The sequence below is a fragment of the Paramormyrops kingsleyae genome, chromosome 12, assembly GCF_048594095.1.
Source record: "Paramormyrops kingsleyae isolate MSU_618 chromosome 12, PKINGS_0.4, whole genome shotgun sequence".
NCBI classification, from domain to species: Eukaryota; Metazoa; Chordata; class Actinopteri; order Osteoglossiformes; family Mormyridae; genus Paramormyrops; species Paramormyrops kingsleyae.
The window spans coordinates 22,702,501-22,946,293 of NC_132808.1; the positions used below are offsets into that span (position 1 = coordinate 22,702,501).

At 44.9% G+C, this 243,793-nt stretch overlaps 4 protein-coding genes, 2 long non-coding RNA genes and 1 pseudogene across 10 annotated transcripts; 3 read left to right on the forward strand and 4 right to left on the reverse strand.

Annotated features, from left to right (window-relative positions):
• Positions 1-73,126: 73,126 nt before the first annotated feature.
• LOC140577668 (uncharacterized) lies at positions 73,127-74,375 on the forward strand. Of its 2 annotated transcripts, none has more exons than XR_011981818.1 (2): positions 73,127-73,329; positions 73,951-74,375. It is a non-coding gene; the product is annotated as an uncharacterized lncRNA (long non-coding RNA). The 2 variants fall into 2 exon arrangements; XR_011981817.1 differs by having other exon boundaries at positions 73,127-73,323.
• A 43,629-nt stretch (positions 74,376-118,004) lies between these two features.
• Positions 118,005-122,156, reverse strand: spry1 (sprouty homolog 1, antagonist of FGF signaling (Drosophila)). Of its 2 annotated transcripts, none has more exons than XM_023795801.2 (2): positions 121,600-122,156; positions 118,005-119,876 (listed from the first exon to the last, which is right to left on the reverse strand). In XM_023795801.2, the coding sequence occupies exon 2, from the start codon at positions 119,819-119,821 to the stop codon at positions 118,856-118,858; it is 966 nt and encodes a 321-aa protein (XP_023651569.1). In that variant the 5' UTR covers positions 119,822-119,876; positions 121,600-122,156; the 3' UTR covers positions 118,005-118,855. The 2 variants fall into 2 exon arrangements, with proteins under 2 accessions (XP_023651569.1, XP_023651570.1); XM_023795802.2 differs by lacking the exon at positions 121,600-122,156 and adding an exon at positions 120,905-121,588.
• A 1,077-nt stretch (positions 122,157-123,233) lies between these two features.
• On the reverse strand, positions 123,234-207,293 carry afg2a (AFG2 AAA ATPase homolog A). The gene is made up of 16 exons (XM_023795939.2): positions 207,005-207,293; positions 206,615-206,739; positions 206,225-206,382; positions 204,674-204,732; positions 203,953-204,531; positions 203,678-203,807; positions 203,218-203,274; positions 202,287-202,410; positions 198,300-198,555; positions 189,348-189,502; positions 187,558-187,767; positions 186,073-186,126; positions 185,817-185,896; positions 183,714-183,840; positions 139,442-139,606; positions 123,234-123,724 (listed from the first exon to the last, which is right to left on the reverse strand). The coding sequence occupies exons 1-16, from the start codon at positions 207,177-207,179 to the stop codon at positions 123,548-123,550; spliced, it is 2,631 nt and encodes an 876-aa protein (XP_023651707.2). The 5' UTR covers positions 207,180-207,293; the 3' UTR covers positions 123,234-123,547.
• On the reverse strand, positions 123,734-129,040 carry LOC140577669 (uncharacterized). The gene is made up of 3 exons (XR_011981820.1): positions 128,587-129,040; positions 127,532-127,600; positions 123,734-127,435 (listed from the first exon to the last, which is right to left on the reverse strand). It is a non-coding gene; the product is annotated as an uncharacterized lncRNA (long non-coding RNA).
• Positions 207,294-207,358: 65 nt separating the features above from the next.
• On the forward strand, positions 207,359-217,981 carry nudt6 (nudix (nucleoside diphosphate linked moiety X)-type motif 6). 3 transcript variants are annotated; one of them, XM_023795942.2, is made up of 5 exons: positions 207,359-207,785; positions 208,186-208,389; positions 212,602-212,657; positions 215,726-215,780; positions 217,284-217,981. In XM_023795942.2, exons 1-5 carry the CDS (start codon positions 207,545-207,547, stop codon positions 217,667-217,669), a joined length of 942 nt encoding a protein of 313 aa, XP_023651710.1. In that variant the 5' UTR covers positions 207,359-207,544; the 3' UTR covers positions 217,670-217,981. The 3 variants fall into 3 exon arrangements, 2 of the variants coding, with proteins under 2 accessions (XP_023651710.1, XP_023651708.1); XM_023795940.2 differs by having other exon boundaries at positions 207,363-207,809; XR_011981819.1 differs by lacking the exons at positions 207,359-207,785; positions 208,186-208,389; positions 217,284-217,981 and adding an exon at positions 208,401-208,961 and having other exon boundaries at positions 215,726-217,007.
• On the reverse strand, positions 215,253-227,929 carry fgf2 (fibroblast growth factor 2). The gene is made up of 3 exons (XM_023795944.2): positions 227,324-227,929; positions 223,264-223,367; positions 215,253-218,562 (listed from the first exon to the last, which is right to left on the reverse strand). Exons 1-3 carry the CDS (start codon positions 227,499-227,501, stop codon positions 218,377-218,379), a joined length of 468 nt encoding a protein of 155 aa, XP_023651712.1. The 5' UTR covers positions 227,502-227,929; the 3' UTR covers positions 215,253-218,376.
• Positions 227,930-233,553: 5,624 nt separating this feature from the next.
• Positions 233,554-243,171, forward strand: LOC111835518 (uncharacterized; annotated as a pseudogene).
• The last annotated feature ends 622 nt before the right edge of the window (positions 243,172-243,793 follow it).

Genomic DNA, 243,793 nt, shown 5'->3' on the forward strand with positions numbered 1-243,793 from the left:
TCAAGACCGCCTGTGGCCCTGTCCAGGGCAAACGGCTGTAAGATAAATCCATGGATGATGAAATGCAAAAATTTTGCATATAATGCAAATGCAAAAGACATACAAGAAAGAAACTTGGTTACAGCAGAAACTGTAGTTCAAATAGCCGTTTTGTTTGTTTAGTCTAAAAAGGATCAAATATGTTTGTGTAGTGTGTGTGAACATTTACATACACCCCAACTTTCCTGGATCACTTTAACGGGCGTGACTTTGCCGTAACCTACAAAGAGCGGCCGGCCCTGTGATGCGACACGGGTGCTGAGAGACACCTCAGACGTTTAAACGAGGGGGCTTTGATCAGCCCGCAAGGAGCGTGCTCATAAAATCCCGACTCTGCCCCACATCGACTCTGACACCACGGAGGGGGCAGGTGGCCCCCACAATACCAGATGTTCCTCAGACTCCTACTGAGAACAGAAGGGGGGGGTGGTGGGCTTAGACTGGTGGGGTAGCTACTTTTAAAATTTGACCCACTGTAAAAAAAAAACGACAAATTTTGCATAATAACGACACTCTTTCATCATTCTTCATTCAACTCTAAGAAAGACAGAAGCGGCCCGTTGACTCTTATCTGCAATTAAGGATACGAGGATTTTATATGTCACATACAAGGTATGCAGTAGTGTTGTGCGGGTCGGCTTTTTTTAAGACCCGCCCCAAACCGACCCGTCAGGACATCCAAACCACCCCGCCCAAACCATAAAAATACGCGTGGATAATGACCCAAAACCCAACCCGACCCAAGGAAACCTGTATTGCCATGGAACCTACCAATGAAGTGTCATTTGTGACACTGTAACCAATAGATGACATAGATTTCTGCTAGATTCGCATTGAAGATGATGACACGATATTATGCAAGATTAACTGTGTACCAAACAACAACAAAGAAACCGAAAGATCGATTTTTACGTCGTTATTTATTGAACGGTTGCGGAAAATTGCACGAAAGACATCTCTCTCGCACACACACAAACACACACAAGCGCGCATGTATGCAAAACACACTAGTTGTCAAAACTGTAACATCTGATGTAACATCAGATCTGAGAACTCTATCAGATTATCTACGGATAGCTTTATTTCCTTTTATTTCCTTTATTTTATAAATTTATTTATAAGTTCCAGAACTGTCAAATTTATTTATTGATTGTGATTGCGAGAGGAACTAGGAGATCCTCGTGGTAATTCAAATCCTGTTTATAACACGTTTTGATCAATAATGAAATGCGTTTTGTATCTTTTTGACCCGTCCGCCCGCACCCACAATATTTAAAAAAATGTCTGCCCTAAAACCGCCCGCACCCACGGGTCACGGGTCGACCCGCGCATCACTAGTATGCAGTCAGACTATAACCTACAGTGGAATGCAAGGTGGTCAACTCTGCCTTAATAAACATAGCAGTATCAATATATTTCCATCCATATTCTGTAACCGCTTGTCCTATTCAGGGTTTGAGGAGGTGCGGAGTCTATGGGTGCAAGGCAGGGAACAACCCAAGTTGAGGTGCCAACCTATCGCAGGGCACACTCACACTCCACGCACATGGAGTCATGGCAAAGACTCAAACCATGGTCCTAGAGGTGTGATCCAACAGTGCTTACCACTGCATCACCGTGCCACCAATTTATGACATCAAAAAAAGAATCAAAAAGGAAAAAGTAACACTATATAATAAACAAGGAACAGAAAGACATGACTGTTATAAACAGATAAAATCAGATACTGAAAAAGAAAAGAAACATTAGGAAAAAAGCAGAGATGTGCAGCACAGCTCCAAACAGTGCGTGGTGCATGTGTTAGTGCGAGTGTTAAATTATAACGGCTGCTGAGATAATTGTGGCAAGTTATCAACCTTAAATGTCAGCTTTAAGTGTCGCAGCATCTGCACAAATCATGTTAACGTTCCCGCTCATATCATCACCAATTGCTCTTAATTCAATATCTGAGCATGCATGCGTATGTTGTTCATATGTTGTTTTATATGCTTATATGTAATATTCCATCCATCCATGTATATTCTGTAACCGCTTGTCCTATTCAGGGTCGCGTGGGTTCTGGTGCCTACCCCGGAGGCTACGGGCACAAGGCAGGAAACAACCCAGGATGGGGCACCAACCCATCGCAGGGCATATATGTAATATTATTAATTATTAATAATTATAGCAATTTTACATGCTGATGTTTACCTTAAAATTTACAGTATGACCACAGCAAACCATAAGGATCGCAGGGTTTAGAGCTTCACTGGCTTGTTTCTGCCCATAAAGTTTTCAGACAGCTGAAAACAACCTTTCCTGGAAAGTCGTTCTCTATATTAAACCACAGCGGCCTTTACCTGCACTTTAGGTTTAATCCATTTACCTTCAGAGCCTGATGGAGATCCCATCAATCTTCTTCATGATTAAAGGGAGCACTGACCTTGATCGTAACCCTGCTAGATGCCGAGGAGCCGGGATTCCACTCGCTCCCCCGCCGCCCCACCTGTTTTCGACTGGCTCAGCATATAAAATGGGAGCTCCTTACTCCATTTATGGCCAATGAATGGCTAGAAGCGGAAGGATAAAATACATCCAAAGACATGTGTGCAGGGTCACCCCTTAAAGATTAACAATCAAATCGAACCTACATAGTCGAATGACGTGGAGGAAAACTATTGTGTTTTCTTGCCATCTGGGGGCTCACCAGGTCAAAGTGAAATAATGCTTTATTTGCCATTTGCACAACTAGATTGGAATACTTCTTATCATATATCCCTTCTAACTCTCCTTTGACACACTCACACACACATATATACAGTTGTGTCATGCGCTGCCCATCCTCCTGTTTCCTTCTCCTGTTTTATGTTAGTCTTACCTCTTGTTCCTGCCCTACTGTGATTCACTCCAGCTGCCTCTCATTCACTCCCTCGTTAGTCATGTTTATAAGTGCTTCCCAGTCCTGTGCTCCTCAGTCCTGACATTGATGTTGCAGTGATCGTTAGCGCTGTTGCTTGTTCCTGTTTTGAGAATCTCCCATGATCCTATCATTTTCCTGCTTGTTTCTGTTTAATAAACCCGTTTTGTTTTGTTCCTGAGTCCTTAGTCCCGCACCACTGCAACAAGTTGAGAGTGAAGTTTGGTGTCCGACAGCAGGGTTGCATTTTGGGGGTTAAGGGCCTTGCTCAAGTGCCCAACAGAGATGTGATTATTCCACAAAGAAACAATGTTATACTTCAGGATTAAAAGTAGACATCTGTCTGGGAGCCCCTTCTGCTTGAAAAAGTCTTCTAAAAATACTAACTAGTAAGACAGAAACACATTGCCATTAAATATTAGCCTAAGGATGTATGGAGGACATAAAAAATTAAAAAGAAATGAGTTCGCTGAAAAACTCAGGCCTGTGGAAACGCTTGGTGCGAACATGTCATTAACGGCCTAATGATGTGTACACACTAATCATCCCGTTATTGAAATCCGAAATACCAGCACGTCACGGACATTACGCAACAGAAGTTGACACGAAAGTGGAAAAAGATACGTGGATCTGGTCGTCTTCGGTTTAGGCTTGAATTCCACAGGGCATTTTAATATTTCTTGTCTGAGGGCTTTGGCAAGAGGCCCTACGGAGGAACAGCGTCTGCCTTAATCCCGCTCACAAAGTGTGGCATCTTTGGCAGCCGAACCCTTTAATTACGAAGGTACAGCTCCACATGCTGACACGGTTTTAACAGCGTGCCGCTTCTCGCTGGAAACCAGACCACTTCTTTCCGCGAAACTCCTTATTGGGGTAGGGGGTGGGGGCACATTTTGCGGCTTGGAGTCCCGCTATGGTTAATATGGAGATGTGAACCGCAAGATGGTTCATATGTGCTCTCTGGCATTAGGGAAAAAAACAAGTTCCAAGGTTCTACTCACCTGAGATGGTTTGCACAAAAAGCATGTCACTCAGTAAAATATCTGTCTCACGACACTGCTTTACAAAGCTACAAGAATTTAATGTTACTGACAGAGTTTGAAAACTGGGCATTGGCCCTTGGAAAACTGCTATCACTCTCCATTTTGAGCAACACACTTGTAGGTTTTTGTTTTATGAATTATGTTAATGCTGTTATGCACATTTGATTCTTGACAGTACTTCCAGTAAGTTTATGGCTATAATAAAGTGATTAAACAGATTTTGTGTGCATTGTTGGGGAAGAAAAGATCTATAAGTTCCAGAACTGTCAAGAAGAAACACCAATGAGTCAGTCTGGCTGATCTTGAAGTGAAGAAGGAAAACTTTCAACTGAATCATTGAAGAAACAGAGGAACGTCAAAAGTAGAATTACATATACATTGTTAGCGTTGCTAAGAGACAGCAGTGGAACACTGGAACCTCTATACAATACGGCTATGTTAAAACATAGGCATATGCCTGTGGAAATTGGGAATCATCATGATAGAATCATTGCTTTGAAGACTGACACAGAGAATGAAAAAGGCTAGGGAACTTCGATAGATTTAACTCCATAATAAAGTCTGACATAGCATTAATGAAACTAATAATAAACTGGGTACAGCAGGAATGTCTTTTTCAGGCCATATTATTACTGCAAAATGCTTGATTTATGTCACACATCATGTAATTATAAACATAGCCTGCGCTCTTTTTTCACAAATAGGATTTCTGCTTAGGACGAAATTAGCATGAGACTTGCCAGCTTAAACGACTCTTATGAAGAGGTGAAAATTTATAACCCACGAATGAGGCTCTTCAGGATCTCCAGGCTCAAGGCCACCAACTCCGGCTGCATCGAAAGGTGTTTGCTTTGCCGAGATAAACTCACCGTGGGCCAGAGATGTGGATTTTTTTTCCCCTGCCATATGGGTTTTGTAATTACCTCAGCTTGTGCTGTGGTGTAGATGGAAAATAGCATTTTAGGGGTATCTGAAGCACTGCTTCATGAAATTAATTTATGGCTCTATACAAAGATGAGGTTGCCAGACTACTTGACAGGCTGTGTGAGATAGCCCTGTTTCGCTTAAAGAATAAGAAAGGAAAATATTTTATTTACGGTTCTGTAATGGACTACCAAGTTAATTCCCAGAGTGGCAGGTTTATTATCATTATTTATCCAGGTGTGGGCACCATGTGACTTTATTACCCAATGAGATTATGCACTGTGATAACAATAGCCATCCAAGAACAATTCCACTACATTGTTGCACCTTGGCGTGACAATGAAACCTATTCAGGCCCGGTCTGAAAAAAAACAGAGCCAAGCCGACTCAGTGAATCGGTTCTTTCCTGGAGAACAGTGCACTTACACAATGGAAAAAGGTCTTTCCTAGCCAAAGATTCTTACCTAGGCAATGGATGAAGCAGAATGAATTTAATTAATCAAATATTGTTACACGATCACTTTCCTATAAAAACCTTTTAGTAGCTTTTGGACAGTTTCCTTCACCAATTCCCTACCTAAACTTTTACCTCAGCAGAATTAGCTGCCCAAGCACTGCCGGCATATTGTGGTTTCATTTTCTACCGAGTGGCCCTTTTTTCAGACCACCGCGTCCATGTAGATCCTTAGTCCTGAAGAAACAAAACAAATGTGATGTTATGAAAAAACACGGCTCTCCCACAGTGCCCACGAGAGACCTGAATAAGCAGAGAAGTCTACATGACACCGTCCCGGCAGCCAGCCTTGGGTAAGGATGGCCTCAGGTGACCTCTTCCCAGAATGCATCAGAATGTTGTCGCACGTGCGCCCGTGACTGCTGCACAAATCACATGACCTGGAAACATTTTACCTGTGAACGTAGAGCTTAACAAAGGGGTTTTGTCGTTACACAAACTGTTAGCACGGGACGTAACTGCTCCAAACTTAGAAATGGATTATCAAATCCGCAAATGATACTGGCTCGTTGTGGTTGAACGCGTCACTGACGCGGCGCGTGGTCTTTGAATGCAGCCTTCAAATGGGTGTGTTCTCTCTAAACCCAAACTCCCCACCCCAATCGAGGCAACGTCCTTCAACGCCACAGCCCGTCAGGTCCTGTCTCTTCAGCTGCCTGCTTTTTGCTGACGGTGGCAGAAACAGGGGACTGGGAGACGTCTGGACTCTCCATTTCCATTACCCCGTGGCTATGATCCAGTCCGGAAGGCGGCGTTATGAGAAATGCTGCCATTGTATGCATTTCTTACTTCAGTCATGTTTCTAAAAAAAAAAATGCTTTTAGAATCTCAAATCATTTGCTTTTTCCCCTAATTACAACTAAAATTTATATTTTTGATGTATCAAAACATAGTCAAGTTTTTAGCAGAAAATAACATTATACAAAATCTGTGTCACGTCTTAGTTATGAAGGTATGATGGAACAATATGAAACAGTGTGCAATAAACCAATGAATTATTACCCGTTCAATAACTAGAGAGAAAAGAATGTAATACAAAATAGTTGTCTGGAAAGGCTGACTTTCAATGACTGAAAGTGGATTAAGGAATGCAAAATAAGTAACTTAAAATAATTTTAAAACCTAAAATAATGTAGGATGTTTACCCAGTGATCCAAGGCGTATTAAGGAGGGTTTCTGTGACCCTTCCTATGTAATCATTGTAATTATATCTCCACCAGTGTGGGATGATCTAAATTGGCGTGACAAACTGATCTGGGACCAGATGACGCCCGCCAGTAGATTCTATGAGCTACTTATGTAGCTACGGATGAGGCCTTTTACCTGCCCATGGTGGGACTGGCAGGAAAAGGTAAACCATTAAAGGCGATGAACCCGAACCGACCTGAAACGCTGATGTGCGGTGACAGCGGTGATGGGAACCACGTGCTGTTCCAACCGCTTCAGTCCCCGTGGAGCAGAAGAGCGTTTGTTTGGGGCGACAATGACACCCGGCGCGGCCTATGCTGTAAAAAGAGGCAGGACAGGTTATGAAGACACGGGGCAGGCCGAGGCAGGGTGGCACCTGGCCCGTAGGTGGGGGGAGGGGGGGGGCACAGCCCAAAGCCACCTCCTTCACCTGTCATTAGCTGAAAGACCTCACATCCTTTAAGCCCCACCCTCTACAATTAAACCCTCCCCTTTAAGGACTAGCTAGCTGCAGCCTCTTAGCCACATGCTGTTCAAAGTCCTATAATTGATTATTTGAATAGTCTGTGGTCCCTCAAAACTCCATATCCCAAACTCCTGGGTGGTGGTTCTACTTCAGGAAAAGTTAATTCGGCTGCTGGCCCGCTGAGGCATGCTTCACGGAAATAGCTCCGACTTCAGTGCCGAGCATTAAATCTCTGATCGCTGGCGTGGACGCGCCTTCCATTAGCTTGGGAACAAGGCACGCCTCTCGGGCCAATTGGCGAATGATGGATCCGCCTGTCTGCTGTCAATCTGTCACTGCTCCTGTGGAGCGAGGTAGACGAAAAGGGTGGTTGTTGTGTCTAAAGTCTGAAATCTCATTAACGTGATGAAACTGCTGGCGAAGGCTGAGCGTAACTCAAGCGTCGTCGATTCAGGACATTCCCCAGCCTCGCGAAGGGCATTCTCATGCTGATTGGCCAGCAAAGTGTCCCTCCCCTGTCAGCCACTGATTCTAAACATACTATTGGCTAATGATGAGGTTGGCCCCTCTGTATGAATTACGGCCCCTCTTAGACCCCCTACCTTAAAAAAAATTTGCCCCTGGCCACCTTCTTTCTGTTTGAGGTGGCAATTTCAGGTCCAGAAAGTAAAAATCCAGACCAGGATTTTGTTTCAACCAAGCAGTGACATATTCTGTGACAATGACTCTTTTTATAGAACTGGCTGGTTGGAACAAAATCTTGGTCTAGATTTTTACTTTCTGGACCTGAAATTTCCACCTCCGTTTTCCAGGGTGGGCTCCAGGCGCATGGTCACCAGTTACGATACGGATGATACATATGATTGATGGAGCGCTCTTTGTGATCACTGCTCAGTCTATGACAGGTGGCGGCAGTGGTGGGAATGCTCTGGGGTTTCCCTATGGTCCCTAATCTTAGGGCTGCAAACGGGATGACACACATATCCAAGCCCCACATGAAGCCTCTTATCTAAAATACAAAATAAGCTGATCGGCTTTTGGAAAAGACTTCACATCAGTAGCCAGTTCCAGCCGCATTATGTTCAGCAGCTCGTGAAAAATCACACTTACTGTTATGCCTGCTAATCTCAAACGAAGTTCCTCTTTGTTTCTTGTTTCACAGCTTTCAGCTAGAACACGATGTCCAACAAATGTGGCTCAGCCAGATAGCGTTAGTTTATAGCTATATAAGTAAGGGCACCGGATGGCAGCCTTAGAGAACTGTTCTGAGAAGACATCTTTACCTTTGTATATGTACTATGCTGTAGGGAAAGCAGAGGAAGATTCAAGGGACCCAGAAGTTTACAGGGGCCACAGTAGGGGCCTGCATACCCTGGCAGATTCAGGGGGGCCAGCACTTTATAGGGGCCATAATTTATATAATGTAAGGGGGGTGGAGGCCCCAAGGTGATATTTTGTCAGGGGCCCCAGAATGTGTAGATACTCCCTTGTATTTAACCACTAAAAAGAGAGAATACAAGTCAAAATCAAATCACTTTTATTGTCACATCACGTGTCACTAGTAGACAGGTACAATACACGTGAGTGAAATGCTTGTGCGAGGAGCAGCTGTAGCATGACACAAATTAACATGCAACAGAAATATAAGTACAAATATAAAAACAAAACATTTCACAAATCTATGTATGTACAAAACTGTATGCAGTTGTGCAGTAAGAATGTAGCTTTGATTTAAATGCTCATCTTGTAGGAGAAATTAAGAAAAAAATTAAATGAAGGAATAGGGGTAATAATATCAACGTAGTTCTGACTCAGGCAGAATGATCCCATGCAAGCCAAAGAAGATGCGCTGAGTCATTGCACGTCCTAATGGGACTGATTGTGTCCCATGGTCTTCGATGACTGTCCCCAAAGTGCTGGGCCGCAATGTGTCGACAGCGTGAGAACTGTTCAGAGTGCTCTACAGGCTTGAGTTACTGACCACCATCTTGGTGTGATCGCATGCCTTCCAGCCTGGCAAGACATAATGATTCTTACAATGATTATTGACATCCCTATCACTAACCTACAGGATAAGGCAGTAAGAAAGGTAAAATTGAAAAGAGATAATAAAATGAATCTACATCTACATTAAGGTAACCCTTACGAAGGCTATCAGGAGGTCGTGCATGACAGCTGACCTTCAGATCTCCAGAGCATGTCTGACATGTTTGAAGGTCCTAATTCCAGAAAAAGTACGGCTGCAGAAGAGGGGAGGATCCTTCTCTGCTTTCACCTCATGCTTTGTCTAATTTCATGACTCCCAAGAAAATGCCTTGAGTTTTTTTGTGAAGTTTATCATTGTCCCGGACCGCAGAGATGATCTTTAGCTTAGAGGATCTGTTGCTTACTGGTGAACCCTCAAACATGCCTGAAAATGCATGTCGCCTCCCTCATGCTCACCATTTTTCATACTTCATACCAGGAACATTTCCAGACAAAGCACTGGCCAATTTGATATTCTCTCTGGCTGCGCCTCTCAGTGTTGGAGAGGAGAGTTTGCGAGCCCACAAAGCTTCACTCAAGCTGATTTTTCCCCCAGCAGCAGTAATGAGATACAGGAGTAGAATGAAATAATGCCTGGCTTTGGCAAGCAAAGGGCAGAGTCAGGACACATACTCTGCCAAACACAGTCCGCGCTCCCCTCTATTAGTTCGCCTGGGCCTATGTTGCCACCTTCTGGACAACACTGTCACTGCAGCTTAAATCATCTTCTTGACAAATACATCATCATACAGTCTGTCTACCAGAAGTGAGCTGACAAGCATGAACAGATGGGCTGCTTATTATTCACTACATGGTTATTGTTTCTGTTGGGACACTTTACGGCGCTTATTAATATCAAGTCTTTGCTTGCGATTCTGCGGCTCTCTTTTTTGCAGACAGCTGCATCCAAGCACACAACACAGAAGCCAAAGCTAGCATTTGGTGAAGTACAAAATAGGTTTAATCTCGATACGCTGTTAAATATACAATGACTGGTAGGCATGGACACCATTTAGCGGCGTCGCAGTTAGGGTTCCACCAGCTAGAATTATATTTATCGTTTCATAATAAAATGCAGTAAATAATTTGAAAAAAACCAAATAAATGCTTAAGGCCAAACTGATGGTCAAAATCAATACTGGCTTGCTGGGTTTATGGGGGTCCTGCTTTTTTTATGAATCTTTGATTGAGGGGGGGGGGGGTTAGTTAATCACCTGGCACCCAGGCTGATCTTCTCAGCCCCCCTTTCCTTTGGAGGGGAAGGGACCAAAATGTAAAGGTTTCTGTCTGGATGGCTCACAGCCTACAGTTCCTAGGAGTATCGACGGTGCACAGAGAGCGGAGAGGCTAATTCTGACCATGCACACAAATTACCGCGAGCTTCTTCCTTACCCCATTTGAACAACTGGATATTATTTGTGGGTGTAATTATAGTGGAGTGGCCCTCGAAGACACAAGAACGATTCAAACCCGCCCCTCAAATGATTCTCATGTGGTATAAATTTGTGCCAGATTAGATGGCAGCAGAGATCATCTGTGCGCAAACCTAATATCGATTTTACGGAAATGGTGGTTCCGCAGAACCGTTAGGCGTAGCTTGGGAGGAGGACGTGATTTAGCATCGCTGGTGTGGCGGCGCCGGGGCCCCAAGTAGCACAATTTCCTGGCGACCATCTCTGACCTCTGCCTCCTCCATTTAAACCCCCCCTACTCCGCTATATGGTACGACCCAGGGCTGCCAGCTGCATGCATATCTCTATTGATGGTTGACACTGAATGGTTAGGAAAGTTATATATATTTGTACATTTTCACCACAGTACTGTACTTATTTTCACGCTCACCCACTAATTTATTACCATCGTCATACTTTTACCAGAGCTGTCAACTCTCACGCTTCTTGTGTGACACTCACGCGTTTAGACTATCACAGTCAGGCAAGAAATCTTACAGCAAATCTATATTATTCCATTATACACCTAAAATTAGCTACATCAAAAGCGTTGAGGTAATTTGCAATCTCTGGAGACTATTTACAAGGTAATAAAACTGTTACATGCATGTAAATGCGTGTGCAGACTAGTCTCAAATTACAAATCTCACTCCGGCCAGCTAAGCAAAGTTTCCAACCCTGTGTTTATGTACTGTAATTATTTGGTAACACTTTACATTAACTGCACCTTCATAATGCCTTTATAATACATTCATAGAAAATTCAGTGCACCTTCATAATGCTTTAATAGAACATTCATATGCAGCATGTAAGTATACCTTAACATCTTAAAGAATCACATTCATAATACTTTCAATGAACAACACGACAGCTGTAACATGCATTAATAACAAACATTATAATCACATAATCTTATAATGATTGTCATTAATTTATATTAAAGTTGTTAAAGTACGCTATGTTAGGATGCATTTACATGCTGCTTATGAATGTTCTGTGAATGCATTATGAAGGTGCACCGAGTGTTCTATGAATGCATTATGAAGGTACAGTTGATGTAAAGTCTTACCAATTGTTGTAAGTGGCATCGTGTATTGTCTATTTTCGTCTTTGTGTATCTGTGTACTGGGCAGTATGTAACTACAAACAGTTTTTCGACAATTAAAAGTATTCCAGTTCTGATTCTGATTAGCCGCCTGCTGCTAATGCCAAGCGTGTTGCATGCAAACACTGTCCAGTTCCAAGCACAGAGCTAGTAAGGCTAGCATTAAGATCAATGGGCCCACATACTGTAACAGCATGTTACTAAGAGATCTCTATTGTATAGTTCAGATGTAGCTGTGCTGGATTTCTCTATGTCTCTGCCCACTACACTCCAGTATGCTCTGTAGGATTCCTGTGGTATTATCTCCATCTGCCCCACTGCACTACATAGAACTTTCCATGGCGTCCACTGCACAAACCCCCTATCTTTCTGAGGGGACTTGGCACAGTACACAACTCCCCCTGTTGTCCCACACAAAGGCCATGAGCCTCTATTAGGAAAGAGTCCTTGAGTTTCCTTGCAGGCCCTCTAAGGAAATCAACCTCACTTAATCACCGAAAGCACAGCTAGATCTCATTACTTTCTCCAAAATGCATGCGAGGAAGGAGTTTTGTTGCACATTGTTTGTGGCTAAGGTGATTTTTGGATGCAAATCCTTCCACAGAATGGAAAGTACTGGACACTATGATGTGAAAGACTACTGGACTAGGGATTGCATTACTATAAAATGGAATGACGTCAAGTATCATATTCCTGTTTTATAAAACAATTTAATACATATCCAGTTTTAACTAGAGAAGTCTAAGCTTTGTGAAATAATTTCCACAATCAAATGAAAAAAAAACCTTAATGATTTATAGATTTAATGCTTTAACTGTTATGGTTGAGTACAGATTTTTCAAATATATTACATTATTTCCTTGCTTAACCAAAGCAGTTTCCTTGGACTGAAACACAGGCTCATGGAACAAGAAACATTTATCATTTTATAATGTCACAGATTCGAATCGTTGATAAATTTCAGGGCTGGCAATGTGCCACTGTCCCCTGGACGTTCTCAGAATGAATTAGATTGGAAAGTTTGTGGAGTGTTGTATTTAAACATTGTTTTAACAAAACCGTTGAGAGAAAAGAGTTTGATGACCGCTGTACAATTACTTTAACAAAATGACAAATTGTGCTGCCAGACAGCAATAATAGATGCCTACAAGTAACCGCACAAGCGCAATGCATTCCAAAAGATGAATTATAGGCCAGTATTTTTAAAAATGAGTAAATGACCAGGCTAAAGATGCTTATGGTTACTTGGTGTTCTTCTGGAACCATATATGGCAGGACAGAAAGACTCACAGATTTAGATTTCAATAATAGATTTAGGGCAGTGGTTCCCAATCCGGTCCTTTGGGGACCCACAGTCGCTCCATGTTTTTGCTCCCTCCCAAATCCCTGCCAGACAGTCCACATTTTTGCTCCCTCCCAAATCCTTACCGGAGTGTACCGAGACCTGGGAAGGAGCAAAACTGTGGACTGTCTGTGGGTCCCCCAGGACCAGATTGGAAAACAATGATTTAGCAGGGGGGTGAGCGATGTCAAGGCTTTCAGCAGGTCCACAGCAAATGGAAGAAGTGAACACCTGCAAATCAGCAGGTCCGCGGCGAATGGAAGAAGTGAACACCTGCAAATACCTGCAAGTCCAGCTACATGTTGTGACTGAGACATTAGTCCTTTAGTAGCCATTTTTAAGTACAGGAAATGATAATTATATGCTATAATAATATGCTGGATGCATATTTATTTATATATTTTATTGTACTAGTTTGGGTACTTTCAGTTGCTTAGGTAAGAAAATGATAACAAAAGTGCAAGGTACCTGCTAGAATATTCTAGTCTGGTTTCTACTTAATTACAACGCCCAATCCTTTTAAGGACATGCTGTTTTTTCTGAAACATTTTACTGGGGAAGTCCCATATAATATTTACATACATGTTGCCAGTTGTTTTGTTGTTATTTTAAAGTACACCGAGTCTGTCCTGCTTCGTGCCTGATATTGAATTTTATTCAGGCTAGTTTGCCGGCCCACTAACTTTAGGCCCCCAAACCTGCACTGGCAACTAAAAAAAGGCTGAGGAGGTGCTGCACCGCTTCCATGCAACAGCAGCGGGTGGAATAATCATCATATAATAGGAGACACTATTGTTCCTAATAAGCACGATTGCTCGGGCCCATATGGCCAGTTTTTCATACACGGACCCCTTGCGCTCATTCTCCCCATGTTGCTCACAGTGGATTACCTGAAGCAGCAGTTACTACAGTTACATAAATGTCTGTTCCCCACCTTCCCAGAAGCCCAGAGTGGTAACCCGACCCAGGGCCCGTAAATCAGCCCTTTTAGGCCTTCGGTTACATCGCCTTGCAGAGGCGATGAACACCCATCGTAAATCTCTGTTTTCCACGGGTCCTAATGAATTTACAGTTGGTCTGTAACAGCAGAACATGCAAAATTACCGAGTCTCCTTCAACCACCAATGGGCAGGATAATTGTCCTCTCAGGTGGACTATTAATTTGAGACATTAGCCCCGTCTATCAAAGGTTAGATAGGAGAGTGCAATAGGAGACTGAAACGTCCCCCCACCCCCCGCAGGGAGTTGTACTCTCCTATTGCACCCAGCTGGGGGATCAGGAGACAGAATGGCTTCACAATTGCCCCTCATGGGTCACAGAAATGACAGGAATGTAAGCCAGAGGCAAGGATGTGGTTGGTTTTCTTTTTGGTCTGAAAGAAAGACCCATGCGACCGTGAGGCATTCCTGGGACTAAAGTTTCTGCATGTACCTGACAATGCATTTTCATTCCTGGAGGTAAGGAGCTGGAGCCGGGCTTTGCAGTGGGAGGGGCTCCGAGCCACAAGAGGTATAGCTGGGGGGGGGGGGGGACCCTCACCAGGAACGTGAAGCCAGGTAGTTACTAGAGAGACGGCAGTGACACGTCACGCATTCCCCGGGAATGATGGAAAATGCAGAGCAGTTTGCTTACACGAGGAATGCCGTTCCGTTGTGCTACAGTATGGAGAAGAAACATTAAAAAAAAAAAAAAAATAGATTTTGCTGTTTGACAGCTTTGGTGGATTAGTACCAAGAAAATGTGCTACGCCATCTGCTGGAGAAACGATTGAACAGACTCAGATGGTCAGTATGAGAAAAAGGCAATTTTGAAATTGTGCAAGAATTTTTTTTTTTAAATTGCTTAAGATACTAGTTGAAGAGGTCACTTTCATACAGTAGTTAAAACCGAAATCGTTTGAACACATGCAAAAATGTTACATTTTTGGTGAATATGATACTGTCTCTTTTGAGGTAAACATCTGTAGAATGAATACAGGCCTTTAGGGAGAGGTTGCTTAGTGCGAGTGCAGTAGTACCACTGAACAAAGTATTGACCCTGAGTTGCTCCCATAAAATTCAGCTGCACTAAATGGTAAAAAAAAATAGTTTGTTTTGGCAAAAGCATATCCAAAATGTCACAACTCAATATCATAACTCTTCAGTTTAGGTGGACTGCCTATATTCTACCAAGTTAATGACATAAAAATGAACAGAGGGGAAAATTCCCAGTGAGATTTCTCAAAGATGGATACACAACAGAGGAAATACAGAGGGAAATTGGTATTTTATAGGGCAAGACCATCAACAGCAGGAAATGCTAAAATGAAGAATCAGACAGACACAGTACAGTGGCTTAGGTTAAGTATCAGATGGTTACCAAATATTTGTAAACCCTAGTAGAAATTCTGACTCTATACCTTTGAACAAGTTACCGAACTAATTATCAAGCTTTAGAAACAGATGGTTCAGTCAATGGACTCAGTTCCACTGTGACTGTGAGTTTAACATGCCCAGGACATGATACCTTTTCACACTGACCACTAGATGGCGCGGGGTTTTTTTTTTTAGTATTTTTATTTTTTTACACGTATTTCCATTTTCCAAATAGATATTAAAATCTTTTTTGTGTGTGAAATAGTAATTTAGTAACATATAAAGACACTTAAACATGAATCTGTGTGAACATGGTTGTTTGTGTCCTTATGTCCGTTTGTTGAGCTGGTGAATATATATTCTTGCATGTTCGAAATGATTAGATTATTCATCTTTAAAATTTGTTTAGCTAATACATGATTTATGCTAACATTGTATTTTATTAGACGTACACTATAGTAATAATACATTCATTATACATTAGGCATATAATTTGGATCAGTTCAATATTATATTATATACATTTATGTAATAAAAGTATTAAACACCATTAAAAATAAACTGTTTTCGTTGCAACACTGTAGTTTACAAAAGTGTCACTCAGATAATTTCAAAGTGAAATGATAATTAGAAATAATAGCCATTAGGGGGCAGCACAGCATTAGAATTGTGATGATCTTCACAAATTCTTCACTTGGGAATAGAGATACTTAAAACACGTTTATATTAGTTGTAATAATTCTGTTAGCGTTTTTCGGGAAATATTCCCAAATTCATCTATTATTATGAAACAAGTTTTTAAAAAAACAAAAAAACAAACAAATGTTTAACACAATATGAGGGATATTTCAAATTTATGCACACATTCTTGCACAAAGAAAGAACAACGTCGCAGGTTGTTGGAGGCCAGGATCTTGTTGAAGCCAAGCCCTAGGATGTTGAAGAAAGAGGTGTATGAGTGTGGAAAACAGCTGCATGGCTGGCTGGAGGTAAAACAACTATATAAATCTCCCCCTTTTGCTCGTTCCGCAGCTTTGAAGTCTTCTTCATTGTTGTCATGTGCACTGCAGATGCCATGTGATTTACTGTTGACAGTTGACGTAGAATAAGGGCATTTTATGCTGCCCGCAAATCTTGCACCTTACCGCTGCGTTCGTTTTAACTCATGCATCAAAGAAACGTGGCTTTAAAGAAGTGGCGCCCTATTTCCTGTTTCTCAGCTTTGTAATCGCTTTATCATTGGTGCAGAGCTCTCTCAGGTAATAAATCAGGCACGCAAAGTAACCCAAAGCTCTAAAGTGTGACTCCAATATTTTCTTGCTATTACAGCAAACGTCCAAAACAATGATGGCATACTTATAGTACTGTCCGAGCTTTCAGCTCAATCTCAACCACCTGTCTGCTTTGCACGGCTAGCAGCTAGCTAAACGCAAGCAGGTTTCTAAAATGAATTTGTTACAGCACTGAAACAATGTTACATTACAGCGTCCGAAGAATGCTGAGATCCTTTTTTACACTGCGACGACATATTGACTTAAAAGACTTTTTTAAATGTGGAAAAACTATTTGACCATTTAAAAAACGGATAACTGAAAATAAATACATTGAACTTCGTGGATCTTAGAATTTTTTCTGTTCACAGGTATGAAGCCATACTCTCCTCAACAGGGATTTCATTGCCCCCTAGTGGTAATAGTTGCCTACAACATCCTTATGTTTCGTATAAAGAAATCCTTTTTCACGTGCATCACATAAACGTTTTTTTCCATTATGCATTCGTGAGGTAGAGAATTTTATTACTTTAACTAACCAGTTAGGTGTGTGTGTGTGTGTGTGTGTGTGTGTGTGTGTATATACATACATACATACTGGGACTGTTCACAAAGTGGAGTCAAACTTTTACGAGGCCATAGTCCATGCCTGCTTCTGTCATTTGCCGCCTTTCGGAGGTGCATGTGGGCCCCAGCTGTGACACACACGTAACATCTGGCCCGGATGGACATGAGCATGGAGTATAGAATGTTGTGGCCAGTTGAAAACAGGAAACGTGCTGTTGTCACGGCAACAGCCATGGGCTACTGTCACACACTTACGCCGCGTTCCATTTACCTCGGAGCTCGGAAGACGGAGCTGGGAATGACGTCACGCCTGAGTTAACTGCATTCCAGTACAAGTCGGAAAGCCATTTACAAATACCAGTTCTAGTTAGGTTCGTTGTTAGCCAGACCAGCTGATAAGAGCGATACTGTACTATACCTCAAGCTGACAAACCGCTGAACCCACACAAGATTTCATGATCATAACAAATTAGTACATGCGTTCATTATTACAACCCATTGTATTTAATGCAAATTGTTAACATAATAGACTTTATGCCAGTGTATTTGTAAGTAAGAGTTGTCTGTAAGACAGATGTTCTTGACCCAGGGACTAGCTGGGAGGGAGCAAAAATGTGGGACTATCGGCTGGTCCCTGTGGACCGAGTTCAGAAACACTGCTCTGAATCTCAGACTTAAATTTTGAGTGAACTTATCTCATTTTAAATGAGGAATATTACAGCTCACTGCTGACTACGCGTTACTCAGACTGTTAGGAGTCATATGGTCCAGCAGATACAGACATTTCCATCACCGTAAACAAGCATAAAAGTTCTGTCGCAAATAGCCTCTTCTAGTTATAGGTCTGGGAGCTTTATGCACCTCCTACCTCCTGTTTTGATATACTATGTTGGGGGACAGCGTCTCCTTCTCCACGACCAGGAAATGACACCTAAGAATATACGGGATATTTAAAGAGGATACAGCTTTCGTCACGTCACACATTGGACAAAGCAAGAGGCTGATTCAGTTAGACGTTCAGGACTAAGCGACATCTTCAGGACTCAAATGCATTTAGAGCGAAAACAGAGCACGTATTCAAGAGCACACTCCTCGGAGAACATTCCGGCATACAGCGTGTTGCCCGTATCGCTGTGCATTCAGGTCCTCTTAGAAAGGTCATCATTTAGTGGAATGCCGTTTTCTCTCCCCGTTGGAGCCCCAGAGGAACGCAGCGATACCAAACAGACTCTGTTTGAGCCACGTGAAAGGCCGCCCTTTCAGGGCCGGTGATTGATAGTGACAGACCTAATCCACTCAGATCCCAGCCGTCACGGCCATGAATGGCGCATGGCCACTTGGGGCTTCCACACTTTGTCTGGCCTGATTGTGTTTACTCGTCTGTGTGCACAACAGACAGGAAGTGCTTTGGACATGGGGCACAGGAAGTGCGGTGAAAAGGCAGAGCTGGGGGCCGTTCACAAAGTCAGACTGGGCAGATTCTTCTGGAAGAGACGCGGATGGCGTTAGCGTGGCCGGCGACCACGGGCCGGCAAGCCGCCATGCCAGAACCCACATCCACTTTGGGCGCTTTAAAAAGGGCAGTTATGTAACCTCCCCATCTTTTTGTTCAACTTCTGTTTGTAAGAGTTTCCTTATATGAAATGGTTATATAGCAAAAGAACTCGCAGATAAGTTGAGAATAGCAGGAATAAGACACAAGGGAGATTGATGAGATTTTTGTTTATATATTTTCCATTCCTCTTTCAAAGGTCGACACAAAGTATCAGCTAAATTGACTTTCCAGTTGTCATATTTGACCTTTACATTTAGTTGTCAGTGTAAGGAAATCATTTTAACATTATGGGTCAGTATAACAGAGACACCGAATAATACGTTAATACAAATGACCAAATATAGCCAGTCCCCGACAAGAGAACATCTGACTTACAGACTACTCTTACTTAGAAATGGGCTGCCATAAAGTCTATTATATTAAAAATTTACGTTAAATTCAATGGTCTGTAACAATGAACACACACACTGCCTTGTGACGCTCGTGAAAACGTTGCATGGCTTCAGCAGTTTGCCGGTTTGAGGTACAGTACAGTACCTCAGGTAGTTACTTTTACTATTACTGTTCTCCTTTTATGTACTGTATCATTATTGTTACGAATAACCTACAAATTCAACTTGAAGACAAACTTAGAGAATTAATCTTGTTCGTAACCTAGTAACTGTCTGTAAGCAGCAGAGACGCCATTTACTTTCAGACGTTTCAGTCCTTGGAATGCTGTCGTATAAATTGCAAGCCGTGTGCAGGGGGATTTTGGGCCATTCCTCAGGAAAGGCCTCCTGTTCCTCGAAGGATAAAGGAAGTAGAGGATCGATGATGTTGACACCTGGTATTTAGGAATAGAAAGTATTTGACTCCATCTCGGTGTTTGCGAAACCCCACCCCAGCCCAGCAGGACCCTTTCTTGGGAAACACGTCTAGGCACATTTACAGAACTGAAAGTACCAGAAGTTGCTGTCTACCATAGTAAATGGTACGGTATGATCTGATGATGTTGTTTAGCTTCCAGGTATTGGCTACATAGTAAATTTGTTTTGATGCACATATACCCGTTACGGGACATGCGGCTCTGCTGACCTTCTACCCAAACCCACATGTTAAGTCTTTAAAATACATTTCGGGGTGGGGGGGCGGGGTGACATGGGGGCCTTTTTCCACTCCCACGCCTCCCGCCGATGTATCACAAAGCGCATCGTGAATCAACGTCTGTCCCTCCATCTGCGGCCAGTCTGTGAGGGTGTCAGCGTCTGGTTTCGGGTCGACACCCCGAGGGGGTGTCGGGAGGGGAGGGTGAGCTTAACTGAGGACAGCGCCAGGTCCTGCCTCCGGGGGGAGCTGGAGGAGGAGATGAAACAGGGTTCAACAGGCGACTTCAACACTCGAGGGCTGGGAAGCCACTGAAGATGGGGAAAAAACCATCTCCTCTGTCTTGTTAAGCACATCCTTCTTTGGTGTGGTCTTCGAGAATGCCAAGAAACACAGATGTCTCTGACTAACTTGGAGGTTGCATCTGGATGGTGGTGTCACCTCAAACAGCCCCATGTTAAGGCTTGCTTTTGGAAATCGCCTTCGTTTATCTATACGTGACTATCGTAAATGTTTACTGACGAGTGAAACGAATGTCGAAGGTTTCTCTCGATAACATCTCATTTAGATCTGCAGTCATGGCTCTAATCACACACTCCTCAGCTATTTCCAGTGCCTGAGAATCACCGTTTTCAGCGTGTGGTAGTTTCACCCTGTGAAATTCACCAGAGCCAGTTGTCACCTTTCCTCCCACTTAAATGTAAGCGTCCTACAGTATAAATGACTTCTCAGAAAATCATTTTCAAAAAGTCAATGTAGTCCATGTTTATAAATGTGAACTAAATACATATGAGTTTTAGTTAGTTAATTTTTTTGCATTTTTATTAACAGATACAAGTAATGTATGTATAGGTGAATGTTTTTTACTTGATGGAATTTTGGGTTTTCCACTAGCCAGTGCCGTCTTGTGTATTTAGGGTACTGTATATCACTGTATATCACAGACAGTAGCGCAGGTCACCTGTAACACTGGGAAACTAAGACTTTAAGGATATTTAAGGTTCCTTACTTGCCATGCAGGGGAAACATTTTAATGTACAATGTATACTTTACACTTTCTGACTGAAATACTTCATCCTCAATGAGCAGTGAGTAGGACATACTGAAAGCGAGAAGTATGCACTATTTAAGAAATAGCTTGTGTAAATAGACTGTGTCTAGGCGGAACAAAACTCCAGGTACAATTCAGTCCAGCACCTAATCTCTATCATTTTGTCTTCTGTATGATTAGTGTATTCAAACATAATTCATTTCTACTTCCTAAAACACTTGGCTTCTTACCATTCTCAAAACAACGTTTGCCTGCCACAGGAACATGATTGATAATTACTAAATAAGATTAATGTATCCTTGTTAAAGACTAGCTTAGTGTATGTAGTCAGCGTTACTCACGGCCCTGTTTAAACTGGAAGAAATACCTCAGTTATGGTCAACTAGTAGACAACTGGACAAATCCGTACAAGGTTCAAGAGTGTTCATTAGTGACAGGAGTAATGACAGAACATAGGAACAAACCACAGAAATGAAGTTTCTATCCAGTATATTGTCTGCATAGAGGGGCAATCAAAAAAAGTATCTTGTTTTTCCCCAACCACAATTTTTTGGGAAACCACAATCCAATTTGTTCAAAGCCTGTTTGGAGTTGCACTGGGGTTTTCCTCACTTATTGCAATGTTTGCACATAATTGCAATGTGAGTCAGTTCTGTGTAGGTACATCTGGCAAGGCCCTTCATGGTTGAAGTCACTCAGGACTAACCCTTAGGTATCTGGACCTTTTGGAAGTCATTATATCCACCAAGGCTGCCTTCATTTCGGCCCAGTTTCAATCCGTGTCTGTTGTGTAGAATTAAAACTGTCTGAAGTTCTTTTCCCTGGTTTCTCTAAGGCTCATTGAAGGCTTTGCAGTGTTGACTTGCTGGTGCAGATAAACCTCCGTACATGGTAACAGGAATCTGTAATGAGCGATCAGCAAATAGTGATGGAAAAATCTGGAAAAGGCATTGTGGAGGCAGGGGAGTTTGTTTGTGGAAAGCCAGACACGTTAGAAAATTGTCCAATTCCTTGACGTTCCACCTCAGCCCAAAAGGTGTCATATTATTAATGGAGCAGTAATGTAATTGTACCCAACATAATTTATTGCAGCACTTCTGAGTGCTAACGCTAAATCGTACTTTTCTGAGGTGAAATTTTTGGTTTGGAGCCAGACTTCGCAGTCAAGCAACATGTCAGAAATGTGGCAAAGGTCCCCCCTAGAGTCCTCTTAGGCCCTCCCAAACCGGGCCAAGCCGCCCATCCTAATGAGCAATACAGCCACACGTGAAATAAAGTGAGATTTGGCCAATTTCCTCCAGCAAGCTGGTAGCAAAAAGAAAATTGTTCCTAATCAGTCTAACAGCTTCCCTCTTTACTCGGAAAACATTTTAAATTAGCCCAGAAAAAAACCTTAACTGAATGGCGCTAACTCGAGTTTGGAGAATAATGGCTAAACTATGATTAGCAACCTCGAGGACTTTACCAGAGTAGAACAATATTATACACATGCTTAACTAGTCAACTTGACTGTCAAGTGTAGCCCAAGAAAAAAATCATCCTTATGACAGACTTTGATTTGTTTCTCCTGAATAGCATTCACGAGTGTCACTGGCAAGTGTGGTCAATTTGAGCGTTAAGGAGTTTGCCCAGCTGTGTGAATGCTGCTGTATTTTACACCTGTACACATTCATTAAGAGCCTAACAGGATATGACATCGCGGCTCCACAAGTTTTACGGTGAGAATATTCTTGTGGGGTTGGACGCGATCCAGACCCGGACCAGCAAGTCGCCCCTTGACGAACAGGGGCTGAGTGCCCACGTGCTAAGTGTCTCTCTCTCTCTCTCGCTTGTCCTTAGCCAAGCTTGCTGTTTGTTTGCTTTTGATTCGGGCACCGGGGGGAATGTGGGATTGTGGAATAGCAGCTGTTCCGATGAGGCCCGGAAGAGGGGGGGGGGGGGGGGTGGTCTCCATGCGGTGTGTCAGCGGTTCCTGACCTCGGTTCCCTGTGGAAGCCTCACGTGCATGTTCCTGCAGAACACGGGGGGGGGGGGGGGGGGGGTTGGAGAGAGCGGGACGGGGGTGGGATGAACAGACAATCAGAAACACCTGCCCCGTGAAGGCGATATGGAAGTGGAGCACGGTGGAGCGGGTGCGATAGCATCGCGGCGTCAGGCGGAACTGCTGCAGAGCTGGGAGCGTGCGGCGCCGACGGCAGCGATCACACGAAATCCGCCACGTCGCCATGGGAACGGGGATCACAAGGCGCCACCCAGGAGTCTGGCCAATTCTGACCCCTTATCCCAGCATAAGAACGGGTGTAGGATATGGAGGGGGGTAGATATTTGGCAGTCGCATTCTTTTCAGCACAAGAGGCACCCATGCGTCTCCAAACACAAAACCTGCTTCGCCTTCAGAAGTTCGTGCTTAGCAGGGATCACCCAGTGAGCAACCAAAGCCAAACAGCATGTGCTCCTCAACATGGAAAATTGAAAGAAGTGATGTAATGCAAAAGTATTAAAAGCAGAGGTTACCTGAATCTCTTTTCGGTACTGTGGTCTAACGTCAGTCACTTGATGAGGTGGACGGTACTTACATCATCCACACAGATACAGCACAGGCATTTGTTAGTCACACATTACGGCGGGTAAGTTGGGCGATGTGTTAATCTGTCGGGTGTTTCAGGTCTATTGTAAAATTAAAAAAAAAAACATTCAGGAAACACCGGGACCTTGAGAAAACAGAGTGCGAATCCCTGAGCTAAAATCGGTCAACACTGACAGGTGTTAAGAAAAGTCGCACCGATCTTTCAGTGTTGATCTCCAGAAAGAATGTTTTTCCATCTATAATATCATTCTATGCAAGTAAAGAGCAGATACTTCCTGTTTGATTACACTGGCAACTCTTTCTTCAATGATAACCCTCCTGATTCTTGTGGGTTTAAAAGAAAAGAAAAAAAAATCAGTTTAACGGGTAAACTACAAATATCTGTGTTTCATTGATGAGACATACTGTAGCTTATAGATGCAGCAATGGAGTTTGTTATCGAAGATTTAACTCTTTCTTATTTTGGTAAGTATCATTGGGTTTCAGTCTGCAGCCATGAACACCTTCTGCAATGTGGAAATTACAATGTGCAAATAACTTTAACAGTGTTGTCAGTCTTCAGTCGTAATATGGAGCTGGTTTTGGGAACTTCAGAGCACTGAAAGTGTACAGCGTAGTTTCAGAAGGCTGCAACTAAGATATGGGCCATTTGAACACAATTTAATTAAGCATCATTTCTTAGAACTAACCACAATTATCAAGTCAGACAAGAAGAAAGCACCGCGGAAAGCTCACGGCTCATTTGCGACGGCGTTTTCTGCCAGAATGTGGGACCACTTTGCATAACACTGGCTGAGCTGAGCGACAGTGGGATGTCATTATGAACCCGATATTTTCTGATTTGTTTTCACATCTGGTGGTCTGCGTTTCATTAGTTCAGCCGCATAAAACGCGGTCGCTCTGTCACGCGCATGTTACACAACCCGGAGAGGGTCTCGATAACACCTCCCCCACCCTAAAATCCCTCTTTTGCTAATTAATACCTCCGCCCTCTGCCCTCCTGTCTGTGGCCGTTGCCGACCTGACGCTCCACCTAGCGTGGCTTCTCCTCCTGTTCATGAAAAAAAAGAAATTCAGGGGTTTTCAAATCCATTTCCCATTCAGGAAAAATAGATCAAACCAAATCAAATCTAATGATTTAAACGGCAGCATCAGGATTGCCGGAATCCCCTGACGAATGGCATACAGCTCTTCTTAAGCACCAAAACTGGAAACGCTGGAGATGATTAGCTCAGTATGCGTATGGGCCGGTGGCGCTGAAAGCTTGTAGTGGGTGCGAGAGACGGCAAACGGGTCCTTCCTGACAGTGTCGATAATGAGAGGTCGTATGCACGGCGACAGACCTGCTCCACCGGCATCTTCAGTCGCACGCCACACTGCAATCAGTTAAGGAGAGTCACTGTAGTCCCCACAATCCCAACCCACCCCAGATCCTTCCCGTCCATCCAGATGGAGATGGCCATTCTGCACCGAGTAAGCATGCTGCTTATTCCCTGCCTGTTTTTCATTAGGCCCAACGTGATCAGAAAACGCAGTAAACAAAGTGCAGTGCACATCACTGCATCCTTACCGAGTCCTTGGCAGATAATCGGTTAGAGCAATATAACTGTGTCTTTCCCCTTTTCTTGTTAATGGAATACATTCATGCTATAAAACATATTTCCATATGCTAGGCACATTTCGATTTGTAAGAAAGTGCAAAACTGAATTTCTCCAATATAATACCCATCGGGAAAATAAAAAATCCTGAAACCATATTTTTTAAAGCAAAAACTGGGAAACTGAGCAAAAGACGAAGCTGAATGGACCCACCTCCCTGAGGGTGATTCTATGCGGGAGATGAAGCATGTTCTATTGGACCTTCCCCATACACGCTACGGCTAAAGCAGGGCCCACATCTCTCAGATGGTCCCCTTGAGTATGAAGGTAAAACAGTAGCAAAACTCGAGAGCTTCTTGACAGGCATTACATCATCTGAGTATGAATCCCCAATGTGCAGCGACATCAGCAGCAGGTAAACCACAGTTAGGGAGTGTCTGTAAATTCACGGCAGAATGCTTTTGCTCCATTTACTGCCTTATCTTACGGGGCATTTCATTTCTGAATTCATATGCTCCCGTGACACATTATCGGTGACCCGTGTCGACTGTCTACAACAGGGCTCTTCTAATCTGGACCTCGATTCAAAATCCAGGTCTTGTTTTCAGTTCTCGCAGGTTTAATAATTACTGATTCTGATTGGTCAGAGGCTTCACACCTGACTGACAGGTAAAGGAAGGCTGGAAGATCAGCAGTGCTCGGACCTTGCGGACCGTGACTTAAATAGCCCTAGTCTATGAGCACCAGAAGTGAATAGTTCAGGTCCCAACCAGTATAACAATACCAACCAGTATTGTCTCAACTACAGTATTCTGTGACTGTGACTCTTTATACTTGACTGTTTGGCTGAAGCAAAATCTTGGTCTGGATTTTTTACTTTCTGGACCTGAATTATCCACCTCTGATGAGCAGGAACATGATCCCTGCTTATCTATGAAGCTCTGGGCCTTATCACAGGTCACAGCCATGTGACGGCTGAGCCCCGGACCCAGACGGCGACCTAGGCCTCTTGAATGGGGGCCGCGGACTCGCCACGGCCAGAACCAAGCCACAGAGGGATAAGCCGCTCCGCTGCATCTACACCCAGATAAAGGGCCCCCGGGGGCCCGCTGCTAGGAGACAATCGGGTAGACCCCGCAAGAATCCGGCAAGTTCAAAGTGGGAAGCGAAGCTGAACCTTAAACAAGGGCTTAGAGGGGGTGCCCCAGGATGCCTTTCATGACCATTATCCGCACGGATTTCGGCTGGGCCCGGAACATCGGCCCTGTCTCCTGCTTACTTCAGAGGGAGCTGGAAAAGTGGGAGGAGGAAGATCTGCGGAGTCTTTAATTAGGAAAAAATGTAGGGCCTTTTTATCACAGAAGGAGATACTTTATATAAAGCTCTGACAAAAGGCGGCGAGGGAAAAGTCACTTCTAATGCCCCTTTGATCACTGAGCCGCCTTTGTGTCTATTTACTCATTCCCCGACTTTTAAGTAAACGCTTTAAGTTGGGCATAATTAGTAGGGACAATTCACTCAGGATAAAACCAGACAGATTCCCGTCTAAGACTGTTTTTGCAGAATTTTTCATTCAGCTAAATATAAGTCAATTCCGTTTATGAATTTCCAAACATACCGACAGTGAGAGTTGTTATGGTGTTTTGCATACAGGATTCTAGTTAAACTGAATGTTTTACGTTTTTAATGACAGTGCGCATTATTGGTGTTGAAATCTCCTGTTTCTGCTTTTTGTACGCAGAGCAGTCTGTTTATTTCGGCTTGAATGGCTGCTGGAAGGCTAGTTGGTCCAGACACATGAGGAAAGTCAGGCTCCGGTTCTGCCGACACCAGTTTCCTTTTTTATTTGGCCCGATGTGTCACTCGCGGCCCGGGAGGCTGCCGATGAGCCGACAGCAGTTTGAGGACGGCAGGGAGCCAGGCTGGTAATGTGTGTGTGTGTGTGGGGGGGGGGGGGTGGCTACCACAAGGCAATCAGCTTGATTGGCTCCAATTCTTACCTATGACAGTGGAGAGTAGATCATTGGACAGTTCGATTGGCTCCTTTTCACCTGTGAGACTGGGGAGCAGATTACCGGACAGTTCGATTGGCTCATTCTTACCTATGAGAATGGAGAGCAGATCATTGGACAGTTCGATTGGCACCTTCTTACCTATGAGAGTGGAGAAGATGATATTGTACAGTTTTATTGGCTTCTTCTTACCAATGAGAGTGGAGAGCAGGTCATTAGACAGTTCGATTGGCTCCTTATTACCAATGAGAGTGGAGAACAGGATATTGTACTATTTGACTGGGTCTTTCTTACCTATATGAGTGGAGAGCAGGTCATTGGACAGAGTAAAGGGGACTGGATGGTATCAGGCGCAGAGCTTCAGAGGCAGCCAAGCCTGCCGCTTCCCAACCTATTCCATTCCTTCCAGCCTGCGGCCCACAAAACCAACGCGCTGCTTAATTAAAGTGCCTGAACCTACAGCCGACTTGGGAAGAAAAGTAGCCTAGCTGCCACCCTTCAACACGTGGACGTCGGTCTTGTGTTTTTTCAACGGAGAAAGGGGCAGACATTCCGGCCTATATCCACAGGAGTACGACCAGGGAGAGCAGGACAGAGCCAAGCGGGCGGCTGGGGGCGGGCGGCTGGGGGCGGGCGGCTGGGGGCAACCGGCATCTCCTTATGTTACTGGGGCCTTTTGAACGCAAGCCGTAAAAAGGTGAGCCATGTTCTATGGAGAGGAAACTCCGCTGCAGACTCTATTTATTTACTCTAGCATGTGGTCACGGCCAGGAATAACACCAAGAGTCCGTATATTTTATTGAATAATGAAACACTTAGATTCGGTTTCCTTTTCTTGCCTGATGCCAAAGACCTCAGTCAAAAATGAGTGTGAGTGAGTGATACTCACCGGGTCGTTAACGCGACACATTGGGCCTGTGACGACCAAATAAAGCCCAAATAGAATCAATTAAACATTTTTGTAAAAAAAAAAAACGCAATAAGAATACTAAATGTTTTTTTTTCTTAGCCTTACAGACCAAAAAAACATTACTTAAGTTACACCTCACTGTCCAGAGCGGCTACTGTATCTTTATTTTCAATTAATATGAAAACAGAGGTGAGATCTTATTTATTTACGTAAAAGCATGGTGGCAGATTTGGTTATACGCTCGTCTTTATAATAAACAGCAGTTTCCCGTCTTTTTTATTAACTTGCCTACGGACACATTCCATTCCCTTCGTAATTTCCTGGTGGCTGCTTTTCTGACACCTTAAAATATTAGGCCTTTTTACATTTTTACGTATTGGGTTTTAACGGGAATCAGTATATGGCCACACTGCGCCTTTAATGCCGTTGCTGAGCGGACCTTCGACTTCCCTGAAGCTGTATCATTACTGGTCGCACAAAAGAAAGAAAATACCTTCCATTTGTGGAAAACGTACAAGAAACCTCAGAAGGCCCCTTAGGTGCCCCAGATTATACTTTGGTCAGAGCCGTCTACATGAAAGAAATGCTTAGCTAGCTGGTACCATGTGTTTTAGGCTGCCATGAATGACAGACTCTCACTTGCAATTTTTATTCATATTTATATCCATGCAGTGTCCATGCAGGCCGCTCATGGCATCTCCTTCAACAACAGTCCTAATCGGAATCTTGAATACAGTATGAATCAATTGAACACTATATAATACTGAATATCAGTGTTTCCCAACCCGGTGCTTGAGGACCTCCAGCCGGTCCACGTTTTTGCTCCCTCCCAGGTCCCAGCAGGAGCAAAAATGTGGACTGTCTGGTGGTCCCTGAGGACCGGGTTGGGGAATGCTGCTATATACTATATACAGTACACTGTAGCCATTGGCAAGCGGAGCTTACAGCCGCAGTTCGGTGGCCCCATAAGTCAATTCCCATTCGCTTAATTTTCATAAGGTGCCCTTGTCACCATACCTGCCCCAGAGCATTCCACATATACATACACAAACACACACCACAAACCCAGAGGAAGGGAACAGAGTAATAAAACCCCCTAAGCTGGGACTAGCAGGGGGTCTGAGGTCAACCAGGTACCCCCACTCCCACAGGCAAGAGAGGCATACAATGAAAACACCGATGGAGATTTTATTGCACACTGGCAAGTAAGCGGCATTGGACACTCGACAGCCTGCAGGTCTTTGGGCCGGTGTGTTCTTACATATATACAAAATACCACCTGTGAGCTACAATCAACCGCACCACATGAGAATTACAGGATGAATAGCGTTTGTCAAACAGCACCTGGAGGCCTCGCGACCATCGACGACCTTCTTTTTGTGCCCCGTCAAAGCCATCACGCCTGCTGTTGACAGGCAGGAACGCGGACAGCCGGCCTATCTGATCAGGAGTGCAGATGTCCCCGTGGAAAAGCAGTGAGAAGAAAGTGCCATGACTGGTTAGGTTTATTATGGAGAAGCCTGCAGTCAAGCAAGTCAAAATGCGCTGGCAAGATGTCAAGCCCTAGCTGATGAGTAAGTGGTAGATCTGTCCAGAAGTCAGTTGGGAAGTGTTTCCCAACCCAGTCCTCGGGGACCCCCAGACAGTACACATTTTTGGTCCCGAGCAAAAACATGAACTGTCGGAGAGTCCGAAGGACCAGGCTGAGACGCACTGGTCTAGGGAGTACAGTGAGAAGCCAAGGGAATCCCTCTGAGTGTGAACCCAAGGTCTCAGGGAAACCCCACTTCATAATACAAGAACCACAGAATCCGACACAGGATGCCTACGTGACAGCTGGCCTTTTCTGGAGAGTGGGACCATGTGTCAGATCCAGGGTGATGGATTCCGAGGTATTTTGTCATGTGATGGGTGCGGCAATGTGCTGAACCAGTACCAAGGCATGCTCCCTGACCTGACCTGACCTGACCTGATAGTGTATCTGCAATCTACCAACACTGCCAACACCTAGGGTGAACTTCAGTTAGATGGCAGCATGATACAAAGGGTCACTGTGCCAGGACCACTTCCCTGCCAGCCAACCAGCCAAACAAAAGCTATCGCCGGTTATGCAACACCGGTGCCCAGTACTACTAATGTTTGCTCAACACTGAAGAGATATCATTGTTGTTCGTTCGCAGCAGTGTTTAGCTCTACATCAAAGGTGCACATTTACAGTGGTTATGTAACGCGGAAGAGTGTTACATATCTGTGAGCCCTCACTCTCTTTGTGATGGAACCATGTAGCAAGTACAGCTTCTTACATTGCAATTATTTCTTACTGTCATTGCACAAATATGCCCTGCAAGTAGCAAAGACATCTTGGATCATCCTGGCTGATGCTTCACTTTGTACGAACCTGGTTGATGGCTGAACTGGTTTCTGCCAGTGATTGTAAGGCGCCAAAGATGTCTCTGATATAGAAGTAGTAATCAGACGTTCTGGTATTCACAGAACATTGTCTGCGGAGGTTTGAAATGGTTGGCAAATTCCTTTCTCTGGAAGTCATATACAAGGCGTGCTTAATGCTGAATCGCTGACTGCATCTGCTAAGATGATCCGTGAGGGATCTATCGGGCCTTACTAAAAGCTGCTGTCAGATACACATACGCAAACAGAGGCGGGGGCAGCGGTGACACTGACAGGTGAATGAAGGAATGCACTCCCCGTGACTTGCTGAAGACATTTATGTCATATCTTGAGACGCTTGGGGCAGCTTCATTCAAAACGTCAGCAGAATGATCATTTCTGGGATCCAGCTATTACGGGGTTATTTTTATAGAGATTACTTAATGTTCATTTGGGCCACCGTCAGAAACAGATGATCCCGGATTTCATATGACAACGAGGGGGGATATCTCTTTATCTATAGTTCTGGAATGACCGTTCTTTCATCTCTACCTTTCTGCATCTACTACGTAAGTGCAGCGACATTCACCCACTGAATTCGGTGTTCAGTGTTCAATCCTGCCTACATGTTTCTCCCAACATACACGAAAAGTTGGCACCTACACGGACAGCTTGGATGGACCCCATTAACGCTGCCATGAATCGGATCGAGTATCCAGCATCCTGGAGCCTTTGCTCTCACCACTCCGAACTAGTTTCCCCCTCCAACCACTGGGTCTGCACTGTTTACAGAACAGAACCCAGGCCATTGCTTTCACTGAGACTCCTAAAGAGGTTCTACTAACCCCAGTTATCAAAACCACTGCGGATGGAATCAAAAGAACCTTCTTGACCTCATATAACAGGCCACTATTTTCAGAGTATGACCTCATAAGAACCCTATAGTCTGTGGATTTTGCATCATCGACTGTTAAACTAGAGCTCCCATGGAGATTGGGCGTCCCTTTTTTGTTGATCGTCATCCAGTGCTTTTTCTCTCCGTTTTAGGTCTTGCCTTTTGAGGGACAGACATAGCCTCTGTTCAGTGTCATTCCATTCAGATTCTGGGGCGGCCCCAAGCCAACGGCCCTGTCGCTGCCTTGCCGTGCTACTGGCACATGTCGTTACCCTAGAAACCACCAGGGAGCAACCTTCTCCCCATCTTCCCATGCCTCTTGGCGCGATGCTCGTTACTGGAGCACGGGGTGGATTAGCGGATCCCAGTGGCCCTGCCGGCTGGCATTTTCTCATACCATTTATATTTCATGGTGTAAATGCCCAGCTTATTCGCTACATATTTCCCACCATTTATGAAAAATTCAGGCTTTCAGATATATCTCCATTTTCTTGTGTCTGCCTAAGATTGTGGAACACTTTTTTTTTCCATAGCTCAAAACTTTCGGCTCTCATTCCACGTACCCAACGCAATACTCATCTAAAGTGAGCGTGGGGGAGGGCGGGGGGGGTTGGAGAATCCCGGACAGCTGCGGAGCCAGAACCTATATATCCTGAGTCCCTGCTTCCTCCCCAGCCCAGGTTCAAGGGCCCATCATGCTGCTTCAGGTAACGTATGTCATCGCGGGAAGCGCGGCCAACGTTCCTGGCACTCGCCGGCACTTTGAGGATCCGTGACGGATCCGAATGGGAAACTCTTACTGGCACGGCAGGCAGAACATATAAAAACCTGCCAGCTGTCGTAGCTGCAAACGGCGATTCTGTTTCACTTCCTTCTTTTTGGGCCAATCGGAGTCACCCTGAATTGCATCCAAAAACAGCGTGTTTAGCCTTGCAAAAGGAACGATGGCCATGTTATTTATTTTCTAGCTGGAGGTTGTACTTAGAAAGGTGTTGATAATGCTCTACTCAGACATAGCACAGCTTCAGACTGCCCGGTTTCACTGTACACTCTCAAAGGCATCTACCGTGCCTGTCCAAGTCAAATTCATACAGACTTTTCTGAAAATACCTTTGCCATTTTATCACATGTTACATTTATGAAATACCATTATCCACACCTTTACTGCTAAAAAATAAAGATACTGTTATTCCTCAACTAAAAAGTGCAAAATATGGTCTTGAACACAAAACAAGTATTGAATATCACCATGACGATAGCTAAAATCTCATTTGTGATACTGAATTGTGTACTATTCTTGGAACAGAGTATTAAGTATCACATGCCAGTGGTCAACTGACCTTGTCGTCTTTGCTGAAAATGTCAAATTTGTCGTGTGTGAGTGACACCAGTGAAATGTGACCCAGTTAGTGCAAGTGGGACCTCATGGTGACGGCATTTAGCAACCAGTGGGTAATCACCCCTCAGAAACCTCCCTCCCCATCATGGATGCGGCTTGACGAACTTTACCCCCAGGGGGCTATTATTAATCACCGGTGATGCTAACAGTGGTATCTTCATAAGACATATATATCGATAATATACAGACAATGAGTCTCTAAAGACACATTTTTAACATTCTGCTAAGTCATGTCATTCACTGTTCTCTTATTCTACCAGTGACATATATAAAAAGGGCAACTATTGCATGACATGTGCATCTCCCCCCAGAAGGAGGGTAAACTATGTATGGTGAAATCCTGAAATTTATTCAACTAATGTTTTGTCAACTACAGAGGCAGCCTAGATACCACATTTCTTACACATAGGAGCACCTAGATAGGAGATTATTTCATCTGCTTTTCTCACATATATACAGGAAACTGCAATTCACAGTGGGGCAACATATCTCATTCACTTCACTGGAAGGGCAGCCATTAAAGATATCGTTCTCTCCATCACGAGGGCATGCATCATGTTTGTTCACTTGGAAGGGCACTATAAAGAGCACTTCATCATGGTTACTCACTTGGAAGGGCCCCCTGGAGGGCACTTCATGAGTCGTTTCCACCAGAAATGGCATTCACAGAGCTTCTCAAGTTTACCTCACTGTAAGGACATCTTATATGGCACTACATGACATTTCTTCCACTGGAGGAGCATCCATTAGGACAATTTCCCAAATTCTCATGTACAATTGGACACCCTATATGATCACGTTTTATCCCCTGTACGGGCATCTACTTGGGCACTTCATCATGTTTACCCATCATTTAGCTGTCACAGTCTTGCATCCCATTTTCTCTTCATGAAAGGGCACCCTTTGGCGTGGGTGATATAGAGGGCACTTCATATTGGCACCCTTATCCATTGGAAGGGTACCTGTAGGGACCATTTAGACCATTTTAAGGGCACGGTATATGGGACACAATGGTGGCCCCTTGCTCCCCCCTGAGTCCACCAGTGGCTAACTGGAACCTGCAAACAGTTTGACTCTGGATAAGCCATTCTCCCTTAAATTCAAGCTTCATGGCTCTGCCACAGCTGAGCATGTGTGACAAGATAAATAGAGCCGGGGGGGAGGGGGGGGGGTTCTTTGGGCCGATGACCTCTGCACCTGAGGTCAAGGCTCTCAGCGAAAGGTCACTGTCGGGCCCCTCTTTAAAGGACATGGTTTGTCTCGGTTGGTCAAGCCAAGATCCCAGCTGCGTGGAAAGGGTTACAATGTTAAATAAGTGGCCATATGTGAGCGCGAGTGTGTGTGTGTGTGGTAACAGGGAGGGGAGAGGAGTCCATGAATGTTTCTTTATTATTACACATTTCAGTAGTGTACATTCTCCAGTTGTATTGACCCCGTGGATTGGGTTCCTGTCTAAACAAAGTACAGTTCCACAGCGGAAAGAAAACCAACAAGTCTCTCGGCTTGTTTTTCTATCATTAATATATAAGCTTGCATAGGTCATGGCAATATTTACTCAAGAACGGAAGGAAGTAATGAAGTTCTGGCCCTGAGCTTCCCCTGAAAGCTGATAAGATTTTTAACCCATAATTAGAAGGCAACAAACCCATGTGCTTCAGGGCTTTTGGCTGATTCAGCGAAGAATGTCCTACTTGAAAGGTTTTATAATGTTTGAGTATTCACAATCTTCACTAGTAACGTCTGAATGAAGACAAGCAACTGAAACACATTTATCCTGATTTTATTTTTTTAGCTGAATAATGAGTCAATTGTACAACTAGTAAACAAAACTGTTTTACCTGAAATACAATGAGATTGCAGTGTTCAGTTCTAATAGCAATCCTGCAGATACATGACATTTATTCAAATAGACCCTACACCTAACCATGACCCCCTACACCCTACACCTAACCATGAGTGTGACCTCAAGCGTTTGACAAGACCGTTTCTCCAAAGTCGCACTTGCAAATCGCTCCTCAAGACAGCAAACCATTAACCACTGGCCCAGCATGCAAAGGTTCAAAAGAAGGTTCGTATAGCCCGAGTGGAGATACAAGCTGCAAAACCATGAATGGATATTTACATCTGACATTTTAATTATTTAGCACAGATTTTATTGGTCACAATGGCCCTCACCAGGAAAAGCAGCTTGAAAATTAATGGCTGGATATTTTATTGTTTGCTGCTTTAATTTTCCAGGACGGAAGTCTTTTACAATAAAGATAACAGCTTTGAGTTGGCGTCTTGAAGGATCTAGGGCCTGAAACCTCAACAACAATCTGTGGGTTTCTACTGGAAACGTTTTAGATGTGTAACAATTTTGGTTTGTTAAAAAGGACCATACAGTACTGTGTAAAAGTCTTAGTCAGTCTTAGTCAGCCAAAGGGAATGTTTAAAGCTGTTTATCTTGGTAGTAAATGTATATTTGCTCGAAACAAAAAATGCACTTTAACATTAGAACATATGCAAATTCACAGTAACGCAATAGAAACTAACGGGAATTTCTTCTGTTCTCCAAAAAGTCGCTGATGTATTGTTGGGGTAGTTAGATAAACACAGCTTCAGTTCCCAAACCTCTCTTCAGGGGCAGCTCCGGTAAATAGCATGTGCTGACAGCATGTTGCTGCACCCACGAGGAACCACCTCAGGGATGAGAACCCGAGTGCAGCCATGCGGCAGCTGATACCTCAGCACCACACTGGTCCAAATACACACTAGTCCAAGGGCACCTCAGCCATTCCAAATATTTGCTGAATTTCACCACCAGCTCACGTAATTAATTGAATACGTTCGAAAAGGTCAATGGCATATTAAGGCCATACGAGGTGTGCTAGTGGCTGAGATGAAAACCACACGGGTGTATTGGACGGTCGCTGCAAATACTGGGGTGGCTTTAGGAGAGGATTTGAAGTGGCTCAGCTGACACAGATGTAATATCATAGTTTTACACCGACGTGAAGATCATTCAAATGTCATGTCCTTTGACTGCCTAACACTTTTGCACAGTACTGTGTCTTTCCAGAACGTCTGAATGAAGACAAGCAACTGAAACGGCAAGCAGAGTTAAGCAGTTTCTTTCGGTCTATTGCATCAAAACAAGTTGGGGGCTGGGAGTGGGACGGGGGGGGGGTGAAACGCCAGTTTAACTCTGACAAGTGGAGTCCTGCCAAGCTCTACCAACAGCCCTTCGCTTTGCATATCCCACGTCAATCAAAACAGGGAAACAAACGCCCGCCCCGCCCCCCCCCCCCACTCCCGAGTTCCTTCAGACTCTCAACTGGAGTCGCTCTTCACCCGGGTGCGGAGGGGAGGGCTGCAGGGGCCTGTACGTTAAATGTGACACAATGGCAATCTGGCAGCCACTTGTGACGTCCCCATGTGCCCTGTCAGCAGTGATAGGTTGTCTGAATGAAGAGAAACAGAGGCACAACAGAGCATGCTAATAGAGTTATTGTCGAGGGATTTCGGCCTGGACGAAGACTCACAGAAGGAGCCTTTTGAAAATGCAAATACCGCATTCCCCATTAGCCGCTTCAGGCATCGTATGTTTTTCTTATACATTCAAGCCAGGTGATTTTCCTCAACACATGAAAAAGTCAAAAACCTAATCTGTAAGCAAATGTTCAAAAAGGCTCAGCCTTTCAGCATTTTCACATCCTGTACACAGCCATTCACAAAATTATTATTTTTTTGCCTAACAAAAAGCATGAAATACTTTATCTGTTTGCCTTTGGGGTAATCAGTATTTTTCATTGATTTGTTTGCGCTGGGCAGAGTTTTTTTCACATCTGTTTCATGGAGAGCTATTACCTAGGAAAAAAAATACCAGTTAAAATCCATAAACCTTGTGAACTGGTCTCAGTTAACATGAACTGGACTGTGGTATTAACCAGCACTGGCGGCTCCAGGGTCAGGTTAGTGAGGCTTAAGCCTCCAGTGTTTTTAGCGAATCCCTGAATCTTTATTAGCCATGTTTGGTTCATTATATGAAAAAAGTATAATATGATTGTGTTCAAATTCAAATTCAGAGCCTCAATGGACATAGATCTGATAGACAGACCCAAGTGCATTTACCGAGAGTAAAAAAAACAGCAAACGTATCATGTGAAATACTTTGATGCAAGTGACATAAATCAATGAGCCCGTCTCTGGGCCAAAGCCGCGGGGGTCTTCAGATCTTAACGACGCCTCTGTTAACCAGTATGGATACATTACAGGTACTAACACACAAATCAGGAGACCAATTCAACTGTCCCAGACCCTTCCCATACCAATTAATTAATTGTTCACCAAAGCTTTCACAAAGGATCTCAATCCTCATCTCTGGAACCTTAGACCTACGGAAAATTTAATACGCTGAGAATCAGGTATCAAAAGAGAAATAAAGCAATTGGACAGACGCAGTAAGGAGATCGCCAATGAAAGATGGAGCTTGTGATGCAATTACTTGTGTCAAGACCAGTTTTATCAGTGGGGCACTGCAACACACAAATTTTATAAATAGTAATAGTAATAACTTGAGTTTGGTTTCCTAAAACAGTTTCAAATCTAAAGGATAAAATGGAGGACAATTCCATGTATTTCTTAAAAATAATAATTGATGCTATACAGGAAAGCTGTAATCAGGAAGTATATATTGTGGAATCTACAGCTTAAACCAATATACACATACTGTGCAAAAGTCTTTCATACTTGGCTAATCGCGTACTAGCGGACGTGTCCGCTCGAACGTATATGACTCTTTTGACGTCATTGTGCGCCTCCGCGGACGAACGTCTGCTGCGCTCCGAAATTGTGTTCGCAGTTCTGTATGCGCGTCTCTGGACACACTGCGTATGATCGATTCGTCCACTTTAAATACCAACATGGATGCTTTTGACGAGCGTTGGGGTACTTTGCAAACCCCACAGACAAGGTAATAAAATCACAAGGTACTAAAACTGTTACATACATGTAAATGCGTGTGTATGTGTGTGCAGACTCGAATCGAATTGAAAACCTCACACCAGCCAGCTGACCAAAGTTGGCAGCGCTGTGAGCTGCCTCTGAGTAAAACACAGAGAAACTGACACAAACCTCAGTGCTGTGGTACATGTGCAGGGAATATCATAATAATAATCTATATAATTCTTCTAAATAAAAAAATTAAATACAATATGTTGTGCGCATGTGCAAAGTACGCGGCTTGACCGGAGAACTATGAACGCAAGTGTTGCCCTTGTGTGGAGAAGTATGAACCAATCTTTAGGCAGTCAAAGAAAATGAGTAAATTATGTGAGCTGGTGGTGAAATTTAACAAATATGGAATGGCTGAGGTGACCCTGAGGAGCTGAAGCTGTGTTTATCTAGACATCCAGCAATAATACATCAGTAACTTTTTGGAGAACAGAAGAGATTCCTGTTAGTTTCCATTGCGTTACTGTTAATTTGCATATGTCCAAATGTTAAGGTGTGTTTTTCATTTCGAGCAAATATCCATTTATTATCCAGATAAATAGCTTTAAACATTTCCTTTAATTGCATAAGACTTTTCCACAGTACTGTATATTATCAAATGGTCTCAGCTGGTATGAAGTAAATCTAGCTGACAGGGAGTCCACTACCAACAAAATAGAGGGCTATCAAAGACCTATAAAGCTATTTACCCAAATCAATAAACCAGTTCAGCAATACTCCATTTGAAAATTCCAGTACTGGAATACTACTGGAAAATTCTGCTTGAACTACTGCTTAAAGTAACAGTGACGTGGTCAACTGTGCCAGTGGGATACAGCATCATTGATGTTCGAACAGCAGAAAGAAACGGAAACCCAGGCCTTAAGCGCAGCGGCTTCATCATCACTGCAGCCCTGCAGAACGTCAGCCTGTCCAGAACATCCCGAGCGAAAGGCCTCGTGCCATCTGTTGACACAGTCCACGCACACTGCCGCCTGACTCCCAGATCCTGTTCAGGAAGCACTTAAATCCCGTGAACAGTGGTTCCTGGGAGTTTGTTTATGCAGGCCGTTGCGAGCTCGCGGGCCATCTCTCCTCACCACGGCCAGCACGGTGCAGTCATGCACCCATCAGATAATGTGGAACATCTGGGAGGATTAGGGGTGTCAGGCCAATCAGGGCCTCGCTGACAGATCATAACGAAATGCCATTCCACAGCTGCGGCAGGAACTTGCTTCCCAGAAGATTTTTCTAATGAGCTGGCCCATTCTAACGCACTCGCCATGGAGGAAGCACACGGAAACTAAATATGACCACCTGCTCTAAATGTCTCTGGATATAAATCTTGGGTGTTGGGCTCCGCTGATCCATGCAGGCTGGAAAGAAAACATTCGCACTTTCTGGATGGTTGACAGATGATGTTGAGGATGGGCACCGGCCGATGGGACTGGGGTGGAAAAACCACGGTAACACCTTGAATTTGGTGCATTAACTGATGATCAACTGGGCTGCCGCTTTGGCCCTCGTTGGCGCTGATGTGATGTTGACCAGCTGTTCCACAGGCACAAAGGCTTTTAGACTTTAACTGCCAGGATTAGAAGCACTCCTTGGACGCGCTTCCTGTTCTGACACTTCGAGTTAAGTGGAACGGTGGTCTAAACTTCCCATCCTTGGCCATTGGTTCATCCACGCCAGCTCAGAGTAATAAGCCACAGCAGTGCACTGAAAAGGTGGACACATCAACCAGATTGTGTTCAGGACAGCACATTTCCACTGTTATAACTGTTAATTTGACAAAAAAACTATTTCGACTAGTCACTTTTTTCTGGTTAATTGCAGCCATGCTGTACAGCATCCAGGAACCCTACCAAATAATTGAAGATCTTCAGTTGAGGGCACACCCTGAAAGCCACCCGAAAGACGTGATAATGACCGCTATCGTCGATCCATCTTCCTTGAATGCCTATCCAGTGTAGGGTTGCAGTGAGGCTTCAGACTATCCCCAGAAACCAAGGACACAAAGTAAGGAAAGGCCTAGACAGGATTCATGACTGTTACCCTTCAGATCAAAGTTCATTTTATTTATCCATCTGCAGCCTGATGAATGTAAGCTGACTAGACTCACAGTACTATGCAAAAGTCTTATGCAGGCAAAAAAATAACATTTGAATGATCTTCATGTCGGTGAAAAACTATGATATTACATCGGTCAAATTGTGTCCGCTTAACCCAAAGCCACCCCATTATCTGCACCAACCAACCAAAATACCTACAGTATGTGTTTTTCGTCTCAGTCACTAGCACACCTCGTATGACTAATAATAATAATAATAATAATAATAATAAAACTTAACAAATTTAACAAACCTGTGGAATGGCTGGGGTGCCCCTGAGGAGAGGTTTGGGAACTGAAGCTGCGTTGATCAAGCCATCCAACAATATGTTAGTAACTTTTTGGAGAACAGAAGAGATTCCTGCTAGCTTTTGTTGCATTACTGTTAATTTGCAAATGCTCTAATGTTAAAGTGTGTTTATTGTTTTGAGCAAATATACATTTACTAGATTAGATAAATAGCTTTAAACACTTCTTTTGACTGCCTAAGACTTTTCCACAGTCCTGTATGCATAAATCATGCTTGGTTTCAAACAAAAGTATAGAGAGGAGTAAATTGGTTAGCAGGACTAGCTTAGATGAGCGTACCAGTACAGGATGAATGCAGATTGCTCTGAGGACATACTTGGTGGAACACTTCAAAGGAGAATCAGTCCACTTTGGCCCCTGCCTCCACATCCACAACCACCCAAAAAAAAAGAACAGCATCATTGTATCATGGACACTTAAAGGCTAGTCATGCGTGGTCACATGTCGAACAGACAGATGTGCCTGTCGCAGACAAGGAACCATGCTTGGACACGAAGACACGATAAATTTAGGTCCATCATAAAACAGATGTGCACATGTGCTTTTATTATTCAGGAGCATGAACACCAACCTTTGTTGTGTTAGGAGTATATTTATGGAAAAATAAACCATAAAGGAGTTACATTCTTAGGAAGTCTCATTGTGGAGTTCCTATAAACTATGATTGCGTAAATTACTGAAATATAGTTTGTTTTCATGGTTTGCTACCTGCCCTCTGTTTCATGTAGTTTCTTCCTGTTTTCGGTGACTATATTTAGTGCCATACTTTTCAATCAGCAAGCCTTCAAACACCTTGACTTTCATAGAACTGCACCACTTTTCACTAACATGTCTCCAGTGACCTCTAGCATACTGAAGGATTTATGTTCCCATTAAACCACAGGATGGGATAGAGTCCACTGACTCTACAAGTACCTCAGTCGTAGACCAGATAAAACCACATGCATAAAACTGCAACAGGTAGGTCTAGTACCATGTTATGGTCTAACGTACCATCTCTGATATATTGTGTGGGTACCCCCAGCTCCCCTGTGTGTCAGTGCATGTATATTCTCTATTATATTTATTAGCTAATATTCTCATTTTCCTCTCTTTCCCTCATGTGCCTTTTGTTTCCAGTCTCTGCACTTTATTTATATATATACTGCACCGTGGTCCGTTCGTGCCCCTGTATGCTGTGAATGAATTAATTGTTGTGTATATAGATGCTATGACAAAGACGACCCACTTGACCTGACTTGACTCGACTATTAGGGAATAGTTCAGTGATATTAACGTTCCTTTGTTCTAACGTTATTTTAAAGATTTACAATGGCCAGCTTGAACACTAAACACGTTCACAGTTGCTTCAGTAAATTCTCTGATATTCTGATACAGAAATTAATAATGACTTCCACACAGCATTATGTCTGTGTCAATATACACAAAGCAATAATTAAAATATAGCTATTATAATTCTAAATAATTATTTTCTTTAAGGAACAATAATGTGAATCCAGCAGAGAAAACAGCTGAATATACGTTTTACACTTACAGTCATTTATTTAGAAGATACTTTTGCCCAAATTGAAAGATAATTCCAGTGCTGTTTGGCTGACTCTCCAGTGAGTGACAGTGATAAGTACGAGGTAGCTGTGAGAAGGAGAGCACCAAGAACATTGCCGAGAACGTCACGTCAGAAGCCTGCAAGAAGTAAGTCCAAGTCCAAGCCCAGCAAGTCAACACCAGTAACAATTTCTCCCAGTCAAGATGGAACCATGACTAAAAAACGCTAATCAATCACTGCGCTGATTTCATAATTACTACTTGTCTAACCTACATAACCTGATATTTGTAAACATTACCAAAAGTGTCAGCTGTCACCATCGCCCGTCTGAGCGAGTATTACACAGACAGGTGAGTCGGCCATACAATGGCGCGCCACGTGGAGCAGAACTGTGACGGCACCGTCCGGTCTCTCCACCGTTCCCGGTTCTCGTATTTGGCAGCCATTTAGCGCACGCGTAACGAGGGAAGTCAGCCTGCCAGGAGGAATGTAACACCTTTACTGGACGAGGGGGTGGGGGCTGGGGGCTGGTGATGGCAGCAGCCTGTCATTCACTGCATTCATAAAGCATTACAAACATGGCTATAAATATTAATAAAAAAACATAACACATGATAGCTACCTATAATTCACTATAGATACTTTGACAATACAGTACAAAGCATCCATAATTCTTATACAGACCATTATGCATTATGAAGGTATCTATGGTGTATTATAGATAAGAGCTTCATTGGAGCTTATGAAGTATTTTAATCAACACTATAATGCTGTCAATAGAAGATGCTGTAATGCTTTATTAATTCTTATACCGACCATTATAATGCATTATGAAGGTATCTGTAATGCACCGTAGATACCTTCACATCCTTAATCCTCATACGGACCATTATAATGCATTATGAAGGTATCTGTAATGCACCGTAGATACCTTCACATCCTTAATCCTCATACGGACCATTATAATGCATTATGAAGGTATCTGTAATGCACCGTAGATACCTTCACATCCTTAATCCTCATACGGACCATTATAATGCATTATGAAGGTATCTGTAATGCACTGTAGATACCTTCACATCCTTAATCCTCATACGGACCATTATAATGCATTATGAAGGTATCTGTAATGCACTGTAGATACCTTCACATCCTTAATCCTCATACGGACCATTATAATGCATTATGAAGGTATCTGTAATGCACCGTAGATACCTTCACATCCTTAATCCTCATACGGACCATTATAATGCATTATGAAGGTATCTGTAATGCACCGTAGATACCTTCACATCCTTAATCCTCATACGGACCATTATAATGCATTATGAAGGTATCTGTAATGCACCGTAGATACCTTCACATCCTTAATCCTCATACGGACCATTATAATGCATTATGAAGGTATCTGTAATGCACTGTAGATACCTTCACATCCTTAATCCTCATACGGACCATTATAATGCATTATGAAGGTATCTGTAATGCACCGTAGATACCTTCACATCCTTAATCCTCATACTGTAGAAATTGGAAATAAAAACTCGGACAATTTCTCACAAACTGTGACGCACGTCACTCTCTTTTATTAACTCGCAGCAGTAGTCGCGCCTAAAGCAAAAAGAGAAAAGGCAGTATCTTACCCGAAACATCCCATCACGTGAAGATGAGCACCGATTCTAATGGGTCAATCAAAACCCGGGTTAAGGTACAGATAACCAATTACAGATTAGGTATCAAGCCTTCATGAACAACATAGACTTGATAGTATGGTGAATTATGCTCCATAACTATAATGTGAAGTCGCCACAATACGGACCATTATAATGCATTATGAAGGTACTGTATCTGTAATGCACCGTAGATACCTTCACATCCTTAATCCTCATACGGACCATTATAATGCATTATGAAGGTACTGTATCTGTAATGCACCGTAGATACCTTCACATCCTTAATCCTCATACGGACCATTATAAAAGACAACAGCTTCAGGGAGAGTGTTACCCAACATCGTGGTAACACTGATGCTTTTGCCATTATACAAAACTAAACAGGCTATTTTGATACTAAACCCCAGTCAATATAAGTTACATTTTTTCACTTTGTGAAAGTCCTGTACCGTTTGACAAGGTCCAGCTGCATCACGGCAGCTGGGGCAGGTGGTAAATATGTCCATTTTAAGCCCTTGCATTTAAAAAAATGTGTATCATTAGAGTACTGTGCTAGTTCAGAGAAGTGTGTGCGTGTGTGGGTCATGCACATATAACCAGATGTCCCCACAATGTGATTAAAAACATGTTATCTTGACATTGTGGGGACCATTTTTTCTGTCCACACAAGGGGAAACTGAGTTTTATGAAAATCTGCAAACTGCAATCAAATAACTAAAAAATGCCAAAAGTCTTGTATTTTGTTTTTTTGCTTGGTTACTTAGGGTTACAGTTAGGGCTGGATAGGGGGTTATGGTTGTCATTGTTGAGATTAGGGTTTTTCCAATAGAAATAAATGGACGGTCCCCACAAGGATATGAGTACAGGTCTGTGTGTGTGTGTGTGTGTGTGTGTGTGTGTTTTCCAGGCCGTGCTGGCAGGGATGTTATGGAATCATGAGAGGGATCTGAGGAATATCTGGTTCAGTATGAGAGCTATGCAGGAAGGCTCTGGGTATCAGGATCTGCCCAGTACTTCCCCCCTCCGGCCTGCCGCAGACGGGAGAGCCTCCTTCCTCGCTCGCACACATCCTGACGCTGACAGGCCACTTCCTGGCTTGGCATACCTTCAGCCACCCTACCGCCGCTCATCCCCTCGGCATGCCTTTCATTCCCTCTCCTCAGGGTCTGTTTCAAATGCAAATCCCTTTCAGATGAGGCGTACTGGTTACCTTAGCCAGGCAACTGCTGTTCAGAAGGCAACATCCGTTACTATGGTATGCCGAGAATTCAGTAAAATCCCTTTGTTAATAAGCACCAATGATGCTTAAAAATTAAATATATATATACACTCACCTAAAGGATTATTAGGAACACCATACTAATACGGTGTTTGACCCCCTTTCGCCTTCAGAACTGCCTTAATTCTACGTGGCATTGATTCAACAAGGTGCTGAAAGCATTCTTTAGAAATGTTGGCCCATATTGATAGGATAGCATCTTGCAGTTGATGGAGATTTGTGGGATGCACATTCAGGGCACGAAGCTCCCGTTCCACCACATCCCAAAGATGCTCTATTGGGTTGAGATCTGGTGACTGTGGGGGCCATTTTAGTACAGTGAACTAATTGTCATGTTCAAGAAACCAATTTGAAATGATTCGAGCTTTGTGACATGGTGCATTATCCTGCTGGAAGTAGCCATCAGAGGATGGGTACATGGTGGTCATAAAGGGATGGACATGGTCAGAAACAATGCTCAGGTAGGCCGTGGCATTTAAACGATGCCCAATTGGCACTAAGGGGCCTAAAGTGTGCCAAGAAAACATCCCCCACACCATTACACCACCACCACCAGCCTGCACAGTGGTAACAAGGCATGATGGATCCATGTTCTCATTCTGTTTACGCCAAATTCTGACTCTACCATTTGAATGTCTCAACAAGAAATCGAGACTCATCAGACCAGGCAACATTTTTCCAGTCTTCAACTGTCCATTTTTGGTGAGCTTGTGCAAATTGTAGCCTCTTTTTCCTATTCGTAGTGGAGATGAGTGGTACCCGGTGGGGTCTTCTGCTGTTGTAGCCCATCCGCCTCAAGGTTGTGCGTGTTGTGGCTTCACAAATGCTTTGCTGCATACCTCGGTTGTAACGAGTGGTTATTTCAGTCAAAGTTGCTCTTCTATCAGCTTGAATCAGTCGGCCCATTCTCCTCTGACCTCTAGCATCAACAAGGCATTTTCGCCCACAGGACTGCCGCATACTGGATGTTTTTCCCTTTGCACACCATTCTTTGTAAACCCTAGAAATGGTTGTGCGTGAAAATCCCAGTAACTGAGCAGATTGTGAAATACTCAGACCGGCCCGTCTGGCACCAACAACCATGCCACGCTCAAAATTGCTCAAATCACCTTTCTTTCCCATTCTGACATTCAGTTTGGAGTTCAGGAGATTGTCTTGACCAGGACCACACCCCTAAATGCATTGAAGCAACTGCCATGTGATTGGTTGATTAGATAATTGCATTAATGAGAAATTGAAGAAGTGTTCCTAATAATCCTTTAGGTGAGTGTATATATTAGATAAGATGATCAAACTTCTGTTTTTAACCTCACTAAGCCACACAACAACCAGCATTTCAGAAATTGTCCATGCATATTTAATTATTTTTTTATATACTATCTTTTCATCCATTCTCCAAACCTCATATCCAGTGAAAGATTAAAAAGTGCTTAATCCTACAAATTCTCTTGCTTCTGTCGTATCTGATACTAGTTGAAAACAGTAACATATTAACTATTATAAATCCATCCATCTTCCACTTATCCACGGGACATTAACTATTACAAAGTCTCCATATAAAAGATAAAAATTCATGACTCCATAGGATTTTATGGAAAAAAATGTAAAAACATGTGCTTGCAATTAATAGCATGTCCCTGCAAGCAATCGCCGTTGCAGATTTTTGCATCAATTATTCAATTCGCATTCGTGCTCAGGCTCTCTGCAGAATGTGCCGCGCTATCAGGTTCTGTAAATATCCCGGCCGTAGCCTTCGCAGGAGAGCGGCCTGTCCGTGACTGGCGCAATGTGTGCGTGATTACGAGCGCAGGCCCAGCTGCACGCAGATATGGGGGTCAGACAGGCGGTCACCGCCGGCAGGGCATATGGTCATTAAGTATGGGAGAACACTACAGTGGCTTATAACCCGCAAACCCTGGAGCGACATTAACTCTGTGCTAAAAAACAAATTGCATTAGAAATATGTGCACCATAAACTCCTCCAAACCTCATTGCATGTGAGGCGGAGCATGAAAGCACGACAAGGACCGGCCATAAAACGAAAAAGAAAAAAAAAAAAAAAGACCTCAGGCCCATTGGTGTCTGACGTGCGCTGCCGGATCGAAGCAGCCCTTCCCCAGTCTCGCGCCGAGGACGAAAGTCGCCGCAGCCCCCGTCAGTTCAAACGCAAGGTGCCTTTCATCTGTACAGTAACCCGTACATTTGAAGTGAAACACGAAACGGTTCGAAAACAAAGACTTTCAGACACGTCGACCTTCGCCTGACCTCGTTCCACGAAAGTTGCTGTATAATGGTAATTCAAAACGTTGACGATAAACCCCTACATAGCAATACAGGGCAAGAGAAACCTACATCGGAAACAGACCGGAAGGTTCCAGGAGCAGCCCGAATGCACATCTCTGTACTTTTTTTTACCCGTAAGACATACTGATTCTTCCTTTTTATCTGAGTAATTTTATCACGTGGGATGCCTGACGTAAATCTGTCAGATACCAATTACCCCCTCGAACTGTTGACTGTGTGACGGTGTGAGGGGTCAAGCTATTTTGATAAATGTGACAAAATCCTTAGACATTGCCGGGAATATACGGAATGTGCGGCTCAGGAAGAAAATTCCTGGAATTTCTTTTGTTTAAGGATCTGTTATTCCTTGGCAGGTCAAACATTCTTCAGTGGTCAGGCACATAAACCAGTCTTTCACTGTTTCAATCAGGCCAGGCAGAGATCTGAGTTTTGGTGATTTTCTTAGTGCCGGGGCGATTTCTGCTTATGATTAATCTCTGATACCAGAGCCCTGTACGTTTAATTGCCGGTGAAACCATAACAAATGCTTCTGTAAAAATATTCACATTCTTCTACACGTACAGGCATGTGCTAATGCAAGGAAAACTTAAAACACAGTATGATTCTTAATACTCCGATACTGGAACCCAATTCTATCGTATTATAAACTTTGGAATGCATGTTTTTGGATGACTGTATATGTCCTGTTGCAAGGTATTATACCGACATTATTATGAATTTAGCATGCATCCATTCATGCACCCATTATCCATAACCACAGACCCAATTAAGGGCCATAGTGAGCCTGAAGCAATTCCCCAGTGGTATAGAGCACAGGCTGGGCCCAGACTGACCATATAGGCATTTGGTCACGTGACCTGAAGCACCAAGTAGAGCAACCCCTCATAAGCCACGCCCCTCCCCCCTGGGTCCCATTCATTGATGTGCAATTTATTATGTCATATATATTATATAATTACATGTTGTCCTTTTAATACAGGAGTCAAAAAAGCTTATGTAGCGTTTCTCCTCCACTACATGCATTTCTGAAATTTGTGAGCCATCAGTCATTTCCTTTCTTTCTGATATGATGTCATGTGGGCTGTTGCCCAGGGGCACTTAATGCTTGCGGTTGCCCTGGGGACATCTATGATGGGATGCCAAAAATGATCATACATCATGTTCAAGGCCGCATTAGCTTATCTAAAGGCCCTAGTCTGATTCGGCTGGGAGGTCTTCTCCCAAGTGGGCCATTTCGGGCTATTTTATTTTGAGCCAAAATGAAACTAGAGAGAAAAAAATGCAATGCATTGTGAATTTGGGGTGCTGGCAGTAAAGCTTGGGGGGAGGGGGTAATGGGGGTTGGTGGATCGATCGGAGAGACAGATTTCATAAACTTTGCTTTTCTGTTCTTCCTGAGATGGGGCCCCAAATTTTCCCGGGGCCTGAACCTACAGTCTGCAGAAGCCCATGTGGCAATCCATGCCTGATTATGTCTGTGTCATAATTTTATGGCAGTCTTGGGAAAGGCATGTTGACAATGTGAATAGGAAATATAGTGAGTGATACCTATAGTGAGTGATGGTGGCATACCTCCATCCATCCATCCATCCATATACCATACCTGCTTGTCCTGTGTAGGGGGTTTAGAGCCTATCCTGGAAGCTATGGGTGCAAGTCAGGGAACAACCCAGGATGGGGCACCAACCCATCACAGGGCACACTCACACAAATACCATTCACAAACACATTCACACCCATGGACAGTTTTGCTGAGGCATACCTATTGATAATAAGCATAAAATGCTAAGGTGCCCTTTCACAGATATGCCTCAGGTGCCTGGGGTCCTCAACGTGAGGCATCCTGCTGTTCACACAGAGCTCTGGCTTGTCATGTGACACCTGCAGGCACACCACGGTACTGCGCACGCAGCGCACCAGGACAATGCGGCATTGTGGGAGTCTCTTTACGGTGATGGCCCTCTGTATGAAAGGATCGCCTGGAGCCTCTCGGGGCCACACACTGGGATCCAGATGTCGACCCCTTACCATGCCCCCCTCCCCCGAAAAGCACGGTGGTGACCCTGCGAGCGGGCCATCGACACAATGCATGAAAGGCCGGAGAGGAACCGTGCCCAGCGGTGTGCTGCCACAGGTGTGGCCCGACCCGAACGGGGGCCGGAGCGGCTGAGGGACGGCAGTACCACAATGGGCTCCTGTTTCAGCTCACCGAACGCGCACAGCCAAAAAGGCGACTGGCGGGCCCTGCTTGCTGGCCCGTTTGGAGGCAGGGTCCAAGGCGGGGGCGGGGGTGGAGGTTGTGGGAATAAGTCACTCTCAATTGGCAGGTCGGGCACTGCCAGTGGGTCCCCCTAAAAGAGTGGTGAAAGGATCGCCGCCTGGCGCAGTAAAGGAGCTGGAGGGCAACCACCCCGAAATATTACATTACTGTGGAGAAGCCATTATTCTTCATTAGGGACTGCATTCCTTCCGGGATGCGAACCTGCAACCTTCTGGTTTGTAAATTTAACTTAAACGATGCCCTGCAATTTAAATAAAGATTCAGCCCTGTCAGTGCCGTGTCGATGAAATACTGTAGGATATTTCGCCTGCTCGCCCGGCCACATTTGCTTTGCAACTTTCATGCCAGGAAGTGTAAGAACTCTCCCTCATCTGGATATGTCAATACAGATGTGTGCAGGGGTCGTGTGATTATAGGGTGCGGAGTCCTGACAGGACGCTATCTCTATTCTTATTTCCAGGCACTGCAGTCACCTCACTGTGCTAAAGCTACAGCTATGGATATCGCTCAAACTTAAACTGTTATCACAAAATAAAAAATAATAATAAAAAAGCTACAATTCTCCCTGTTTTATCTCTGTGTTTGTCCAAACGATGATGAATTTGACAACCATACGAAGCCTAATGAAAGTTTGAAAAATGTAATAAATTACGGTTTATTTTTGCAATGCTGCAGCTGCAGATGGACCAAGCCAAGGCTGCTAGTAATCCATTCCCAGAGTCTCCTAGTGCTCTGGCATGACATCATTTCGACGGGGACATGTACAAAGTGTGATGAGACAACGTTTCTCTATTGTCCTGGTGCAATATATAGTAACGTAGTAACATCACAAGGTGCAAACTGGCAGTGAGAAAAATATGAATAAACAGATAAATAGACAGTGCGGAGATAAAAGGTAATGTAAATGTTCATATGTTTGGGTATTAAGCAGAGTGAAATTGCTTAATACCAGACAGTTAGCAGCATTTACACCAACACACAGCGGCATGCGACACAACAAAGTGCAGGAACAGATTCAATACTATATCGTACAATAAATCTAAACAGGGCTAAGCATCTTAAATGACTTCAATCTGAGAAAACGAAATACTACGTAACCACTAAGATTGCATGATTTTTAGGTATTCTAATGATGGGCATTTAGGGAAGGTGTCATGGAAATGGACTGGCACAAATGTGACACTTTTTTACCATAATGTTAGGGAAAACCAGTAAAACAAGGTAATTATAGAGCTCAGCTAATTTAATTTCATCCTTCAATATACCCATCTTTCCTGAAGGGAAGCTTAAGATGACTGATCTGTTACCCAGGAAACAAATGATATGTGATCTGTTACCCGGGAAACAAATGATATGTGATCTGTCACCCAGGAAACAAATGATACATGAGCTGCACAAAGCCAGGTAAAATCCCGCATGTCTGATTACAACCAAACGCTGCTATGGTTGATTGACTTAAGCTTTCTGTACAGTACTGAGAGGTAAACGGTTACCAGCTCACGCGACATTTAGGCTAAAGTTGAGTGTCTGACCAGCAGTCAGTAGCAATGACGACTTTAACAGACATTAATGGATGGAATTGCGACAGCACCATCGTCATCGTCACCCACAGCAAAGCTAAGTGCTAACACTTCCATCCTGCTACACAGCTGGGTGCTTTTTCAAGTAAGTATGACTACAACTGTTTTTTTTCCCAACGTGCAGCTGTACCTCACTGCTTTAAGTAATATTACTCTGCCCTGTCCAGAGCTCCAAGGGCACTCAGATAGAATTACAAAATTATTTATGAAATACAGCACACGTTGCTATGCAACAGCTGTCAGTTTTCACTGCCCGTCTGTGGATCTTGCATGACCAGTTTCATGCTCACGGGTCAATTAGGTACAAACTTATATGCTAACTTGTTTTGTCATTGGCTAATGAATGCAGAGTGAATAAGTCCATTAAGACATTTGATTTAAAATAGCTGGGTATTGAAAGAGGAGGATTTCTCAGCTTGTCTGGCATCATCCTGTCTATATGGGCACCTGAGTGAAGAAAATCTCAGAATGAACTGCATGATTCAGTGAGTAATTGTCATCAGAACTGAATATTATACTTTCACAGGATCACTGAATGTAGCCACGTATCATCTCTGTAAATCGCTCATTCCAGGCCTCGTGGGCACTGCCGCGAAATTTGCTCACGACACGGAAAACTTAGTGATAATCAGAAGGGACCCTGCAGCTCTTGCACATGCGGTGATCGTCGAATTAAATTAGCAAACGTGGTGGAAAGACTTATTTCACAAATTATAATAAAACTGATGTATATGCATCTGCATTCGTAATATACTCCAGCGAGATTTATGCAAAGAAGTTACAACCGCATTAATCTTTTACGCCCAAAAGTATTTACCTAATACCCAGAAATGGTGCAAGCTGGGTGATTCACAACATCGGTCAGTTTGCCCCACAACATTCCTCTGTGTCATTGTCTCCCCTATGGCGCTTAATTAACCTTCAGGTGTGAGTGAACCCCCCCCCCTCCCCACACACACACACCCTTTGTTACTATGACTTTTTTTAAGATTTGGAAGGTTGGGTTAAAAACTTGGCAAGGAAATTATGGTGGTGTTAGGTTTCTCTCACACTTTTTTTTTTTTTTTGTCGCTGGGAGCAAGTGGGTGGTGTTGGTGTTAGAGGTGGAGAGTGTCGCTTAAAGGGAGGCCAGAGCTACGTGTCTTGCTGAGAATAAGGCGGTGGCGGCTAAATTCTGGCCAGGTTCTGCCTTTGTGCTGCTATCGCTATTGACTCGATTCAATTGAGGTTTTGTTTCGAACGCCTTTATTTGGCACAAGTTATTTTAAAGCAGCGGGCTGACGGGGAAAGAACACGCTTTAATTAAGTTGCTCGAAAAGCGTTCCTATTTTTAAAATGGTTTGTCAACTTCGCAGCCAAAAGATTTATCGGAAAAGTGAGCGATTAGCTACCGTTTAATTGAAACAATCTGATTTTTTTCATTTATTTATGAATTTCTAAAAATGGCCATGATGTTTTCCTGTTTTAGTGGAGGATTTTCACTCCAGGTCATATAAAACCTTTGACCTTGCGGGAAGGGGGTTAACAAGGACTGCAGCCGTTACTCTGCGGTTGCAGAATCAGCCCCTGAAAATGACCCTCCATTATCCCACTGCTCAATGTCAGGTCTCCAGATATTGAGACACAATTTCGAGGCTCTCCTTTCTGACAGATTTGTGACTGGAGATGATGTAGAAGACGTCTGCACTCTGAAACGCAAAAAAAAAAAAAAAAACAAGCGTGCAACTATGTTCATTTTCAATGATCTTTCAATGAAATTCATCGTTATTTTCATTATCGTATACAGAGGTTGCTATTCCAGCATACGATTAAGCATTTTACAAAGGCTGCAAAGTAAATTCTTCAGGGATGAATAGAAATGGCTAAATAAGAAAAAAAGACTACAACGTATTTTAAGTAATAAGGAATGTTTTTAGAGTAAACGCATTGTAAAAATATGTTCCCATTTTCTTGGTTAAGATGACATCAGTCGGAAACATCTACTCTTGAAAAAGTATGAAAATAAAACAATAAAAAAAAATATATGATGACAACACGTGTTGACATGGAATATCACAGTCTAAGTGACAGGTAAGGGGAAAGTCACTTTGACTACCTTACCCTGTGGAAGGAGCTCTTCTCTCGCGGTAATGGTAAGAGTGAGAACATACCACAGGAACAACTCCCTTCCACACATAAAACCCCGACTTATTGTCTCTGAGGAAGCTTTTTTTTTTTAAAGTTTTGCATTATATAAATCAGATTTACAGGCCTGTGATTGCCCTGTGAGCCTGTGATTGCCCTGTGTCTGTAGAAGCACATTCTGTTTACTATTGTTGCGCTTCCATTCGTTTGACATCTTTAATTTATTTCTGCGCTACATGCAGTTATTGGTCCTGTCACTGGCTTTAATGACCACCCCCTCCCCACTTTCAGTCGTACCCCCGCCCTTGCACACTTGTTTGATTTTTGCCTTTTCTCCCCCCCCCCCCCCCCCGCTTTCCACCCCACCCCGTTTCTCTCTTGAGCTCGCCTTTCATTTATTTGTAAGCTCTCCATAAACAAACCTCACAGCAAGAGGCTAGACCATAAAAAGGACTGTTTCTAAGATTTTTATATCCATTTACTGTTCGTGTTCGCTGCCTTTACGACCGCGCTGGCTCCAGTGTCACGTAATGCCGAGTCGGGAGCCGGGGCCCTGGAGTCCGGCCCGTCTCCTCGGAAGTTGTTTATCGTCTCGTAACCCCGGGGCCTTCCTTTCAACTGCCGTGCCGAATTGCGCTTAGAGGGGACCGGCTCCGAACATTAACGCGGGCTCCAACGGTAATGAGCAGCCTGCGCCGGACTATTTTCATTTTTATAAATTCGTGTAAAGCCGTGTTATGGAGAAAGAAACGAGTCAGGAAGTTTTCAGAAGTCAAGAGAGGGAGACAATTACAAGGCGAGCTGTTCATAAATGTGCCGGAGCGCTGGGGACGCTTTAAGGCCTACCATGTCTGGGGAAAAGGATACGCATATATTTCTTATCCCATTAGGCATAGCAGAGGCCTGAAATATAACGCCAAAGTAGACATTATATATCGGTCCGGGAAAGGTACACATATTTACATGCTTTATTGTCTGTGATGGGGTCTTTAGCAATGAGAATTGTATTGCTGGCATTGTGATCTTGACATGTTTTGGAGTACGTTTCACCCCCCAGGGGTTGCTACAGGAAGGCGGATGAAGGTTTAAGGTGGTTCAGCTGCTTGGAACCGCAATTTAAAAGCTTTGCGGGTCACTAGGATCAGGAACAGGACAGGGAAGAGGGAACATCCGTCTCGAACATCCCCTGCTGAGAAGATTTCCAGCAGAGGAGCAACTAACTGTAAATGACGGCTCAGAAATATACCGGATCTTTTTGCGTTAGTATTTACGTTCAGCTATCCCGTTGCGTGTGATGTGCGGAAAACCCTGTGTTATTGCCCAAATGTAAAGGTTTTCTGGTATGCAGAAATGAGCAAAGCTCCCTGAGTCTGCTTGAAGTCATTTCCAGGACTCAGTGGGCCGCCAGCTTGCCCAGAGTAAGAGGAACATTTGAACAGGAGAAAGAGCCAATTAAAGCACTGAAATAGGCAGACAGACACACAGATAGATAGACTTGCAGAAGCTGTTTTATTCTTAAAGGAAATTCCAGTACAAGCCTCATTTGTTTACAGTGAATATGGGATGAAGATGGTAAGTCTCAAATTTCACATCTATTTCTTACTATTTTTCAGATTTATTACAGTTTAAAGTGATAATAAGACATATAAAGTGATTGATAACTTGGATAAAAGGTAACTGACAGTCTTCCTCATGATACCCAGGTTACTATGAGATATTTGAGTAACCTTTGGGATACGACTGAATAAAATGCTGTCAGGAGGAGTTAATTAATGGGGCAAATTGTGGCTCAAGTCCTTTAATACCTTCATCAGTTCAGCTTCAACATCAAAAGCAGTGTCTGCCTCCATTCATTCCCTGTCACCTTAAAACAAGGAGGATTTGTGACCTGGAGGGGGGGGGGTGCATTTTAGCTGCCAGCGTGAGCACCTTTCACCTTTCCCATGGTTGTTATTTCAGTAATGCCCTCTTAACCCCAACCGCCCCCCCCCCCCAAATACATACATGCATGCATCCACACACTCACATCAACAGTAGGACACACAGTCCAGCACGGCTCACCGAAGATCCTTTGATAGCTTGGCCTGTTTGACCAGCAGCATTATAGCAAACTCTCCAAAGGAGCAAGTTTGGACCAGATGCTCACCTCAACAATGTCAGTGCTGTTTAACCTTAATGCATCTGTATGAGATCCCTGGCGCGACTACTATGAGGTCCTGGATGAGGGTTCCAGCTACGGAGGTCTTTGTGGTGTGAGAACACCAGAGGTATGGCGAGGCAGCGACACCCAAGTGTTATGCTGCGTTCCATTTGAACTGCGAAGTCGGAATTTCCAAGTCCCTAGTCGAAAATTTCAACTGGAGCACTCCCTGAAGTCAGAATTCCGACTCGGAAAATCAGAGGAACCTCGGCAACCCCTACTTCAGAATTCAAGATGGCTGCATCAACACAAGTTAAAGCTGCAATTTCATACTGTTTATTAGCATTTATGTGTTATTTGTGTCTCGTTAAATTGGTCATACGCACAGTGCTGTCCAGCCGCTCTCTGTGGACATGTTGCTACGGTGTTTATATGCGAGAAATACCACATAATGCATTATTATTGTATTGCTGACAATGGCTAACAATGAACTTAGCTAGAACTGGTATTGCTAAATGGCTTTCCGACTTGGTGTACTGGAACGTGGTTAACTCGGGTGTGATGTCATTCCCTGTCCCAATTTCCGACCTCCAAGGTAAATGGAATGCAGCATTATTTGTGCAAAAGTTTTAAGCGGTATCTTGCTGCGACACTTCCATCTCTCTCGGCCCCACATTTATGCTACTAGCTATGTGAAGTTTGTGAGAGGATTTGTGCGCGGATCCCGAATGCCGTTTGGAGTTTAAACGCAGTCAAAATGAATGAGAACAGTCAACTCACTGACATGCCCTCTGTGTAGCAATGGTGCTGTGATCTTTCGACTAGAACGACGCCTAAACACACAGACATATTTTTCCGAAACAGGTCACACGAGGGGCCCTTCTGCAGTACCCTTCAAAATTCCTTACCCAGAAATTCTCCTTTATAAATATTAATCTTAGACATTTCAATTTGCCTTAAAAAAAAAGTACCAGCTTTGCAAATAAATAATGGCAAGTTGCATATATTTTAAAGGCGCTGCTTTCATTTACCGAGAACCCTGCATGCAAATAGGTCGCCCTACACTGACAAAAACACACATGCTAATCACATTCGCTGCATGTTCTGCAGCTTCTCTAACAGCTTGGCAGATGCAGGGTTCCGTTACCCGCCAAATGAGTGGAATGGATTTTTAGAACAGCTCTTTTAAAGGCTTCAATCTCCAACACTGCAGCCCACCTTAAATCCATGAATGCTGGCTTCTGACCGCCTTCAACCTCAGTAATATTTAACTCTGAGGGGTAATACTGCTGAAAAAACACGATAAGGGGTTGTTCATTAAAAGCTTCAAATTGATTATTTCCTTCCTGCCGTTTACTCGTTACACCGGTTTTCAGGTTTACTTCCGAACCCCTGGTACTCAGTGACCTTATCTCGTATGTAACCTGATTGCGACACACCCTCCAGCCGCGCACACACACACACACACACACACACACACACACACACAAAAAACGCTCTCATTTTTCTTCTCTAAAAGCTTGTTGATTTTCTGAAATATAATGTAACTGACAGCCTGCTGGCCTAAGAGAATATTGATTTAATATAAAAGCAGTACAGAAGAAGTACTACTTTGCCATATTAAAAGTAATTAATTTCCCGCACTCTGTAACTTTTATCTACTGCAGAAAAAAGGCTCAAAATAATACAAGTGAGGAGAATTTGTATAAATCCTTAATGTAACTGTTTTCAAAGGAGTGTAGAGGTGTCCTGTTGTCTGTAGGGTGCAGACTCTCAGTGACCTTGGCCATGGAGGATGAATGGACTGATGCTTTCATAGATATCGACAGGTACTTTGATGCAGATCTCTCAACTGCAAGGCGCATATCCTCCGAAGATAACATTAACCACTCATGTGTCAGTAGTTATTCCATCTGTTAATTTATTATTATTATCATTATGATTGTTGTTATTATTATTCTGAACACATTATGAAGGTGCACTGAATGCTCTATAAATGCATTATAAAGGCATTTTGAAGGTACAGTTAATATAAAGCATTAATCAATGTTCTGTTTTTCAGGATATCCGATTTGTGTACTTTTTACTTGTTTGCACTCTGAGGACTGTCTTTGCACTTTGTCTGTTTGCCACTATCTGTATGCACACTGCATTCTCACTGCTGTATACGCACTGCATTCTCACTGCTGTATACGCACTGCATTCTCACTGCTGTATGCACCAGAATTTCTCCCAGAATCAGTAAAGAAGATCTTAATCTTATTAGCAGGATACTGAAGAATAACGGGGAATAAGATGGCATTTTAGAACTTGTCTTCCCTTAGGGATATAAGGCCTATCATTCATGATTCTTAATTAAGGAAATAACTTTATTGCAGTCACCCCATCACATTGTCAGGGGCAGAAGATCACCGAGAATTCATAAATAATACTGAGATCTGTTATTAAAAATGCTTATGTGATAGTACCAAAAAGTTAATTTGCTGTGAGAAATGTGGGGTTTCACACTCGCAAAGACAGCTAAAACATGAGGGAGGCTCGTTACTGATATAAAAATCCCCCTTTTTTATATAAATTAAAATTTATTTTAATATTAAAGATATAGTATGCACAAAAAATATTAAAAAGCAGAAATATTTATATGATCCAAACCCATCCATCCATCTTCTATAACCACTTGTCTTTCGACCGTGCAGATAAATCACAAAATTACGCCGGGGAGAATATGTAAACTCCACACCTAGAGAATGCCAAGGGAACACCTCAAACCCTGGTGAACCTGAAGGCACATGCGGCGTGTGGCATCTCCACACCATGCCTCATGCAGATGTTTGTGAGAAGCCCTGCTGATGTTCTTCCAGGGAGTTGCAAAACGTGGACTGCTGCAGGTCCCTGAGGACCAGATTGATCACTGGTCTATATGCTGAAGTGGATAGTTCAGGTCCAGAAAGTAAAAATCCAGACCAAGATTTTCTTTCAACCAATCAGTGGAGTACTCTGTGACTGTGACTCTTGATACAGAACCGGTTGGTTGAAATAAAACCATGGTCTGGATTTTTACTTTTTGGACCTGAACTTTCCTCCTCTGCATATATGGATGCACAATAGAGCTGGGGGTGGGGGGGAGGGGCACATTGGTCTGTCATTAAACCACTGTCACTGCCTTTAAGGTCTTTATGAAAGACAGGTCTCCCATCAGGGAAGACTATATAAGTAGATTTAATATCATCCTCATGCATAGGTGGTGTATCCATCAGTTTTCTCGGCACTCATGTCCAGGGAGTCTGACACAAGGCTGAGGTTCTCCCCAGATGGGACACCAGTCCACCTCAGGGCACAGACACACAGCTACATACTACAGGAGATAGTACAGTTAGATTAACTGCATGTCTTTGGACTGCAAGGGTAAGCCAGTGCAATGCAGGGAGGACATGCAGACTCCAAACACAGAGCAGAGGCAGGATTCGAACCCGCAACCCTGGGAGTATGAGGCCCCAGCACTGCAACATATGCAAAATATCGCCATCACGAAATTGAAAAGCTGAGCAAAAAAACTACAAAATGTTTTTACAGCAAGGGAAAAAGAATCTAAAATTGTAAGTGTATTATTATTGTAATCAGGTATGACACATCACTGCATGGTTTTAAATTAGAACAAGAGAATGTGGTTTCTTTTAATTTTGCCAAAGGAAGTAGGATATTAATGGTAAAAGATATCGGAAGTATAGTTTTCGCTGAGAAGGATTTCTTATACATAATTCACAATAAAAAAAAAAGTGAATGCAGGCTCATTTTGTGTAATAGTCTAATGTACTAATATATATATATATATATATATATATACTACCGAACAATTGGAATAGAATTATCTGCCATGGTAACCCAAACGGTGCCAGTGAACATGAGCTGTGAGGATTATGAAAAACTGGAGACTCAATGACACCCCGCCTAGATAAAGCTGATGTCACGGCTTCTCTATTAAAGGGACTGCCAGTGGGTCATGTTAAAATTCTGCTCTGGTCTCAATGAGCTGTGCAAAGCAGGCCCACTACAGAGGATCCCTCCCCGAAACCAGGCCGGGCCATGAGCTCCACTGCGCTGTCATTAGCTTTCTTTTTGTTTAATTCTGAGAATTCCCGAGAATGAATGAACACGGAGCGTGAAACGGGACCCGCCGTCATCGCGATCCGTCATATGCCCGGTGATCGTCCTCCCCTTGAACGCTACACGAACACGCAGCCTGCGTACCGATTTGCACGGGGAGCCCCTGCGTGAGTCTCTCACTGGCCCTTTAACGTAAACCACAGGACGGTAGCTCTGCAGCGAGCAGGACTTGGTAATGAGTAACCAATTGTTTGTGTGAGAGCACTCTTGGCAGTTAATGCACACATTTAGCAAATCATTGACAGACTTGTTACGCAAGCTGCCATTGGTAGCTAATGTCAGCTTGTCAGCTCCACTCTGCTGGAGTTTTTGCCTGAAAGGAGGCCTTAAGTGCTGCTCCGGAACTAATGGACAATTTAATAAAACTTCCCTGCAATTTTAACATAAGTCTCGTATTCCTGTGGCCATTTTTTTTAGCACATCAATTCCACTTGTAACACTAGATGGTTTTCTTGAAGGTTGGTGATATTAAAAACATCCATATCCTTATACAATGATATTTATATATTTTTTTAAAGTCTGCTATTAAAATGACGACGATGTCCCTTTCATCTGCGTTCTTTGTACAGGGTTACCCATATATGCGTGTGTGTGTGTGTGTGTGTGTCTGTATTCCTTACTTCATCTGAGCAACTCTCCAAATCATGAAATTTCATAATCTGGAACTTTTATATTTTACCTTTTTTTAAGTCATCAACTTAAAATGTTTTTTTTTTCCTGTATGGATGAATGGATGGATGGATCTACTGTGCTTAAAAGTGGAAAAACAAAAGTATGCACAGACAATACACACACACAGTCCTTAATAGTCCTATTGTCCTTAATTGGCTAAAATGATGCAACTGAATGATCCTGCAGGACATCTGTGGCGTGTTGGTTCAGTTAAAACACCCTGCTGTACAAAAAAATCCAATCAATATAAAGCCACTCATATATATATATATATAGCTTGGTAAGACACTCCAGCATCTAAGTGATTGATCAGTTACAGCCCTCTGGTAAACTTTTTGAACCAGTATGCTTTAAAATCAGTTGGTTTTAGCCAGGCTGTGTTGCTAAAGTTGTACACAAGTCCGTGATCTCTGAGTGTCTCAAGTGCTAATACATTCACAAGAGGTGACATCACTCAGGTGTATGGTTAGAGTTCAGATTTGACAAAAGGGTTTATTAGTATCTGGCAGGTTTTTATATTTCTGAGAGATTTACGCCAAAGGAAAAGGTAATTCTATACAGCAACGTGAACAAAGGAAAATAGCACAGCTTTCAAGCAGGCAGTGAACTTTTCATGTAGGTTTACGCTGTATCCTTCTTTTCTTGGGTAAAGTTACAGTTTAACAGAAAGATTAAAAGGATAGATGTACATGTATCTCATGAGACTGCCTGTCTATTTATCCACCACACATGGGGCCAGTGGCTGCTTTGCATAAACAAGCCTACCTGGCATTCAAGAGAGTGGCTGATCTCACCCCCCCTAGCGTGACACAACACTCGACAGGCACGAATGTATCCATAGGAACACACCCTCTGGACCGTAAACCTGTTTTGTTTATGGGTGAAAGAGGAAGATGATTACTGGCAACGATGTGTACCCAATCGATTATCGTGACATCAAACACGCCATTGGGAAAGTTCTGGAAGAATTCTGTGCATATGGTCACCAGCAGTAGCAGGAATTTTGTCTGCTTCAGCTTAGAAAATAATCATTTTGGTGTTCGTAACTTTTCGTATTTATTGGTAGTGTGGCGTGATATATACAGCTCGGGAAAATTTAAGAGACCACAGCAAAATTTTCAGTTTCACTCATTTCTCAATTTATGGGTAGATGTAGATGTAGATGTAGATGTAGATGTAGATGGATTTTTTGTTTGCCAACTGCAGCCTGGCTCTTCCCTGCTTCTCATTAATGAAGGGCTTCTTCCTTGCTTTATGGGTCTTCAGTCCTGCTTCTAGGAGCCTGATACACACTGTCCTCACAGTGCGCTTCACACCACTTAATGTTTCCCATTCCATTTAAAGGTCACTTGATGTCATCCCCCAATTCATGAACCATCTCTGGCATTAGAAAGTCGCTTCCGCCCTTTACCAGGCTGGTTTTTGGTCATTGCCAGTGTCTCCTGCGTCACCTTATTCTTCTGTACTGCTGAGTTAGATACTTTGAGCCTGGAAGCAGCCTGCCGCACAGTGTAGCCTTATGCCAGCAGAACCAGCATTAAACCAGGATTCAAAAGACCAGTGTTTTAAACTACAATACAGAATGGTCTCCTAATTTTTTCCAGAGCTATGCATATATATATACACACACACACACACACACACACACGTTAACGTAATATTATATTTTATATAGAGTACTTCCTTCTCTAGTTACATAATTATTTGATGAATTCCTAATTACAAGGTCCCTTTATTATTCAAATTATTCTCGTTTAGGAAATCAACATAAGTGACACTCAGAAGTGGCGCCCCCTAGCACCACCAAGCAGGAAAGCAAGGACACAGGTGTAATACAAGAAAGTGGAGACACGGAGAAAACATGGAGGGCACCGGGATTCCTCTATTGTGTCTCCTCGATGAAATATCAGGTGACCACAACTCATAGGTGACATACCGCTTTTGCCTGGATTTCTCAGATTTTCAAATAACTGCAAGAAATTATGTTTAAACATTTGCAGAAAGCTCAGTTGGACGTAAAAAAAAAAAAATGGGAATCAGGAATTGCTGCACTAGAACATATCAGCTACAATAAAATCAGTCTGGGAAAGATATCGTAATGTTTGGCAGCAGAGAAGTACATTTTCTTTTTTAATTACGTCTTGATAGATTAGTGCTGGATTTGTGCTTGTGTGCTATCATTATTTTTTTTTCATTTTAGTTCCACTTCTGTTGTGAACATGTGCGATATTACAAAATTACTAAACAAACTGATATAAAAGGAGACTAAGTGACAGGAGGGGAAACTCATATCAGTTTTGGACTTAAATCCAGTCTGACCCTGTTTGTTATCTGTTTAACCTTTCAGTGAGCTGATAGGTTCGGCCTTGTTTATCATTTTCAGGTCTATAAATCAAAATAATCCTGCTGAGGCTGCTTGGATTTCAAGGGGACGTAGGTCAAGACAGAGTGGAGCGTATTATCTCAAAGGACGGCAAACGGAGCACGTGCAGATGTACTGTGGTGCCATTCACACCCCCAGTCCCTAAGATTACAGGTCAGTTCCATTGTCCACAATATCCCACTTCAGGGTTACTACAGAAACAATTAGGATATATTTACCGAAACAGAATAATAAATGAGATACTATTGGACCATAATTAAATGAAACATCTGGATAAATGCTAATGACAATGAATTGAGGGTCCCCCATTGCATGTGCTGAGAGTAGCTTCTAGGAGTATTAATTGATATTTATTTGATACTTATTAATCCTGAAATTGTTCACACGATGAATCATCGGCCGGCATCTTGCTTATAAAGCAGTCATTTTGAAATACCTCTTTAATGTTACTGTGGCATCTTGAGCACATAAAGATTCGGATAATGGAGCCCATAACCCCCCCCCCCCCCTCCCCCCGCCCCGCAACCATAAGGTATACAACGAGGGTGCATATGAGGCCATTAAAAGTATTTGATGTGAACCACACCAAAAGCTGTCAGGCTGAGATGCCCTGACAGCTATAAAGATTTTCCCTTATAGTAACTTGAAAGGGCCACATTATTCAATATTTACAAATTGACTTTGTAGTGCACCCCACACAAGCTTTCGATTTAAATTTGGAATCCACAAAACAGTTTTCTGTTGCGTCTCATCTTGTGGGAACCAAGACAATCGTTAATCTCTCAGATTTGATTAAGAGTCTTTATACAGACAAATGAATTTCTCTTTTTTAATTATACTGAAATAGAATTTTAATGCTTTTGTAATAGCATATTCCGTATTCCTGATATTTAGTTGCATGAAGTAACATCACCAATGCAGGAAATGAGATTATCCGTTGGGCCCTCGGAAGGCACAGGGCTCGCAGAAGTTAAGCCCTTGTTTAATGTTACCATTTTCCATCATTCAGAAACAAAGTAAATAGCTGCTAATCAAGCGGCAGCTGTAACAGGAGCCAGAAACTTCCAGCATATTCCGTTCCCCGCCACATGTACAAACACGTTAGCCAAATAATACAAAAAACGCAGTATACATTGGCACACGGATAAATTATACACATACCACTGAACTCGGTTTTTAGATGGTAATTGCATTGTATAGGATTCCAAGTCGTGATTCAGCCGTTTAGATGTGGAGAGACGGGTCAAAGCAGAATTTCACTGAGGAATTATTCCGCTGAGTATTTTATGCCCTCTGCTGCCACCAAACATGATAATATTAAGATTCGCCATGCTCTTGGAGCCGGCGTATGGCACGGGGTTTGCAAAGCGGCTGAACCGTGTCATTTTGGTGTGAGCCACGAGCGATCGCGGCCGGGCGAGGAGCAGGGCTGCTGTTTCGCATCGCACCGCATCCTCTGCGTCACCCACATTATGGTCACGTCGTACAATGGCTTCCCTGGGCGAAGAACCGTGGCTTTGGCTGTCTCCCATCTCACGGCTGCACGGACTGAGCACGTGCGGCGGTTCCTGCAGCTAAAAAAAATAATTAAACGGTACCATCCTGCAGAGTCTTCAGATTATTTTGCTCTCAAAAGCAGCAACGACATCTATGCAATCAAGCCGGCAGGGCGTGGCCCTAGTGCACTTTCTAATTTGGCCTAAGATAAAAGCAAATAAAAAAATCCTACGTTTCCAACACAGTTATCTCATAGCTACTAAAATGAACGGATGTATGGTGGCTTACTCATGGTAGTTTTACTTACACAAAAATGTTCTGAGGGCAGGAAAAAAATTATTGGTTCAGAGAGACAACCAATCAGAGGGCCCAAGCAACTAGAGGACGCCAGACTAAGACATCTGATTGGTTGGTCCTACCTCCTCTAGTTGCTTAACCCCACCTCCTTTACAATCGGATTGGTTATCTCTCTGAACCAATCATTTTGTTGTTCTGCCCTCAGAACATTTTGTATAAGTAAATCTCCCACGGGTGCTACTTGCGTTATAATACCAAGTACATTTTGGTAAGAACAATAGTAACAGGCAGTCGAGTGCAAACTTAATAATATGGTTAGGGGCGACGTAAAACTGTCAGCTGTCACGTGAGATAGATAGCGTCGCTTGAGGCCTGAGTGGACTAAACCGATTTGCATGTGCGTGCTGCTGGCCCGGGCCAGGCGGGGGCTTTCGTGCTGCTTTGCGGGGGAGCATTCGTCTCCGTCTGGTTGTGTTTCCCTGGGCCCCGCCCTCGGGCCCCTCTGCTGGCTCCAGTCGGGCTCCGTGGCTGATTAATGGCAGTTGGAGGTGTCCTGCGATTTCCTCACCTAGTAATGAACTGCACCCCCAAAAAAACACAGCTTGCCCCCAGGCCCGAAATTCCCCTGGCTGGCTCCCCCCACCCTAACCCGGCCACCAAAAATGAGCCAGTTCCCCCTCCTAAAATCTGAGTGTCTGCTGGGGATGGGGGGGGTGGAGGAGGGGGCGGGAAGCTATGAGTAGAAGTTAGATGGACAGGGCACAGCTGGAATTCTATCAGGAGACGCCGGTCCGCACGCCCCCGTCATTGTAACGCAGTGTGAGGGCCCCCGCAGCACGGCTCGCTATCCAATTAGCGGCAAAGTAGACGGCCTGCCGGAAGCCCGCATGGCCACGGCCTGTTCGCAAATCTCACCCACTTACTCCTCTTCTGCATTTTTACCAACTTCACCCATCTCCCCTGATGGCCAGTAGCAGGCACAGGGACCACGCGGCACGTAGGAGCCGGGACAAAGGGCTCCATTGGGTTGGTGTGCGTATGGGGGGAGGGGGCTTGTGACCCTCTTAATTGCAGAGACGAGAGTGCCAGGACGCCTGTGCTGTCGCCCTTTTCGCTCATTACTCAGTAGTAACTAACTAACCCGGGTCCGGGTTCGAGCGAGCAGCAAGGAGCCCGAGGAGCGTTAATAAGCCAAAGGTGGTTCCATTTCAGCCCCGACGGCCTATTAACTCTACATGCATCCCATTCAGGTTATTACCTAAATACCGCAACAGACTACAATACAATATACGATATATACTTTCAAAATCATTTACTAGAGCTTGGCAAGGCTTGTATACTGGTTAATCAGAAAAGCATTAACTATGCACAGCTATCATTTTTTCAGATTCACTGGAGAATGTTTCTGCTTTAACAGGACTGATTAAAATCAGTCTTTCACAATACTGTCACTGTATTTACTATACTGGCATGTCGCCCTTTTATACAGGAGTCATCCAAAATAAATGACTGCCTCACAAAACTATAAACAGCAAGCAGGGTTTAACTTAAACACAAAACGCAAGGTATACATAACTCGCATGTTCATTATGAAGGTGATAGCAGCTCCCTGGAATTTACTCAGCACGCTAACTATCGCCTTATCCGGCCCCACACAAAGTCTGCATTGTTGTAATGTGCGGCGTTTATTTGCCAGAGATTTTGACGCAAGAAGCGGACGCTCACGGCCACCCTTATGCAGATTTCTCACTGTAGCTGATTTTTTTTTTTGGGGGGGGGGGGTGGCAAAGTAATCTCAGTTAAAAACAAAAAAAAGACACACTTGTCTCTGAATTAGCTAATCAGTTTGTTTATCAGTGTGGGTTTTTCCTTGTTAGTCGGTGCCCAGGACATCCCTAGTGGTGCACTTTTGAGATCCAACACCCCCCCCCCCCCCCCCGCCCTGACACACACACACGCACAACTTCCCAACAATCCCCCCCCCCCCACAATTCTATCCCTCCTGTGCCGAGATAGTTTGTTCCCAGACCATAGAGGCAGAACAAAGGGGGGGGGGGGGCTGCATGGGTGGGGGGCGGGGGGGGGGGTGCTTGGCCCAGACAAGAACATGGGCTTATCCCAGAAGTCCTGTATTTTTTAACTCGAAGGCCAACGATACAAGTGATCAAAGGCCGGAACCCCGAGAGGGGCTTAGGCGCAGTGGAGGAGCCAGTCGAATGCTTCCTGGTGATTTGTAAGCAGGAAAAGACTTTTGACATGAAAGACAGCTTAAACAGCAGAAGAATGATAATAAACCAACTGTAAAATGCTTCTTGTTGCCCTTGAATTGATGCAGATTGTTCCAAACAATTTTCCCTTTTTTGGTGGATGTCTGGGAGGTCCTGCTGGGCCATTTAAACAGTCACATGCTCACAGGACAAAGGCCTATATTAATAGAGCAGGGGGAAACTGTTTCTTTGTGCTGAAAATGGAGAAACCAGACAACTTCCACTTTCTTTTATTCCTTCGCATGTTAATTCCTGAGCTTGTTTTTTTTCTGCCCTCTGAACAAAGAGGTTTACAGAAGGTTACAATAAAGACCTGGATTGTGTAATAAGGATGTGGCCCTTTTTAATAGGCTGATGTTGGAAATAGGGACAACTCTTGTAACTTAAATTATACCAAAATAATTTGCTAAAGTGAGAAAATGTACACCTCAGTGGTTTGTTGTTTACAGTCCTGTCATTGTTGCTTCATAAACCACATAATATGGATTTGCCTGCATGCTCTCAATGCTAAAACATTTAGCTGCCCAGTTATGTCCGTTGCAGTAAAAGTATTTAGTATTTAAAGTTCAGCATTCAAACCTTATTATTCTCTTATTGTTCTGTCTTAATTACAATCATGCCTCTTCTTCACTTTGGTCATCTCTACTTCAGTAGCAAGAGCACTCTCTGTGACCTTTTTCTGTGAGCCGTAGCATATTTTCAACATAACAATGTTAAGAAATGGCAACGCGATATTCTAGAATAGCATGTCACAACCACCTGGAGGTCTTAATCCCCGCCTGTGCACGTCATGAGATCACTACTTGATCATGACCATTTTATAAAAACATGTAATTTTTTTCAAAACATCCATCTCATTCATTTTCCCATAACCACCCACGCAATGCAGGGTCGCGGTGAGTCTGGAGCCCGTCCCGGGAAGCAGGGGGCACGAGGCTGGGGGTGCCAAGTGCATCACAGCACACAAACAGAAAATCACACACACTACGGGCAATTTAGAGACACCAATCCACCTAACCACAAGTCTTTGGATTGTGGGCGTAAACTGGAGTACATGGAGGAAACCCAGAGACAGAAAAAAGCAAACACCACACACACACAGACACACACACACACATTCAGGTTTGTATTCATATCTTTGTGGGGACCATCCATAAATTTCTATGGGCATAACCCTAATCTCAACTGTGACACCCTTAACCCTTACCCAGCCCTAACCTTAACCACAAGTAACCAAACAAAATACAAGACTTTTGGCTATTTTAGTTTTTTCGAGTGCAGTTGGGGAACCAGAAAAATGTCCACAAATGGTAACAAGTTACAGGTTTTTATCACATTGTGGGGACATCTTGTCCCCACAATGTAATAATTCCGAACACACCCACACCCACACACAGAATTGGGGCGAGAATAGAACCCACAGTGCTACCCGCTGAGCCGCCATGCTCTTATTTAAATTCACAGCTCATGCTATTTGTCATATTTTTAATTGAAATGTCCAAGATTTACTGACTGTAAAAGACAACAGAGCAAGCTAGCATAGAGGAAGCTAGCATAGAGCAAGTTAGCATAGAGCAAGGTAGCATTTGGCAAGTTAGCACAGATCAAGCTAGCATACAGAAAGTACCATAGACCAAGTTAGCATAGCGTAAATTAGCACAGAGCAAATTAGCATGAAGAAAGTCAGCATACAACAATTTATGTTTTCATATTTTTTCTTTGTAAACTGCCTTAACTTCTTGGTAAACTGGCAGCTGTTAACGATCAGGGCTTCTTCCTCTGACCCTAGACATAAGCCCTTCATGCGCAGATATCGGCACACGTAAACGGATCTAATATCCACCCATACGTGTATGTAGTCCGTGGAAACCAAAAACAGCAACATTATGTAAATACCACTGGTGATAATATTGGTTCTGTGTGAGGAGACACCATCTTTGCCAAGTCTAAACAAATCTAACCCAGAGGGCTCCTGCACATCGCGCTGGGAAGCAGTGAGATGCGGAAACGCCAGCCTGAGGTCCGAGCAGGGCGTCACAAACAGGCCGGTGAATGGCACCGGGCACAGCAGGGCTGCCACATATCGTGGAATGGTAAACACTCGTCAAACTCCCAGGAGGGTGGCTGTTCCATCAACCGGGAGGTGTTGAGCTTCCTGACTTACAGCCGACTGTCTGAATGTACTTTTACAGTTCATTTATAAAATCTATTTTAAAACATGTTTCCTTATGTAAATCATAGTCCAAATGTTCCTCCAATTAACAACATGGAAACATCCTGCATTTGCATAAACAGAAAGTGTTTAAACAAGCCTGTCTTTAGATAACTCATTTTGGATGCAGCTGGTCAGTAGCTCAGTTGATGGTGTCCCATTTTTGTCCCTGGTTCAAAACATCACGGCTCCTCCAGGGACATGAACCAATCACCTTCCGTATCCTTAATCACTCTACCTGCTCCTGTGTATTCTGCCTATGAATCAGCGAACTATATGGGGAACCGAAGTGTTTGACCGCCCCCCCCATACGTAAAATTCTCAGCTTGAAGCACAAAACACATTTGGTTTGAGTTAGGTTTCAGTCTCCTGGGATAAAAATAAACCGGTAAGGTCTTGGTGACCAGTTTTGGGGAGTGCAGACGCGGCCAATGTGTTTATTTATCATATAATAAATCAGGAATACACCTTCAGGATGCTGTATGCTCAGCTTCAGACCACCTACACGTCCTGCTTTTATGACAGGAAAGTCTGGGCTTATTAAAGTTTATTGGAAGGAAAAGGCTGAAAATAAAGGTGGTTGTTACTGTCGTCAGCACGACGAGCGGGGCAGGAACAGACACACCTCGCGGCCGCCATGCGCTGTGATTACAAGGTAAAAATCACCCTGGGGGGCATCATGGAAACTCAGATCCCTAACCCTGTCATCTTTGGCATACGAGCGCTGCGGACCAGTTCAGAAGATTTGGTGTTTTATTATGGGCTGCAGCCCCATGACCGTCTCCGCATGTTGCTACGGTTAGAGTCGCTCTTGTCGCCTTCCTCTTCCTATGTACGTGTGACTGTTTAAATGGCTTTGGCCATACTGAGGATTATGGGAAAAAAAGAGGAACCGGCAGGGAATCGCAGCTCGAGGGAGATGAAGGACAGGAAGTCAGCGATTCAGTAACGCAGCTGCAATTGCACAGGTAATTCTGGCTCGGGAACTGGGACTCTTATTTACAGTGAAAAGATGCACGCTGGATGCTTTTATCTCTTGAAAAAAAAGCCGGCCTCTCCTCTTCACCTCTTTCACACAATCTCCAGAGCTTGGGCCAAGCAGGAGGGAACTCGGTCCCACCTACCTCTCCCCCCCCCGCCCAGCTTCCCCCAATTTCCTGTTGTTTGACTCCAGTCGGCTTTGCCTAGGGATCACGTTACCGTACTGTATTTAACAGGCGTGTAAGATCAACAAAGCGCCTGGCTCCAGAATCTTCTCACAGAGGGCATTCTGCTTGCTAATGGCATCCAGTTACCTGGCTGCAACAAAGCAACAGGATGCAGGTTCAATTTCCGCCCCATTATATCCCGACCGTGTCAACATGTTTACATGGCTGGAGAAGAACATGGCGACAATGCGGACCAGCAGAGCGACAGATAGCTCTGCGCCTTTCCAGGTCCTGTGATTCTTTCCCCCATTTTACAGAAGCCAGGTACAGTTTTAAAATGTTCTCTCTTTTTTTTTTGCACTCTGAGCCCTTTTTTACGCAGAACGGCTTCTGAGGGTTTTAAGTGTTTATCGGTTTGCTCAGCTCAATATCTTACTGAAGCCTTTCAGGTTCGGCGTCTTCCTCTAAAGAAGTGTTCCCCAATCCAGTCCTCGGGGACCCACAGCCGTTCCACATTTTTGTTCCTTCCAAGCTCCCTGCCAGACAGTCGGCATTTTTGCTCTTGGGTGGAGAGCTGGGTGGGAGCAAAGACATGGACTGTCTGTGAGTCTTTGAGGACCGGATTAGGAATCACTGCTCTAAAGGTATAACTACCCACTGGGACCCCTCCCATCCTTATTTTAAAGCCAGTGCCTTAACCATCCTTCTCATTATTCGAGAGCTGGCCCGCCCAGTGAGTCGTCACAGGCGCCTGTTATGACTGGCTCCCGTTCAGGCCGCCACATCTGGGGCCCGGGTTCCGGAACCTGCTGTCCTAGAACATCCCGCCCGATAGGGAGCACACAGTCCCCTGGGCACTCGGGGCGAGGCCCAGCAGGAAATGCCCAGCGGCAGACGGGTGGTGATTTCACCCGCTCACTCCATGCCACGTGGGGGGGGGGGCAGCGGAAGTTATGCGCTTTTTAGCTCAGGGAGAGACGTGCATGAGGAATTCAGGGACACATGGTGGGGAGGCAGAGGGCAGAGTCAGTCCATGACAGTACTCAGTTATCCGCTGACTTCCGGTATGCTGAGGCGTGACTGAGGCGTTCATCACCAGCCGGCAGTTACTCACAGGGTCACTTCCCAGCATCCCGTCACCGTGACGTGGAAAGTGCTGACTCCCGTTCCCACCGCCAGGCCTGCTCTCCACGCGGACCGCCGTCAGAACAGTGTCATAGTTTCAAACACACGTCATCCTGAAAAATCGTAACATACATGGGGGGGGAAAAAAGAGAGTCGTGACTGACCGGTGAACTATTTTGGCACAAAATATGTGTTTTTCTTCCTTTGAATGAGGCACAAGAACTACAGTATGAATACCCGCTAAACCACCGAAGACTCACACCATTTCATAATGTTTTCTTTCCACTTCCTGTCGCCTTGGCTCACAGTTCACCAGCAATCAAGGCAGAGGTGCTAATGTCCCTATTATAAGACTGCCTGTGATGTTAATGGGGATCCACACTTTCATACGTCAGACCGGCAAACCCAGACCTCAGGCAGGAGGTCACAGCTCTGAGGCACCAAGGCAATGAGGCACCAAGGCAATGAGGCACCAAGGCAATGAGACACCAAGGCAATGAGACACCAAGGCAATGAGGCACCAAGGCAATGAGACACCAAGCTGTGCCGCACAAATCTGGTCTTCTTAACTAATTTCTAGCATAACTATACTATTCCTTATTTATTACATATTATACTCTGACTTTGTCTTACTGCTTCTTTACTCTTATGTTGGAGTCAACAACCTTACATTTCACTGCAGGTTACAGATAATCCATGTCAGGGGCAATGACTGGGACAGGGTTTGTAATTTACCATTTCAACCATTTCAATTAAAAGGACCCCGATTTCACTTAAGCGCTGAGTTCTTGCTGTGTGCTGATTGGTCAGTCTCCTATAATCATGCACGTGTCACTAATGTGATACAGCTGGATGAGTCTTTCAGTCAAGAAAATGAACCAGTAAAAGCACAAGAAGAATTGAACCATTTAGCCGAGCACAGGAGCCTTTCAGTTATAAAGTAGTTTGTAAAACCCAAAGTAGTTCAAGGTTCTCTCCTGACATGGATTAGGTGGTCACCCTACTTGAATTCATGAATCCAATGCTGACACCTAATTTGAGGACAGCATCCAAGATGTATCCGGACTGGTAAAGCACCAAGTATAACGGGTTAGCATCATAAGTTGCAGGAATTATTTAATCAATCAATAAGCAGCACCTGCATCATCATCAACCCTCAGTGCATGAAGATTGAATTCTTTGATATGGGATCATGTAGACTGGAGGGTGTCATTCCAGCTACAGCAGGCCCTACAAACAAATATAGGCATGAAAAGTTTAAAAATGAGTTTAAAAACAACTGTGTCCTGCAAAGGCTACACTTATGATAATGAGTAAGCTAATGGTAGATTGGTAAATTGCCCACAATCCTCTAATTCCTGCTAATTAACATTTGCCATCTTTGGATATTTTAGAAAAAGTTAACACGCCGTGACTGTATGCTCCACAGCTCTTTGATGTGAGGCACTCCCAGGTAAACGAGATCTTCCAAACTTCCCATTAACACTGACCATGATTATTGGACTGCATGAATGCTGCACCGATGTCAGAGTGCTGGCTCACAAATATTCATGTCCGCTAAGCATTCAGCAGTACAACAGCAGGACAAAGTGGTCCTCTGTCTGTCACTGTTATGTCAGCTTTTACACCTGACTTAAGTTGCAGAATTGCACTTTTTTTAGTTTTAGTAAAGCAACACATGCTGTATTTTCACTGATGCAGATTTTCCAGTGGGATCTGAATCTGTACATGCCGTCTTATTGCAGAACGCATTGTCACAGCTGACTGAAGATATCGTTTTAAAGAGCGCATGCCTTATTTAATGTAGTAATAGGATTTTGGTCCAATAACATATTTCAATAAACCAACAGTATCATGAATAACCCTGAACAGAAAAAGAAAAGTTAAAAACCTGTTTTCTCACTCTGAAACCAAAAATATTTCATATTTACCAAAAGCACTATTTGATTCCTGTTTGTTTGATTTTGCCCATAATATTCTAGATTTATGCATTTCGACGACACATTCTCAATCACGGTTGGTACGGGTAAATATAATAAAACATCATTGCTTTTATTTTTTGTGTGTGTGTGTAAAATCCTATACAGCCCTTTAAAACCCTAAGCGTCCATCCGCCTGGGAGTAACGAGCGCTTGCATGCCAAGGCCTCGGTCCCAGAAGAGGAATGCACGCGGAGCCCGGCTCCTCTTACACACTTGTGCAATCGCACATTCGGAGCATCCTGTTTATGCGGCCCGCCGTGCCCTGATTGGCCGAGGCCGCTGGGCCTACCGCGGCCAGCAGCTGGGAATGACTCCATCGAAGCATGCCTTTCCTATGACAGAGGCTCACCGCGCATGTGTCCTCCCTGCGTGCACCCTGCACAAAGCGGCCCAGTGTGCCGGATGAAAAGCACACTGGGGCTCTGAGGATGGGGTGGGATGGCGGGGGGGCTGCCGGAAGACCACAAAAAGGGCCCCCGGTGACCCCCGGAGGCCATCTGAGATAATCAATCCACGACCCCCCAGTTCCGGACAGCTTTGGGCAAGGTCGGCGTGGAACGCTTCCCACTTCCACAATATCAGATGGTAACGGTAATTCCTCCCTGCGAATGCGTAAGGGCAAAGGAATGCCTCCAGGCCTCATCCAGGCTGTGCGGAATCTGTCGAAAATGTGTGACAGCTGTGAGAGTTGGCCGGGTCCGGCCGACTGCCGCGAATGTGTACGCGTGGGGGGGGGGGGGGGTTGCCGTTGGGGGCCATCGCGCCCCCCCCAAAAATGGCTCTAGTGGCTTCGCTCCTCTACTTAAAAAAAAAAAATCCACATCATGACAACGTAAAGTATATATTTAACCCATTGACTGCCTGTGCATATGATGCTATGATGTGTCTACAGACGGGTATTTACTGCCTATCACCCAACGATGTCCATGTTTTCTGTCCAATTCTCTGTATTTCCTGGGATCCTAAGACCCTAAGAACACTGGGACACTGATTGGATTGTATATCACGAAATCATTTTTATAGATATTTTTGTTTGAAATCTGTGTATGTGCTTCTGTATAAAACAAATAATTTGAAAAATGGAATATTCAGGGTGTTCACGGCATGTTGACGGCGGCCTGGTCCGGTTCACGGTAGTTTACATTGAGCAGAATGCTAAGCTGTTATATTGATTGTTTCGTGTAATTTGAATTTGTTTCATTTGTCATGCAGGCCAGATGTGGAATCTCTGAAGACTGCAGCGGGAAACGGAAAGGCCTATCTTCAAAAGGGACGATCTGGCGAGCGACGGTGCTTCTCGAGCGATCGCTCTGTTAAAAGCTCACACAGGATTCCTACCTTACATATCTACCTTGCAACCTTCTTAAAAAAAAAAAAGAGTGCTTAAGCCTACTGTTTAAAAACCAATAAAATCAATAATAATGCGTCACATGTCAAACCTTTTCAGTTTTCGCAGGTTGAAAACTAAGATTTTGCGACGTTGAAACAGGACACACACATTAAATAGACTTCAGCAACTCCAGCAAGTCTGCCCGTGAAAACTGATTGATGTGACATTACTATCGATTTTTTGGTTTTGCCTTCAGTCAGTCACTCAGCCTGTCTAATTGCCATTATGCAGGTCACCCCCCCCCCCCCCCAAAAAAAAACTGCGAAAATGGGCTTTGCAGAACCCTGTGTTTATATTATACAGTAAAAAGTGTTAAAGGCAAGTTTAATCCGGTTTACTATCTTACTTGCTCTCTTGTGTCACTCAGTTTTAGTTACAGTAAGATGATCTGCGCTAACAAGCTGTAAAATAGCTTTTATACTGGAAAGGTGAAGGTACTGGTGCAGTTGCCTAGCCTTTAACTTCCTGATAAACATGTCCAAGCATTTTAAATGTAACGTTTCAATATTAATTAACCTTAAAGTTACTTCACAAATTTCAATTAGCCTTAAGATAACATTTTGCTTAAAATATACACATGTCCCGTTTCTCAGTTTCAGAGATTGCACACTTGGCTGTGCAACATAAAATGTTACAAATATAGTATCATCTAATGAAGCACACTGAACTCATAAGAAGAGTATTTATTGGTGTGACGTTGTAAACTTTTAAACGCGACGATTCGGCTGCCACACGTTTAAACGACTGTTGTGGGCTTGAGTTAATCTAGACTCAAGTAAAAAGCAAGCCTTTTATCTCCCCGTCAGCATGTAGCAAACTGTTAAAGAATTAGCCGTGGGAGATATGAATTATGTGCTCTTATAAAGTGACTGCATAAATAGGTAGAACGGGGGGGGGGGGGGGGGGGGGCTATAATTTGTTGCGTGTGGAACAGAACATCAGTTATTTTGCTGTGATCCATTATTAGAGCAAAGCTGAACAGAAACCAAATTAAAGAAATACGTGCAGGATTATGATAATGTGTCTCATATTTGGAATATCATCTCGCATAATTAAAGACGTGTGAAAATGTTGCCATGGCCAAGTCATGTTTGCTGTACATCAAGCCAGGATTCTTACGAGACTTATTTGGACCGGAGTGTTACGAGTGGCGTGCAAATTGTATTTGAGCAAAACGAAACCCGTTTAACGGGAGGAGCAGCACAATGCGACTTTAAGCCTGTTTCCGATTAAGAGGGAGAATATTCAAATCAACAGTGAAAAAAAACCCTAGATATTAATCCTCAGCCTGCAACAGGCTTTCCTGGACCCGTTTTGAATATCTTTGGAAGAGGTCTTCCCTACGGTTACTGTTCTCACTGTGCCACCCAAACGGTTGCGTGTATCGGTTTGTGATGAACAGCTGCCTGCAGCCACAACCCTACAAAATGATGCCGTGGATGACAGACAGTGTATTTTCCAGGGCATCTCGGCTCTGACTTCAGAAGGCCTCCACCGCTTTATGCGAAAACGGCGGAGATAAAACAAACGGGTGTGGAAAGGCGAGGCGGAAAAAGACGATCCCACAACCAGTTTATCGGGCCTGTAAATCTCACACAGGAGGTGACCAGCAGATGCAATCAAACCAGCAGATGCAAAGGTAAACCAGGGCTAGAACCTGAATTACCCAAACCGATTGCGATGAAGAAACGCAAAGAAAACATTAGGCGGATTGTAGCACTAATCAGTAATAAGAATGAAAATATTTATTTCTAATGTATCTTGGGACCAAGGTGCAAGTCTCTGCCTGGGTTCCATATTTGTGGAGTTTGCATGTTCATTTCATTGTGGGGTTTCTTCCAGGTACTCCAGTTTCCCCCCACAGTCCAAAAACACATGCTGGGGCTAACTGGGTTACCAAATTGCCCGTAGGTGTGACGGGTTGTTCCCTACCCCGTGCCCGTAGCTTCTGGGATAGGCTCCAGACCCCCCCCCCCCCCCATCCCCCCGCAACCCTGAATAGGACAAGCAGCTTCAGGAAATGAATGGATGGCATCTTGTGTTTTGAGGGTGAGCAGATTATGATTTGAATAAACTGTCCCATAAAATCGCATCCATTTTAGTTTGGTGTCATGTGTCACTAGAATCTGCTTATATTAGTGTTCAAGAGAGAGCAAGGTGAGCATTTTCCAAGATCTTACTGTCATATGCATATACTGTGCACCAGGGGTTGTGTGTGGCTCAGGATACCAAACCTGTAATGAAAAGGTCGCATGTTCAAATCCCATACATAGTGTGATGCTACTGTTGGACCCTTAAACAAGACCCTAAAGCCCTAAATTTTTCCAGGGACTGTCTGACCCACAACTGTGAATCATCTTGGATAAAAGCATCTGTAAAATAACTTATATAAAATATTCTTCTCCCTCATAGGCTTGATGTATATTTCAGCCAAACAAACTCTTTCAAACATTCGCTTTTATAATCTTGCAGTTGTTAGCAAGGAACTGACTGAAAGCACACAAAGGATCTAAGCTTTTCAGAGCCTTGACTTTATCTTTGCTTGTGAATAACCCCATGAAGACTTCAACGGAGGGATTCAAAACGGCACGTAACCTCTCTCTCAAACAAGCCGGGTCGCTTCACCTTAAATCATGTGACCTGGAGGCCTCCCCGACCCTCACCCGTCCTGGCGTCCCCTTGACCCGTCCTGGCGTCCCCTTGGCCTGGCCGTTACAATTGGCACACGCTGGAAAACGAAGAAACATGCGGCCTCGGGCTTTTGTGGATTCCGCTGGGATTAGGAGTACCTTTCTCACATGTGTTTTTGAACGTGAGCCGGATGGTCGCTAATTGGATTAGCGCGGAGCGGCTGGTGCTCTTTAAGCCTGTGTCACACTGGTACCTTGGGCTCTCCTCCCCTTTCCCAGTCTGCCTGCTCGCCGCAGTTGTTCTCCAACCACGACTTACGAACAGTAACGGCGGATCTGACTGAGGGCATAACGCCGCCACGTGAGGGAGAGGGATGCTGCGTTCCATTTACCTCGGAGGTCGGAGGGCGGAGGGCGGAGCTAGGAGTGATGTCACACCCAAGTTAACCATGCTCCAGTACAAGAAGTCGGAAAGCCATTTAGCAATAGGTTTTCTGTTAGCCATTGTTAGCGATTCCAGTTGGTAACAATGCATTACATGGTATTTGGTGCATATAAACACAGTAGCAACATGTCCAAAGATAGCGACATAAGCGCTAATGAACAGTATATAACTACGGTTTTCACTACTGTTGATGAAAGGCGCAACCATCTTAAATTCTGACGTTGGGGTTGTAGAGGGTGACTTCCGACTTCAAGGGTCGTTCCAGTTGAAATTTCTGACTAGGGGCTCAGAAATTCTGACTTCCCAGTTCAAATGGAACACAGAATCTTGTTGTTCAATAACTATATGAAAGGCAGTACAGACCCATGAGAAGGTGAGAGTACCTGCGAAGGAACTGTGATTCTTTTTTGACATTTGACTTGTGTGGCAAAGCAGGATGCATTCTCATAATGGAGGATGTAGACAGGTAGCCAATAGACAGGCAGAACATGTAGCCAAGCTGTTATACCTTTGAAACTGAGATGCACAGCCTGTATGTCTGCCGTACATACAGCCTTTAAAATGAATCTTATTTTTCTTGTTCATCCTCTTTCAGTTTATTTTATCTTAAACGCTTCCTTTTCCTATACTTAAGCTCTGCGTATTGCGATATGTTATTGTAATTTATGTTTCCTGCTGTGACAAAGGAATTGTCCAGTTGGGATCAATAAATTACACCCATCCATCCATCCATCCATCCATCCATAACCTCCCTACATCCCTAAAAGCATACAGATTATGACATTAGTCACCTTGCAGCATCGTCTCTGCACTTATGCGGCAGTTGACCTTCCCAGGAACATCGCCGACCTCAGGGAAGTAATGCTCTGTGAGGAGACCGCAGAAGCGCGATGACACGCTGTCAGAGGGGATTGGGGACGATCACCTCGCCGTCCCTTAGCCTCCTTGGGGTAATCAGCCTGCAAAAGCAGCCTTTTAGCACTGTCGGCAGATTGTGTTTCCCTGGACTAAAAGGCACGGCCTCAACAGTGCAGTCTTTGTTGCCAAAGAATGGCATTCAATTCACAGCGGTGGAGGTAGCTCCAAAGCTCGGCCCGTGGGCTTTCTGCGAATTACAGCCAGCGATCATGGGCCTCTCACTGCTGTACTATCCTCTCTCGCGGCTTCCCTCCAGCAATGACTGACGGTCAGATCGGTAACAATAGAACAGAGATTTCAAGGTCAATACAAAGGCAAAAAGACTCTTTGGCCCAATAGCTGTGATCAGCCAAGAAATTACAAGTTAAGCAGTTAAAGTAAAAATGAAAGCATGTTAAGGCTCTCTTTGTTGTACTATATTTGTGATAACTATGACGAAGTTATGGCAAGCTGAGCAGTTAGATAATTAATTAGTAGCTGCAAACATCTGGCGATTTGCACGATTTAATGTAGATATTATTAGTCATTATTTAAACCTGTGCTATACAATCATTAGTCATCACTTCTGGTCAAAGCTGGTCGTAACTGTGGTGCTGCAGCTTTGAAGAAATTACACATATTATTCAGTTTAGGTGTAACAAAGCGCATTCGCTGATCAAAGTGTAAAGGCTCCGCTTTTAGCCCATTAACCATCGCCAGTCTTGCGGCAGCACTCTACAAAGGACTCTAAAGAAGTTACGAAATGAAAGTAACAATGGCAACATGTTAAAGTCATCTTGTAATCAAGTCCCAGTCACAGCCAATCAAGTTGGCTAATAAAACACTATTAATGAAAGTAGCTGCAGCCCTGTCAACAGAAGCATAGCTTGCTAAGCAGCGCTAAACATCTTGTCAGCATATTACATTCCACACGGAGCTGTAAAATCGATCTCCGAATATCAAAAATGATTCTTTTAACTAAAATGCCGACTGAACTAGTTCAAAGGGATGAGCACGAGGCTGAAAACTCAGCTTTCAAAGAGCACCTAAAATGAAAGCGTTTTAAATAGTCAGACTCAAACCACAACTTAAAACTCAGCATTATGCTGCCTGCACACCAGATACGGCACGGGTGCGAGTGCTGAGACTCTGCAGTCCATCCCTGGCGGATTAAAGATTGCTAAGCAGCGTAACTTGGCAACAAAGACACTCCTGATAACTCAAGTGTTTTACTTCGATTACCAGTATGTGTACATATAAGGAATGAGTGACACATAGTAGCTCATACAGCTAAAATGTAACAACATCGTTTATAGAGACTGGCCCAATAATTAACAAAGCAAATGTGTCAAATGCACTTTGAATGATCCTGCTCCAAAGTAGCTTATTCATATTGTTCAAGTAACTTTATATAGGCAGCAAATAATATTGCTAGAATCATAGACAATGCAGGATTAAAAATGCAGGACTTTAAAGACTTACTTCATAAAGCTATAAAGTTATATAGTGGATACTACCCATATATATTCACACACAGAAACAAACACACGTATATATATATACATATACATGCATATATATACAGTTTTAGTAACTTTAGCTGTGATTATGGCAACCGATTGCTGAAAGCTACATGTGAGGGTTGAGGGATCCAGCAGTTCGACGCCTCAGATCCAGCAGGTGAGCCTGATCAGGCCCACTGCCCTGAAAGCGCGGCTGCGTGCGGCCGCCCCGGCAGCGGGGTGGAGGGTGGTCCGGAGAGGGGCCTCCACTGCTCCGCCTTCACCTTGGCGTTCCGCACCGAATGCATTCCAGCGCCTCCACACCCAAGGTCATTGTAATGAAAATTCCAGTTCCCATGCCAGGGGGGCTCAGGTTGCGGCTAATCCCTCAGCGGAGAGTCACCCGATCCCGGGGGGGGGGCATGGGGCTATTGTTGTGCATCTGCCCAGGGTGGCCTAGGGAGACAGGTGGCGGACTCTGTGGAAGACTTGGAAAGGAGACGGACCCCCCCCCCCACCACCACCCCCAACAGTTCTCCTGGATGAGAATCTGCCCACTCTCCGAAAATCTCTCACCCCACCTTCGCGCGAGATTCCCAGGATAACTGGTGCTCCCCGTGAGCCCGTGTGTTTACGCTGTCATGCTACAGAAACAGCGGTATTACAGCGAGATTAGCACGACTTGCTGCCGGACTGGGAACCAGAGCGCTACGACCGGCTTCCCAGCTGCATGGCTCCCGTAAACAATCCCGGCACAGACAAAACACAAATCGGCAGCAAATTCTCACCTTGGATCCAGTTGACAACATTCACTGCGAAATGCTCTTGGGGTCTCGAGTGTGCAGTAGCCAAAATACCAAACATTAACAGCTTTCTCTATTCATAATAATTCACGCTAATATAATTCAGAGAAAATTTCATATACAAAACTTAATAAATAATTTTTAAAATACAATATATACGTGTAAAAGATAAAGCTACTCTCAGCTTAATAAGTAATAAATGGTTCTATAAATATATATTACTCCATCCATCCTTCTTTTGCGTACAGTGCCGTAAGGGTGATATATGTGATTGCACTGTATAAAGATATTGCTTGATCCCAGACAATTTTATTTAGTATCACTGACAACAGAGCTACTGGAAAATGCTTTAAGATTTACAAATATAACAAGTTCACTGGAAACAAATGATGAACAGCATCATACACAGAGGTGACTGCTTCATCCATCATCCATCCATCCATCATCCATCATCCATCCATCCATCCTCTGACCCCTTATCCTGGTCAGGGTCACGAGCGGGGGGTGTGGCTTGGGCGGGCACTGGATTTTAAGCTAGGCAGCACGGGGCACTAAGCTGCAGTACAGCATGGGGGCTATGCCAGTGCATCGCAGGAAAATAGCTGTTTCATGTTACAAAAAACGGAAGCCAGAGGAATCCAGTGCAGGTGTCAGGAGCTCGGGACCACAGCCCCTGAACGTCTGGGTGAAGATAAAAACGCCACTGAGCTGGGAATGCAGACCCCCCCCCTCTGCTCCCCCCTGTATCACCCACCCAAGGACAGGTTATTTACCTTGAAACACCAGCAGTCTCTCCTTGGACGTCTATGTAGAAGGATACAGAGAGTGTAACCAAGTTTTTACAGTCTCTAGTTATTATCTTTCAAGTGCAATATTTACCGTACTTAATCACCCACCTGTTTATCGTCTTTATATGTCCTGCTTGTTTATTTATTTTTCTACAGAGATGCTGTATGTGGCACTGTGCACTGTGCACTGTGCACTGTGCACGTATTTTTGTCTTGTTGTGTGGTTGTGTAACGAGCACTCTCACAAAAAGATTCCACTGGGACAATGAAAGTTTTTTGATTCTGATAAAATTTTTGTTGGTATTACACACTAATTCTGGAGGTAAAACAGGGTCAGCACCAAGGGTGGGGGGTGGGTATTTGTGGGCCACGCCCCCCCCCCCCACCCCAAACCCTACTCACCAAGGACACCGTCATTTATTTTATTCATCCTTAAGCAAACAAAAAACATCGTGAACATTTTACGACACGGCTTTGTTTGGTTTCAGATTTTCCTTGGTTCGCGTTCATGTGCGTGCCTACGACGATGTGCACCGGGCACGGCCAGTCTAGATAAACACACCGAAATTAAGAAAAATGGACATACAAAAATTACTTAATACTCCTGTACCCAAGCCAACCCATCCAGCTACCACTGGTACTAAGCCTGCAATTAGCCACCACGACACAGCTGATAGCCAAACTAAGGTTAGCATTTCTTTGGCTGAGCTAATGGTTAGCCCACCAGCTTGGGTAGTCACTTTCACCTTTAGCTGCTGACGTTCTGGGGACAGACAAACAAAACCAGTCACACAAAGATGCTCAAAAACAACAGTCAACAATTTATATCGTCTCAACACCCCCCCCCCCCAATAAAAAAAATGATTGAAGTTTCCATCCACAAACCTCACCAAGAAATATGCCCATTCGCTCATAACGAACGTGTTCACAGTGCCCCATTCCCACTTCCTGGTTGCGCACATGTGACCGCCGTGCAGTTCAGGGCCTCCGGCGCTGAGCCAAGCGCAGCCGGCCCTCGTTAGCATGCGGCCCCCATGCCGCCGCACATGCTCAGTGGGGCACGCGTTGCTCCGCAACTGTCCCCCCACCCTCCCCCCCCCATTTCTAGGGCTCTTCAGGGATAAAATGAGGAGGCGAGAGAGGGAGACACAGCGACACGAGCAGGGTGGATTAGACGAGCCAGCCATCTGCACAGCTGAAGGCTTCCAGGGGAGAAAAGGCCCCACTGTTCATGAATCAGTTACTCCCTATTCACGGGCAGCTCTATAAGAAAAAAAAGGAGTTTGGATTCAAAATGGCTCTCTGGGTAACCGTGCCAACCGGGCAAACTTTTTGTGAGGCCTTGAATTCGCCACCGCCCCCCTTTCCTCTTCTCCCCCCTCTGTTTGCAGTAAAAGGATGCTAGTTGTTATCAGCCTTGTGACCCTGCCAGCGTGTTTGTGGACGAGCGAGAGAAACCTGGAGAGGGAGACGGCGGGGGCTTGTCTGGGGAGCACTTACACCTCCCGGCTTTTTGTTGATTAATTTAAAGTGTTATCTAAACTCTCAACAACAAACATTCCTCCACTTGCTTCTGGCAGGCATCGCGGGACAGTTCCCGGAACCGACGCCCCGAAGAATGTTAAGAGCATGCTGTTCCCATTTCATTGGGGGGGGGGGGGGGGTTGTTCACATAAACATCCCACCTGTTTCACATTGGATTCATTCAATGTGCGTGTTCCTTTGCTCCTGGTTCCACTGCCCTCCACGTGCCTTTCAGAGCTTCTATGCAGGGAATATTGCGGGTATTATGGGGCATCCCTGTGTGTTACTCCAGTGTAGCCTATGTGTTGTTCTGGTGTATCTCTGTGTGTTACTACGGTGTATCCCTATGTGTTACTCTGTTGTATCCCTGTGTGTTACTCCGATATATCTATGTGTTATTCTGGTGTATCCCTGTGTGTTACTACGGTGTATCCCTATGTGTTACTCTGTTGTATCCCTGTGTGTTACTCCGATATATCTATGTGTTATTCTGGTGTATCCCTGTGTGTTACTACGGTGTATCCCTATGTGTTACTCTGTTGTATCCCTGTGTGTTACTCCGATATATCTATGTGTTATTCTGGTGTATCCCTGTGTGTTACTACGGTGTATCTCTGTGTGTTACTCTGGTGTATCCCTGTGTGTTACTCCGATATATCTATGTGTTATTCTGGTGTATCCCTGTGTGTTTCTCCGGTGTATCTCTGTGTGTTATTCTGGTGTACCTCTGTGTGTTATTCCAGTGTATCTCTGTGTGTTATTCTGGTGTATCTCTGTGTGTTATTCCAGTGTATCTCTGTGTGTTACTCCGGTGTATCTCTGTGTGTTACTCTGGTGTATCCCTGTGTGTTACTCCGATATATCTATATGTTATTCTGGTGTATCCCTGTGTGTTATTCTGGTGTATCTCTGTGTGTTATTCTGGTGTATCTCTGTGTGTTACTATGGTGTATCTCTGTGTGTTATTCTGGTGTATCTCTGTGTGTTACTATGGTGTATCTCTGTGTGTTATTCTGGTGTATCTCTATGTGTTTGTGTGTGCCCTCCTGTGCATACATGCACATAATTCACTGTGGTATAGGCTCTGATTATTTCTTTTTTGCTCCTGTAAAGCAAACTTCGGATTGCAAAATGCACTATATAAATGTAACTTCTTATTCTTCTTATTATTGCATATTATTATCATTATCATTATTATTATTATTATTATTATTATTATTATTATATGTATCTGTGTTTTTCCCTCCTAAAGTGTAGATAGTGAGCCCATGAGCTGCACTGTGGGACGAATTGGACGGTGCTTTTGTGGCTGCTTGTATGTGCTAAGCAACGTTAGCAACCCCTCCCGCCTTGGTTCACATCCAGCGGCTGAATGTTTCCTCACATCAGTAAACGACTGCCAAATAATTCACCAATTAAAATTGTGACACAAACAGCAACAACTTTATTTCTTTTTTTTTTTTAAATCCTTCATCTAAAAATTCATTATTACAATCATACATTATACACAATTATCATAATTATATTAAGACAATCACAGTACTAGTACTGACTTAAACGTTTGGTAAAATTCGCTATGTGTGGAAATGATTAAAAACGTAGTTTTTAATCATTGAAGCACACCCCCCCCCCCCACCCCCCGAGTGCTGCAGGCATGTAAATGTACTTACTGTACTTGTAATTTTGTTTGCCTTCCTGAAAGAGGAGGTCAGCTGACTGGCTCAGTCGCTGCCCCTTTGTCACACAACCTTATCTACCCGTGCAAACATTCGGCTGCATCCAGCCCGCCACCGAAACGGGCCGAGACGCGTCAATAACCAGAGCGTCGGCGCGCTTCCTTCCTGTCTGCCCCCCCACCCCCATCCATCCATTTTGTCACAGGGCACAGCCTGGGGTCACTGATCTTGATGCCGCAACAAATCGACTCAGCCTGCCGCGTGCAGGGAGGGGGGCGCCCACACACAGTAGGACCCTATATATACCGCCAGCCCCCCCCCCCCCAGCTGTCACTTCCATGGCATCCGCTACATCTGCATATTGCAGGGCGCAATTTAACCCGTCAGATGGACGCTCGGTTAAAATGTGAAATTTATCTCCATTTTTAATGTCGCATTAAGGCAACTCACCTGAGCGAACACGGTATTCATTCCACTCAGCCAGCTGATATTCTTTTAATTTATTCTATATAGGTTTAAATGTCTCTCATTAGTTTTCCTATTGCTTTCTTTAGCTTTTCCACTGCTTCAACTGCGCCACATAAAATCAACTCTAAAAAATGGAGGCTTTGTGAAATCTGGTCCAAGGACCATACAGAGCTCTTGGGCCATTTGGTTCTGCCAGTACTGTGTTCCCGCATGGTGCCTCTCCCATTGTTCCTTACGGTACGGATGCCCCCAGGCTGAACCCTGGAGCAGAGCGGGCCCCTTCCTCCCTCCACCTCCCCCCCCCCCCCCCAGGCTCGCCTGACAACGTCGTGCCGTCCTCGCAGCTGTCACACGATGGCAGGTGTCGGCGTGAAAGCTGGCCGTGGTGGGACAAACACCAGGGACACCCACTACCCCCACCCCCACAGCAATAGGGGCTGCGGACACCCCCGTTGTTCGCGTACCCGGCCGGGCCCAGCCTGACCGAAACCACTGCTGCAGGAAGGACATTACAGCCCCAGCAACTCGGGAGCCCGTCGGGGTCCTGGCCAAGTTCTGAGCTCAAGTCGACTGCCGTCCAACAGCGATTTCACGCTGGGACTGCTGGGATCGCCAAGAGAAGAGTCCTTCCCATGGGCACCAAGCAGCAAGAAAACTCTTAAATGCTATTCTTCTCTATTTTTATTAGCCACACTATACAATCACTCCTCATTTCCGACTACCTCAGTAAGCGACCATTCGCAAATATGACAGTAATAAAACGTTCATATGTCTGACTAAAACGTACGCCGGAGAGAGACAGATCTTTTAGGTTGAATGTACAAAACATTGGTAAAAATGCCCACTTCATGAAGAATAAAAGATATGAAATATGGCAGTATAGAAGGCCAAAGTAAAGTCGTAAATACAGTCCCAATCACACCTAGGCTACCGTGATTTTCACATAGTGACCATTTCACTTAAACTCGGTCGCTAAATGAGGAGTGGTCGCAATGTGATTTTGTTTCGGTAAATTCCTGCCTTTCTTACACGTTTCTGAGGAAACGTATAGTTATCAATCTTCAATTTCACCATCTTTTGTCAACTCATTATTTTTAGCAAGGGATACCCAGAGGTGGAGATTTCAGGTCCAGAGAGTACAAATCCAGACCAAGATTTTGTTTCAACCAACCAGTTGAGTATAGAGTCACAGTCAAAGAGTACTCAACTGGCTGGTTGAAACAAAATCTTGGTCTGAACTCTCCACCTCTGGGGATAACACAGCGCTAATGCACCCGAGCACCTACTGACTGACGTGTGTAAGCTAGATGCTTCTGAACACTTTAAGAGGTTGTCTGTGTCAAACCTACTGTCAGTGGTTTCAGTAATGATTCAAAGGCTTGTTTACCCCGTAAGCCTTGACTGAAGCCACCAATGTGGAGAATCCCTGTGGTGCTGACTGGTTAGCAACGTGGAGGTAACGTGTGGAAGTAGCCCTTACGAACCACGAGAGGATGCACACACATCCCAGAACGGAGTACGGAGCTCATCCGCTGACACATAAACCGACTCCCACAATTCCTTGCGGGAAAGTTCAGAGCATAACTCCACTGGAAGCCCAGGGCGCCTGTCACGGATTTCTCATTTCTCACAACGGATTACTTTTAATGCCCTCAGGTCCGAACGGGTTACATCCAAATCCCATTTGCTTTGCAGAACATCTGAATCGGAGTCTAAACCGATGAAGAGTTTAACTGAAAGTGAGAGATTAACTACTGGTGGCATTACAGACGGTACTGTTTCCAAATTAAAGGCAGGGTCCTGAGCTGCTAAGCCTAATTGGATCCATACACGACCACAGGTTTCTCGCAGCCCGGTCCCATCTGCAGACCAGAGGCGGACAGTTCAGGTCCAGAAAGTAAAAATCCAAACCAGGATTTTGTTTCAACCAACCAGTTGAGTATAAAGAGTCACAGTCACAGAGTACACTACTGGTTGGTTGAAACAAAATCCTGGTTTGGATTTTTACTATCTGGACCTGAAATATCTGCCTATGCTGCAGACAAAGTGGACCATGTGGACACGCAATCAGGGCAAAACCAGGTGAGAAGGAGTCACTGTTCCCGGTCTCTCCTGGCTAATATTAAAGCCAGTTTGAATGTGGTAAATATTAGCTTTCCTCCTCTGATGTTGACAGTGTGTGATTTTCCACACGGAGCGGACAAAGGTCCGCAATGCGGCACGCCCACCAGACGCTTACCGCCAGGCCGACCGGAGGCGACTCCACATCTGCAGAACCTCATGTCGCTCAGGGGGGCGGAGGGGGGGGGGGGGTCGGTCACAGGATATGGACGCATCCTGCCAATGCGCTCCAACAGCCCATGAGCAATCAGGAGGGCTATTTGAGCAGATAGCTGTATGTTTAAGGAGAATACACAGCTCAAATAATACAAACAGGTTTAACCACCCGTACTGTAAACACAATATACATTAATCTAAGCTGCTTATTATCATACCAGCAACTGTGCAGTCTCACACAACATAATTCTTTTGTTGGAACACACAAAGAAATTTATAGATAATATGTTGCTTGTAAAAAGACTGTCATGTACGAATGTCACTGCAGTGTTGTATGATGGATGATACAATCGAATATGATGTACAAAAATGCTATCCACAACTAAAATTACTCCTTGTTTATTTTCTTAGGCTACTCTTGAGATTCATTACTAAAAAAAAGTGTTAAGTCTTCCCTTTCTAAGACAAGCAATGTGTCTTTCGGGGCGATGTCAAAGGCACGTGCCACCAGTCAGAAAAATATGGAAAATCCACTCTTCAAAATATCGGTGCACCAGGTGACTTTTGACTTTGGTGCAGACCGCATGGCATTGATGACACAATCGGGCGCCTTGGAAACGGCCTGACATAATGTCTGTCGGTCTCCCGGCTCCAGCAAAGCCAGCAAGACTACTTGGCACGACTTGGCCACGTTATCGAGATAAAGACTTGGGCACTAGCTTGAATTTACTGTTGGAGGGACAAATGACATCCTGTTCCATTTTTCCTAAAGATGGCTGTCTGCATGTAATCACATCCGCTAAAACAGAACATTTGGTAAACAGCCCATGCACCTCTGGCCCTGATGCCCGTTTGGATCATGTCACCTTAGCGTTCTGTGTTTATACATCATTCCACATCCTCGTCTGTTAGGAGAAAGTCTGAAATGACAGCGTGAACATTCTCGTGAAGCCATGTCAACAAAAATGGCACTTTGCGAAGCAGACTGTCTGGGAGAAACAAAAACGTTTTGTGTGCTGGTACTGTATTCCATACATCCAAGGCTGCCAATATTCTCCTCTCTCACACACACACACACACACACTTTGACTTGCGCGCGTAGCGTTACAGATTAACTACAATAGCTCAAATAAAGTTTAAAACATATGCAGCCAAGGTTATGTGGGTGACACCTACGCACCCCCCCCCCCCACAGGGTCTAGTGCTGATTCTAAGGAAAGAGCAGATTGACCAGTGGTCAGCCTAGGTACAAGGCACATAATATTCAGTAATTGTAACTCCCCCCCCCCAGTTCCTTATACGCTCTAGGTTGCTGCATCTTCAAGAGAGGACCACAGACAGCATGAATGGTGAAAAGGTGCCAGTTTTCACTAGGCGGTGAGGGACCTTCCCCTGTGCTGCCTCACACCCAACCCACGACAACCTGGTCCTGTGGTACCGTGGTCTCGCTCGGCTGACTGATAATAACAGACAGAAAGCTTTGTATCCTGCTCCCTCCAACGAAATGAGTCACTTCCTGACCAGGACCGGTAGCTGGATAGCTGCCATGAGATACCCTACTATTTATTACCCCTGTCCGCCCAGAGGGAGCCTGGGAAGTATTTTAAAGGAGCCCACACTTCCTGCCTGGCTTAGCATCCGACGGGACGCGGCTCCGCGAGATTCCAAGGTTGAGGTTTGCACTTCCTCGGCCTTGCTGGCATTTCTGTCTTGACAGGTGGGGGGGGGGGTGGGAGGAGGCTTTGGGGGTTGCGGATTTACAGCCATCTACGCCAATCGAGACGGAAAACTGTCGTGCTTCAAAAAACACACACACACTCTACCCGCAGTGAGTCTGGTAAAACTGAGACGGCTCACGCCACACCACACCACACCACGCCATGCCGCTCTGCGCGTTTCCCTGCCTTATGAATGATTATGTAACAAAGCTACTGTAAACATCGGTTAACGATTCCGGCGCTGCTTTAGTGAATCAGCTCCCTAGAGTCTCTAGTGAATCAGAGTCTCCCTTCTCTAATGTACTGCAACGTACCATAGTAAAAACAAAGAGCCTTCAAATAGCCTTTCACGGGCATTCCATTCATCCTGAACCAAACTATTAAACTACTAATATTTCTCCAAATGCCGCAGGATCCCGAATTTGTGAGCTAACACACATTACTTATCGCATCCTATTATCTTACAGGAACATCCAAAGGCATTTGTTAACTGTTCTTGGCATCGTCTGGGTACAGCCTTGACTCGTTTGCCATATTATGGGTTTTAATCCCAATAAACTTTTCAGTCTGCCTGCAGCTGCATGATTCTGCACCTTTATTTTGATTAGAAGCGCTGGCAGTGTTTTTACCCAGCAGACCTAATGACTGCAATCATCTTTGGAGCAATCCTGCCAGTCTGGTACACGCTAAAACCCTCTCACTGAGGTAAAATCCAGTCAACCGCGACAAGGATGAGGGGGCAAAAGGACGAAGACAGAGATAGGGTTGACATAGACTACAATCCAGAACTATATATCAGGGGCTTTGTGTGTGTGTGTGTGTGTGTGTGTGTGTCTATAAAATCAAATTTTATTTTACACATGTGATTAGGTAGTTATACTTATGGCTTGTGTGGTTTATTTATTTATCTATTGATTTACTTGTCTGTGTGGGTGTATGTGTGGAGTTGTGTGCTAGTTATGTGGATGCTGACTCTTCTTCCTGCGAAACTAAATTCAACTACAGGTACGAATAAAGTAACCTGGTGTAGCTGGGGCTTCTGAGGGACACAGTAAGTTAAGATACCGTAGACTTCTCAAAGTATCTGAATTGTCTTCTGCTAGTTGCTTCCGGGAACTTCGAGTGGTGGAACAAATCAACTTCGTTTAGCCAAAGGAGGGGCCTGGTTTCCACTGACATTCATTTTACAGTCGCCAACATCATGTAGCTTTGGATCCCGTTTAGTTTCTGGTTGCCGGGGTGGAGGGTCATGCTGCTCCTCCTATTGGTTACTAGCCCTCCTAGATGTTTGTTGATTGGCAGATTGAAAAGAGGACGGAGGAAATGAGGACAAGAGTGGTTACCTGTCAAGTAAACAGATGTATTGAACCTGTTTTGCAGTTTTGATTGTTCAGGCAGCCTAGCTATGCATATGCTAACAGGCCTGTCAGGCTCTTACAGATCTGCTCTGGGTTAAGGACGGACCTTCTCTGGGGGGAGTCTGGCTTTAATTTTCCAGGGGTCATCTGAAGGACAGAATCTGACCTCTGACCGGCATCGATGCCCCGTGACAACCTAGGATCCCTGTTGACGGAAGCAACAGAGGGAAAATTAGCATTTTGTATGCATTTAAACTGAAAGGCGAGGCAATTTAATGAATATGAATATCACAGGAGTCAGAAAACAGGAAGCAGTGATCACATCACTAATCACCAGTGAGAGCTATGACACTGCCAGTGGGTGTCTGACATTTCAGAGAGGAAATAATGTAATCTCTGAAACAGTTCAGTACCAGGGCAAAAATGCTAAAATTAGTCAGTGTGCTGAAGTGTCTGGTTTCATTCCGAATAGGAATGAAATCTCCATTTTTAAGGAATTAAATTAAACTCAATGGGGGTGTTTTTTTTCCAGATTCTGTCCAAGACAATATTTTCAGGACCAGGATCCTGACTGACCTTCAGGTGTCATACTACTCATGAAGTTACCAAATGAAAATGCTGGTTATAATCTGACTGTGAAAGACTCCTTGAGGACTCCAACTCACTATATCGACTCACTTGACTTTGACTTTCAGCATTTTTCACACTCTGCTTATCTGACAGAACCAGATTAATAACATTCCACCGATATCATACACCCCCTTTCTAGGTTTGATCAGGCGCTGTGTACCCCCGACGAACCCGGGTCAAACGGTTTGATTATGAGCAGTATGGCAAATAAAAAAAATAATAATAATCCATCCATTTTCCAAACACTTATCCAGTTTCTTTAATAAATTAAACTTAAAAAGCGATTGTCTGAAGTTACTGTAAGCCCAGGAGCCCGGATCACTTTAAGTTGCACGGAGCCCCATAACAGGAGACCTCTTTCAATCCGGAGCATTCCAATCCCTCCAGTTCAGACACGTCTGCCTAATAGTAGGGTTTGTGCTTTTATTTTGTGGGACTGCTGCACAGAAACTCCTGCTTCTTTTTATTTTCCCTTCTTTGCAGTGAATAGCTCTTGTTTTCCTCAGCCCGTTGACTTTCAGCAACACATCGAAGTTGGGCGGATAGCAGATGACATCGCCTCTGAGCTTCTTTTAACCCCCCCGAACGGCCTTATTTGTAATTCGGGCCAAAAGGGCTCTCTGGTGCGTTCCCGTCTGAACTTGTGGAAATTCCGGTCCCGTGAAGAGGACAACAGGGATAGCAGCGGATCTCGATTTCATCGAGCCGAAGTTCAGCCAATGCACAGATGACTTCATGCGTTCGATGTATAATTGGACTGTAGCCCAGAATGCAAGGGAGGCTAACAGACAGTTGGCATGACGTGTCTTATGTGATCCCCGCTTACAAAAAAAAAAACACAAACTCGCATGATCAGTTCATGTAGGAGACGTTTCGCCACGAAGACTTTGCTGGTGACTAGCTGTGCAAGGTGCTCAGATGCAGAGGCGCAGCGACAGGACAGGCAGTGCAGGCAATGGCGGGAGGCCCCGAGCTGGGAGGGGGCTCCCGAGGGCGGCTGATTACATAGCACATTGCAACGACAAATCTACTCTATTTGTGTATTCTGTTTTTCACAAAAGTGAAAATAAAGGTCTTATATAAATTTTTATTATATTCTCTTTGTTGATATTATTAATTTACACTTCACAATAACATAAAGGTTATACATTTTACCATGGCGGGGGAGGGACCCCATGGAGTTTTTTGTCTGCAGCCCCCAAAGTCCCTAGAATCGCCTCTTCTCAGATGCATGGGTAGCCTGGCCAGTCAACCGATTCCTCTCACCAGAAGCAAGCTGCTTTCATTTAAAGCACGTAACTCAAGCATCAATGTCTGGATCACTGTCATTTAAAGCACGTAACTCAAGCATCAATGTCTGGATCACTGCTAGGAGAATCTCTTGAAACATAACCACCTGTAAAACGCCGTATCAATAACGAATAATTGACTCTGATCGGACTTGGACCAGGCTGAGATGGCTGATAAGAGCTGACCACAGACATCAGATTGTAAGCTTCTGATCCAGAAATGGAGCCCAAAGAAGGTGGTGCATGGGCTTCCATTATCTCCTTCATAAAACCAGATAGAAGCCGTAGAATACAAATGTTCCGTGGCAACATAACCCCATTCAGAGAAACTCACCATCCCTGATCACCCGCATTGTGGCCTGAATCTTGATAAGTGCAACACCTTTCACAGAAAGTCTCTCTCAGAACGTGTAATGATGGCTGAAATTCCCCAGCCAAATTCCTCCAGCATCTGGCAGCCTTGTTGTGGGTTTTGCACAAACATTGCTTCCATATGGATAGTACAACAGGATGCCCTTCAGAAATATGCAAAACCCCCAGCTTTGGAGCTCGCCCCTGGGGGAGATCTCGTGTACTGCCATCACAATCTATCACAGCAACTAGAGAGTGTCCGTGTTCACCTTTATATGGCTGTAGGAGATACACTGTTATCCATCAGTATCTTAAAGGCCCATTTTGTTCTCCTGATTCCCAGAATTTTGTATTAAAACGATGAGATGTCTACAGAACACATAAAACAAATCTAATGAACCAAAAAACTAGACTGTTGTCCCCGTGAGTCACAGATAAGTTATAGTCATATAACTCCATCCATCCATTATCTCCCGCTTATCCAAGGTCGGGTCGCGGGGGCAGCAGTCTCAGCAGGGAAACCCAGACTTCCCTCTCCCCGGCCACTTCATCCAGCTCCTCTGGGGGAATCCCGAGGCGTTCCCAGGCCAGCTGAGAGACATAGTCTAGTCATATGACTTTATAACATATAACATTATAGCCATAGTTAAGTTTAAAATTAAGTAGGTTGATGTCACGCATTCAGAACGGCTTTGCCCACATGCCCCGCATGTAAAACCCTACAGCACATAAGTACAGAGTGTAAATGCCTGCTTAATATCTCTGACTCAGCCACCGCTATCAAACATTTCCCAAGCGCAGTGGCTCCATCAGCCCATCGCCACGCACCTCTTCGCATGTCGTCTGTTATGCCTGTTGCTACGCTAGTGCCAAAGAAGAAACAAAGCAGGGGGAAGAAAAGAGATTAATCTGACATCCTCTCTCGGTTTCGGGAGTCATCAAACTCAATTTCCTTTCTGTTAGATAACATCCACAAGAGAAAGCCTTTCGAGATTGCATTATGTCAGGTTCAATAAAAATAGCGGGGCATCGTGGGTGGATTTCCGACCAGAGGCCCCGTTTCCAGGCTGAAAGGACACTCAGGGGCTGCTATGGCAACCCATGGAGATGACACCAGAGGCAACAAAAGGGCTATTTTCCACTCTGGGAAAGGCAGCCTCCAGTAAGGTAGATCCAGGGTACATGCAGAATAACCACCACAGGTTCCAGGTTTACATACTTCACCTACCCCCTACCCCCCACCCCCCCCGACCCCCCACACACACTCATCACAGACAGAAAAAAAAGATCAAGTGATTCACCGGGATGTTAGAGTGGTATAAAAATAATTCCATCGCACACACCCATTTCCCATTGTTTACTGCGCATAAATAAATAAATGCACTTCCTCTGTCTCTAACACTCAGCTTAAACGCAGCAGATAAAGTTGGACGCAACCAGACGACGGAAGTCTCGGAGCCGGAAAGAGCCGGAAGCAGTGGCCATCTGCAAAACGTAATTTGAGTCTGTTTGAGTGACGCCTCCACCCCCCCACCCCCCCCCCCCCCACCAGACAACATCCATGCAGACTCCTGGGCCTCTTGCACTTGTGAGACACCTTTTCACTAATGGTGCCTGATGTGCTGCAGATGAATGTCCATGTGCGCGCCCTCCACCCCAAACCACGTATCTCATCCGATCCAGAGGATGCCAGAGCCACCAGCGGATACGGTCGCGGCAGCACGCGGGCGTACGGTCAGAGCGGTCGGCTGGCTGAGCAGAGCCCGGATGCGCGCTGAAGCTGGCGTGGAGGAAACTCTCCTTGATGTGGCCCGTGTGGATTTCACAGGGCACTCATTATGTCACTTAGTCTGTGGGAGAGAGACGCAGATATGAGACAGCGGGAGGCTCCCGAACTGGCCTGGCGCATCCCTGTCGTGCAACAGGCCCGTGGCAACCGGTGAACCGCAAGCCGCTCCAGGCTCACATTAAGCCGTGACGTCACGCCCACACCGGCACCGTCCGCCGAGCCGCATCCGCTCGCGGAAGACACCGCGCCCATCGCCACTACCCAGGCTCCAGCGAGACGACCTCCTCCTTCACACTTAAAACCGGAGAATAGCGGACGTTTGCAGATAAATTACACATTAAAATTGTCCTATGGATAAAATCTCGGCTAGAAAGCCTGTTCCACATGGCCCCGGCGACAGGAAAGGAGCGTAAACATTCATTAGAGGTGCGTGATGTTTTCAGTACTTAGCCGCTCAATCTCTCTTAAAATAATTACACCTGAAAGGCTCACATCCATCATGTCCCCCTTGGCTGAAAATTACACTCAGATGGGGGCTTGGGAAGTGAGGCATTTGCGAGCTATTAAGGCTGGTTCTGGGTTCTGGGTTTTTTGTTTTTTTCGTGCTCTTTGCGGTGGTGGCAGGATTAAGGTTTCATCTCCACGTGGGGCTTATTTCACCTCGATTCCCCCCGTCACCGCGGCCCCCGTCCTCCATCTCCAAGTTGCAAAGAGCGCTACATGACAAATAGCTGGATATCTACCTCAGAACTGGACAGACTCCCTACAGACATCCGTGTTCCCGGAGCTTCTCACACGGCCGCTTTCACGATTTCACTTTCAAAGCGACGGAAACTCTGTCAGCGATTAGCGGGAGCTGGGGACAAACGACAGCACATAAGACACTCAGTGATACCTGCCAGCAGTATGTATTTAATCCGGTAATACTCGCTCCAAACCATTTTCCGCTGATATTCTTTACCATCTCAAATACATGAGGTGTAGAGTTACTAAATACAGTCTCCTTTACACTGTTCCTCCAGAGCATTCTCCCATTTCAAAGTGGCAACAACAAACCCATGAAAATTATTTTCCATTATATTATTTGTAAAGGTTTGAGGTGTGAAATAGGGAAGTGAAAACAGAACAGGGCATGTCAGCCGGACCCCTGTGCTGAAAACAGAACAGGGCATGTCGGCCGGGCCCCTGTGCTGAATTTCCCCGCATGGCTGCAACTCTGCTGAACAGGCGCTCCAGCTCCATTTGCCAGAGATGGGAGACCTGCTTATTTGTTCGGGGGGAGGTGGGTGGTGTTTAGATCCTACTGTAGTTAAGGTTTGCCCCAGCAGAAGAACGCGAACGCGGGTTTCCCTGTAATAGACTGTTCCGGAAGGTGCTGATTTTATCTCCGGTCAGCTGGGCCCGCGCGCCGTCCGATAACTCCAACTTTAACCCTTTCAGGGTGTTCCCGCCACGCAGAGGCAGATGCGGCCTACAACGGACAAAGGTAAAAAAAAAAAAACATACCGACGCGTGTGTGAGCACATCAGAAACCGCAAGCTGCATTGGGGTGTCTGTGAGACCTGCCTCAAAATGGTTTCGTGTAAGCATATAATACACAGAGGCTAATATTTACGGAACTAGACCTATAGACCTAGACGGTTACCTATAGACCTAGACGGTTACCTATAGACCTAGACGGTTACCTATAGATCTAGACGGCTACCTATAGACCTAGACGGCTACCTATAGACCTAGACGGTTACCTATAGACCTAGACGGTTACCTATAGACATCCATGTCCCTAGAGCCAAACTAAACTTCCTACCTCCAGTCGCAATTTAGTCATACATTACATGGATTTACAACATGTGTGTAACTGCAGCAGCTCCCGTTTTAACTATCAGATGATAGTAGCACCGAGGGCTTTGAATGCTGCTCTGTTATCTTAGCTTCCCGCAGTTTAATTCCAGCTATCACTACGGCTGCGTGGGCGCGAAAAGACAACTCCCACCTATACAGAGAATGTTTAATGAACACTGCGGATTAACTCCCCAGCAGAGCCAGATCTAGGCGTGAGACAGAAAGAAGCCACTGGACCACTGCAGTTAAAAGGAACAAATTAAATAAAGACTCAGTGTTTGGGGACAACATCTCATCAGCAACAAAGACAGGACAGATGTGACCGTTCAGACATCAGGTCGTCAACACTGCCGTCTAATAAACTTGTGTCGGTCACAGGGGGGGAGAGAAGGTTCCAGAATATACAAAAAGACTGCGGCTATACAGTAACCTCTATAAAGGAACTTAAAAGCTGGTTAGGTTGAAGCAGTGACTCGTAATATAAAGGTAATAAAAATTTCACATAAAATCTTCAAGATGGAATTTTTACTGATGCAAAATGATACTGACTGTTCCACAAACATCACAAACCTTTCCTGTTCCTCATGTGGGCACCTGAGCTTCCAAGAAGAGAATCGTACCAAGTCAAAGCCAACTTTATTGTCGTTGTGCACATGCATAATAACATGAGGTCACACAACGGAAGCTGCTACTCTTTGACCTGGATTACTGAACTGCCCATGTCTCAAGCATAAATGTCGAACCCAAAGCAGACAGACACCTCTCCAGCTTGGTTCTGGCTTGCTCTCAAAACCCAGAAGGGTAACATTCTTTTGTCCTAATAGGGAATATAATATAATATAATATAATATAATATAATATATACATTATAAAGATGCTGACACTGTAATGATATGGCATTCCTTGCTAAGCTGATTCGTTCAATGAAGATTGGCGGTTGTCAAGGCTACAAACTGGTAATACTGCAGACCCACAATCCCCCTGGATCCCCAGAGTAGGCCGGACATGAAGCCTCGCAGGTTAGAGTTGACAAAGGTCTTAGGTGATTGGCTTAGGACCAAAACACATAGTCTAACCTTGCTTTGACCATGAGGTCACTTCCGCAGAAGTAAACATGATTCGGCTTGCACCTCAGCACAAGTCCAAATCATAGCCCGTTCCTGCTGTTCTCTTATCTAAGACAAACAAAATACTACAAATGATACAATCTTGGGTCTACGAAATGATACACTGACACAATGATATATTAGGCCGCTTGATTTGGCAGAGTTTAAACCTATGCAATAAATCTCTCTTTAAAAAAAAAAAAAACGGGGCACTTGATACATTTTTGCTATATCTACTCATGCCAAATGTCTAGCATTAATGACAAGGTCAGTCTCAGTCAATGATGGGAGTTTTCCTCCACCTCCTTCTTCATCCAAAGAATATTTGTTCTTCCTGTGGGAAAAGGCCCAGAATATTTTGGCATCCCATTGAAGGGCTTTTCAAGGCTGTACCTTTGTGGCGCCTCGGAGCCCCCGTCCGGCCTGTGGTCTCCCGGCCCTTTCATGGGCAGTCCTGGAGGGGTCCCAGCTGAAAAGGGAACAGAGCAGGACCCCTTGTGTTGTCCACAGTGTCCGGACAAAGAATTTCTATGAATACCTCACTCGCATCTCCAGCCGCACTGGATGACGGACACGAGAGAGAGAGATGCCATGGGGGACCCTCCCCACCCCCACCCCCCACACCCAGATGCACAGTCCTTATCGGCACTGAAGGAGGCGCTAGCGAGCCAGCCAACTGTGACGAATACAACTCTGCTAGCTCCAGTCTGACCATGGCGCTGATCAGCTGACTTCCAGTGACAAACCACTTATTGGTCATCACATCTAGGCTGGATCATGTGACATAGAGTGAGAGAACGACAATTTTATACGTACCATTTTTGACTCCCAAATTCTTACTGAATCTAGCATTTTTGACAGCCGCAACTAAAATAATCTCAAAATAGTCTCAGAATCTATTATTCTGGTGTACTAGAAGCAAAAGAATATTTATCAACTCGTACCACAAACTGATTAGTCCCAAAACACTCATATCCAGCATAAATACATTATGAAAGCCAAATACGACCTATACAGCATATTTTGATCAAAGTCCACTAATGTGGTGTTAGTCCAGAACATTACCTAAGCATTCACAGACCATCTGATGCAATACTGCACTCTGCACCTGGTCTCTCTAATCGAAGAACTCATGCAAAGAACATAGCAATTACTGCATAAAGTTTTCTCATTCAAAGTATTTTTTCGGGGAGCTCTGTTTATGTTTAAAATGTTATTTGGCTAATGCATGGGAGGCCTAAAATTGAGGGGGGGGGGGGGGGGTTCTCTGTAACCGTACACAGGGATACGTATCCACAAATAGGATGGGCATTTTGAGGCAACCTGGCTCTGTTTAGCCACAGATGAGCAAAACATCCAGAGGGAGAAAGGGGGCCTGCGATGCTATGGTAACCACTACGAAGGCAGCAAAAAGAAGAAAGAAACAGACAGAAAAAAGAGAGAAAATGAACACAAAGTCAGCGCTGTTTGCCGACGCGCATTACGGCTCTGAAAACCCTCCAGCAGAAGCAGCAGGGACTCATTAAGGTGGACCTTCCTGTCGTGTCCGTTAGACTCCTTATAAAAACTAGTGACACGGCCAAGGAGAGAGCAAGTTGCACAGAAGAGACCCCATGTTAGGGTCTGGGGCTGAGAACATCTCCCCACAGCAAACTCTCCCCCATCCCAGAATCGGCAGAGCTGGGGAGTGGACTCAGGCAGGCAGGAGGATGCTGAATGCTGGATGATGGCTGAACTGGACCGCAAGGGCTCAGTGGTGGTCTTGAATGAGGTGGCTTTGCTGGTGATGCTGTGCAGAGTATATGCACATTCATGCACATGAGTGTCAGTTTCCTAGTGGATGGGTACCTTCAGCAGACTCTGTGAAGCTGCATGGTAATGCTTGGGTTCTGCCTGTGGACAAATATGAGGGTGCAGGGGAGAAGGTTGGCATCCTGGGCCATCCAGCCCCCCATACATTATATAGTTATATAATGTTATATATTCAAGGGCCCCTGTAAAGTGCTGCCAGGGTATCCAGGCCCCTACTGTGGCCCCTGGAAAGTGCTGGGCCCCTGAATCCGCCAGGGTATCCATGCCCATACTGTGGCCCCTGTAAAGTGCTGGGCCCCCTGAATCTGCCAGGGTATCCATGCCCATACTGTGGCCCCTGTAAAGTGCTGGGCCCCCTGAATCCACCAGGGTATCCAGGCCCCTACTGTGGCCCCTGGAAAGTGCTGGGCCCCTGAATCCGCCAGGGTATCAAGGCCCCTACTGTGGCCCCTATAAAGTGCTAGGCCCCCTGAATCCACCAGGGTATCAAGGCCCCTACTGTGGCCCCTGGAAAGTGTTGGGCCCCTGAATCCACCAGGGTATCCATGCCCCTACTGTGGCCCCTGAATCCACCAGGGTATCCATGCCCCTACTATGGCCCCTGAATCTGCCAGGGTATCCAGGCCCCTACTGTGGCCCCTGTAAAGTGCTGGGCCCCTGAATCTGCCAGGGTATCCAGGCCCCTACTGTGGCCCCTGGAAAGTGCTGGGCCCCCTGAATCCTCCAGGGTATCCAGGCCCCTACTGTGGCCCCTGGAAAGTGCTGGGCCCCCTGAATCCTCCAGGGTATCCAGGCCCCTACTGTGGCCCCTGGAAAGTGCTGGGCCCCCTGAATCCTCCAGGGTATCCAGGCCCCTACTGTGGCCCCTGGAAAGTGCTGGGCCCCCTGAATCCTCCAGGGTATCCAGGCCCCTACTGTGGCCCCTTGTTTCGATCAATTATGGTTCTTCACAAGATTTACACTGTTCAACAACAACACCAGCAGGATCCACTCACTAAATCAAGCTACCAAGCATTAGTGAGCCCTGAAAATGGATTGCATTTACCACTGAGGATCGTCCAATATCCCATTTAAAACACCACACATCTTTTAGCTAATTTTCTGCAGCAACTAACTATCAAACCACACTTTCTTTTTTTAATGAAAGCTGTTTTTGTCCCCCATCTTTAAGCAGCTACCAGAGATCTCCCCCTCGAAGCCCATGCCACCTGGGGAGGGGTGAGCGCCGACACATTCCCTGATGTGTCAGCCCCCAGCCAGCATCCCCCTCCCATCCCACGGGCTACTCGGAGCAATCGCCCCCCCTTTGGCCTCGCCAGTCACCCCATCAACGGTACACCAGAGGGGTGAAAACCAAGCTGTTTAACCTGCTCGATGGAACTTGACGCAATTTTCATTTCCTGGACCTCTTCGGCGTAGAGGTAGCAGGGCACAGTGGGATTCGAACCCATGTTCAACCGGGTCAGATTGAGTCCAAATATCCAAGCTGAGACCTATGGAATACTTTTTCTCTGCATCAGGTGGCAGAGTGATTAAGGAAACAGACTTATGCTAATTTACTCTCCAGATGCATAAATGGGTAAAAAAAAAAAAATCAGCAGAAAGCCCCATTACTTTTACTAAAAGTATCTTCTTAGAAAACAAATACCATACAAGGAAATGCTTGCATCACAAAGAAACATAGCCAAAATCCACGGCCAATGCAGCTTCCACACGGCGCAGCGATTATCTTTAACTTTCATACCACTTCTTCACTTCTAACACATTTGGCCCGATTCACAAACCATCTTGCAATCTCGACGGGCTAAGATATTCATTATATTGACCCGTAAAAATTCACAACTTTATTTTCCGCTTTTTCCTTCGCCTTTAAAGATGCCAGCAGGATCAATTAGAAGGTAAGCCCTTAATTCCGGCGGCGGGGGGATGAAGAAGGGGCGACGGGAGAGACGCTGGCGTCCGCGGCGGGGAACAATCGTGGCGGATTTATTCCAAGTTTGGAACTCCCAGTGACATGAGATATGATCTGCAGAGCGGAGAAGAAAAGCAGAGAGGGGGTCTGGCTGCCAAAAAATGAAATGTGTGCATTCGTGAGGGGGGCGGGAGCAGGGGAGGGCCGGGCGGGGGGGGGGTTATCCAAAGCGAGAGTCTCAGAAATGGTCGCAGGGAGGAAATATTATTTCAGGTCGTGTGTTTCTCTCCTGGACTATCAAACGCACCAAGTGGTTAAATCAAATTACTGGAAAGTGCACTTTGAACTGGGCTGTTGGCCTGGGTCCCACTCAAACAGAAAAAGAAGGCCCACTTCCCGGGGGGGTCCTCCTGTATGGGGGTGTCCTTATAAAAGACTTATAGCTGCCTACAGCGGCTTGGAATGAAGCCCACAGACAACCAAACAAGCCTGGACCAGTATGATTTCCTACTGCCCTCTTTGTTTGGTAAAGGTTTTTTTTTTTTTTTGGCAGGGATCCTGAAGTGAGGCCAGGCTCCCATTGAGAAAACACGCACGCTCCTCTGTCAAGCACGTTCCTGCGCTGTCTGTTTGGGACGCGACTGACGTCGGCGCGGCATTCACCAAGCTCCCGTTTTACGTAACGCGTCGCCCGGGGTATGTGACCTGGGGTCTCGCAGACCCGGCTAAAGGTAAACACGCGCACGTCGCTCCCTCGAACGCTTGCAGGCTGGAATCCCAGCAGCCCGGCGATTTGATCATCCTCCGTTTCTCCACTCGGCTCAGAGTCCTCAATACTCTGCTCGGGACGCGCAGAGACGAAAACACACTCGTCTCAAACGAAGAACCTTCATCAGAGGACCTGCAGATTTTCAGAATATGCAGCCATCACGTTATAAAAAATGCCCAAATCACATGATTATCAATGTAAACAACATGCAGAGTCTGCAACGGTTTAAGGAACACAAACAACACACAGAGTGACAGGAATGCATAACATCTCAGCCGCTGGCCTTTTAGCTCCGGAAAGGGGCTCATGTGTTGCAGAGGAGGGGAAACTCATCAGTTACGGTAATCCTTTTGTACAACAAAAATAATTACTGTTCCAACGATTTCATAAATGCCCTCTCATGCAAATCTTCTACCTATCAATAGGCCAGCAATGCAGTCTCAACCCATCTTAGCCCAGACACGTCCTTATGTTTGTTGATAAGGCAAAATATAGCCTTGAGTAACTGATGCCCACAATGGAAAATAAAATGCAAATGTGGCTTTAATCCCAAGACGATCTTGTCATAAGCCAGTGAACTATGCACTGCTTATGGCTGTTAATCTTAAAACTGAGTGTTGGCGTCTTGCCACTAGACTGCACTGCTTTCTGCAGCTGAATTAAAGCGCTGACCTGCAAAGACAATGATTAAAGCCGAACAAACAGACACCCGTGCATGATACGTTTAAAAAATTCGTCTCATACTTTTTGGCAGCCGGAATATCTATGTAAACCACTGAGCCTCCCAGGATTCCCCGAAAAACAAAGTATAATACATCTCGTAATTGCTCCCCACATACCCATCTCCCTTAGCAACAGCAGACTCCGAGCGAAATATCTTGAGTTAATTCATTACTTACAGAGGAAGTTGCTGCACATAATGACACCAATTGCCGTGACCTAAATGCTGTAATAAGACCTGCAATACACTGGCAAGGAAACGGCTGCAATTGAAGCTTCTCTTCTTCCTAGCAACGAGGCCCCAGGCCTACAGTTTGGTGGAAATGCTGCACACATTACCTGTAGCCTGCAGGGTGAGTGCTGCCTAATGAATGCAAAATTGTACAAATTAAGGACCAAAAGACGACGCCGAAAGTGGAAGCATGTGTGTTAAAAGGGTTTCTTGTTCATTCCGACCAATCCGAGCGGAGATCAGTGCACCGGGCTAATCAATGAGAGCAGCGGACAAGGACACAGTGTGCATTCAGGGCACCGGGGCGACACCAGTGTGAAAAAAAGAGCCCACAAGTCACGATTTTAACGCTGGAAGGAGTGTAAAGGCCACCTGAAACTGCGGCAACACAAAAACTGTACATAATCAAAGTGAGAGGTACACTAGTGGCCAAATTGAGGAAACACTTTCAATTTTTAGAGATTGCAAAACTTTATTCAACTGTTGCTCCAGTTACTTATTTAGTCGTCCAATGTATGATATTTGTAACATCCTTTCTCGATTATTCTCTGTTTATAAACATTACCTCCTATATTCATGCAGTAATTTTTAAAGCATAATGCCAATAATTCACTAGTTTACTTTCTCTGTGGTTTTACAGCAATTTAGAATAACTTGTCAAAGTTAATATGACACAATCCTTGCTACTATTCTTTTCTCCGATTGGTCTATAGATCTGTGGATAACATTTGCATATATCATTTACCCCATGCCCTATATTTGAAGTGCTGGGTTTGGCAAAGGCTATTTGAAGTGATATGGAGTGGGTGGGAATGGAGGTTAGTGCAATGATTTCTTTCATTGGTTGGCAATTAATAAAAGCAGAGCTTCCCTCAGCTGCCGTCTGGAAGTTGTACCTGAGGGAAGTAGCCAGACTCACGGACTTTGATTTGCAAGGGGATAACAGTATCTGGCTCATCTTCAATCAGCCAGGAAATGGCTAACAGAACATTAAAAAGGGGGAAAAAAAACATTTAAATGAACTAGCTTGCAGATGTAGAGACCCTCTTGTCTCCGCGGTTCTGAGTAAGGACGAGCCTGGCCAATATATAAATCGCTGTTACCGAAGACCAGGGCAGGATGTGACATTTTATGTTTTGTTTTATTTGTGGTGCTGCTCCCAGCTGAGCACCTGAACAAATAAGTTACAAAGGGCCGCTCTTTCATGGTGCCGGCGATGCCGTTTTCGAGCGGAGAAGGAGATCAGGTTGTATCCCTTTGGGTCAGGGCAATGTCCTTGATTCACATTTCAGAAGAAAGTAGCATCGATCTATCGCAGCTCTTTGAACAGCTCTCAGCAAACATCATCTAGCACCATTACGATTATCCTGTGTCTTCCAGAGGGACCATCTGTATTGTCTTAACTAGCTATAACTTTTAACGTTTAAGCTTCATCACCGCTCCCGCTAAACTGCGCACTGCGCAGCCACTATCACGCAGGAAGATTATAAACAGATCAGCTGTTTCGCAGTGAGGACAAGCAGGCCTCCTCACCACTACCGGCATGCGTTGCTAAGGGACGGCAACCTTTCAGGGGCTTTCAGCACCAAACAGATCAACGGAAATGGACACATCTGGCATCAAGGTAACGGGGGGGGGGGGGGGGGGGGGGGGGTTGGGGGGGATGCATTGAACAGACACTGCCGACGACCCACACAGAAGTGCCTGTTAGACCCGAAATGAACCATCGTGACAGTGGAGTCTGAGACGGCAGCCGATCTTGCAGATAAGCGGTTAACAAGAAGGAAAATAGCATCCGAAACCAGAGAAACAAACTTAATATGAGAACTATGAAAAAGACAGGGAATGTGGCAGAACACCGAACTGTCTATGGGCCGGAAGATACCGTAATGCATCAGTGGGCATTTTCTTGTTGCCCGCAGTCCTCTCCCTTTTGCAGTCTGAGAAGCGGAGAGGTAGTGGAGCACCCTAAGGACTAAACGGTCATTTTGCCTGCTAAAGCCCCAGCGCACAGACAATGGAACTAAAGAGGGCTCTGTCCCTCCTTCCTTCCTGTCGGGTGTTCTGCCTGACTTAACAAACTCAATGTGTCCGCACAGCGGCCCCTCCAACCCCCCCATGCCCCCCCCCCCCTCCCAAAAAAAAAATAAAACTGAAAGAACTCCCCGCCCCCGCCTCCAAGGAAAAGTGGACTCGACCGGAGCTTTGGAAAAAAAAAAATAACAACAAAACAAAGACGTATTCCAATGGCGGGGGGGGGGGGGTTCAGTGGCTGCTGGGCACCAAGTCAACGGGCAGGTTTTCATTGAAATGCAAATGGGGAGAGTGTACACAACAGCACCTACAGTGTTCTAAACTGTTCAACCCCACCCCCCATTCCTCGGCCGAGCCTCCAATGTCCCCCCGCGGACTGGTACCAGCAAAACACTTCCTCTCGGGGAATAAACCGGGGAGATATAAGGGTTTATACTGAGTGCGCAGAGCGGGGAGAATAATTAACAGGGACCCGCCATAGAGTCGTCGTCACAGTGGGACAGCGAGAAAACAATGTCTGATGGAAGGTGACGGTCTCTGTTTTTTTATCATTCTTTTTGCTTTGATTTTTTTAATTCTTTTTGGGGAATAAAGGGGTAACATGCAAGCGTAGCCACATAAAATCACGCAAAGCATATCTTAAAAACGTTCACGGCGGAATTATCATGCCTCAGATCACCCACAAGTTTATATTTGTCACTGATCTAAACACGTATTAATTGCCGCGAGCTAATAAAATGCAGGAATGTACCGCAAATAGAAAACAGAACGATTAAAAGTGTTTGACAGTTTTTAAGTATTTTTAACTCCGCGTGGTTACATCATGGCCTGTGTGGCCCATTCCAAACAGAATCAGCGCCGGTTCCTAAAAGTATGCAGCCCACGATATATTTCCTTCTATGGTGGGGAACTTGCATATTCTGGCCAAAGGTAGACATGTAATAGTTCAACCTGAAGTGTGTTCACTCGGGGGTGGGGGGTGGATAATAAAATCTACCACCATATGTTATTGATATTCTGTATTTTTCCACCACAAGAAAAGCACTCTTATGGACATCATTACCGATATAAATGCCTAAATGTCCAAGTATTAGTCCTTATGTACACAGTGAATAAATAAGCCATAATGCCAAACATCGCCCTTTTGAACTACAAATTTAAGTTTAGCACCAAAAAGCATAAAATGAAATGGGCCCATACTAGTTCACTCTATGATAACTGAGAGAACATGCATATAGACAGGCAGAGACAGGCAGACAGACAGATAGATAGATAGATAGATAGATAGATAGACAGACAGGCAGACGGACAGACAGACAGACAGACAGACAGATAGATAGACGCAAACAGACAGACAGACAGATAGATAGATAGGTAGATAGATAGATAGACAGGCAGACGGACAGACGGACAGACAGATAGACAGGTAGACAGACAGACAGACAGACAGATAGATAGATAGATAGATAGACAGACAGGCAGACGGACAGACAGACAGACAGACAGACAGATAGATAGATAGACAGATAGATAGATGCAAACAGACAGACAGACAGATAGATAGATAGATAGATAGACAGATAGATAGATAGATAGATAGATAGACAGACAGTCAGACGGACAGACAGACAGACAGACAGACAGACAGACAGACAGACAGACAGACAGACAGACAGACACAGACAGACAGACAGATAGATATATAGATAGATAGATAGATAGATAGATAGATAGATATAAACTTTATTAATGATCATTTGTATCTTAGGACATTTGTATCATTGAAACCGCAAGTATCCTGCTTTTGTATTCTGTGACACCTGAGGTATATCTTTGTCTTATTCCAGCCCTGTTACACACATTATAAGGCCAGTTAACTATCTTACACTTGTTACTGGTTTCTCACTTATGCTGGTAATGCACTCTCTGCCTCATGTGTACGTCACTTTGGACAAAAGCATCTGCTAGATAAATAAACGTAAAAGTCCCCTTGACTGCAGTTATGGCATCCACACGCCTGGAGTTTCGGCACATTCCCCCGAACGCTTCGGCACTGGCGGCCCCCGTATGGCAGACGGCTGGCGGTGGTGGCCGTTTGTCACGTGACACAGAAGGCAGCGAACGTGACACAGGCTGCACGGCACGGAAGGGCCCTATCAACCCCCAGACACCTTCATAGGGCTCCCATATGTGTACCCCCCCAGTCTAAATATATATACCATAAAGTGTGCCCGTGGTGGGGGGGATTCTTCCCTGTGCGTGGAGTTGCGTGGCACAATTCTGTGAGCACTGGACCTGCCAGCGATGGCCCAGCGTTATGCGCTACGGCTCGTTCCGGTCCAGTTCGTAAGCGGAGAATTACAGGGCCCTTTGTTGTCAGATCTGTGGACAAGCCAAATATATCTGAGGGCTTGGGGATAGAAGCCCCCCTCCCACTGCATTACATTTCTGTAATATTCCGGTCAAGGGAAATGGTGCGTTTGATTGAGGCAAAAAAAAAAATTGACTTGTTACTAGTCTGCGCGGCAGTAACGCTATAAAGAGAAGGCATTTCCCAACAGGTGTTTTCACTTCTTCCCTCTTTCCTTTCTTCCATTTATTCTTGTCTCCTCCACGGCGTTTGCGTTTAATCCATCCCCAGATGATGGTGCAGGTCTCACCAGGTCGTTCAGCCGCGGGCAGCTTCCCCCAGAAGGCCGGAACGAAAGCCAGGTCTCCTGGCCGGCACATGGGGAAACGTGCGATGCGACTCCGAACCCACGCTGCTGCGTTTACCCCACATGAAAGTCGCCGCGGTTCTACCTACGCATCAGGCAGCCTGCTCAGGAATACCCCGAACATATATTTACGAGAATCAAACACAGTGATGTAAGTAATGCGTTGTGTCATGGTTTGTTATTGTTCGGTCATTGTTTGGTATGTATGGAAGGAGGGGGAGCCAAATCAGCAGAGGACAGCAGTGGGGGGAGAATCTGCCAAACGATGTTTATAAGACGGAAAACAGAAACAGACTTTACAAACAAAAACTGTATCCCCTAACCACTCAGCCCCTACATCAAACAACAAGCACTCAAAGCCAGACCTTTCGCTAACTAACATTTATTTCCAATCACCAATAAGGCATTAATCTACCAACATTTCGATATACACACACATTCCTATGGATGAATATTTACGTACCACTAGTAACCCAAGAGAATCATAAACACCAAGAAGTCTAAATCAGATCTCGTTAGCTGTTCTAAGGCAGTGACACTTCCTTTTACGTATATATTTGTCAAATTATACCTTTTAAAACCGTCCCGTTTTGAATCATCTGGTGCCGGAAACGCCTTTGGGAAAGCACGCCGGCCTCCGCTGTAGATGAACAGTGCTGAATACAGTTGTTTTGCTTCATGGCATGGGTGGAATCAAAAAGTCTTCACAAATAGCAACAGCAAGAATGAGGTGTGTCGGGAGGCTCTGGCCTGACCGTCTGTCAGACAGACTTTCTGTCATGTCTTCTGCCCACTGTTTTCCTCCTTCAGCACCTTTGTACAGTCAGAATTTCCACGAAGGATCCCCAGAGCGGCCCACTGCTACATTCCCCTCCATCAAGTTCACATTTGCATATCTCACCTCCTGCTGGCAAAGTGGAAAAACTATTACGGCGTCGAATTTTGCCGCATGAGCCACGTCGGCCGCGAAGGTTTGCTTCCCCCCCCCCCCCATTGACCTTTCTAGAAGGGTCCAGGGCTTTTGGGTTGTGACATTGCCATATGCGTTTATGCACCTTCCCTAGCCTGTTCCTGTTCACATCTCTGAACCTCAGCGTTGATTGATGGCACCCTCCCCAGGACAGGAAGTCGTCTCGTCCACAAACTGAGGCGTGCTGTGTTGGGGAAGCCGCTCTGAAGAGGATCCACGACTGGAGGTGGCCCAGAAGCAGGTTCTGGTTACACCTTACACCTCTGTCATAACACGACGACTCGCAAAGTCCAAGTCAAATCCCAACAGTAGCTGTGCGGGAAATGAAAAATATAATGGAGCTTTGGAGAGTGTGTGAGCGAGAACTTTTCCAACTGCACGTTAAGAGAACACAAATGAAACCACACTAAAAGCAACTAACGAGAATTTTTTTCAAACAAATGACATCTCGACACATATCGTATTTCAAATCAGAACAGACAGACAGACATGCCACCTTTTCATATTTAAAATTTGGCTTTTGCATGTTGAGGCCTTCTTGGAAGCTCATTGCCAGGTCTACAGGTTCGTTTGGCACATGTACATTTGTTTTCATGCCATTTCCAACATACTCAAAATCAATTAAAAACAAGGAAACCTAATAGCGCATAAGAAATTCAGCTTTTTTTACTTTAAGCATCAGTTAGAGACCTAGATGAAAGGCGATCACTCATATTTCATTTGAATTAGCAAGTTTTCCCCAGAATTGGAGAATAAAGAATAATAAAGTAAAGCCTCTTAACTCATTGCATAATACTTTCCTAGCATATTTTTTTTCTATGAACAACATATAAACGCGTAAACGGAATTATTACACTGATTTTTTTCTACTTCCCATTAGCTTGTAATTAATTCCATGACATCTAAGAGATACTTAATACTGAAAGGTCAATCTTTACAACTGCGAGGCTGTATGTTTAGGATCTAAAAATAAATAAGCATTGTTATGAAGGTGGTTACATACAGGTCTTTGGTAAGAAACATCTTCTGAAATGTGAGATGTTGCTTGCTCAGCTGTAATTAGTGCCAAAGTAAATTAAAACCAAACTTTAATTACATTCAAACATTTATTTCCATACATGTGCGGTTTTAAATATAATTCCTTCATTCCAGGATTTTAAATCAGCTTCACTGATAAAGACAAACATTCAAAAAGCTTTGGATATTATTTTGGGTTTTCGGAGAATAACTGGGGCCAAAGTGCATTTATACTTAAAAAGTGGGCGGGGATTTTATCGCGGAGGTTTTAAGACAGTGACCTCCAATCCCACTGAGAAGTCATCTAACACCGCATCAGGGTCATCTTATACAGAAGAGCTGAACCTATCCATACCAGTGTGGTTTGAAAATTACTGTTACTTTAAAAAGAACAGCTCTACTATGGTTAGTACAGTGGGCCCCATTTCTTTTAAATATATATGTTTATGGGCTGCATTAAGTGCAAGTTATTCCGTGAATGTAACTCATTTCGAAGCCATTTCGTTCTTTGGCAAGGGCACATTGATGTATTTCATACTGTTTTATGTCAGTGCAGTGCAGTGTTCAGAAGGTCTTGAAAAACAGCAGCGAGCGTCTAATTGTCATAATGTAACTGTCGCCGAATAGAACATTAATCCAGCTTCTCAACATGCCTTGGACTGAAGATCCAAATCGGTTGGGCATCAATTTGTGCTGAAATCCTACTACACTGAGACACCTTACAGCTTTAAGGAATAATATCTGGATCTGCCAGTTTGGTCACATTCATACAGCAGGAAGGAGGAAAACACGAAGCCACGATAAACAGGCGGAGGTGTGACAGATTATATTTAAGCAACATGCCACCGGGTCCTAAGGCCTGTCTTTCATGAATGCTTTCAGCCCAGACTGAGGCAGCGTCCAAAATCAGGCGTGATGTACTTTCTCCAACATTTACTGTCTGAGCAAAAAAATGGGCACCTTCGAAGTCTACTCCACTAAACTCCACCCCAACTGCAGGGTTCAAATGCTTGTTCAATACATTACAAGTGACTTCTCCTAAAACTAGCTTCTTGGAATATCCTCTGAATGACTACAATTCCGCTGCCAAGTTCCTTTAGTCAACTTCATACATAAAAACATATAAAAAAAAAAATAATAAATCAGCGCTTGGTAACGTGCACCTCCACAAGCAGCAACAATAAAATGTGGATGTGGTTACATGTGGAATGCTAAGGCTGTTGTAAAAAACACACAGGAGTAACATTAGCAGCCCAAACTGAAGACGCCCCGTCACTTTACGTTTTATTCATGGTATTTCCATTGTAAAAAATTCTGGAACTTAACATAAAGAGACATCAAAGACACTGGGTGTCACTTCAAGGATTAAATGACAAATGACATATTAAGTATATGCTTTCCTTCAGTGACCTTTCCATGCTAATCACTGGGGCATCGATGACATCTCAGCTTCTGCTACAAATAACATGCACAGGTCTGACTTGACAAATATTCATATAAGCTCCTTTGATAAAAAACTAAATGTTGAAAATGTGTAAATTTCCATAAAATTGATATGAGAACTGCAAAATGCACCCTTGCTATGAGCTGTTCTCACCCCTAGAATGTGGTAGGAGGCGGAGAAGGTGTATTAAAGTAGTTTCACCCAGTAAGGATACCCTGCCGTTTTCTACGGAAGATAACGGTCAATGATGAATGGAAAATATTTTTCAAAGTGGAAAATAAAAACTAGAAATTAACAGCTGGTGGGACGACTGAGAACAAAGAAAAAGTTCCCTAAAAAACACCTGTAAATTTTGTTTTGAGTATATTCCTACTCAAACATAGAGTTGCCTAAAGGACTATCAGTATTGTGATTTGGATTGCGCATCATATATATTTATTTATTTAAATGCATGTGTAAATACATAAGTATGCAATATATACACAAACACAGAGTACGCATACATGTATATGTTAAAGTAGATGTACATCCTAAAAACACAGATGCCGCAATGCAAACGCTTAATAATAATCGGCATGCTATTCTTGCATTTAAGTTCACAAGTTTGTGGTCCAAAATCAGCAACAGATGAGTCTCTTTTCTGTGCCTTTCCCTTTGATCCCGAATTTCTTTAATAACGGTGATGGAGGAGGGAGACGCCCCACAGGAAAGCCCCAGCTCTGAAAGGACCTACGGGACGGCGCAGGAGTGAGGTTCAGCCTGTGGCCGCAGGTGGAAAAGATGTCTATTGAGTACCGCTGGCTGGGGAGCGGGCAGGTCTCAAAAGCTGGATTTTCCCACGTATCTGCAAAGGCCCTTACCTTGAAAAGATTTCCACATCTAGGGGGACCTACAAGTTACATCATCATGCTAAGGAACTAGCGGGATTATTCCGATGTTATTTTTAACATAATGATAGCTAACATATTTGTGCAGCTTACACTATACACTCCACGTTACCAGGCTGTCATGTGTTAGTTGACAATTGAATATGAACGGGGATAACTGTGCATTCATGAATGCATCGAAAGTTTACTGACACACTGACGCACTCGGAGAAATACACACAAACACACTGGTCTGATGTATTTTACACAAGCAGTCGAGGTTCTAACGAGTTCTGGGAAATGGAAGTACTGACAGACGTGTTCAAAGTGAAAGCAATTTGGACTTTCAGATAAGTAATAGGGTTTTGGCAACAATCTCATGTTGACAACAATCACCTTCTTTGGTCGTCATGGGTCATCTAGTGCCAGAGGTTACAGAATTTGAATAATGAACACAACTTCTGTCATATGAAATCAGCAATGACGTGAATTATTTAATAAACAGCACTACCGGCATATTTTCATAACACCTCCATATAACTATTGCCTTGTTATCTTGCTTCTTACTAAGATTTATTAGCTTTGACGTGACTCATGACAGTAGGTTAAAAAAACAATTTCAATAGTTTTTTCCAATTTCAGCATCCAACTGCATATATATATTTCTGATATATATACACTGTGTGAAAATTAGTTCCTTTACCCTGGTTTAGATTTCATAGAAACAAAACAAGACCCAAGGCAGCATTGAACTTGCGTTCACATTTGTTTTGTCAGCTATGACAATTTCCTACCGCTACATTCAAAGCAAGCCTGCTACAAGCCCTCTATCTATGCATGTATTCATTTCATTCGTTGGGGAAAATGGACGAGAAATCAAATTCTTATTAAAAAGTAATGATTTTTGGATTAGCAGTCGCACAGGTCTCTGCAACAAAATTTTATACAGCAACAGCTACGCGGCAATTCCCTGCCAAGTCACAATATTAAATATTCTAGATGTGGTTATGGTTTGGAAAGGACACACATTAAATAAATCTGGTTTTTATGTAGCTGAAAGAGGCTTTATGAAAAAGGCTTAAAGCATAATGAAGCTAAGCAAAATGGTGAAGTTACTCAACAGCGAGTTGTTTTTTGCCTTGTGGCCAAGAGCTATGCTATTCTCTCATCAATAAATTACCATATAATCTGTGGCCTGCTGTAATATATCATACTTATTTTCATTTTTGATCTGTATCATCTGAGGGGGAAAACCCAAACAGACAATAGTTTTTAATGCATGCAGTAACTATTGATATCAAATACCAAAAATAATATATACATTCACGAAACATTTTCCCAAATTTGCTCCAATCGCTGTGCAGAGATTTGAGGACCATAGTTCTACCATTTAAATCTGTCACCTTTTAGCCAAGTATATATGAAACAGCATTAATAATTACTGTATTAAAAAATAAGGTCTACGTTTTTATTTTTATAGTGTTTTTTAACACGAGTTTTGTATTTCAGCATATTGCCTAGTATGTGCAATCTACTGACGCAAACACAATAAATGCAACAGTATTTAGAACCGACCTTTATAGAACAGAAAGTAATGGGTTATTTACTTAAGAGTCTTAATGATGAATTCGAAAGACCAAATCCAACCCAATAAAAGGTGCAGGCCAGGCAAATTATAAACCAATATAAGGCAGACATGCTGACAGAGCCGTCGTGACTCAGCTATGCTGACCACTCACCGCTGACTCGACAGTGTGCTGTTAACAGAGGTTACAGGGATTTCGGGACCCCTGTTACGGTGGTCAGAATTTGGGAAATACACCGGCGTTAACTGAAGCCAGGGAACCGCCTCCCTCTCCCTCTTCAACCTCCTCTGTGACCCCCACTCGATGCCCCCCCCCCCCCCCCCGCGGCCCACAGCCAAGAGCTGGACGCAGTAAAGGTCCGCAAAGCCTCCCATTGTTGTCCCTTACACAGGATCACCGGGCCTGCAAAAAGAGAACTGGCAGCTGAAACACAATCATGTGATAGGACTCTGCCCTATCTAATCAAGGGCAGGGGGTCACTTCCCAACAACTGGGCAATAAAAGATTATTTCCAGCCGCATAACAGAGAGGCCGTTGGGGAGGGGAGGGGGCGGCTGGGGGTGCGTGCTGTCTGTGTGGGAGGAAGTGAATTGAAAAAACTCAGCAGAGGAGAACCATCTGGCTAGATGCATGGTCTAATCTGGAAAGGGGGGGGGCAAAGAAGGAAAATAGATCGTACTCTTTAGACCCCTCCCACCCACCCGCTGCTCAAGCCCCTCCTTAGCGCCCCCCCAACTTTCTACCCACCCCCAACTATGGAAGGGGCTGCTGCCTCGCAGGAATGATTTAAGCCCTTTAATTTTTGGGAACTTCGGAAGTTTTAGTAGGATTTTTTTTTCTGGTTGACATATCACAGGAAAAGCTGTGTGTGTGTGTGTGTGTGTGTGTGTGTGTGTGGTCCAGGTATCCCCACAGCATGATAGAAACCCGTTATTTTTACGTTGTTGGGACCATTTATCCGGTCCCCATTTGGATAACCTCAATTTTAAAAATAAATTAATTAATTAAATTTTAAAAATCGGTGAGTGCAGTAAAAAAAAACAAAAATTCCAAAAGACTTACATTTTGTTTGGTTACTTATGGTTAAGGTTAGGGCTGGGTAGGGGTTAGGGTCGTCATGTTGGGATTAGAGTTTCCCTCATAGAAATGAATGGAGAGTCTAAAGATATGAGCACAGGTATGTGTGGGTGTGGGGGGGGGGATGCTTCAGCCTCCAAAGGAATGGGGGGAGAGATCAATGAGCTCATAAGAATGGAGGCTCCTGGCTGATCATGCAGCATCATCTGTGAGCCACGCATCGTCACGCATGTTCAGCCTGCATGTGTGCACCAAAGCACTTACAGACATCCGAATCACAATTATGAGATCTTAACAATGTCTATGACTAATGGTATCCCTGTTTTAAGGTGCAAACAGGAAGGTCGTAAAACGAGAGAACCAGAGGCGGTCACCCCATTTGAGACCCCCCCCCCCACCCCAGAGCCTACGTTATACGCTTCACACCAGCACCTCCCACCAGGCATCTGTGGCTCGATAGCTGACCACAGAGAGAAGCACACCACTTCACAGTCAGAGGTACCTCTTCTGCACAGCATCATGTGACCCTTAATATATGAAGAAAGCATTCGGCTTGGTAGGGGGCGTGTTACACGAGTGAACTTTCCACCTGGGGGAACGTGGAGGGCCTTTGGGAACCTAAGACACATATGGAGATGACTATCTTACAGGGATTTTTAAAAATAAATACCAACTCACACGCATAAATATATATCACAGCTAATAACCTGCTGTTGTTGCTGTAGACGGCCATCATGCATACCAAAGAGATCAATCACTACCGACAGTATGTCTGGCCACACATGAGCAGCGAGAGGACCCAACAAGGACCGAAAGTCAAGGCCAGTGAGCGCAATCAAGCTCGCCCTTGTTAAGGACTGGGAGCAATGGCGTTACTGAAGTACAGCCAAGCAACACCGAGCTAAGGAAATGCACTATTACCACATCTTTTCACCCCGTTACTCCACAATTACGGCAGACAAAGAAAAAAAGTCATGTAACATATGGACAATTGAAATTAAAAAGCACAATAGTGATTATACTCTTGTCATAACTGTATGTTATTATAAGCATGTGGGTTTAATATATATGTTTGTTTTGGATGTGTGTATATTTGTAAGTTCACGAGAGCTCCTTTTGAGGAAGGAAGTAAAGGAAGTTTATGGAAGTTCAGTACTTGGAGGGATATGTATAACAAAAGGTATGAGATTTAATCTGTGAAATAACCAGGGCAAATTGAGTGTCTGTCCTCCACCTGAACCGCAGAAGAATGACCGTCACTGTTATCAACCAGCAACGGGGGTGAAACGGTCAAGTTTAGACGCTTAACCCTGGGGTTACACGGCTCCTTCAATCAAACCGAGCCGCACAGCATGAGTACGGCACTGAAAAGTGTGCAAATCCTTACACTTCAGTTAAAGATGACGAAGTGAACTAGTGCCGAGTTTAAAGGACGAGGAAACGAGGAGAACGACTTTGGAACCGTTATACCACGGTTAAAAAGCGCTGCGTAAACGCGCATATATATATATATAATTGTCATTTTTTTATTTTATTTTTTTTTTTATGGAGAGCGACCGGTGTTTTAAGCCTCGTTTCCTCCGGAGCGGGAAGCACCGGGCGCCCCGTGACTCACCGCGCAATCACCGGGGCTTTCGCACGTGGGCAGCTCGCTGTCATCGGCCGCCGCAGGGAGAGGGCCGCCGTGCCCCCCGGGAGGGAATGCCTTTCGGGCTGTGGCTGCAGAAGATGAGGGCGGCAATAGACCGCAGAAAGGCAGCTATGTTATAAAATGTGTCACTTCATTACGAGTGGAAATGCTGATGTGATTATACTGTATCATCCTGTTATGTTTACTGTATTTGATATATACTACACTGTATGGGGGGGGAATAATGATTAATGCCGGGTGGAGGTTGTGAAAATGTCCATCTCGCCTCTGTGGAGCTTCCAAATCCCAGGCAAACGTTATCGACAGTTTATTACCTGCAAAATACAGCCTGGGCCATTTCCCCTTCGTACGAGGCTCCAAAGCGAAGCCTTCAAAAAAAAAAAAGGTCTCCTATTGTCTGCGATTGTCCAGGAGCCAGGAGCAAATGGGGCTCGGATTGCAGCTCTGAAAGGTAACAGGAAATTGGCAAACCGCTAATCCGCACTAAACTATTCATAGTAACAAAAGGTACATTCCTGTTTAGGATGGGGGGGTAAAGGTGAAATTGGAGACAGGTCCATTTGGGGTGGTTGGGGGGGGGTGGCGGTTCTGCTGCGGAAGACTGCTGACCCGCACAAAGTGATATCATGCGCGTATCACGGCTCCTAAACTCCGTCATCTACTCCGCCGGTCACTGCAGCGGCTTCCTCTGCAATCATTTCCAAATGCTGCTTAAGATCCGTGAGACTATTATTCCATATTTTAGACACCAGGCAGTTTCGCGGAGCAGCGTTTCCTTTACGGCTATCCCTCCTTCCCTCCCTCCCTCTCTCGACGGTGCAATAAAACGACGTGCCCTCGCACGCTTTTGTATTTATGTTTACCTTGAGAAACCAGAACTGCAATTAAACAAAATGCCACAAGCAGACTATCCAAGAAATAGTAACCCCATTACGCAGGCCGGAGGGCATAACCATAGCAATCTAAAAATACCTCGTGGTTAATTACTCACTCCGGGTTTTCAAAGGAAAACCCTCGTATTTATAGAGGCTGCATATGTGATCCACGTCAAAGCCACGGAGTTTTCTGTCAGATTCAGTCCAGGAACCGACAAGTAGCTTATCTCCCAGCCATGCCAAACTTTGCCAAGTGACAAAACCGAACAAGAAAGTGACCAAATGGGATTTTGTCACCACGCTCACAGACCATTAAAAGCCACCCTCTGTCAGAGTTTTACTGGACTGGAAAAGGGGGCGCACTGTTGATACAGTGAATCCAGTGTCTTGCAGCTTCCTCAGTCTACGTCGCTGACCATTTGCCATCAACCGAAATGCACCTCTCGTCTTCACTTACTCTATTTGGCTTTCATATTGGTTTAGTTATCTGGGATGGTCTGGTAGGCAAACAGTTTTCATGTTTTTCACGGCCAGTAACAGCCAAGAATAAACAGTTTTGAAGACTGTAGACAAAACCCAACATTTGTAAGCGAACCAGCATATACCAAAAACCTCAGCTGTTTCATCATTATGGATTTCGAGTTTGGTTTAATTTGGCATACAGATGGACAATTTGTAGATATAGGTAAGACTATATATCTAGCCAAGCTATCAGAATATCTGATAAATTTGTATTTTGACAACTTTTCTGTATACACACACACACACACACACACCTCTAAATGACTAATCCTATCACAACATTTTCCATTTTTCCAGATCATTTTCTACAAGTAAGACACATTGCTGTCCAAGGCCTCACTGAGATTTACCGTGTCTGGAAAAAAAGAACAGAAATGTGCACCTTTCTCCCTAGCACTCATTGAGGTGTCTGGTTTATATTTTACAGGAGCATATCTATCACGTTCTCTTAAGAATTCCCCCCCCCCACCCCCCAACAATCGCGACTCTCAGAATGGAAATAGTCTTTTTGGATCAGCAGTCGTAACACAGACATCCGAAACACCTTGTCAAGCAAAAGACGACACAGAAGGCAGGTGATATTTTTCATTAATTAATATATTTTCTGCATTATAGTTAACATAGTTTCTTTTTGTGCCACCCTTTAATTTCAGTAAGTATTGATATTTTGTTATATTCAGACATGAGTAAATTTTCAAGACTGTCTTTTGCAATAAATATCATAAAATAATAGAGCTTCACATAATAAATATTCTTTACAACAAAAAAAAAAATGTTTTAACAGACTTTTCTTTAAAAAATAGCCAGAATTCATCTTTAGGATTTTATACATACAATTTACAAAAAAAAAAAAAAAAATGCCACGTAGAGAATGTAGATGTTGGAAAAGGGGAAAGTAAAGATTCAACAGAAACACTACAAAAATGCCACTAAAGCATAATAGAGTTAAACCACAGCCTTAGTCCAGTACCAACTGATTACATATAAAACAATTCTGGTTGCTATGGATGTCTGGTAACAGCTACATATTGTCCAGATAGTCCTTCACAGATTTGGTGAGAGGCCGCTCTCACACGAAGCATCGGAGAACTCACCCCGTCTGAAAGAAAATTCTTTACAATGAGTCAAGAGTGTTAATGAGTAGCTGAAGGAGACACAAAGAAATGTGAAGGCAAACACTGGTTTGTAGAAGGTCTGGGCGGATGGGGAGGGGGGGGGGGCAGCAGGGATGGAGGGAAGAGAAGGGAGGAGGGAAAGAAAAAAAAAAAAGTGGTTTCATAGTCCACAATTTGCTGCTAATGGGAGAACTGGTGTAGAGATGGATTGGGGAGGGAGGTGCTTAAATGTTCGATAAACAATATTATTGTTATTAATATTATTATTATTATTCTTTTATTATAACAGTCAGGAGCCATCCACGGGCGGGAGGATCAGGAGGGCTTCTCCAGGCCTCGGGGGGGCCAGCTCTCCAGTTTGCAATACACAGTGTTGGAGTTCTTGCATCGGCAACCGGGCCGGCTGATGCGGTCGTAGCAGCTCTGGCAGGCGTTGATGCAGCCCTTGGCTGGGGGGTAGCACAGTAAACAGGGGAAAAGCACGGACATGAATCCCATGCACAGGAACCGGGAGCAGAAGTGGGAGCGCGAGAGGGAGCAGGGGTTGTCCGCACACGAGTCGCCCTCGTCGTCATTGGAGCAGTGGTAGAAGATGCCCTTGACCAGGCACATGCACGTGCCGTGTTCCACCGCGCTCTCGGCCGAGCACAGACACTGTCCGCGGCAGGCCAGGCACGAGGGCAGGGTCCTGGGCGCCGTGCACTCACCGCACTTGCACCTCCCGCATCGCTCGCAGATGAACCGGTGGCCCGAGGCATCCCCCTTGCCCAGGGGCTTGAGCACGTCCTCCGGCGGCGCCGGTGGCGGCTTGGGCTGAGTCCGCACGGCCCGGTCGACGCGGTGGCCCGGCCCGGGCCTGGGGTGCAGCGAGCGCTGGAGCAGACCCTGCTCGGATGAAGCGCTGCTGTTGCTGCCAGAGCTGGCGGCACTTCCGGTACTGGTGGAGCGGCTCAAGACGGGCCCCCGCGAGCCACCCGGGGGACTGGTGGGCCTGTGCTCGTAGTTGTTGTTCACATTGACGTGTATGACCTCGTGAGTCCTCTCCTGCTTCTCGGGACGCTGCAGCGGCCGGGCAGCAGGCCTCCGGGGAGCAGGCCTCCGAGCCACGGACGGCCCCTCTGTGTACTCGTTATTCGAGCGAATGGCCTTGATTTGGTCTAAAGAGAGAATGGCCGCATGCTGTAGCTCCCTTTCATAATCCAACCTCTGCCTGGTCTCCAGGGAGGGCTGCTGGATCACGACTAATGAACCGCCAGTGCCATTTTGACTTTGGAGCTCCATCTGGGGTGATCACCACTTCCGACATTCACTGTGGACTTGGCACGCATCTGAAATCCTGTAGAGATCAAGTCGGAGCACAATTAGAGAAAAACAGTATCGAGAATCAGAATATGAGCTACATTAATATTCAACAAGGCACGATTCCGCTTTTTCTATCTCCAAGGCATTAAATGCAATTTGCAACAAACTATCACTTTTTCTTGCACATTTCGAGTATATCTTGTGAAACCAGGTCTCGAAGCAATATTGAATATTTCCGAATTATGTGGCATGAAAGTAAAACCCCCAGAACCCCCAAGTTTTAACGCACTTGGAAGATAGCGCGCACTGCACGTAAACAAGCAGACAGATGAATAGCTGCTCCCTTTAAAACATAAAGCAGCTTCAAAATAAAACGGAAGTATTTCTATAGTAGACTGCTGTTCGAAGAAATTAAATATTTTCTAGATCTTAAGCAAAGCATGCGGCTAAAAAGTTGACTATTAACAAGACTTTAAACAACCTTTTTCAATACGCACACATCTAAACTTCAGTACAAACACTTCCCGTCCTAATTTACATTTGTATAGCTAGTTAACATTAAAATGCAGCACAGCAGCGAAACGAGGACACGGTCGATGCCGACAATATGATCTGCTTCTTTGAATCCGAACAATTAAACTGAATACATTTGACAGATTTTAACTTCGTGGCTTGACAGTATGAAAACTATCAATCTGCGTCGGTTACGAAGAGCGACGGAACTCGGAGGGAAACTTTGGGGCTTAAGTCTAATGCTAAGGTCGTAAAAGTGAATCTAAAAATCATCGATCGCACTCAACCATAAGCCCGATTTTGACTGGATTACGCAAATACAAACATATAGAAAGGATAATGTTAACGACACCCTTTAGAAATAATGAAGACGGGCTTGGGCATTGTTGCAGTCTATCCTTCAATCTGCACTCTTGAAGAAACGGCGATCGTAAAACACACACACACACACACACACGGACATCTCCGTGTGACGAGAATACCTAAAAGGCAGATTTTCCAAAGAGGAAGAGATCGCCTGGTTTGAACAACAAAGATAAAGGCCATTACCTTGATCCATGCACTCCCTGCAGAACATTCTTGGCCTGGCAGCCACAACGATGCAGTCGGATCATCGCGTCTATACCGCACGTCAAAGTTAAAAAAATATATATTTTTTTTAAAGTTACCCTCGACAATTTAAAAGGTCTGCGTGCATTGTAAATACAACTCATTACAAATTAACCTGTTGTTTCGCCGCGGATCTACACTATATCGCATTTCAGCAAGTAAGGCTGCGCACACTGGGGGGAAAATGGTAGCGCGGCGCCCTCTGCGACGGCAATTAAAAGTGATTGATAAACAGATCGCGAAGACGAGCCGAAGAGAGGAAGGAAAAAACTTATGAATGAAAACAAGCTCCGTGGGGGGAGGGGTGTTTGTTAGTTACCGCAGGAGGGCGAACTCCCTTAACTGTCCAAGTATGAACATTTGGTTTCCTTTCGAAGCCCCAACTGCACCTACTTGATAAACACGCAACGGAATAAACAGCGCGGCGTCGACAGCTCTACGTAAGTTAGGCACTTGTCAAAGTAAACAACATAACAGCAGAACTATGCGCGCATTTTGTAATAAGTAGATATAAAATGCATCGGATTGACTCGTTTAGTGACAATCACGGTTATGGACGCACCACAACATTTCTATGTGCGCCACAATTAATTTATATTGCAGTGCGTGTCAAGCAAGCTAGGAAAAACACTCACCTATATACAACCATCCATGATGTTGAATCCATCAACCAAAATATCAAGAAGCCCAGTCCGAAGAAATTGTCCAAATGCAGTAAAGTTAGTACATATCAGTCATAACGAAAACTGTACATCCAATGCATAAAACGAACGGTTTGCAAATCCTTCTTCCAAGTGTGACCATTTATATACCAGTTTGATCCAGAAACGGTAAATCCATGGCTGTATTTAGCAGATAAAGAAGACGACACTCGGGTGCACAGGCGAGGTCCCGAGCAGAAATCAGTTCTGTTTTGCTACGGAGCGGAGCAACAACTGCAAAAAAGGAGAACTAATTAAATTTGCTATTGGAGCAAAACGCGGATTAAAAGCTTATATCCCAGAGAGTGTTGTGTTTTTTCTGTTTTGTAGCGTGGACTCGTCCATCGAGCACGGGGCGCCTCCGCGAGCTGTCGCGCGCTCTACGCAGCCGTAATACCGTCTCGCACTGAATGAATGGGAATGCGGGGTCCCGTGTTTGTCCGGCTAAGCAGCTCCCATTGGCCATTCACCCCCCTGAAAAAGGATACATAGCATCCGCTCTTAATTCATTGGGCAGCTGTGGGAGGCTGGGCTGTGGAGAGATGTGTGCAACACTTAAGGTGGACAGATTTCTCCCCCCCCCCCCACACACAATAGTCAACCGACAGCGTCCCTACTTCACGGCATTGTCAGAAATTCCATAGCTGCCGCACTTCGTGTTTATGTACTACGTGTTTTTCGTAATGACAAAAAAAGAAAAACTTGAGTCAACACTTCTTTTCGATTAGTCAATGTTGTGCGTGTGTTTTCCCGTAATAGAACGTATACAGGCTGATTTAAAACTATCAAGTGAAATTTTGAAAAGTCTATTAAAATTAAATTACAAAATCACTCTGACTGAGTGCGGTTTAAATGTAACTCAAAATGTATTTGCTTGCATAATACAAATGTGCTTTAATTGACATTTCGACGCCACCTTAAAAATCTGTTCGGCGAGAAAGAGAAGGTGCCTCGCTGTTCCTGGCTGTCTGGTTTGATTGGTGTCGAGGATGCATTACATCCGAATCCATGAGAATGGGAAGTTCAATACAAAGCCAATCTATCCCATTGAAATGGAAAATCAACAGATAACCGATATTTACGACAAGCTATTTAGAAAAGTCCATAGGGACAACCGGTTCAAAGCGAGGATATAACACGTACGGATAGCAGTTAACATTTGACGCGATTAAATTGGCGTCATAAAGAGCCTGCGGTAATCTCATCATCAGAAGGGGGTATAAATATTCAACTGAAGAAAAAAACAAAACAAAAAAAAAAAACAGCTTAAAACGGCATTTTAACCGTGGCCACGTGTCAAAAGCTTTGGGGTTTTTTTTTTTTTTTTTTTTTTTTTTAAACTTATCCAATCTTGTATACTTGTATACTTACCTACATATCTCGCTGACTGCTTTCACAATTTCACAGATTCTTCACTTTTTCCTAAATGTTTTTTTTTTCACTTCTTATATTGGTTACTTGACCATTATAATAGATTTAGAATAAAATGTAATAAAAATTAATAAACCCATGATAAACTCATAACACATTTTCTCATATTCCACACGTAAACAACCAAAACAAAAATGTCATGGAAAAAATCCTATTTTTATTTAAAACGAGCACACAAACATGGAACAGAAAATGAATGCATATTCTCTGATTTGTATTCACTTTGGTTTTCCCAGTCAGCTCTTCACCCTTGAATGTGCTATACTGGCAGTTGAGGGAGTCAGTCAGCCAGCATATAACTTTGCAGTTCCTTCCTCAAATGCTAACTGCCAAAATGCAGGCCATTTTCTGCCTCTGAAAGTGAACTGATTTAGAGCAGAAGGGCAGCCTGAGGAGAGCTGTACTATGAAATGTGCCGTTTCTGGATTCTTCTTCTCTTCCACACGAGACATCAGAGAACGTGCAAGCCGCTCTGCTCCTGGTAGCGGACGTACGACTGGATAAGTGAGTCCGGGATCCTCGGCTTCACCGCGGCAAGAGCGCCGTCGAAATGCCTTCCCGTGACGCTCTGGGCCTTGATGTCATCCTGCAAGGCTAGGAGTGCAGCCTCCCTGCAAACAGCACTTATCTAGGACAGGAAAACAGACAGAATAGACTCATGTACCATTGTCAACAAGCTGTCCCACAACACGATGATCCGCGGTGTCTCAAAAATAAAGATCACTAATCATCACAGTTGCTAAAAATAATAAATATGACATACAAGCTTCAGCAAAGGACAGGACTGAGCAATACACCTTCAGAGACTGTTTACTGCGGTATAAATAAATCACATTTAGGTAATTACGGTTGTGTCTCCAAAGTGGATGTCTGAAATTAGAACTATAATGAAATCAATAACTTGTACAGCATTCCGACTAAACAAAGGACTCAGATGCTAAAGGGCAACTAGTGACAAATCAAAAGTGTTGAAATGTATATAAGCGTAATATATAAAAGCCAAAGCCCTTTATGATGGGCACCTGCTTAATGAGTAAACAATACACTGTAACAAGCACACGTTTCAGCGACAAGGTCAGAAGTGTACAGTACTGCCTGCAGACACAACCACACTTGCGTTTCATTGTTAAAATGCTTCTCCCTAGGTTCTTGCCATTAGTCACAAAGAATTCTATTGGCTGATGAGCCGCACGGCATGTTAAAACAAACATTTACGCAGATTAGAGCACGATTTAAAAGGCGACTCTCCCACGCTTACCTCTAAGGACCTAAAAATAAATCCACAACATGGAGCATAATTCCAGTTGTTCACAAGGCATTCAGTAATAATTACTATATTCATAAATCACCCAGTCACCCTTTACCCTAGAATGTTTCATAAGCTCATGATATAATATTTCAACAATTTTTTTTTTTTTTTTTTGAGTAAGTTTAAAAAATGCACCGAATTGTAACAAAGGAGCTACTTCCTGTTGCCAAAAAAAAGAAAAACACCTACATCTGACGCCTAATAGGATTCACACATCGTCTCCCCTGGGCGGCAGACTGGTTCACCTTGGAACCCAAAAGGAAACAGACCAAACCAATTCACACCCACTTATTATGAGGTCAAATATGTGAATCTGGCTCATCTGTATTCCTGAGCACGATATCGTCTGGTACGACTCCTGGTTTATGAGCCATCGGGGCCGGCCCACCGAGGTCATGTGACTGCACAGGTATGATAATAACGCGTTGGCCCGATTTTTGGCGAGCGTCCAGCCGTCTCTGGCTTCCGTCAGGCGCACTCGGAGCCTGATGCTGGGATATTTCTGATAGATCACTCCTAAGTGCATGTAAAGCTGAAAAGAGGATCCCTGTGGTATCGTACCACAAGCCCAAAAACTGACAGCATTTTTCTCCAATACATACGATGAGATACAGGAGATATAAATGACAACAGGTATATATATATACATATATATAACATCTATTCATTTAGCAGATGCTTTTAGCTGAAGCGAGGTACAACTGAGAAAGCAGAGTCAGTCAGTTCCGAGAACAATCGGGGTTTAAGGACCTTGCTTAAGGGCGTCTTACTGCTGACTGTGGGATTTGAAGAGACAAACTTCCGATCTTGGGTGCAGTGTCCTCACCCGCTGAGCCACACACCGCCCGCAACATCATCAAACAACAATAACACTGTTTAGTTAAAGAATAACACCATGGGGCTCTCCTAGGTGTGACATTGTCCCTAATTACTATTTTAGAGCTAAATATGTCAGTGTTAAACAAGGCTGACTGCCACAGCATTGACAGGTGTTGTCCAGATGTCAGGAAGTGGATTCCTCTTTCTCCGGAGTGACTGAAAAACAAGCTGAAGACTCCGTAAACAGTGGTGCAGGCTAATTCTCCTCGAAGGACTTGCTGTCGGCGTTGCGGTCAAAGATAAAAAACAATGAAGCCGTGCATCCAAGCAGGGCGATGCTGCTTATTAGACATATGTAATACACGTCTCAAATGTTTGTTTCTTAGCTTGTAATGTCACAGGACCCCAGAAGCACGCAAGTAACACAGACACCGGCTCACCATGCCTAGGCAAAGTTTATACTTTGATTTTAAGCTTAATACCACAACATCGCCACCTAAAGGAATGATTCCTTTCATAGCTATTTCAAAGGCAGAGAGAAGAAACATGAATGTGTTTTTGTGCCAAATACTTGCTCAAGCAATTATGGCAGCAGGACAATGTGGTATCAAAAACATTTGGCCGTCTGGTTACTTAATACCATTCACTCTGCAGCCAGTATTTTAGAGGAACCAGACTCTGGCAGAGGAGGATGATCCCGCAACGCCTGCATACGTTCAGCGGCTAGGGCATAAATTACAGGTCGTTTTGAAGCAACACTGACTTCATTCTGCACTCCCTTCCTAAATTATATAAGCGCTGTCTGTAATATATGGATGTCAAAGGCTAACGCACGCTTCTGCTGCCTGGTACCTGCATGTACCAGCTGTAGCGTTACGGTGAATAAGAGTTTAATGTACAGCACCTTGCAAAAAAGAAAGAAATGTGTATACTAGGTAAATGTATACATAATCATTTTTGCATCCAAAGTTATTCTTTGCATTTATAAAGCTGGATATCATGGATACTACTTCAGAGTTAGTCTTTTGACTTAAAACTTGCATTACCTTCAAAAAGACACCACCACACTAAGTGCACAGGCATTACAAGTACAGCTTTGAAAACTGTAAAGATGTCACCAATGACAGCTGTAGCCTGAGCAAACTTTAAACGTTTTTCTCAGTGGAGTAAGGAAAATGTCCTACGTTTCCTGCAGTCATCCACTCATTAATTTAGCAAGGATACGTTTTAAAGCACAGCAACTTCAAACTACTGCATCTATACTTATGTCACATAATAGTTTTCCAGCCTTTCAATAAATCTGAATCACAGTTTGAAAGGGCTGGACTCTCTCCTCTAGTAGCCTTCTCTAGCTCTATACCGTTGCTTGGAGGCTGGTGCCATGGCTACGGATGAAGCCAATCAGAATCTGAGGAGATGCCGGAAAGATACCACACCTCGAGTAAGGAGCCAAGGGAGGTATTCCCCGACGCCAACCACAGAATTGTAGTTTCCAGTGTTCCCAGTCATTGGGCCCGGCTTGCCACTAAACGCCTTTGACTGATCCCTCTTAAAAACTCATGAAAAGTGAATGTCCAGGCGACTTTTATTTCGTCGTCATTTTTCCCAACCACAATCGGGGGGGGGGGATTCTGAGCCCATAATGATACGTTTATACAGGTCGGTAGTCACATTTATTTCTGTTCACCACTGGTAAATGAATTTGTTACAAGCAGACGGAGTTATTCCGACGTGCTGGGGTACTGGGTGACATCACGGCTGGCCTGCTGGGGTACTGGGTGACATCACGGCTGGCGTGCTGGGGTACTGGGTGACATCACGGCTGGCGTGCTGGGGTACTGGGTGACATCACGGCTGGCGTGCTGGGGTGCTGGGGTACTGGGTGACGTCACGGCTGGCGTGCTGGGGTACTGGGTGACGTCACGGCTGGCGTGCTGGGGTACTGGGTGACGTCACGGCTGGCCTGCTGGGGTACTGGGTGACGTCACGGCTGGCGTGCTGGGGTACTGGGTGACATCACGGCTGGCGTGCTGGGGGCGTGTCCACAGGCTGGGTGCCCCCGCTTTCTGCCCCGGCCGGCGGATATGCTCCTGGAGCAGTTCCTGGCATCGTTGAGCTTGCGGTCTTCGGGGGGCGACCTGCCTGTGGCGGCTGCCGGAGGCTCCAGTGGGTCAGGCCAGTACCTGCTGTCGTTCACCCCGACCCACAACTCTGATCCGTTTCAACGCAAGAAAATCTCTTTTGGGTTAATCAGCACCAGATTAAGGGATAATAATAATAATCCATTAATCCAAAACTTTTCCGCACCACGTATTCAATGCAGGGGTGTGTGACCGCAGCTCATCCCAGGAAGGGCAGGTCGCAAGGTAGGAAGACCTTAGATGAAGCAGGTCCCGACATAAACACACACACACACACACACACACACAGATTAGGCATCTACATTTTTGTGGGGACTCTCAATTGATTTCTATGGGCAAAACCCTAATCCACACAATGCCAACCATAACCCCTACCCAGCCCCAATCTTAACCTTAAGCAATCAAACAAAATACAAGAATTTTGGCATTTTAAGTTTTTGATTTCACTTTAGGTCACTGATTTTGATAAAAAATTATTTTCCCCTTTTGGGGACTGAAAAAATGATCCCCCCAAAGGTCAAAATACACTTTTATCACAGTGTGGGGACATTTGGTACCCACAAAGCAATATATACATACACAATTACACACAGAGGGTATTTACCTGACACTGCATGCTCTCAGACTGTGGGAAAAGCCCAATAGCAACCATAATAAAAATTATTTTTATCATAATACACACACAACAATAATTTTTTCAATCACCTCTAATGAAAAAACATGTTTCCTTGCCAAGTTGGTTGTGCCTAAATTGGAGAGATTTATTTGCTTTGACAGTAAGGAACAAAATACAAGACAGCTAAATCATAACGCTATTAAATGTGAAGAAAGAGCTATTCCTTTTTACAGTTACGTACCACAAACTCAATGTCAGAAATTAAACAGGGTAACAAACTATCTGTGGCACTGTAATGTCTGAGTGAGCTAATATTTTGTTTTTCTTACATTGAATTTATATAAAAATAAATAAAAATAAAAAAAAATTCCTGACCCCTACAAAGACGGCAATCATGCAGAGCTCAATTTTAAGTGATTTACTCAAAGCCATACCAATAAAATTTATCAGTTTACATTGTGCTCATTAAATGGCGGAAATGGGCTCTGACTTATTAATTTGTTTGTGAGGCACACCCAGAAATCCAAGAGGCAGCAGCGGGCCCCAGGCGGGCCGAAGACTTCGGCCAAAACGTGGCTGACGATGAAAGACGAGAGCAAACTCACGGTGAGTGCAGGGGTCGTGCCTCCCTGTGCGTCAGGGACACAGCGAGGAGTCCGGCAGGCCGACGCCAACAGAGAGGCACCCCTTGCCGGCATCTGGGGTCCGACCCCTGGGCCCGCATTGTGCGGGACACATCCGGTACGCTCCTGGGGACGTGACCCCCCCAGAGTACCGCGCTGTCGCCTCCTGCGACACTCACACGTCCCTCCTGCTGAAGGCCGTCGTAATCAGGCCGACATGGAGTGCCGCTGATTATACTGACCCTAAAAGAGTTCTTAAGCAAATGAAAAATATTGACTTCCATTCCTAAAAGCCCTGCTTCCAATTTTCTGGAGGAAATTAAATAATGTATAAATCAAACGCCGGGGTCCGGCCAGAAATAAAATGCTTCATCCTCTAAAGGCAAAGAGGAAGTGTGTGCTGCAACAAGGACATGCCAAGAGAAATAAGGGCTGACCTCAGTCCCATGTGAAACCCATTTAAGATAATCAGGCAGCGGGTGCTAGTACAGGGAGGGGGGGGTGGTTATCATTCCAGAGCACTTCCAAGGATGGACACATGTGGAGGGAGGCAGAGTGGAAACTGTGCCGAGAGTCGTGCTCCTGCCGCAGGGGGAGGGAAGGGGTTTTTTGGCTCCGTTGTTTGATGAAAATAAAAAAGAGAGAGAGAGAGATTGTGTGTGTGTGTGTGTGGAGGGGGGGGGGGCTGGCTTGGGGAGTAGCTGAGGCGTCCCGTGCAGCGTTGAGGCTGGCTGCACCCGTGCCGCATGGCTTCAGTTCCATGGCAAGGATGGGGGGGGGGGGGGGGGGCAGAGAGGGGGTGCTGGAAACCGCGGGGAGAATGTGATGGTGTGGGGGGCAGAGGGAGTGCATTCTATACCCTCCCCAGCCCCCCACCCCCGCGGCTTGGCAGGGTGGTGGCAGGATGCGGCCGCATGGACCAAAGTTTCCTGGGGGGGGGGGGGGGGCATGGGAGACCTGGCCCAGTAGAACACCCCTCCCCTCCGCAAATCTGCCCTCAAGTAATTAATATACAACAGCCCCCTTAAACACGCAACATAAATCCCTAATTTAATTATTCACAGCACTGACACTGGGCTACTTAAGGGCTATGAATTATGGGTAAAAGCCCCACCCCCTCCCCCCCGCTATGCTCTGACGAGGGTGGGGGCAGCCGCCCCGGAAGGTCAGACGCACAGAGAGCGGAGACGTGGGGCTCCACGGGCGAGCGAGGCCGCGGGCAAAACACAGAGGTGTTAATTACTCCCGCACGAAAGCAGCCAGGGAGCCGGAGACAAACAGGCACAAAGAATGTAAACAGGCGAGGCCCCCCCCCCCCCCCGTAGGTGAGCGGGAACACCTGCGAAGAGGGTGGGGCAGCGGAGCCGGCCGTCCACCCCTCACCCAGGGAATGGCTGGTGTGTTTACCGAAAGTGCCCGCAGCGGGTCATCCCGGAGATCTGCGCTCCCCCCCAAGACAGGAAGCTCAGTGTTGGTGTGCGCACAAGAACATCGGGGGAGCGAGACCCCTGAAACTCGACTCCCCAGGGAACACAGCCCCAGCCCCATCCCATGTAGTAACATACTACATCTCAAAATAACTTCAGTACACTTATCTCTTACAGAATAGCAGCCTGAACAATCTTTCCACCTAAGTTAGTTCTTAAAATGTCATGTATTATGCTTAAATGTCTTCGTATTTATATGCTATTCATTACATAATTTTAATTTGCATTACGATCAATGAGAACGATATTTCAGCTCTGTGTATATCAGTATATATTGATATTTTTTTTGCTCCACGCATCATGTATCTGACAACAAAGGATAATTTGCACAGCTACTGGGCCAGTGCTGAACCATTTATGGACAGAGGCATTATCAATCAGAAAGTGTACAATAGGTTTGCTACTAACGACAATCTTCCTGTCAATTAATCTATCGACTCTTTCACCGATTTGTCAAGTAATCTAAATGATTAATTTTCCTCCATTTAAGTTCATTTTATTTTGACGACAACAAACTGTATGTGAGTGTAGGGCTTTAGATAATGGACGTGACATTCTTGTCACGCCACATGCATCTGTTCTGTCATACCAAGGAAGAAAGGGACAGCTGAGTAGCCCTAAAGTATTTTAAAAGAGGAGATATTGTGGTTAAACAAGGTAAACAAGGTAAAAAGACGTTGGTGGTGGGGTGGCCGTTTTTTGCAGTCCAACACCTTTTCTTGTAAATATAGTTTTCATTAGAACTATAATAATAAAAATAATAGATAAAAAATAATAGAATTAGAAATAAAAAAGGTAATTTAAAAATGCATCGATTTAAAATATTGATGTTATAACATTTTAAACGTCATGAACTATGTTGACTAATGGCTGCATCAGCTGAAGCAGCTACTGTGACCTTAGCATCCCTTGAAATACATAAAAACAGTTCAGCACAGTATTCTAGGCTGATGCACCAGTAACGATATCAGAACCAAAAATAGGGGGGAGGAAATAACGACAAGAGACTGAAATTTATTTTATATGATCAAAACCATTGACCTCCATGCGGACTAAATACTTCCGTTGATGACCACAAGTAGTTACCAGATTTAGCTGAATTTATCTTCATTTGCATGCGTGTGTGCGTATGTATGTATGTATGTATGTATGTATGTATGTATATATATATATATATATATATATATGTATGTATATATATATATATATATATATATATATATATATATATATATATATATATATATAAAAGCAATATAGACTAGACTATAGAATGTTGAGTTAGGAAAAAAACGCTCCTGGGCTATTTTTTTTATTTTTATTTTTTTAAAGCAGTGCACAAAGCATCCTGGGAAATCATGGGGGGGCATGCCTCCCCCAGGATAGTTCAGCCATAAAACACCACATGTTGTGGAAATAGCACCTGCAAGACAAAGGCTGGCCAATGCAGCGCCATTTGCAGAAAGTGCTTAGGGAAAGGGCATTTCCTGTTTGCTGATCATTTAACAAACAGCCGCTGCAGAGGTGCTAATTGCCGGCCCCCGGGATGCCGGGCCCCCTGCTGGTCAGGACCGGCGTGACAGGGCCCAAGCGCGCGTTACGGCACTCAGGTGTGAGCCGACACAGTAACCAAAGGAAGTGCATTCCCGTTTTCCACTTCATTGACACTTATTGCTAGACTACCTGCCAGCCCAATTTGGTTCATTAAGCAAACGGGGCATCCCCCCCCCGACCCCCCAAACCTCAGCCCTGCACCCAGCCAAAAGAAATACTACAATGGCGCATGGATCAGCTCAGATTTCTTTGGAAAAATTCAATTTGCGCTCTGTGTATTTTCCTGCAGACCGCAGAGCTGCCTGGAACGGGCCGTCAGCTTGCTTGTCCTCCAGCTCTGAGCCAGTAATAAATGAGGCCGCTTCCACACTCACTACACCGGTTCACCATAAGCTCCCCTTATTACCTCAAGAATTCTCACAACAATACGAAGTAATTGCACATCACTTGGAAGCATTGCCTGTGGTCTGCGCTGTACTGACACTTCGATGTCTCTGCGGGCGCTGCTACAGGGGTCGATGCCAAGGAAGCCAATAAAATATGGTATGGTGTCAACAAACTGACCGACCTGTCCACCCGTCTGCCATGACCACCTGGTCAGTACAGGGTCAGGAGAACATGAAGAAATCCTGGTCGAGACATCAGTTCAACAAGGGCACAGACAAGATCACACAGTGAGGCAGTTCAGAGTCCCTAAATCACATGAACACATCTCCTCGGAAACTGAGCGCAAACTGGAGTGTAAACCTGTAGATTAGCTCCCTGGTAAAGAAGAAAGTGAGTGCAAACAAAGGACTCACATTTTCTCCAGTATGTGGGAACCTCAAAGTGTTTGAGAAGATTCTGAAACACTGTGGTTATCATAAGTAAACAAACTAAACTCCTCCCGTTCCATCAGATACTGAACAAAATAATGAACGACAATCGCTGTCATTCTTGTGCAGCTGTAAATCTCCTGCCAGTTGCTCTGGCAGTTACGTGCAGTGCGAGACATGAGTATTTCTAACATTCCTCACTTATAGCTGAAAAACACAAACCTGATCGCAGACCACAGGGTAAAAAGGGGGAGGCTTAGCAGGCTAAGCTTCTGTGTCTGTGATCGGAGGGTCGCTGGTTCGAACCCGGACTCGGCAGAATAGTTACATGTCCGTGGGCTTTTTGCAGAGATCCCTAAGCCTGTGTGTGTCTCACAGAGAGCAGGATGGGGTAGGTGAAAAGAGAATTGCCCCACAGGGATCAAGCAAGTATCATTCTTCTTAAGAAAAATTAAAGCAAGCAAACTTTGCTTTATTAAAAACAAATAATAAGTTCAATAAATTCCCCCTTATTCAGCTCTTTATTTTATTTGCTATTAGCATGTTAAGAATCGCTGGCCCCATTTGTCACATGGTTGTGTAAGAGATTACAGAATAACTTTGTTAATCACCTGGAAAGATATAAAACACAAACTCTAGGGGGCCCTGTGGAGATCTACCTCCCTTCCCCTGTGGAGACCTACCTCCCTTCCCCTGTGGAGACCTACCTCCCCTCCATCGTGGAGATCGACCTCCCTTCCCCTGTGGAGACCTACCTCCCCTCCATCGTGGAGATCGACCTCCCTTCCCCTGTGGAGACCTACCTCCCCTCCATCGTGGAGATCTACCTCCCTTCCCCTGTGGAGACCTACCTCCCCTCCATCGTGGAGATCGACCTCCCTTCCCCTGTGGAGACCTACCTCCCCTCCATCGTGGAGATCGACCTCCCTTCCCCTGTGGAGACCTACCTCCCCTCCATCGTGGAGATCTACCTCCCTTCCCCTGTGGAGACCTACCTCCCCTCCATCGTGGAGATCGACCTCCCTTCCCCTGTGGAGACCTACCTCCCTTCCCACCAACATCTAGCTGCATGCAAAAATCTAAAAAACTTGTATTTCGTTTGGTTACTTATGGTTATGGTTAGGGCAGGGTAGGGGTTAAGGTCGTCATAGTTAGCGTTAGCATTTTTCCCATTGAAATGAATGAGTGGTCCCCATAAGGATATGTTTACCCTACATGTGTGTGTGTGTGTGTGTGTGTGTGTGTGTGTGTGTGTGTGTGTGCCAGCCAAACAGTGCTCCCCCGCCTTCTGCTGTTTGTGCCCTAGGGGAGGCTGCAGAACCCCCATGACCCTGACCAGACTAAGCGATTACAATATGGATGGATGGTACAAATAAGCAAATATCTATATGCCTACAAAAAACAAAAACAAAAAAAAATTTCTGTATAGAAATTAGTCCATTAGAAACAAAGCACTATACACTTTGTGAGCCTGTGCTTTCAGGTGAACAGCAGGACTGAGTCATCACCACAAACAAATGTCAAACGCACAGGAAGCGGTGCACGGAGATACTGGGGTTTAGGCCCCCTGCTGGATTTACAGACCGACAGCCAGACTGTGGGGGTAAGTGCTGTCGTCCATTTAGCACCTACTGAGAAGGGAAGAGAATTGCTGGAGAAAGATGTAGAAAATCCAAAATCGGGCCAAAGCGCCCCCCCCAGAATAACCAAGCTCTAGACGTTCTCTAAACGAGACGAAATAAAGCTGAACGAAGGCTGTCAGGACTGAGGGGAGGGGGGTGGGGAAAGCCTCAATGCATCCTGCAGGTATTTGGGGGGGGGGGGGGGGGGTTAAAACACGAGATCCAGAGGACACGGAGCAGGTGCCGAGCTGGAGCAGCCAGTGGCCGCCGGTGTGTGCAGGTGTTATATGAACCCCCCCCCCCCCCCCCCCCCCGACAGCTAAGAGAGACATCCGATGGCTGCAGTCCAAGCTGCCTACACCGCTGCATCAGACTGTCTAGAAAGACACACCATCACTTTGTAGTTTGGTGGGGGTGGGGGGGGGGGAGGAGGGCGGCAAGTTCATACAGAACACACATGTTCATACAGGATTCGGCACGGATCAGTCAGCAGGAGTGGAGACCATGCGCGAATGAGGGGCTTGCCCTTCCTAAACGACAAGTCACTTTGGGAAGAGGCCCTGAGTTGATATTAAAAGTTAGGCGTTATGCAACAGTGCACAAGATTGATTACTCAGAAAAATAAGGCATATATAAACACGGCACTAGGTCATTCATTAGGGAAATAATCTGCCCACAAATCTTCCGACCACATATTCAGTACAGGGGCAAGTATGAGGCAACAGTGTTACACACCAATGTAATATTTTTGAGGGAAAAAAAGCCATTCAATAAAAAAACAAGGGTTTTAAAATCATCTTCCTTTCATAAATTCCATCATAAAGTTTCTATTTTAATGCCAAAAGAAAATGCTTAAGAAATGTTTTAAGCAGAAAATGTGGCTCGTTCCTTCTGCAGAGAAGGATTTGTAGCTACTCACATACGTGTGTTACTCTAAAACAGGAAGTGAGCAGAACGAAGGTGCTTTTTTATCCAGATTAGACGGACAGATCCAAGATATGCATAGCAGACCCGGCAGTTAAGTCGAACGTCGATTTTTCTTTTTTATTTTTAAAATTGGGCATAAACACAGCAACGCATCGAGGCTCGGTGGGCAGGAAGGGACGGCTCTCTAAGCACATCTTTGGAAGTCACTGGTTCATAAATCCTGGGGTTATTCCTGTCAGGGCTTGATCATACGACCGAAAACGAGAAGCATTATCTTCCCCGAGAGCAACCCCTCTTCATGACAACACAATGCAATTACGGTATCAAGTGTTACTTTTTGGACAGACGGAGGAAAGGGATCTTGCCCAGGAAACCAGATGTCGTGGAGAGGCCTGGGCCTGGGCCTCTGCAGAGGAAGAGCCAATTTTAACAAGCTTCTGCCCCGGAGCACATGACAAACTACACCCCCCACCCCCCCACCCCCCCCAAAAGAAAAAAAAAAAAACATTTAAAATTTCCAAAAATGCAATTTAAATTTGCACCCTAGGTAAGACTCTTGGGGGGCCCGTCGCAGCTGCCCCCCGCCCTCCCAGTCTATCATTCTCCCAATCGAGGTCGGGACATCCCCACATCACAGCCCAAGCAGGCACTGCTGGGATTCCACAGGGTGATCACTCTCCATTCAGAAGGAGAGGCCTTCAAGAAGAGTTAGGCCTCTGTTAGTTAGGCCTCTGTGCCTGCGATCAGAAAGTTGCTGGTTTGAGTCCCGTCCTTGGCAAAACAGTCACATCACCCTTAGGCCCTTCAGCAAGGCCCTTAATCCCCTGAAAAATGCTCCAGATGCCCCGGATACATGGCCTGGTTCCCCGCACTCAGACGCCAAGCTTCTCTCTTAACTCTATTTACTGTATATGTGTCTCAAAGAATGGCATGATGAGATATGTGAAAAGAAGCATCCCAAGGTACCTGTACTCAGACGAAAATGTCAAATAAAGCATCATCATATACCCTAACAAATACAAACATGCACATGGACAAAGAAGAGTTCCTGAAAAGGCTACATACGGCGAAGCTCACTCCAGCCTGGTACACGCCGCAAGTAAGACGTGGATTCCAACAGTCCAGGGCTTCTCCCTTGGAGCTCGGCAAATGGGCTTCCAGTTTCAATAAGAGGGGGCCGAAATTTATGCCAGCTGGTCCAGTTGTAGAGCTCGCAGGCATGGGAATGGCCCTATGGCCGCAGCCTGGATCCAGCTGCGTGTGGAACGACTGATGGCCGAGTAACGCGCATAAATCCCGAAAGGGTACGTGCCGACCCCACACCAGCACCAAATAAGCGTTATCACTTACAGATACATTACAAATTAACTGTAAAAGTAAAGCAACCACAATAAAACGTGCTTAAAGTACCAGCACTGAAAGCCACGTGTTTTTAGGTCTGCCTCCTTTCCACCTTCCCTGTTAGGCTGAACCTCTTTCCACCCATCAGTAACCAAAAAGTAAATTCATATTCACTGCAGTGACACATGGCAACAAAATTAAATAATTAAAGTAATAATAATAATTAAAGTAAACAGCACTAGTGGGTAAAATGATCGTTACAATAACTCATATTTTGAACCAGGTTTATTCTTTTGCAAATCAGGAATGCCTTTTAGTCGGCAGGGAAATAGCCTTGCAATTCCTTAATGTAACACAGTAAATAACGCGATTCTTAAAGGACTGCACACTCGAAAGCCCTTTGGGGGAAAAAGGTGTGTAAGTCGCTGATTTATGAGATGCTACATCTAAACTGACAAGGCGGCAAATATAACAAAAGGTGAAACTTTGAACACAAAGGCGTTACAATGTGGCTGACATATTTGATTTTTACCCTTTTGCAAAACAAAAAATGCCAGTGAGATACAAAAAGTAAAACAACAAACTTGAAAACTAAAATAAAAATGAGTAGAAATTAAAATTCTATTTTTAACTTCTATTTTTTGAGTTTAAAAGCCTGCTTGTAAGCTATCAGATGTCTCTCTGACGCTATAATCGACGCTGAGCATAGCCTATGATACGCATCAAATACACAAAATTACATGTGCCTATGCGAGATTAAACTGTGTTTCGGGCGAAGAAATTAGACTAGACTAGTGCTCTGAAAGCACAAAAACTTAAATATACATAATATATCGGTTAAAATATCGGTATTGGCCGATATCCATTGATAAAGATATTGGCATTGGTCTGATGTTTCAATCTTAGCCGATATTTTAACTTGTCAATATTAAAAGTTAGCGTCACTAGCGCTTTAACGGAGATGACTGCATCAAACAGTCAGCTATTTTCCGTAATGGTACCTGTGGAATTTCGTCGGCTCATTTACCACTTAGAAGAGGTCACGACATACAAGCCCATGAAATGTTTTTAATTCACTTTGAATTCTGGCCGGCAGACCGATCTTTCATTTTCTAAAGAATAAAAAAAAAAAACGATGTACGGTCACTTCACTAATTTGTGCCGGTAAACACAGCAAGTTTTCAAGTTTCATCGCCGGTAACCGTACGACTTAATACGCACCGATCTGTATGTGGTAAACCACAAAAAATGTATGTGTAAAAATAACGGAACAAATTACCTTGGCTTAACGTGACATCATAAATAGAGCCCTATGAAAAATGCAGTGTGAGGTAACGGAGGGTGAATACCCCATACCTTCCTAGCAGGCCTGTTTTTAGCTGGACGCCCCCACTGTTTTCCTCCACCCCCAAAGGTATCGGGTCTGCAGCATGGACCATAACACTGCCCACTAACTTAGAAAGCTGCCAAATGGAAAACAGCAGAGACACTCATACCCCACAGCTTTTTGTTATAAATCCTCGTGTACGTAAATAAATCATGTAGGCCACCGGGCGGGAACGCGTTCCAGCACTTAGACAAGGAGCCTCGTGTTGAGTGCGTGTCACGACCAATTAGCACACCCATAACAGTGAGCGCCTCCGACGAATTTCACATGTGAGGAGGGAAACTCGGTGACGTTCGTATGGATGGCGTGTTTAACGTCAGCAGCCTAATTACCCGTGTGGAAAAGCACATGCTTTGTGTAGGCCTACGGGAGCCGGGAATCAGTCATGCTGCATTAAGCCCGTGACGTTTGACTCGCATTCACGTGATTTCTACTCCCACAACGGTAAAGTGCTTTGTTTGCAGGCACACAGCACTCTAGATATAGCACTACTCATGTATCTCAAGCCTGTACTCGGGGAACCCCATACAGTCCACGTTATATAGATTTTCTGGCAGGGAGCTAGGAGGGAGCAAAAACATGGACTTTCTGGCAGGGAGCTGGGAGGGAGCAAAAACATGGACTGTCTGGGGGTCCCCGAGCACCGGGTTGGGAAAGTTTATACTGCACAAGCGCCCTGAGAAATGCACGACAGCTGCATGTTTACTATGGCATGTTGAAGAGGCAGTCACATGGGACGGTACATCTACTGTCATCAGAAGATATCAACACTCTTCAACACACACCACAGAATTCCTCACATGAAAAACTCATCACCCACAATATATGCTGATGCGAACGCAGCCATTCTAACATGTTCGGTAGGCTTGGACAGCATTAAGGTAATAGGTCACCTGCTGTATTTTGAAATCTTGCCGAATTTAATTGCCAACATTTCAAAAAGTCGGAATAGCATTGCTTTCGAAAATACCATCAAAATACCATACGCCATGGTAGAATGTTTGGACAGTACGATGGTATGAAAAAAAGTGTTGTTGTTGCTCTGTTCCTCCCAATTACACAACATTCACAAGTACAAGAGGGCAAAGAAAAACCCATGTTGCCATGTGGCAGAGAGAGAGCGACCTTTGACCCCCCATAAAGATGGCAGCCACTGTTTCCTCACACAATGAGGGCCCTGTATTCCGGGTCTCGGACTGGCAGAGATCGGGAAGGACCATGTTGTGGCGCGGGGCCCCACCCAGGCCTACGCGTGAACAAATAAAACCGTTCAGTGTCTGCTAGACACCTAGTGCTGCCTCAATCGTTAAGTCTAGGTTTAGACCGCAAAAAAGCAAATAGTCCACACATTATCCCAGTGATAATAAAGACATCGAGTGGTTAGTTATGATATTTATTTTTTGCTTGAAATACTACGTCGTAAAAATTCGCATGCCATGGGCCAATAACGGAATGTCTTGTATTTCGGTTTCAAAACATTTTTGCTCGACAACTGCCGCAGGTTGTTCAGGCACAGCTGTTTTCCGACTATGACTGGAAAAATGCACAACGCCAACTCTGGGTTGATATTTGGTTGGCCACCAAAGTTCTCACCGTACTTACTTGCGTGTTTATTTATTTAAATTCAGAACACTGGAAATTTATTTGATAAATGCAAAATTACGTTGTGTTGTGAATCACAGAGCACCTGTAGGGGCAGCTCACCTCAGCGCCAGAGTACTTCTTGGTGCGGATCACCAGGTCGTCCAGGTTCACGTCGTTGGCAATGGGCATGCTGCGGAACTGGAGCCTGAAGATCTCTCGTCGTGTGGCTGCGTCCGGCAGCGGGACATAGATGATGTGGTCTAGCCGGCCTGGGCGCATTAGGGCCTGGGGAGAGAAGGGAACAGAGGAGGGAGGTGAGGTTACTGAGACCTCTGCAGTCTGGGGTGGACATGGAGCAAAGCACGAGTCTGATTGGTCCAAAACAGCCCGGCACTGCGCTCACCACGTTCCTGAACACTAAATGTCCTCATTTAAGTACATAAAAACTGATGCAGGAAAAAGGCTATTTCAAACAATGGTTTATGTTTAAATTGTGTCTTTTCAAGGTAGGAGCATAGAGGAGAACACCGTTAGACAGGAAGAGCTGACTCTCCCCAATCAGTGCAGTATCAAAACAAAAATGGATTCTGTTTTGGTCTGATCCTGACATTTCAGGTATTTGAAAGAATATCACCATCGAGTAACAATCTCAACAAACGCAAGGAATGTAGATGACAGGAGTTAAAAGCATTTTTTAGACGGTACAACATCTTCATATGTCAATCACAGCATACTGCCAAAAGGCACCTGGGAAGTTTTAGGTTAAACTCAATTTTTAATTGACTAGGACAAAAACAATAAAAAAGGACATACAACTAGCAAGTTACCTAGCTGAGCGGAGAAGTAAGTAACCTGCCGATGTGCAGCTCAGCCTGTAAAGCCCCTGTGTCTGCGGTCATAAGGCTATCGGTTTAATGTCATGCTCAGCAGGTAATCACATCTCCGTCGGGCCCTTGAGCAAGTTCCTTAACTCCCCCCCCCCCCCCAAAATGCACCAGGGGCTGCCAGATAAATAACCTGACCCTGTGTGTGGATCCCAAGCTCCCAAGCTTGTGCATGTCTCCACGGAGAGCATGATGGGATATGCAAAAACGAAATAATTCCAATGTACTTGTGCAAATGGCAAATAAAGCATGATTTTATTTGGTCACAGGCCTCCTCCAGATTCAACAGCATCGCCACATAAAACAAGACAGAAAGAGTAGGACCCAACCTACTCCTCTCCCCACCAGACTGGGGGGGGGGGCGGGGGCGTGGGGGCCTATTCCAGATTACATGGGGCACAAAGCAGCGGAGACCCTGGGCGGGGATGCCAGTCCATCGGGGCAAAGCCACCAAACTGCACAAACAGAGTGGAGGCGGGATTCAACCCCCCCCGTGAGGATGTGGGAAACAGCAGTGCCAACCCATCGTGTTACGAATATCAAAACAGCCCAGTGTGACCTGCAATGGCACCAAGTCGAACAAAAAAAGAAAGTCATTTCCTAAAACGGGGAGTTGAAGCCGTGCACTTCATGCGATTTTTTTTTTCGTTTTGTTTTGCAAAAACAGGGCCGGGTGACGTGGAAACACGGCCTCTGTCATCCCCATCCCCACCGGGGACCAGCCTGGGACACTTCCCGTGCTGCTCTCGCGGGTACGTGCGTGTGACACATACCGCCACAGACCCCACGACCCTGCGCATATTTTCCCACTCCTCCTGAGGTCTCATGTGTGCAACTAAATGGCTCCTAAACACAGGAAAATGGAGAAAATTTCAACATCGCCAGCTGTTTCAAAGCCTCTTACACGATCACATTTAATAAACAGTGCAGGGAACATGAAATATTATGGAACTATTTCATGTATTTGAATTTTTCTTGTGAGGGGAGCATATTTAATTACAACATATACTTGCAAAATGCTTCTGCCTCTCAGTCTGAATACTGTAGATTACAGCACAATGCCCCAGAAATGCTCTTCGCGAAAACATACATCCATAACTTGCAGAGAGGCACTGACATCGGCCAGCGACCTGGGGATAAAAAAACAAAAGAAGCCTGCATTGTTGAAGGAAAACCAAGACAGGAAGAGTAATAAGAAAGGCTGTAGGGCAAGCAAGTAATCCTCCTGTTCACATTAATCATACGACAGCCCATAATTGCACAGGGCTTATGAGCTGGGTGGAGCCCGTTGCAGAAACCGTACTATCTGCCTGGACTCGCTCTCTGAAGACAGGAAGTTACTAATGTTGTTTTTTTTTTTGTTTTTTTTTAAAAAATATATATATATATAGTATATCCTGCACACACTGACAAACGCTTGCATATATGTTTAAATGGAAAATCCATCACAGGCCACCTCTGTGCCTCTAAACTGCCTCTACGCCTCCATTAGAGATCCGCCCCAACGCGCCGGCGGTGTGACATCTCAGCGTAGGGATACGACCGCGCGCGGAACGCACGCACCTGCGAAACCCCACCGCCGAGGCGGGAGAGCGACTGCAGAACTCATTTCACTGGCTCAAGGCGCAGAAAGCCCATTCTTCCTCTGCACAAGGCAGGGCCATTCATCAGCTTACAGAGATACTTCCTGTTTTCAGGCAGTTCAGGAGGTACCATACGCCATAAATACTTGGCTTGGCAAGTTTGGCCCAGAGCTGACGGGTGTTTTTATAACTACCCCGTTCCACCTGAAACTAGCCGACCCCCCTCCAGCACACAGCTGGGGGAGGGAGCGGGGGGGGGGGGGGGGGGGGGGGGGGGGTTAACCAACAATGTACTGACGTTTCACACCTTATACAAAAGTACAAACAATCACATTAAAGCTGCTCCACAGAATTGTAGTATCTGTAAACATCACAAACACTTAATCATCACTAATGCAAATCTGTAAAAAATTTATATTAAGAAGCTACTTCAGGCAAAAACTGGAATCAGCTTGTACTTTAATCAGCGCAATCACTACCTCACAATAAGAGACAAATTGGTTCTGGATAGCAGCAGCTTGGGGCTGAACACGCGTGGGGAAAGCTTCCGATGCTCCGACCACTAAACACCCCCCACCCCACCTCGCCCCCCCCATCCGGGAGCCGTGAGCACAGACGCCACTCAGCGACTCCCGTGAGTGTCACTGTCGCTTCATGTCACATGATAATTACACGCCTGCATCCAGGGCGTGGAAACGGAGCACAGGGCAGCCGGGGAACAATAAGGATGAGCATAATTACACGTTTGAGCCCATGAGCGCAGGAATGTTTGTGCCACAACATATTGTCGCTCGCTAATTCATAAAATATGAGGTTCCCATTTCGCAACGCGCGGCCCTGTGAAAATACACAACGGCCCCGAACAAGTATAAACATCATTATAACAGCCTTCCACGAACGGTGACCAGCGCCAGAATATTTCAAACAAAAGCCTCGATACGGCACAAAGTTTAATCCCTGTTTTGTCACCCAGGCTGATTAAAACCCCGTAAAAGGTAATCAAATCGTCGTCAGCCAATTTTTACTAATGGTGGCACGTATACAAACTCGGTGAACTCCGGAGAGCGAGTCGCTTAGTGACGCAGTTTCACCGACCCGTCCGGCTGGTGACGGCACACAGAGCGCCTTCTCTAAGTGCGAACCATGTCTGGAATGAGGTCCCCACGTTAGCCCAGTGGGCCGGGCTTCTCCTTCCGTTTCCCATCATGCTTGTCTTCTCCGTCAGTGTTTAACAAACATGTCTCTCTCGGTTGGCTCGTCTGCCTGGCATTGAGGAGGTGGGGGGGGCATCAGTTGAGCACTGAGCCAAAAGGCACCCACTGCACACCATCACCCAAGCTGTTGGTCTGCGCTCCACGGCGCCACCTACTGCCAGATCGTGGAGCTGCACCGCACAAGAGAGCAAGACACCAGCAGCATAGGGCCAATGGTAGAATGTGGGCCAGCGGATCTGACCTCTTACAGTGCAGTACGGTGAACAACATGGATTCAGGTACCAATATGGATTCCAAGGACAGATTTGCATGCGTACAGCATCAACAGGAACAGGGAGCAGACCCAGGCCCTTCAGCTACACACAGCATACCGATCTTAATTATCACTCCAAGCCGTCTTCTCTGGGCAGGGGGGGGGGGGGGAGACTGGAGCTCATGATTGGCTTATGCACATGACGAGCCTCACTCTCACTGCTCTATGCCATGTGCACAGTCTTCATACCTACGGTTAATAAGCTGCTAATACTCCACCACTTTTCCCCGGGGAGCCGGGCTGTCTGGCAGAAAGCCAGACAGGCGGGGGCCCCGATTCCGACTGGCGGGAGTCACCACTGGGTAAACTGCGCTCCCATGAAGCCCACTGCTAACTGGCTGCGGCAGCAGGGGTCCTAGGGGGTCAAAGAGGCCTTCGCTAGAAGAGGCAGAGGCGCGTTCTTCAGCCTGCCATTTATTCCGGTGTGGTGTTCATTTCTGCTCTGCTCACTGCCAGAGGGCGTCGTCAGCAACCATGGCAGCCACCCCTCCTTCAGAAGGGCCATCGGTACCTTCTGTCCTAAAGGTACCGAACCAGGCAGACTTCACTGGGTGTTAGCAAAGGATTCCCACAAAACTGTACAGGGCTGAGCGTGGAACTTGTGTTGCAGGAGAGATCCTATGAGTATCTGAATGTGACAGAAGACCCAGGGTGACAGACCGCTGGCTCAGTGGATGAACAGGGACATTTACGTCCCTGCAAGGTGACGACCAGGGAAAATCCCCCGTCAGCTGTGTGCAAGAGTGGTTGATTACACTCAGGTTTTCCATTTCAACCCTTCAATGCACTGTTTCCCAATCCGGTCCTTCGGGACACCCAGGAAGTCCACATTTTTGCTATCTCTCAGCTCCCAGCAGAGCAAAAACGTGGACTGTCTAGGAGAAAGCAAAAACAGACTGTCTAGGAGAAAGCAAAAACGTGGACTGTCTAGGAGAAAGCAAAAACGTGGACTGTCTAGGAGAAAGCAAAAACGTGGACTGTCTGAGGGGCCCGAAGGACCGGATGGGAAAACGCTGCTATAATGAATTCTTATACACAATTACCTGGAAAAAAAATTGAGCCTGTTTTGCTCACTAAAAATGAAAAAACTTATAGATGATCATTTCAATAAATCTTTAACTATTAAATAGTGAATTAACTGCCTGAACAAAATTGTAATTTATTTCATTTAATAAAGCAATTCTGTAAATTTTCTGCATAAACAAAATGGTAACAGCTCTGTGATCTCGGCTGTCTGGTACTCCCTGGCTGACTTTGACTTGACGTGTTTTTGAGTCAGTTGAGTAGCTAGCTAAGCGCGCTGCTTCGGACCCCAACACCCCCCACGCAGGCTGGCACACGAGAGCCTTCCGTGTGGGAAAATCACAGCAGAAGCAGGTGAGACTCCTGCAGCTCCGGGTCGTCACCTGGACCGTCACCTGTGTGGCGGAGCAGCTGGCTGCCACACATTTTATTTTGACTCAAAACCCACTCATGTGGACAGATACGGAGACACAGCACACACGTGTATAAATCTGCGAGGCAGCGAGGTGTGGAAAAGGAAAGGAAATCAAGCAAAGCGATGTTGAAATTTCAGGTCAGCAGCCCCTAAAACAAAGCAATAAAACACTGTCATAAAACGCATTTGTGTTTGCTTTACAAAGAGGCCTTTCCTGAAAGTTGTCCACAGACCGTAGTTTAATGCTCCAGCCCCCCCGCCCACCCCAGGCCGACGCATGGTTTCCATAAAGCGTCAGATCTCATTAGCACAGTGGGCCTCCGCAGAACAGGGTCTCGGACGGCGCTGTGCTGGGGAACTGGCATCAGCGTCCCCGGGACAAAAGAAATGTCCGGAATTTTTCAAACATAGCTTCCCTCCCTCCTTTCCACATCTCTCTCTCTTTCTCTCTCTCTGTCCAGCTCTTAATCCCCTCTTTCTGTCTGTGAACACAGGAAATGCTTGAGTAAACTCCCTCAACACCCCCCCCCCCCAAAAAAAAAGCCACCCTTACATTAGCAACTTTCTTCCATGAGACAGTCGACCCTGTGTTTCAATTAGCAAGCGGAAGTGAGGGAATAACAGGCTGGGATGGTGGGGGGGGGGCAAGAGAGGACGGTGCTGGGGTGTGTAGGAACAAGAATCCTCTCTGACTACTATGCAAGATGCCCTCCACCTCAGCCAATATGGGGCACCCCTCCACTTGGCCACAAGTCCACAGCCCCCCACACGTGACCAAATAATCTGCTTGTGCGAGTGAAGATGGGGGGGGCAGTCCCCTTGGACACTAACGACCGGGCTGCTGGTCCTCCCAGTCAGTCCCCAGCGGGTGCCCAAGTCGCTCCCGTCATGCCAGCTGCTGACTAACGTCTCCTCTGAAAGAGTCACTCTCCCATCCAGCCTCGTCCATCACGCCTTTAATTTTGATTAATGTTTCGAATTCCAGCCCCGCTGCTTCTAAAAGACAGATCCAAAAGGGAACCAATAAAGCATGTATATGTCAGAATGAGAAGTCCGACCGTAATAAATTAACCACGTTCCCTAAGGAGAGTCATCTATGAATGGAAAAAATAAAGTATAAAAACCAAGGAACAGGAAGTGATGTCAGGATAACTCTGGCTCTCACCTGGGCTACAGGTGCCCCCTGGTCCTCAGCTGACCCCGCCCCCGCCCCACCACAGAGCTCAAACTGGTCCCCATGCAACAGTGGCCTAGCACACAAGCCTGAGCCCATTGTCCTCCTCGCCGCGGTCCCTCCTCCTGTCCCCGCACACTCTCTCCCAGGGGACAACCGGCCCTTCACATCCATACTCAGATCCTGATCCTGATCCTGATCCTGGGGATGCCCACTGCTATTGTCCGGCAGCGTGCAAAACTTCCTGATTTTTAAATGCCGAGCAGACAAACTGTGTTCATCCTAATGACAGCCAAATGCCCTGTTTGATTTATAAGCTGTCGGCAGACAGAGGGACGCGTGTGGGGCTCCCCGCCACCTCCTGCTGGCCGGCGAGCGAAGCGCGCCCCGCCAAACTACCAATCAGGGATCACAGATACAGTTTACACCGAGATAGAAACATGTTGCTGAGATTTTCCTGTGAATACATCCCATTTTATAATACATATATAAACACCACATTTTATAATATTTGATGTGACACATACTTGGACCAGTGAGGGTGAAGAGAGTGTAAAGGAACTTTTATCGATTCCATTTACATATTTATTTGTAACCCCATTGCTAGGCGGTATTAGCAAGATGCATTAGTGAGCGTGAGCGTCCAGTGGCGCCTTCCATCACGAGTCATCACTCACGCCCCACCTGCCCCCTCCCCTTGTCAGCAGGCCGCCGTTCGTGCCGAGGGGTGGGGTATCCGCCCCAGGGGTGGGGGACACACCAGACGTGGGAGAGCCTGAGTAAGATGGGCGTTATCAAGTCGATCTGGAGGAACTCTACACCATGCTAAACAGCCCCTGCCAAACACCCCCCCCCCCCCCCCCACACCACCCCCAAGTCTGGCTTCTGTTGGCAGAGTGCTGACAGACACCCTCCAGGGGCACCTGCCCGTCAGCACAGCTTATCTGCAGCTCACGGGGCTTTTACCAGCAGATTGGATCTGGTTTAAACCGTATAAAATAATAATAATAATAAAAATGAGATGCACGACATAACGGTTAACATATCGTCATCGCTGATATTCGTTAAAAATCAAGATAAATCGACAGCGGTCACTTAGTTAGCAGCACCAGAGTTAAAGCCGCAACCATGAGTGCAAGACGGGATAAAGAAAATCAATCAATACTATTATTATTAGTGCGCATATAATAAAAAACACAAAGTAGCATCATTCCGCTAATCTGCATCAGCAAGCTCAGCAAGTCTCACTGAGGTCAGCCGTTAGCAGGTTCCTTGCATCTGCGATATTAGAGCAAACAAAAAAAAAGCCACGTCGGTGGAAACCAATAATACTAATTATAATAATAATGCAAGTAATAATAGTAATAATAATAATGAACTGAGAAGATGAGAGGCATCTGGCTGACGAGGAGGACCTGCGTTACAGTTTGACACAAACTGACAGCGGCCCATGAGCACACCCGCCACCCCCCCCAAGACCGGAACGTAGCGTGACTGGAACGGAGCAGGTTGGCAAGATGGCATGTGGGAAGAGGGCTGGGTTGGGGGTGGGGGCACCAAACACCCCCGAGGTGAATAACACATGAAAGAAAAAGGCTTAAGCTGCACAAAAACAGCAATTAGCAGCAGCCGCTGTGCACCCCCCCAACCCACACTGCTGCTGCCAAGCTGCCTGGTGTTGGGTTTCGGGGCACAGCGAGGCGATGCCCCCCCTCCCGGAGCCCCGCCTGGCACAGCGGGTAACTGGACCCCATGCCGAGGGTGAGGAACCCTTTATTTTTCCAAAGAATCTGCTAGTGTGCCCAATGTGTGCTGGGCCAGCTGTCTGCAAACGCTGCACAGCTCTGCGGGGGCCATTTCTTTGGGGGTTATAACTGCACAGCCTAGCCGCTGACCCCAACCACTAGCACCCCCCTTCCTGCGCCGGGGCTCTCGCTGTTCCCTGTCGATGGCCTCCACCCAAGCATACATGGGATGTGGCGGCCAGGCCGGCCAGGCCAGCCATACCAAACGGGCTCCCGGCCCGGAGAATCCGGAGCCTGGAAACGGAGAACAGCGAGTCCCGCCGCGGCCGCTTCCTCCCAGCCGACGCGGACGGTTTAGCCCACGGTTCCGGTTCAGAGCAGAGCTGCTGGGGTACGCGGCATCACCGCCAGCTCCTTCCCACGCACGGCCGTAAAAACGACAGGTGGAGCGTCCCCAGCGTGGCTACGGAGCCAGCGGCCCCCCCGGGGCACGCACTGGCGGCATTCAGATGTTGAAATACACATGTACACATTTCATCATTTAAATGGAAAAAGATAAATCAGTGCAACATTAAAGTGTTTAATGTGCATCGGTTCCAAGCCCGGGGTCCGAGCCCAAAGCCACAAGCGTGTCATTGCTCCAGAAGCAGCGAGATCCGAAAGCACGCCGTGCAAAAAAGATCAGAGACGGGTCAGTCGGAGGTCACACGTGCATTTTAACATCGCTTGTAACGTACTTCCGAAAAATAAGCAAAAATCTTTGTTTAACAAAGACTGCAGCAGCTTTGATAAATTCATCTCAATGTGCTACACGTTTGAAATGTGCTATTCGCCTCATTTGTGTATCACTTTGGACGAAGGCATCTGCACAAATAAATGTGAATGTGTGAGAAATGACGCCCTCCCTGACCGACATTCCCCGCAGAATCTGCACACGCCATAAAAATAAACTGCACATTTTTACGCATTATACAAATCAGCTGCTTTCTTATAGTTTTCTCCTGTAAAAACAGCCGACGTGCATCACGGAAGCGGCGCTATTTCCAGGCGGACGCGTCTTAATTCCGTTTATCGGTTTCCCTGACGTACAAGGAGAAGGAGTCGGGGCCTTTCATGCCGGCGGTCTCCGGCCCTCCCAGACCGCAGCCGAAATGAATCAGGGGCCATTCGACTAACTGGAAGCAATTTGAATGTGTTCTGTGCAGATAATTGCCAAGGGCCCGAAATGAAAGGCTTTTGCTGTGGTAATTACTGGATGCAGCAGCAAGGGCAGTAAAAAAGTAAAGGGGGGTGGCGGGGGGGTTATGACAGGCAGGTATTAAAATTAAAAAGCAGACAGGAAGGCAGTGCTTCCGCAGACGCTTTGTGTCGGAATGAAGAGCCAACGACGATGAGGGAGGGGGGCGGTGATTTGGGACCAGACGGGGCTGCCTCACAGTACTCCGCAAGAGCACATCTGCTAGGGGCGTCTCTCCGCTCACGATGCCGCCATCTTCACGACGGGGTCACCAGTCTCCATTTCCGATGCTGTTCCTGCCGTTGATATTTTGTCGGAACTTGCCTCATAATAGCCCCCCCGCCAGAGAGCTCAGCCCGCCTGGCTATGATTTCATTTACCACATCTCATTTACCATGGTATTTCAGCTACTCTTGTGTCTCTCAACTTAAATGAAGCTGTCTTACCCTTATTATGGTTAAGACACACACACACAGACCTGTACTCATATCTTTGTGGGGACCGTCCATTCATTTCTACGGGCAAAACCCTAATCCCAACAATGACAACCTTAACGGCAACCCAGCCCTAACCTTAACCATAAGTAAACAAACAAAATATGAGACTTTTGGCATTTTTAGTTTTTTGATTGCATTCACAGATCTTTGTGGGGACCTGAAAAATGGTCCCCACAATGTTAAAAGAACAGGTTTTTGTAATACCATGGGGCACATTATATTTGCGAAACGGTCGCCATAACAACACTATGACCACCTCTGGGACGCAGAACGGTCACATGGTCAGCCAACCGGGAACATGTGCCATTCTGGAGTGAGTGTGGTTATTAGAGCAGGATCTATGCTGGACCGTGGCGTTCCTTCTCCAGACCAACTCCATGGGATTCCATACGCCCCAAGTGGGAGGTCCAGCCCGGTCCAGCAGCTATAAGGGAGACAGCTCTGGCTCCGCTCTTGGACCCAGCGATACTCGGAGTGATTCCCCTGGGTGGGAAAAAGGGTACTTTAATTTAATCGCGGCCCAAAATGTAATTATCCCTTTGAATGTTAATCAACATGGGAGACTGGCCTACTTTCGCTCCGTGTGCCGATTGATGTCCTACAGAACGCTGCCTCTGCGGTCTGTGTTGGCCTTTTTCCAAATTAGCGAGAACGCGCTTTAAAAACAACCACAGAAAGCACTTATTAATCATCGCAATTACAGTAGGTAAACGGTCTCCGGTCTCCCTCTAACACAGTGTTTCCCAAACCGGTGTTCGGGGACCAACAGACGGGCCACATTTTCAGCTGGGACGGAGCAAAAACACGGACTGTCTTCAGCTCCTCAAGGACCGGATTGGGAAACACTGCTCTGTCTGAGGCAGGAATTTTAAATGCTTTGGAATCCAGAAGTGGGGGTGGGGGATGGGGGCTTGTTGGTTTGGACACCGTGAACTGCGGGAGAAGAACAGCTAATTGAGGCCTTCACTTCCGGGAGGTGGGGGGGTGACCTCTGGAGCACGGAGCACTCCTCCAGGTCAGACTGCCTGTCGCCATGGCGATGACTGAGGTGGGGAAAGGCACTAACAGGCCACGCCGGGAGGCCCGGAAACTGGCGAGCGGGTGACAGACTGACGGATGGACATAGTAAGCAGGAGGGGCGAGATGACAGCGCGGGGACAAGCGGTGTCGGGCGCGAGCCCCTCCAGCGGTGACCGCCACTTACTGTTATCGGTGAGCCAAAAATAAAATAAAATAAGGCTGGCTCAGGGTGTAAATTAATCCCGGGAAAGTTTATATTGCTATGCTGAACAGTGCTATGCATGCAGTGCTATCTGCTGAACAGTGCTATCTGCTATGCAGTGCTATCTGCTGAACAGTGCTATGCATGCAGTGCTATCAGTTATACTGAGGTTGCCAGTCTGAGAGAATCACACAGATTCCACATACACCATAAGGCTCAGGATACTAAGCATCCGCAGAACGGTGAGAGGCATGAAAACTGGAGCGGCTCCATTTTTGTTCCCCCTTTTTGGTGTAAATACCTCAGAGGAGCGTCTGACGATGACGGATATAAGGCATTTTATAGGAGGCTGTCGCTTTGCACTTTCCTGTGAGCTCGGGAGACCTGGAGGGAAAGCAGCAGCAGAAGCTTAAGCCGTCGGACCCCGAACGTCCAGACCGGGCTGCCGAGGTGGGTAAGCGACACGGACATCGCAGGCCCGCCAACCAGGGTCCATGCGGAAAGACAGACGATTCTATTGGTCCATTAGTCAATACCGATAACTAGATTGGCCAAAGCAAGGAGCATGACAGATTTAGAAGGTTTCCATAATATGTACATTTGAACACACTGGCTATCAGTGCACTAAATAGACACTTTCAGCTTTCTACAGAAACACCTCCACAGGTGGAGGAGGCTCTGATCCCATCCATACCCCCTGAATACTGTCAAGAGATGTCGAATCAATCAATCCATGCCAGGACGTTTACGTCTCCCTCCTGAAATATATTAATGCTGGCGGAAGCACGGAAAGTGATGAAGGGAAACTTCATTCAGGTAGAATGCAGGATAACAAGAGTGGAGTAAATCCAGGCCAGTCAGGGTTTCACTGCAGTAACCACATCAAAGATGCGAGTGGTTTACGACTCCCGGCCAAAATCCATCCTCCTTTTGTCCTTCCTACAGAATGGCTTACTAACAAACATGCTTGTTTTGGAAACACATTAAAAATTCTATTCTAATTATTTCTCTGATAAAAAAACAAGATGACAGCCAAATTCAAATGCTCTACAAACATGTTTTTAAACAGTGGAATCAGAGCAGGAGGGTAGGAGGGCAGGAGGGCGATGCAACACAGGGACCTGTGACCAGCTGAACCCTTATCCTCATGCCATGTCCCTCATTCCAGGATGGGATCCCCATTGCAGGAGGGGTCTCCCATTCCACGAGAGGTCCCTCGTTCCATGAGGGGTTCCTCATTCCAGGATGGGATCCCCATTGCAGGAGGGGTCTCCCATTCCACGAGAGGTCCCTCGTTCCATGAGGGGTTCCTCATTCCAGGATGGGATCCCCATTGCAGGAGGGGTCTCCCATTCCACTTGAGGTCCCTCATTCCATGAGGGGTCCCTCATTCCAGAATTTTTTTTTCTTCACCAACATATTCAGCTGCATAAATGGCTCGATTATGGCTACAAAAGAAAAACACTGAACACAAATCTGCATATCTAAGGAAAGGGTAGTGTTACAAAAAGCATAACCTGAACACAGGCTGAGCATGACTACGCCTATTTGTAAGGTATAATCATGGAAAAGCAGCTGTCTGCTTAACGGCCAGCAGATACTCCATCAGCCAATCCTGACTGCTGCTGACTTCAAACACGGAAGCGAATCAGAAAAGCCTCCGCATCAGGCTGCCTGTCATCTCCGTAGCAGCAGCGTCACGCCACTCTGGGCCCCCCTCCCCCGGGCATGTGGGCGTGTCATGACGTACGGGAAGGGAGGAGACTGCGGCGCGGTGACCGAGACCAGCGCGGGGGCGCCCATGCGGCCCGGGACGATGTGGCCAGACCGTAGGGGAACACTCTTCTTTCCAACAGGTAATTTAACGCCCCCCCCCCCCCACCCACACAGACAAAAATGACAGTGACCCCCCCCTCCCCACCACCACCTCGTCACTTAACAGCGTATTCCCCCCAAGCCTTGGGAATAAAAGCCTTAACCTGCCAGCCTAAATCTGTCGGTGAGTCTCATCACTCTTCAGGGTAGGGAGAGAGAGAGGAAGAGAGAGAGAGAGAGAGGAAGAGAGAGAGAGAGTGGACAGAAAGAGGTTTAAATAATGGAGGAAACCAGTCTGACCTGGAGTCATATTCAAAATTGGATTTATTACCAGGAAAGCTCTAATATTTCCATAAAACAGGAATGACTGGGAACACTGGGAAATGCTGTGTTGTGCACCTTCTCGATCCTCGGCTGGAAGCTCTTCACTCAATGAGTATCGTAACAGGACCACTGGGGCTCTGAGGCGCCGTTAAAGGGGGGCACACGCCATGGCGGCCGACCCCCACTCCCCCCCCAGGTGTCAAGCGGCTGGGAATGCCACCCCGCCCCTCTTACAGGTGCAGAGAGGAAAGGCCTCAAGGAACAAAGGGAAAGCCCTTGGAGGAGACGGCGGGACTCTCCCTGACTGTTTACGGACGGGCGAGGTTTATACAAAACCCCACAAAAAAAAGGCCCTTTTGTATCGCTTAATCGACGCAGTCGAGGCTGTGAACATCCGTGCTTCCGGAGCGTCGCAGCCCCCCCCCTGCCCCCGTTGCGTGACCCCCGTCCTGATGCGGATGCGAATGATTTGTTTTGGCAGACGGTGCCCTTTGTGACTAAAAATACTCCCCTGCGTTTGCGCTTGGGCTCTATTTGCAAATGCAACAGCTACCGCTGGGGAATTGACCTGAAGAGCGACTCTCCCGGTCGCCCATAGGACACACGCAGCTCCACAAAAACAAGGTCAAACCAGAGCGGGGGAAAACGGATCAACACCCAGCCGGCAGTAAGCGATACTCTCGAAGCCATCCGATAATAAAGGAACAATGGCTCAGCCCTCTATGTAAGAGCTGATACTTTGCTGAATAGAGATACCCTTCGCCTGCGGTAGCTCTTAGTTACAAACAATACGCTGGTGTTCCGCGAAACGTTCCAGTGAAGGGCTGTTAGGTGACAGCTATACGTCTTCATCTCCTATTAAATTGCTCAGGAGAAATAGCCGAGAATCAGATGCAGTGAAGGCCGAGGGCCCACAAGCCCCCAACACGCTGTTCTATGCAAACCACCGCCCAGTATAGAGATTTTTCCTATTCTAGTGAAGATTATCTTGCAGAAGAATGGCAAGATCTGGGGCATTTTGCTTGCCCTCCACACAAGGTGAAGATCACAAAAGGGACACCTGTGAAAACACGGATGTGGTCTCTGCGTAGCGGCGTCTTCCCCGCCCCCTACGCCCCCCTACCCCCACCCCCAATCAGCTCCTTTTCAAAGCGGCTTCGCCCCACGGCCACAAGAATGGCAAACAACCCTTTCAGGAGCCCCGCACTGGCCGGCTCGCCTTTCACGTGGCAGGAAGTGCCCTTCAATGGAGCTGCAGGTACATGCCGCTTACCGCTCACGGACAACAGAGGGAGGGAGGGCGGGACACAGAGAGATACAGACAGAGAGACAGATCATAACCTACCACAGGGCGGGCCTGGAAAAAAAAAACATATACAAGAATGTACACTTATACAGTCACTCAGGCATTTCAGACACGCAGCCACAACCTCACACAGACCACCATGAAGACTACTGTACAGACCACCACACAGGTCGCCAGACAGTCCACAGTGCAGATCACCAGACAGACCTCTACATAGTCTATCACATAGACCACATCGCAGACCACCACACAACACACAGTTCAGACCACTATACAGTCCACCATGCAGACCACAGAGGAGACCACCGCACAGTCCACGGCGTAGTCCACACTGCAGACCACCACAAAGTCAACCGCAGTTCACCACCCAGACCACAGTGCAGACCTCCACACAGGTCACCACACAGACCACCACATAGACAAACACACACAATCGAGTCAGCGAAATATCACTGTTCTTAAAAGAATCTTTGATTAAAGTTTCTCAGCATTCCACCAAAAAAAAAAGAGCCAAATCACACCGGTAAGGTTGAAATTCTAAACTGGAAAACAAATCACTGTGTCTTTGTCAAAGGCTGGATAAGACTGATTACAGCATTGATTGGCTGCTTACTCTCTTTAGGCCAAGTGCACAGAGAGATCACATGCGCAGCCCCGCAGTGTAGTCTGTGAGCTCACGCTATGCATGTCTCCAGCCTCAGACTGATACAAAACGGCTGCAGATCCAAGAGGTTCTTACCCTGGGGTTTTAAGAACCTGACACTAAATTCTCACCACTGTATATGCCCAAGAGCAGCAGTTAGCAAGACAAACCACAGACGGACCGGAACAGCAGAAATTGCTTTGACGAGCAAAGCATCGCAAAGAAAAAAAAAAAGCATTTTGGTTGCTGGCGAGTCAAAGGGAATGTGTGCAAGGAAGTGGGAGCATGCAGCAGGTTCTTCCCACCCATTTAACACATGTGCAAAGTTTTCTGAGGTTACTGCAGCATTTTTAAACCTGATAATTAATTACTGCAACTCAGATTATGCACCACAGAGAACCTTAAATATTATGCAAGACTTTCAAGAGTATGACAGAATCTTTAGAAAAGACAACACTTTTCTCCGTCGCAACATGAAGGTCAGTATAAATAAAAATGCTATCAAACAGACAGACACCACAAACACAGTTTTTTTTTCCCCTTACTGTTTTCCTTGGTTGGGGAAGCAACTGCTAGAGTATACTATATAAAGTACTTGCAATCAATCACCCCAAGTGAACTTTTAAGTTCATAAACATTTAAATGAATGACTCACCTCCCCATTCCATAAAAAAAACACAGGGCTTATTTCCAGCAACCTGGACAAAAAAACAGTGATATCTCACAGGAGGTGTGAGTCATTGGGGAGCTTAATTCAACAGGTCAGACAACCTCTTGAAAGCAGGAAGTGCCCCCCCCCCCCCACCACCCCCCTGCATGCTCTGCTTTCTGTTTACCCGCTGAACCTTCAGTACAAACTCATCCCAGGGCTGCTATGTTTGTTTGCACAAAAGAAATAAATAAACAAACAGAAATCTGCAGAATTCTAAAAGCAAAAGGCTGAACAAAGGATCGCCCTCCGTATTTTCCTTTAATTTTCAAACAAAAGAAAACAAAACGGGATTAAAAGGGAAGAGAGAGAGAGAGAGTGCGCGCGCGCGCACGCACACACACACACACACACACACACACACACACACACACACACACACACACACACACACACACACACACACACACACACACACACACACACACAATGCGTGAGGCACAATGGAATCAAAGGCCTCTGGTTCCGGGGCTTTAAGAACCGAGAGTGACAAAAACAGGCTAGAGGGCTGATTAGGTGCCTTTCACACGTAACTACAGGTACTCAGAGAGAAAAAAAAAAAAAGCCTCCCTTTCAACCATGTTTAAAAGCCAGGATGTCGATGCAAGTCATTGATTTAAGAAGAAAAAAAAACAAACACAAACAAAACAAAAAGGTTATCGTAGCTGCGCATCTAGTGAGCGGTGCCTGCATGTGCGATCGCAGCTGCAGCCGACGCAGCCCTGCTGGGAAACGGAAGGGATCTTTATCTCAGGTAGAGGCGGGCCCCCTATCGTGGCTCTGCGGGGTCATTGTTCGCCTCTAAATGACATCAGATAAACCGGGGCTGTCCTGCTGCTGCGCAGGTGACATTTCTGGAATTCCGCGGTGGGAACGGCGGAAACACGCCACTTGTTTTTGCCCTGATGGGCCATGGAAAAAAAAAAAAAGACCACTGAGACGGGGTGACAACAAAGAGGTTTGTTAAAGCGAAGCCTTTGCCAGCCAGCAGATATTTACACACATCCTGCATGGTGGTGCATTCCCAGCACAGAATGGGCTACCGTCAGCTATTTTGCTTGCCATGTAAGGGGAAAATGTTCCGCCATCTGAGAAATGGAGCAAAAACGATCTGGTAATGAGAGGCACCAATCAACTCTGGTCACTGCCGGGTGGGGGGGGGGGGGGGGACGACATCTCTCCAGGATCTGGTGGTCCTCCGTGTCACGGCTTCCTACGCCTCACTGGGGCGACACCCGCAGACAGGCCCTCCACACTTCTGTGGACAGCCCATCCATCAGTATTCCAGCGCTTGGTGGGAAAAATCCACAGGATGTGAGATCTGCCTGGGGGCCATCAAAAGGCCACTGACCCCCCCCCCCCCCCCCACCCAATGGAATCCTCCCTCTGTCCTCGGGGAGTGCCAACTGTTAACAGCCTTGTGCCAATCTGCCCCAGGTGAGAGGGTAATCTCAGGATGTTTGCTTTGGAAACCCTGCTGGGAGGAGCACCTGCTCGCCAACAGCACCTCCGAAATCAAACACGCACACATGCAGCTTATATGTGCAAAAGCAGAAGAAGCATGTACAGTAGCAAAAAAGAAACACACATAAAACACACATACCCCCCCCCCCCCCCCACCCCCACTCACACTCACACACAGCTGCGACCTCAGGAAAAGCCTCAGACAACTGGGGGGGGGGCTTCCCTAGGCAATTCTCTGGAGGGCAAAGTTTCCTCTGTGACCAAAACTTCCTGTTTACAATCAGAATGGCGACCTGCTGCTGGCACAGGGGGGATGCCTGGGGGGGGGGGTGGCGGCATTTGGAGGATCTGACAGCTATACAGCCCTGGCTGGTATTTATAACATGGAGCCTTTTAGCCTTTTAGAAATGCCTGCCTTTCACTGCTCAGAAGGAAGCAGCGGAGGTCTGTAAATCTCGCAGGATGGATCTCTGCGGGCCCAGGTGCAGGGGCATCAGTCCATCATCCACTTGGTATGGGTGACTCCAACAAATTTCCAGGTGGAAGAAATATGGCCAGATACATTTTGGATATTACACATTCTGTATCACTCACTATCTCAAATTATCTGCAAACTATATTTCAGAGCTCCTCCATCCAACTGTATGACTTCCAGAGGAAATGGAGCCGTTTCTCAAATACTTTTGCACCCTCCAAGGCGTCTGTTGGCCAAAAGGTCTCAGCTCTGTGACACCTAGATGGAGAGATACAACCCGAAGTGCTACAGCTGAAAGGTGGCGGACAGCTGCAAGCTTATGTCCCAGGTTTGTTTGTGACAGTCCAGGAGATTACCCGAGTCAGGCGTTACCACGGGCTCTGCTGCCCCCATCCCCATCCACACAATGGGGGCTCAGAACCGAGCAAAGGGGCCCACTGACAAAGCGGACCGTGTTCTTCTGAATGTTCAGACGCCGGCTCTCCCCAGAGAAGAGCAAAGCTCTGCCAGACGTGAAGAAAACACCAGAACACAACTTAGATTCAAGACCTGTAAGATGCCCTCAAAAGCTGTCATCACTGACTTGACGTGAACTAGTGTGACATCCATCTTGGTGTTTTGTAAGATGTTGCCGTTACAGACATACTCACGAGATAACAAGTGACAAACAACAGTCAGAGATGAGAAGCCAAGTCACTTTCTCCGTCATAAAAATCAAAAAGTTAGTGCATCAGCTAGGAGAGAGAGAAGTTTTAAATAAATACACCTGGTACAGGCCTCCGGGGCTGATTGCAGTCGGACCGTCAAGGGCTTAAAATGTCAGCGCCAGGAGACCGAGTCTGGAACCCAGAAACTGTTGTTTGCACTGCCCAATGATGCAGATCCACTGTAATGAAAGGCAGTTTCTGGTCCATAGCCAAAGGACGGTCAATTAGCAAAGCATGGGCTTGGTTGACTGTCCCCAGGGCGCTGGGCTTGGCAGGACCCAGTGGGACCATGCTCTTCGTCATGGTCCCCAGCGCGTGCAACATAATGACCTGGACCATTACACCAAACTGGGGCTAATCCACATTTCAGGCCATGCGAATGGCTGTATAATTATCCCATCGTCATGCTCAGAAAATCAACGAGGGAATATCACAGGAAATTCGGCATGCCGACTCAGAACTGTGACCTCATAAAAAAATAAATAAATAAAACCTCACACAGGGCTTCAGTGTCCTGTCATCAGGAAAACCATATGCAGAAAAGCTGCTTCACTGATGCTTGAAGGCGAAAAAAAACAACAGGAAATGCAGACAGCCCCTTGTGAATTACCCCATTGCAAAAAAACAGTATGTATGTATGTATGTATGTATGTATGTATGTATGTATGTATGTATGTATGTATGAATGAATGAAGAAATGCATGAATGAACAAATACATAAATGAATGAATGAACAAACAAACAAATAAATAAATAGCCACATCAAGAGACAGACATTTATTTAGGGCTAGAATTTTCTTTAACTTTTTTTAAAATGGCAGCTGTTCAAAGTACAGGCTGTCACATCCGGACAGGTAGAGAGCTTGATACTATCAAGACATGCTGTGAGTGGTCAAAGACTACAGACAAGAAGATTTTACTGCATCATAAGGCAGTTCAAGTGATTCCTCACCTCAAAGTTGCAGTAAATCATCTGAGAACAATAATACAATATCAGCATAAAGAAGTAAAGAACAGAAAACAGTGAAGTTTTCACCCTGAATTTCACCCTAAAATCCCAATTTTCAATCAGAGAAAAGGGTTTCACCAGGTTTATGAACTAGCCTTGTACGAAAAGATTAAAAAATCAACCGCTCCACGCTGTTTAAAACATCTGACTTCAAATTTATGTAGCAGATTTCTAGGGACGTTTCCATTTGTGGAGCCTCTAAATCATGCACTTCCTCTGTGAACTGGTCAGCAGATATTGTATAATCAGGAGCAGAGTCTCGCAGAAGTGCAAACTGCTTTTCCAGTTGTCAGAATGCATCTCTGCCGCTGCTCCGGCCCACATGCTGTAACTCATGCCCTTTGACAACCATATGGAAAATTGCTCTCCTGTTTTATTCCACAAACATTCCCTTCATCTCCAAAAAAAAAAAAAACAAGAAAAGGAAAAAGAAAAATATTCATATACAGGATTTCCTTTCTGGTATTTGAATAAGTATGCAAAAACAAGATATGATTCAAGATGAGTTGCTGATAGGACGTGGCACAGGACGTGCAAAATAAGTTAGTGTACAGCAAAGGAAAACAATTTTTTTTTAATTATACGTACTTTGGACCGTTGCTAAATGCAGTTTTGTAATGTGCTGGGCACATAACACAGTAACAACTACAGTGATGGCGGACACTACAGGCATAGCGAGGGGCTGAGACCTCCCTCTCATAAAATAAATGATGTAACGCTTTAAATTTCAGCCTTTGAAGGGGAAATTGTCTGAACCATCCCCCCCCCCCCCAAAGTCAAGATGGTCTAACCACTACAATACACTGAATATAAATAACTTTGGATGCCAACTGGGGAAAAGCCCAAGGGTACAGCTGCATGGCTTTTGCCTAAAACCGATTAAAGGTGGAGCACACCGTCAGTTTCTGTTAGGGGATGTCGCTGTCCCCATAACCAAACCCCTTTCGTCCCCCAAATCAGTTTTCTGGGCCAAGCAGTAAACTTGATTTATATGAGGTCACCTCTTTGACCATTAAAACATAAAAAAAAAAACAAAAAACTAAAAATAATAATTTTAAAAAACAGTAAGTCCGTTATAAAACCCCTAGGATGTTCTTCCTGGAAACAGACTCTTTCTAAACTCAAATAATCCACCCTAACCAGCAATAAATCACACCGAACAGAACGCCGATCAGACCAAACAACTTTCAGAAAGCTCTGGGATGGTCCAGAGTGATAAGTGCGTCCAAAGAGACGGCTCTCACGTTTTTCGTGACAAAGGGAGCCCATTTTGCAGGGCTTAACGTCACCCGGGAGGACTTTTCGTTTAGAAAAGAAAGGGGGCGGGGGGGGGGGGGGGAGCGTCTCTTTCAGTATCAGCTGAATTCCTCGCTTCATGTAGTTGGCGGTATGTCCCTCAACCGCTGGAAAATGAATGACGAGAGTTGAAAGGTCACCCGGAGGAACACACGGTGGAATGCAGAAATGAGAGCAGCTAACAGACAGCGGATATCGCTGTCAGTTGCCGCCGAGCGAAGATCGGAAGCAGCCAGCATGACTTCGGTATTTATCCAGGGCCAAGCTACCTCCTGCAGGACCCCGATTCATTAGCACACGAGCCACGTCCACGGAGGAATCCAACATATAAACTTTTAAACAGTCCTTATAGCCGTTGTGTTTTCCAAAGCACATTTCAGGGAGCTTTTAAAACGACTACTCTCAAATGACTCCGGGAAGTGCCTGGGCATCGACCCAGGAGCCGAGCCCGTCTAACCGAATCCAAACTGGAACCCTAAAACGAAAACGGGCGTCCTCTCAGAGGGGCCACCGCAGAGCAGGCCCTTCAGATCGGCCCGCCGAGTGCGTCTATGTGTTTTGACCACTACCTGGATTCCACATCCTGTTTTTCCGTGCCTGGACACAATAAGTCCCGAACGGTGCCCTGCACATGCGCTATTTTGGTCGGACTGCTGATTCTTCCATAATCGAGTGGAACGCCCGGCAACGGTCCTTACCCATGGTTCCACGTTCACCGTTTCCTATGGCCTGAATGAAGAAACGGGGTTTTTCAGAACGACGAGCGGCACAGCTATCATTGGCCTCGCTAGCTTATATAGCCTCAATTTAATTATTCATTTAAGGGTTCGCCTCCCAAACCCGTTGGGCCTCCTAGTCAGTACCGTGGCCGAAGCAAAAGGCACTAATTGGGAAACCCTCCTCAAAGCAATATTTATGTGCTAATTGGGCCACATCCTGATGCACAAACAGAAGAATGCAAGTCAAAAGGCCACTCAGACAGCCCAGCATCGGGGGTGGGGGGGGGCACCGCACGAACAGTGCCCCTGACCCTCAAGTGAGGGCTGCTTTGTCACACGATGGTTCCTTATCAAAGGCAATGGCTGGTCAGTTTTTCTGGAAAGTAAAGAAAAAAAAAAAAGAGTCTTGGTTCCCATTACATCATTTCAACCCAAAGAGTGCTCAAAATTTTAGCGAGCTGGACCTCTGGGAATGACTGTCCGTAGTCTGTGGACACATAGACCCGCAATTAACCCCGAGTGTGCAAATCGCAGTCACCGAACCAATCCCAAAACCCCCCACATACATTCCTCGACTCCGTCAACAATAAGTGGATTGAATTTTTTTTTTTGTCATTTGTTTTTTTTTTTTTACATTTTTTTATAAAGACCTCTATAAATAGACCTCACGCCCGGAGAGGGAAGCCTACTTCCAGAAAATGATGGTCCGCACGCAGCTGCGTTTGATGTTAGGGCTCTTTGATGTCGGACGATGTGCTTCTGGGCTCCTTCTGGGGTTAGAAGTTTAGCTCGGGGTTTATAGCTCCGCAGGCGAGCGCGGGACGGCCGACAGGCGCCCGCCTATCTGAGAGGGCGGGGGCATATCCTGGGGGAAAAGGGCCGTGTCATCCATGGTTGTCAGACCTACTAAATAAAATCCTGACACCAGGATGGTTTTCCCAGCAGATTGCCCTTTCTAATGAGACAGGACTGGGGAGATCTAAGAGCTCTGGAAGGCTTATCATGGCTCCCCATAAAGGGATAGCCTACGTGTTTTCTTTTTGGGATGGGGGGGGGAGTCCTCGAGCAGAGGCGGCTCTCAGTCACTGGGATCCTGGTCTCTGCTTTTCCCACCAAAATCCTTGTCTGGCTTTTATTGTGCTTGAGAGGACAATAAAGTGTAAGGCATATCCTAAACTGTCATTATCATGCTCTGGGCTTACAAAAGTAGCAGCGAGGTAACATGGATCTAAAAGGCCCACTTGAGAAAGAGGCTCACGTTCTAGTTGCATAGACCCTAAAGACCCAACAGTGGAGGTCCTGAACAGAACCCCCCCCTGCTCCACCCCCGTCCCACCCCAAAAACAGGCCCCGCAGGTGTACGTCAACTGGCCCAAACCATCCCCTTCTCCAAACAAACAGGATGTCTGAAATTAGGACATCCTCCTGGCGCGGCAGGCCAGAACGGGGCCCAGGGAAGATGAGGCCGTCGTTGGTCCATCTGGCACACAGGGTGCCGTGCTCCCGGCAGGAATGTTCCCTCCTTGCCGTTTAAACAAAAGCTGTAAAAGACCGTCTGGACTTGCTCCAACAGGAAGTGTCAGTTTTGCGTCAGAAGGGACAGCCAGAGAGCATCTGCCGCACCTCATTTAAACACTGGAACAAATTAAAAAAAAACTGGAATAAACAATATTTTCACGCTTCCGTATGGTGGGTAGAGGATGACCGCAGGAAGACAGTGGAATTAAAACATGGAGCAGGCTTGACCCTGAATTACTATCGGAAATGAAAATGCCGGGAAGCTGAAAGTCTCCTCAAACAAAAGGAAAACAAGGCAATAAAACCAACGCAGCGGCAGTTATAAAATCACAAAATAAACACCAGCGTCTTCATCAGGGACGCAGCTCACTTTTTATTTCCTCTGCGCCAAACCCCGTCCTGCGACACTTTTGACGGCAGCAGCATCAAGGGACATGAAATTCTGCCAGCCAGAAGGGGGCTCCACTGCGGCCCCATGAACTGAGGACGGCCCACGCATCACTCCCAGGTGGAAGAGGAGATAAAGGAAAACTTCAGGTCTCCCGGCACAAAGGCGGCAGCAAACAGGGAGAATGGGGCGGACCCTGGCAAATTAATCACAGGATTCACAGCTGGGAAAACACTGTCCCAAAATAAATGCCACACAAAAAACGAGTGCGATAGGGCAAAAAATAAACCACGAGTGCGATAGGGCAAACAATGATTAACAGCGTAGGCACTCTGCAGGGAGGAAGACACCTGGCTAACATCTGTCTCGCCTAGCAACACTGCACTGGTGTGCAGAAATCAGAGGCTGGTCATCTCCGGGCTGTGATACAGATACGTGACTGGCGCAGGAAGCCGGCCACACGGTACTGGCCGGATAAATAAGAACAGGCAATACGAAGGGAAGTCTGAGCAACTTTTCCATTGACGGTTGTCCCAACCTTTGGGTCAAGGGCAAATCATAACAGCTGGGATTTATTTTATCATGCCTGATTTCATTATAATCATATAACGCATTCAAGGCTCAGGATAGTAAAAACATTGAAGGATAGAACATTTATTTAAGGCTCAGGATAGGAAATGCATTGAAGGCTCAGGAGAGATAATGTATTTAAGGCTCAGGATATAAATGTACTTAACGCTCAGAATAGGAAACACATTGAAGGCTCAGGATTGAACAGGCAACTTTGGGAAGTGTTTAAGAACACTGGTATACAGAGACTTGAGCCCAAGACGTCTGCTGCTTCTACAGATCATACAGCCAAGATAATTTACAGTACAAGTCACCAGAGTTTGCCGGACAAACACAATCTGCAGGCTGCTGCTGCTTCCAGGGCCGGGCCCATGCCCGGAATCGAGCGGAGGAAGGGGCCCAAGGGGGTGCGGGGTGCAGAGAGGATCTGGATGGAGCAGCCAAGCCATCTGTAAAACTACACCGTCCAGGAAGAACAGAGTTGGAGATACCATCAGAGCTTAAGAACAAGACCAAGATACAGAATGTAAAGAAAAAACACCAGTTCTTGAAATTCCTTCTCTTTGCGAACCACAAAGACATTAGTGGAAGGTAACCATCGTTAGCCGCTGAGAACATCATGAGAAAAAGGCTGTAGGACCTAATAATCTGATGAGGCCACACCCTGTCGGGAGGCTAAAAGGTCTTGACTCACCAGCCCGAGGCTGCGGAGAGGTGAAGATTGGGCAGTCGCATTCTGTCAAGGCCTGACCTCATCCTCACTGTTCTGGAGTCAAGTATCTTATCCCGGGGTGCTTGCAATCACTCCACGATGATCAGAGGCTATTGACGGCTAATCCGAGCACCGTCATTACCAAGCTCTTTGAAGCCCCTGCCATTTCTGACATTAGCCTCTCGGGACCCTGGAGGGATCAATAACGAAAAAGTGTCGCGTCCGGTCAAATCGAGCCGGAGCACTCCCTTGTTTCTGTGCACTTCATATGGATGACACCTACTTATCTTCTGGAAACACAACAGAAAATATTAGCCTGTCTGCTCGGACAAAGTGGAGACACTCAGCAGGCTACCACAACAACCAATTCTCTTTAAGTAACTGGCAGCCTTATGAGTTCTGCGGTGCTCAAATCACACGTATAGAGCATCGGATCCTATTTACTGTGGTCACGCCGTCCATTGAACAGGCCATCAATAACATGTTGAATCTGAAGAAAAACTGGCAGCTCATACACATTCAGAAGTTTAGTTATAAAGACTTCTTCTTCTTCCGGCTGCTCCCGTTAGGGGTCGCCACAGTGGATCATCAGTTTCCATTTCTTCCTGTCCTTTGTATCTTCCCCTTTCACACCAACCACCTGCATGTCCTCTCTCACCACATCCATTAACCTCCTCTTAAGCCTTCCTCTTTTCCGCTTGCCTGGCAGCTCTATCCTCAGCATCCTTCTCCCAACAAACCCAACATCTCTCCTCTGTTCATGTCCAAACCAGCACAATCTCACCTCTTTAACTTTGCCTCCAAAACGTTCTCCAAACCGTTTGTCTAATATACTCGTTTCTAATCCGGTCCATCCTCGTCACTCCCAACACAAATCTTAACATGTAACTTGGTTAGAAAGACTCCTTCCTGGACAAATGTAAAACATTCATATTCACAATTAGGGCTCAGACTCCTGGCAAGGTCAAATCCATCATCTACCACTGCAATAATATGATATTGCGTTAAAGTATTGGGGGGGGGGGGACCAGAGGCCAGGTTGGAGTCCCCGACGGTTAGGTGACCATCACAAAGCATGCTCAGATAGGTGGAGGAGGAATGCTGACAGCAAAAGAGCACAATCCCTAAGCAGTCACCACAGTGTGTGAGCTCCATCGTTACAACCCACAATCACAAGGATGATCTGGTAACAAGGAACGAGAGACACATCACTTTCCACTATCATCTACAATGCAAGCCTTTTAAAAGTGAATCATACAGTAAACCCAGCCAAGTTTTCAGATAGAAGAGATATAATGACTACAATGATAAATGTTTGGTCTGGTCTACTGTTTCATTCTACTAAAAAAAAAAATTGAACCGAGCCCTATTTTTTTGCATCTTAGACGTTGTAAGTGGTCACGCGGCAAAACCCATCATGCCCTGAGTCAACAGTGATTTTCCTGTCAGGCGGAGGAGACGTTAACCTCAAAGTTTGGGTGATCCGCAATAAGAAGGCCAGTCTACATTAACTGCACTTGAATGTGACACTGTGGTTAGCTCTTCGGTGAGGAGGATCACGCAATGCTGTATGCAGGCAAAGGCAATGGCACCTAATTGGCCCGGAGACCCAGCGATCTCCCCAGATAGCGTCGCCGGCCAATCTGAAGATGCTGGCTTTATCTGAATGCGTGATTACCCACATAGGCAACCAGGCAGCTGATTTACCGCAATGTTCCACAGCCGAGGAGAGCTGAGGAGGTGTCAAACACTCACATGCCGTGCCAGATTAGGACACATATCTATACCCCAGGCCAGACTCAACACTTCCACAGGCTTCCGATCGGGAGAGGAAAGGCTCCTTCGTAGACAAAAGCCAGACGTTTAAGGGAAGAAAAGAGGAAGAAAAAGACATCAGCGAACTGACTCGAACTTCAGATGGAAAAGGAATTTCGGGCTTCACAGCGCCTTACAGTTTCATTAGCCTGGCAGAAACCCTATCCTGAGGCAAGAGCAGCAAGCCTAACATTTATTTGTCAGAATACGGGTTTGCAAACTTGAGATGTAGCTCATTAAATTCTGGGAAGACCAAGGCATTGAACAAAAAAAAAACAGGGCTGAAATGACTGGTACATACTGAGAAATAAATAATACAAACTGATCAGAGACCTGTGATTTCAGATTCTGTCAGCTGACCATAGCTAGAAACACAATCACCCCTACCTCTGTTCTGTCATTTCTGACCCTTAAAGTCAGAAATTCGTGTGAATATATCCCTGCCATCCTCCATTTCTTTCACCATTTGTAAGTTCAGAAAGCAAAAGTTAAATTTAATCATCAGACCTGGCAATCACTTTGCTGAGCTACCTACTTGAAAAGATCACGGACCTTCAGGGAGGTTAATCAATACGGCCAATGCTGAGCACTTAGCCTCCTTGTTAAAGTAATCTGGATACATCCTACATCTGTTTTCCAACCACAGACAGATATGGCAGCACATTTCCCGCAGCCTACCAGCGCTGGCAAGAGACACGATTTTTATTTATTAGCTTTGATGTACGACGGAAAAACACTGAAAGAGAACATTCTAGGAGTGGAGATCGTGACATGATATGCTGGAGAAACCTGGCTTCACTGATATGGCTGGTTTCAAGAACTTATTTCAGAGGGAATCTAAAATTATCCAGAGTTGCATAGTTTTCAACAAAAAAAATGCAGAATTATATATTTATGTACTTTTAATAAAGTTAACTATGCATTTTATTACCCACCCAGCACTGAAAAATTCGGCACGTAAAAATGCTGATTAGTGTAAATTCTGAATGAGTTTTTCCGAACATTTGTGGTTCCTACAGTCTGCCCTTTTTGGCACCCAAGAATGTTCATATCATAACTCAATAAATTACCGTTTTGTAACCACATACTGAATATATCTTCTGAATGGTAACTTCTCCAAGGCAAATTCACACACTTCATCATGTCAGTCGAACTGAAACGTGGAAGCAAGTAGACATGTCACATGTTCGTATGAAATCAGGTGGCAGCATAAAGACGGTCACGTGTTCATATGAAACCGCGTGGCAGCGGAGAGATGGTCACATGTTCATATAAAACCGCGTGGCAGCGGAGAGATGGTCACGTGTTCATATGAAACCGCGTGGCAGCGGAGAGATGGTCACGTGTTCATATGAAACCGCGTGGCAGCGGAGAGATGGTCACATGTTCATATAAAACCGCGTGGCAGCGGAGAGATGGTCACATGTTCATATGAAACCGCGTGGCAGCGGAGAGATGGTCACATGTTCATATGAAACCGCGTGGCAGCGGAGAGATGGTCACATGTTCATATGAAACCGCGTGGCAGCGGAGAGATGGTCACATGTTCATATGAAACCGCGTGGCAGCGGAGAGATGGTCACATGTTCATATGAAACCGCGTGGCAGCGGAGAGATGGTCACGTGTTCATATGAAACCGCGTGGCAGCGGAGAGATGGTCACGTGTTCATATAAAACCGCGTGGCAGCGGAGAGATGGTCACATGTTCATATAAAACCGCGTGGCAGCGGAGAGATGGTCACATGTTCATATAAAACCGCGTGGCAGCGGAGAGATGGTCACGTGTTCATATAAAACCGCGTGGCAGCGGAGAGATGGTCACATGTTCATATAAAACCGCGTGGCAGCGGAGAGATGGTCACGTGTTCATATAAAACCGCGTGGCAGCGGAGAGATGGTCACGTGTTCATATAAAACCGCGTGGCAGCGGAGAGATGGTCACGTGTTCATATAAAACCGCGTGGCAGCGGAGAGATGGTCACATGTTCATATAAAACCGCGTGGCAGCGGAGAGATGGTCACATGTTCATATAAAACCGCGTGGCAGCGGAGAGATGGTCACATGTTCATATAAAACCGCGTGGCAGCGGAGAGATGGTCACATGTTCATATAAAACCGCGTGGCAGCGGAGAGATGGTCACGTGTTCATATAAAACCGCGTGGCAGCGGAGAGATGGTCACGTGTTCATATAAAACCGCGTGGCAGCGGAGAGATGGTCACGTGTTCATATAAAACCGCGTGGCAGCGGAGAGATGGTCACGTGTTCATATAAAACCGCGTGGCAGCGGAGAGATGGTCACATGTTCATATAAAACCGCGTGGCAGCGGAGAGATGGTCACGTGTTCATATAAAACCGCGTGGCAGCGGAGAGATGGTCACGTGTTCATATAAAACCGCGTGGCAGCGGAGAGATGGTCACGTGTTCATATAAAACCGCGTGGCAGCGGAGAGATGGTCACGTGTTCATATAAAACCGCGTGGCAGCGGAGAGATGGTCACGTGTTCATATAAAACCGCGTGGCAGCGGAGAGATGGTCACATGTTCATATAAAACCGCGTGGCAGCGGAGAGATGGTCACATGTTCATATAAAACCGCGTGGCAGCGGAGAGATGGTCACATGTTCATATAAAACCGCGTGGCAGCGGAGAGATGGTCACATGTTCATATAAAACCGCGTGGCAGCGGAGAGATGGTCACATGTTCATATAAAACCGCGTGGCAGCGGAGAGATGGTCACATGTTCATATAAAACCGCGTGGCAGCGGAGAGATGGTCACATGTTCATATAAAACCGCGTGGCAGCGGAGAGATGGTCACATGTTCATATAAAACCGCGTGGCAGCGGAGAGATGGTCACATGTTCATATAAAACCGCGTGGCAGCGGAGAGATGGTCACGTGTTCATATGAAACCGCATGGTCACATGGTCATATGAAATCAAGTGGCAGCAACGTGACGGTCACATGCTCATATGAAATTGTGGGCTAGCGTAGCGACGGTCATATGTTCATGAGAAATTGCAAGGTAGTGGAGAGACGGTCACATGTTCATACGAAACCACATGGCGGTATAGGGACAGGTCACATGTTCATATGAAATCATATGGATGTGTACTGAAATTTTCCTGTTGCCTGGTACAAGAGTTACAAATTATTTTTTGACTTTCCAAATAATATCACTCCAACATTAGGACTAGATGCCGGAAATTCATGCAAAGCCAGGAACACACTGGTAATACTGCCCAAAATAAGTGACCTGCATGAGGCCTGAAGGGTGTGCTGCATGAGGCCAGAAGGGTGTGCTGCAAGAGGCCAGAAGGGTGTGCTGCATGAGGCCTGAAGGGTGTGCTGCAAGAGGCCAGAAGGGTGTGCTGCATGAGGCCTGAAGGGTGTGCTACATGAGGCCTGAAGGGTGTGCTGCATGAGGCCTGAAGGGTGTGCTACAAGAGGCCAGAAGGGTGTGCTGCATGAGGCCAGAAGGGTGTGCTGCAAGAGGCCAGAAGGGTGTGCTACAAGAGGCCTGAAGGGTGTGCTGCAAGAGGCCTGAAGGGTGTGCTGCAAGAGGCCTGAAGGGTGTGCTGCATGAGGCCAGAAGGGTGTGCTGCATGAGGCCAGAAGGGTGTGCTGCATGAGGCCAGAAGGGTGTGCTGCATGAGGCCAGAAGGGTATGCTGCATGAGGCCTGAAGGGTGTGCTGCATGAGGCCTGAAGGGTGTGCTGCATGAGGCCTGAAGGGTGTGCTGCATGAGGCCTGAAGGGTGTGCTGCATGAGGCCTGAAGGGTGTGCTGCATGAGGCCTGAAGGGTGTGCTGCATGAGGCCTACCTAAACGAAACAACACACACCTGCCATACTCAGCTGGCCCAGGGACAGATGGATAACATGCTTAGGCAGGGAGGGGCATGTATTGCTAAGTCTATTCCCTGCTCTTCTGGAATTGACAGCTGTCCAAATGCCTGGCACAGAACCCCCCCCCCCACCCAAACCCCGGCTCCCTGCTGACACTGCTCTTCTGTAGCACTGCCAGTTCCCCGATGCCACATTCATTAAACTGTATTTTTATTTTATTTCTTTTAATTTAAAAAAAAAGAAAACCCTCTGTAAAATTTTTACAAACAAACAAGAGAACAGAAAGAATGGGAACATTTGGCCGAAAGTACGACTGCTGGAGGCATTCCATTGAGAACCATTACAATGCAGTGGGGAGGGGGGGGACTTGGAGAATGTCACAGGGGCCAGCCGAACATGCTCACACACTCCACCATGTGCCGCTGCGTCACACAGGACGCACAAAGCGGACATGGCTGACTGTAGGATGTAGTGTCCAAGTTCAGCATTTCGCGAAGGATGAGGGTCAGATAAACAAAGGCACTACTGCACCGGACTGAAGACATCCAGGCCAGAAAAAGGCCAAAGCTGGACGGTACTGAGAAATGCCGTAATGAAAATAAACATTTTAGCTATTGATCCCCCTGTGCCCTGCAGCAAGCGAACAGATGGTTTCATATGCAGAGTAGAAGAAGCATCCTGCAAATGACAGCAAATGGGATTTTTGAGAATAACATTTTCCCCCTTCTGTTCTGGATACATATATGGTGTTAATACAAAGTGTCACTAACAGAAAAACCCAGTTCAAGCAAGACACCGCTCAGTAGTCCAATATGGGAAAGACATCAGGGAGATGAAAGGCAAGTTAGAGTTTTTTTTCCCCCTCCCCCTCATTCTCTCTCCCTTTCTCCTCCTTCTCTTTTTCCTTAGTGTGCTGCCACCACCGTTCCAGGGAAGGAAGATGATGACAGGGGCCTCGGCTGCCCTCAGGGTAGATATCGAGGTTACGCCCATCTAGATATGCAAGCTCACCATTGGTCGCCAAATCCAAGGGGGCGTGGCCAGAGAGCAACAGCAGGGTGCTACAGGCTCAATCTGAACACCCTGCTTGGCTGACTTGGGGTAGGCGACTTCTTTCACATCCCCAAATAAGGTGAGAGGGTGCAAAGTTGTGGTTTGTTCTCAGGGGTCAACAAAATCATCCAGAGGCACTCTTTTTTCCTCTCGACCCCCAGCCTCTGATCAGTGGGTGGAAGAGATTTCCCTGGCCAGGGGCATCACGACAGAATGCTTGTCAGGGCTTGAGTTCACTCCGGTGTCATGTGAAAGGGAGACAGCCAAAGCGGACTGACAGACAGGCCAGGCCCAGAGGACACTGTGCCCAGCAAACGCTATAGCAGGCTGCTGTTACCTCCCATCAGCATCAGGCTAGAAAGCCACCTGGCCAGGTCTCCTAAACCCTGCCCTTGACCAGCTAACCATCACCTCTAAAAAGTCATTACCTTTTGTGCCATCTCAAACATCTCGTCTACCCATTACAGCAGAGCTGGAGATAATTCCAGTATCAGTTCTCCGACTGCCCTATCAAGTGTGCATCACACGCTACTTAGATCAGAAGCAGATTACTGGAGACAGAGATCGTGTTCCCAGTAGGGTTTCAATGTGAGCATCTTGGTTAACCACCACATCCCTGAAGCATAAAGTGATCCGGGTCATCCAAAGTCAAAACACACATATGCGTATGCAAATAAGTCAAAAGCTGACAAGCGGATAATGCATAGAGATATCCATAAGCACCTACGTCAAGCATCTGGGAGCACCACAGACGTAAGGGCCGTCAATATGGGTCGGATGCAGAAAGGCAGCATTGGGAATACACGTTTTGTACGTTTGCTAATTTTGAAGCATACAAGCAAAAAAACAAAATGGCAACCTTCCCCACTACATTTAATCAAAAGAACATGGAATGGCCCAAAACCAAAATGACAACCCAACCAGTCACAAAGAAAATAAAACTGATGCAATCTGTAGAGCATGTAGCTTTTAATTAGTGGTTTCCGTCCCCTAATTGGCTTCATTTCCCCCCCTCTCAAAATGCGGGAGCTTTTCGAATCGGCCATATTTAGAGGGTTCTGTTTGTCTTTACAGAAACCGTACACCATAATCAGTGGACAAAATGAACGTCTTAGGGGTGGTGTAAGCAGTATCTGTAATGCACTCGAGTTCTTACCCCTTTTATTTCGTTGTTTTTGTCGTTATTTCCCCCACTGAAAGCCAAGGAAGAAACGAGATTCTACAAAACAGAAATATGAATTTTTCAAGGCGGGCCAGAAAGACAGATGGATAGACAAACTTGGGGGATTTAGGGGGGGGGTTAAGGGACTTCCCAAAATAAAACAAAAAATGAAAGAAAATCTCTAGTTGGTCAGCAGAAGTGAATGTGGTTGATCCTACACCGCACTCAAAGTTCGGGACGAACAGCCGGTCTTATCAGACGCAGAAATAAATGCACAAAAGAATCATGCTAACACTGTTTCATCCCTGGGGGGCTGATTTTCTACCCATTGTATATAAATGGAAATTTCACTGGAGCAATTCGACCACAATACTCAAGGGTATTACAGCAATATGTCTCTAAGCACCGAACCCAGTAACCTTCCGGTTTAAAGCCTATGTCCCATGACCACTATCTATCGCTATCTGCTCTGGACAGCAGTGCCAGGAATTGTTTTTGAAGTTTATTTTGAGTTAAAAAAAACATTTTTCCAAAACTTGATGGATAATCCATCATCTGATATAATTTGAACAAAAGTATAAACATCAAGGTATATCAAATAAGATTTAAAAAAACACACAAAAACACACCATTATTCATTCAAAACAAAAGTATTTGGCGCATCGGAACTGGGCAAGCACTGAAGCTACCATTAACTGGGAAAAACATGATTTATCTAAACTAAAACAAAACAAAGTCATGTTATACACATACAAAAGGGATGTAAACAACCCATAAAATAACAGGATACTGCAGTTGTAAACGACCATAATATGTTTATATTCGTCTGCAGCACAAAAGTTTCCAGTGGCTGAGACAACAAGGAGTATTCCTACATTTCCATTACGTTTCCACTCCCGAAATGTGAACACACTAAAAGGTCACTCTCTAAATAACCGAAATGCCTAAATGTACAGAATTCGCACCCCTGGACTGCCGCAAACAGCACCGCGATTTTCCAGCTTTCCTTTTTTGGTGTTGGAAGGAGGACGCTGGTTGCAATGATGCCGATTTATATACAAACAAACCCGCATGTAGGGACACATGCGCCTGCAGGGACTCGGTAAACAGCCACAGGGAAGGGGCCATTGTAGTCACGGGATGGAACCCAGGGAAGGCCTGGCACTCCCCAACAACACTGAAGCTTGGCATCCAACTCCACCGGTGTCCCTGTGATACTCATCAGTCACTGTAAACTGTAGCAGGGATTTAACAAAACGGCTTTGACAGAACTGAGGCTACTTAGAAATCTGATTAATCGCTGAAATCCAAATCAAATGAAAACAGCTGATAAAGCAATAAGTATCACACAAAGATGATCCCCCAGCATTAAACAAACCATGACTTCTGATTGATTCTTTTGGTGGCACACGTGTACAGCAGTGATCCATAAAATCAAATCAATCAATCGATCGATCGATCTCTCTCCCCCTCACACACTCTCTCTCTCTCTCTCACACACACACACACACACACACACACACACACACACACACACACACACACAAATGAGCCTGAAGGAATAAAGCCGGGTGTTTGAATCCTGCAGATCATCATGTGCAATCTGAAATCAGTTGGCGTGCATCCACATCCTGTAAATATCCCTGCACACAATGCATTTGAAGCACTGTTGGGACATGGCTGGCCTTGTGCACGGACCGGCTACGGGACTCCTAATAAGGGCCTAGTTTGGGAAGGAGGCCTGACCTCATGTCTTGTCGAACCATAAGACATTTTATAATCGGCCACTGGGGGATGTGCCTGGGTAACAGGCAGCTGGCCACGCCCCTCTTTGCAGGGGGACCCCACCCTCATCCTCTCCCCACCCTCCCTGCCAATCAGCCAGCATTATGGCATGACACACAGGGGCCACCTACGTGCTGATGAAGGGGCACTTGGAAGTGCTACCTTCCCCTAAGAAAAGGACACTTTTAAGTTGTAATGAGGGATGCGTCGCAACTGAGAGCCTGCAGTCCGCCTTTAATCCATGCGGGCGAATCACATTACAGAAGGAAGCACGGCCCGAGTCAGTGAACCAATCAGGATGCGGACAGAACAAATGGCCGCAAATGGCTGACAAATGGCGAAGCCAAGTGCGTATCCTCTCCGGCTGTGAGAGCGTGAGCTGCCCCCCTTCCCGCCACCCCCCTCCCCCAGCGTTCGCGGCCACTTGGCCCCGGGCGAAAGAGCCGTTCTGGGCCCTTGTCTGTTTACAATTACTGCAGCCTGCCTTCTAATGAATCTTCCCCAACTGCTGCTGCCTGGCAGCCACTGCTGCGCAGGAACAAGGGAGCCATTAGTGAAGGAACGAAGGAAGGAAGGAAAAGAGAAAGCTAAAGGGGGGGGGGGGGGGGGGTTGGAGGCAGAAGAGAACAGCAGGTTTCAGCTAAATCCCCTCAAGGTCATCTGCTTCAGAGGCGGTTCTTGGTGGGCGGCCTTCCTCCCTCCCAAATGCTGGAGTTATATGGCCGACCAGGAGGAGAGTGGCTGGGACATCAGAAACGGTCCCCAAGGCGCAGATGGAGCCCCGCTAGCCTCCACCAGAGCTGATGGCCTGTGCAGAGGTCTGCGCGCCGACTTCCTGCTCCAACTGACATGCCGGACCTCCTCCCGAAATTTCCGCTGCTCCGAAATCTGCAGAGAACGAGGCTACAGGCGCGAGTTCAGAGAGTTTGGCAGAAACCCTCCTACGGAGCAACGGGTCGACTCTTCTGCAACTATAAGATCCCTTTGCTCGACCCAAAAAGCGGACAAAATAAAACGTATAAAGGCTCCCGTCAGGACACAAGATGTTCGTGATGCATCATGTGAGATACAGGATGACTGCAGGGCGCTTATCAATGGCAAACAGCATACTGTCCCCTTCATGAAGTTATACTGTGCAGGAGTTTACTGTCCCTATGCTGCCACGCTTCCAAACGGTTATATGACATTTGTTCTGGACCCTGACTGATGTGTAACTTATTACAGTAAAAGCATTTCTGACATCTGACATTTCGCCCTCGGCCTACCGCCTGAGAAGCCTGCTTCATGGTTTACCGCCGTTCCTACAGCTCGACCCGTGACCAGACACTGCCCGAGAACCAGAGTTCAGGAGGATTCAACCCTCACAAGCTGCTGCCAAAAGCAAATAGCACTAAATTGCAGATTTTGGACAAATCCTTTTTCTAAACCACCCCCACCCCCCACAGGAAGTCTTTAAAATTCATCACACATAATAGACGAGTCTCCTCCATAAAGTCATCTATTAATTTTCTGAGACCACTCAGGGTAGTAGAGAAAATTATCCCCAGAGAAGGGATGGGGGGGCAACTCAGACCCTGTGATACAACATAGTTACATGAAGGCCCCAAAACCCCACACACACCATCACATGGTACAAAGGAGACAGAAAATTTAAAAAAATTACGTTCTCCTCCACACCAGGGAAGATAACTGCTAAGAGTCCGACGGACCATCATCTCACATACGCTATGAACCACAGGTTCTCCGAAACAAAAACACCAACATGTTTGTGACCGGAAGCGGTCTTTCCGGACGGGCGAACAATCTCCTCACTGGTGGGGAGATTGATTTCGGCTCTTTCACGAGGGCTAGCCGACACCGATGACTGGGCCCGTTTCAGAGTATACATTGGGATTCCTTCATGGGCCGCCTTGGCGCTGCCCGTGGCCTCCGGTGCACAATAGCCGTCTTGTTTGTCGCCGGGACAGAATGGCCCTTGTTCGAGGCGCTTTCCCTTCCTGACTCGAGGACCCAGTCCACAGCGGTGGCCTTCCAAGCTGCCCCCGCCTAAATCCCAGAACTTACATCTAATCCACCTGTAAGCGGCTCGTAATGCGCCGCTGGGAAGTTGCACAGTAGTGGGCTCCTCTGGGGTGCATGTCACACAATGGGGCGCTTATCCCCCCACCAAGACCCTTCCTCATCCAATGGGGCTGCTTGTGGCTTCTCAGCCAGGTGCAAAGTAGGGATGACATCATTTGGCAAGGCCTGGGTGCACACACATGCAAAACCGACACATATATGCAGTACTCTGCGTAAGTCAAAGAAAATGATGTTCTTCATGTTTAAAACTTTGTGCTTTCATGTGTAAAACGTTATATTACATAACCACTTTATATACAACCACTAGCGCGCCATGTTTGGCTAATCAATACCTCACCGAGTCATTTAATCAATTAATCAATCGATTAATACATTTTACCACCAGGTCAAAATATTCAATAAATAGCCGGAATGACTGTGGTGCCCCTGAGGAGGAGTTTGGGAACCAAAGCGGTGTTCATCCAGCCATCTTACCCGCTGCTTTTTAGAGAACAAAAGAAAAATTTTTGTTACTGTTTATTTCTATATGTTCTAAAGGTAAATTGTGTGTTTTTTTTCTGAGCACATATACACTTACTACCCAAATAAATAGCTTTAAATGTTTTCTTTGACTGAATAAGACTTATGCATGCATGCATACCTACATACACAGCCTATGGACAGCATTTTCTGCATGCATGGGCTCAGGAGACAATGGAAAAGAATAGAGCCAGCACCCCAGGCATGAAACACCCAATACTCTAACACAGCTATTTCCCCTGGACTTTCCGAAACGTTTCATGGACAAAACTGATAATCGTCCTTGAAGGCATCTTTCGAAAGACTCCATCTACCCAACTCCCAGTGAGGTAATAATCACAATGCTTTTTTTAAGGCAATTTTTTCTTTCAATTCCCCCCTGCCCTGCATTACGACAGTGAGAGAAGAGCGTGCCTGTTGCAAATTGTGGTGGCGGGGTGGGGGGGGGGGGCATTAGGCGTGGCAATAAGGAAAAGGCTGGAGATTTCCTGGACTGAGGGCATTCTGAGGCTCCTGTGTTCTCTGCTCAGGGAGGCAAGATTACACACGCTGAGGGCGTCTGCCAGGTATCCGAGCTCACGGAGCAGCCTCATCCCCGGCCTCTCAGAGCGCACACACAAAACAGGAAGTGCAGGCCTGCAACCAGCGTGCGCCCCATGTGGCTTAGCCCTTGTTTAGTGTAAACTCTCCTTTCATCCCAGCCCAGGATCTGCTTGTTAACCCGCACAAAGCCCCCCTAAAAGCATATGTGAGGAAGCCATGAAGCTGAAGAGCAAATTCAGAGCCCAGCACTGAGGCACACATCCAGGACTTGACTTTGGGGAGAACCTTCATGCAAACACACCCAGGACTTGACTTTGGGGAGAACCTTCATGCAAACACACCCAGGACTTGACTTTGGGGAGAACCTTCATGCAAACACACCCAGGACTTGACTTTGGGGAGAACCTTCATGCAAACACACCCAGGACTTGACTTTGGCGAGAACCTTCATGCAAATCGTACTCAAACATTCACCAGACTTGCCTCTTGGGGCAGGTAAGGTGTTGTCAGGCACAATAGCCCAAAATAAATCGGTTCAGTAAAATATTCTACATATGTAGAAAAAAAAAAACAATTAAAAATGCCTTGCAAAGTCTTATAAATCAGGCACATTTCAGGCAAATGGAGTATTTTGTTTCATTAGTGTACTCCTTAATCTGCTACGGAAAGCAAGCTGTACAGATGTTTGTACTGAAGGGGCCCGCATGGCAAATGGACATGTTATCTGACATCAGCAGAGAGCAGAGCATGTGGTCCCACACCAGTCTTAGGAACTCCAGGCCACCTGATGTCTTGGGGCTGCCACGTCAGCATTCTGATACCTGGACACTACGGCGGGTTAGGCGGGGAGGGGGGGCGAGTGGGTCCACCACTGGCTGTGTTTGCAGTCCCATAGTCAAGCCACCTTTGCCTTGGCAGAACCAAGAACATTAATCTCATTGCCCCATTTCTGGGTTCAGCAACATTATAAATAACTCCTTTGGCTAAATATCAACTGGCTTAAAAAACTAACTCACACCAGTACCCGGGTGGCGCTTGGGTTTGTGCCCCTAGTCTACTTTCCTGTACTTCAATTAAAGGGATATACGTCTCACTTTTCAGGAAAGCGGGTAATTGGTGTTCCATTAATCTAAAGTACACACCGTTATTCTTACATGGATGAATAAAAAAAATTAAAAAGTCAACCTGGGGCACACTCCGTATCATTTACAGGTTTTCCAAACGAGATGACTGATAGGATCATCTACCCTGACTGTATCTACAGGAAGGCCACCATACCAAGATTAAACTAAACAAATGAAGATAGCCATCATCACACCAGGTTCTTCATGGAAGAAAACAAAGATTAAGAAAGATAGAACGTCCTGTTTTGACTATCAAAGTCATTATCACCTTTACATTCTATGCCCTTGTACACTTCCTCTTTTATGGAGATGCACGGCACAGGATCTTCATCCACAATGAGCAGGAAATGAGTGGACCTCTCACCTTTTGATGCTCAGGCTTGAAACTGTACCTTCCAACTACAAAATGCCGGGGGAAAAAAAAAAGGACAGCAACCTGCTTGCAATTTTTTATTTTTATTTTTTTTAAATCTCACTCAAGAGACAGATATCAAAAGTACTCAGGGAAGCACCAGTACTGCTCTCTTCAAAAAAGTCGACGTAGTGTCACACCACCCAAGCTGTGAGTCAAGAGGCGGGGGAACTGTCGGCCCCGGCGAAAATTCCAAGCAGCCGGGGAGGGGGGCAATTCTATGAAAGATTATAATAAACAGGAATATATCGGTGGAAAATATCGAATGACACACTTGTCAGGAATTGATGATGTAATTTGTCAAAATGCTGCTCTTGGATTTAATATATATGTAAATTCATATTTTTCAAACGTGGCTACAGAAATTAAACTGCAACTGAAATTGGCATTTATTGAGGGAGATCAAGTATGTGTGACTCATTTACCCAACCGCGAGCGGTACGGTCTCCTGTTTCACAATACAGAGAAAAATCATTTACAGGCAGCACAATAGGAATGGAGCCACTCATGGCATGGTCGCCGGGGGGGGGCAAATGCTAAGCAAGCAGCGGAACTGCACGTGAGGTTAGGGTTTGAGTAGATGGTGCGAAGAGGCTGAACACACACACACACACACACACACACACACACACACACACACACACACACACACACGTCACCGCAAACAGAAGGGCCTTGATAGGAAACACAGGGCTATTAAGATGGCGACTGGTTGCCAAGTCCCTCCAGATAAGCATCTCCAGGCCACAAAGGTGGGCACTCTCCTTCCCGTTTAATTTCTAAGGACAGAAACATCCCCGCAGACCCGTGGTGATACACCACGATGTTGCATTTCAAAGAAAAAGAAAAAAAACAGCCCAAACTGGATAATAAAGGGATATGCTAATGGTCGGCTGAGGCCATATAATGGTTTTAAAAGCCAATGGCGCGAGGGTGCTTAAGCAGAGTAGGAAACGACCTGTAATGACAGCCAATCGCTTTCACACGCGGGTCGCCGGACCCGAGCGGTTCCACCTCAGTTGAGGTCTATGCATGCGGGCGCAAACTGCCGTGTGCAGCTGCCAGACGCAAAACCGGCTCTCCTGAATAGCCCTGAACCCCCCCCCCCCCCACCACCGCCGCCGCCGCCGCCACGGACTGGAGACGCACGCGAGGCACGTCCCTGGCTGCATTCCATGGGGGTGCGTGTTGCAAATCAAGGTCCGACCCCCAATGCACCCCACCCCAGGTTTTATAGCTCAACGCTCTTGTGCAATGCTGCTCTTCTGGGGAAAGACCGCAGAAAAGCAGCCACAAACTTGTACTTCACAATAAAGTAACTGGCTGCGTTTTGAAAATTTAAGCCAATGTTATATAGGTCTGTTCCTGTTCATCGAATGTAACTCTTCTAGATTTTCTTAAACAGAACCAGACCAACAAACTCCACTATACTGTTCATAGACAGCCTTGTGGTGCTAAGTTGTGAAGCAGGTACCAAAGGCAGCTAAGGTTTAATGAGGATGGGGAATGTCCCTCAGCCAATGAGCAGCTCATCCCTTTCAGTGTCCATCTCCACTGACCAATCCGGGCTGAGGGGCAGGAAGCAGAAGAACATAGCACATGATATATTTGTGAACCACAAACAAGTTCTATATGTTCAGTGGTTAATACAATAAAATCGTTTATTCACAAATGACTTCTCCATGCCATTTTACTTTAAAACTGTCTATACCCATAATTTTAAGATCTCTTAACTTACACAAGGAAAATATAAGATTCTGGACTTTAGTCCTGCACTCGTAGCTTGTCAGGGACCTGATTCGTTCTGCAGACATTACAGTTTACTCAAGTATTTCATGAGCAAACAATTTCTTCCTGTCATCTGCGCCGACTGCATTTCTCCGTGAGCGTATACTTAATGTCGACACGAGTTTACACTGATCCAGGACAGATGGCTGACTGGGGAGCAGTTTCACTGCATTAAGATTAAGGAGAATTCAAAAGCAAAAGCGCAATTAAATACAGTCCCCATAACCAAATTGCAGGATAATGGTTTTTATTGTGCAAACCACTGACTCTTAAATGAGAGTGCTTCATGTCACTCAAATGTATCTGCGGCAATCGTTTCAATGCTGATATTCACCCCTCCGCAAATTAAATCCGTTAAAGGCAACACAGGATTAAATTAATTAGTCAGAACAGCAAGGCTGCACTTAAAGCAGTTTCTCCTAAGCAAGCCCTTGTACAGATCTTAGTTTTTGTTTACATGAAACATAGCAAATTAATAGCAGTGTTTGCACAGAACACCATAAATTATGGTCCTTAAGGAATTTATAATGTCAAGGCCATTTCCTGAGCAAGACGATATTTAAGTGTACTGCAGAGGAACTGGATGCAGGCCATTTATATACGTATGTTTATGGTAAGAAACTGCATTTAGCAGGTCACTTTTGGGGATTTCTCCCAGCTTGCATGTTTTTTTTAAACCCTGTTTTTTTTTCTCTTTCAAGGCACTGGGAGGTATGCAATTAGCAAAGCCCCCCCCCACCCCCCACCCAACAATTATTAAAAAAATTTTAGGGAGGGTCACTAAGGTCAGATTCCGTAACTTTGCAATCAAGTGTGGAAAATGAAAAATTACTGGGGAGGTTGTTTGAAAGTGAAAAGGTATTTTTTAAGATTTAAAATAGTCAAATAGTCTGGCTTTGTCAAGGCAGCAGTCATTAGGCGGCAGATTAAAACTAATGACAAACCGGTTTTACTATGACAAGACATGCAAGGCCCATGTCCAGCTTCAACCCCCCCCGCCCCCCATTTCCAAAGCGAGGACACCACCAACACTAACCAGAGCTGCAACACTGAATGCACAGTGATCGCCATTGGCTTTGAAGAACTATACAGGTTCAAACATCCTGTATTTCCTAATTAATTGCAAATAAAAGTTATCGCCAAACTGGAAACCTCTGCCTGCAATTCTATAACATTGCAAAACGAAATGTATATCGATTAAAGTATAAAACTCTAGGACCCTTTTGAATATAGTATATACACATAGTACTCCAAGTTAATGTTTCCATATGATAAACAACTGAAAAGAGACAGAGGTCTGTAATTTTGCAAGCAGTATTTATACCAAATCTCTGGATCTCCAATCACGTTATGTTATGGAGTTACTCCAGTGGATGAAGAAAAAAAAAGCTAAACAGAGATTTACTTTACCAGCCACTACTTGGCCTACAGTCGGGCACTCGAATGAATATATTATAGGTGAGCAGTGTCCGATTTGGCGCCCCCTTCTGTCCACTCATATGATTACATCTGTGTTCATTCAACACTAGGAAATGTGACCCATCCCAATGGGACCTTCTGAAAAAGAACATCCGTTCAGCCTAGGCCAGCCTTCCGCTCAAGCTATGCATGGTTTGCAAATGGACTTACTGCGGTTTCATAAACCAGAGCGCATAATTCCTGATTATTGGCTTGGTTAGCATTTCACAGATTGGTATTTGCAATATTTATACCTAAAAAATAAGGAGAAACAGCCTGTCGTTGCGTCAGCAGCGAATTATATGCAAAGCCAGAATTCTGACAGCAAACAAAAAGCAGTTTGTTTAGGAGGGCAGTAGTACGTTTCACCTCTCTTAGGCTTATTACATGACCATGCGTATACGCATCACCAAAGGTGTTTAAAAGTGGCTTGCATTACTGAGGGTGTTTAAAACAGATGAGGAACCACATAAAGTGTCACTTCACCGAGAGCCACTCAGGGCCTATTCAGCATAATCATACTACCCAGGCCTACGACGACTACATTTATAGCCAGCAGCTGCAGTGCCTATTCATACAGAGCCCAACACTGATTTCTGCACAGTAGCGGGGGATTGTAAAAGCGCCCCCCCCCCCCTTCAATGGCTGGCTGACCCCATAGCTCTCCTTTCACCTTGCTCCTCCAAAACAGACATCTAGGAGGCAGATAAGTAGGAAGTAGATACTTGTTTCTGATAGCGATCGCCATCATAACAACCCACTAGGGGACGTGGGGGGGGGGGGGCTTCTCAAACCTCTCTCTAAATAAACGTGGGGGTTTCCCTTTCAAAAGCCCCCACCCCATACCTCCCCCCTCTACCCCCGCCACCCCTCTGTCGAGCAAATAAACACTGCTCCACCAGCCTGGGCGAGCTTCGGTCTGACCACAATGAGCCCAGTGACACCAAAATGTCCCATTAATCTTCATTTGTCCGCACATATTCCAGCATTCTCATGGTAATGGGCTCAATGGCCGATGAAGAGGGGGGCTCAGACTGAGCTGACAGTCCTCTTCATGGGGACGGGGACACGGACAGAGAGTAAGTGGGGCAGCTAGTAACACCGTCGCTCTGTTGGGGCAACTTGTGTTTCCCATCACGGCTAATGCGTTTGACATTCAAATCAGGGCCCGGCAGGAGGGCAGACTAATTTGATTTCTCAGCTGCCAGGGCCGCTTCCTGTGCCGGGGCCCCGGGTGGGATCCCTGGGGCCCGACACGTCTTCCCGGGGCAGTCGGCCCCGCCTAATGGGTCTCAGAGCGCCGTTGGCAGCGGAAATGACACTGGCCCGTGAGGCCTCCGCTGTCAAACCTCCGGGAGAGGCATGTTTTCATTGCCCCAGGTGGTGATAGTGCAGGGAGGGTCGTGGGCCATTTGCGGATTGACAGCTGGCGTCGGCCCGCGAGGTGGGGCTCCCAGCTAGTCCACGCGGCCTTTAGGCTGGCGGGGTGGCCCCCAGCAACACAGCCCCCGTGACCATGCCCAAAGGCTGCAAGCCCCTGACCTTCTGAAAGCGGAGGTCCACCTAACTGCTGCAAGAACAATTCCTATTTTGGGCTTCTCTCCTCATGACGCAACAAATCAGGAAGCAAAAGTGATGGAGGAGGATGATTAATAAGCTCCACATTCATATCTCTGTCGCTTGGCCCCCTCCCAAACACAGATTCTGCAATCCTTTTTCAAGAACTCTTTTGACAGAATGAGGGTGTTCTTTGATCACGGCGCAGGATGTTTCACTAGGAGATGTTGGATAAGCGGGGCAGGGATTAGATGGGGAGAGAGGAAGCTAGACCCTCTACCTTATCTATCATATCCGGACGATTGGTGGCTGCCAGGACCGTGACGTCTCGGAGCTGCTCGATTCCGTCCATCTCCGTCAGCAGCTGGGCCAGAACCCGGTCAGCCACGCCTCCGGAGGCCGCAGAGCTGCGGAGGAGACAGAACGACAAGACGTCAGGCTCTCTCGAATTGCCGGACGCATGCGGCGTCGTCCGCCTGCCAAATATTAGCACTTTCACGTTTCGTAGTTTTAAAAAATTTTGTTGGAAGTACCAAACCGTACACCACAACCCGCATACAGCATTATTTATTTCTAATCCTTCATGTGGCGCATGGTTAAAGTACGTTTAGGGTTCTCCGAAACTTCTCTTGGCCAAACTACAGAAGCAGCTTGATTTCCCCTTGCTACGTACTTTATGTACCCATTTTGCATGAAGTTAAAGCAAAGCCGCAAACTGTACAGCAAATGCACTGAGGGTAGGAAAACTCTTCATCAGAGCGAAATCTGAGCCTAATTAGCTACTGAGAGCACAACAAAGATGTTCTTAATCTAACATCCTTATTAAAACCGCGTGACCGGAACAAGTTGCAGAAAAACAGGGGGTCGCGTTGCCTGAACATGGCTCCTCCCTGCTCATGTTAAATCCTGAAACGGCCCATAATCCCTGTTTAGAGGTATCGGATTTGAAAGGAAATCACTCCCCTGGCCCCCACTGGCTACAACAGAAAAGAACACCCTAAAACCGCCAGTGGGCCGCAGATTCCCACCCCCAGCCCCCTGCTGTTTTTTGAGCTTGCTAATTACTCCCCTCAAAGCCGACCAGTCACTCTGGTTTGGGAGGGGCGAAGGCCAGCATGCTCCCCCTAAAGAGAATACACTTTTAGCCATATATTTTTAAGTAAACATGTTTATTGGCTACTTGGGCACTGCGGCTTAGGAATCTGTGCTCATGTAAAGATGGTTGCTGGTTTGAATCCCACAGCCGGCAGAATAATATCATCGACAGGGCCTTAAACCCAAAATCTGCCATGCTGGGGGCAAGATAAATGGCTGCCTCCAAGCTTTGCTCTCACCCATATAAACCCAACCAGATAACATGGGGCAGCCAATCAGATTCCCTCTGACAAACAGAGGTGGGTAGTACAAAGAGTCACAGTCACAGAGCACTCAACTGGTTGGTTGAAAGAAAATCTTGGTCTGGACTTTTACTCTCTGTACCAGAGTTACCCACCTCTGCCTGTCAGAGGGAATCCGATTGGCTGCCCCATGTTATCTGACAGACGAGTCACTGAGGTCTCCCACAAAAACACCAGCGACACATACCATAAAGTTTGAAGGTCTAACTGATGTCAGGAGCTCAACTCATCTAACAAACAGATGGGAGGAGTTAACTCCAGGCCGTGAAGAATCCCATGCATTATAAAGAAAAACCTCAAACAAATCCGCAGGAGAAGCAGACCGCTGTCATTTTATAGTTCATTAGAACCAACGCTCTGTCAATGATGATTTTCCTGTTTATTTTAGACATGTCTTAAGCAACTGATCACATTACAATTACCAAAAGTTTCCAGCATTCACAAATAATGTCATCATTTCTCACTGGTCTCCTGCAGACATAAGCCCGGTGGAGAACATGGACGGCTCAGTCATTTTAGATTTGACTTTGGTCCCCTAACACAGAAAACAGAGAATAAACACATACAGCACATCTGTAGATCCTGGGCCGTGTCCAATCGGGTTGAGGAGCAAGGCGGTGCTGATATCTGTTTTGTCTGCGTTCCCACACCATTCCATTTCTGCGGGGTTTACTGGGAGCCACGCTCCACGGTCCACTTCCCCATCTGCCCCCCGTCAGCACAATGGAGCTCTTGTGCCCCCCCCCCCCCACTGTTTGGTCCCTCATGGATTCCCCGTGCAGATGTTCCATAGCGCCCCCCCCCCCCCTCTGCCAGATCAGAAAGCGTCATATTTTGGGGGTCGACACTCCTGGAGAAACGAATGACGGCTTGATCCAGTTTGCACCTTGTAAACGAGAAACTCATGGGGGGAGGGGGGGGGGGCACTAACAGAATCTGGACGTCGTGCACGTCACTGTGCGCAGACCCCAAGGATGATGCCCTACCTTCCTCTCTCAACGGCCAGGGCGTCAATCTCGTCAAAGAACACGATAGAGGGTGCCACAGCTCTGGCCTTCCTGAAGACCTGCAATTGGAGATACGGCGCTGGTGGGAGGCAGACCAAAAACGATCCCCAAGCAACCGAGTCCCACCAGTGTTTAACGTCGATGCTCACAATAGGAATGACTTTCCACAGACAAACAACTACATCAATACTGTACTACAGCTGACTGGGGATTGGACCAAGTGCACCTCCCTTACTTCTCTCACTGCTCTCTCAGACTCGCCCACATACTTGCTAAGCAATTCGGGACCCTGGAGAAGAAAAAGAAAAAGAAGAAGAAATTTATCAGATTCAGAAAATATAAACAATTGAACTTCAGCTGAGATCTTTGTTCTCCCATTAGATCATCCCAGTCCAATACAGGATCATTTTGCTGGTCCTACTGACCCATGCAATCTGACCAAGGCATGGCAACCTCCAGTAGGTGTTAGTGCACAGTAGTTAAGGGAGTCACAGTTTTACCAAATGAATAAAACAAATAAATAAATAAATGCGTAAACAGCCAGCTACTAAGAGAACGACTCGGAATAACAGCTGAAGTACTGCAAAGAAATTGCACTACAATTAGAGGCTGGTTATTTCAGAGATATAGTGGGCTGGGAGTAGAGGTTAATGCAGAGGACAATGGAGGGGAGTTGGCTGTTGGGGGGACTCAAGGGGGCTCTTTCCATCAAGGAGGATAAGCACTCAGGCACCGGCGTCCAGCGTCTCCCGCGCGACTCTTTTCAGCACCTTGGAGGAGGGCACTGAAATAACAGCCTCTCTCGTCTCCTTGAAAAAGCCTGGAGGGTACCTAACGGTCAAGCCGCCCCCCCCCACCCCACATACCCCCCTATCCCATTAAGCTGCTCTTCAGCGACTGTGTCGAAGGCCTGAGCTTCACACGACACTCCCACAAGTGCTTGTCAGACTCCATTTAAAGTCAATGCAGCGTCCCAACTGACAGGGTGATTAAAACAAAAGTTTACAACTGTATATTTTTGAGGCGAGGTAATTAAACTTCATTTTTAATTTAACACCGAAACTGGTGGCAATTCAATGTGAAACGCAGATGTTTACCATAACATTCCCAGGAAGCCCATAAGGCCCATAAGGAGAAGGTTGAATGATTTTTCTGTAAATATCATTGGCATGTGGGACCAGAAGCTCCCCACCACTCAGGGGCTCCAAGGACACCGTCCCTCGTCCCAATCAGAGCCCCGCTGAGCGAATCTGTCACAGGTATGTCACCCTCAACCCTCACCCAGGCCAGAGCTCAAAAGGATTCCGAGAGGAGCAAGGCTTTTGGGGTGATGAAGGGTGCCACCGGTCCGAGGTCGAAGGGGACGGGCGGGTCAAGAGGGAGGGCCTGTGAATCTGAGAGCGACAGCTCCAGGGAAGCTGGGAACCCAAGCGTAAAACTACCCAGTGACTGTCTGACAGCTTAGAGGCCGATAAACAGAGCCATGCTAGCCACTGCTAATGAACAAACACAAAGAGATGTGAATTACCGGCTGCAATAAACATTCCTATTGAAATATTTCAAATGTTTTGAATGGGGTCATGTTGAACTCGATTTTCTGCTTGCAAAGTTTTGTATCTTTCACATCAAAAGGAGGAACAGTCTCATGTTACTAAAACCGACAGTTCCTGTGCACGTTAATCCCTATGACCGCAAACGATACACACGGGGGACACGTTACCTTGATGGCTAGGAAGTTGAGTCCACTCTCATTGGCCAGAGCCTTGGCAATCATGGTTTTTGAGCACCCAGGGGGTCCGTAGAGGAGGACTCCCTTGGGAGGCTGGATGCCCATGCGGGAAAAGGCCTCGGGGTGCCTCAGGGGCCAGTCCACGGCCTGCTTCAGTTTCAACTTCACGTCGCCCATTCCACCGATGTCCGACCATTGTACCTGTGAAGCAGCGACAAGACCGCGATGTGTATTGATTGGTATTCCTTTTAGAACAAATTCCAGAACGTGATGACCATAAGACTACAGAACAAGTTTAGAGTTAGAAAGAGAAGAATAAAGCTTCTCGAGAAAGCTTCTGCTCAAGAAGGCCTCATGAGTTCCTCAGGAGACGAAGCCTTCCGGGATGCTAGGGGACCTGAGGTCCCCATGTGGCAGGACTGACAGGGCCTCAAATTCCGGTACGGAAACATCAGCACCCATCCTGCCCAGCAGGACTGCACAGCCACAGCAGGTGCAGATTACGTACACCCCCACAATGCCAGAGAAGTTGCCTACCACAGACAGACAGGAAACCTATAGCTCAGACCTAATAAAAGTCTATCTGGGAAAAGCTAGTCAGGACACTTTGACAGGGGAAATGTGGAGGTGGGGGGGGTGGAGGAACTCCCACAAGCACAGACTTGAGAAACAGCAGGGGAATCCGACAAGTCTAATAGGGGAGGCACAGTCCTGATAACAGCAAGGGAGAGGGCACCCGCTGTGAGTGATCGTTTTGATGGACGAACCCCAGCACTCTGCCCGACACATAAAACCCAGAAAGGGTACCACCACAACCGTCTACATTCATTTAAACATGGCTACGACTTCCCCTCCCCCCATCTCTGCAACACAGTGACCCGTCGCAGGCCATCGGGGGGGGGGCATCTTGAGTGCAAAGAGTGCCTTGCGGAAACCTGGCGTGCAGCCACGCGCTGTAAATACCACACGGCGAACGCGGAGCGGCAGACTGCCGGCGACTGGCGCTGCCGGTACCTGCTCGCTGTAAATCCGTCAGCCTACAGGAACAGCCCAAACAGGTGTGCAGATGTGCTGCAGAAAGAAGCACCAAGCTGCACACATCTGCATTTCTACTGGGCGGGGGCTTAGGGGCCAAAGATCAAACAAAGGATTATGGCTCCTCTGTCAAAACTACAGACTGAAGGAAAAGGGGCCACAGCACAAGTCACACCTCACAGTCCCTGTTTTTCAATGACAAGATGTGGACTTTTTAAACCAGAGAGGATCCAAGAGCCCCCGAGGATGGAAAAAAAATGCAGGCATCCATAAGAGCACCTGACAAAAGTATCAAAAGGTCCACTTCCTGAGGCTTGTCCAGCTTCATTAGCCCTAAACAAATGGTTCAGAAATAAATGTCTCGCTCTCGTGTGGATATACGCCAGGTGTCTTTTGCAGCTGACCCATCAGCTGGGTTCAGCCCCTGAAGATTCCTGAATGCCAGGCTTTGATTGGTCGAGTGCCATGCTCTGTATTTTCATGCATCTGTGTGTTGATATCTATTGTGCTGTGTTAAATAAAGGAGATGAAAGCATAGAAACAAAGAAAGAACAGTCCTTTGATGTAAATGGTAGCTTAACCGCCTCCATATACACATGCACAGTTGATATTTTAGGTACCCAAACTACTTAAAAGCTTTCAAAAAGCAACTAAATAAACAAAACTACCTCTACTTTTTGATTACACCAGCCATCTGAATAATAGGCAAGAACCATCTCCTTCCCTGGCACAAACCCAACACACACCCTGGGCACGTCGATGGCAACTTCTCTCATGGCGCTCGGCTTCACCACTGACATAGCCAGCTGGAGGTCCTCCAGGGTGATGGTCACCACATCCATCGCATGATCATCCAGCAGATGGGGGTTGGCGCCCAGCACCCGACGCAGAGCAAGCATACCTGGGACAGAAGGAAGGCATCACCCAGAGCAGAGATTGGCATTATACACGGTCTTGGTCTGCCAAACCAACACGCACCACTACTTAAAATAAGTTAAGTTATTTGCTACCCAGATGGTTACCAGCATCAAAGAAAACCCTATAATTAAATAAGCTATTTATCATTCGTTCAAGACATAAATGAAGATATGACGACCTCATCTAGAGAATTAAAACCAACCCGTCGAAAAAAATATTGCTCCGGGGTTATGGGAAAAAGAGCTGACCCTGTCACTCTCACATGCAGTACTCAGTAAAAATATTGCAAATGTGCTGGTTTTGTAACAAAAATGATTACTTAATTCATTTGTTTATGAAAAAATATATATCACATTAGAAACAACCAGAAATTTTTAAAGTAAAACATAAATTTCAAGTACTAATAAATTGAAACCCAAATTATAGTTCTAAAAGAGCTGTTCTGACTGGAAAAGTTAACTGGATGCTTTTTAATTAGTAACACCTGTGCAATAACATAAAACACCAAATATTTGTGTTTAGTATCCCTTTGGGAGCCAATGACTACAATTGGATGGAATTAATAGTAAAATGGCAAGAAGGGAACGGAATGAGTCACTCAAACAAATTATGACACTTAAAAAGAAAAAGTCTGCAAGACGTGTAGATACGTTAAACATTGCTTGTCAATGGACTTTTGTTATGAAAGCAGTAAATATGTGACATCATTACAGAATTAAGCAAGACTTTCTGTGAGCAATGTATATCGTTGCTGACCGTTGCCTGTGTCCCTTTTTTGATAATTGTGATTTTTTATTTTTACTATAGATGGAATACGCCCATCCTCCTCTGTCTACCGATAGGCTCTGACATTTAATTGACCAATGAAATGTTGTTTTATGAAGTCCATTTAACTATTCTATTTAATTAGTGTTTATGTTAGTACTAGTTAACATTTGTATTCGTGTTAGTTGTTTGAATGGATTACTTTATATCACTATTTTTAACAAGGCTGATAGCTAAATAACTCACATCACTGTTAATTGTGAATAAAAAGCTAGATGACTTTGTATCTTCTTGACAACAACATATTTGCCTTACTGACTACAATCCATGTAAGTCCATGTAAAACCTTAAACCGTTCACTGACAGCTCTGTAAAGAAAGGTTTCTATTAATGGTACCAAGGGCGTCTCATGACATTGCTATATATTTACTTTGTAATGGATATGAAATAATGGATTTTGGCAAATGCATATTTTTCATCGTACAGCAACGTTGTGTGTATGTGCGCATGTCTCAAGAAAGAGTTAAATGGGATACACAAAAACAAAATAATCCCAAGGTACCTATAGTCGTACAAATAAACCGTTTCATTTAATTTCAAACATCAATTCAGGCTTTATCGTACCGACGCTGTCCCAGGTGGTAGACTAGAGCTTAAGAGACCTCCTTCATAGGCCCGTGGCGCACTGTGTGTGTAGCAGAGCAATCATCGTCTGTGCGGAGTCTGCTCTGACTCACGCAGTTTCAGCACTGACTCGTGAGTTGTGACGGATCCTGCCCGTCTAAAAGATGCAGAAATCCAGCTTAACCTACACACTACGCAGAGAGACAAAGACCAAATCTCTCCTCGTCGTCTTTTGTCCTCTGTATATAATTATCCACCACATGAAAGAATAGTAATCTGAAAAAAAAAATCAATCCAGTTTGCCAAAGAGCCGCCCCAACCTGCTCCGACGGAGGCAATTAACGCTAATTCACGGACGATTTCCGTTTTGTTAAACGCCTGGCATGACTGCTAATGCTTGTCCTTTGTCAGGAGAGATTTGCGAGTCCAGCAAAGGATTTATAATGACAGATCAATGCTTATTATTAATTCTGTAGTTGTTGTGGGCCTTGTCACAAAAGGAAATTTACTCCATCATTCACTGGTCCTGTTTATAAGCACTAAACACCAAAGAAATACAGGTAAGTATTTCAGGATGTGGGTTCCCCCTCTGGGCTTGAGCGAATAAAAACTGACAGAACTGTCCTTAAGCATCGCGCAACCCACTGAGCACTGTCTACACTACAGTAATGTGCTCAGAATTGGGACAATGCATGCAGAACATTCCGAGACAGACAGGGTTCATTTCCTCTCAGAAACAGATTAACATAAAAAAAACAGAATCCTGCTAAACTTAGTTAAATAAGGTAGATGCTTAAGAAGTACGTAAATTACCAGCAGGTTTATCGCAATCGAGAACGAGAACCTCTGCTCCATCCCACCCCTACCATTGCCCAGATCTGCAACCTTTCATGCCCCAATCTTGGCACTGGGGCACAATTCCCCTCCCACCTCCCCAGTTTCCAAGACAAAATGCACATAATGCCCCCCACGCTTCCCTCAGATGGCCAGGCGGAGGCAGACAGGAGGGATTTACCGTCAGACAAAGCTGCATCCTGTTTATATTTTCAGAGGATCCAAGCGAGACTTTCAACAACACAATTAATGGCGTGGCCAAGGCGCGAGGTCAGCGTGTTCCAGCTGGGGGGCTCCCCGCGTCCCTGGAGCCCCATGTGGCTGTGCCTCGCAGCCGGATGAGACGGCCATCGCTTTGAATCAATGCCCCGGGGCAGCACAGAAACATCTGCTATGATCCTTGTCAAAGTGGCCAAACCATATCAGCGTTACAACTCCCGGCCTGAGGCTTGGAAACCGTTTCCTCGGCACGGTCTGCATGAACCGTGGACCATCCCACAAATAGGTGTCACGACGTGGACTGAGGAAAAATACCGTGAGATTTATGGCCCACTCGTAACACAGAAAAGATGGACAGGGGCGAAATGCACAGTTGTGTGTGCACATATGAACATGTTTGTCTGATGGAGTCAGAGCACAGTTGGGCTGAGTGTTTCGCCACATGCTGAACAAAGCCCCGCTGGGGGAGGTCGAACAGAGATCAATGCTATGAGCTAACCCTACTATGCTTGAAACCCCAGCAACGAGAAACAGCTTTGTTTCCCCATTTACGACAAAGTTGAGGGGAACAACAACAACAACCATAGCAAACTATCCCAAAAGAGAAATACAATTCTCATGATATATGGACTCATGATAAATTTGTTAAGTTTCCCTCTGGGGATTGATGTTAAGTTATGTTATGTAGACGTTTTACACAATGTTGCCAAAAGAGAGTTACTAAAATGGTGTCTTCACCTAAGGGAGTTAAAAGAATGAGAACATACAACATGTTTTGGTGTTGATTTTAGCGATGTTCCTTCATTAACCACGGCATGAAAAGGTCACCAGATTGCTGACCTGGGCTGTTTCGTGAAAAGCTGTAGCTGTAGCTGTTGAAGTAACAAGGCTAATAAGACCACAATGAAACACATAAACTGTAAAAATGATACTGTACTGGGGGGTAGGTAGGTAAGTTGGGGCCTTATCAGACTCCAGATCTTAGTGCCCAGGACTGAGGCCAGGGAACAAAGGTCCCAAATATGTGTGTGTGTTATATATAAAAAAAATATATATATATAATAAAAAAAAACCACAACCTGAGATAGTTGTGCAACGGTCATACATCATGAAGACTCTTGTACTTTAAAGTCTCCCTTCAATGTCAATGTCAAGACTGGTCCATGACAGTACCTGGGATTTCAGTGGCTGGTACCTCACAGATTTCAGAATGCCAAACTCCTGCACAGACACAATGTGCAATGAATGGTTTCCTTCCACAACTGATCAGAGGTTTCACTGCAAAATTACCAGTGTCAAGTATACCAATCCCAGACCAATGTGAGTATGCAGCCTCACCAGAAGATCATGGAGACCCAGAAGATTGCAGGACGCACCGAGGTCAGGACGCGCAGAACTTCTCTGGCCCAATCTATCCAACTTGGAGAGCACATGTGGTTTAGTTAATAAAACATCCGCTGCATTGTTTAGCGCAAAAGGGGGGGGGGATAAAAAGTCAAAACATGAAAACCAAAACCGTATGTGGATTCTTGCTCCCCCACCCCATTTTCGTTCCCTTGAATGTTTTGAATTCGCCAACAATCTGGAGGGAATCGAGGCTGGAGGCCCTCTCCTCGAGAGCACCAGTTTGAAAACTCAGCGCTACAAAGCATTCGCAGGTCTAAAGAGTTAAATGCCAAGGCATACTTTTAATGATTAGGAAATTATTCAAGAGGGGGTAAGAACAGCCTGGAACCAGCCATTTTGTGGTCTTTGGCCACGCATGTTCTTAATTATGACGTCCCGAAATAGCATCCCTTGGGCAGTGAGCACACACCAGAGGGTCATCCCCAGCAAACCGCTGTCATCATGGCCAAGAGAACGGAAAGCAAAACGCTTCAAAGATGTCAAAAAAGCATTTTGAGGGAAAGCCTACACTCGTCCTGAGAGTTCCAAAGCAAACATGCTAGAGGTAGGCTCGCACTGGAAAGTGCAGACTTGCCGCTCGTCTGCTCATCACAGGCAGCCGGGGCAGCAGCCACGTTCCCCGAAATGTGCGCTGAGGAGCCCTCAGCACGTCTCCCAGCTGCCTGAGGAACCAGAGACGATTCCTCACCCCTCCCCGTTATTCCTCTGACCCTGAATACAACCCCAATTTTAATGTAAACATTTACAGTAAGGACATCTGTCTCTAAGCAGAAAAAAACAGATCCAAGAATAAGCATTTACTGGGGAAAAAAAACAATTCCTATCAACGGAAAGACGTGAACTATCTGAGGGATCGGTCTGAAGCCACCTGCAAGAGGGCGCGGCAGGACAGGGGCCTAAAAGCGGTCACAACCAAGGCAGGAAAAAACAAAAACACCGCGTACCCTAGACCTCCCGGCAGAACATCTAAAAGACGCGGTACCCCCCCCCCCCCCCCCCCGGGCACTGTGCCATCACGAAACCTAAATATACATTTAAAAAAATTAAAAAAATAAAAAAAGGAAAGAAAAATAAATAAGTGGCTGCCTTCACCGCGCGGCGTGCTTCCGGTCGGCTCGCGGCACCTGTATTTATAACAACCGACAAGTGTTACTGCGCACTGACGCGCGTGGCCGAGCGCACGCGCTGCCACCGGGCGAGCCGCGCGGGCAGAAGGCGAACATTTCCGGATTTTATAAACACGTGGGCTGAAGTGAACCTCGCGCGCCGCTCCGCCAATATTTATGTTGGTCGGAACCGAAATGTCACACAAAGCCTTAGAAGGCAAAGAGGGCTGGTGGAAACCACTATATAAGGAAGGCAGCCTTTCTAAACATCATCTAGCATTTAGCTGTGTTTATGTCGTTCACGTCTTTACTTCGGGATTTATATCAAATACTGCGTTGCGGTTCGTTTTTCATTAATTTATTTAAACATTTCATTGCAGTATGAAATTCAGAAACTGTTTCCCCCCAGTAACATCGTACTCCTTCAATTAGATAAATTAAGCCGGGACACAGACGATATGGTGATATCGATTCATTCTTTTCGTTTTTGATAACCAAAGAAAATCACTCAGTCGGACACAAGCAAACGTGAAAGATAACACGCATATATTTTAATAATAAAAAAAAAAAACTTTTAGTAAAAATAAGCTTTTGTTCAAAAAAATAAATGCACAAAATACAGAAGCGATGTGATGACGGGAGGGCCGGTTAATTTGATCGCTGCGTGATTAAAACATACAAGCAGCGGTCTTTCTGCACACACCCCCTGCGTTTCTTCCCTGGCTGTTTAGGAATATCCGCAACAGTGTACACAGCCAGGCTGCACGCTCATTCATACTGTTTGGACAGAAGGAGTGATTCATTTACCCCAAAAGACGCCAAAATCATCCATCCACAAGTTCACCGTTGAAAGAGGAACCAAAACCAAATCAACAAGAGACAAACAAGACGAGCGCTGCGCGGAAACAAGTCCATCCATCCATCCATTTTCTGAAACCACTTAACCCCAACTGGGGTCGCGAAGGGGGGTGACGACCGGAGCCTATCCCGGGAACAATGGGCGCAGGCGGGAACCAACCCCGTGCAGTCGCTAACACACCACAGGGCAAACACACACACACACACACAACTACAGGGCCAATTGAGACTCACCAATCAACCTATCCTGCAAGCTTTTGGACCGTGGGAGAAAACCGGATTCCCCGGCGAAAACCCACGCAAACACGAACTCCACACAGAAAGGAGCCAGGACCGAACCCAGGACCTTCCTGCTATGAGGCAGCAGCGCTAACCACTGCGTCACTACGCCGCCTGGAAACAAGTCCAGTGCAGAAAATGGATATTAAAAAAAAAAACTGGAATCATTTATGACTCGTTGCTGAACCGTTTTTTGACATATCATCATAAAACCACAGAAAAGGCCATAGTTATACACCAAATTCAAGCAGTACCAAGAGTCTCCACAAGAGGTCATAATTTAGACAATCATTTACCGATTTGAAGAGAGTACAGTAAGCCAAGGCAACGTTTTTCAAAATATTATATGTCTAAAGGCTGTTTTGGTTTGGCTATTAATATTCAAAACCTATACTGCCATAAATAGTAGAGACACATATCGCAGTGGAGATCCTGGTATTACTGTGGTCCTTCTCCAAGTAAATGTGGACCTTCAGCGTGCATTTCTGCAGCCACCATGGTCACTTTGAGTCTATCTTGGCGGCCGTCTTGCTTTGTTTGGGGAGTGGCACGCCCCCGCAAGCTTAGTGGGGCATAAAAATAGAGAGGGGGATTTGCATGGATGTGGTGAGGAGATAAATTAAGCTGGGTACTATTGTGAGGGGAGAAGGATGTGGAGCTGGCTCAATCTTGAGAGTAAGCAGCTGGACAAGGTCACGCAACATGAAGCAGTGCTTCCAAACGCCCCAGGAAGGGAGGGGGGTGCTGGGCATGTTCCTTTTGCTGGTCATTGTTACCTGAAGAAGGGAAACAACTGCAGCCCCTTGTAATGTAAGGTTTTTTGTTTTTTTTTTTGAAAATACATCTTTCCTCCTGACATGTTAAGAGGAAAAAATACTGATAATGCTAGACTGGACTGGTCCTGAAGCCCAGTAGGCTGCAAAGCCAGAAAGCAGGGAGACCTTAAAAGGAACCTACAGACTTTCCGGAAGCATCACTCTTTCGCTACCACAGTTTCTCATTCTGAATCGTAATTCGCATTTCCGAATTTGCACCTTAGCCATCTATTCATACGGTGGTCCACGGTGGGTTTACGGTATTATTCGTTATGCCCCGTGTGTTGTCTTATATTGTTTATACTACTTTGTGTGAATTGGACTGCTGGTAAAATTTTGTTGAACGTACAATGACAATGGAAGGATCTGAATCTTAATCTGAACCTTTAAATCAATTTTGGTGATGTTTACTTGCTAGATATATAGTCTAGGTGAAGTTCAGCTCCTTGTTTTAAGTTGGTCTGTCGAACATGTTAAGTTTCCATGTTTCGGGCCCCTCGTATGGTCTCAGTTAATAATCACACAACTGAAACCCTTAGTGACTGGTCTGGTTGGTCTGAACTGACTGCAGGACATGGTTCTGAGTATGTGCCACATGAAGGCAGAGGCTTGGGCCGGCCGAAGCAGACCTACTGCTAGACACAGGAACCCCATCATTGAGTCATGGGCAATTCCAGGGGAGGCCAATTAAAGCTATCTGTTACAGCTAGACCATTTACCATCGAGGTTCAAGCCATCTAACCAAAAAAAAACGGATATGGGATAGACATGCTCCGCTCATCTGCGAGGGTTATCATCTTTTGGACTCGTGCTCAGATCATGTATGTCTTGGTCTGTCGCTCTACCGGGAGTGAGAGCGAAAAGCCGTTTTTGAAAAAACACCGCAGAGGAGTCAAGCCTCCATGCAGGCGGTAAATCAGACTGCCGGCCGGCACGCGTCCACTCAAGCCCAGCTGGTAATGCAATAGGCCCGGTCGCCAGGACCACCCAGGGTCCTCCGGCAAGAGTGCCGGAAGGAACATTCCTGGGACGTACCGGCGGGCCCGTCTCTTCAACGTGCAGCAACAGACTGCGCGATTCCTCCCCTCCAAGGGCTGCAGTGTTCTGATGCCAAAGAAACCATGGAAGGTAACAGGCTCTGAAGTAGCCGAAGCAGCTCCAGAAAGGGCTCTTAATGGGATCATACGGAACATTTTATTCGGAACATATAAAAAAGACAAATATCAGAGAGGACCTAAACCAGGGGTGGAAAATCTACTAGTATCCTGTCCAGGGTGTTCCCCTGAGACCGACTCCAGGCTCAGTGCACTCCCGTTATGGAAAAGGGATGCATGAATGGGATATAGGAGCCATGAAGAGGGATGCATAAATGTGATAGAGGAGCTATGAAGAGGGATGCATAAATGGAATACAGGAGCTATGAAGAGGGATGCATAAATGGGATAGAGGAGCTACGAAGAGGGATGCATAAATGGAATACAGGAGCTATGAAGAGGGATGCATAAATGGGATAGAGGAGCTACGAAGAGGGATGCATAAATGGAATACAAGAGCTATGAAGAGGGATGCATAAATGTGATAGAGGAGCTACAAAGACGGATGCATGAATAAGATACAGGAGCTATGAAGAGGGATGCAATAATGGGATAGAGGAGCTACAAAGTGGGATGCATGAATGGGATGCAGGAGCTATGAAAGAGGGATGCATGAATGGACAAAATGCTCCATCTGCCTCACTTGTAACTCTGTCCCAGTTCTGGTGGGCTGCAGGTTCAGTCAGCTTCCAGTCCTGTATTTACCTACTTAAGTAGCGATTGATGCATCTAGCCTTCTGTACCGGTACGGAGCTCATTAGCAGTTCCATAACACTCACCTGCCTCCTTGCAGACGGCGGCCAGGTCCGCCCCCACGTAGCCATGAGCGGCATCAGCCAGCGCAGTCAGCTCTTCCTCAGTTAGCCGGCACGGCACACAGCTCAGCTGCTTCCGCAGAATGTCTGCCCTCCCAGCCGACCCAGGCACCCCCACCTCCAGCTCCTTGTCGAAGCGACCGGGCCTCCTCAGGGCAGGGTCCAGGGCGTGTGGACGGTTGGTAGCCCCCAGGACCAGCAGCTGCCCATTATGGTCCTCCTGAAAGGGAGGGGGGGGGGGGGAGATAAGTTAGTACTTTCACACTGAAGTTCTGGAACCTGGTCCCAGTTTACAAGTCTTGACCTGGAACTTTTGTAGCTCCAGACCACTCTGGTGTGTTCGTTCACACGCACAACAGGAACAGGAACCTTCATGATAAATAAGCATGGTAGACACAAAAGGTTCGTAGGTTAAACTTCACACACAATTTCATCTGAAACTTAGAGCTGAGCACCAGTAAAAAATTTTCAATATCAGTACCAGAACAGAACCTTGATTTTGATAACAGTTCCTGAACAATACTTTTTAAAAAGTTTTTAAATCAATTTCAACAACAACAATCCATTAAACATTACAGCACTAATCTTTTATTTGAAAAAGGCGTTTTGTTAGTTATTGGTTAGTTACTGTGGGGATCAATCTCGATCATAATGGGAAACAGACCTTTTTACCAGGGCTATCAATTTTTACCAAAGGTTTGGAGTAAGATTACATCTGTTAGGGACGCAGCGTGTGTCACGGTCTTTGCACGACACTTCAGAGCCCTGCCTACTGCATTCCTCATATCCAGATAAACAAATCTGGCCAGCAGATCAATCTTTCATTATCCACAGAATAAAAAAACGATGTAACGTTATCCCGCTAACAAGCGCTGGCACATTTCACCGCCAGCTTTGGCTGGAGACGCAGGCAAACATGAGGGGCATACAAGTCGCACTGGTGCGCCTAGTTCTAAAATTTAGTCGCAATGTCTCCAAAATGTCGCAAAATGCAACTAAATGGTGGCAGCCTGGAACCCTGTGGAGCCACACTTTTGATTCCTTAGGCATTTTTTACGCCACGCAACAAACAAAAACAAGAACACACATGTGAATCAGTTCACAAGTTTGTCTCTGGGCATACATTTTTCCTCCAGCCTATATGACATATCTGTGTCATGTCACACGATACAGCCAATCACCAGCGACTTTAGATCTTTACATAAGTGTGCTGTATGCTTATTAGCGCCTAGACACTGTTGCCTTGTCCACACGTACACGGGTTTATTTTAAAACAGAGTTTTTCCTCCTCCATTTAAAAAAAAATCCCAGTCCACACGAACATTGTCTTCTAAAAAATTTGCGTCCACATGAAACCGCTAAAATGCGCTGTCAAAAGCATGCCAAAACAACAGGCGGCCAATCAGAAGCCTAATTGCCAGTCCTGTTAATTTGAAAACCATGGTGCACATTCCGACGCCTGTGTTGATCAATATAATGCGAGAGTGACTCAACATTTATCTATACACATGTAAGGAGTCCTGTCAGCAAGGTTAGCACAAGCACTATTCCGGCTAAGTCCGCCATTGCTCAAACTCGCCTAATGTATACAGCAAACAGCGCACGCTCTGACGTTAAAGTGGAGAACGGCACACAATCTGACGTTTCGAGCCAAAAACTCTGTTTTCCCTGTCTACATGTCGACGCTGAAAACGGAGTTTCTTAAAATCTTCACCCTGGATGGAGTTTTGCAAAAGCTCCGTTTTCAGTGACCCGAGACACCGTTTACGTGTGGACGAAAGCCCAAGACGTATAGAAAAAGGTACGTTTTAAAATATACCCGTGTACGTGTGGACAAGGCATGAGATTTACTGCTTGGGCATCGGAATTTAGCACCGAAAGAAAAGTAATTTTTCAATCCTGGATAAGACTGCAGTGTTTCGGTTGGTACCACAAAAGTACCAAAGTTCGGTGTCCAGCTACCCCAAAATGATGGAGGAGGAACAAACCGCTTTGTTAGTTATTGAGGGGATCGATCTCAATCAAAATGGGAGAGTCTTTCATATTTTACTTGTATGACCCACGACATAATCATGATTCTTAAGTCTGGCCAACAGAGCAATTTTTTCATTTTCCACAGAATACAAAAATAATAACGTTATCCCGCTAATAAGTGCTGGCAAGATATCAGAAAAAAGTATATTGGTTGGCGATCAATTTTTCCGATGCAAAAATATGAAGATGCGAGTCAAAAATATATGAATTCATGCATTAAATGTAATTTTGGTACAAAATAATTCCATCTACTCAATAGATCATTTGCTCCACTACATCTCCTTTCCTGCACTTCCTGCACTAACTTTAAAGTTAGCGGCGGTGCTTGTGTCAACCAATCAGCAAGTTGTTGCTCTAAGCGTCCGACCAGTAGTTTGCGTCCAAATGAAAAGTATCTAATCTGGAATATGTAAGAAAGGGTTCTGGAACTGCCTCCGAGGAACTACTATCAGGCCAAGTTCCTGCTGTGTGAACACAATAAAAGTCCCTGGTTCTGGAAAAAAGTTTTGGTTCCGGTGAAGTGAAAGCACCTAGTGACACAGTAGCAGCTGGTTACATATAGCCCGTATATACCACACAAAGCTGGGATAATGCCACATTTCACTTAATAACTGATTCCCAAAATAACTAATTAAGATCAAGGCAAAGGCTCTAAATGAAAGTACTTCATGTTTGAATACAACTGAGGCTTGCCCTATGACATGGGAGTGAAAGTGAATCTCAAACGAAACCACCCCAAACCCTGCCTGATTACTGCTACCAGGACAACCGGATCCATACTCTGGGTATGGAAGGCGGTGTGTCCCTAAGCCTCTATGCCTGTGATCAGAAGGTCACCGGTTCAAGCCCCGGCCTCGGCAGAAGTGTCACATGTCCATGGGCCCCTGAGCGATGGGGCGCTGCATGGTGTGGCTGACCCTGCACTGAGACCCCCCCCCCACAAGCTTGCACTCACCTGTATGTATCTCTGTGTCTCATGAGAGCAAGATGCAGTTGGCAAATAAAAAAGTTAATACTGATACCACATTAATTATTATTTTAACTATTATTATTAACTATTTAACTATTATTTTCTATTCAATATACCCTATTCACAGAGGGTACGTATAGCGTGTGAACAAAGCAGGGCATTGCTGGGGCTGCATGCGGAGCTCGACCTCTGAGGTTGCAGTCACAGACATAAATTACCCCCAACCCCCATCTTCCCCAACCCTCAGTCCAAGCCCAGGGAGACAGTGCAGCCAAAGTGGGGATAAATTATGGCGTGCACTGGAATTCATACCAGGAAGTCCATTCGCCAAATTCCGAGGAAAAATGTGATGTGCCAACACCACGAGCCCACTGGGCTGGAGAACAGATGAACAGGGGGGCTGCCCCCCCCCCCCCATCAAGCGCAGGTTATTTACATGAGATTCCAAGCCGGTGTCCAGCCTGAGCCAGTTTGGCAGGTCACGACTTGATGGGCTTAACAGGTGAGATCCATCTGAATGTCTCCTGCTAAGCGGAGCCCTACCTTCTCCTCGAGCCGAGTTCACCGGCTGACTAGGGCCACGTCAGGACACAAGAGAGAAGGAGGCCTGAAATCTATACAAGAAGTGCTGTGAGATGGACAGAAAGACTGCTATTTAAAAGGGCCATCAGTCTACAACTGATTAAACCATCAGTCAGTCATGATGGCAGGTCTATAGGGGCCATCTTGTGTCTGATAATTCGGTACTGCAACTATACTAAAGGAAAAAGGCACAACATGTCATACTAGGCTTGCATAAGGCCTGCAAAGCTGTAAATTCGCATATTAGGGATTTTTTTTACAGATATTTCGTCACGTCTTTTTACTCTACTACAGTGTGGAGCTCTGCATGTGACTGGGATGTGCGCTTCGGGATGGCAGAAGGGGTCCCTCCCCCCCTTACTCACTGAGCCAATCCCATCCATGAGGGTGAGGAGCGAAGCCACCACACGCTTCTCCACCTCGTTCTGGGCCCCCTCCCGCTTCGGAAACAGCGCGTCCAGTTCGTCGATGAAGATGATCGCCGGCCGCCTGTCCATTAGGACGTCAGGAAGGTTAGAACATGGTGCGACATGGTTCATTGGAATAAAAGCAAGCTCCTCTTCGGGACTTTCAGAGCTTTCATCCGCTCCGACATTCTGTACCATTCCTGGACTTCCAGTCAATATAGACAGTTAAAGGCAAACTGTTGGAACCAGCGGACCTCGTCCGTTCTAGATGATATTCCGTTATAAGCGAGTCCACTATAATGGGATTTTACTGTATGTCAATGGTATTGATTTGGATGGTGAGAACTTAATAGCAAACACCTTTGCGTACTGTGTACTGCTCTGCTTTTATTCCCTGAATTAAACTTAAGAACATGCAGAAAAAATTATCTATACCACAAGTGTGTCTGCTGGGGTGTGGCATGAGTAAATGGTGTCCTGTAGTTGTGTTCTGGGCATACAGCAACTCTGGATATAACGGACTTTGGATATAACGGACTGTTTTTCCAGGTCCCTTGAAGTCCGTTATAACAGGATTTTACTGTACATGCCCTCACATCAGAAAGGATTCGCTGAGTGACAGGTTGACTGAAGCAAACCAACCATACGAAAGGTGTAAACTAGGGGTGAGCAGTCTTATCCACAAAGGGCCGGTGTGTATGCTGGTTTTCCCTGCAACTCCCTAATTAAATCACTCATTAGAGGACTGATTGGCTGAAGAATCCTCACACCGGGGTTTGAACAGCTGAGCTACAGGTTACCCCAAATACCTGCATACACACCGGCCCTTTGCGGATGAGATCGGCCACTTCTGGTGTAAAATCATTAAGAGCCGATTTCACCTTCTTACCTCTGAGAGGCTTCTGCAAAGATCTGTCTCAGCCTTGCCTCCGTTTCTCCATAATACCTGTAAAAATAATATAAACTATAACTATACACATCATCTGCACTGAGCACATTGTTTTAATTATGCATTTCCTTTATGTTGTTGATTTTCTTGATTGTCTTTGTTCGTTTTGAAGGACACCTTTAATTAATTCCTAGTTTATACAAGTATTTACCAATGCATAAATGATTCCGATTCCAATTCTGAAATCCGTACGCAATCACGGCTAAACGCTCCAGTCTGATTAGGCGGACATCTAGGAAGTTCACCTACATTTTAAATTTCCAGCCGGCCAATGGTGCGTAAATCCTTATACTGTATTACCGCCAATATTTTAAGTTAATCACGTTGGCAACAGTCATACAGCGATCGAAGGATGAAGCGATTTAATACATAAAGAACAGCTGGCAGAGTGTTAACATACTTGCTCATGATTTCAGGACCATTGATTACAGTCATGTGAGCTCCGACCTCATTGGCTATCGCTCTTCCAATCATGGTCTTTCCTGTCCCAGGAGGGCCATACAGCAGTACACCCCTGGGTGGGGGAATTCCTGTGGAAAAAAATAACATGTGCTTGTGCTACAAACGTTGAAAAACACATAAATCAAGGCAGATTTACTTCCGCTATGCATAATTTAAAAGAATCAAACAACTACCTCAAAATCAGTCTCAGATATAGAATTTGAAAGTGTGTACCATAACTCTTGAACAGTTCTGGATGTTTCAACGGAAGCTCGATTGCCTCCCTGATGATGTCCAACTGATTGCTGAGGCCCCCGATCATGCTGTAGGTGACCTTAGGAGCCTCACTGGTATCTTCCTCGCTCTGTCCAGGCTGCTTTGTGAACCTGATCTTGGTCAGTGTGGAAATGAAGTAAAATGTGTCATGACTCTCTCGACCACCAGGGGGCACCTCACATGGTCGATCACCCTCTGCTTGTTCTGTGGGTGAGGCTGGCACAGGCAGGGAACTATCAGACGAGTTGGCGTTGTCATATGTATCCAGGGAGGGGGACTGAGGCTTGCTGGGCGTGCTGAAGATAGGGCCCGGATCCGCATCCTCAATGTTCAGACTGCTCAGCTGCAATGACACATCTGTAGCATCAGGGTCAAGAGCCAGACTTTCTGAGCACAGCGGCTCGCTTTCTGGCCCACAAGGAGGAGCCCCCTCCAGGGTAACCCCATCCACCCCGGTCAGTGCATCCACCCTCAGACTGCATGGTCGCCCAAAGAAGTAGAGGGACAGAAGATTTCCTGGAAGAATGATTTTCCCGTCTGAAAGACAACAGCATCAAAGACGCAATTCAGAAGCAATTAGTCAATTTGCGTGCCTAAATGAGATGCCACAAGTTACAGTGTATATAGCATTAAAGAAAAAGAAAAAAATTGTAACTTTATATAGAACATTAAGCCTCACCTACAGACCGCAGAACAAAGTCTGAAAACTCTTCTAAATCGAGGGTGTCAATATTTTGCCTGTAAGAAAAAAAAGGTCTTACTTATTTCATATTTTTATATATATATATATATATATATTTTTTTATTTTTTTTATTTTTACAATCGCAGTACTGGAACACTAACCTCGCTGTTATATGCAAATGTACCAGCAGATGGCGATAATGACTCATTTTGTATAAGCTAGATTTCCACCACCAAAATACCCTAATATTATTTAAACTCATTGTTTATCTATCATTAAAATACAACTGTTAATCCCATTCTTTGTATATTATTGTGTTTCAACATAAATGTGGTAATCAAATTAGATAATTTAGTAATGACAGCAGCTCGTGTAACTTTAACTCTCATAACCATCAATTCCATTTAACGCAACTACTTATGTGGTACAAGGGTACAAGTGGAGGAAACACCATAGATGGGCACATATTCATACAGATAATTCACACTAAGACTCAGAGACCCTAATTCAGTTCAGGCCAAATCACTGGACTGCAATAAGGAACCAGCACAGAAACACAGATAGGACAAGCAAGCTCCACACACTGACCCTGAAGGTGTGCAGCAAACAGTGCTACCCAGTGAAACACTATACTAATAAAATACTGGGATGGTAGGAAATGTAACACCTGCCAACGGCATGGAAGCAGCTATGCAAAATACTCTACCACCAACACACTCATACATACTCTTTTTAACTATTTTCATAAATGGTATCTTATGAGCTGAACACTGTCAACTATGTTGCTGGCCTGGGACTCACAACAACCTCACTGCAATATTCAAATTCATTGTGTTATCCTAACTTATCATCTTATTATGTCATCTCTTGTGTGCTGTCCAGTGTCTAATAGTTTCCATACATCAATTTTTGTCACTATGCTCACATTAAACGACAATGTTTACATCCAACTGCTTTATCTGTATTAACTGCACTGGCAATTACACATACTCATCTATTTATGGTAGGCAGGTCCTGACTGGGTTTATGATATAATTTCTTATGTGTGATGTCTCATATCCAAAATTGCTCATATTATTTGTTTATATGAATGCACCGTCTGGACAGCTGCTAAAATTTCATTGTACTCCATACAATGACAATAAAGGATCTGAATCTGAATCTTGTATGTTCTGAATTCAAGCATTACGATAAACTTTTATGATCCCAGGGAAGAATTCTTCTTACATTCTTGTATTTTATGTCTTGTTATAACTTCTCTCGTCAATGTTCATTTCAGTAGTGACTTAAGGGAGGATTTGGCCTCCTGTTTTCCTAGGTAATCACCCAGGAGTTGAGTTCAGCCATACTGCATCATCCATGCATTTCACAACTGATTGTAGCTATGAATAAAAGTAGCAAACTCATGACTTAAAATGCAATCAGGGCATTAAAGCTCTTTAACCATGGTTTATCAATCTGCTTACATACATTCACACACCGCAAAGGCTTATATCTGCAAAGCAATAGCCAGCTCACTGGAACACAGAAGACCTCCAGAACCTTACCTGGAGGTGAGGTGGACCACATCAGCCTGCAGCACAGGGCCTGTCAGCGGCTCAATGGAAACCCGGTCCCCGGACTTCACACCTAGGTTACGCTGGGTTGTTGCCTGCAGGCCGGCTTTACCTCCTGGGAATGCAGCTGTTGGCCAGGCTGTACACACCTGGCACAAAGGTAAGGAATTTGGGAACGAGCCTGTGAGTCTGCAATTACATAAACATTTCCAATCCACTCAATATTCCGAAGGGGCAAAGTAATGCACATAACTATACTGGCAATGCAACAACACGCGACATCTTGAGATTTAAGCTTGAAACATTTTGACCAGTTACAGTTAAGAACGTTATATGGAAATGTATTTGATATTGAAACAACCATGTAGTCTGACTTCATACCTCCTGTTTGCCAGACCCGCTTGACAGTAGAACCGGACGTCCAATGCAGATACTTGCAGATTTCATGCTGTTTAAACTGAGCTGGACCAGAAACCTCCGGCATTTTTTGGGAACCTTGTCATCAGCTGAAAACAGAATTATACGTAGGACAACCAGTTGATGTTTATGATCTTACAATAATAATTGCAACGCAGGGACAAGAAGAAGATTGTGCATGAAGTAACGTAATTATGCGCACGGATCAAGATGCTTAACGTCAGCGTAGCGTTAACAACAAGTCGTAAACCTAAACAAGTTGTTCGGAAACAAATCAGCTTCATATATTTAAGTATGGATTTAAACTCGAGTGCCTATTACGTTTAAATTCAAACTAAAAATTCAAAATATTACCTTTGTCAATGAAGTCGATCACTGTGAATGAACCATTGCAAGTCGCGGTGTCCCCACGCTCAGTCCCCAAACTGTCTCGTCTCGGAGATTCACCACGAATGTCAGCTAACACACTTGAGTTCTCGCCGCTGTTTAATCTCTCGGACTTCCTTTTAATTTTCTTTTTAGATGACATGATGAATGTAACGCTATAACCGCTCGCGCATGCACATCGTCAACTTAAACATGTGTATGCTTAGTGCGGCTACTTTCAAAAACTTCCCGGTTAAAGGTCACGCCTCCCGGAACCGTAATTATTGTATACCATGCACCGAAAAATATTTCAGTTGAGATTTATTACGCCAGTTAGCGGTCTGATATCATGTACATTATTATGATGATTTTCAACATTGTAATCTCAACAATAGTACATTTACTAAACGAAGATAATGCCGTCTTCATTCTTTCAGAAGTGAACATACGTATCTATGTCCCTGTGATTATGAGTATTACGGTTACATTGCCGATAGCGAAGTTTATTTACTGTTCTTGTGAAGAAAAATGGCAGCGTTAAGCAGCAGACTATTCCCAATTCTGAAGTACAACCTTACGAATCACAAATCGGTCTGCTTGCAGAGATCGTTACTTCGATGGACAGAGCGGTCTTTTTCGTGTTATGCCAGCAACTGTCAGCTTCAAGGGACAAATAGTAACAACCATGTGTTGCCAGGAAAGGTGGACCGGTTCGGTGGTGTCACGGTGGATCTCAGCGATCGCCACTTCCCACCTGATGTCACTGAAAGTGCGTTTCATGTTCTGCTGCAAGGCAAGTGGATCTAACACTCGCGTGTAACCTAAAGCCTAGCTGCAACGCCAATAATTTAAGAATTCACACTGAATTCTCAGCTGTCCTCAAAGAATGATGTTTAGGAACCGATAGTAGACATTTTCAACACATTTACCTAGACGGTTTGAATTCACGTGGATGATTATGGGGTTCCATTAATTTAGTCTGAGATAAATATTACAACTGCCATTTAATATGTAATAATTTGTTAATAGTCATAGTTGATACAATACCTAATGTGCAATACCACTGCATCTTAACCTAGATTTTTAAGATTTAATGCGTACATGTTTAATTGAAAACGGTGAATTACAGGTAAGCAATAACGAGTAACGGGGTTTTCTGCTGCATATAGACTCTCTCCGGCAGTGGAGGGTGGACGGCCGGGTGGCGGCATGGCTGCGCGTCCCCATCTCTCAGGGTCGCTTGCTGTCAGTGGCAGCCTCCCACGGTTTTACTTTTCACCACGCCCGGCACGACAGAGCAACACTCTCCTTGTGGATGGGCGAGGGAGAGAACCGACTGCCTGGCTTTGCCACCCACCAGGTCGGAGTCGCAGGTAGGCTACCCCCTCGACCGGCCCGCATGTGATCATCTCTCGTCATGCACTGTCACAATGTGAGAACATATATCTACTTGACCCCAATGTCTTACCTGATCACACCGGAGATTCGAAGATCTTAACGTTTGCCATTTTGACTGACTGTGAGCTCATAGTCGAATATGATTAAAATGTACATTTACATTAGTGATTGATTTTGTGTTATTAAAACACCACTAGGTTTGATATCCAGGGTAACAGAATGTCATTGAGCAGAACATCAGACTCAGCAGCTGGGAGAGAGAAAGTAATTAAGAGGCTAAAAACTTCTTTACATTAGGGGTAGGCAATCCTGATCCTGCAGTGCCGGTCTCCGGGTTTTCCATCCTACCTGGTCTCTGAGGAACCACACGTGATCGCAGGCAGATAGTAACTCATCAGGTATGATAGGAAACCTGCTAGATACCGGCAATGCAGGGTCAGGGTTGTCTACCCCCGTAGGCCTAAAGTACAAACGTATAAAAATTAAGGGTGTCGCATACTTCTGTATGGCAGCAGGTCACGGATCAGGCAGTGTAATAAGTCAAACGGTAAGAGTAAATTCAGTATGTTACCCGAGGCAATTTTAGTTGGTGATAATTTGCCTCTTATTCACAAAACGCCAGACTGCAGTGTTTACATTAGGCGGTCATGCGGAGTTGAGTCACGCGCCGAAGTGCCAGGTCCCAAAGCAAAATTAATGATCACCTGCTCAGTTCCCCCCATAAATGGGGGCGGTGGTCTGCTAACTGTAAGAGCAAAGCTCTCTTACCGTTAGCGGAATAAAAATAGACACAGGCAGTCGCATCTGTTTCTCTTTACTTTGATAAGCGTGTCACTCAGAACAGTTAATGAGAGCTGAACACTTTGCAATCGCTGTCTTGTAACCATTTGGTAAAGACGAACGGAAAGTGACAAAGAAGTGCCATTAAATAAACAAAAACCGGCAATGACCTAGACTTAATTGCCAAATATCCTTCAGAAGTCCTTAAAAGAGCATGCCAAAAAAAGTCAGGGAAATAGTATTGGAAAAGTTGAGTCAGGGCTTGTGGTGAGAGGGACTGTTAGACAGTGGTTAGGTGACAAACCCTCAACCAAATTACGTCTTTTATTGCAACAGTTCCATGTGCCAACCACAGCGTACAAAAGTGTAAACAAGTATTACATTATCTTGTCTAACTGGGTTAAAAATTACTATTGTAATCATTCTTACATTTTTAGCTTTAGAAATGTATATATTCCTAGTAAAACTATAATTCTTTTGTTACATTAAGACAAGATATTTATGTAGTTGGTAATATCCAACCATCTAGTATAGCATCCTTGGGAGCTTGTAGTATCCATCCAGCCACTCATCCATCCATCGTTCAGCTACTTATTCTAGTTAGGGTTGTGGGAAGGCCTGAAGTCTATCCCAGACAGGAGAATGGGATAGACTTGGATGGGATGAGTTTGTAATATGCTGTGTTTTTAAATTAAATAATATGTATAATTAATAAATTCACATCTTCTTTCTGACTGTGCATAGGCTTACCAGCAGAGGGCAGGCTTTCCTCCGGAGTCCATGTGCGAAGGAAGATGGGGGCATGTTAGAACATGTCATAGTAATTGTTTAGTATAGTGCACTTTACCTATTGCTGGGCTCAGCACTGGTCCTAGCCAGTGTGGCACCCTAGACAAGCATCAGCATCATCTCTGGAGCCCCCCCCCCCATCCAAGGCAAAGTGAAATTGGCTGGTTAACCCCACCCCTACCCCCTTCTACCCATCCTAGGCAGCCACCTGCGCCACTTATAGGATCGATCGGCCCTGGCTGGGGTGTCTGTGGTCCAGTGAGGGGGTCAACACAAGGATGCAGATGCAGTTACAGCCACATTTCCTGAAAACTTCCCTCATAAAACTTCCCTCATAAAACTTCCCTCATTCACCTCCAGTGAGTTCACCACAAACCGCACCCCCAGCACTGGCCATCTCAGGCCGTGCCCAGAAACAGTGTTTCCCTTTGATGCTGTTTGGTGCTTATCAAGGGTGCCACATTCCAGTGTGAATAAAATAGCTGCCTTTTCATCAGGATGTCTTAATTGATTTTAATTGGGTAGCTCCAATTTTCCCTCGGCATTCCTTCTGATTAGCCTAATCACTCATCTAATTTATACTCCTTTTACATTTGATGAAATATTACAACTGAATCCAGACTCGACGGTTTTAGAGTGCAGATATAAAAACCTCAAAATTAACATTCCTACCTGTTATCCAGGTTGTGGAAGAGTTCTTTCCTAAGTCTAAAGTGTCTAAATGTCATCTTGATGCTGTATAGGTGTCTAAGTATTAGCTATAACGTAAATATTGCTGACCATAATATTTGAATGGGCTTACGTTATATATACATCCTCAAATTTTATGCATTTCAAGAACCGTCTTTTTTTTTGTACCAAAAAATGTTTAAATCCAACTGCTCATCATTGGTCCCTTATGAATAATGTTTCCAAAAACCTGCCTTAAACCAAGTATGATCTACATCTTCTGGCACATGTGCAGGTATTGGACTAGCACTGAGAGTCGATTTGAAGGTCGTCTTCAAAATCCCACGGTCGCTGACAAGAAAGCCTAGCACTGGAGCCTTATCTGGCCTGAGGGATTGCTGTGGGGTTGTCAATTCACCAGCAGATGTGCATAGTTTCCAAAGCGAAAGCTCTGTATTTTGTCAGAAAAGTGGGGGGGGGGGAAGCTTGTGGAAAGAATCATTTTCTGTCTCAGCAGCATAGCCTTTATGTAAAAAAAAAAAACAAAACAAGTGACACTCTGTGACCCAATCAGCACCCCCAGGTCTGTTACACCTTGGAGTAGATCGCTGACATAGCTGTCTGTGTTGTGCCCTCAAAGGTCACATTAAAAACAGAAACACATTAGAGACGTTAAATGTATATCGTAGCCGATATCGTAGCTGAGTGTTCAAAAAGGCAATCAAGTAAATTGGCTTCAGTTAGTATGCTAGTATTCACAATATTAAAGTTCCTTTTGTCATAAGTTTCTGTTAAATGGCTAAATAATTGTAACTTTGCAGATATGACAAGAGCAGGTGTTTAGGTTTTTAATTATTTTGTTATCCATGCCAAACAACCTAGCTGTTTACGAGGGAGCACGTCCCTTAAATCGTGTGATAGATGCCGAATGTATATAACGTGTTGACTCCGGTTCGTCCCACCCGAAAGGCAAAGGAAGTCACACCAGCATCAGATTAAGGTCTGCACGGTCAGCCAGGAGCAGCCGGCACCTTCCGGAGGCCTGTAATTCCTCTCCGCCGACCACTCAGCCCCTAACCTCATTCCGCGTCGTGCAAATTGCGGTTTCGGAAACTACTCTTCCTACACACTACACATAATGACAGCCCGAGGGCACCCCACCCTGGTATGGGCGCCCTCGCTCTTCCGCCCGCTCGGATGGCATGACGTGAGTTTCCGCTCGGTAGATGAAAAGCCCCGCCCGCTCGCCCGCCTGCGCCTGCCAGCTGGGGGGGGGGGGGGAATCACCAGCATGGGAGAGGCAGGATGGAAAGAGCCCCTGTTCCTCCGGCCTCTGATGCCCACATCTGTAGAAAAGCAGCCTGTTATCAGCCGCCTGAAGCGGTGTTTCCCAAGCCAGTCCTCGGTGACCCCCAGAGTCCACATTTTGCTCCCTTCCAGCTCCCAGCCAATCAAGAACAAGAGTTCTGGGAGCTGGGAGGGAGCAAAAATGTTGACTGTCCGGGGCTACCTGAGGACCGGGTGGGGAAACGCTGGTCTAATGGAAAGTCCTAAATTTCCTTTGAGATCAATAAAGCATCTATCTGTCACTAACAAACATTATATAACAAGCAGCAAATACATTGCAAGCCCTTCTTAAAGCCTCTTTTTATGAAGTTTGTCAGGCTATTGTGCATTTTACAGTTTGTGTCATGAGCTACTCCGCAAAAATAACTGACCAAATGTACACAAATCCATGTGTTCAGTTGTTCGCTCGAATGTGTTCTTCTCTTTGCAAACACTGCAGTGTGTTACCACCGTTAAAGTATTTGTATTCTCAACTCTAGCCCTGGAAACTGAGGCAGCTCAGTCCATACGACTGATGTTTGTAATCTGAAGCTGTGCTGCTCTGATGTTGAGCTGTGCGAATGAATGATCTGACGAGTAACTCAACTTTGTGTCCTGTCAAGGTGCCGTCCTAGATGAGGCCAGCGGAAAAGTCCTTGTCGTTCAAGACAAAAACAAGGTTTGCCTGCCCATCTGCTCCCGTTACAGGCCTTACTGCCCAGTGTTCATATCTGATGGCATGTTTCTTTTATGACTTAAAATTCTATCCCAGAGACAGTTGTGCATTTTTAATGCAGAAAAATCAGTGGGACCCCATATTAGTGGTTTCAGTAACTGCAGTTTCAGTTATCCACGGTCTGGAAAAGAAAATGTGAAAAATTCCCTAAATAAACAGTTCATAAGTTTCAAACCATCTATAGGCTGTAAGCCAGTAAATACCCAGAATAGGCTATTTTTTTAACAAATCTAAAATTATAAATGTTCTCATTACAGGTTATGTTCCAGTACATGATACGATATTTTTTGCTGTACGATGTGTAACAGTACGCTTTTTTATGTTTATGGGGACGGGGGATTCTGGACTGATTTGGTCCCTACCAGTGTTGAAACTAGCCTTATACCCTCACTATTCATAATGACCTTATTCTATATAGATATGAAAATTAGCAGGCAGAACTAAAAATGTATAAAACATACATCATAACAGATTCTGATGAATGTCTAAAGGCCTCTGCTGTAGTGGTTTGGATATTCAAGAGTTCCTGCAAACTGTGCTGTTATTGTATGCGCTGAAATGCCGAAAGGTGACCGACCCCCATTACCAACTCCCCTACTGCTAAAAATGGCTGCTATTAATGGGTTTTATTTAAGGAGCTTTTCCTGGATCCAGGCTCTGTGACGCCTTTGAGAGGGTTTCTCCTCGTTCGCTCTACTCCCTGGCTAGCACTGAGAAACATACAGTCTGTACTTCAGTTTGTCCACTAAAAGGAGACTGGCATCCGTACTGCAGTGAATATTTGTCATGGTGCCTTTCTCGGTTTTTCTTTCCTCCCAGCCATTTTAATGCTTTCAGGGTAATTGAAGTGCTTGTCAAAATTCACTGAAGTGCTCATATCCTCAGCCTGGATAAACTTAATGGGCCAGCAGAGGAAGTGGAGGAATGATGGCTAGGGCTCTCCCAGCATGCAATGGGCTACCTCCAAATGTAGGCCTGGCTTGTTCAGGAAGAAGCCCCTCATTTGAATTTACATTCATTTAGCAGGGACTTTTGCCAAAGTGAGGAAATCCTGGGGTTAGAGCTCGGGGTCAACCAGCATACCAGGAGCAGATGAGGTTGAAGGTCTAGCACAAGTGCTTAATGGTAAAATGATTACTCTGCTGGCCATGGGATTTAACCCAATGACCTTCTGGATACAGACACCTAACCCAGCAAGCTTCTAGATTGGGCCAAGCTGTAAGTAGTAAAGCACCCTTTCCTGTCACCTGTACCAAATGCAGTTCCACAGTGTACTGATGGCTGACAGGGATGACTGACAGGGATACTGTCTGTAGAATCTGTGGCTAGATGCCTCTCTTGTGTTGTTAGAGTGGAGGCTGGTGGTCGTGAAATACAGAGGAAGACTTTTTGCATGTCGACTCCACGTGCCCATTTTTAAAAGGAGCAGGAAACAGATCTGTCTAAAAGCCAGTTCTTTGGGACAGAGAGCAGACCCAGAGAACATGGAAACTGCAGGATTGAGAGGACCTTATTGGCCCCCTCAAGGTATTTCATGCAGGCGAACTGAGCACCTTGCATTTCCCAGTCTACTCCTCGGGATCCGCAACCAGTTTGCGTTTTTGCTCCTACCGGGAGCTGGGAGGGAGCAAAAATGTGGACTGCTTGGTAGGGAGCTGGGAGGCAGCAAAAACACGGACCGTCTGTGGGCCCCTGAGGAGCGGGTTGGGAAACACTGCTTTAAGTAAAACCACAAGAGCAGGGTCATTGCTGCCAGTCTCTCCCATCTCTCTGAAATGCAGTGAACTTGTCTTATGTTTAATACACTTAGTTACAGGGGTATAGAGGCACTTATCCCCCAACGATACCCCTCTCCCTGAAAGTGGGGTATGGGCTGATACATGACATTGGATGTAAGAGTTTGGCAGGGAGTAACCCCAGGCTGTGATTTACACTGTTTCTTCATTGCTGGACTACTGCAGATGTAGTCTATGCAAGCTGCATACTGGACCTTTTCAAGTTAATTCAAGTTAAGCATCACTCATAGACGTAGAAGAACAGTCCTCCACCCTGGACTTGAACCCGTGTCCTCCTGGTCACGAGGGCCAGCATCCGAAGCTCCATGCCGTCCCCGATGCTGAACCCTGCAGATGGCCTGGCCTGCTGCCACTGGCCAGTATGTCTTGGCAGGCAGATGCTGGCCAGAGTGGTTCCAGTTTATATTTCTTGCTGGAGAAGCCTGGAAGGTGTCCGCCGGCCGTGACGTCAGCGCGGGAGTGTAGAAACGACATGCGGCTAGGCGTCTTAAATCTCTGTTCTCCGTGCGGAGAATGTGGTCCGTGTGCACAGTTGGATCCAAGATTTCCCATCATCTTCTTCAATTGCACTGTAAATCACTTTTCTTTTCCCAATGCGTAAGAGTAGCAAAGTTTTAATATGCACATAAATAGTGTTTAAGGCACAAATCATATAATATCCTCCAGTATTGCATTTAGGTTTATATTTTCTGTAAACATGGTAGGGGCTGACTGGCTTCAGTGATCAGATCTGCACACCACATAGCTTTCACTTCCAAAATATATTTTATTGATAATAGTGTAAGTTTCCTCAAAAAGCAAAACCTTACATTAAAGATACAGCATGTTACAGCGATTTGTAGTGTTTCTCAGTTATGAATGTATTACACAAGACTAAACATGGCTGGATTTTTGGAACATAGCGATTGGCTCTAATCTTAGATACATATATTCAGTATGACAACACATATATATACAGCAACATCATAATTTATCCAGCAGCATATTTTATTTTCTTAAATACAATATAAGACGTATAATCAGTAGAACACAATTTTTTCCATCTCAGCCTCAGAGACAGATATTACCTTAGAATCACATTACAATTACAGACTCACTCACGTGTGATAGTGATAATACCAAATACTCCATCCCAGTGAAATCAGCAGAGTTGCAGCGTGGTGTGCATTATGGAGTAAGGCCTTTGTAAATGTACTTTGCTGATTTTCATTACAGACTAAAAATGCGTGGAAGTTCCCTGGCGGTCTCTCAAATCTGGGTGAGGATATTGGTAAGTAACATATTTGGTGTTTCATTTATCCGCCAGCAGCATTTGCCCTGACGCTCTGCACAGTCCATTGTTGCACAGTGACATACTTGTAACACATACTGTCTGTAGATCACAAAACTGGCTTTGAAAAAACTGTACTCATATTACACCCAAAACTTGAATTCACTCACACACTGATAAAACATACTGAAACCTACATTGCACAATATTATTTAGTTCTTTTAAATCGATTTTAAAAGCAGCTTTGGACTCCATAGAAATACTAAGATAAATGTGTTTTGATACTAAGCTATTAACAAGTATTAATAAGTTGTGTGAATAATACAGCTGAACTGTTTGCTGTTAAAGACATCACCTGGTACTTGGTGGAAGAATAACCTAAATGCCGTGAAAGTTAATTCTTTATTCAGTTAACAATAAAATGAATATGAATAACAATAAATTAGCTTTTGCTCTACTATAAGAAAATATCTTTAAAGCATTTTGCTCAAATATTCAAAACTATTTTCCGACATTACTATTTTGCAAATAATTACTTAAATGTAAGAATGTAACTAATACTAAATCTCATTATAGACAACATTCTACAGGACTACCATCTGATTTGACATCACGTAATAATAGTATCTCATTATATATTTTCTGACAAGTTCACAAGATGTTTAATAAGACACCTGCTGGACTGACATAAGTCACCATCATTTCTCATTAACATATTTTGCTTTGATATATAAAAATTGATGTTAAAAACATAAAATACAGATCCATGACATCCCTCATCCTGGATATAAACAAATCCTAGAAAAGTGAGAATTCATATATTCAACAATACATTCTGTGTTACCCCAACAAAAAAATCAATACCAGTTGTAATAGGCTATTCAAAATAATCGCTTGATTCATTTTTTGTTAATATACATGGGCAACATATTTTCCATCTGAATGATCTTATTATTTTTTAACCTGCGGTATGTCCAGGCATTTCCAAGATTATTAAATGATTTTTTTTTTTGCAAGCTCATGTAACACAACTACTTATATTGTTTATTTATATAGCAGACACATTTATCCAAAGTGACATTCATTTTTGAGAAACCATGGTCAGTCCTTGGCTAAGTGTTCACAGCCTTGCTCAAGAACCCAACAGTAAAATCACTCAGTCGACCTCGGGCTTTGAACTGGCAACCTTCTGATTATAGGCACGGTGTTCTAACCCTCTGAGCCAGGTGCTGGTTTGAAAAATGTAACCCAGGAAGTATTTAATGTACAAATACTTCCTGTTTCCTTTTATTTCTCTGACTGGGTACAGCATACATGAGTAAGAACAAAAACAGTATTGTTTGGTTCTGGAACAAAACTCTTCCCGAAATATTTAAGAGCCCTGCTTCAGAGAGAGGGTCAATCTCCAAAATGGGGATATAACGAATCCGTACCAGTGCACCATTCTTGAGAAGCTCTACCCGTCGGGAGTGCGTTCTGAGAACCTGTCTCCACGCCCTGCAGGTGCCACGGCGGTCCGCGAGGTCTTTGAGGAGACGGGGGTCCGGTCAGAGTTCCAGTCCCTCCTGAGCGTGCGGCAGCAGCATAAGCACCCGGGAGCCTTTGGCATGTCTGACATGTATCTCATCTGCCGGCTCAGGCCCCTGTCCCATGCCATCCACTTCTGCACCCAGGAGTGTCTCCGGTGTGAGTGGATAGGGTTGGCCGAGTTGGCACAGACCGACGCCACCACGCCCATCACCAGCAGGATAGCCAAACTCCTCCTCTATGGCTACCGGGAAGGCTTCGACAAGATTGACCTCTCCGTGGAGGAGATGCCAGCTGTCTACTCGGGGCTGTTCTATCAGCTGTATCACAGGGAGCTGCCTACGTCTTACAAGCAGCCATGAGCACCTCATCAAGCTCGCAAACTCAAACTGTACCGTGGACACTTTGATTACTGCCTGGAGCCCGTCATGTGATGAACAACTTGGGAACTCCGTGGAACGATGTAGCAGTTCTTACATTATTCATGATCTTTTCTAATGTGTAACACACAATTATTAACAGCAAAGTTCAAGTTTGCAAAAAGGGCACATTGGTTTTGTGGACCCACAAATGGACTGGTTAACCAGTCAAGTGTTATGCTCGGATATTTTGGATAGTTCTGGTATTGAATTGTGAATGGCATTTACACCAGATATTAAAATGGAAACAGAGAAGTACTGATATCTCTCTTTAACTACTGTACTTGGGAAGTACTTTAGAACAAGTCAGAAGATGATTTTTAATGGTTATGTCTGGATCTTATCTAAATATTTCACAAAATCAAAGATTATGAATCGGTGCTGTCGACTGGCTGCATGCACATCACACATTCAGTTTTTGTTACAGAGATGTCACAAATGTAGATACTTTCTAAATATCAGAAAGTGTAAAATACTTCACATTATGGTCATTTTTACATTATTTTGAAAGTAGTTTCTTAAGAACGTTTGACGAGACTGATGCTGAGTAGGTGGAATCTAGTGGAGTCTATTTTGTATGTTCACATCTCTTTAGTACCTGTTCGGGTTTGAATTTGTTTTGTATGCGGCTCTTCGCTGACGTGTAGAAATCAGCATTTTGCTGACATGGGGAGGAAGAGTATCGCCTTCTGCCCCGGCCCCGTTTTGGACCCTGACTTGTACTGTCCAGTCCTTTTCAGGGCGACATACCAGTTGGGATTCTTTCTTGAGCGGTAGGTGTTGTAGTTATTAGACTCCAGTCTTTCAATAAAATAGCATTCATCTGTAGCACGTCTCTGTAAGAGAAACACAAAGAAAAACAATATTACTGTGGCATTTGATATAGGGTTAGAGGGTGTGGCCAATGTTCTTCACATTTAAACAGAAATTTTTTTATGGACAAAAATGTATGAGAAATAATATAACCAAGGGGAAATTCAATTTTCTAATAATTTGTGACTGCAATCAAAGAACTAAAAATACAAAATGACTAGTATTTTGTTTGGTTACTTATGGTTAAGGTTGTCATTATTGGGATTAGGGTTTTGCCCATAGAAAGGAATGGAAAGTCACCACAAAGATATGAGTACAGGTCTGTGTGTGTGTGTGTGTGCCTATATTAAGCCCATCACAGTTCTCCATTCCATCATTATACTAATGTACGCCGCTCTTATAAATACATAACATTTAAAGATAGGCCTTCAAAATAACTATGTGCTTCCCACATTTCGAAAGGACAATTGGCCAGGAATTTGAGCACTGCATGACACGTAACTCCTCCTACACATAGCCCTAGGAAATGACTTTCTAAATTTAATGATTTCCTGAACTGGAATGTCTGGTGTTTACTTAGGTAAACGTACTCCAGCACCAAGTAACCTAGTAGTTATTTTCCAGTTGTTTGGTATAACCTAACAATCCTCATCCTGCACTGTCACTTTATATGGTTACACTAACAATTCTACTGGGGGTGTGACTAGTAATCTATTTTTTTGGGGGGAGGAGGGATCAAAGCCTCAGTTTTGGTAATGGTAATTCAACACATAAGCATTTCTGGTCCGTCAACAATACTACCATTGTTCCCGCAATGTAACCAGAGAGCTTCGACTTTTGACTTTCATTAGATATTCCTCAAGATACGTCTTGTTTTAAACTGGAGGAAAGCAAGTCAAGAAAACAAAGCCATGTCATATTCCTTCATTTTTCATTAAAGTTCAGAAAGGTACCATATTGAGACGACAACTGACCATTCATAAAAACGAGAGGGAATCAAGACGAAAAATAAAAGCGACCACAAAAGGATTCTGAGGTCAGAGAAATGTATGGGAGGCTTAATGACCCAAACCCTTGCGTCTGGCTCCCATCTCGGTTGCTAGGAGTGACCGAGCTCATAGAAGGCAGGCCGGACAACAAGGCCGCTGTTGTGTCTGAGGCCCTACCTAAGAAGGCCTCCCCTCTGACGCCAGTTACTGAAACCCACTCAAGGTGAATGACTGCAGCCCACGCTAATGAACCGGGAGCCAAACCCTAAAAGTCCATTAGGAAGCGGTCTAGCGGCCTCGGCACGGTTCACTTAAGTCAATGTGATCCTTCTTTTCCGTGCAACGTTTTTATTTTTAATCTTGTAAACACAGTTTGCGCAAATAAAATAATTTTATCCTACAACGTACATCCTCCTGGAAATTAAACATTCCAGGAGAACACCGGTTCTTATAAAACGTAGAACTGCATATAATTCCTATTAGTGATTATTAAAACAGAACTCATTCTGCAAATATTGCACTTAATATCTTGGACGTCAGTTACTAATGTGACAAAATTACATGTAGCATCGGTGCTAGCTACATCCACATTAGCGCCCGCAGCAGCCCGTGTGGCTCCATGCCGCAGAAACGTGTGTGAACAGCTCCCAACTCTGACTGCTCTGCTGGAAGCACTGTGTCCACTAACAAGCTTGTCACAAAGTGGCCACAAGGTATTCATTATGCTGGAATGAAATATTCCTGAGGGTTAAGGCAGCGGTGAAGTCGTTCGCTAAACCACAAAACCACTTCCATACTCATAGCTCTAGCCCATGCATCTAGTGGTGTATGTTCCTTAGCAAGAACAATATCTTCACACACTTTGAGGCCAGATGAAGTTTGTCTTGTCAAAGGATTTATTGCATTATTGCCCTGAGTTTTCAGCAAAGCTATTTCACACCTACTAAAAACCTTAATACAAATATTTCTTTGTTTACTGCAATAAAAGCTGATGAATAATCGGCCGATATGACCCTCGCTTCTTATGAATCTCTCAGCAAACACATCAAGCTGTGTTTTCTTCTACACTGACAACAAACTCCTAAAATGCCATAACCTTGGCGCTGTAGTTTATCAGACACTTTGGAGAGACTCCACCTGTCATGTCCTGCCTGTTTCCTCTCTGGTGTGGCCCTAACGAGCCACGCCCACTAACTGTTTGTCCTACCTCTCGTTTGAGCCCTCGTGTGATTCACTCCAGCTGCCCCTTGTTTGATCCCTTATTAGCCCTGCTAATACGTGCTTCCCTGTGGTGTGTTAGTCAGTTCCATCATTGATGTTGCAATCTTTGTGTGTCTTAACCGCTGCCGTTTTGATCCATCGTGATCTGGTTTGTTTCAGTTCTGTTAAGTCTTCCCGTTCTGTTAATAAACCCCATTTGTTTACCTTGGATCCCCACTCCCGCGTTCTCACCTTGCACCGCGACCTCTGACACAATCAAGGTTTTGGATTGGCCAGATCGAATACTGACTTGAACCCCATTGTGGTGTTGTGGCACGACCTTAAACAGGCAGTTCATAGTCGAAAACCCTCCAACGTGGCAGAATCGCAATAATTCTCTGAATAGAAGTGGCCCAGAATTCCTCCAGAGCGAAGCCAAAGACTGATCTCCTGTTACCGGAAGCATTTGATTGCAGTTGATGCTGCTAAAGTTGCCACAGCCAAGTATCAAATTTGAGGGGGGGGGGGGGGGTGGGGGTCATCATGTTCTCACATGGGTGATACAGGTTTTGGGGAACCTTTTTCCTAATCAACACATCAGTCATTTAAAAGCTGTGTATTGTGGTTACTCGGATTGTCTTTTGCATTATACTAAATTTGTTTGCAGATCAGTTTTCATGGCACTTTATCCACAGGACATGGGTGTAAAAAGAAATAGATTTCTAACTTTTAATTAAGTCCCTTAAAATATATATGATAGATGCAATGTTAGGCCAAATTAGCTTTTCCATACCCTTTAGAGAGCCTCAGTTGGGCCTATATGTCACTGTGCAGCACTCAAAGTGCACCAGTTCATGGGTGGAAGCTTTAGAAATTCAGGTCTATTTCACTGCAACCACAACCTTTCCCAGTATGACCAAAGATCTGGGTCAAAGCACAAGAGACTGTCGTCTAGGCAATATCCTCAGCAGCCCTGCCGAACTGCTGCTTATCAGTGTCTGTTTCTTTTCCAGTGTTACAAATTGAATTATTACTTGCGTGTATCAGGTGCAAATTCTTCGAAGGAAATTACTAAACATTTTAAGGATATTATTTCAATTTTTCTCTGTCTTACTTATATGAGAGTTCATATATGGATATATCTAAATAAAAATAACAGTGAACACAACTTGTTGTAATTATTGATTATTTAAAATATCTAAATTAGCTATTTTATCATACCCCTGAGCAACACAAATACCTTCAAGGTACTAAGCATTGAAAACTGATAAAACAGTATCACTCCCATTCATTTTGAGATTTAATCTTCAAACAAAGGACCAGAATTTATAATAATATTTTGCTTCTACATCACACTGATGTAGAAATACTGACCCAGGATGCCAGATGTTGGAAGAAATACCCTGCAGTAAGTGTTTGAATGATTTAAACCCATACCCTGTACTCACACCATCTGAGACGTGAGTTTCAATAGGAACGAAATGGTAGTGAGACGACTTTCACAAGCACGTCTGCATTTTGCTGGAAAATGACAAAAGCACTGAAGCACGTTAGTGAATGTTTCTGTAGCTTCCTGAAGTTTCCGAGAGGTTCTCGGAACGATGAGTTTGTCTGACTGCACATTAGATTATCCTGATGCCAAAAGCACAGCAAAGTTAGCAACCCTTAACTGGAAACATGTGTCTCATTGTCCTCTTTGGAAAAGCAATAGGTTCAGAAAGTGTTGCATCACAAAGTTAAAGATCTGGGAGATTTGGAGTCAAAATGAAAAATGAATAAAAAAAATGCACATGAATCATGTTGTCGTGTTGCCTGTATCCAGACACCACTTTCATGTTCAAACAAAGTTCCAGACCTAGGCCACTTTCTACGATCACTATTCCCATTTTTAGTTATAAGCACCTAGCAGTAGTGTTTCTCGACAGTTATTCTCAGAATCATTAACCAGCATGAGGAACATTTCAGTATCTCACAAAGCTGGCAATCATGGTGAAATGTGAAATTAACAAGTAAATGAAACATCACTTGATTTATTCAGTTGTAATCAGTGAACTACTATTCATACCTGCTTCGCAAAACAGTGAAGCAGGAGAGTTATGTGCTAAAGAAAGCAAGCAAGTGATAGTGAACAGCACCTACAACAGGTGAAAATATGGGATGGACATCACTACTCAAATAGTTACTTCACTTGGGCAAATATTATGATAAATATGGCACTTGAAAACCAGGATGGAAAATTTGGTTATAAATGCAGCTATTAGGTATTTAATTTTTTTCTTATAAAAAAAAGCAAAACAAAGTTACACATATGTATAGATATATTCAGTCTTGGTATAAGGTAGAGACATACATTGGTTTACAAGGTAACAGTAGTGAAATAAATCTGGGAGACGCCTTTAGATGTTACAGACGTTTTGTAACTAATGCTTGCAAGATAACTGAGGAGCGCCATCTGGACAAGCAGAACGATGGCAACAGCGCTCCCCTTCACAGTCCCACTCAGAGATGACCCAGAATGTGACGGTAAGCACTCACCGTGCCAAACAGCCTTCCATCTTCGCTCATCGCAAGGTAACGGTTTGCTGATAACCCTTTAATCACCACCTCTCCCACTGAGGTCGCCTGGAGCTGCAGTTTAACTGAAATAACGATAGATAGATAGATAGATAGATAGATAGATAGATAGATAGATAGATAGATAGATAGACAGATAGATAGATAGACAGATAGATAGATAGATAGATAGATAGATAGATAGATAGATAGATAGATAGACAGATAGATAGATAGACAGATAGATAGATAGATAGATAACCTTAGATCGACCTTCAGTAATTTCCCAATTTCAACAGTGGAGAAATGTCAACAGTGTAACTTCCCATCTCTTTTCCTAAGCCAGTTTTATTTAAGAGCACAGGATGCAATTAATGTTTTATCTGGATGGGTTGAATGACTTTGTCTTACTGTCATGATAACAGCCACCACCCCCACCCCACCCCACCCCCCCCCCCCCCCCCCCTAAGTTTGGCAGGACAACAAGACTTGACACATGCTTTAAGGGGGGGAGGGAAAGGTTTGTTCAGTTGTTTACATTTCCAGAACTATCTTTCTGCCTTGTTTCATTATGAAAGATTAATGCCTCATTCTTACATTAAATCCGAAACTCTTTGTTGCCTCAGTGCAATGTGGCGCCTCAAATTGGGTATTAGGTAGAAGTGGCAGATCGGTATCGGGCACAAGTTTGTTCATGAAATATTATTTAGAATCTCATATCTTTCACCTGCTGATGGATTTCAAATTATGGTGGCTCACTCCTTAGTCAACACCCAACCCCATCATCATGGTATAACTGTTCCACATGGTTGTGGTCTGTGAAGAGATACTTTTTTCCCTCCAAATCACTAAGTTTACTAAATAAGCATGAGGTTTTGTGTACTCTCTCTGTCTACTCTGCAAAAGCATGCTACATTTCAGATCTACTGCACTTGGGCATCCTGGCCCCTATGAGATCTGTTTTTTGGGTTTGCAAACCAAACACCAGAGGCGATTTTTAGAAGCTAAGAAATATTCCGAATTATTTTTGCTATTAACGATTTATTTTCCCTTTACACATGACTGTACATGTAAGGACTTTCCATTCATAAAACAACACTGCTAAACATACAACATCTTCTGTTACTTATAATTGTCCTCCACAGAACCTTTAAAATCAACAAAAAAAAAACATAAAACCAGGACCATTACAAGAGGGAGCTCTGATGGAAGATAGTGTAGAGTAAACATTTCCTCCTGCCAAAAACACTGGCCAGCGGAGGTCGGCGCTGACGGTAATGGGATGGAGAAAGATCTTGGAAAATGCTTCTCCATTTGTGGCATTATTTGCTTGTGAGATGAGCGAACATGTCGGCATTCATCCACATGCATGTGGACCCCGGGCCCTTGCAACACACCTCACAACAACATTATGGTTTTTATTGACTAATTTCTCTTTCTTTCCAAAAGGCTTACAGTTCATTTAGATCATCATGTTCAGGTCAAAATGTCCATCGTGCAGGGATCAGCATTGTTTTGTGCTCTCCTGTCATAAATACTCTGTAACAAAAACTCCTTTAACAAATATTCCTCACATAAAAAGCAAATATTAGCCATGTTAATCCAAGATGTTATAGACTTTAATCCAAGATATAGTAACACTTTATTTGACAGGGCACAAATACTTAGTAATAACTCAGTAACTACTAAACTACAAATTATGGACAAATTATGAATGAATATAGTTGCAACTTGAGATAAAAGATGTATCATGTTTCATTAATAATAATAATTCATTTTCGTGGCCATAGGTGGGAAATTAGCGGGAGAACATTTTAAATTGAATTTGAGAAAACACTTCTTTACACAGCGTGTAGTTAGAGTATGGAATAGTCTTCCTGTTAGTGTAGCGGAAGCTAAAACCCTGGGTTCCTTTAAATCAGAGCTAGATAAGATTTTAACAACTCTGAGCTATTAGTTAAGTTATCCCCAAACGAGCTTGATGGGCCGAATGGCCTCCTCTCGCTTGTAAATTTCTTATGTTCTAACAAACATGAGATCAGTATTGAATTTCTGTTATTCAGTATTTGTTCCTTCAGTAGTTCACAAAGTTTTGCAGAATTAACAGATATAGTAACAAATATAGTAACTGCTTCATATAAAACATGCATAACAATTCATTAATGATGAATCAACATGAGATCAGTGTGTAACTAAGACTTAGTTTATGGTTAATTAATCCATAAGTAATAGCATAATTATATTATTTGTGCCCCATCAAGTAAAGTGTTACCCAAGATGTTAGACTGTCATTTTTATCAGTTATGTTAAAAAAAAGAATGTGCTGCAGAGAGGTCTGGAAATTAAAGTTTAATTTAATAAAGGGTGAGTACAGAATTCTGAATTCTATCCTAGTTAAAAAAAAATGTTGGACTACATTTTTACTGAGCTAGCCCAGTAAAGAATTGTGTGTTTGTAAATTGTCATTCTGTCACAGTTCTCAGTGTAGAATTAGAGACACTTTGAGAGGGGTTTGTCTGGCAAAGAAGCCAAACAGCTCTGTGGTTTAATCACATTCTCAGGAATATTAGAGTATCCCCACTCAGAAAGAGGCTCTTTTCCATATTAAGTATTGTTTCAGAATGAAGTCTTATTTGCACAGCTGCATAGATTTCAGACATCGCCTTACAGTGGTGATTCGCACCTGTGTGTCAGCTGCAGTCTCTGGTGCATTCTCCTGCAACCGTGCGATGAGAGAGCCAAATGACTCAGGGCACCTCTCGCACGCTGGGTCACCACCCAGGCACCACAGGCCAAAGAGCCCCCCCCCCCCCCCGTCCTCTGCACCTGTCTCCCAGTCCCAGGATGCAAAAAATAACATATGCACAGGGCCTTTAATGTTGCGTGTTTTCTAACTTTCATTCATGGTACATGAGTGTGATTGAAGCACTTCATCAATCCATCCATCCATTCATCTTCCAACCATACATTCTGGTTAGGGTAAGCAGAATGTAGTACTTCATTACGTATAAGTCACCTTTCACATTTAACACAATTCCATATTGTAAATGTACCGCGTTAGTGATTTTGATATAGCAAAGGGAAAGTAAATTATAACCTGAAATGCAAACTTTTAGAGTTTTTCCTTGAAAATTAAACTTTACTTTATTTCTTCCTATGTTTCATTTAGATTTATTTTGTTACTCTAGAGCCAAAATGTCATCAGGTTCATTAACAACAAAATAAATGATTCGGTTTGAGGTATCACATAAGATATCAGAGTTATATAACTCATAATCATAATCTTTTATGTCTTCATATATCTTTTTTGAATGTGCCATTGTTCCCTATATTATATCACTGCCAGTGTGCCTCTGAACAAAGCCCCAAACTGATTACAGCTCAGGAACAGGTATCATTTCTCACACGACATGTAAATCTTCAGTTGTTGTTGAATACAATGTTTTGTATTCATGGCAGAGTGAGAAAAGGTGTGTGGCCTGAAACAAAGTAAAATGCTGACATATTATATGGCAATTGATTAAAATTCTCAAGCTGAGCTCCTCATCGTACAAACACAGTAAAATGATACAGAATTTGATATAGAAGTTGGACACAGATAAAGAATGGGATGCTTTGGGTGAATCAAATGTGGATTCTGTAGACAAATGCAAAGCAATGTAAGTATGAGTTTATTTAGTAATTTATTGTGATAATAACTATAAGTTCTTCCTCAATACCCGGCAATGATGTGAGGTTTTCCCCTTATAACTGCATTCTTCCCCTAATGATTTACCACGAGACAACGGATTTAAAATGTACTGTTACTCTTACATTTGGGCAAATTGTCGTCAACATTTTCTTCAGATAAATTTAGTAAGTGTCAGCAAGAAAACACTTCCATTATTTGGGCATAAACTTAGAGGGAAATTTATGTAGGAAAACTGATCTGGGATCCGGGGTCTGTTAGGTCTAGTCGGTGCCATCCTGGAGTCAAACACAGAAGCTTTGTTTCTCATTTCTGAACAACCTTGGAAAAAAAGGCACGTATGGAAGTACTTACTGTGGGGATCGCTCTTCTCCCGGATGCCATCCACTCTCCCGTCTGAGTTTATCCTCAGAAAGTAGCCCCCATTTTTACAGTACAGCCTCTTGGGCTCCTTGAAGTTCCCTGGCGGGAAGGCACCACTGCCCCCGGCTTCAGGTATGGCGGGGAGGGTGGTGATCTCCCCCGATGCCATCTCAGAAACGCTGCCTTTCCCGCCCCCCTATCCCAGACGGAGCCGCTGAACTGGCCCGAGGACACTGCTTTGGAGAGGTAGTCACCAGGGGTGGCGGACGCAGACGAGTTCCCCTCCTACTCCAGGCACACGGGTCAGTTGTTCCAGCCGGGGGGGACGGCCATGGAGACGGGGAGCGTTCCTGAGAGCAGAGGGAGAGGAGTGAGAGCTGCGGGACAGTGCACACTCCCCCTGGAAAGCCGCTCAGCAGAACTCTGGTGTGAGCGGCACTGGATTCTCACACTCATGCTATCACAGATTCACAGGCTCCCCCCATCGCCCCCCTACCACCGTAACCCCACCCCCTCCGGTCTCGTCCACTCGACTGTTTACGACTGGAATGGGAACAGATCAGAAATCGCCGTAACGTCACCCCTGCAGGCCCCAGAGGACTAGATCCCCCCCCCCCCCCCCGTCCACGCACAGCTCACTCCCTCTCGCTCCCTACCTTGGCCGGTGCTCCTCTGAGGCAAGGGGCAGGGGCGTGGGCTTATATGGTGAACTCTGTCATACGACCCTCCTGGCAGCCAGGAGGCCCCCGTGACAGGGTAGTGGAAAGGACTAGAATCAAGTGCGCAGGAGTGGGGGGTGGGGCGGGGGGGGGGGGGGGGATTATGTCGAATGGCTTACTGACGCAAGCCAGGTAGCCGAAGACACTGTTCCAATGCTTTACTGCTTTGTGAGACACCGAAATTCACATTAACATGTCAATACTGGCAATACTACAGTGTGCAATATGCATAAGAAAATAGCGGCTTCCTACAACAAGCCGAAGAAATGCAATGGCAGTATGCAACAGAGGCTTCATTTTAACGTGAACTTTTACCAAGTGGCAAATAATTCATAGATATTGATCCAAAAAAAATGTTGTAAAGTGTTACATTCAGATTCTCATGCTGAAGGTTCTCATACATTTCTCACACCAAAAACAGTTGCAAAAAAAAAAAAATCACAAAACTGTCCATTCGATTTGAAAAGAGGCACATAATTTTGGTACAAGTGCAGCACAGAAATAGCACACAGCTGCTTAGGTGGCCAACCTAAGTGCCTCAGGCGCAGGTCCTGCCACTGTTCTGGAAGTTTCCCTTCAGCCCATTAATACATCACCTCTGAAAACATTTGTTTCTTTGCTATTTTCGCTGAAGCACAAGCAACACTGTCTAACGTTAATGTCGATGGAATAGATAATCAGCGTGAAGTATTTTATTTATTTATTTACAGTGACCTCGGCTCCTCTGCTTGTAAATGGACGGATGAATATTCCGGAAAACAAAACAGGCATCTTGTTCCAGTGGGTAATTCCAAAGCAGGTTGAATGCCATAGGTCGTGTTCCAGTTAAGAGATTATAACAAGCACAACTTCAAAAAAACTACAATATTGCTCTTCATTGGAAAAGTAGCCATGGTAACTCATTTCAAAACTCATGTCACTGCATCAAAACAGTGTGGGAGTGATCTATACTGCACGCAACGCCATCTAATGAAGCTGTACCACATCAACTTTTATTACAGTCCAAACTTACATTTTGATAAACCGAATTTCTTGCCTAAAGAGGGGAATTTAATAGGTCAGACTCCTTTAATGGTTTTCTGGTAATATTAAATCACTATTAATAAATTTCTTAACAACACAGAAAGTTATGCACCTCTGTCGCCAGACAAATATAAAGCTCAAAATGAAAGACGTAGGTTCCGCTAACTTCACCAGGATCAAAACTGCCCCTGGACCTATCTGGCTACATCCTAACCTTTCATCACTAGTCCAAAAATGCAAAAGGTATTGTTCCAAATATAACGGTGATGGCATGTTGTTCTCAGGTCATCATTCAACAACATCACCATCTCTCCACCGCGAAGATCAAAGAAAGTTATTATTAAATATGGCAAAAAAGGTAACAGAGAGCATAAAATAACAGACGTGGCTTATTGTCTGCTGCACTGAACGCAGTCTATCTGCCCTTTAAATGGAGGATGTGAGAATACTGCCCAGAACAAATGCAAAAGTGGAAATAGTGCTAACTCTGTACAGCATTCATCTTGGTGCATTTAGTCGAGCTGAACACATAAACTACGCAACTGACCATAGAGACATGAAAGATAAGATGATGGCAGAAGCAAAGTGAATAAACAGTATAACAGGCTTTTTGGACCTATCCCAGTGTACTTTACTGACCATTCAGTTAGATCACATAGGTTTAAGACTTAAAAATTAGAATGATTCCTCCTTCAATAGGATTGGCTGCATCCCGAACAGATCAACTGGTGGGGAGAAGAGCTGAAGTTTTAAATGAATAGCTGACAAATGTGGAATCCTGTGTTCACATTGACACTGAAATTAGCTAAATTCATGCCCTTGTTACCTCGGCCTGTATATACACTATTATCTAAAATGCACGTTATATATTTTCAAAAAATTACCCTGAATAGTCTTTCTTTTCTAAAAAAATACACATTTCTATAGATACCTTTATAATGCATTATAATGGTCGGTATAAGCATTAAGGATGCTTTGTACTGCATTATAAAGGTATCTGTAGTTCATTATAGATGAGATCTTCATAAGGCAGTCATAATGCACAATAAACATGGCTATAATGCGTTATGCCTTTTTATAAATGGTTATAGCTGTGTTTATAATACTCTATGACTGCATTATAATGCATTACGAAGGAATCTATAATGCATTATACATGACTGCTTTAAGGAAAAGTGTGATATTTGCCATTAAGGAGAGGCACTATTTCCAGACTGGGCACACACCCCTTCACTGGGCACTCATCCTCTCTGCCACCTCGGCCCTGCTGGCACCGTGGGTCTTCTCACCTCAGCCAGTTGACTGTTAACCAGACGATTAAATGCAAACAAACCTGCCCCTGTGCACGGCATGACCTTCCAGATATACCAGTGGCCCCATCTCGCTCCCTTTCTCTCAGTCACTCCATTGTTTTATCAACATCATGAGCTTGTCTTGGTCTGTGGTAAGATGACAGGCACCCGCTCTTATCATGATCAGATTAATGGATACCAGGAAAAAAAATCTGACCCTGTGAATAGTATTATTAATTCAAATGGAAAAGAAAAAAAAATATTTATATATATATATATATATATATACACACACACACACACACACTAAACAGCAAAGCTCAGACTGTTTAATACATGGGCGTCAGACTCCAGTCCTGGAGGACCAGAGCCCAGCACATTTTTAGGTTTCCCCTCATCAACACCCCTGGTTTAATACATAACAATTATACAAAGACATTCCCCGGTACGTTCTGGTGTAGGTGTTTAAAATGAACAATTCCTGGTTAATTATAAGTATAGCAATATATAAAACCCATAATGTACTCTACAATTCAACACTTCCTGGTGGGTTTCCCCATGCCAGCCCTGTAGCTCTCGGATGGTCTCCTCATGTCCTTGTATATGTAGGTTGTGTTGAATTACTACCGGTCATTCTATGACAAATTGTCCGCGTAACATTGCCTGATGGTGAATACTTGCCAATTCTGGTAAGGAGAGCAATTAGTCATAGGCGGGAGGTGACGTTTCCTCTTTGTACTGCGTCAAATTGGGCTACGTTATCCCGAAGGCCGTTTGCTCAGTAGTTCACAACCTCAAACCGGGTTTCCACATACAAAAGCGAATGAGTCAGGGGAGCGACTGCCGCTCGCCTCCCCCGTCAGTGACGAGGCGAGGCGGTGCGACGGGACGGCCTGTAGACACGACGATAAACACGACGGAGGCGGCCGGCGCAGGTGGGAGGGGGATTGCAGGTTTCGAGAAAAACAAAGCGAAGAGGAACGGGAGTTTGGGCAAGGGCACCGAAACGGACTGCTCAGTGAGGAAACCGGCCTTTAATATAATAGGCACCACACAGCAGCACGATGTACGAGTGCAATCATTACGATTCTTTGAGGGATGTATCATAAATACAAAAACTGTTCCTCATAGACTTAAAGCCCATATATCTTCCAGTCAGAGAAGGATTGTCTTTTATTAAGCTAGCTAGAATGGTACAAACCTTCGTATGTTACCTAAATACCACAAAGTAAACAAAGGAAATGTACAGTGCCATATTTTTGCCCTAATTTAGCGCGATTTTGGTTTGAATTCTTTGTGCCTTAGCTATGTTTGTTTACTTGGTATGCTGGGCTGAAAGAGGTGCTGTTGTTTTGGTCCATTAGGGCTCTATGTTCTTTGATCCTGCTACAGTCCGGTACACCTGTCTTTAATAAAGCCTTTCTAACTACCCCAGGGCCTCTTTGTACAGCAGGTACAAAGCAGGCAGCTGGAGTTTATTTGATATATATGTGAATGCATTTATTAAGCAGGGCTAACCTCTTGACAAGAATTGCGGGAAATGGAAACATCCTAAATGGTTGCGGCACACTAATATAACAATGTTAAAAGTCACTTAAAAAGCTATATGACTTTTTATTGCTCTTCATGCTTTGTCACAGCTGTGCAGCAAGCTGGTCTTGGCAGCCCCCTCTGTTCAGAAGGTGAAACAGGAAGTGACCCAGCTGCTCCGGGCTCCTGGTTCCCACCATACCTGTTTGATCTTCAAGTGAAACCAGACAAAACCAGCCTGGTTGTGGGATGGCCTGGGCCACTTCCCGTGAAGATGAGAGCATGCAGTTCTTTATATAGATGGATGGACTTAAAATAGAGTCAAATACTGCCAGCCAATCACCAATTATGAACCTGCTGCGATTAATGTTTACCTGACACACCAGGTTTGAAGGAACAAAGGTTTTTTACATTTTGACATTGAGTTTCTATTTACTTGAAACATGTCAGTCCATGATCCATGACATTCAGCTAATACCAGGAGTTGCACAAATGATCATCAAATTGTTTTTTTGACCTGGGATTCCTTGTGTACAGTACACTTTCCAGTAAACCAGTTGGAGGAAAAATCTTAATTGAAAACTTGACTTTTTCTGGGTTTTGTTCTGGTTCTGCGTATTCTTTGAAAATAAATTTTAAACAAGTTTCTGTTTTGGTTCTCCTCCCACTTAAAATCGTTTGTACCATAGGAACATATTTCTCTATAGATTTTTAACCCATCAGTTATCAGTATTACGTTTAACAGCTCCTTCTAGATCTCTATGGGCTGCATGCGCTCCTTACATGCTTGTACGTTCTTAATAACTTTTATATGCATATTCATAAATAAATGACAGTACCACTTGTGTACATCATTTCACGCGTCACTGCCAGTATCCCTACGATGAAGGGCTTGCGGATTCTGCGCATGCTCACATATTCATTTTCGGTTTGCTGGCTGATGCTTTCATAAGCAAAATTTCGTCTCCCTCTTGTGGTGGTGGAGAGGTCTGTGACACAACAAAAGCACTTACTACACGGATAAAACTGCTTTGGGGGAACCCATTAAAATGACACGAACCTCCAGCATAATAAACGGAATACAAATTAATGTAATAGTGTGTGCAACACCTCACTGAACAACAATCCCAAACGGACAGCGAAAAGATCCCACCACACCTTTAAAAGGAAAGTAGTGGAGGTATGAATATATATATATATAGTAATTTAACCTTATATGAATATATTTATATATTGATATACATGTACTCTGTAAAATACACATACTCTGAAAAGCATGAAAACTATTATATATATATATATATATATATATATATATATATATATATATATATATATATATATATATATATATATATATATAGTTTTCATGCTTTTCAGAGTATGTGTATTTTACAGAGTATATATAAATATATTCATATAAGGTTAAATTACTATAGGTTTATTTATTGTTTTATATACTGTTCTATGTTAACATATATATAGAACCATATATATATATAGCAGAATGAATATATACATATAATATGAAGATCAGAGTCCAGTTTGTACATGCATGCACGGCCGTATGTATGTCGGTGTTATTTCCTCGCCAAGTGGGTGTAGGTACGGGTTTGATTTCGAGCATCACTTCGTCCGCTTGTCGTCGAGGGAGCCTTTCGCGCTCGCACGGCTACTCGGGGTTTCGCGGCTCGCCTACTTTCAGTTTTATGAAGAAGTTACATAAAGCTTAAGGGCTCTAATACGCGGCTTTAAAGTGTCTCTCGGAAAATGGTGAGTTAGCCTCGCAAGATTGATGCCACGGGAAAAAGAAACTTTTTTTTTTTTAAAACAAAAAAGAGCGTTGACTCAGCATTTAATCAGCCACACCGACCCGGAACGGAGACACATACATGTCCAAAGCGAAGCAGCCCCAGTAGCAGCGGCGCTATACCGATCAATGCACACCTGTTCTCCAGCTGCTGCCAGCGTGGCCGATTAGCAGCTAGTTAACGCATCTCCACGTAACCTATGCTTAATCAACTGCAAGCATAGGTGGCGGTCATACTGTCTATCCGCTCAAATATGGAGGCAGGAAGGAGGTAGGACATTTTAATTTCGCCCTCGTTAAATGGTGAAAATATTGAAACTAGTAGAGACGCTACTTCTCTGAAATTACTTTTGCATAGAGCCGGACATGCTGCTTTGTATAGCCGCTTCACTTTTGCATTTTTAAAGGCATCCGGCTGCAGGAAGAGGGGGACCAAAGTGGCAAAAGATGGAGATCAAAGAAACGTTTGACCTTTTTGACACTGACGGCTCGGGGATCATCGATGTCCAGGAGCTGAAGGTAATTAACGTCTGCGGTGGCGTCCGATTGCCTGTAAATTTCAATGTTTCATCTACTATTTTAATAATTTTTTTGGTATTTTATTGAGAGTTTACCCAGCTGTTATGCCTTATAACCTCTTAAAAACTACTGGGGTTCCACAGCAACCAAAGGGAAAATTTGATATTTACATTAGCCATGGATTTACTATCAATGCTGCACATATGTCCATCCATCGAAGTTCTAATTGCTTATCCTGGTCATCGTTGGGTAGGTGGGATCACGTCAATCCCAGATAACATCAGGCACAAGCCTGGGATATACCCTGATTGGGATGCCACTCTATCACAGGCCACACCCACAATGAGTAATTTAAAGACACCAATTAGTCTAACCCAGGGGTGGCCAATCTTATCCGCAAAGGGCCGGTGTGCGTGTGGGTTTTCGCTGCAACTCCCTAATTAGGTCACTAATTAGAGGACCGATTGGCTGAAGAGTCCTCACACCTGGGTTTGAACAGCTGACCTACAGGTTATCCCAAAAACCTGCATACACACCGGCCCTTTGCGGATAAGATTGGCCACCCCTGGTCTAACCAGTAAGTGTTTTTACTGGGAACTAAAGGACACCCACATGATTCAGGGAGAACATGCAAACCCCACACACGCTCGGAGAAGTGGGATTCGAACTTCCAACCTTGAAGATGGGAGGTATCAGTACTATCCACTGAGCTGTCCATACAAAATTGTTTTCTATACTCTGTCTATATATGCACTTTACAAAGCAAAGAAGTGTACAGGGATGTATAGTAACCAAAACAGAAAATGCTGCATTAATATTTAAATGGTGATGGTGGTGTGTGCCAGTAATTGGAAGGTTGCCCGTTCAAATCCCAGGGTCGGCAGAGTGATTTCACCATTCAGCCCTTGAGCAAGGTCCTTAACCCGAATTGGCTGACCGTGCTTTCTCAATAATGTACGTCCATCTATATTTGCATGCCCAACACAGGGCTTCACTGAGTATGAGGCTGAGGGCACCAAGTATAGGATGCCAGGCCATCACAGGGCACGTATGCACACAATGGGCAGTATAGCGGCACCAGGTAATCTAGCCAAATGCTTTTGGATAAAAAGACTAGATTTCCTGGAGAGCAACTGACACGTCATGGAAAACCAAGCAAACACAGAGGACCAGAGGGGTTTACTATGAAGCGGGTTTACTGGCTGAGCAGTGTTTTTTGAGGCTTACTTCCAAGTTATTGCATAATACGAATCGTAGCTCAGTTTTAAGCCATACATTACTACAATACTGCTGCACTGTTGCCTCACACCTTTGGAACCAGGGTTCAAGTCTCTGACAGGGTTCCACGTGTGTGGAGTTTGCATGTTCTCCCAATGTCATCACAGGGTTCCCTCTGGGCACTCCAGTTTCCCCCCACAGTCCAAAAACGTACACGAAGTTACCAAATCGCCCGTAAACGTACATGTGTGAGTGAATGGTGCGTGAGTGTGCCCTGTGATGGGTTGGTGCCCCATCCTGGGTTGTTCCCTGCCTATGTGTGAATATGCTCATAGCCTCTTGACCTCCCGCATCCCTAAATAGGATAATGATATTGAAGATGGATGGATGGATTGCCATGATAATTTATACTGTATGCCTGACCTGCTGAGTACTTCTTAGTGTAGGTTTTCAGCGTAAAACAGGCGTGAGTTCCACCCTTTCCCCAAAAACGAATATACGTATATACAAACTGCCCTTTCGCCAAAAAACATATATATGAATATACAAACTGCCCTTTCGCCAAAAAACATATATATGAATATACAAACTGCCCTTTCGCCAAAAAATGTAGCCTATACAAGATCCACCCTTAGACTAAAATAGCTGGGATGGGCGATAACACAGATCTTTTTTAGAATCCAATACAAATTAAATGAAATCAGAAGGTTTTCCTCAGATACGATGTTCGGTGTCAGTCCCTTTATGGCCTCTTGCCAGTGACAGATTAAATTTGCCATGGTGGGGGGGACGGAAGTGCTGACTATAAGGTTTGCCAAGAGGGGTGGGTCTGACGTACAGTACCTCCTAGCTAACCAAGGGCGGAACAATGATACAATGTATGTGTTAGCTTACTTCATTAGGTCCCCAAGGACCAAGTTGAGAAACACTGGGTTAACCTATTAGCGTGTGGCTCAGGGGGCTAATCCTGTGTGCCTGTAATCAGAAGGTCGCTGGTTCAAACCCAGCCTCAGCACGTCTGCGGCTCCTTCAGCAAGGCCCTTAACCCCCAGCTCCCTGGGCGCCACTATGGGTGGCTGCCCTTCGCGGACAACTTGCTCTATGAGAAAGAGCAAGTTGAGGGAGGCGTAATGACAATTTCCCCAAGGGGATCAATAAAGTATCGGTTATTATTAGATTATCTGGAAGAAATCCACACACACAATATTGGGGGGACTGAAATCCCAGCCCTGAAGGTGTGAGTTAACAGTGGCATGTGGAGGGTTTTTCCATTTATTTATGTTCAGGTGCATCCTGTCATTTGAATGCCTGCAGTGGGTAGACCACTGTCCTGTGGGCAGTAGGGAAGCGCACTTGTAATTGAAAGATTTCAGGTTCGAATCCCGGACGAGCAAGGCACCACTGAGGTACCCTGAGCAAGGTACGGGTTAAATGCAGAGAACACATTTTGTTGTTGTGCGCTGAGTGCTGTGGTGTGTCGACAATGACAATCACTAAATTCTAAAATTCAAAAAATTCTGATTTCCTGTTTGAATGAAGAAGCATTAATTGATTAATTGATTGATTAATTGATTTATACCAATCAGGGGTCTGTTTCACGGAGCAGGATTATTTGCTTCACCATTTAAGGCGGTCTGGACTAAGTGTAAGTGAACGAAGATAAAGTTCATTTAAAACTGGAGCACCTTAAATCTGACAAGTTATTGGGCTAAGCAAGAAATCCTGGTTCCCAAGTCGTAAACTTTTCCCCGCATATGTCAGATCTGTCATATATCGTGTGTCATGGACTGAGACAGCAGACTAAAGGAAGATCATTGTAATTTCCTCAAATGGGATGTTGCATTTAAACACATTTGAGTTAAAATACCAAATGACCTTTTCTCATAGCTGATTTCCAGAAATGGAAGCGATTCAAAACAAATCGAAAACAAACCCTAAACATTAGGCAAGCATCCTCCTAGCAAAACTGTTCAATTACAACACGTTCAATTTTGTGACACGTTTCCAGGAGACGGGTAGAAGACAACATTTGCAAGACTCCCCACCTACTGTCTAATATTCAGAATGGCAGCGGTGTCTAGGAATGTGAAACCAGAAAATTTTCAAAGAAGTATAGCTGTATGTTACATTGAGAGATATTACACATCCCTTGTCATTGCAGCTTTGTGAATCTTGTGAGTCAGCTTCTGCTTAGAGATGCCAACAGAAGGTGCAGTTAAAAGTACCAGATGAAAGAACATCGTCGGCACTTGGAGAGTTCACACCACATAAAGAAGTCAGCAGAGTCATTTTAATCAGGGGCACGAATGGATGACAATGACAGTTTATTTTTAGGAGGACACACAAATAAGTAGCTACAAAAATAAAACAGAATCAATTATGTTCATGGAAGGCTAGTGAATAAAAATATGTCTTTAATCTGGGTTTAAACAGTTCAAATGAAGTTTACTTCCTGACATAAAATGGTAAGGAGTTCCATAAACGCGAGTAGATGCAGCAGATACAGGCGCCCTGTCCCCCTTTGTTTTACATTTGCAACGTGGAAGCACAAAGAACATCCGACCAGCAGATTTGAGTTCCCTGATTGGCTGGTGCGTCACACAATTCTGAAATTTACCGGGGAGCGTACCCATGTAATGCTTTAAAAAACAATAGTAGTATTTTAAAAATCAATTCTAAAACTCATTGGGATCTGTGAATCTAAGAGGCTCCCAAATGCCGACACTACAGAGCTAAAATACGAACTGAATTTTAAACTCTGCGAACATTCAATGAATTGGCTTGTACGAGAGATACAAACGTGACTTTGCGTATTTATAAATGTATAAACTTATTTGTACCTTGTGAGTAGTCAAACGTTGATGTGAATCATGCTCTGTTTATTCTTTTATACCATTGTTAATAGATTATGCATGATTACACCAACCGCGGACGGTTTGATCAAATGTCGATTCAGCGACACAAAAATAACAGTTTTGCGTGGCTGTAAACTCTACCTTAAGCAAATTCTTTTCCTTTCGCTTTACTATTCCAGTATTCAACCAGATAAATCAAATTTTACCCTTTCTTAATTTCATAAAAAGTGGCAGATTACCATTGCCCTGCTTTACCCGTAATTTGCGTTGCACATCAGCGAAACTCACATTTCTCTCTCTGTAGTTGATGACATTTTGAAAAGTTCTGTGCAGTCGTACAGCGGGCTCTTAATCAACTATTTGTATGCCTTGTGTTACAGGTAGCAATGCGTGCCCTGGGTTTCGAGCCTAGGTAAGAGGAAATAAAGAAGATGGTTGCCGACATTGATAAAGAAGGCTCTCGTACCATTGACTTTATTGATTTTTTAGGCATGATGTCACAAAAAATGGTAGGTATTTTTGGGTGGTTCCATTACCAGTCCCCAAGAGATCCATTATTATGGGATTGTTTTACAGGGTTGCCAACATATAGATAGATACAATGTATGTATTAGATTAATATGTATGCAATTTGTGTATTACTCTAGAATGAAAAGGACTCAAAAGAGGAAATCCTAAAAGCCTTCCAGCTGTTTGATGATGATGGCACTGGAAAAATCTCTTTGAAAAACCTCAGAAGAGTTACCAGAGAACTTGGTGAGAACCTGACAGATGAGGAGCTGCAAGTAAGTCATTCATAATGAAACTTTCCGTGACATTGTTAAATATCTTCATGCCTTCTAGGGCTGGGCGATATATCGGGTTTTTACGATATATCAATATATTTTCATACAAGATATATGATGAGACAATATCATTTATATCGATATACAGTGGTACCTCGGGTTCTCGAACTCACTAGAACTGGAATTTCTTGAAAGTTGAACAAACCAGTTTGACCTAGAACTCGATCTGAATATCAGAAGTGGAACCGTGAACACTGACCTAATATAAATTGTACGCGCCAGGAAATGAGTCATACTACAATGCAATTCTTACTTGAATGCCTTCTTTACAGACCGGACGATTAACCAAATAAAGCAGCGCAACATTACAGTAACTAACAATAAATAAACCACTAACTTACGTGTACTATTAGAGCATTTATGTCATTTATTTAAACTTTATTTTACCAGGTAAATTAACTGAAAAACAGTTCTCACTGCTTTACGTGATATTCGGGAGAAATAGTAGATTACGCATCGGAACTGCCTGGGATACAAACGTCATGCGTGTAACTAAACTGTTCAGCCAATAAGGGCAAAGGTGTGTGAGAAGGGTCCAGCTGCAGACGCCTGTAGATTGGAGCTCCACCGGAAATACTTCACCTCCACAGGAAACACGTGGCCTCAACTCTGTGTCACAGCGAATAAACCCTAACCTTAACCCTAACCCTAACCGGAGCTCCACTTTATGTCCTTAAAGATCACGTGTTTCCTGTGGAGGTGACGTATTTCCGGTGGAGCTCCACTCTACAGGCGTCTGCAGCTAGACCCTCTTGAGGTGTGTTGTGACGGAGGCGGTTCCAGTTTGTGCAGCCGGGTGAGAAGTCGCAATGCATCTGACCGTAATGCATTGCGTCAGGATCAGAAAGAATGCGTTGCTTTAAGCCAGCGCTGTAAGCAAGTCGAACGCACCCAATGACCAGACTGCGGAAACAAACTGAAATGCAGACAATACAGAGGACTAATGACAACAACCAGAAACAGCTGATCACATGGGGATCCCACATGAGGTTAACAAGGGGGCGTGGTACATGGAAGGAGCGGACGATCGGGGCAGGACAGGGGTAATGTTGGGATAAGATCTTTATCGTTTTGGAAGCCATTAAGAAAAAAATGCTCTTCTTGTTTTATCCTGTTCATTTTGTGTTTAAATGCTAAAAAAAAAAAAACATTTAGGTGCAATTTTGGGGTGCCGGGAACCAATTAATTGGTTTTCCATTATTTCTTATGGGAAAAATTCGATCAGAACTCTAAGCTCTAACCTTTTAGGATTCGATACGGAGTCCGCAACGGATTAAGTTCGAGAACCGAGGTACCACTGTAGTTTGTTGCTTTATAATTATATTCATAGTGCCACCACTTCGCCTATTTCTCCTCACCCTGTCTGTCTCTTACAAAACTGCGCCCTGCCCCGCCCCTCTCCCTCTCCGAACACAACCCACCCCTCACTTCCACTCACTCACTCACAAGTCCTGCATGAAGCGTCAACATGGAGACAGGCACAGACACGAGGCAAGCTAGCGAAGAGGAACTGGGGGGTATTTCACGAAGCAGGATTCCTTGTTTATCCGCATAACTTGTCAGACTTAAGGTAGTCTGAGCTACATATAAGTGTCTGATTAGTCCATTTAGCCCAGATTACCATAAATCCAACAAGTTATCCGGCTAAGCAAGAAATTCTGCTTAGTGAAATACCCCCCTAGTTGGTAAAATAATCATCCTAACCCAGGGGTCTCCAACTCCGGTCCTGGAGAGCTACCGTCCAGTAGGTTTTCTATCATACCCGGCTTCTGATGAGCCACACCTGTTCTTAGGTAAATACCAGGGCCAGGTGTGGCTCATCTTAAACCAAGTAGGATAGAAAACCTATGGGATAGTAGCTCTCCAGGACCGGAGTTGGAGACCCCTGTCCTAACCTATGGAAACATCCTACCTTTGGGTACTGCGCATGTGCACTATGAAATCAAGCCCCTTTTCTCGTGCTTGAAGAACCGCCCACGGATCTATCCTACCTTGCGTTGTAGTTGTGGCTTATTTCTGTGTTTTCAATGTTCATACATTTTAAATATTTTATTAAATACACTGATCGCACTTTACTGTCAGCATCATGCTGATTTACTATGCTGTATGTGGAATTACCTGACATGTTTTAACACTTAATCTTATAAGGTATTTCAGACTCGCGAATGCCTGCTTACATTACATTAGTTCGTGTCTTTTAGACAAGTTACGTATTTATTTTTTGGATTATCCGCTTTCAGTTTCAGCCCATAAAAATGACAATAACATTTTCAGTAAGGTAGCACCGATCGATAGATATATCAGGTAAGACAAATTGACATTTTTGAGCCATTTTTTCATGTACATGTACAGCTGTCTGTAAATGAAAGTGCCGTGTGACATTGAGGACATTTGACTTTGACATCTATTTGTTATTACTTTATGGGAAAACAATATTGATATATATGTCGTATATCGCAGTTCAGCTAAAAATATCAAGATATGATTTTCGGTCCATATTGCCCAGCTCTAATGCCTTCAGAGCATTTGAATGTCATTCTGCAATCCTTAATATTGACAACAATAACTGTCTTCACTAGGAGATGATTGATGAGCCTCACAGAAATGGCGACGGGGAAGTCAATGAGCAGGACTTTTTAAGGATAATGAAGAAGACAAATTTGTATTAAAGAAAAACCTTTTTATTCAGCAAAGGAATTGCACAGTTTGTTTTGTATATTAGACGTTATTTTATGATTTTTTTTTTCACAATATGATTACAAATTGGTAACATGAGATAAAAAATCTGTATTTCATTTTTAGTGACTTAGCAATTATGTATATATGTATATTTCTTTATCTTATCGCAAACACTATAATGGCTAAGTTATAAGTTCTAAAAGTTATAAGCTCTAAAATTTAAATTTTCTGTAAAACCCCTGTTATGTTTGACAAAATATAGATAATTTTTTGTGAACTCATCATTGGGGGTTACTACTGTACATGCATCATTTATTCATTCTGGTCAATGGATATTGTAATATTAATTTAATTTTCACCAAAGCTAATTGTTAAGACTCACTAAAAGTTTTAAACCAAACTTTAAAGAAAAACTTTTTGTTTTTACATATTTGCTGATCCCATTATTTGTTAGCATCTTAAATTTTACCTGTGGGGAAAGTTTTAAATAATTGTATTTAGTTTAATTCTCCTTTCTAAACATGGGTCACTCATTGACTAATTTAGAATGTGTGTTGATTTATTAATTTTACAGGATAAAACCAAAATTACTTGCAATCATCTCATTATTGCAATTAACATTCTTCACCATTTAATGTATTTGGTCTGAATCATGTGATTTGTGAAAGAGTAACAATTAGTATAGATAAGCACTCAGCTACAACTCGGCTGGACGGCTAGCAACAATGAAATTCAGTGTTACATATGGCTGCCAGTTACTACTTGTGAAGGTAGAACACAATACTTTATACACCACTTTTATAAATTGCATTTATAATTCGAACCAACCTCAACTTCCGGAAAATGATGGAATTTCTCTCCGCAAATCATGCGGAAAGGGCCACTGACGGGTTTGCAGTTTCGATAAGGATGGCATAATAGGCGTGATATGACGCAGACATAGATCACGTACTCGACATGCAGAGGTGAACCGGAAGGACGAGTCAAACATCATCAGAAATGCAATCTAAGTAATTCCAACAGTGAATAACCCCAGACAAAAAGCACACGTAGAGAAGGCCTGACACAAATATTAGAAACAAGCCATATACTTCTGGAAAAGATTCCTTATTTTGCATGCGTACAATTAATCATCAAACGAAACAAAAAACACCCTGTGATCTAATTATAGACATAAATTGCGCAAACACAGTTCCTTGCTGTGCCTCTAGAGCACTTGTATTGACGATATCAGATGATCAAACTCTTCCACGTTTGAACCTAGAGTGGTCTTTTTTTAACGTCATGCTTTCTCGACACTAAATCTCTCCACATCGTCTTCCCCGTGTTCAGCGTCATAATTATTCAGTCCTCATAAATCATTTCACAGCATGTTTTTTTTTTTTTTTTTTTTAGCATACAGTGCATGATGGAATATTTTATGAGTTTTTTTTCTCATGCATAAAAAAATCCACATATTTTCTATTCTGTGATTTTGAATACTTCAAATTTGGTAATGTTGGATTGTTTTGCGCCTATGTATTTACAACATTCAAACATCAAATATATTTTTAAAAAATCTTCATATTCTATGCATGATTTTTTTTTTCAACATTGCAATGTTCTTGAAAGAACACAAAGATGAAATGCATGAAAACAACATGTATTGCATCCTTACATTTTCCTTTACTGCTTATCCAGTGTAGTGTTACGATAAGCCAATCCTAAGACACAAAGAGTGTTGATGTCATCAATAGGTTACAGGTACATGATGCAGGGTAACTGGAGGATACCAATTAGCTTAAACCATATGCCTGGAGAATCTAGAGAAAACCCATACAGACAGACGTGAGAGAAAGTGGATGACTTTCAGTACTCCACATAATAGCCCCCCCGTCAATAACCCTCCCGGCTCAGCAAATATCATCATCAGCACCCCCAGGCCAATTTATTTTGGTCCTGGCAGGGGGCCGCAATTTTAATTTTGCTTAG

Bases quoted from the DNA above. Each gene is read 5' to 3' on its own strand.
- spry1 (XM_023795801.2), bottom strand. From the start codon at position 119,821: ATGGAGCTCCAAAGTCAAAATGGCACTGGCGGTTCATTAGTCGTGATC.
- afg2a (XM_023795939.2), bottom strand. From the start codon at position 207,179: ATGTCATCTAAAAAGAAAATTAAAAGGAAGTCCGAGAGATTAAACAGC. The intron at 203,275-203,677 runs GTATGTTAACAC...TTATTTTTACAG, and splicing joins GGTCCTGAAATCATGAGCAA to GTATTATGGAGAAACGGAGG. The intron at 198,556-202,286 runs GTGAGTAAGGGG...CCTCCCTTTCAG, and splicing joins TCATGGATGGGATTGGCTCA to GAGGACCATAATGGGCAGCT.
- nudt6 (XM_023795940.2), top strand. From the start codon at position 207,545: ATGGCAGCGTTAAGCAGCAGACTATTCCCAATTCTGAAGTACAACCTT. The intron at 207,810-208,185 runs GCAAGTGGATCT...TGCTGCATATAG, and splicing joins GTTTCATGTTCTGCTGCAAG to ACTCTCTCCGGCAGTGGAGG. The intron at 212,658-215,725 runs GTTTGCCTGCCC...TTTTCATTACAG, and splicing joins TCGTTCAAGACAAAAACAAG to ACTAAAAATGCGTGGAAGTT.
- fgf2 (XM_023795944.2), bottom strand. From the start codon at position 227,501: ATGGCATCGGGGGAGATCACCACCCTCCCCGCCATACCTGAAGCCGGG. The intron at 223,368-227,323 runs GTAAGTACTTCC...TCGTTATTTCAG, and splicing joins GGAGAAGAGCGATCCCCACA to TTAAACTGCAGCTCCAGGCG. The intron at 218,563-223,263 runs GTGAGTGCTTAC...TTTCTCTTACAG, and splicing joins ATGGAAGGCTGTTTGGCACG to AGACGTGCTACAGATGAATG.